General features: G+C 38.7%; 18 protein-coding genes and 1 long non-coding RNA gene across 27 annotated transcripts in view; 11 read left to right on the top strand and 8 right to left on the bottom strand.

Moving 5' to 3' along the window:
• Positions 1-2,795: 2,795 nt before the first annotated feature.
• On the top strand, positions 2,796-6,383 carry LOC131983780 (tyrosinase-like). Its single transcript, XM_059348596.1, has 7 exons — positions 2,796-3,640; positions 3,716-3,926; positions 4,069-4,210; positions 4,817-5,037; positions 5,136-5,246; positions 5,363-5,412; positions 5,488-6,383. The coding sequence occupies exons 1-7, from the start codon at positions 2,870-2,872 to the stop codon at positions 5,683-5,685; spliced, it is 1,704 nt and encodes a 567-aa protein (XP_059204579.1). The 5' UTR covers positions 2,796-2,869; the 3' UTR covers positions 5,686-6,383.
• On the bottom strand, positions 6,135-9,278 carry txnl4b (thioredoxin-like 4B). 3 transcript variants are annotated; one of them, XM_059348646.1, is made up of 4 exons: positions 8,989-9,278; positions 8,723-8,807; positions 7,711-7,862; positions 6,135-6,985 (listed from the first exon to the last, which is right to left on the bottom strand). In XM_059348646.1, exons 3-4 carry the CDS (start codon positions 7,830-7,832, stop codon positions 6,820-6,822), a joined length of 288 nt encoding a protein of 95 aa, XP_059204629.1. In that variant the 5' UTR covers positions 7,833-7,862; positions 8,723-8,807; positions 8,989-9,278; the 3' UTR covers positions 6,135-6,819. The 3 variants fall into 3 exon arrangements, with proteins under 3 accessions (XP_059204629.1, XP_059204623.1, XP_059204616.1); XM_059348640.1 differs by lacking the exon at positions 8,989-9,278 and having other exon boundaries at positions 8,723-8,857; XM_059348633.1 differs by lacking the exons at positions 8,723-8,807; positions 8,989-9,278 and adding an exon at positions 7,944-8,227.
• trmt10c (tRNA methyltransferase 10C, mitochondrial RNase P subunit) lies at positions 8,371-10,214 on the top strand. Its single transcript, XM_059348607.1, has one exon. The coding sequence runs from the start codon at positions 8,589-8,591 to the stop codon at positions 10,020-10,022; it is 1,434 nt and encodes a 477-aa protein (XP_059204590.1). The 5' UTR covers positions 8,371-8,588; the 3' UTR covers positions 10,023-10,214.
• A 965-nt stretch (positions 10,215-11,179) lies between these two features.
• Positions 11,180-15,422, bottom strand: blzf1 (basic leucine zipper nuclear factor 1). 2 transcript variants are annotated; one of them, XM_059348615.1, is made up of 7 exons: positions 15,299-15,422; positions 14,898-14,985; positions 13,729-14,186; positions 13,284-13,483; positions 12,918-13,046; positions 11,859-12,093; positions 11,180-11,764 (listed from the first exon to the last, which is right to left on the bottom strand). In XM_059348615.1, exons 2-7 carry the CDS (start codon positions 14,914-14,916, stop codon positions 11,579-11,581), a joined length of 1,227 nt encoding a protein of 408 aa, XP_059204598.1. In that variant the 5' UTR covers positions 14,917-14,985; positions 15,299-15,422; the 3' UTR covers positions 11,180-11,578. The 2 variants fall into 2 exon arrangements, with proteins under 2 accessions (XP_059204598.1, XP_059204605.1); XM_059348622.1 differs by lacking the exon at positions 15,299-15,422 and adding an exon at positions 15,184-15,223.
• Positions 14,937-31,279, top strand: ercc5 (excision repair cross-complementation group 5). Its single transcript, XM_059348587.1, has 20 exons — positions 14,937-15,075; positions 15,972-16,092; positions 16,854-17,029; positions 17,734-17,849; positions 18,045-18,146; positions 18,391-18,451; positions 18,832-18,975; positions 19,910-20,120; positions 20,946-21,881; positions 21,968-22,245; positions 22,968-23,087; positions 24,023-24,236; positions 24,853-24,997; positions 25,591-25,793; positions 26,364-26,446; positions 27,528-27,669; positions 30,160-30,317; positions 30,418-30,535; positions 30,652-30,749; positions 30,953-31,279. The coding sequence occupies exons 2-20, from the start codon at positions 16,005-16,007 to the stop codon at positions 31,277-31,279; spliced, it is 3,720 nt and encodes a 1,239-aa protein (XP_059204570.1). The 5' UTR covers positions 14,937-15,075; positions 15,972-16,004.
• Positions 31,280-37,458: 6,179 nt separating this feature from the next.
• Positions 37,459-42,986, top strand: LOC131988218 (uncharacterized). The gene is made up of 7 exons (XM_059353302.1): positions 37,459-37,638; positions 37,725-37,870; positions 38,464-38,581; positions 38,901-39,617; positions 40,407-40,564; positions 40,659-40,776; positions 41,647-42,986. The coding sequence occupies exons 1-7, from the start codon at positions 37,548-37,550 to the stop codon at positions 42,030-42,032; spliced, it is 1,734 nt and encodes a 577-aa protein (XP_059209285.1). The 5' UTR covers positions 37,459-37,547; the 3' UTR covers positions 42,033-42,986.
• Positions 42,987-43,121: 135 nt separating this feature from the next.
• tpp2 (tripeptidyl peptidase 2) lies at positions 43,122-62,013 on the bottom strand. 2 transcript variants are annotated; one of them, XM_059346142.1, is made up of 29 exons: positions 61,673-62,013; positions 59,713-59,841; positions 59,406-59,501; positions 59,099-59,203; positions 58,844-58,968; positions 58,565-58,728; positions 58,253-58,407; positions 58,085-58,161; positions 57,876-58,003; positions 57,163-57,411; positions 56,956-57,071; positions 56,656-56,827; positions 56,385-56,542; positions 56,220-56,296; positions 56,024-56,130; positions 55,133-55,287; positions 54,843-54,959; positions 54,641-54,741; positions 54,451-54,547; positions 54,206-54,343; positions 53,010-53,254; positions 52,671-52,749; positions 50,769-50,807; positions 50,155-50,306; positions 49,964-50,060; positions 49,694-49,824; positions 48,481-48,733; positions 48,233-48,352; positions 43,122-47,506 (listed from the first exon to the last, which is right to left on the bottom strand). In XM_059346142.1, exons 1-29 carry the CDS (start codon positions 61,835-61,837, stop codon positions 47,417-47,419), a joined length of 3,837 nt encoding a protein of 1,278 aa, XP_059202125.1. In that variant the 5' UTR covers positions 61,838-62,013; the 3' UTR covers positions 43,122-47,416. The 2 variants fall into 2 exon arrangements, with proteins under 2 accessions (XP_059202125.1, XP_059202133.1); XM_059346150.1 differs by lacking the exon at positions 50,769-50,807.
• A 7,511-nt stretch (positions 62,014-69,524) lies between these two features.
• On the top strand, positions 69,525-118,705 carry rasa3 (RAS p21 protein activator 3). Its single transcript, XM_059346163.1, has 24 exons — positions 69,525-69,900; positions 84,148-84,265; positions 87,344-87,447; positions 90,100-90,194; positions 95,288-95,364; positions 103,857-103,937; positions 104,053-104,125; positions 106,245-106,318; positions 106,418-106,522; positions 107,989-108,145; positions 108,237-108,385; positions 109,128-109,242; positions 109,738-109,812; positions 109,903-110,026; positions 111,263-111,369; positions 111,760-111,837; positions 111,964-112,041; positions 112,306-112,379; positions 115,993-116,104; positions 116,476-116,553; positions 116,669-116,877; positions 116,968-117,071; positions 117,987-118,170; positions 118,552-118,705. The coding sequence occupies exons 1-24, from the start codon at positions 69,846-69,848 to the stop codon at positions 118,625-118,627; spliced, it is 2,502 nt and encodes an 833-aa protein (XP_059202146.1). The 5' UTR covers positions 69,525-69,845; the 3' UTR covers positions 118,628-118,705.
• Positions 118,706-125,565: 6,860 nt separating this feature from the next.
• On the top strand, positions 125,566-138,440 carry pros1 (protein S). Its single transcript, XM_059357212.1, has 14 exons — positions 125,566-125,764; positions 126,392-126,549; positions 127,237-127,261; positions 127,344-127,424; positions 127,511-127,633; positions 128,321-128,446; positions 131,359-131,487; positions 131,588-131,828; positions 132,560-132,746; positions 133,330-133,494; positions 133,661-133,829; positions 134,501-134,637; positions 135,377-135,605; positions 137,772-138,440. The coding sequence occupies exons 1-14, from the start codon at positions 125,686-125,688 to the stop codon at positions 137,957-137,959; spliced, it is 2,037 nt and encodes a 678-aa protein (XP_059213195.1). The 5' UTR covers positions 125,566-125,685; the 3' UTR covers positions 137,960-138,440.
• A 3,276-nt stretch (positions 138,441-141,716) lies between these two features.
• On the top strand, positions 141,717-157,275 carry gas6 (growth arrest-specific 6). The gene is made up of 15 exons (XM_059355649.1): positions 141,717-142,196; positions 142,445-142,605; positions 144,903-144,927; positions 145,031-145,093; positions 147,660-147,782; positions 148,826-148,945; positions 149,739-149,861; positions 150,824-150,945; positions 151,143-151,261; positions 152,427-152,616; positions 152,707-152,871; positions 152,965-153,133; positions 153,362-153,501; positions 153,585-153,786; positions 155,319-157,275. The coding sequence occupies exons 1-15, from the start codon at positions 142,121-142,123 to the stop codon at positions 155,468-155,470; spliced, it is 1,950 nt and encodes a 649-aa protein (XP_059211632.1). The 5' UTR covers positions 141,717-142,120; the 3' UTR covers positions 155,471-157,275.
• Positions 157,276-159,913: 2,638 nt separating this feature from the next.
• Positions 159,914-182,338, bottom strand: LOC131992731 (transmembrane protein 255B). Its single transcript, XM_059358407.1, has 9 exons — positions 182,151-182,338; positions 180,365-180,507; positions 180,195-180,257; positions 166,085-166,174; positions 164,834-164,914; positions 163,793-163,878; positions 162,286-162,445; positions 161,483-161,629; positions 159,914-160,141 (listed from the first exon to the last, which is right to left on the bottom strand). Exons 1-9 carry the CDS (start codon positions 182,203-182,205, stop codon positions 159,914-159,916), a joined length of 1,053 nt encoding a protein of 350 aa, XP_059214390.1. The 5' UTR covers positions 182,206-182,338.
• Positions 182,339-184,047: 1,709 nt separating this feature from the next.
• grk1a (G protein-coupled receptor kinase 1 a) lies at positions 184,048-192,130 on the bottom strand. The gene is made up of 7 exons (XM_059345613.1): positions 191,429-192,130; positions 189,801-189,928; positions 189,542-189,699; positions 188,138-188,221; positions 187,072-187,196; positions 185,843-186,044; positions 184,048-184,579 (listed from the first exon to the last, which is right to left on the bottom strand). Exons 1-7 carry the CDS (start codon positions 192,128-192,130, stop codon positions 184,287-184,289), a joined length of 1,692 nt encoding a protein of 563 aa, XP_059201596.1. The 3' UTR covers positions 184,048-184,286.
• A 744-nt stretch (positions 192,131-192,874) lies between these two features.
• LOC131981360 (uncharacterized) lies at positions 192,875-200,399 on the bottom strand. Its single transcript, XR_009395304.1, has 3 exons — positions 200,086-200,399; positions 194,213-194,272; positions 192,875-194,097 (listed from the first exon to the last, which is right to left on the bottom strand). It is a non-coding gene; the product is annotated as an uncharacterized LOC131981360 (long non-coding RNA).
• Positions 194,144-200,235, top strand: LOC131981355 (potassium-transporting ATPase subunit beta-like). Its single transcript, XM_059345626.1, has 7 exons — positions 194,144-194,454; positions 197,135-197,263; positions 197,345-197,458; positions 197,540-197,745; positions 198,368-198,430; positions 199,582-199,674; positions 200,077-200,235. Exons 1-7 carry the CDS (start codon positions 194,343-194,345, stop codon positions 200,233-200,235), a joined length of 876 nt encoding a protein of 291 aa, XP_059201609.1. The 5' UTR covers positions 194,144-194,342.
• A 3,552-nt stretch (positions 200,400-203,951) lies between the features above and the next one.
• tmco3 (transmembrane and coiled-coil domains 3) lies at positions 203,952-216,280 on the bottom strand. Of its 2 annotated transcripts, XM_059350872.1 has the most exons (14): positions 216,177-216,280; positions 212,757-213,070; positions 211,835-212,002; positions 211,035-211,214; positions 210,235-210,435; positions 210,010-210,138; positions 209,804-209,896; positions 208,837-209,023; positions 208,155-208,272; positions 207,868-208,063; positions 207,579-207,729; positions 207,400-207,479; positions 206,363-206,512; positions 203,952-205,356 (listed from the first exon to the last, which is right to left on the bottom strand). In XM_059350872.1, the coding sequence occupies exons 2-14, from the start codon at positions 213,012-213,014 to the stop codon at positions 205,243-205,245; spliced, it is 2,025 nt and encodes a 674-aa protein (XP_059206855.1). In that variant the 5' UTR covers positions 213,015-213,070; positions 216,177-216,280; the 3' UTR covers positions 203,952-205,242. The 2 variants fall into 2 exon arrangements, with proteins under 2 accessions (XP_059206855.1, XP_059206856.1); XM_059350873.1 differs by lacking the exon at positions 216,177-216,280 and having other exon boundaries at positions 212,757-213,164.
• A 64-nt stretch (positions 216,281-216,344) lies between these two features.
• Positions 216,345-225,213, top strand: dcun1d2b (DCN1, defective in cullin neddylation 1, domain containing 2b). Of its 4 annotated transcripts, none has more exons than XM_059350876.1 (7): positions 216,345-216,449; positions 219,007-219,223; positions 219,312-219,480; positions 221,127-221,257; positions 221,366-221,448; positions 221,726-221,822; positions 222,916-225,213. In XM_059350876.1, exons 2-7 carry the CDS (start codon positions 219,049-219,051, stop codon positions 222,990-222,992), a joined length of 732 nt encoding a protein of 243 aa, XP_059206859.1. In that variant the 5' UTR covers positions 216,345-216,449; positions 219,007-219,048; the 3' UTR covers positions 222,993-225,213. The 4 variants fall into 4 exon arrangements, with proteins under 4 accessions (XP_059206859.1, XP_059206858.1, XP_059206861.1 ...); XM_059350875.1 differs by lacking the exon at positions 216,345-216,449 and adding an exon at positions 217,265-217,288; XM_059350878.1 differs by lacking the exon at positions 216,345-216,449 and adding an exon at positions 217,449-217,469.
• Positions 225,214-228,442: 3,229 nt separating this feature from the next.
• On the top strand, positions 228,443-233,099 carry adprhl1 (ADP-ribosylhydrolase like 1). The gene is made up of 7 exons (XM_059350874.1): positions 228,443-228,656; positions 229,805-229,969; positions 230,548-230,673; positions 230,827-230,967; positions 231,975-232,102; positions 232,715-232,847; positions 232,930-233,099. The coding sequence occupies exons 1-7, from the start codon at positions 228,443-228,445 to the stop codon at positions 233,097-233,099; spliced, it is 1,077 nt and encodes a 358-aa protein (XP_059206857.1).
• Positions 233,100-240,169: 7,070 nt separating this feature from the next.
• grtp1a (growth hormone regulated TBC protein 1a) lies at positions 240,170-254,487 on the top strand. Its single transcript, XM_059352120.1, has 8 exons — positions 240,170-240,866; positions 247,080-247,231; positions 247,324-247,482; positions 250,758-250,882; positions 251,725-251,821; positions 252,109-252,281; positions 253,223-253,408; positions 253,549-254,487. The coding sequence occupies exons 1-8, from the start codon at positions 240,796-240,798 to the stop codon at positions 253,639-253,641; spliced, it is 1,056 nt and encodes a 351-aa protein (XP_059208103.1). The 5' UTR covers positions 240,170-240,795; the 3' UTR covers positions 253,642-254,487.
• A 563-nt stretch (positions 254,488-255,050) lies between these two features.
• lamp1a (lysosomal associated membrane protein 1a) overlaps positions 255,051-256,464 on the bottom strand; it is a 10,114-nt gene continuing 8,700 nt past the window's right edge. The window contains exon 9 of the mRNA XM_059352107.1: positions 255,051-256,135. Coding sequence (XP_059208090.1) covers positions 255,996-256,135 — 140 coding nt within the window. The 3' untranslated portion in view covers positions 255,051-255,995. The remainder of the gene's footprint in view (positions 256,136-256,464) is intronic.

The raw sequence follows: 256,464 nt of genomic DNA, 5'->3' as shown, positions 1-256,464 counted from the left end.
AACCCTCTGGAGTCCACAAAAGCGCAGGAGCATGACTTCTTTATGAAGTAGAAATGAAGCAGCATGGAGCCCTGCTGTCAGCTTCCCTCTAAAGTTCTGGCTTTCTAGAAGTTTCCATGTCCAGTTTGGTGCGTTAACTCTTTTTCAGTAAAGGTAAAAATCACCCCGACCAAGTGTAAAATGAGATTTTTTGTGTTTTTTTGTTATTTTTTGTGTTTTTCGTGAGTTTTTTAAATATTTTTTTTGTTTGTTTTTGTGTGTTTTTTATGTGTGTTTTGTGTGTGTTCTTTTGTGTTTCAAAATGTTGATCCAGTAAGTCAAAATGACAAAATAATAATCAGGTGAAGTTGTGCTGAAAAAAGATGATACCAGCATGGCATGGTAATCATTATTTAAGTTGCATATACATGCAGAATGAAAAAGAGTCAAAAACCAACAAAATAGACCCAAACTCCAAAGGGTTAAGAGCTGATATCTAGGCCATTTTCCATGTTTTTCTTGATAATGATTTGGGTTATTATCAAGAAAACCATGGAAAATGGCCTAGATATCAGCTCTTAAATTAAACTCTTATGAACTATTTTTGTTTCATCATTGTAGTTGTACAAACAAATGTACCTTTAGTTGTATCAGGCATTAAATTTAACAAGAAATTGAAGAAAACAATGGTCTCATATTTTTCTCCATGACTGTATAAAATGTTCAGTGGTGGAAGAAGTATTCACATCCCTTACTGAACTTAAAGTGTTGGAGCTATTTATTTCTTGCTAGTATTTAGTTCTCTATTTAGTTTATTAATAATAAAGAGTATTGTTTGATTATTCTAAATGCTTGTTTATTTTGTTAATATTTTGTTTTGCTAGTTATTTGTTTAGTTTCATCATCATTATTGTATATTATATAGTTTAGCAAATTTTATTTACATAGTATTTTTGTTTTTTATGGAAATTGGGTTGACACTGTGGGCACCTGATGTTTTATAGGTAGGTGGGTGGGCAGAGGGCCGGCATGCCCCTTGGTGAGCCTATAGTTTTTTACCACAGCAAAGAGAGGCAGCAGGAGCCATGTTCCTTTGTTCTCTTTGTTTGCTTGCTCGAATTGGATTAAATAAATCTTTATAACTCACAACTATGCATGGACTACATAGCTTCTTTGCCTGCGTACACCACATGTTCATGGTGCATCAGTGGCCTTTTGATTAGGGTTTGATTTAATGGTATTTTGGTTATTTTTCAGAGAAAGTTGCCATTACATAAAGTTCTTCACTACAAGTAAAAGTCCTGGATTCAGCGATCGGACAAATAGGTACAAGAACAAATTCCTGCTCGCTTCAACAAAATTGGACAATAAGTCACATCTTCAGATCTGTTTAAAACTGCTTCTCATTATGGACAGTGCAAAACTGTAAAAGTTTGCACTGATTTTCTATTATCCTTATTATATAGTCTACACAATATTATTATAAATACCTATAACTTTTTTCTTATTTGTTGTATTTTATAATCTATTTAAGTTTATATGTTAATTCCATTTATCTATTTGTTATATTCCTGTGCCTTATGCTGCTGTTAAATCAAAATCCCCCTTCGTGGATTAATAAAGTATGTCTCTGTTTCAAAATCTTACTTAAGTTAAAGTGTATTAGCCTCAAATATCCTTCAAGTATCAAAAAAACTCGTTATGCAGACTGGCCCCACTCAGATTGTTTTATATATTCAAAATATATTATTGGATTATTATTTCAGATGCATTTATGGAAGCTGCATTTTACTTTTGTCAAGGTAGAGGTAATCGTGATTACTTAATATACTGTCATGTGTTTTAATTTTTATGAAAATGCGTCATCATATATTTCTCATGTTAAATCTTGTCCTTGTAAAGGGTTCAGGTTTGTTAATTGGAAGCCCAAGAGTAAACACAACCAGAGAAAAAAGTCTGGTCTCAAAGGAGGCCTTTTATTTAGGTCACATGTCAAATTAAGCAGATCTGTTCTCAGACTAACATCATTCTCATGAGCCCAGATTTCTGTCGTAATTTCATCTTCTCGGGTCAGGCCTGCCACGTATAGATTGGTTTTACATGCAACTGAGTTCTATTGGCCAGTTACCAATAACACGGACAGGCCAACAGCTGTCTATGCCTCGTTCGATGTTTCTTATGTTACTAACTAAAGTACAATACGTAATTGTACCTATTTACTTCTAACCAATGAAGATGTCCATTATACTTCAACTCAATTATTGAAAAAAAATACCAAAGAAAATCAGTGGTTATTAACAGATTTAAAGCTGAGGACATGTCCTGGCTTGCATGAGGCTCTCTTTGTATATGTTGTTTAATTTTGTGTGGGAAAATAAAATTCACTTTGCAAAAAAAAAACAAATGCATGAAAATAAAGGACATCAGAAACAATGAAGGACAACACGTTAATGGTCAAGCTCAATACGTAACTCGATCAATTCATTTCATAACAGGGTACAACTTCCAAAGTGTTTTTTTTCTCATCCTTTCACACACACGCACACACACACACACACACACACACACACACACACACAGAACACTTTGAAGTCCTTTGTTGACACAGGTGATTCCACAAGTGAACCATTAATACTGAAACCGTGGTAGGAGTGTGATGTAACTCATTGGCTGGTCCAGTGATGTACATAAGTCTTGTGTAAGAGATGGAGCAGTGCACGGTTATCTGGAGACTTCAAAGAAAAGGCTACCACTTGTTCAAATATTGCAGCATCACAGTCAGCATTTAAGAGCCTTTAAAAGGAAGTTGCCAGTGACAAGCTGATGAGTTTGCTGTGTCCTCCTGGTGTCTTATGGGGATTTAAGTGGTGCAGACTCCATCTCCTCCAACATGCTGCTGTGGCTGCACTGGTTTTGGCTGCTCCTTTTGCTGGTACTCAGACGAGTGGAGGCTCAGTTTCCACGTCCCTGCACAACGCCAGAGTCCCTGCAGGCCCGAACCTGTTGCCCCCTTTGGAATGGCTCTCCTTGTGGGTTTAGCTCAGGGAGAGGAGTCTGTGCGCCACATCCTGCAAGAGACCTCCCAAAACCAGTGGACTACAGGGTGAGCTGGCCTCAAGCCTTCTATGATTCAGTGTGTACATGCTGGGGAAATTATGATGGATTTGACTGTGGTCAGTGCCTCCCGGGCTGGAGGGGACCCCAATGTCTGCAGCGGCACCATGTGGAGAGGAAGGAGATAACAGATCTGACTGATTCTGAGAGGGAGACCTTCCTCTCAAGCCTGCACCAGGCGAAACAAACCCCAAGCAGCCAGTATATGATCCTAACAAGCAATGACACAACAGTGAATGGGCACTTCAAATTTCACAATGCCAGTGTCTATGATCTGTATGTATGGATGCATTACTACTCAGCTAAGAGCTACGCTGGTTCTGAAAATAATTCTGCACACCGGGGCCCTGCCTTTATCTTCTGGCACAGAGTGTTTCTACTTTTTATTGAGAGAGAGATCAGGGATCTCACTGGGAACCAAGATTTTTACATCCCATATTGGGACTGGACCAGAACCAACCACTGTAACATCTGCACCAACCAGTACTTCGGAGGAGTTGGCCAAGATGGTCGTATAGACACTGCTTCCCTGTTCTCTAAGTGGAAGGTGAGATTTCATTATCATTCTTTGTCATGCTTTCTCTTCTTTTTACATATCTCCTCCTCTTTCTTTTCTCTCCAGACCATATGTCCGTTTCAGGAAAGTCTTGGTATAATCTGCATCCACTCTAATGCATCCGGTCCTGCACATCTGATCCGCAACCCTGGAAAGGATCCGATGTTCAAAACACTGCCAACTGCTGAGGATGTTGAAGAAACAATGGCAACACCACTTTTTGACACCCCTCCATTTGATACAACATCTAGGAAAAGCTTCAGAAACAAGCTAGAAGGTAGATTAAATACATACCTGACTTATACTTTAAATCTCTGCCACCAGAATTTCAGCTGTCTGTAATTTGCACAAAAATTCTAAAATGTAAAGAAACGAAAGAGCAAGATGTAAAACAAGTGAAAATTCCTTTGTTCTCCCAGGTTTTGAGATTCCAGACGATTCCAGACACCTGAATGCTTCTATGCACAACCTGGTCCACAGATACCTCAATGGCACCATGTCTCTGGTGCCCACTGCAGCTAATGATCCCATATTCATGCTACATCACAGCTTCATTGACAAGTAGGTCATGTCATTTCAATACTTGATCAAATTCTCATGAAAGGAAAGTTTCATAACTTTTAAAGTCTATTTGAAAACAGTTCTGGCATGCCCCGATGCACACTGAAAGGGTTACTGGCTGCTGAAATTGTTTCTCTGGTCCATACTCACCGCAACAAGGATTTTTAATAAGTAGTAGTTCACTAAAAGTGATTGGGGACAAAATCCTTGCTCAGTGTAGAAGTGCATTATGAAGTTCAGCTCAGGATTAAAAAACTGTTTTATTTCCAAGTAAGTTTCCACACACATGGGATTTGTCTTGTAATTGTGCATGTATGATAATAAAATGCAAAAGTCAAGGGGGAAAAATTACAATGGAAAATACTTATTGTAAATATGCAAAGTATCTGTTTTAAGGGGGGATAGCTCTACAGTTTTGTGCAGGAAGAAATCTCTTCAAAGCATGGAAAGGATGATTGCAAGACCAAAAACTTTTAATGTTTGTTTTGAAACTAATTTGAAGAATATGTGAACCTAATCTCTAATAGTTAAAAACAAAATACAATTTTAGGGGACAAGGATGCATTTCTTTTAAACTATTCTCTGTGCTGTGTAAATGGGTCTCAGGCTTCTCGAGAGGTGGTTGCAGGATCACAGAAATGCGAGCTACCCTGACAGTGACCAGGTCCATCCAGCCCAGAGAGCGCAGGCCTACATGGCCCCCTTCTTCCCTCTTCGCACCAACAACTACTACTGGGGCAGAGAAACACAGAGCCTGGGCTACAGCTACAGGGAACACAGCCTCCATCGCTCCGGAGCGGTGAACAGCAAAGCAAGACAGGCTGCAGGTAGAGATGACTGTCAAACCAAAGTAAGAGGAATTGATAACTCATTCCTGTATGTAGCATGATGGCGCTGAACATGAAAATATCTCCCTCATTATTAGGGTTTCTAGAGGAATCTGCATCCAGTGGTGTCCAGTGGCAGTGGCCTGTTCTGGGTGTATTCAGTGTTGTTTTTCTCTGTTTTAGTATTGGAGCTGTTATTAAATGCAAAGGTGAGAATTGTTATTAAATACATGTTAATATATTTGAAGCAATTTAAGAAATATTGCGATGTCCTTATCCATAAAAGAGAGGTTTATGTTAGTCTAATCACATTATCTCTATTCAGACAAAATTCAGAAAACAGAAGACACTGAGACAGAGGAGAAACAGACAGAGGTAATATTATACTGGTAGATTATAATACACAGAGTTGGAGACTAAACTATTAACTCCCTGTGTCTCTGAATGCAGTTTGATTACAGATCCAACTCGCTGTATGCAGTCTGGATTAAAGAGAAGAACGAGAACATCGACAAATCAGAAGCTGATGTTGCTCATTGTGGGACTCATTCACAAGAGGCAGCACACAGGCCTCCATCAGAGGGGAGAAGATACAGCGTGGAGTCAACTGTAAATGTGGATATAAACCTTGAGAAAGCAAAGAGATGAAGAATGAATGGGCTTGATGTTATATAATCTGGGGCTGCAACATGGATTTATGAATTTCTTTTTCTTTAGTTTTTTGTTAATTATTCAGAAATTACACTCAGTTGCCAGTTTAGTGGGTACATGTAGCTAAAACGGGTGCAAAATCAAACAGTTGTGTAAAAAAGTCATTATTTTCTGTTCAGAAGTGTTATACCAAAAAACATGTCTATTCTTATCTATATCTGTATTTTAATACTTAATGAAACATACAAGTGTGGCATGCTTGTTAAAAAACACAGCACTTACTTGTGTATTGCTAATACCTATTATATTTGTAGTTTACACTGCTGTTTACTATTTATTGTTATGCTATCCACTTTGCTGCTGTAATTCTTGAATTTTTCCCATTGTGGGACTAATAAAGGAAATCTAAATCTTAATAAACAAAAGCTCGAGGAACACGGGGGGAATGAGTGTTGCAAGATAAAATATAAAAATTTATTATAAAAACAGAGCATGTACTTTTTCCATGGGAAACATTGATGACACTGCATTTTCACAAGAAATAAAACAAATGAGAATAAAGTTGCACAACCTCATATATCAGAACACACAATTTCTCTATCAAACATGAGACATAGCAAATGTGAGAAAGGCTGAAAAAAAAGAGATGGAAATCATATCAATTTCGACAGCCGATATCTCCAACACTCTGCAACTCATACCAAAACAATCTACAATGATAAATAGCTCTACAGGTAAGAGGAAAAACATGTATTTTTCGTCATTGTAACCAAAAATGGCTGTCCAAATTCACTGTCCAATAGTGCCTTCACATTAGTATAATGGTGTGAAAGCATTCACCGAAATGTGTTCTGCTTACTAAACTGTGACCCACACATACAAACATTGCTCTGTATTCTTAATAGAGGTAAAATACTCCATAGTGAACCTTTACACATAGCAAGAGGACAAAGACTAAAGATACATTTCCTTCATCACTTGCCTTCTATGTGAAAATGAGCTTTAATATCAAAACTTCTTCAGATGATTCTTTGAAAATCAAAGCCCTTTTTTGTCAGTTAATCAGCCAGACGTGGTTGATGCCACCCAGCAAGAAATCATTAGGATCATGAGGGCACACAGGAATTGAATTTAAATTCCATGGTAGAGGAGATCAAATTTGGGAATATTTTGAGGATCTATTGGACTCTGGACAATCATCTTCCCACGCATGGCTCCTCTGTATATGACCTCAATCAGATCCTTGAAATCTTGTTTGGTCTTGAAGCTGCCGACAAACTTGGTGTGATCAGGGGAGCTGAGAGAGAAAAAGTGAAAAAAAAATCAATTTAATGAGGTCAATCTGTATGTTGTTCTTATAGTGTGAACTATCTGTGATAACTAGTAAAAATGCAAAAGCCAGATACTCAAATGTCAATTTTTGCTGCTTCTCTTAAACTACATAACTTTGAGGCACAGAAAGTGAGGCTGTGGGCTCTAAGGAAATGGGATGTCCAGTTTACACCACAACAACATTTCATAGGCAACATAAATAATCTTGCTGTAACAATAACTTGTTATAACTTGTTTCATTGATTAGTCCAATAGCAGAAAGTAAGTAGTTTTGTATGCAAGAATGACTAACAAAGGTTTCAGCTTATCTAAAGCTACTTAAATTAAGCATTTGTTGCTTTATTGGACTTTTGGATGGGCAACACTTGTATTTGAAGATGTGCATGGGCTCTTTTTATTTTTGTTGTTGTTGTATTGACTGTTCTGAGTTTTTTACAGACCAAACAATGACTAGTATAAAAAAAAAACAATCATTATATTAAATTATGTAGCAAAATGACTTATTTCATGTCATTCCTTTAACTATATAGTGCCTTTCATGCAAAAAGGATAAACACAGTGCTAAGCAATACAACAAAAATACAACACCAAGTAAAAGTACAATACAAGAAAATTAAGAACATAGGATAAGATGGACGGACGGACAGACAGACAGATAGATATACGTCGGTTTAACCCTCGTTCACTCACCCATAGTCCACTTTCATGTGCTGTCCGTTGAAGAAGAAAACAGTGGAGGGGATGTAACTGATGTCAAAGTATCTTGTGTAGATGGGAGCTTTATCCACATCAACGATGTAGATGGACGCCATGTTACTCAGGTCATGGGCGGTTTTTGACAGCTAGAAAGGGCAGAAACGAGACATTAACAAAATTACAAATAGTAGCGACATTAACATTTGCGCTGCCGCCAGTCTGCTTACAATCTCATCAAGCTGGAGACAAACCGAGTCTTCGTCTCTCCCAAACCTCAAAACTACGACTTTTTCTGCCACGCCCTTGATAACTTCATCTATGTCTTTTTTGCAAGTCAATTTAGGCAAAAACAAACTCATTTTTTAGGCTAAAAAAGGTAGCTTCCCTTGTTGTGCTAACAGGAGGAAATTACGTCATCGTTGCTGTACGACAGCGAAAGAAATCCGCTGGGAAACTACATGAAACGTTAACCGGTGATACAGAAAAATGATTATTTTAATTTACACCGACACCATAAAATGATATATATTTAAAATGTATTTGGTTCAAACATTTTGTTTTGACCAGCAAGATAAAAATTTTAGACCGGAAAGTTTAGAAATGCCTTGAATTTCACTACGACACTTTATAGTGTGACACCGTTTGAACAACGTGACCTTCTACAATATTTGACAAGCAGTCTACAGACATAACGTGGGGAATATTTAAGACACACGATGCGGATATTACATTTTCATGACGGCGGAAAACGGAGATAGTTGCGTTAAAAAGAAATTTTGTTCCGTTTATATTCTTAAAGGCATCGTGACGGGGTCTGTCTTCTCTCGTTTTAGTACTTTTGACACAGCTGCAGTTTGATATATTTTATCGCGATGTTACGGCTCTTCACTAGCCAGCGGTTTTATGAACTCTGGAAATGCAATTATTTTGTGTCATCCTGTGTTGCCAAGAGGCAAATCACAAGTTTTCTCGCCGTTAGCAGCGCTGGACATCACCGACTACTCACCCCTGCTCGCCACTTCAATACCGGGGTCCCGGTGTGGAAAGATGCCTTCCAGCCAACAAGGGATAACCCCGAGGAAAAACTAGATCTAGACAAATGGAAATCTGTAATTAAAGCCCAAGCGGCAACAGAAGAGAGAGTCTGTGATGAAGAGGAGGCAAGCGATGATGATGAAGACCAGGAACCAGGTGATGAATTAAACCACAGTTCTCCACTGGAGGCAACTCGATTTATGGTTACAATGATGCGGCATGCTGGTCGGTTTGTACCTCAAGAAATTACAGATGAACAGCTTCAGGAGTTGTCAGCGCTCCCCACCAAGGCTTCAAAGAAGAAGTTCCTGAAGTTCCTGGCTATTAAGGAGAACCTCAAAACGAAACGTAAGGAGAAGCAGCAGAAGAAGGCGGAAGACAAGAACGCCTGGTTGGAGAAGAAAAAAGCTGCTGGAGATGAGGGCAAAGCCAGAATGTTCAAAAACAGAATGTTCCTCCAGTTCTGGTCTCGCAGCCTGGACAAAGTCCTAGCCTGGAGGAGTGCTCAGGCCATGATTTTCGGTCAGCCGCTGGTGTTTGACATGAGTTATGAGTCCATCATGCGCAGGAGGGAAATGGAGAACGCAGTGGAGCAGATGATGGAGACGGAAGCGTGGAATCGGCGGGCTACTGAGCCCTTCCACCTCCACTACTGCAACCTGCAGGCAGACGGGGCCTACTACAATGAGTTTCTCAAACGATACGATGCAGAGACCTGGGACCGCTTGTTAATCACCAGCACTGACAAACGGCATGTGGATGTGTTCCCCCACGAGCAGCTTGTATACCTCACCGCCGACTCCCCCAATGTACTCCACGAATTTGACCACTCCAAGGTCTACATCATTGGAGCTCTCGTGGACAGGTCGATCCAGAGAGGCGCGTCGATGGCTAATGCCAAGCGTCTGAATCTGGCCACAGCCCGTTTACCCCTGGATCGGTATCTCCAGTGGGAGCTGGGAGGAAAAAATCTGACTCTGGACCAGATGATCCGCATCATGCTCACAATCAAGGAGACAGGGAAGTGGGAGGAGGCGTTTAAGTTTGTGCCTACGAGGAAGGTTGGTGGCTTCCACCACGAAAGGACTCCGAAAGAGGGTACCAGGGGAGTTGCAAATCATTGGCTGAGACAGTACGGGGACAGGCCATTTAGAGAAAGAGACAGAAATAATGAGTGGACATTTAAAAATGAAAGTCTTTACAGGCCCCAAAAAGAGTCTGAGTTCAGTGGTAGAGACAGGAAAACTGGACTGTACACTGACAGAGAATAAAAACCAGCTGCAACCAAAGTACAAACATCATTTAAGAACATTGTGAAGGGGAGAAAAGGTGCAGGCAAAGGCAAGATGTGGGAAGATGATGTATAGTAAATTGGGATGATAAGGATATGTCTGTTTACAAGTACTGTCTAAGGAAATGTCAAAAAACGGAAGTGGTGAATAAACTTATATGTAGTCACAGGTGCTAACTGACTGCTTTTTGAGTTCCAATGCACAGCTATGGACAAGACATTAAGAAGTAGAAACAACTTTGGTCTTTATTTTGGTCTGGCATGGAAAACATGTATAAATATTATGGTGTGCTTTCACTGTAAATTATACATTATCATAAATGCAAACTTTTCCATGCAGATGTAAAACTAAAATTCGATACAGCTTGGTTTTAGAAAATTGCACTATATTACTCATTTCATAGTAGTGTATTCTGAGGTGACAAAAACAGTCAATCTTTTTAAAATAATGAAAAAAAAATCACCCAAAGCGAATAAGACACGATTCAATGAAAACAAGTCGAATAGAATATTTAAAATGTGAATGGACAACTTTTAGAGAAAAAAAAGTCAAGCTCTTTGCAAATAACTGGATGTGTTGAAACCCTGATTCCAAAAAAGTCTATACTAAATAAAAACAATGCATCAAATACAGAGGGTATATTTACAAAAAACAAAATTTGATCCGTGTGAACATTAAATAATTGTCTTTGTACAGTTTTCTATTGAATATATGTCCAAAAGGATTAGCAAACCTTGCATTCTGTCCCAACCTTTTCTGGAATCAGGGTTGTACAATAAGTATTAAAGTACCATCAAACAACTGCCCAAATATGTAATTGATGCCTATGCAGCATATATTATACTAAATGTTTTTTACTATGATAGTACCATCAAACCAAGAGATTGGGGAGATCCCAAGCAGTAAATGAGTCATCATAGCTTCTTTGTTAATCAGTTAATTTGCTGGAGTTTCCACAACAGGCTGCCCTGTCAAGCCTCAGGCCTGTGTGCACATTGACCTATAAGATTCTGATAATACTTAAATTGCACTAGCCTAAAGTTCAAGTTTGAATAAGCAAACACCCTTATAGTCTGTTCACCATGTAACACTGACTCATCTTGACCACACATCCCAGCAATAAATAGGACTTTCGATAGTTTTAACCAGGCTTTTATGGCTCTGAAATGCATTATCTTTTCACACTTTCACATGACGTGATCTCTGAATAAACATTTCAATTTTCTTATTTCACTTTTTTCAAGTTAAAGAGAGCACAAAATAAACAGCAGGCTGATAAAATTGTAAAAAAATAAACTAAAATTGTGGAAATCCAACAATCAAAACTGCAATGCACTGAAATGAGCAGCAAAAAACCATACTGATGCAGAATACGTCTGCTGGAGCAGCTAACCTTTAGTGTTGACTGAAGAAGTCACTCAACACAGAGCAGCAATATCCTCCAGAGCAAAACTCCTGCTCAGGTTCCAGTCTTTTGAAATAAAATTTAATGCTGCATTGGTGCCAGATGTGGACTTTTTGCCGCTCTTTGACCTTCACAGCACCAGGATGTCTCCAGTGCAGCGCTCACAGCAGTTAAAAGTAATGTTCTCATAGCGGGTATATGGGTGAAACCTGCCGATGCTCTTCTTATTGCTGAGAAAGTTTGCAGGGGTGGAGTCACTGAGCGGAGGGTCTGGCTTGTTTTCTGAACAGGAAATTGGATCTAAAATCTTCAGAACCTAAGATAAAAAAACAGACAAAACACTTGAGAAACTGAGTTGATGACAAATGTTAGAAAACGGTTAGATTTGAAGAAGGATATGGAGTTCGTACCTTTTCAGCCATCTTCTCAGCTGGAGTGCTGCACAGCTGTTCAGCCGTTGAACTGCTGCTCTTCACCACACTGCTGCTACTGATGCTGGTGGTGTTTCCCAGCAGGTGTGAGTTGATGGCATCTGCTAGCTTGTAGTTGGCTACGGCTAGCTCTCCTGTGCTGAGGGGCTGTGCACTGGGGTAATACGTCTGCTGTCGTCCCCACTGCAGAGACACCAAGAGCTGCTCCAGAGATCTGATGACAGAAAAGGAAGCAACATCAGCACACAGACTCATCATCTATGCAAACAAAATATTTCAGAAGTACACAAACTCTTTGAGGGCCTTTATCTGTACCCGATTAGCAACTAACAACCACAGTATCAGTGGCTCGGCTGTAAACCTTGAACCTTGTGTGTTAAAGATTGTAAGATTGTGAATGTACTAAAGCGCGTCTATTGTTGTGCAGTGGGGTAAAGTCTCCCAGCAGGATACTCATTGCTGAACAGATTTGTTAACAGTACCGTCAAAAAGAAGCCTATACTTATTTACTATAAATGTCAATTTCTTAACATACAGATCTCTAAGTGAACTATAATGTGTTAAAGTGCAAAATAAATGGCCCTAGTTCCCTTCATTTATAATATTAAATGCAACTTTTGCCATTTTTCAAATAACCTTTTTTTAATTCAGTAAAATGAAATCACTAAATGTGACAAATGCTTCAAGGTGAAAGTATATTTTACCAGCAGTAGAATTATAAGCTGATGAAATAGATCATTACTGAAAGCCTAAATGTACCAAGTTCAAGCGATAAGTGCAAATAGTAGTAGTGTTTCATTCCACGTGAACATTAAAGTGTTCCAACAATGAAGCTATTCCAGTATCAGTCTACGCTGGCTTTAATAGATGGTGATATGGTTCTATATACAGCCAGTAGAGATATATATTATATGTATTTTATGCACATTTCAAATGCCTTTTTAATGCATCTCACATTAGACACCCAGAGGGTTTCTAAGTTATGATATTATAATAAACAATTAAGTCAATTTGGTAATTATGGATTTACAGTATTACCTGTGAGTGAGCACCATGTCTCTTGAGAACTCTTCTCTCTCCAACAGCAGGTCCTGAATTGCTCCTTGTGCCTCTCTGGTCTGTCTCTGCAGAGCAGCTCTGGCATTCGTCAGCTCCTCTGCCATCACTCTGAAGAGACAACATTGATTTAAGTGTTTATTCAGCATTATAAACATTAAAGATGTCATCTCTTGTTGATCGCTGTTGACGAATAATCTTTTAAAATGTTATTTCTCCTCCTGAAATGTCCTTGACAGATGCTTGCAGTTCAAGAGCAGAACAGTTGGTATAAAAAAATCCCACCCAATTTCCTTTTAACATCCAACCATTTCTATTTGTCACTCAATTATTTTGTCCATTTCATACCTGCTGGCAAGGAACTTGCTCCTCCAAACGTCACACTGGATACTCATTCGCTCCAGCTGCTCTGCGGTGTGTGCCAGACACCTGCCTAGAGCCTCGTTCTCTAGAATCAGCTGGTTCTTCTCCCGCGACATACGCTCAAAGTGGTACTGAAGGTCATCCCCCACCGAGGCCACCAGCAGTTTCTTTAGCTCACGGTTCACCTGGCACACGGAATAAAATAAAGTTACTACATTATTTTACAGCTGAAGGTTTCCATGAGGAAATAAACTTTTTTTCTTTATAAAAACAATCAATCAGTCAGACAATACAGAAATAAAATTGTTTTATTTTGAAGTCCACCCAATTAGAAAATAAGGACTATGATTACATTGTATTAACCATTTGGACTTATCCAAACCTGACTGTCCAAAGCCTTGTACATCATCAGCATCACATGGGGCCTTACCTCTGTCTGCACACGGAGCTGATTAGAAAGGCCTTCCTTGTCCTGCAGTAGCCTGCGTTCAGAGTTCTGCAGCTTCTCCATCTGTACTCTCCAGTCCTCTACCAGAGGCACTGAGGGAGAGACCTCTTCAACCTGTTGCCCAGCCTCTCCTTTGCCCTCAGTAGGTCCTACGCGGGTGCACCGGCTAATAGCAGAACGGGGGACAACGATCCTCACCGCCTCCACCTCTGTGCAGGCCTCTCTACTCACCTTGCCCAGGTGGAGCACCCCACGAGGCTGGGGGACTGCAGGAGGTGCAGGATGGGTAGATTTGGGGCTACGTTTTGGGCTTGCCACCTTCAGGAGGGGGACTGCAGGCAGGTCTGGTGTCAGTGTATCTGTGATTACCTCCAGGATGGCAGGCGGTTTATCAGTTTCCATGCCATCGCCAGCGCCTCGGATAGGCACGCCAGCAGCACCTGGAGATAAGAAATAAAGCAAAGTTTACTCTTTTAGCTTAAAAGTGTCCTGAGTGATCCAATTACAAGCAGATCAATCTATATGCAGATATAAATATTAAGTACATTGTTGTTTTGCACAACAACATTTTGGTGCATACTATAATGCGTCTGTTGTACAAAGTACTAAAATCAGCAACCTCATAGCCTATTTTACCCTCTCTTTGATCAGATAGCTGCTGTTTTAACTCAAAATTTCTCAGGGTTACACCATCTTATCCAGGCAATATCTTGTACAGCTGTTCGTGTTTAGGCAAGATTAAATTAGGGAGAAATGTGGCTATTTATGTTAAATGATAGATAAAAGCTTTATTGAGAATGATTATATTCCTTTTAGTAAGGAGTGGACAAGATTGTCGTTTTGTACTTTCACAGAAACTCGAGTGCGGAGTATAACAACATTAGAAACAACTGGCCATACTGTATTACTTTTCTGTGTTCAATGTGTTACTTTGCAGTTGTAATGAAACAAAATCTGTATTGATCTTAAAAACGCCAACTGTGCAAGCTGGATGAGAAAAATCAGTTTCCTGAGAATCAACCTTGATTTAAATCAAATCTTTTGTAACGTTAATATGGCTGCTAGACAACAGACACAATCATAACAAAGGTGGCCTTAAAGAAATGTAAACAGACTGTTTAAATACAAGAGATTCATACAACAATACATACCTCTCACAACAGCAGTCATGGTGGAGGTGGTGTTAGTTGAGAAGGAAGTCTGTAACGTAGTTCGAGTGAAACCAAGTGACTCGTCGTCCTGTGACAATTAAGAATGGAGAAAGAACTTTGTTGTTAACATCCGTAGCATTTTTTCAGAAGGGAACATCAAGAGCGCCGGTGGTTAAAGGTCAGGGTTAACAGCTGAGCGGCTGATAACGTTACTGGATAACGGCAGCTAACTTGCTAACTGTTAGCCGTTGACGGAAAAGAGCCGTTAATGGGAAGTTTAACCCACCCAAGTTAAAGCAGCGTTACCGCTATCAAGACAGCTGCTTGCTCGAGCGAAAGACACTACCCAGTAGCCACACCTGACATCAGATTTTGAGATTAAGACAATGTGGATAACATACCGGATAACAATGGGTCCAATCTTCTCGCTTAATTCTCTGTAAGCAGCAGCCGCAAGCTGTTTATTTTGTCACCGGACACAGTTGGCCTCTCGGTGGAGAGGGAGTATTTTTGCCCTGAGGAAAATTTCTCAGGCAACACTTCCTGCCAAGAAACACCTCCTCTTCTGCAAACTAAGCCATACATAAACGGCTCTACGGCACTGTGGACATATCAATAACTTAGAGTCGTTATTCTAACGTTAGCCCTGTTAAAATCTGTGACATTGATATTTTGTCGAAACAGCAGCCCTAGACAAGAAAGCCTGACACGCTAAATCCAGGAAAAAATACCCATCACCATAAACGGCCCGTTCCTTCCCTTCCACACGAATCTGATTCCCGATCAGTTACTATGTTGTCCTAAATAAAATCTATATCACAAAAACGAACGGTAAAGCTGATTGGAGATCAGCTACCGGTGGTGGTGTAACAGCTGAAAACGACCCGACGTGAACAACGCGGAACCTTCATGCGTAGTAATTTTTTTCTATACGGACAAATAATACTGTTACAACAAACGTTGAAAAAGCCGCTATTATAGTGCAGTGTCTTCTTTTTGCACTTGAGTGATTTCGGAGTTGATACGAGAAAATGCCCAGATTGGTCACCGTTTTTTAGTTTTTGATATTCACAGTATTTCGGGTGAGTTTTTGGACTACAGATCATCATGGGAGTGCACGGACTGTGGAGGCTGCTGGAGAGTACAGGGAAACCCATCAACCCTGAGACCCTGGAGGGGAAGATCCTGGCTGTTGGTATCCTGACTTAGCTGTGGTCCAAACATCAATAATCGCCTAAGTCATTTTTTGTCAAAACTTTTTTTTTTTTTTTTTTGCCTAAATCACCTCCTCGTGACGCTGGCCACCTATGGTAAAATCACCTACATCCTGAGTTGATCAGATCATGTGATTTTACCCCTTTAAGATAATGGCCTATGTCAAGTGTGTGACTTAAACGGATTAATTATGCCTAAGTCAAAATAAACTGTGACTTAGGCAATTTTTTGAACATGCCTTTGTGACTTAAGCAAGATATGGTAACACTTTATTTTGAAGGTGTCTACATAAGAGTGACATGAGCGTGTCATAAACATGACACTTTGAAGTAACATGAATGCTCATTATATGCTCTTATGTAGACACCTTCAAAATAAAGTGTTACCATATCTTGCTTAAGTCACACGTTCAAATTGCCCAAGTCATTTATTTATCTTAAGTTACATAATTTACACACAGTGTTATAACTATGTCAGTAGCCATCCTTTGTTACATCCCTTTTGAGTGAAATGATCAATAAATGTCATATGTTACACTTTTGGTGAAGTTTTCTGTGTTTCCTGCAAAACTTGAAAAAATGACTTAGGCGATTATTTTAACAGGGTAACAATATGTATGTCTGTCTGTCATTGCTTGAGCAGGGTGCCAGCAACTTTCCTACATCTCTCTCCCAGATGTATTGATTTAACTTTCTGTCTTCTGTTGAACCATGACATTAACTTTAACCAGACCCCCTCCAGACATCAGTATATGGCTGAACCAGGCCGTGAAGGGGGTGAGGGACCGCGATGGCAACAGTGTCCAAAACGCCCACCTCCTCACTCTCTTCAACCGCATCTGTAAGCTGCTTTTCTTCCGCATCAAGCCGGTGTTTGTCTTTGATGGAGACGCACCACTGCTGAAGAAGCAGACTCTGGTACGTTCAGTGTTTCCTGGAGAAGCACAGAAGCAATCTCTGTAAATTATTTTAGATATTTCTTTCAAATGGCTGTGATTCCCACATATTCTGCCATTTAAATGTCTCAAAGTCTTTTTTATTATTAAGCAGTTCTAGGTGGTATATACCATGATAAACAGTGATCCAAACAAATAATCCCACCATAAATACACCAGACCAATCATCCACTACCTGTATTGTTTATTTTTGCTCTTTTTCTTTAACTTGTTGCTCAGTTTATTCTTGGTTTAACTGTTTGTCTTTTTTTCTGTTTAAGTAACTTTTAGAACACTGTTGCCCACTTACTTGGACAAAAAGGCAGATTCTAATATAAATACTGTGAAAGTGTAACATAGAAAGCATCAAATTGATTCAAACATCCTGAGCTGTGAATGTGTGCACTCTATAAGGTTATGATGTTGTAATATATAAGTAGAAAAGTGCAGCTAAAGTTCTTACAATCATTCCCCTGCGGCAATGATGGTGCAGTTGGTGGTTTGAGATGATTCCAGAGGGTGAATACAGGTATATTCAGCCAGTATGAGAAAAATCATGTGTTTTGGGAACTTTAAAGCATGTAATTCATGTAATATGTTCTGCTATAAACCCATAATACAGGTACAAACCTGAAAATTAGTAAAATATGTCCCCTGTTACATAGCTTTTGCTGTGCATTCCTGCAGGCTCTGAGGAGGCAGAGGAAAGAGGAGTTGAGCCGCGAGTCCAAACAGACCAATGAGAAACTCCTCAAGACATTCCTAAAGAGACAAGCTATCAAAGCTGCACTTGGAGAACACAGGTAAGGGACAAGAGCGAAGAAAAGGCATAAAATTTCTCCTCTGTCTATCCCTCTCAATAACCTACTGTATAAATATATTATTTCTGTGAAAAACTACAAAATGAACTGCCGATTCTGTTGGTAGACTCATTGTAATCCCAATGTTTTTTTTGTTGTTTTTTTTACTAAATGTACCTCTTTTTTTCCCTTTCACAGTAAAGAACCTCTCCCCAGCCTCTCCACTGTGAGGAGAGATGAGGTGGATGACATGTATGTTCTTCCAGCCCTGCCAGCTGCAGAGGAGAAGGAGAATAGCAGGTCAGAGTCCTGTGAAAGGTCACTATTTACTAGTTAAAGTGAATTAAGTGGCAAGTTATACAGTCATAAAATCTACAGTCCACTCCAGAGCTGAACTGTTTTTACAAATGGATGTCAAAGAGGCAGCAAAGCTTCTAATCTTCACGTGTGTTAGATTAGAGAATCAGGTTAAAGCCCTTGTATTGTTTTATACAGTTATTTCACATATAGTACTGTTACATTTTAATGTGTATTGTTCTTGTAGTTCAGAGGAGGAAGAGGAGGACAAAGAGTCAGAGGAGACGGAGGACAGTTACATGTATCAGGTAAAGTTATTAAATGCACAAGAGCACTGAATTGTATTGCAACACCACAAAATAATATAACTTCAAATACTTGTTTTTGAACAAACATTGATGGTATTTTGGTTTTAATAATATTTTAATTTAGCTTGGTTGTTTTTGGATCCTGAATTGTCCTGGCTGTGTCACAGTAAAGTGTTTTTGTTGAGTGAATTTAACATTGAAGGCCTCCGTTTGCTGTTTAAATATCTGACTTGAAGTTTTATAAGACTATGTGACCGTATCTTCTATTTAGATGTATTTAAAAATAATCTCATTATTACTACCAGTATCCTTCCATGGTAGTTGACTATATCACCATTGTCTGATAATTAACATTTATCTGATTGCTCACTGTGTCTCAGGGAGAACTGTATGAAGACCCCAACTCAGTGGACATCAACTCAGAGGAGTTTGCCAGCCTTCCTCCTGAAATGAAACATGAGATACTCAAAGACATGAAAGAGTTCTCCAAAAGACGCCGGACCATGTACCAGAAACCCCCAGAGGTACTGTTCACTGTCATTAACACACACACACACACACACACACACACACACACACACACACACTCTCTCCCATGTCTTGCTCTTTAACACTGACTGTTATCTTTTTTTAAACTTTAATTTTTATTTGAGTTTTTTCCATTTAAATACAATAATACACAAAAAAACAACACATCCATTAGCAGCTTATAGGTCCTTCCATTCAGTCACAATGCAACAATTCTGTCCTGTTCAGTTATCATTACTCCTTTCCTTTCCTTTCCTTTCCTTTCCTTTCCTTTCCTTTCCCTTCCCTTCCTTTCCTTCCTTTCACCTTTTCCTCCCGCATTCTCAAGATATGTGTGAACCTCTCCATCTCCACAACACTCAGCCACTGTTCTCTAGTAGGGGATCTACCTTATACCAGGCCCTTGTAATTGCCGTCCTGCTAGCCACCAATAATACTTTGACCAGGTATTTATCTCCTCCTTGTACCTCCTCTTGTGGAATGTTCCGCAGATATAAAACCAAACAAGTCTCTGGTATCTCATATCCCAGTATCTCCCTCAGCACACTCCAGCCTCCCTCCCAATATCCCTCCATGTTTTGACATTTCCAAAACACATGTGTATGGTCTGCCTCCGCTTGACCACACAACCTCCAACATGATTTCTGATCTGCTGTGTATCTCCCCTTAATCTTTGCTGTTATGAAAAACCTTATAATGTTCTTCCACCCAATTACTCGCCATACCCTAGAGCCAGTGGCTGAGTGTTGAGCCTTGCACACATTATACCAGTCATTTTCTGTTATTTTTATTCCAAGCTCTTGTTCCCATTTCCCTTTAATATAGACAGTTGAATTACCCCCACTGGCACCTAGAGCTTGGTATAGAGACTGAGATTACTCTACATTTTCTCCCCTCATAAACACTGACTGTTCTTTACTTTCTCTTTAGGCTTCAGGAGACTTTTCCCAGTACCAGCTGGCCGGCCTGCTGCAGAGGAACAAGCTGAACCAGCGTCTGGAGGGAGTGGAGAAAGAAATGAGCCAGCGAAGCGCCGGTAGCGCTCCCGAGCTGTACCAACAGGACGGAGACCAGCAGAGTCACAGCGTAGAGTCACGACGGCTGGTTTCAGAAGACAATTCCCACTATATTCTTATTAAAGGTGAGGGAAGCCCTGCTGGTGTCTTAACTCAGGTCCAATCCCAATGTCCACACTGACACACCCACAGACCTTTAGACATGTATCTGGTAGATCTGCAAGGGCTGACAGTCAAAGTTAATATAAACAGCTGGTGAAATAAACAGTGTCAATATAAATTGCTGTAGATTTCGATGTGATGAATTTTTGGCTTAGGTAGTTTGAAAGTGATTTAGAAGTGCTTGAATTTTACTCTTTAAAAAAGTCTACAAACCCTGGTTTAAAACAGTGAAAATAAAGGTTGCAGGTTTGGTAAAAGAGGCATTATCATTTAAATACAAATATAAAAATGCAAACTTGTCTTTGTTTACATACAGTGGCGAGAAAAAGTATGTGAACCCTTTGAAATTATTGAACACATCCATGGGGTTCAAATTCATAATGCTGGTGGAATAAGTGCACCCTTAGGCTAATGACTCCATCAAAAGCTAATTGGAGTAAGGAGTTAGAAAACCTGGAGTCAAATCAATGAAACAAAATTTTAGTGAGATGTAGAGCTTCTTTGAACTATAAAAACGTTCAAACTTTTTGAGTTTGCTATTCACAAGGAGCAGCTACTGATGTGCACCATGTCTCAAAAAAGAGGCATGGTTTTTCCACCAGCACTATGAATGTTTAATGGATGTGTTCAATAAAGAAATGAAATATTGAAATGTTTATGTGGTATTAGACTAAGTACATTGCATAGATGCATAGATGCAGACAAGTTAATGCAGAAAACTAGGTATTCAAAGGGTTGACTTTTTCTTGCCACTGTATTTATAAAACCACTCTGCTTTTTCTACACAGGCTCCAAAAAGAATGAAGCTGCCCCCGAGAAACAACCTGCAGTGGCTCCCTGGGCTGGGAGCTCCCTGACAGGGCACCAAAGACGAGCAGCAGACAGACCAGAGCCCCTGTGGCGTCCTGCTGGCGAGGAAGAGGCAGTCGTGCGGGGTCCTTACTTTAAAGACTCCAAACCTTCTGTCACGAAAACATCTCGGGAAGAAACCTCACCGCCCTCGCCTCGTACACTCAAGGCGATCCAGGCTGCGATGAACGACAGCTCGGACGAGGAGAAGGTGGAGCAGGATAAGAAGGATGGTAGTGTGTCTCCACGTACTCTGCTGGCAATCCAACAGGCTCTAGCTGAGGAGGACAACAGTGCTGCTGAACACAGGACCCTGATCAGCAGCTCATCCACCAAACTGCAGGAGAATATTCATCATCCTGTGCCACAAGTGGTCATCAGCAGCTCAGAGGAGGAGACAGAACCTGCTGATGAAAAATCAGACTTCAAGGAGAACCCATCAGGCCAACATGTGAAAGATGCTCTGTTTGTTAGCAGCTCTGAAGATGAGATGGAGGACTGGATCGGTCAGAGGAATAAAGCACTTCATTCTGCATCGCTGCAGCACGAGAAAGAGATGAATTCAGAAGAGCAGACAAAGAAAAGACAGCTGACAGAGGACATAAGGACGGGGAGCAGAGGACAGACTGAGAAACAAGAAGAGCTGCAGGGAAGAGGATCAGAGCTCAGATTGATGACAAGCCCACAGGGTGCTGCTACCGCCAATCAAAACACATCATCCATCAATCTCTCTGCTCAGCTACATGGAAAACCTGCCAGCGCTGAGACTGAAACTCATCCTGGGCTGTTAAAGAGTAATAATGTAATTGAGGCTCTGGAGAAGAAGAACAGAGATGATGTGAAGGCAAAGGGCAGCGAGGAGAGCGAGTCAGAAGGTGCAGTAATAGTCGGGTTGAGATTACATTAATTTAGCTTAAAAGGAGCAGATGTTAACAAAAGTGCCTTTTTCGTGTGTTTCCAGAGAGCTTCATCGAGGTGTCAGACACCGAATTTAAAGAGGAGGATGCAGATGATTCACCTGTAATGATCGGAGAGAAACAATCTCCAGATAAGGTTCATACAGAGGAGACCAAACAGGAAGAAAAACCAGAGGAAGGATTAACAGAGGCTCCAGCTGCTGCTTTGGAATCAGAAGAAGAAGACAAAGAGAGACAGACTGAAGAGGAGGAGTTAAAGGAGCGAACAGAGACAGAAAACAGCTCAACTCCAGCGATCAATGAATGGGAAGATATTAATGTGGTGAGCATTCCTGTCAGTGTTGTTCAAACATGCAATATTTTGACTTTAATGCTAATAATATTGTGAAGAATACAGAACTTAACATTAGGATATAAAACAGAAAAATAAACCTCAACTTTACAAGCTAGATGATTAGTCAGTGTTGTCAGTTAATTTGAATTTATGGTTTAAGACAATGTGTAAAAATCAAAATAGATTTTCACATTCATTTCGGTGATTCTACTACAGAACCTCCTCATCATTTCTGAGCTACTGTAGTTTTATTTATTTTAACAAAAGTGAAGCTAGGCGAGAGTTAGGTTTTCACTTTATTAATCCCAATTGAAATTTTTTCTGTTTGTTTAATTTTTATATATATATATTTTTGTTAAAATAAAAACAAAACATATTTGAAGAATTACTTTGAAATTTTTATTAGATTTTTTGTTTTTATTTAGAATTGTATTGATTATTATAATTTATTTTATTTTTTTAAAGAAAAAAATCAATTTAAATCGTAATTTTGGGTGTGGTGAGAAAGTATTTAGATTTTTATTTCTAGGCCCAATCACCCAGCCTTACAATCACTCAACACTGCATTGGGTTGCAGCATGGCAGAGCAGGCATGTTGTTTTTGTATGACATTTAAATCCATCAGCTGTGCTTTAGGATGAGCTGTATAGAAGTTTAATGTGTATGAGACTATGCTGATGCAGCAGCTGTATGTGTGTGTTGTGCTGCAGGATGAGCTGGAGGCCCTGGAGAGCTCTCTGCAGGTGGAGCAGAGCAACCTGAGGGAGCTGAAGCAGCAGCAGGAGAGGATGGCCAACACCGTCACAGGACAGATGCACCTGGAGAGCCAGGTGAGGCAGAGACATTCAAACCACACAGTCACTCCTTTTCTTAATTGACATTTGAGCTGCTCTCAGAGAATTCTGACTGTAAGAATAGAATAAAAATATAAATACACATGCATGAGATGTGACGACCGAGAGAAGGCGTATGGGCGACGGGGGATACATTTCTTCATCTCTGCCAAACATTCCCAGAGACATACAGTCAGTATTACTTCACAGTCTTTGCTTTAGGTTCATGTGTTAACGTGTAAAATATATCCGTCAACTCACTAATAGTTTTATATTACACAGGCTGTCAGTATTTTCTCCTTCATAAAATCAGCACGTAATGTTAAACCTCCAAAGTGCCCGATCTTTATTAATCCTCTTGGCTGTTTTTGATAATGCTGCAAAGGGTAAAGTCTTTCTCAGATGACTATGAAACATGCACTTAATACAGGTGCATCTCAATAAATTAGAATATCATAGAAAAGTTTATTTATATCAGCAATTCAATTAAAAAAGTGGAAACAACACATTATACACATCCATTACACACAGAATGAAACATTTCATGGCTTAATTTATTTAATTTCTTCTAATTATAATCATTAAGGCTTATATTTAATGAAGGCCTAAACTTCAGTGTCTCAAAAAATTTGAATATTACAAAAGACCCATTTTAAAAAGTAGGTTTAAAATGGAAATATTGGCCTCTGGAAAGTATGTCCATCTATATGACTCAATACTTGGTTGGGGCTATTTGACTTGAACTACTGGAAATGGATTTTTCCATGATTCCATCATAGTCTAATGTATTGAGATGCACCTGTATAAATGTGTAATTAAGAGACCACAGTGGAAATATTGTCAGTTTTATCAATAAATCAGTATTACCCTGATGTGTGCAGCTCAGGGCACAAACCATCACCTTGAAAGACTGTTTTCCTGTCTGATGCCAGGAGCTGCTGCGGCTGTTTGGCGTGCCGTTCGTGGTGGCGCCGACGGAGGCCGAGGCTCAGTGTGCGGCACTCGACCGTGCCGAACAAACACACGGGACCATCACAGACGACTCGGACGTGTGGCTGTTCGGAGGGAGACACGTCTACAAGAACTTCTTCAGCCAGAACAAATATGTTGAACACTACCAGTACAGCGACCTGCAGAACCAACTGGGTCAGTGCCGCCCGTCCCCTGTTATAAAGTATTTATATATATATTTAATAATTAATTTCCTTGGTCTGGTTTTTATTTTGATGGTTATGTTGAACAAAGACTTTTTCTTGTTGATTCAAGATGCAAAATACATTCAGAAAATGTTATTTTTATATATATTCTTGGACAAAATTCTTCATGTTATATAAAGTTTCAACATATGTTTACACTCTTAAATATTTCACCGTAGCCTAGATATTTCTTAGTTCTCATTTTTATGGACAAACCAGCCAACTTTCTGTTATATCAGGTAACACCTCAATATCCTGTTTGTCTGTGGTTTGTTCTATTTCTCCTTCAAACATCTTATTTATTCAGTGTCACTCTCATTCCTATGGAAGTGTATCTGCAGATGGTGTTATTTTGCTGTTTTGTGGCCTGCTGAAATGGTGAGAAAGGTGTTGAAATTGTGCTAGGATAACACATTGCCACACTAATCCGATGAGTTTATATTGCACATATCAGAGACAGGTGTTGGTGCTGTGAAGGGCTGTCAGTAAACTCACCAGAGAGGGACACACGGTTTTACTTTTCTCTCTCCCTCTTTTTTTCTTTGCTCAACCTCTGTGTGTCTCAGGTCTGGACAGGACTAAACTGATTAACCTGGCTTACCTGCTGGGAAGTGACTACACAGAGGGCGTGCCGGGAGTTGGATATGTGACAGGCATGGAGATACTGAATGAGTTCCAAGGGCCAGGCTTGGAGCCTCTTTTACACTTTAGGTTTGTGTCTGTTTCAGGGTTCGAAATAATTGGTCCAGGAATCTGGCTAAAAAATAATTATGAGTGTATCATAATCCCAGTAGGGAGTAATGCTATTCAAGTCAGAAGAGGCTGTATACAGTATGTGTCACAATACCATTCAGAATTAAGTATTTTAGTTCAGCAGAGATTTCCTGACAACGAAAAATTCTTTGTCTGGTACTGATCCTCACAAAAATAAATCTAAAATAATATTTAATGAGAATAAAAAAGTGATGCAAAAATGATTATTCCCTCCAATATTGTGAATCATATCGCAATATCAGTCAAAATACAATTTCAATTAGATTGCTTTTTTATATTTTGTTCAGCCCTAGTCAAGGATATATAAAGGTTATTGGATTTTCAAAATAAAATGATAATTAATAAATATCCCTGATTATATATTTTTATATCTCGAGTCTGCAATCACTATCAGAAATGCATGTGGTGTATTTTTTCAGACTATGTTTTCATCTAGCAGCTTGCAACATTTTTTTCTCATATATAACATGACAATAACCTTTTTTTATTGTTATTTTGTTGATTTCCCTGGTTTTTAATCTTTCCTGTAGTGAGTGGTGGTCTCAGGCTCAGGAGAAAAAGCGTCTAACGGCTGATCCTCGGGACACGAAGGTTAAGAAGAAATTGAGGGATCTGAAACTGCATCCTGGCTTCCCAAACCCTGCGGTGGCTCAGGCTTACCTGCAGCCTGCCGTGGACCAATCAGACAGCTTCTTCAGCTGGGGACGCCCACAACTCGACATGATCAAAGAATATCCTTTATTTTCTCTTTGTGCGTGTTTGTAAATGGACTGCATTTATATAGTGCTTTTCTAGTGTCAGCAACCACTGAAAACATGCACTGGTGGGATCATGATCATCTGGAGTTCACACACACACACACACCAATGGGGACAAGCAATTTGGGGTTCAATATCTTGCAAAAGGAGACTTAAAAATGATTAGACCACCATTGTTTTCTTCAATTTCTTGTTAATTTTAATGCCTGGTACAACTAAAGGTACATTTGTTTGGACAAATATAATGATAACAACAAAAATAGCTCATAAAAGTTTAATTTAAGAGCTGATATCTAGACATTTTATATTGTTTTCTTAATAATGATTTTGGTTATTATCAAAAATAAACATGGAAAATGGCTAGATATCAGCTCTTTTGAGGTATTTTTGTTGTTATCATTTTATTTGTCCTATTAAATGTACCTTTAGTCTTACCAGGCATTAAAATGAACAAGAAATTGAAGAAAAAATGGTCTAATAACTTTTTCCATGACTGTATGTGCGTATACATGGATGTATTAAGTTTCTTTAACTAGTCTCTACATTCTGTCTGAGTCGTTTTGGCTGGAACAGTAGGAGGACGGAGGAGACTCTCCAGCCTGTGATCAAGCAGCTCAACACCCAGCAGGTACGTAAGAAGTCACAGTTGCACGCTAAATTGCATCCCGTCCTCTTGTTCTTAGTTGTTCTTTCTTGACTTTCTTGATTTTTTGTAACAGATTCTGCCTAGACTTGGTCCAAATTAGTCTAAGATGCAAAAGTTAGAGCTTTATCGGGTTCTCCAAGGAATCAACACAAACAGCTCTTGAGCCAGTCGCAGGAAAGACTCATTCAAGATATTACATTTTCCTGCTTTTACACAATTCTAGCTTATGTTGAAATCTACTAATCAGGAATTGTAGGGACTTTCCACATTACTTTGCCAACAGTAGGTCTGAAACATTCCAAGGTACATTTTTTAAAAACAGTATAGTCATAAATGCTTACCGAGGCCACAATTCAATTTCATGTGTACAGCACAAGGCCCAGGCAAATTATAATATAAGTGATACATATTAAAAAGTATTAATGCTTAAAGATAACGGATACATAATCAAGATTTTACACCACGCTGTCTCCAGTTTGATTGTGTACATTTGAAAAAACTCAGTAATGGAAGAAATAAAACCATTTACACCATGGGTCTCAAAGTCGCGGCCAATTGCGGCCCTCGTGACGATATTTTGTGGCCGCCACCTTGATATGAAAGTTTAATGTGAGTTTTATATGAATGGCACTTGAGGCGTGTGGAAGGTCCCTTTAATTACTTTTTTGGTAATTTTGTGTCTTTTTTTAAATAATTTTGTGTCTTTTTTGGTAATTCTGTGTCCTTTTTTAAATAATTTTGTGTCTTTTTTGGTAATTCTGTGTCCTTTTTTTGATAATTTTGTGTCTTTTTAAATAATTTTGTGTCTTTTTTTAAATAATTGTATGTCTTTTTTGTAATTCTGTGTATTTTGGTCATTTTGTGTCTGTTTTTAAGTAATTTAGTGTTTTTTCAGTCATTTTGTGTCTTTTTTGGTCATTTTGTGTTTTTTTTGCTCATTTTGTGTCTTTTTTTTAGTCATTTTGTGTCTTTTTTTAAGTCATTTTGATACTGCCTCCAGCGGCCCCCAGGTAATTTGAGTTTGAGACCCCTGATTTACACTCTCGCTGTCTCACTGGTTTAGACTCAGCTGCGGATCGACTCCTTCTTCCGCATGGAGCAACAAGAAAAACAGGCGATCCGCAGCCAGCGACTCCGCAGAGCCGTCACCTGCATGAAGAGAAAGGAGAGAGCAGAAGGAGAAGAGGAGGAAGAGGACGATGAGGAAGAAATGCAGTCCCCGTCCAAATCTAAGAAAGGGAAGGAAGCAAGCAAGAGTCCAAAGAAAGCAGGAGGGGAGAGAGAAGAGGGGAGGTCTGTGTCAGGAGGAGGGTTTCTGGGGTCGCAGGTGATTGATGAACCTCCTCTTGCATCTGTGAAGGAGGTGAGCAGCAACAGCAGCAGCAGCAGGAGACAGGAGCCTCTCCCAGTAAAGGCCGTCCCTCAGGCTGATAAGACTCTGCCCCAGAGGGCCAAGAGGAGCAGCAACAGCAGCTCTGATGACGACAGTGATGGAGGCCGTGACGTGGCTTTGGTTACAGCTCGATCCGTGTTCGAAGGCAGCCGACGAGGCCGCGGAGCGAAAAGCACAAGAGGGAGAGGAAGCACAAGAGGAAAGGGAAGAGGGAAGAAGTAACGAAGGGGGAAAAAAGGAACTTCAAACACAACATTCACTTAAATTGTCCAAGCTATTGTGTGAAACAAACTCCTAAATAATATCTGTGATATTATTTTTGATATTTATAAGGCAAATGTGTAAATGGATCAAGAAAAGGGATGAATTGAGTTTTTTCTCTATCATGGAATATGCATTTTGTAAACCACTGACATGACTGGGAATCTTTTTTGTATATCTGTGAGAGGAATGAGAATATTTTCCATTAAATCTTTGAATTACACGATTTTGAAGTTGATGTATTTCCCCAGATTGGCTCAGGCTTCTGTCACTTCAGTCATTTGTCTTACGGATGTGTTAACTATGAGACTGAGACAGGTGCAAGTCTTCAGCGTCACTCATCTCTTAGATTTCTTTCAGGCAGTATTTCAGTCGCCTGCTGCTTCTGCATGCACTCCCCCTCCTCCTCCCCTTTTCCTCAAACACACAGAAACATTTAGGCTTTTGCACATGTGAGAAGAAATTATAGTGTCTGATGTTTCTATCAATTCTAATAAGTTCTGTCTCAACCTATTAGTTAAATTGGGTGTTTTCTGGGTTTATTTAAAACATTACTCCCCTTCATTACTCAGCTCCACTTCAGCAGTCAGACAGCTGTTGCTGTCCGTCAGTCATACTGCATGGAGAGGAGTTCAAGCGTGCCCAGAGAGAGCTGGAAATGTGGGGTGGAGTTGAAGTGGTGGGACAAGAAACACTGAATTTGTGTGTAACTTAAAACTACACAAGGTGACCGCTATCAGATTGCTACAGATCTGAATCCAGATTGAGGACTTTATAACCAAAGGGACCACAAACAAAGAGCAGCAGTAGACCTTCTGTTTTGGGCGTTCTTGCCCTCCTGCTTGGACTCCTTCAAACATGGAGACTCAACAGTCCGAAGTCATGAAGAAGGACTCCGAGACCAAAAATGAAGGTGAGAATTTGGAGTAATGCACAATAAAAAAAAACTAAAGATTTTTCTTTCTAATTTCCATGGCAGTAATATGTGCTTGCAGTACGACACAGTTTTTTAAAGCTGTTTTTTGGAACAAGGTCACAATTTTTCAGCAACAATCTTTTGAAACCTTCTTATATGTCTAAAACATTTCAGAGGTAGAATGCATGCATCGTTAAATTTAAATGCAATAAACCAGCTGAGTGTCACTCTCGTGTCAACTTGTAAAACATGACTCTGTTCAAATGTTTATTTCACTGCCAACAGCTGCATCTCTTATATTCATATAAGATATCTCTGATATTTAAACACACATAAAAGAAATAAATTGAGCTGCATTGTTACCCTGTGGGCTCTCCTGACCTTTTCTCCAAACCGGTGTGACATAACTGAAGTCCTGCATCAGATGCTCTGAGTGACACATAGCTGGGGTCAGTGGAGTGACGTTACAAATAAATACGGCAGGATCAGAGGAGCATTATGAGCCTAAATATGATTCATTTATAGAGCAGAGTATCAGATGTTACCTGTAATGTGATATCAAAGAAAAACAACATGATTGCTCATCTGCTTGATTTACAGCTGGATTATGTCAGTTCCACTTTTAGGTAATGGGCAGAAACATCTACTAATCCTAGTAGTAGCCTTGCAGTGTTATTAAGTTATTGTTTATAGGTGTTAATCCTGACATTCTTTTAGCTGGTGTTGTTTTCCACTTGTGAGTATTTGAGCGATTTGCCAGGTGTTTTTATGTCTGAGGCCGCTTTTGTCACTGTGATAGCATCACAACCGTGCAACACGTAGTGACAAAACTTCAAGGATGGGTTTGGTCTGAGCAGTAGTGCCAAAAATAGGAGGGAAGGCGCCATTTGATACCCACACAAGAATACTGTTTATTCTAATGACCTTTTTCAAAGCCAAAGTTTTGACTTTGGAGCAGGTGCCACATTGATTACAGCTCCATTACATATAAGTGTCGCGGTGAATCCAGCCAGTGAGCCAATGTTGAGAAAAAGATTGATTTGTGTGTGTTTTTCTTCTCTCACTGTACAGAATCACACTTAACCTCGATAAAAACATGATATTTTTTTACTTATTTTTTTACCTATATCTCCGTGGATGCAGAGCTCGCCAAAGCCATCATGTCCCGGTGTGTCCACCCCTCTGTGATGGGCCCTGAGCCCTGGGAGGGATATATGTTTTCTGATCTGGAGATCCGTATCAAAGAGTCCACAGACCTCTACGGAGCTGTGCTCTGGCCCTCGGTACGTCCAAGCTTATATATTATTTTAATATTTAGTTTCAGCACTGTTCTCTTTATTTTGTGCCCTGCCAGCGAGGTGTAAACTTGTGTCCCCCCAACAGGCGATGGTGCTGTGTCATTTCTTAGAGACCAACCGAGACAAACACAACCTGCTGGACAAAAATGTGATTGAAATTGGTGCTGGAACTGGGCTCGTCTCCATCGTGGCCAGCCTGTTGGGTAAGAGACCAAAACACCGTCATGAGTCTTTTTAAGTTAATCTTTGAAATGTTTGCCTCTCTGTTGCTTTTTGCATGTAATTCCCTTTAACACTCAGCTGCACCGTCTCTCTCCAGGTGCCAAGGTGACGTCCACTGACCTGCCGGATGTGTTGGGAAACCTTGAGTACAACGTTATGCGCAACACCAAGGGCCGGTGCAAATACATCCCTCTGGTAGGTTTTTATATTCATATTTCATACAGTTTTTGCAACTTTTAAAACTAGTTGCAAGGCATCAGCTTTTGGTTGCAAAAACTTAAAACATGGTTGCAAATTTTGAGTAATTATGATACTATGCACTCAGCTTCAGAACTACTTTATTATTGAGGTTACTCCTGGTTTAATACGATATATATCAACTCAAAATCATCTCTTAGGTCACAGAGCTCTTTTGGGGTCCCGAGGTGGGGCAGCGTTTCCCGAGTGCCACACACTGTTTTGACTACATCCTGGCAGCTGATGTTGTCTACGCCCATCCTTACCTGGAAGAGCTGATGGACACCTTTGACCACTTGTGCCAGGAAAACACGCAGATCCTGTGGACCATGCGCTTTCGTCTGGACCCAGAGAACAGCTTTGTTGACCGCTTTCAGCAGCGTTTCCACGTGGAGGAGCTGTACGACCTCCCCAGTCTGAGTATCAAACTGTACCGAGCCTGGAGGAAGGACAAGAGGACTAAAGACCAGGGAGAGGCTGCTGCCTGAACTGTTTACACAAAATGTACAGTGTGTGTGTGTGTGTGTGTGTGTGTGTGTGTGTGTGTGTGTGTGTGTGTGTGTGTGTGTGTGTGTGTGTTTGTGTGCGTGTGCATACAGAACCAGATAAATGTGTAAATTGTAATGCTGAATGGGAATGTTTTATTTATCCTGTGATTTCAAGTGTTTTCATAAACCTCATCTACAAATGCCCAAAGGTCTCTTCTACATCAATACTTTCCATGTTTTTACACACTTTATTATTCTATTTTACAGTATCTATTGATTTATTTATTTGCTAGAAACTTTTAAATATAACGCAATACTATGTAACAACACAACAACCTCAACAATAACCATTAAATTCAATCTGACAAAGTGTCAACAAAAGCTGAACAGTCTTATTTATTGCTGATCGGATGAAACTTTTTTGGTCCCGATAGTCAAGAACCACGTCTGCAGGATATCATTCACGTTTTCATTTTTTTTAGAGCTGGTTTTCATCTGTCAGCAGCACGCTCTCACACTTCAGGTCTTGGCTGACGATGTTGTTTTGGTCCACTCGGCTCACAGCACTGACAGTGTGGGCTCTGGATATTTCCAGTGGAGTTTTGATGACCCTGTTGCTATGTGACTTCACAGGGAGAATATGACCATGTTTTATCAGACCTAGAAGTGCCAGGTTCAACAAGAACTGGAGAATTATATATTAGTATATTATACTATAGTATATAGTATTAGTATATATTAGTATGTCAGTAACTATTGAATGGATTGCCTATAATGTTAGAAAAGCCACTGATTATTCTTTTAAGATGAATCCACTGGAGAACATGAATGACTAAAGCCACGTTTCCATTAGGGTAAAGAGTGGCTGCTGGGAAAGCTTCAGGCCACGCCCTCTCAAATGGCCGCTCACTTGGCGTGTCTCCATTACAAAAAAAGGCCTCAGAGGGATTTAGGAATCGTTTCGAGCTACAGATTTAACACAGGAGACAAGGTGTGCCAAACGTAAACAGTAAGGAAGCAGACGCCGAGATGGAAGGGGCAGAGCTTGTTTCTTGTCGCTGTGTTCATGCAGATGGCGGCGATTATTATGGACAAATTGTTGTTGTGACTACTCACTACTTCGCCGGCTTTTAAAAATGTTGTGTGTTGTTGTGGCGTCTCGTTCTACGTCACATCCCTCTTAGCGGTCTATCCAATCAGCAACCAGGCTTTTTTCAGAGGAGAAAAATGGCCCTGCTCTTCGATAGGGCCAAAAAACGGCCAATCAAACAGCCGCTCGAGTGGCTCACATTCAAATTAGGTGCATTTCGGCGAAGGAGACCCACCTCATTCCGAGTATTCGACTACAATGCCTTAAGACAGGGATTCCCAAACGGGGGGCCGGAGACCCCTAGGGGGGCGCCAAAGATCCACGTTTGGGTCGTGAAGCCCTCTTGATTTTAAGGGGTGTAATAAATCTAATATGTTAAATATAGATGAGTCAGCAATAAAGTCATTAGTGCGACAAAAACAACCAAATAAGGGCTACATTAAACGTTTATTCATTTATTTAAATAAAAAATCACTATAGAAAAGTTTAAAAATATAGACTATATCGCGAGAATAAGGGCGTGTGTAACATCCCTCCAGCAGTATACACAGAGGTAACCTCACCTAGCAACAGAAACACAGAGCTAATGGAAAAATGGTGAAGCGTCAGGGAGACGAGAATGCTGAATATCTCAAAAAGAGAAAGAGAGGGTACCATGAAAGTTACATTGAATTCGGCTTCATAGAAGCAATGGACAAAATTAGAGCCAAATGCATCTTTTGCAGTGAGAAACTGGCAAATGAAAATTTTAAATCCTGCAAGCTGAAGCGGCACCAGACAACTAAACATCCAGAAACGGTGCTAAACCCCAAAAATGTTTCCTCAGAAAAAGGCTGAGATACTATGTGGACCGGTAACAAATTTAAGACTGTACCACTGTCTGATAACACAGTGGGGGGGGGGTCGCCAAAATTTACAATAGTAAAAATGTACTTTGTATTCCTCTACATTTAGCTGACAGCTTTAGTTACTTTTCAGATTTAAAATGAAAAACATGATACATTTAAAATGATTACCCATTCTTATACATTAAACCACTTAAAAGTTTTTTTACTTTTTTTTTACTATTTACTTTTTTTACATTTTTTTTTTCTTTATTTTATTTTATTTCTTTCTTTATTATTTTTTGTTTGTTTTTAAATTCATTTTTTATTTTATTTTTATTTTTATGTTTATTTTTTTTTATTGTTATTTTTATTTTTATTTTTATTTTTATTTTTATTTTTATTTTTTCTGCGTTTCTGCGCATGCGCGGCCTTTCCGGCTTCTGCGCATGCGCAGCTCCACTGTGCTTCTGCGCATGCGCGGCCTTGCTGCGTTTCTGCGCATGCGCGGCTTTTCCAGATTCTGTTCCTGTGGCCAAACACACATCCATCACACGGGCAAAAAGACAAGAAATGCCAGTGTTGGAGGATTTGGAATCATGAATTAGATATCAAGTTTAATAGGTCACATTCATAACAGCTGACTTTAACTTACTATTTCCAAGATAATTAAATGAACTGGTGAGATTCCAAAACATGCAAAGTTTGTGTGCGACTCGTCTTACTGAAGCAGCGCATGCTGCCGAATATGGATGTGATCTTGATTTAACCTCTTTAAAGTTTTTTGGTAGTGAAATTTTATCCGACAAAGTCTAATGGAGTGAAAAAATAATTTTTCAAAAAAAATTATTGCATTTGCTTAGTTTCTGCGCATGCGCGGCTTTTCCCGCTTCTGCGCATGCGTGGCCCTTTCCGCTTCTGCGCACGCGCAGTTTCCTGCGCATGCGCATTGTCCAGAAAGGTGCAGAAGCGAAAAAGACCGCGCATGCGCAGAAGCGGGAAAGGCCGCGCATGCGCAGAAAAGCAGAAAAAAAAATTAAAATAAAAAATACTGTATGAGGATTAAAGGGATAGTTTGTGCATTATTATACAAAACTTGGTACAATTATTGTCAATGCCCTCCTGAGGATAACCCTTTAAGATTTTATTGATCGGCCCCTAGGTGGCACTGTGGTGACAGTCTAATTTCATATTTGGTACCGTGGCCACACTATAACACTTAAAGCAATGAAATTCATAGGGGTGGTATAGACTGGCCCCTGTAACGCACACACTCCGACGGCAGCATGCCCCGACACACGTGTACTGTGAGGGCCCGTTCAGTACTGCTTGTTTCTTTTTTTTTCATTCAGACTTTTTTGCTCCACAGGTGATATTTTTGATGAACGTTCAGAGAAATTTTACTCAAATCTGCAACACCCCTCAACTGAGAAACTTCCAGCTCTTTGTGTTGCTGTCTGGCTGCAACTTTACTGTTTTGATTCACTTTCACAGCTCTCATAGAATTATTTTCAGCTAAAAGCTCTAAAAGAACCCATATAGACACCACCTGCTCAGCACCAAATGGCAGACTGACACAGTTAATAACTAGCTGGCGAACCTAGTTGATCATTCAGCAGCCGGATACGTCCCTCAGGAGTCAGAGAAAGAAACAGAGCATAAAACTGGACTTACACTCAAACATGACTCCTGTCGTTTCATAACTCCTGAATGTGTCAAAAAGCATTTATTTGCTAAAAAAGCTTTCCATATAAACTAAAATACTATATAAGTGTTATTTGCAGACTCTTATTTTGATTCGCTCTGTATGATGTGACATGCAGGGTCCTCCCTCTTCATCGTATAAAGGCAGACAGTACAGCAGGAAATCAATCATAATCAAGCTCATATCTGTATGAACATAACCACATTGCACATTTAAAATGTGTGTGCAAACATCTACCATGTGCACTAAGCAAATGCAATAATTTTTTTTGCAAAATTATTTTTTCACTCCATTAGACTTTGTCGGATAAAATTTCACCACCAAAAAACTTTAAAGAGGTTAAATCAAGATCACATCCATATTCGGCAGCATGCGCTGCTTCAGTAAGATGAGTCACACACAAACTTTGCATGTTTTGGAATCTCACCAGTTCACTTAATTATCTTGGAAATAGTAAGTTAAAGTCAGCTGTTATGAATGTGACCTATTAAACTTGATATCTAATTCATGATTCCAAATCCTCCAACACTGGCATTTCTTGTCTTTTTGCCCGTGTGATAGATGTGTGTTTGGCCACAGGAACAGAAGCTGGATTAAATAGGAACAGGAGAGGCTATCTAAGCTGGTGGCAGTGAAGCACCATGTATCATTGTCAAGACAAACAAACACTCAACAGCTGAAGAGCATCTGCAGATTTAAAGAGGTATCAGTTAACTTTATCACTCTGTCGGCGGTCTCTTGATAACAAACTGACAGACAGAGCTGAGATTCTGCCTGTCATCAAGCTTAAAAACTTTTATCCTTCATCCGAATGAGGCTGCTTCGCATCAACAACAGAGCTGAGCCATGACCTAGTCACCGCGCACTTCCTTTTAATCATCCTCATGTGGGAGGAATTCAAGATTTTGGGATGTGAGTGGATTTAGTTTTACGATATCTGAAACTTGGAGGTGGAACTTCATGGCCAAAGGCTGTTAAAATATAACCATGGGAGGTCTAATTGAGGTTTGCATTACAGGAGGGGCTTTTCTTTTCTTGGTGTTGCCATCGTTGCATGCCAGCCTGATCGTGTTACATCCCAAGTCTGGCAAAGCAATTGAGGTCATTGCAAGAAAAACCAGCATGGACACCTTCCACATTTTATGTGTAATCTTTGCATCGTTTTATGTTTACTATAAGAGCTAAGTGTTGCAGAAGAAGTGACAACAACTTAGCAGCAATTAAAATGAATTAAAAGGCTTAATGTCTTGGTGACAACACTCACATTCAAGGGCTTTCTGCCAAGATGCTCCTACTACGTGACTATTTGCAGACTACCAGCTTGAACTGATGCATTTCCACTGTAACAGGAAATATCTGTCCAAACCAGCTGGAAATCAATCAGTAGATAAATACAGGAGCCAGTTTTTTAATTCCTCCATATTATAGCCATTCGAATGATATCCAATATAAGGTTACAGACCAAGGAGGCTTCCAGAGAGCATTTCTGTTGGTGTCATAACATACCTGTGATTTTCTCACCCCGTTTGGCTCCCTTGCGTCTCATCTTTGTTGTGTTTGTGCAAGTACATGTGTGTGTGTATCTACGTGCGCTCTGATCTCGTATCTTGCTTGTGTTCATTTCTCGTGGGCAAGGCTCTAAAAATATCCTCATGCCCTTGTGATGATGATGGGTGTAACCAACAGGATGCTGAGTCTCTATAACCTCAAAGTCAGAGGTCTCCAGATGCAGTCAGATCCTTCACTGGGAAACAAAGCAGCAGCAGGTAGGTCAAAGGTCACAGGTTTTCAATATATTTGCAAAAGCTATGTGGGAGGTACTTGCAGAGCTGAGTTTTTAAAACGAGAATTATATGTACTTTATTTGTAATGTGTTTTGAAAAGTGTCTCCCATGTAATCTGACTGAAATTATTTTATTTAAAAGTGAGTTTTACATGTTTATTGTGTTCTGATTTTAGTCACACTAGTGAACTTGTTTTACCTATGTGGCTGCCTGAACTGTAGCTGCAGCTTGAGTTAAAATAAAAATAATTACTGTATAAATATACAGCAAAATTATGGACAGAAAGGCTGAAATCACACTAGAGAAATACAATCCTGATTTGTCTTAAACACAATTTAAACAGAATGCAATAATTGCAAATCCTTCATGATATTTATACAATCTAAAACTGTGCAAAGACACTATATTTCATGTTCAAACTGATACATTATCTTTTTTTTGTAAATATATAATATATTCTGAATTTGATCTGTCTTATTTACTTTCTACACAGCTTCGAAACTGTTTTTGAATTGGGGTTGTAAGGAAGCAAAATACCAAAATATATAACAGAAAATTTCATATTTAATCTGGTAATCCCCTATTCTGTTGTAACTATAGTAGAAAAACGTGGCAGTGATAAATTAGCTTAAATAAAGTTTAATAAGCTATTAAATAATAAGTTAAAGCAACTATAAAAAAAAACTTTAATTTTGCATTGAATTTAGCGCCCCTGTGGACAAAAGTGGTGGTGTTTCATGACCTTAAGATCCTAAACTGGCGTGCATTTGTTTTGTAAGTGAGTGAAAGAAACGGAAATTCTCAAAACTCAAATGCATGTATCTGGAATCTATTTGTCCAAGGCTGACAGCATACAGGATTTTAAATGGATACTTCGTCGACATGCATTGTGGAGGGAAACAATTGTATGAGAAGCAGAGATGATGGGGATGAAAAGGAGAAAGAGGAGGAGAAAGGTAAGACGAACCATGCAATAAAGAGCAGGATGTAAAATGCTTCACACTGAGCAGAGATCTGACCATCTGACTTTTGTATCATTCAGATGAGTCAGTTGTTCAGGAGCAGCAGAGACCAGCCTGGGCTCCGTGTTTCTTCTCCAGACAAGACAAAGAAGTGTATTATTACGTTGGGCAGGAGATCGTCATTAGAGGGGCTCTTGACTCCTACGGAGGCATGATATGGCCGGCGGTTAGTAGCTCAATTTTTGTTTTTTAATTATCCAAAAGTGTCAGAAACTAAAAAATCCAAACAAACATTGTTTATATTCCATTAATAACTCCATAACTAACGATTTCAATCAATATTTAGTGCAATGGTGTTCTTTCCCTCTCACAGATCATGGTTCAATGAGGATAATTCACTCTTTTTTTTATTTAAAAAAAAAAGCAAAGACCTACATATAATATACAATAGAATATATACAAAATTTTTTTAACATTTTAACATTTTTTTCTTTTTATGAAAATATACTTGTAACAATTTCTTTTTAGATTTTTAAACTTTGAAATGGGTCAATTTGACCCGCAGCATAACAGGAGGGTTAAGACTGGCACCAGGACAACTCTGTTTTTTAAAGGATGTTGATTGATGCCATCACGTCAGAGCTTTAGCGTTGGTTGAGATTCAGATTCAAATGTTATTCAAACAGCCCAAACATCTCATCTGCTTAAACCCTCAAGTGATTTCCAAGAGCCCTGACCAAGAACTAATCCAGGAAAAACACTAACACACACACACACACACACCTACCTGTAACTCAAAATGATCATGATTTCCTTCAGGCGCTGACTCTCTGCCACTACCTGGAGACTCATCGAGAAGAGTTGAATCTCATGGACAAAGCGGTTCTGGAGATCGGTGCAGGAACTGGCCTCACATCTGTTGTAGCCACGCTCCTCGGTAAGGAGTTCAACTTTATTTACCATTTGCACAGACACAGAGTACAGGTCAGTCAAAAAACTAGAAACAACATGATGGTTTGGGGAGTGATGAGCAGGTAAAAAGAGGAACAGGCACAGAGGTCAAAATATCAAGGGATGAATGGATAAATAAAATAGAGATGGAGAATCTGTACAACAGATGAAGGAACTATAAGTCAGCAGGTTTATAAGAGAATGTATCAGTATGTTAGTAGGTTGGTATATGTGCAATGTGTATGTGTATTTTCAATCATTCTCCAGCCTGAAACAGAGAAGACATCAACATTTTCTGTCTTCAGGTGCGTGGGTGACCTCCACAGACCTCCCAGAGATCGTGGACAACCTGAGATGTAACCTGAACAGGAACACTAGGGGGCGCTGCAGGTACACACCTCAAGTGGCAGCTCTGTCTTGGGGCTACGACCTGGAGAGCACCTACCCTACGTCCGTCTACAGGTACGACTACGTGCTGGCAACTGATGTGGTCTACCATCACGACTTCCTGGCCGAGCTCCTGGTCACCATGAAGCATTTCTGCAGACCGGGAACGACTTTGATCTGGGCCAACAAGGTGAGATTTGAGACGGATCTGAACTTCACTGAGAACTTCAAAAAGGCTTTTCAGACAACTCTGCTGTTCGAAGACGGAGAGATGAAGATCTTCATGGCAACGTGTAGAGAGGAAGAACTAGCAGTCCAAGATCTGCTGAAAGAGGAGGAGATGGAGGAGGAGATGCAGGAGGAGGAGGAGGAGAGGTGCTCCACAAAGCTTGTGGTGGAAAAGCAAAATGGCGTTGAGCATCACAGTGTTAATACAGAAAAAGGTAAAGAAAAAGAAAACAATGCACCAGAAGAACCTAATGTGTCAGAGCCTGAGAGAGGAGGAGATGAGAAGGAGGAAAAAAACAAGTCTGGCGGAGAGGATGAGACAGAGGAGACAACAGTCCACCAATATAAAGAGGAAGAGAAGGATAAACCAGATTGTAGCACCACAGCCAGGGAGGAAGATGTGACAGGTGAGTTGTCTTCACTATCTGTCAAAATGCACATTTGTAGCAACATGAGTGTCAAAATTCTTAGCAGGGCTTAAGCACTTTTCAAGCATTTTCGAGGGGCATTTGCAAGCTTTTCCAGCCCCTTACAACTGTGGTAAATTACATATATATGTACAGTTTTACAGTATACTGATTGATTTACTTCTTCATCATATTCAATTAGATGTAACTGCTATAAACAACCAAAATTATTTTTTCTATAAGCTTTCTACAGAAAGGTGACAAACAAATAAAATACACAAAAATAATTAGTGTGTTTTAAGATGTCTCACTTGTTTTTAAGCAGACTTGGCATCTAATGTAACCTTAATATCAAGCAAAATTTAAAATCCAAGCACTTTTCATATTAACTTACTCACAGGCTTAAGTGAAAAAACAGCTTTGGGACTTTAATACATCTGGCAAGATTAGTAGCAATAACATCTGAGACGAGAGATGTGAGACGCATGAGGTAAAACCAAAATGTGGTGAGGCCAAAACTATGACCAACTGTCTCGTCAGTGAACCCGGTTGGCTGATGTGCACCGGTGTAGAGTGTCTGAACTTACAAGGAAAAGCAGCAGGGACAAAATTATATGATGTGTGTCTTTTTATTGCATCATATCGAGCTGCTGGCTCCTCAGCTTTGGCTTGTGTTTGACGTTTATGTTGCAGCAATGTGTCTCCACAGTGTATTTACTATTTTTTGCCTTTTGATTCTGACTGGAAACTGACTTTTGTTAAAGGTTATGATCCATCTTCTCTTCACAGGACAGGCGTCCATCCAAACAGCAGAGCAGCAGGACAGCACACCTCGCTGGGTTTCAAAGCTCTGCAACCGCTTAGATAGAGATGTCTACCATTACGTAGGGCAGGACATCGTCATTCGGGAGTCCATGGACTCCTATGGAGCGGTGATGTGGCCTGCAGTGAGTACCCCCGATAACCTGAAATAAAGACAGCGTTACAGGTTTCAACTGTTTCCCAAGAAGCACAAGAGATCTGTATGTGTTTGTCCTGCAGGCGTTGGCTCTGTGCTCCTTCCTGGACAACAACAGGCAGCAGGTCAACCTGCAGGGAAAGGAGGTGCTGGAGCTGGGAGCAGGAACTGGACTGGTGACCATTGTGGCCAGTCTGCTGGGTGAGCAGTCTCCAATTGGATTCAACATGTACAAGAGCACAAACACAGAAATAACAATCAGTTCAATTTGGAAAAAGTTTGGAAAAATCCCCATAACGTAAGACAAATTTTGACACAAAACATAAAGCACATAACTGGGACTTTTACTACATGTACCACTCTGCTTTACAGCTGTTAACTAAATAAAATGTCATTGTCTTAGATTGTTACAAATTTAGCACAAGGACGAACATACGTCCACATATGACATTTTAATCTTAGGATTAGTTCACTTTAGTCGTCCAACAGCAAAATGTGCATCACTAAAAATCTATATCAAACTACAAACAGTGATTGAATTAAAAATACTCTTTTAGAGTACTTTAAGCCACTATTTTTGCATGTAATTATGTATGAAGACCACACCATTTATCCAGTACATATAAGTTGATGCAATGTTAACCTGGAAATAGAAAAATGAATTAGAGTGATGTGTGGTCTTGTTACAGTTTTCGCTTAATGGTGATAAATGTAAAATATCAACCAATTAAGCTGGCAAACATGTAGATTGCTTAATAAATGTTTTCTATCATAGTAATATTTTAGTTTCTCAATATTATATCCCTCTTGTGTGGTTTTGCATTTGAAAGCTGGGACTTGTCTCTCTTTTGTTAGTGTATTCAGAAATTCAGGATTTCATAATTGGTGACCAAAAACATCTTGTGACAATTAAACCTGATTTGTTTCTTGAGTTGCTGGTCAGTTGCCTATTTAGGATGTTTTGGAAGATTAAAGCAGCTCCTTAATAAAGATCATCCTAGCATAACGCCATTGTCCCTTTGCTGTTATCGCAGCAGTTTTATGACAGATGTGCTGTTTCTGCGTCCTCAGGAGCTTCAGTAACAGCTACAGATTTACCTGAGGTGTTGGATAACCTCCAGTCCAATGTGGATAGGAACACCAGGGGGCGTTGCAGACACACACCCAAGGTGGAGGCTCTTTCTTGGGGCTACAACCTGGAGCGCACCCACCCCGCATGCCTCCACAGGTACGACTACGTGATGGCGGCTGATGTGGTCTACCATCACGACTTCCTGGCCGAGCTCCTGGTCACCATGAAGCATTTCTGCAAACGAGGAACGACTTTGATCTGGGCCAACAAGGTGAGGTTTGAGACGGATCTGACTTTCACTGAGAACTTTAAAAAGGCTTTTCACACAAGTCTGCTGTTTGAAGACGGAGAGATGAAGATCTTCACGGCAACATTCAGACAGTGAGAGACAGAAAAGATAAGAATGGATAACTCAGTTTTGATTTATTTTTTTACCATATTTTGTTGTGTTTTTTCCCAATATAATACAGCACAGTGTATAATTAAAGCAACTATAGGAACTTTTAGTTTTGTGTTGATTTTGGCACCCCTGTGGACAAAAGCACTAGTATTTCCATGAGCACCACCACCTTGTGTTGTAAAGATTGTTGCATTTATTTCGAGAATGACTGTAAGTAACAACGAAATTCATTCTTTTAAAACAGCTGTTTGTAGAATGCATAGCAATGAGGGATGTAATTATCAATATCAGGAACATTTTTTTTCACTCGCCAACCTAAATTTATATATACATGTAAAACTGTGTCTCTCAATGTCAATGTATTTCATAAATAAAACAGCCATATTACATAGGAGGAAGAGGGCCAATTCTGGATCTTTTTAAAATCCTGGTACCATATTTACTACCTTATGAAGCCTGAAAAAGTCAAACCTTTGCTACATCAGTTTGCAACATTGTTAATTTAAATAGAATAATTTATGTCTCAGTGTGCAGGTTAAATAATTAGTTTATTAATTGACTGAAGGGACATTTTTCAGTGATTTTTATGAACAAAGTTTCATGGTTCCAGCTTCTAAAATGTGCAGATTTAATGCTTTAATCTCATAATAACCTAAATATCTTTAGGTTTTGGACTGCTATAGGTCAATAAAGTGATTTGAATGCTTCGTGTTGGGCTGTGGGACATTTTTATAATTGATCTGCATGTCTAGAACATAATCTGTAGATTAATTGATAAAGGAAATTGTTGTTGCAGCCCATTCTCCGTGTTTTGCATCAGTTATTAAATGTCCTGTTTTTGCTGGGATGTGAATTGTATTTTTTATTCATATTGTTTAAAATTGATAAACCCTTTTATCTGTTAGATATTTCTTGTACTTGTCATTTCTGGACAAACATTTGCAGTTATTCAAACAAGAAGGCAATGAAAATAGTATAACTGCTCACTTAAAAACACAACAAAAAGACATTGCTGAAAATCTAATTTCCTCCATGTTGCTGTACGTACAAGTGATGACCAGAGCACACTTTAGATTCTTCCAAATCATTTTTATTCAGTGTGGTTTTCCTTGTTTGTGACTTGATTCCATGTGACCACAAAACAGTGTGACAGTGGCTCGGGTCTTTCCCACGTCATCGAGGAAGAATGGGTATAAAATAATACTAAGAGCATACAACCTTATCTCATAACATTCTGTAAAATATTGGCATTTACTAGATTTATGACTACAAATATAAACACTCAACATCCAGAAGAAGTCTTTCCTGACACCAGCAGAGTGAGAGCAACAGATATAGAGAAGTCTGTTCGGTGCCAGAAATGGACGGTTCAGTCCTGTGGTGAAAGTTAAGGCCATTTTCGGAGAGACTGTTATTGGCAACGCGTACTCTAGACAGCTGAGCCCTGAACGCAACATCTGCCTGAACCGACCTCCAAACACAGGAAAGAGGACAGATAAAAAGAACGAAGAAGCGGGAGAAAACAGATGAGGCAAAAAAAGTAAAGACACAAATTCTGTCAAACACACAACTGACTCCAGTGAAACCCTGCGCACTTGGAGAGGCCCGTGCTGAGGCTGCTGCATGCAAGTCGCAGCTAAAAACAGAAACACAAGGTGTCCTTACGCCTGGGTTAACATGAGTCGAGACCACTGATTTGATGTGCATGTAAAGTTAGCAGTCATCCCAGAAAAGATTGTCTACTCCCACGAGGACGAAAGGCCTCGGTTTGAAAGCAGCTGTTTTTACATTCTTAAGTACCTTCCACTTGTGAGGACTTAAAATATAATTAGAGTTGTAATATGTTAAAGACCAGTGGTTTCTCAGAATGGGGGGTTTGAGGGTAAATCCATTTCTTTCTATTCAATATTTTTTTGTTATTATTATCAGCCTTCTTTAGGACCAGTGTGCAGGGTTTAGTGGCCTGTAGCAGTGAGGTTGCATATTGCAACCAATTCAAAAAACTTGGCTAACCCCTCCCTTTCTAAGCTTGTAGGAGAACCTATGGTAGCTTTCAGGTAATGTAAAAACAATAAAAGGCCCCGTCTAGAGACAGTGTTTGGTTTGTCTGTTCTAAGCTACTGTAGAAACATGGCGGTGAAACACAGTGGCTGAAAAATGAAGCAAACACTGAAGGGCCGGAAACTTCAGTTCTTTAAGTGGCCACTTGAGGCTGGCTCCAAAAGTGAGCCAATGCCCATAAAGGCCCATGTTAAAATGCCCAACTTTATAGCAGAAATAAACATGTTTAAAATGTTCATGACAACTTTAATTAGGCCTTAAATTACGCATAACTAAGGGCGTGGCCACTTTGAGCAACACAGGTACCTCTTAGCCCATTTTTGGATAAGCCAGAAGTCAGGAGGAGTCAGGCTCTGCCAGGTTCAGAAACCTTCGGGTTTCACCCACATGTCATGCAGTCTATGGGCAAAACATGGTGGACTCCATGGGAGAGGACCCGCTCCGTATGTAGATATAAAGGGCTCGTTCTAAGCTAACAAAAGCTTATACACTCATGAAAACATAATTATGAATATTCCAGTAAATCCTACACACTGCTCCTTCAAAACAACTTAACACAGGACAACCATTCTTTGGTTAAACTGATAAAACTACAGACTGACAGGAAATCACGTTCTTTGTTATACAGATCTACAAGTGAAAAAGATTGGGAACCACAAGTATAAAAGTGAATATGTAGTTTGTACCTCTCTTGCAGTGGCTCTGTGAAAACAAACAGCTGTGTCTCCTCATTTGTGACATGATTCAGGTGAAATATTTTAAAGGACCATACCAGTGTTTTTGCAAGTTTTACAAACAAAATGCATGCATTTTGCACTACACTGCAAAATGCCGTTCTGGACGATCAATGTTTTCCACTATTTTCCATATACAATGCAAACAAATGTTCAGCTCTTTAAAGTTTAAAGGGGAGCTAATAAGTTAAAGAAAAACATTTTTTAAAAAGCTGTATGAATGCTTTTGTGGCTTCAGAAGGAGCTGCACACTCTAACAAATTGTCTTGTCAGTTCAGACAGAAGTTTGCAAATTTGAAAAAGTAAAAAGATCACAAGATATCTCTAGTTCTGCTGCATCAGTTTGATGTGTTGACTGATGTTTGAACTGTCCATCATGAAACTGACAGTGTTATAGGAGTGATATGCTAAAATTGGTGGAGAACTCTTTCAAGTTGTATAATTCAAAGTGAGCATCAAGCAAGCAGCGACGATGTAACTTTAATTAAAGAAACAGTTTTGAATCTGAAGTATGCTTGTATGGCATTTAAGACTAAATAAGGACCAATCAAAGTTGACGTTTGGAAAATCGTTATCATTCATTAAGAGTTTAACATTTAAAATTCAGCCTAATCAGGACTCAGTGGGTGTGCTTTCAAACAACTCCAAAACTGTCAATATTGCTTAATACTGATTGGTGCTTCAAAATATGCTTGTACCAAGAAATCCATCATGTGGAAAAATGAAAATTGCTTGATTAATGTAGAACCCCATCACTCATAATGAAAAGATGATTGAGAAATTTGGTTTAAAGGGCCTTTAATGCAGACTGGGTGTTCACTATGGAGCTTTCAAAAATTATTATACTTAAAAAATTAATAATTTAAGAAAAATCTAAAATTAGATATGTAAAATGGTTGACTGTGACCTTCAGTGTATGCCATTTGTAATAGATAAAACCTGGAAAATCTCTGGCATGGTCCTCTAAAGTAAATAAGGTATTTGAAGAAAACAAACCAAAACAAATGCATGCTTAACCCCCTCTAGTTGTCTATCATTTCAGTTCTGTCGGGAGAAAATGTTCATGTACACAAAATATGCTCACAAGTAACACGTAAAGTCATTCACAAACACACACTCATGAAAATAACAAACAGTGGATTATCCTCAGAATCTTGTTTGGGATTAAAAACCTTTGAAATTGAAACAAACTAAAATCTGCTTCCAAATAAAACAATTGTTTTTCCTTACATCCTAGAAGACATGCATATATGCAAAATACATCAATTAGAATAATATTTGTATTATATACCTATTGCATCTTAATATTTTTTATGTTATGTGTGTATGTACATTATTTTATGACACTGTGTACAAATGCAGCATTTTGAATGCTGCAGAGAAAACGACTTAATACTGTGTAGAACATTTTACAATGAAAATCTGAACATCCTGCCGCTGCCCACAACTGCATCTGTTTTGTTTGTGAGGTCTGTTAAGATGGTCGTCGTATGTGCTGCTCAGGTAACTGCGGTGTGAAGTGGGGGACCAACACCTCTGGAGGTAAACAGAAGCCGAGATTCAAAGCGTGTTTGTGGCTTCCTGTTACCAGACAAGACACTGACGGCCTGCATACAGTGCACGGACACGTCACACTGCAGATAAGAGCTTTGAAAGCACATACGACGCCAAAGGCTGACGGCTGAAATGACTGCAAGCAGCTGAATGTTGACTGACGCTACTAATTCTGCAGCCCCTCGCTGTTTTTCATCCCATCAGAAAAAAAAGGTAAGGTACATGTAGAAAGGCACCTCAGTACTGTTTTGTGTTCTGTGTGCACGAGTCAGAGCCTTAAAAAGACAGACAAATGTTAACTTTATCAACCCCGGCCTGGCTGGAACAATCAAAGAAACAAAGACAAAAAGATATCAAGTTCTGTCTCCCTTTAAATTCAGGGATCAGGCAGGTTCTGTGTGCCCTCGTGTGTCCAAACATCGTGCAGCAGCAAGTCCTTCTGTCTTCTCAGTGAAGCTTTTCTGCTGTTGATTTTTTTTTTCTTTTTGTTTTTGGAGTGAGTAAATGGGGTCACAGTTTGTTTTTCTTTTAAAGACTTGGGATGCGTCCCTGGAGTCCACACTGGCCCTTTTACACTATTTACATGATAGGATGAGGTTTCTAATGTGATATGGAGTCCGGACAGCTGAGGAGGAGCAGGGATGCAGATGACACCAAAATAAAGGACAACGCCCGACTAAGAAAGCACTGAGCTCCAGTATTAACAAGCCTTGGCAAAAGATTGGAGCATTTTTTTAAAAACGTAACTGAATTATTTGTTGTTTTTCTTTTGGTGTTGTTCAAAATGTGCCACACGGTCTGCAGAGAGATTGACAGACAGGACGAACATGATCCCTTCTGGCCTGTCGAGGGCCTCAAACCATCCACGCTCGTCGTTATCCTTCATTTTGGTGTCCACCTACATCTAAATTTGAAATCCCAGATGCATAGACCATGTGACCCTGAGGGACATGATATCAAAGTTACCATGTAATGGACCATGTATGGCCATGCAGCTCATGCATGCATGTGCGTCTGTGCCTAGAACGGTGTGTATTCTGCGGGGTACATGACAGGGAGCCAGTTCTCACTGAAGGTGGCGCAGTGTGTCCATCGGAGGTGTCGCATGAGCTGGAAAACAAAAAAAAAACAAAACAGAGTCACCTCGACCTCCCAGCCCACGTCATGGAGTTTCTCCCAAATAACAATTTAAAAACCTTTAATTAAATTCATGCGGCCTTCCTGCAGATCTACTCCAAATACTTCTTTAATAAATTAAAGTTTGTTCCTCAGAAGTAAATGTAATAATTAGTGATTAGTAATTCATTTTTTTCTATGTGTATTCAGAGCCTTACCATTTACTTATTTTTTACTGGACTGTGTTGAAATTTCTACTTAACGTCTAAGAAACCTTAAGGATAATTAGCAAAATGTATTCATGTAAATGGTTTATTGCTGAATGCTTCACAGTAATGGAATTATTAAAATATTTTAACCCTAATGAAGAATCTATCATTTTCAAAAATAAATATCACCATTAGTTTTCACTTCTTGCAAGCTCATTTTGATTCTGGGTACAATATAATTATAATCACATTTAGATATAATTTGGTTCTGTGTAAAAAAAACTGTGTGCCATTTATCTTAGGAGATTTAAAACTTGCTTTTTAAAATATTTTGACTGTCTGCTTTCCCCGAGAAGAAACTTTTTTCATGGGAAAGTGTTAATAATCATAGCAGATATATATACAAATGCAGCTAAAAAAGGTGCTACATTACCATGACATGAATTGTCAAGGTGAGTTGGTATGAAAATATGCTACTCTATTATTTGGCCAAACGTAGCTGCTCTCATACCTGGATGCAGTTCTTCATGTTGTCTTTGCTGGGCTTCTCCTCCAACATCTTTGAGGCATATTTTAAGGCCCGGCCGTACATCTTGTTCACAAGAGCATGTTTGTATGAAAACATCAACACCTGAAGAAGACAAACAATATATACCAGCTTAACATATATTGCATTTATGCAAAAGGGCTAGCTTTATGGTGAAATACAGCACGTGCATCTAAAGTAGGAAGACTGAGAGATGGACACATTTTGCTCACCTTGGAGTCAGTAAGTTCCGCCCACTTCTGCACCTCCCAAAACGTGTCAGTCAGCTCTTTAATCACGCAGTGCACGGTGTCGTCAGAACTGCTGGCCACCTGCTCCTCAACCTCCTCTTCTGCTGCTGCTTGTCCCGTGGAGACAGCGGCGGCGCCGTCCTGCGGCGCAGGGGGCAGCAGGAGCTGGTCAGCAAGAGCACAGCCCTTTCTGCACAGAGCGTCGAGCAGAGACGACTTCTGCTTGTCCATGTCACTGAAACACAGACGTTAAAGACGGAATTTAGGCCTCACGGTCAACAAGTATGGTTATTATTATGGTTATTTTTGTTGGGATGATCTACAAAGGTTTTAGTGGAGGTGAGATGTGACAGGGCTTGTGGGGGTCACCACCTCAGATGAATAAATTCCAGGGGATAAGACATGTTTTCTCCCTAATTCTACATGATGGTGCTTTTCCCAAAGCCTAACTGCAGTAACTATGCAAAGGGTAAAACTGAGAAAAACTGCTTTAAAGTGTTTTCATGTTTTTAACTGGCCAGCCAAATGAGTTATAGGTAGGTAAGTGATGAAAATGACACTTATTTCTACATATATTGATGATGTTATTCATGCTAAAAAATCTGGACGATTTATTTGACCTTTGACCCAAAAATTGTAGTTACTACACTCTGGTTTTGCTGTAAAAGGTTCTAATAGTAATGCACAAACAGAGTGCAGTAACTACAGTGTTGTCTTCTTTCAGCTTTTATATTTTGTTTTCAGTGAATAAACATTTTCAAATTGATTTTGTTAAAAGTGTATTTTACTTTTAAAAGTGTTCAACCACTCTTTTTCAAAGATGTGTGTTTTAGACTTGATATCATTAAGTAATGTTATATTTAGGTCTTAATATTATTTTATCTCTATTCAACACAATGAAGAAATTCAAGGCTGCAAAGTGAAGTTACTGCGGTCTGCTTTGGTTTTGAGATGGATTTTGTAATTACTGCAATTTTTATATAATTTCTCTGAAATAAAGCAAAATTGAAGTCTAAAGCTTTGTCACAAGATAAAACAGACATCAAGGAGTTCATTTTTAGTTATAACTCAATTTCAACCAAAAAATGTAATTTAATTACTGCAGTTAGGCTTTGTAGGGCAGCATAGAGATGCAGAAAGTGCTCTCAAGCGGCTTGGGGTTCAAAGGGTTAATACTGTTGCATGTGGTACATACGTCTTGATAGAGGCAGCATCAGGCCGAGGGTCTGTTTTCATGGTGAGGTAAACAGCCAAAGCAGTCTGGTCGATGTGGGAGATGACGATGTCGGCTGCAGACACCACCTCCTTCAGACGTTTTGAACGCTCCTGAACAGAAACAGGAGAGGAAATGACTGTGAGCAGAGATTGCTGCATAGTTTAGACTCCTGGTTAAGTGCTCCTGGGTTAAAGTCCCTTCAGAACTTCTTCCATTTTCTTCTTTTCTGCTGCTGGCGTTTACCGTTACCTTTTCAGAGTCCAGCTGGTGCATTCTTTGCACATGTAGTGGGAGGTAATCTTGGTAGCTGTCCCTCAGTTCATCATAGATGGAGCTGGAGTCCAACCTGAAGAGAAAACATGACAGATGGTTACGTGAGAAGGAAAAGAATAAGGAAAAGAAAGCAACGTGATGCAGAGAAAACAGAAGATTGTGCATACTTTGTCATCCACTGAATCTTTAAGTCTCTCATAGCTTCTGCGAACTCCTCCTTCACGTCTTTCTCTTTGTCTCCATCCTTGTCCTTCTCCTTCCCTCCGTTCTTTGATTTGTTGGGAGCAGGGATTAAGTGGTAGATGACTGGAACGATATCCTGTGTGGACACACACAAAAAACAGTTCAGTCGACAAAATAATAACCGACACATTCAATAAAATCCATAACCTCTTTTACTACTCTGAATCAGCATCCAAAATTCTCACCCTCCACCTGCCTCTAAACTGCTTCATGGTGTCTTTTATCTTAAAAATCAGTTTTTAAAAAATGCTTTTAAATATCCAATTATTCAAACTTTAAAAAGTGCATTATCTATTGATGATGATATTTATAAATATTTTTTTATTTTTTACTGACCACCAGAAAACTTAGTGAATATCAATTTAAATACCTATTGTGGCTAACCTGTTGCATATTTCATTACAGCAAAGATGACATGCTTTGACATAATCAAAGAAGATATAAGAAATCCTCATCTTAAGGTAAGGAATAAGCCATTTCCTGATGGTAGGAGAGCAGTGGACGCTCTGTTGTACAGTGTTTCTAACTCATCCAGTACCTTTTTAAACTTTCCTTGTCGTTTTGCAGAGGCCTGCCCCTGGTGGTCAGAATAACACACAGTAAGGAAGAGAACACACAGACACACCAAAAAGGATTCTCTCTTTCTTCACGTTTGTTTTAAATCTTTCATCCTCACTCAGAGAGTCTAATCCACGCTTAAATAAATGATACAGTGGTAAACAGTGATGTAATCTTTGCTGCTGACAAGCTTGTGCTCACATCTAACAAATTGGATCAACTTGTTTTTCCTACATATGCTCTGCCACAAGACTTATTAACTCAGAGCTGAGAGCTAAAACACATGATGTGGGTTCACATTGAATCATTGAGTCTCTTTCAAGCACAAGAATTTTACTATCTTCAAGTCAAACGACAAACAGATCTTCAGCAATGCATTGTGAAGCAATATGGAAAAACATTGGAAACATAATTCATTTGGAAATGAGTGCTGGAGTTTGACAGGAAGATCTTTGCAATGGAGCCTCTGAATTCAGCCAAAGACACATGAAAGCTGTTAGAACAAAAGTATCCAGACATGTGTGCAATGAAACAACCCTTTGGTGGTTTAAAGGGGAGTACCTGCAGTCCACAGAGATGGTGAGAACAAGCACCAGAAACAAAACATTTGCCATGGTTTCATTTTTTCTTATTAAATTTATCGAAATATTTACCAAAAATCAATTTTTCTGTACCAGACAGTGGTACAACATACTAGCCGTACTAACTCAACATTAAGCAAAATACTTTTATGGACCAATTAATTAACCATCTAGTTTATGTAGCACAAACCATCTAAATCTAGTCCGAATAGAAAGTTTCTCTGATCAGATCGTTTCTGAAATAGATTTTTTTTTTTTTTTATTAAAGGGTTGCCCCTTTGATTTTTTTTTAACGCTCCTGTTATGTTGCAGGTCAAACTGACCCATTTCAAAGTTTAAAAAAATAATAATAATAATAGTTGGAATTAGGATTTTTTCATATTAAAAAAAAATGTAAAAATGTAAATTAGAATTTAAAAAAAATCATTGACATGTAAAACCATTTTATTTTATATGTAGGCCTTTCCAACCTACATTAAAGAAAAGTTTTAACATGCATTTTTATGAAAAACACGTGAATTATCCTCAGTGAACCATGATCGGTGAGAGGGAAAGAACACCACTGCACTAAATATTGATTGAAATGGTTAGTAATAAAGTTATTAATGAAATATAAACAATGTTTATTGGGATTTTTTTAGTTTTTAACACCTTTGCATAATTAAACATGCCCAAATTGACCCATGAACATTCTTGCTCTTCCTTAGAAACAAACATAATAGGAGTGCTAAGAAATGTTCTTATAAAACTGCATATGTTTAGACTTTTAAGGTTTCAGAGCTTCAGTTTCTTTGTGTTGTGTTGATGAAGCTGTTCATATTTCATATAAAGTAAGGTCTGAACGCAGAGACCCATCAAATTGTATTTCTGGACAAACAGCAGAAGCATGGACAAAGGCAAATGAGAAAAAAAACAAAGACATGTCAAGCATTAAACAAAAGGACAGGAATCAGTTCAAGAATTAGCAGACCAGACTCAGATCAGGTCTGAAGGTGATGACAGATAAACTGTACAGAAGAAAAAGCAACAAGCACTTCACCCCTGATCCTCAGGACAACTTACAGGACAAATATATAATTTGTGAATTTCAGATATTTTTATCATCGAAAGGTCAAACTTAAAGGATTGGCAAACTCATAAACAGATATTTTCTGCAGTGTAGTTTGTGTGTTCATAGAAAAGTGTAGTGAAATTAGACGAGGAGACTGAAAACTATCATGATTTGGATCCTGAGGAGCAGGACTGACTACTGCTCTAGATCATAGAAGGCAGCAACATAATAAATAAAAACAACTACTCACTGCTTTCTTGCCATACTCGCTCTTGGGGACAACCAGAGAGCCGGAGAGATAACATCCTGGATTCGTCCCCTTTGGGATCCTGAAAAAAAGAAATAAAGGTAGAAACAAAAAAGGAAAAAAAAAACCGAACGGAGAGAATGAAAACTGAAACATTAAACTGAATGTGATGGCTATAATATAAGGAATCCTGAGATATTTATTCATGCAAGTCTTTTTCTAAACAAACATGCACTTATCAGGTTCAGCTGATTCTTAAGGAAGTTAAGCTTTTGTGTTTTGTGCTCGCAAGTTCCAAGATTATACAACATGTATGAAAAGTGTCTCGCCAAATGGACTCACTTGTCGTCTGGCAGGGCCGTGACGTAGAAGGGATGAGTGGCACCCGGGCACAAGGTGGCAGAGTTTGCCTTCTTCTTGGCCATGAGGGCAGCGCGGTGAGACTCGTAGACATCCAGTGTGAGCGTGGTGGACAGACGGTGAGAAACCACAAACGGTAGGTCCTTAAGGCGCTCCAGCTCGCTGGACTGCTCGTGGCGGACCTGCAGACGCACAGTGTAGTCCCCCTTTTCCAGCTTCAGAGAATACTGGAGGAGTAGAACAGAGAGGGATCCGTTAGCTCAAGGTGTGCACACCAGTAACGCATCCTTCTTATTTACAATTGTAGCTTCTGTCAAGAGTGAGAACTGAGTTTGGTAAGAAAGCTTTTAGTTACGCTGCCCCTTTATCATGGAATAATTTGCAACAGGACTTAAAACTGTCTTTTAAAGGACGAAGAAATCGCTTCCCTTGGTCAGTGTGACTGCTCCATATAAGTTGGCTACTGAGGCTCACTCAGTGTTGTTGTGATGGCTGTATTTGTATTTAATTGTTTGTAATAACTGCGTTTAATGTTATAACTTGTCTCTTTTTTATGCTGCTTTCTTGGCCAGGTCTCTCTTGAAAAAGAGATTTTTTTAATCTCAATGAGGCTTTGACCGGGTTAAATAAAGGAAATATATATTCTGAAAAATCTAGGAGTAAAGCTCTTCTCTGCTTTACATTGTAATCAGACCGAATTTAAGTAGTTAAATCCATCTAATCTATGTTCTCTTTTAAGCCACCGACTCCTTAAAAACCCCCCACCAATTTTACTTTGCAAACCTTTTAAAAACACCAAAGTTAAACAATAACACATGGAACAGATCTAGGCAGCAGTAGACTAGCCGCTCCTATGTTCTGTTAAGTAAAATTACTGTCCGATGGCTATGAAGAGAGCATAGAGAACCACTTCGGTTCCCTGTTGGAAAGACCTGTCGGACAGCAAGGCAAGGCAGTGAAAATATTCTAAAATGTATCGTACAGTTCAATTTATATAGATTTTTTTTAGCTGGAGAAAATTAATTTGGTCAGTAGTACATTATGTAACTTCCATGTTTGTACTCCTGCCTGCTTCTCCGAACTAGGGGTGTACCGACTGTCGGTAATGCACTGATAAATACCTCAAACAACCCCACTTTAAAAAATCCCAACTATCCCTTTAATGTTACTTAGCGTACCTGGTGTGGATAGGCGTCCCCGGAGCCCAGTAGCCTCTTGTTCTGGTCAAACAGCATCCAGAGCTGACTGTCAAACTCAGACTCATAGAGCAGCTCACACAGCATGGGACAGCTGGGCGTCACCTCTCCACTCTTAGGCTGAAAACAGAGCAAACCAGGATTATACATACATAGAAAAACAAAAAAACAAACAACGAAAAACAGCATTTCTTTCTAAAAGAAAGTACGAATGGTCTTGGCGTTACCTGATGAAAGCTGTAGGTGAGGACAATCTCATAGAGTTGTCTGTTGTTAGGTAGAACGTCCCTCAATCCCAGGGCTTTTATCTTTGAATTTAAGGGTCTAGTGCAACAACAAGGATGAAACAATGAACTGCACTGACAGGGACCATTGAAATCTACATGTGAGAGTGTGTTTGTGTGTGTGTGCAGTCACCTGAGAGGCTGAACCCAAGACTTGAGGGTGATAGTGGGGGACACCTCCTCGTACCTCAGAGGCGACGACACATCGAAACCCGTTACTCCCTCTGAGGCATGCTGGGTAGAGACAAATGAGAGTTTCAAACGGAGAAGTGATACTGTCTGGATTGGAGCTCACTTGTCGGTGTTGCTCATCTGTGAATCCGTTCTCTACTCACTATGTGCAGGGGTGAAGGGGAAGTGTTGAGTCCGTGGAACGAGATGGTGTAGTCCACTGTGACGTCACCCAGGCTCGCCCACCAGCGTGCAATGCAAAACTCTACTATCCTTCCTGACTGGAGAGGAGACAAGAAACATGCAGAAATGAGTCAACTGTTACGTCATTTTTATATATATGCACGAAAGGAATTGACCTCCATTCTAGGAATTTGTGATTTTTTTCTAACGGTCTCTGGAATATATATACAGAATTACAAATAAACATATATTAACAATGTAATGTACTTACCAGCACGGGGAAAGCCTCAGTTAGTGAGCCTCTTTCCAAAAGTGAGGAGAACTTGTAGAACTCATTAGCTCTGTACGCTCTCTGTTTGACTAGGTGAACCGCATGAAGAACAAACTTTGATGAGACGTCTCCCGAATGAGAGGTCAGCGTGATCTCTGCAGGAGAGAGATGGGAACAGATAGGTGAGAAACATCAGAACAAGGACAAAATGTAGATGATGACAAGAAGAGGAAAAGCTTAAAAAGCCACATTTACATTAAGGATTTTAATTATGCACATCTGCTTCTCCAAACTACCTATAAAATACCTCATACAACCCTCTTTTGAAAACAGGAACTATCCCTTTAAGTATTTTCAAGTTACATCTCTTACTACTGACTTGCAAAAATGTTTTTTAATGCTGATAGATTTTAATGTTTTCCCCCCATTTTATATTTTGTTTTTTGTCAATGAAAAATCAATTCGACAGCAACACTGATTTACCAAGACAGGAGGACTGTGGAAGAAACAACTTACACTGACATTTTAAATATTTTAAATTTAGGAAATACTGTTTCCAGTTGCAAAAATGGTCCTGAACATTCTGACTATTGTGATCCACATGATAACTGAGGGCAAACTTAAATCTAAAACAATATACTTTATTAAGGCTGAATGTTAGAACAAAAAAAATGTAAGGCACGTCCTCAAGCATATGCTGTACAAAATGTATCATATCTTTACTTGTTGAATTTTGAATTTATTTTATTTGATAGGGACAATGCAGTTAGCATAGATACAGGACATGCATCTGATGTGCTGCATACAGAGATATAGCTTCAGCTAATTTTCAACTCCCGTCCCTAGTTGGCTGTCCCTAGTTGAACTAAAACAGAACAAAACAAAACTGACCTGCCCACGAGGCTCCCTGAGGAACAGTGATGAAGTGGCGTCTGATCTGGCCTGGTCTGAAGTGGACGTCTGTGAAACACAGCTCCTGATTACGACTATCTGTCACTCTGTAGGATAAAAGAGAGAGAGAGCTGTCAGAGACAAACAGACAGACCTTTTGCTAGCAAAATAAACTCCAATAGGATGAAGAACTTACTTGGCGGGGATAATAACTGTGATTGGGACTCTGAATAAGGGGCCAGAGCTTGGTGCTGACGTATCATACCCACACACCTAAAAAACAAAAAAGACCAGATGATTAATATAAACAGACTCAGAAACAAAGTCTATAATTTTGTCCTACTCTTTTACTCGTCCCTACCTCTGTGTAGTGCACTCCCTCTCGCAGTCCCATAGGGTCGATGCGGACATTCACATGACGACACTGGTTCATCAGCTCTAGATGGGACGGGCACTGGACCCACGGAGCGGCACATGTGAGAGCCAAGTGAAGCTGCAAAGAGATTCGCTCAGAGTTTCCTGTGGTGGACGTTAGGAGAAGACAGATGGTGTAAAAAATGATAACACTTAATAAAAATGCCGTAAGTGTTTGTGAATTTGTAAATGATCGTGATACGAAGGATGAACTATACCCGTGTTCTCCGGGAAGATGGGTTCAATTCCTACTCCGTGATCTGAGGGTGCGAGAACGTGTGCTGGGTCCCTGAGGTAGATGCCTCTCTGTGATCCCACACTTACTGAGAAGCCTAGCTGACTTGTGGGTAAAGAGGCATGTTGAATGAGGTAGTCTAATGCCTTGTCCACCTGAGAGGAAGAGAGGGAGTAGATTACTGGGTGGCACACAGGAAAGTGTAAAGACATAGCAAGACATTTACTAGAAAAATAGAGAAAGAGAGGAAATGTATCCCCTATAGCAGCTGTAGTCAAGTTACCTGGATTATTCCGTGGCCCTGTGCAAAAACCTCGATGTCATCAACCTTCAGAGCTGTGTGCTCCAGCGCTCTCCTCACAGCAGGAACAGAGGGACGGACGCCACTCTGCTTCAGTCCTTTATTAAACAAAAACCACACGTTAGCATCAGTTTTGCATCCAAACAGACTTCTAGAGCGTCGAAAATCAGTCCATGAGCCGGGACGCACCTGAGAGGATTAGGGCGATGCCACCACAGGCATTAGGGGATGACATGGATGTGCCGTTCATCAGCTGGGTACCGCGAAGAGTCCAGTTGGGTACAGATGCGATGGCCCCGCCAGGCGCGCTGATGCTGACACCCAGGGCCCCGTCTGTACTGGGGCCCCTGGACGACCAGGTGTACTGATTGGGAGGCAGCTTCTCCCTCAGGGAATACTCTGCCACCATCATGTCTGGGGTCACATATGCTCCAACTCCTTTGGGGAAAAGAGAGCAGAATTAAGGCAACATGTACATGAAATTCACACATATATGCCGTTTATAGCTACATAATGCTTTAATATATTTGACATTTATACATTTTTCCATAAGTTTAACATCGCAATGGCTGCCCAAGATTCAGGAAGCTGATTTGCTTCCATCTTTCCTGCTTTACCTGTCATCTATTCTGACAAATCAATACTGTAAAACCATCTGAACGCATACAGGTAGTCATTAAATATGAATTAACAGGCTACACTGCACTTGTAGTCTATTAATAACGCAGTGTGATCATGGCTACATGAATCTGTATACTAGAAAATGTTGGTGTTTTAACAGTATGTACATACTGAATTTATTTGTTGCTTTGGTGTTTTCACACTTCAGGTAAGTCTGAAGCAATAGACTTGAATGATAAGCGGGTGAAGATTTAATAAAAATCCTCATCTTTGTAAAGTACCTATGACACTGCTGGTGGTTCCCCCCGGGCAGCCGACTGTGGAGAGGCACGGCCCGTTGTTTCCTGCACTTGAAACAAATATAACATTGTGCTTCTGCACAGCCTCTGTGATCACCTCACAAATCCTCCTGAAAGACAAAGTGAGATAAATCAGTGACAGTGCAACTGAAAACAAACCCATACAAATCACACCCTGTTGAAACACTTACCCTGTATTGGGCCAGTGGGTGGCTTCCCCATAGCTGTAGTTAACGAGGTCACACTTGTAGTTGATGACTTCAATCATCTGTGTGAGACAAGAGAGAGAGAAAAAATGAAGGAGTGGGAAAAAAAAAAGGTAGGCGAATTGCTAAGCTATATTTGTCTGTGCAATGTACCGCGCGGATGAGTCCTGTGCCTGTTTCCATGGTGCTGAGGCGGGTGTCTCCAATCTTCAGAGCGAGGATTTGGGCACCAGGGGCTACACCATTGCGTTCAGGTTCCTCTGGGAAGTACCCTGCTGCGATACTTGCCACGTGTGTCCCATGAGCCCCTTAAAAAGCACACAAGCAAGTTAGACTGGAGAATACACTGCTGACTTCGACACTTTATACAGCCACAACTACTTAACATCTGTTTGTATTAACTGACTGAATTATACGAAGGCTTCCTTTTAGAGGAGATGGATTATGTGATTTGGGATACCTCACCTCCACTGGTGACGATGCAGAGTGTGTTTCCTTCATCATAAATATTCACAGAGTAGTTCAGCATCTCCGCGTTTCCTAATGTGGCATACTCTTGGGACTCTCTGTAGGAGCTCAGCACAGTGCACTGGGACAGCTCTCCATTCTCTAAAGTGTCGACTACAGCCCTAAAGAGAACAAACAGTAACAAATGTAAAGGGTAAATATATTATTGGGAGACAGAATTAGGTAGTGAAGAGGCGGAAAGTCACTAATGAAATGGAAACAGCTAGAATGGCTTGCCTCCATGTGACGCCGTCGTGCCAAAGCACACAGTCATATACAGGACCAGGATCGCTGTACTTCTTTTCTAGTGATGCCAGCAGTTCTGACTGACTCTGCAGCTCTTCTTTCTGCAACTTCTCCATCTGGAGAGAGAGTGGAAGCAGGGGAAGGATACACATGCGAGTGAAATTAGCTTAGACAAGCCACATTTCTGTGACTAACAACTGCAGAATAATGACGAGTTCATAAAGAGCTCAAGTTTGCAGGTCTGACCTGTGAGGGTGTTGGGTGAGAAAGGTCAAACTCTTCTGTCCTGCGAGAGACTTCAGCTAGTGCTGCTCGGTGTGGTGGGTCCCACATCTTCTCCTTTCGCTCTTTCTAGTAGACCATAACAAAAAAGTATCTTCAAAATTTTATCTAAAGGAGTCTAACAACATGCATTGTTGCTTTACTTCTCTGGAATGATCCCATATAAAGTAATAACACTGCCATAAAGAGGAGTCATCTCTGCACACCCACAGTGTTGCAAAAATAAAACCCCTGACAGGCCCAGTACAGTAATAATGTCCGGTCTTCCTACCTGTATTCTTTCTTTGAGAGCCTTAGGGAAGAACTCATAGCCATTTTTAACTCCAATGCGATACTTCCCTGATGGGTTGACCCATGCAGGAGGAATCTGGAAGACATAAAAAGACAGGATGTGAGTCAAATGAATAGAAATCCATGAAGTGTATGTCCAATGATCTAGTCAAGTATATTTAGATTTTTAAAAATGGGTCATACAGAATTGATGAAAAAGTATTTCAGATGTAGGACAAAACCTGTTATGGAGTATTTCCTATGTGACAGCTCATCTATTATTTTCTTAATTAGACTTGTCTACTGACCTTAAGTGTTCTACCAGAAAGGCCAGTGATTGTCCCATCTTTAGGTTCTGCCACTGTGGTCATATTCACGTCACCGCTGCCTGTCGTGTCGATGATGTCGACAATCTTTGGCTTCCCCTCAGTTGTGACCTAAGGAAGTGGCAAAGAAGAAAGAAATTAGTAATTAATAAGGAAATTCAGACTGAAAGGATTGCATTGTACATAGTCAGTAATCGAGTTGCAGCAATAAGCCAACTAGTTAATCAGTTGACTGACAGAAAATAACCACCAAATATTTTGAGAATCAATTAATCTCTTTCTGTTTTCAGTCGTCAAATATGAAGATTTCCTGCTTTTCTCTGTCCTGCTTGGTACTGATACACTTAACAATCTGACTTTGAAAAACTTTCCAAATTTTCTGACATTTTGCAGACTGGTAGATTACTCGATAATGGAAAGCTGCAGACCTAACTAGTCAATATGTTATCCTAATAGGGAGGACTGCTGAAATGTATTTATTTATTTATTTTTATTTATTATTTATATTTGTTGACACACTTAAGAGGTCGGATTCAGATTCTGCCCTTTTCACCATGAGTGAAGTAAGCTGTCATGTGGTTGCAAATGAATGGTTGATCTTAATTTAGTGTAATGATGTGCCATCTCGTAGTTACACAGACACAACTGTAAAGAAATAGACAGGATCTTATAGTCACACTGTTAAAATAATCGCCTAAGTCATTTTCTGTCAAAATTGGGGTTTTTTGCCTAAATCATCTCCTCATGACGCCGGCCACCTATGGTAAAATCGCCTACATCCTCAGTTGATCAGATCATGTGATTTTACCCCTTTAAGATAATGGCCTATGTCAAGTGTGTGACTTAAGTTGATTTATTATGCTTGAGTCAAAATAAAATGTAACTTAGGCAATTTTTTGAACATGCCTTTGTGACTTAAGCAAGATATGGTAACACTTTATTTTGAAGGTGTCTACATAAGAGTGACATAAGCATGTCATAACATGACATGGGATGTGTCATGAACATTAATGACACTTTGAAGTAACATTAATGCTCATGATACTTGTCATGTCATGTTTCTGACAGGCTTGTGTGACTCTTATGTAGACACCTTCAAAATAAAGTGTTACCATATCTTGCTTAAGTCACAAAGGCATGTTCAAAAAATTGCCTAAGTCATTTATTTCTCTTAAGTTACATAATTTACACACAGTGTTATTACTATGCCAATAGCCATCCTTTATTACATCCTTTTTGAGTGAAATGATCAATAAATGTCATACGTTACACTTTTGGTGAAGTTTTTTGTGTTTCCCAAAAAACTTGGAAAAAATTAGTTAGGCGATTATTTTAACAGGGTGACGAAATGAATGGTTGATCTTAATTTAGTGTAATGATATGTAGTTACACAGACACAACTGTAAGGAAATAGACAGGATCTTATGAAAATACTTAATACTGTGTAGGTCCAGTGTAGCTAGCTAACTCGGCTAGTTAGATCCTAGTGTGACTTGGCATTAAACATGTAGTTACTGTTTCCTAACCGACAACTAACCTATCAAATGATATTTTTGCTACAACTAATCTGGTCGCAACAGCCAAACCGTATTCAACCAACTGACAGGACAAACTGTTCCCAATGAGGAGATTGAAAGAAAACTGATGCGGACAGCTGTTAGCTGCCAGGCTAACATGCTAACTATGACAACTAGCGGTTAGTTAGTTAGTTGTCATAGTTGTCAGTTACTGTAGCAACGACAGCAGCAGCAGGGTGAAACACGCGCTATCAATTTATGTCGTTGACGTGGAAGCTTTGAAGTTATTTGTCATGGTTGTTGTGTGTGTCTATCGTGCCGTTATGTGACTGTGTGCTAATCACTGTGAATGAGTCGGGCCTTTAGCTTTGCTAGCTCACACCAGCTAGCTTGTGGCTAACGTGAGGCAGCCGGTTCAGGTTTACCTGCATGCCGGGGGCCCCGGGGTCCACGCCGGTGTCGAGGATAGCGATGAGCACTCCTCGGCCATCGTACTCGGGGAACCTGGTGAGATAAGACGCGGCACCGGTTTCTTTTTTGGGGAGCAGCCCGTGGAAGGGGAACGGTTCTTCGGTAGAGTGGGCAGCCATGATCCAAAGAGCGACAATGAAAACAAAGCAGCGAAATGGGGAAGAGAGCGACACGGTGAGGGAGACGGGGAGGAGAGCTGTTTAAAGGGGCAGAGCCAGACTCAGCTCTCTGGAGCCTTAACCAACAGGCCTGTTCCACAGGAGTCTTGGGCTATTTTGTCAGTTTTTGAATACTTTTCATTCTGCCACTTAAAAAGTCTTTACTGTGCTAGTATCACTATTTTCAGCACCTCACCTATTTGATCTGATGAATATTTTTCACGTTGACTTACTGGATCAACATTTTGAACCCAGGATACAGAAAGAAAAAAACCCAAAGCATAACACTGGAGTTTAAAAATGTTTTTCTTTAAACTTAGAAAACATAATCATGCTCAGTAAGAATTTTAAATGTTGCAGTCTTGGGCTATTTTGTCAGTTTTTGAATACTTTTCATTCTGCCACTTAAAAAGTCTTTACTGTGCTAGTGCATGTTTGTATGACTATTTTCAGCACCTCACCTATTTGATCTGATTTTTTTTTTTTTTCACGTTGACTTACTGGGTCAACATTTTGAACCCAGGATACAGAAAAAAAAAACCAAAACATAAAACTGGAGTTTAAAAAAAATAATATATTTTTTAACTTACAAAACATAATCATGCTCAGTAAGAATTTTACATGTTGCAGATGTGACTATAAAATGAGGATCTAGTTCTATATTTCATACTACATATATTTGACCTTATCATCTGCTTTACTTGGCCTATCATCATCAAACAAAAACTGGCAGACTTTGAAGACAGAACTTTAGAGGGAACTCGATGTCAGGGCTTGAAGTTTCTTCGTTATTATGCCATGACATAATGAAGAAGTAATGTGTCAGTGCCTTTGTGGACTCCAAAGGGTTAAAATGTTTGGACAACCCTTATATTATCACATTATTTAGCCAATCATGCCTGTATATTATCTAACAGTAAAACTGAACTCTGAGTTTTGCAGGTGACAGTGTCCAAGAGGGCCCCAAATTCACCATGAGTCAGTTTGATCAAATTCAATTCCTTATTAAACTTTTGCTAGGTGCCACTATTTTATTTGCTCTAGGATAATAAGTTATTAGTGCATTACAATTTGCATGCTGTTTTATCAGAATGATCACATGCACTTTCTGCTCTCTTTGAATTTACAGAACAAAAAATAACCAGCAGATTGGAGAATTATCTTTAAATTTAGTTAGCAGTGTTTGAACTCAGGAAATCAACTTTCATATCTACTTACGTCTAGAAGACAACATTTGCTTGTTTCACATTCTTGAAAATGCACATGCAAATCCCTGCACACATTACACCCATTACATGCACACACTGACTGATTAGAAGTCCTCTATAGTCCTAATATACACAAATAGCAGCTAATTGACATTTCTCTCACTTTACTGTTTGCTTCAGCTAGAATTACACAAATAGCATTTTTTTGGTTTGTTGACATTTCTTTATTTTATTTTATTTTTAATTTACTAAATAGTATCCTCATTTGCAGTGGTGTTGAGATGTAAAATAATGTTGTAAACCTGATGAGATGTGAACCTTTATTCTCAGCATAGCTCCACCTAGTCTCAATGTGAGCAGTTAGAATTCTACAAATCAGCTTTTTATAAGATCACACACATTAAAATTTCAGGACATTGTATATTCAAAAACATTAGAAATTATGTTTCGAGTGGTAAACATGTCAATTCCTGTTTGTATTAAAAAAATGTTTAAATTAAGGCAGGGGGGTTATAAGTTAAGGGGGTTGCTAATGTTTGAAATTCACAAAGTCCAAACTAATCTCAAGAACAGATGTGTGTCAGTTTTGGGTGTAAAATTATGGAATGGACTAAATGATGAAATAAAGATGTGTAATTCTATGTTAGTTTTCAAGAAGACTTTAAAGTCTAAAATTATCAAGGGTTACAATGAAATTTGATTGCATTTGATTTTTCAGTTTAAGGTATCATGTGTTTTGTAACAATGTGAATTATTCAGTTAATGTAATGTATATAATGTATACATGTAGATGGTACAGGAGAGGCAAAAATAAGCCTTGGGGCTTCAGCCTATTCCTTTTTCGGTTGCTGTCTGATGGATTATTTTGTAAAAACATGATTTTATTTTGTTTTCTTTGTTTTTTTGTAACCGAAATAAAGCATTCATTCATTCAGAATCGGCTAGAATAATGTGCTTTAGACCAAACTAATAGTCAGGTTTTAGATAGACATCTAAATGTATCTGTTACAAAAGCTTTCCATTTCTTTTCACACTTCTAATATATAACTGCTGGCTTCTCAAATGTGTGCTCAATACCTCAACTGTATTTCTTTAAATGTTATTCATGTCATGTTTTTGCACTTTTTTTCCTTTTTTTAGCCAGTGCCACTTTCTTACTTGCATGAGTACAGTCTAAGGGTAAAATAACAACAGCCTACACCCTCTATATCTTGTAGTTAGGTGCATTTGTCTAGTAAGTGCACACTAGGTGGTGGTATTATACTGATAGTTGTTCAACAGTAGCACTGCTCTCTACTCTCTCTTTGCTTTGAATGGTAATGGTAAGGTTGGTGGTGATGCTGTGAAAATTCAAAAGAAATGGATTTAGTAACATATGCAGGGAAATCAAAATGGACACTGATGTGTAAAGGTTTTTTCTTCATTGAAACATTTGTCCTTTGACAATGTAGCTTCTTGTGCCAATCGCAATGCACTTTATAGTTACACTGTACCTCAAATATGATACTGCTTAGTAAAATCTTGTTGTTTGTTTTTCACACATTTTTGTGGTTTGATGGATTACATTTCATCCTCCATTAAATGGGGCATTTCTTAATCTCCTCAGCTCATAAACCCCTCCAAACTATCTGGATAGTAAAGCGAGCATAAACATAAACACGGATGTTTTCTTAGTCTCACAAAGGTTTACATTTTTGAGATACAGATTTATTGCCTAATTGGGAATGTGTCGCTTGCTTGGAGCTTAATCTGGTGGCCTTAAGCAATTTCTAGTTCACCTGTATCTCTTTGCAGCTCTGCTTAACAGTGCACTTGTAAACTTCTCCATGTTCACATCATACTTTCTATTATTATCTACACAACAGATCACTTCTGTCTGCAGATTTGAACTGAATCTTACATGAAACAAACTGTCATATTTTCTCTAATTTAAATCAGATACTGTGGTAGATGAACACAAGGTTGTGTTTGGCTAAATGTTTGGGTTTCTGGTTTAACTGAGAGGTTCGGAGAAAGGACTATCTGCATATCTGCATGTGTTGCTCATTAGTTTTCTGTAACCCTACTACTAGCCTCCAGCATAATTTCTGCTTTTTGTTTGTTTATTTCCTACAGATGCAGTGTTGAGAATGGAGGAGGGTGGAAATTCAAAAATAACACATCTGATCAACATGGAGGTTCTGCTTATGTGAGAGGGATATATTAAAGATAAAGTTCCATTCATGTTGTTTCCACTTAACAAATCAAATGCATTCTTTCAGATTTGATTCATGTTATTCATAGAGATTTTATTTGTTTTTTTCCCATAATACCAGGATTAACTTTCCACATGTCAATCGCCATCTGCTCAACTCAGTACACTCTGTCTGTTTCACATATACTGTATTCATACACGTATGTACCCTTCATATTACGGTGTGTGCTTGTATAACAAAAAAATATAACCAGCCACAACAGGGAGGGTTAGCTGTAAGTGTGCAGTTATTTTAAGAGTGCCAACGCCCTCAAACGCTGCTCTGGTGGCTGGCTTTTGCATAATAAAACAACAGTGAGCATCCTTTCACTAATCTGCTTATAGTCAGCATCTGCCTTCTCTTCCTCTTTCTGTCAATGGCTCTGCATTGTCACGCATAAACATACAAACAAACACACTTGCACACTTTGATGCCACGCTTACACTTGATATTCTTGTTCACATTATTTCCTCCAGATAGGTTAGACCTCCAAACTATGAGGGGCTTTTTCAGTTTCTCTGTCTTATACTAATAACACTCTCACACACTTACAGTTACACACACACAGGCTTGTGGTTCACCACAGGGCGTAGCCACGTTAGCTAAACTGAAATAAATGCACGTCATAAATGCCTTTAAAGCATTATTTCCTTGTGTGATGCCGTGCACACAGCTACAAACGCTCTATTCTACTTGTCCCACTGGTGCTTGCAGATATGAAACTGCTTTGGTTGGTATGGCATGATAGTGACACCCATTGACGCTTGCATTGAAGGCTTATATTATAGTGATCTGACTGGTGTTACATCTGTGCATGGAGGAGAGTTCTCAGGTTACCTGCTGGGTTTAATCGACTTTAAATGATGCTAGAGCCCAAATAGTTCTCCCTTCTTGTCACTATGGCACAAACATGCAGCTGACAGGATGTGGCCAACATAAAGGGCCTATATTATTGCTGTTTTCCCCTCTGTTAAGTTTTTTTCCAACATTAACTTTTTCATGAGATTATTTATACAACATGGGTAACACCATGGTTATTATCTATGGTGGTAGCCAGAGGGTGATAGTCAAAGGCACACAAGCTGCGCTGATAACTGCGTCACATATGTACGTGTGCATGGACACAATGTGCACATTCAGTCAGTGATGGAAAAAGTACTCAGATACTTTCCTCAAGCAACAGTCACATAAAGTAAGTCACATAAGTATAATGCATGCATTAAAAATGTATTTATTCAGCATATAAGCACCAAAATATGTTTAAAATACCAAAAGCAAAAGTGCTATTGGATTATACTGTAAGATAGTAAAGACAGGGCTAATTTGAACTACTTTACACACTGTTTTCGCAGTGCAGGAATTCCTTCTTTTGGCTTATTTCCAGACGACGCAGGTCAACAAAGCTGTTGGGACTTTTTGGCTTTATTCTCCAGTATAAAACATTTGTTAGCAAAGTAATCAAATGCAATTAGTTACCTCACTTTAAAGAAGTATTCAATATATTTACATTTATTAAAATGTTAACAGGGTAACTTGTCATCTGTAACCTGTTACATTTCAAAAGTAATGTTCCCACTGTTTCCCCCATATCTGAATATGCAACGTCACTACAAACTGAAGCTGTACTGAAGTAGAAGTGACATGAAATAAAAATGTACTTGAGTAAATATACTCAAATTCTTTCCTGTGCGACATTCATTTAACTATTTGTGCATGGTAGGGTTGTTTCTGCATGGAGACGGCCTTTCTCTCAATGAGGAATGTCTAACAGGCCAACTGTGGCGTTGAGACGTATAGCCTAATTAGATTTAGAGCTGTTCTAAAGGAGTCACAGGTAATCCCAACTCTTTAGTTTACAGCAGAAGCACTGCAGCTAACGGTCGTTCCTGGTGGAGAGACTGTCCGCCTGCTCTCTTAGTCCCACTTCTCTGCTGGGTTGGGCTCAGCCAGCTGGGTTTGTAGAGCGATCCAGACCAGAGTCAGGCTATTTTGAGGGATGTGGTCATCTTGGTGATCTCAGAGGCGTGGCCCAATAGGCTCAAGTGTGGGCTGATGATGACCCGATGTCTTTCACCTGAATGGATCTTAAATCCTGTCCAGACATCCCTCCCACTGAGCAGGCCCACACCTTGTCCATTCTTCCATCTGTTAAATTTGGCTCAAGATCAGCATCAACAGGAAAACACAGACAAATTAATTCTTTCCAGTTTACTGCTGTCTTTTTTGTGACTGCTTTTAAGAATATTTCACTTCGATCTGTATCACTACCTTGTTTCCATCGGCTCATTTTGTCTGATGTATTTTGTTTGGTAAGAGTTTGGTGGGCATTGAGATAAATGTAATGCCATTTTAATGATCTGTTATCTGTAACAACTAAACCTGAGGATACTTGATATTGATACTTGCTTTTTAAATCATACTGTTTGGCGGTGCGCAGACTGTATAGTAGTTGAATTTGAGCGAGTATAATCCTTGGTCGTTTACAGCCTGTAAAGCTCAGATCACAGGAACAGCAAAGGATCATTTGCTCCACATAAATACTAGTTTAAAGCTGTTTTGTTGCTTTTTGCATCTGCAGTTTATTTGATGTAAGAAACAATCTGGGGAGATCCAGTAGAGTCAGGCTCAATGCTTCTGTATATGGGGCCCATAAAGGGGGAGTAAGACTGGATAGCCACAGAAGATGCATTGCCAATTCTCAGAGAAGAAAAAGTACATATAAAATGCTGATGAATACAAGTGTGGGGACCCAGCTCTGCCATCAGCTACAATTATATATTTTTTAATCATTCAACATTATGAGCTTCTTGTCAATTCAGAGTCTAGCCATGCTCATTACGTATGGGTATGAAGGGTGATTAATGCCAAAGGGAAATGGGAAGAGAAGAAACAACACTAGTGCTGCTATTTTCTAAGGGGATCTGGTTGATTTGGTCAGATATTTCAACAAGACAACAAAGAGGCATTTCATCTACTTCTTTAGGATAGATGTCAGGCTAAAGAGTCATGTCATCATGTTTATGTATTCGCTCTCTGCAAGAATAATAACAACAATGGCATAATTTCTCTACAGATGTTCCTCCTGGCTTTGTAAGCCTACACTGGCATCCAAACACGACATGTACAACACATTTGTGCTGCTCCTCTTGATTGATATGAATGGCGATTATGTTTCTATTGACACTGACTGTAAGATGTTGATGTTAGCCTTTGTTGGAAGCTAATGCTAGACCATTATCTCCAGCCTACGAAAGCTAGCCCGTATTGATCACATCGAAGTAAAGCAAATCAAATACCACAATTGATACATGTTTTAGTTGGTCTTGTTTGTCATGATAATCTCACGAGACCAGCAAAGAGTTGGTGCCACTCTGGAACCAGTTTTCCTGGCCAAGAGCCGATTATTTGGCTGTTGAAAGGTGAGAAACTGGTTTGAAATTGGGGCCAAACCTTCCCTCGAACTGCCTTGGTCAAAAAGGATTCATTCTGACCTGAACACTTTTAAAAAATTAGCCATAATGGCTTTTCACTATGTGATGCCTGGAAGTGCTGACTGTCATTACACCAAAAATGTAAGGACACTTGGTTGTAATGGATGAAAATATGTTGTAAGACAGGACTAAAACTTCAGAGGGATGTGACCAAGCACAGATCTTAAGCCTGTAATTCATCTCAGGCATTTCTAATGACAGTTGCAGTGGTAGAGGAAGTTCTCAGAGCTTTTACTTACTTAAATACCGAAGATTAGCTTGTGAGATAATCTTTTCGCTATGCAGAAATGCCCTCTCTTGGCATATTTCGCGTGGCGGAAAATCCATAAGGACAAAATTGAGTGCAAACCATCTTTGATCAGGTCATTCTTTTTTTGATTAAAAAAACCTTTGAAGAAGTAATTAAAAGTGTTACATCACTCATTACATTATAACAGGGTGACTAACAATCTGTAAGCAATTACATTTCAAAAAGTAACCTTTCAAAGAATGCATGTAGCGGATTAGAAGTAAAGTATCATAAAATAGAAAAGTACAGCGAAAATACAACTGCTTTATAATGTGTTTTGTTAGTTAGTTTCCACCATGACAATGTGTGTGCATATAATATAAAAAATGTATTTCTGCTATATATCTAAATTATGCTTAACTTATTGATAAATTGTCACATTATTTTCTTATTATTATAGCAGTGAGAGAGTGGGCGGGACGACAATTTCCTCAATGACACTACTTCCTCTCCTGCATCTGTTAGTGGCACGGACCACCCTCCATACACACCGTGTGGGCGGTGTTGTGTGGAGCCACACCCCCACTGGCGCTGCTGCTGCTGCTGCTGCGGGACTGAGGCTGAGTCTGCCCGCTTGTTCTCAACCAGCCAGCAGAAGCAGTGATCGGGACCGGAGTATGATCGCTGTCCGGAGAGCATAGATGTGCAAAACCCCTGGATTATCCGTGCGCTGGAGAGGCCAGAACCGACCGCCGTGGAGGACTGTTTTTATCTAGTCGTCAAAAGGGAAAGAGCCACGGGGAAAGCATGGCGGTAGAAGAGGAAGGTCTCCGGGTTTTCCAGAGCGTTAAAATAAAAATAGGTAAGAAGAAAAATCCCTACCCCCAGTCTGAGCGCCTCAATGGATGGCTCCACATTAACGGGCCAAGCAGGCAGTGAGGGCTGGAGACTGGAGGGGGGACAGATCTGTCTTGTTCCTGCTGTTATTGTAATTCAAATCACACGCTTTTCTCTCTGTGCTCAAAAACGCATATTGTTAAAAATGTGAAAAAAAAAAATGTGAAAAAAAAATTAAAAAGGGGCGACAAAAAAAAAAATCGAGAGATTCAAAGCCTTGTGGGAATTTGGCAGCTGGAGTCTGGAGCAGAATCCAGATCATGTGTGTCTGAGGTTCACATATGGAGACTTGAACTGCTTAGTGATATTTAGCAGACTGTGCGACATAAAGGCTCCACAGCTTCACATATCCAGATGCTTTTTCTGGACATTTCAGATCAAATAAACCTTTATTACACCTTAGCAGCAGCCACCCATTCATGTTATTACAACCCCCCCTTCTCTCTTTGTGGCCTCCCCCCAGCTCCAAACAGCTTTATGCTTAACTGTCTAGCTATTGATTGTTGGATTTCTATTTTTAGATATCTAGCTGGTCTCCAGTGAGTACCCCTGGTTTGTAGGAGGCATGTGGTGCATGCATATCTTGTGAATGGAGCCATGAGGAGGCTGTGTACAGTTTGCAATGGAGGATTAGTGTAGAGGACAGTGCTTTTAACTACATGTATTTCATCGATTAGAATTGATAATAATAATATGAGAATACTATGGATAGGGAAAAAAAACAGTAACATTGAAACAGGAGTTTCCCAGAAGCTTACTTATTTATGTACACTCTTGACTTGTACATTTTTTAAGTTAGTGTTGCAACATTTTTTCATTATAGATACATCTGAACTCTATTTTCTTTAGTCGGTTTGTTTGGTGTTTATTTGTTTGTCCAACAAACAGTTAAAAGCCAAATAATTTGATTTTTAATTGCATATTTTTGTATTTGAAAAGCTTCTTTTTTGCCAATTTTGCTATGAAAAGTATTTAAATGATACATTTATAATCAAAATCATTTTCAGTCAGTCCACTGTTGGCACAATTGTTTCAGCTGTACTTAAGTTAATGTTACAGTGTTTATTTTGTTAGGGAAAGAAGCCTAAAATGCTGCAGTCGGATCTGTTTGATGACATGTTCATAAGCCTCTCTAATATCAAGACATTCAATGCAAACAATCATTTCCTCTGCCTGCTCTAAACTGTTATCTCTGGTCAACATGGGATGTCTGCTGTAGTTTTCACCGACATCTGGCAGGCCGCTCGTCCTGGCTCTGCTGTCCAGTTTGTTTTGACTCCAAACATGCGCCAGGAGGGATGAGCAGAGAAAAAAAATGACAACAAACACACACACACACACACACAAGCTGTGTGATGATGCCAGCCAGCATCAGAAAAAAACACTCTGGTGGCCTTTTTTTTTGTTGATTGAAGCTGACGTATAAAGTTAGGCTGTGTTTTTAAGCCCCTTGCCTGCTGTTAAAATTGGCTGGAAACAGCTGGAGGGTGAACCACCCTGACTGGAGTTTATCAAATAATCCAGCGACAGTGAGACGATATGCTCAGACCTGCAGCTTCAGGGAGAGTTGTAATGTTAAATCACAAAGGCCTTGTTAGATTGCTGCACTTTCTGAATGAATGTTCAGTCAGCCAGCAGTGTTGGGTTCCTGTGAATGAAAACTGAATGAGTGTAGGACCTCTCACTGTAACAAAGGTCTTTCCGAGACACAAGCCTGCTTACTAATCACGCCAGCAAAGAACAGTGGCGGAGGAAGCATTCAGATCCTTGATATAAGTAACAGTAGCAATAACACACTGAAAGGTATTCTGCTACAAGTAAGGGTCCAGTCGTGAAAATGTTACTAAAGAAGAATTATTACCAAAATTTCCAAAGTATCAAAACTCCAAGTACCCAGTCCCCTGTGAGTTTTTATACTATATATTACTGAATTATTATGGCTGCACAATATGAGGCAAATACATGATTGCTTAGTTTAATATTACAATAACAGACAGAAGTGTAGAGGAAGTATATGTCCAACATCAAACTAATGGCTAACCATCAAAATAAACCCAAAATGCACCAAAAAAGGTAACATTTTATAGTGCAGTTTTATACTAATTATGGAAAAAAATTTGATCAGTCTTTCACAACGTGTTTAATGCACAAGTTGACATTGTGATAATTATAAAAAAAGATATAGTGTGCAGCCCTATAATGCATTAATGTGTAAGTAGCATTTTCGTGTTGTAGTTGAGGAAAATTCATTTTAAAACTTTTTTGAATGACCATGAAACATGCTATATTGTGATATATATTGTTAACTATTATTGAAATCATGTATATAGTGATAGAAGATTTTGGCCATATCTGCCAGCCCTAGTTGGTCAGACAAAGCAAGACATTGGAAGACTCATGACTCAGAAAACATGGGGTATTTTATTGACGAAAAGATTAACTGAGAAAATAATGAGCAGATTAATCATGAAAACAATTATTAGGTGCAATTGTTAAATACAATTGACTTTGTTACATGCCTTTACTGGGAAAATGACACATTTGTTTCGGAGAAAAATGGTTTACAAAATTTATAAATGTGTCATGACTTGGTATTTATAGTTTACTGGTGAAGAACATCTACGTTGCCGTCACTTCCAAGCCTGGACTCCTAAATTTTCTCAGTTCCTCTTCCTGTAATGTCGTACAATGACGAGAGCAGCGTTCCACTGTTTACCTAGCAGCAGTCATACTCGCTGTCAGTCTGATCCCCACAGCACTCTGCTCCCAGTAATGTCTATGCAACCCTTGCATCACATTGTTTTCATCAAAGTCTTGTCCTTTGGCATGTAACTGGGGCTGGCTGATGACTCAGAGCTGAATATCTGCCACATGTCTGCAGAAGAGAGAAGGACAGAAACAGAGAGAGGGCTTTTTATCGTTATACTCCAGCAGGTGATGACTCTTCTCAGTTTCCTGGAGGAACACGCGAGTTTCGGAAACCGAACGGGGCTACTGGATCTGAGTCTGTTCTGTCTGGCGAGCACAGGAAACAGGAAACTACCCCCAATTCACTTCCTGATTAGCTGGAATAGACTACAAAAGAATTGTGTTTTTTCCTGCATGGCAACAAGCTAATGCAAGGCAGATGTAGTGGGACGCAGAGCGAGGGACAGAGGTGGTGTCTCACATACAGGAGCAGGCTGTGCCTCATCTGTCAGCGGCCGTGTCTCAGTCAGCGCTCAGAGAGACAGCGGCACAGCTGGAGTCAGGACTTTGCACTAATTAACAACAACATATGTGCCTTCGACGTCTCTGTCGCTGCGAGAAACATAGTTCGACAAAGTTGATTCAGAACCCTAAAAAACACATCAGATCATATATTGGTTTGTTTAAATGTGTAAGAAATAAATTACAACAACAAAACTATTTTTAGCTACTTAAAAAAAAAAACACTATCAGTTTAAGTTTCCTTGTTACTTTGTTTTCACCACACCTTGCTATCAGCCAGCCCTTTCCAACAGGGAAGTGATGCTGTTATGCTCTCTTTAAGTCACCAGACTCTATTGACAAAAACACTAATTTTATCTCACCAAAAATAGGGGCTGCTGGTCTACTGCTGCTTCGATCATTTAGTTTGTTTGTGTTACTGTGTGACTGTTAATCTGAACAAACCTTTAAAAAAACAAAGTAACACAACACCAACAAACTATATGATAAAGGCAGCTATAGAGCAGCCATTCCTGTGTTCTGCAATGTAGATTTACTGTTTGTTTGTTTGTTTTTTCACTTTATTTTTTCAAGTTTTCACATACATACCATACATTGAACTCAAAAGTAGGTGACTAAAATGGCATTACAAAAGATACACCCGTTGCCAATAGTAGTATGCAAAACAAACATTAAAAATAATAACAACAGTAAAAGAAAGAACAAGAACAGGGGGGTACGAGTAGATTAATACAGGCTATGATAGTGTTGTTGCTACAATCATTAGATTTACTGTTTTTGTCAATGAAGTCTGGTGGCTTTGAAGAGTGTATAGATATGTTTCCTGACAGAGGGGGCTATCTAAACCGGTGAAAATATTCTAAATATAGTTAACACAAAAATATGTTTAGTTACTGACTCCATGCACAAGTCTGTGTCAGTATTCCTGCCAGCTTTCTACTCTGTTGATACATTGACTGTGAATAAGTACCTCATACAACCACCACTTTAAAACATCCAAACTATCTCTTTAATGAATTAGATTTATGCTGTGCATTTAAAACCTGCTGTTCAATCCCAGGTTATAGATTTAAATCCTTCCAGGGTTCATTGTGTGCCTTGTAGCAGGTGAGGTGGCAGGGGATATAAGTTATTGGATTGGCCTGAGAGTAGATCTCCACTGTACATGGCATCAGTTCTCCTTTTAAGCTACTCAACCTGCACTGCTGAGGCTTTATAGCGTTGCCTCAGTGGCGTGTCGTAACAGTACAAGTGTCATTTCTGATGTATATAATGTGACCACAGTGGAAGAAACACTGGATTACATATTGTGTAGAGGAGGTAAAGTGTTGGAGGTCGGGGCAACAGGAGTGGGTGGCTGATTTCAGGCAGCTCAGTCTGGATGTCTCAGGCTGGGTGAGCCTGGGAGGGAAACATTTGCAGTGACAGAGGCCCCCCACCCTCCCACCCCTCCTTCCCTTGACAGCTGGCCAACAGAGGTTCCCAAACTTCCTCCTGTCCAGACTGAATAGGAGACATGGAGTGACGGGGAGAAGGAGGGAGGGGAGGCGTGTTTTGTGTGTGGAGGACTCTTAATTATTTATTTATTAAGTAGAATTACAAGCATCGTTTGAGGAGATGATTGCATTAAGAGAAGTAACTTACATGCTAGGGGTGTGCCATATCGTATCGTTCACGATAATTTTGGTATTTATTATTTTTATGGTTAAAGAAATGCATATCATGATATTGGCAACGTTCCTACTTCTTGATGTAGTGGTTAAAGTTGTTTTAATCACAAAAAGCTACTTACTCCCTCTCGCTAAACACATGCAGCTTTCAAAATAAAAGCACAGTGTGTTAAGAGAATCCACCACATAATTTACAAGAAGACTGTCAAAATAAGATGCCTTAAATAAAACATACAAGAACCTTTATTCTCCTTTACAAAATTTCATTAAAATATGCCCCCGGAACCCCTAAATGGTTATTTTTATTATTTGCTCATACTCAAGAGTCGAGAGTAAATTTTTAAATTTGCACTTCAAACTACATGTTAGATTTTTTTTTATTTATACAGACTAAAAAATATATATATTTTCTATATCTTTTTAAGTATTTCCTAATATCGTCAAGTATATCGTTATCGCAAAAATAGCCTGCAATATCTTGATAATCTTTTAGGGCCATATCGCCCACCCCTATTACATGCCACCCCTAATGTGTACATACAGGGGTTTATGTATGTATAAGTTCTCCATTTTGTCCTAGAAGGCTGCTTCTCTGGGAAGTCGTTTGCTGTAAACATGTGTGTTGACTGTTTAGACGCAGGCCGTGTTTCGGTCCAGGCAGCTTTAGGCTGGTGGAATAATCCGGGCTGGGTACAGCAGCGCTCCCTGCACTGGTTAACGTGCCCTCCACAAGAACACAGTACCAGGAATAGTGGGGAAGTAACGCCATAGGCCCAGCATGCGGGGTCAGCAGGGGTAAATAAAGCACCCAGAGTGGCGCTCCTTCAGGATGTCCTTCACATGCCCCGTGGGTGAAGTCGACTCGATTCCCTCCCTGGAGTGACCTCTACCTGCTGACAATGACATGAGTATGAAAACATTCATGTCGATCCAAGAGAGAAGTGTCAGCCAGAAGCAGCAGGTTAACATACGTTGTGAAAAAGTGAAATTGCTTCAACAGAAAGTGGTTAAAAAAAAAATGTCAGAAGAAAATGTCTCCACAGACGCTGATTAAATCAGGTTTTGCAACAGTGTTACTCTCCTCTGGCAACACCAGCAATGTCAGCTTGCTACACACAGGGACTTACACCCAACCTTCTCTGGTTTTCCTGTGCTTGCAAAAGATATCATATCTTCTCACCTCTGTGAATGTAAAGCTTGTTTTTGAGTGAGAGTGTGGGAGCGTTGCCCTCATTTGACTCATTTGATGTTTAATGTCAGTTTTATATGTTAGTTTGTTTTAGAAATGAATAATATTTTGATGCAAACTGACAAGGAAGCTGGAGGGAGTTTTGAGGTTAAACTGACCAGGACGTTACAGGCTCTATGTAGCTGTGAAACCAGCTCCTTTAGGTCTAACTGACACAACACAGATTACACTCACATCCTGCAGAAACATACCAGATTTCTGACCCTGAGCTGTTTTTCCACACAGCGTAACTTCACTGCTTGTGTGCATGTTTGTGTATTTTTGTTTTACTCAAGTTTTCCATTGAGACTAACAAATCCGTTTGAACATTAGCTCCAGGACGCAGTAGATGGAGAGCGGGTTTGATCAGTAACTGAACGCTGGTTTATCACAGAGACCGTGGTGTGCAGCACAGCTAGACTTTAACTGTAAACTCCCTTTAAACTACGTTTTTTCCCCCCAAACACTGTTTCTCCTCGTGCTGCTCAACGACTTCAGCACAGCTGGAGGACAATTTGCGGCAGGCAGCGTTGCATGTAAAAGTGTGGGTTAGTACAGTCAGCAGTAGGCACGTTTGCTGCTGTGACCAGCTTATAAACCAAAGCAGCTGTTAAATACGAGCAATAAGTATTGACAATGACTCCTAAGTTGCTGACTCACCAGTGTTACAAATATATTTAATGCCCACAAGATTTATTTATATCCAGAAAACATTATTATAAATTGAAGTCAAGCTCATAAACCATTTAAAGACACTTATATGTTGGATTAATTTAGAGGAAATGTTTCTAAATGCTGCATACATTATTAATGGTGTGGTAGCCATAAAACCTATAGTGTCTTCCATTTGTTGCTCAGTATCAGAGACATACATGTAGCTTCAATTAAGTATAAAACAAGCAGCCTGAGTGTATATTGTGAGTCATGTGATATATGTCATGTTGTCAAAGAGGGTGGGATGTTTTTTATCTGACCTTTAAGCTACTTATAGTGATACAAACTCCACCCGAACTCTGTCTTTTGTAGCAAACATTCACACCAGTAGACTGTAGAAAGTTACTTATTATCAGCATAAGAGCAGGGAAAAAAAGCATCTTTAAGCTGCTTTTAGCAAAACTGTGATTGCCAGGAACATATTTGGACGTCAGAGTGGTGGATCATGCTGCATTGGTGGTTTGGGAAATGTGTCGATTTAAGGGTGAAAACTGCGTTTTTAGAGGTTAACAGGTTTAGATTAGTCGGTTTCAAGATGAGCAACAGTGGGTTCAAAGTGGTGAATGTGGCTGTGGCCTGCTGGTGATGGTGATGGTGTCTTATTTTCATTTCTGTGGTATTGTGTTTACGGAGTTTTGGCTTCTTGACTGGTCACACATTTGCTCTCATTTGCATATCTTCATTTTATAGTAATATAAGTATAAAAATATATAGTAATCATATTTTTAGGTTTTTTTTGGCTATTTGGCTGAGATATAACCTGCAGTTTTGATCATGGCCACTACACCAAAATCACCTCACAGCCCAGCACTGTGTTTAGCTTTAAAAACCGAGACAGTGGAGGCTTAACAAAGACGCTATCAAGTTGCATCTTGGGAAGTGTAGGATTCAGGGTTATGGCATTGGGTCCAACATAGGGACTAAAAGTCAGGATGTCTCGTTTGTTAAATCATTTTTTTTGGATTTGTTTATCTCAAGTGCATCGGAAGAAACTATGAAACTAAATCACATTGTTTGTTATCTGTATATCTTGACATTACAACTAAGAATGAAACTAAATGCAAGCTGCAGCCCTAGTTTCAACGATAAAAGAATCTTTTGCTGTGGGATCAAAACCACTGCGGTAAATATACACAGAGGAGGCGTCTGACTGTGTGTGTGTGATGTTTTTATGTTTAGTCATTTTCAGAAAGACACTGATGACTTACAGTTTTGTTTCGGTTCTTGTTTTGAGTCGCTATTTAGGACCATCAAAGGAACTGAGTATTAACTGTGGGATAATAAATTGTCTTCTTACAAGTTTCAGTCCTTCTTTCCATTCTCACGGTCTCTCTCTCCCTTCCTCTCTCTCTCTCGAACACACACACACACACACACACACACACACTCAGGGGTAACTGGGTTGTTCACTGCTTTTAAACTACATCTTGGATCCAGTTGAAATTCCTTTCTCCTCATCTCATTTCCTGTTGTAGCTTTCTCCAAAGCTAAGCGCTCTCCAGTTTTCTATCTGACTGACTTCTCTCTCTCTCTCTCTCTCTCTTTCTCTCTCTCTCTCTCTCTCTCTGCAGTCTTCCTCCTCTCTCACCCTTGATTGAGTACACTGCTTGTATTTTCTCAGTAACAACCCCCCCTTCCTTTCCTTAAAGCCTGTGTTTCCCAGGCCTGCCAGTCGAGCACACAGCCACTGAAAGCATTCACGCCTGTGTATCCTCGAATGTGTTCATGTCAGAGAAGATTAGAATAACGAGTGGAGCGGTGGGGTCTGTGACTGTACACACGAGCGTGGCCGACTCAAACCAGTCAACAGAGGAGGAAGAGGAACAAAGCTACACATTCCGGGCGTCCATTATGTTTCTTAAATCACTTGTACTTCCTCATTTCTTCCGTCTTCGCCTCCTTTTCTTCACTTTCCTCTGCAGGAACGAGTCAAGGAGTCGACCTTTTTTGATGTGTCGATGCGCTCCCTTTCACACTCGCCCTCTTTGGGGTGTTCTTGTCATCATTATTTCTCTGCAGCTCCGCTCAACTCCCCCATGTTTTGCGTGCACACCACCACGGCACTCACACACGCACGTGCCAAGATTATGTCTTTGCACTGTGTTTTTTGCTCAGATACTAGGGCAAAATATTCTCCAAGGGCAGCTGCAGTGATGCTTGATGAAAAGAGAAAGCCGCTATTGTTGCTGTTGTTGTTGTTGTTTTTTAATTTTCTGCTTATTTTTGAATCTTGAGGAGGGAAAACGCACACCCTCTGGAGAAAGTAAACGAGAGATGAAAAAAAGGGGAAGAAACCAGAAATAGAGGAAAGTGAAATCAGGTTAGAGCTAATTTTGTAAAGGAAAACGAAAGTGACAATGCAAACAAGCCACACATAGATGTAAGGCAATAAAAGGGGGGTTAAGGCAAAAAAGGAAAGAGAGAACATGGCAACACGTGGACCAGGATGAAAAGAAAGTCACAGAGAAATACTAAGACAGAGGATTAAACACTGTTTCATAATAGAGTCTTTAATCTAACGCGTTGAACGGCAGGTTACTGTAGAGGCTTATCCTGTCTCTTGTAACAGACTCGCTCTCCATCAGACATAAACACACACATATGCAAAACTTGTTAACGGTGCGCTCACCCACGCTGCTGTGGTGAACATCCCTCTAACAGACAGACTGCTGCTTATCAACTCATCTAGAAAGACAACTGTCCAGCGCTTCCTTCTCCCCAAAACAGGAAGCAGCAAGATGTCACTCCGTATCTGTAACTGTGATAACGACTGGGCCCATGCTGCCTACTGTCTGCTTCGTGCTCCTTGTGGTCGGTGCAGACGGCATGCACGCGGTCCCTGCGATCATTTAAACTAATCGCGGTCAGAGCAGTACCAAGAAAGGACCTCTGAGCAGTTTTGCTCTATTGTAGATTAGTTTGAATCAGTGTATATGCACTTGCAGGTCCTGCAGCTAGCCAATCATTGTGTGACACCATTCACATTCTTTTCATGATTAATATTGTATTTGAGTTTTCAATAACCATTTTACACACACACACACACACACACACAAACAGTATCAACCTGAGTATAGCAGCGTATAAAGAAAATTTACATAAATGAGCAAAAAGAAAAATACTTCAATATATTTGCATGTTAGGTTGTATGAATACCAAAATAACAATCATTAAAGTAAAAGACAGAAACAACAACAAAAACAAAACAAAACAATTCATGCTAATTTAGAATGAAAAAGTGCCAAATGAGTGTGTAGCTAGTCACAGCACATGGAGGAAGAGTACACAAAGTAAGCCACATATATATACACCACACCTATGACACTTGAATCAAGTCCCCTCCATTTAGGCATGAAAGCGCCCCTGCTTCTGATAATAATGCTCCACCCTATTTACCAGCCTAATATTAATAATAACTTAACAGGCAATAGACATATATAAACATACATACAACAAACTTCGGATGGAGAAGCCTAAAAAGATACTTTTTCCAATGCAGTCAGTTTCCCCAGTTGGATGTACCACAGAGATGGTACTGGTGCAGTGGGGGCTCTCCAATTCATTGCAGCCAGTTTTCGTCCAAGCATAAGTGCCCCATTCGCTTTCTTAAAAAATCCTGGAGGTGCACGGTTTGACGCTCCTACCCTCTGTGCACAGTTTCCCGGCTTGGAATTCTGCAATATTGCTGTTTGCGCCACAATATCACATTATCAGTCATAGTCTCTGCATTCAGTAGAAGGACTGGTCCAGCATGTGCTTCTCATTAGGCACAATTCAAACCTAAAACAATGGAAAACAATGTGGAAAATGTGACAAAAACATGACATTTCTGTTTGTTTCTTATATTCATTTGAGAATATTTACATGAGTCACTGTTTATGAATTGTTTCAAATGTATCTTTGGTGCTCTAGTTTCTTTGTTGATAATATCGCCTCGGTTGACCTGTAATTCTCAGAAGTTGCAATTGAATCCACCCACACAGAGAACTTGCATTAATAAACATCAAATTAAAGAAGACAGAACACCAAAGGCAGCTTCATGTTCTCTATGATTGATTACTTATCTCAAGCATGTCTCTGCAAGTTGATTTTCATGCTTTATTGCCAGGAGAAAATGCAGTCATTAAACTAAGCTGGTTTGGAGAAATGTCGGCAGTAAAATCTCTTTTTGGAGTTTAAAAAATGAGCTAAAACATGCTAAACCAACCTAACTGTCCTTCGACTCTGTATGTGATGTACAGAGTTGCCTTAAAATATCAAAACTTTATGAATCATGTGGTTTCTGCTCTCCAGTAGCGGTAGGTTTTGGCACAGAGATTTGTTTTTACACCGTGAATTGAGTCATTAAACACACACACTCACAAAGAGCTGAGAAAGCTGTGGTAATCCCATGATGTTTTGGTTACTAGGATGACTTGGATGGTGCAATCCAGTCAAGGGACCTCGCAGGTCATGAATGAGAGCGGGAGGAAAACAGAAATCGGAGGGAAATCGGGAGCAGGAGAGGTGAATGAGGAGGATTACAGGAGGGAGATAAAAACAAATGTGGTAGAATAAACAAGAGAGCGAGTCAGAGGAGATGTAATAACAGTGGGAAGTAAAGGGATAAAGACAGAGATAAGAGAGACTTACGTCATCGCTCTGCTCTCACACATAAACACAGACAGAGTCACATTCTGTAACAACAAATCGAAGCAGTGGAGCGCGTGTCCTGTTTTACAGCTCAGGTGTCTTTTCAGTTTGTGAATGAATGTTGTTATTGTGAATTGTTGTGTAATGAGACACTTACTGTGTGAATAAGCCTCCAGAGAGAGCAGTCATATAACTGTTGTGTTTGAAACCCCACAGAGAGACACTTAATCACCTCTGTTTGTCTCAGCGTGGTTTTATATTTATCCTCTGTGCCGAATAATGGACCAAAGGTGGAGATGTAAACCACATAGGATCTTTTTTATAACTGGCCATTTGTCACTATTGAAATGATGCATTTTACAAAGACTATGTAGCAACTAGGCATGGAAATAATTAATCGATGATCGATTAATGGTCATTAAGAATTTGTTTGATTATGTGGAATTTTTAATCAATCTGTGTATTTTTTTATTTTGATTTTATCCATGACTGAGTATCAGTATCACTGAACTGAAACACGGCCGAGGGTTCAGTTCTGCGGCCGTACGTCAATACGTACGTCACGTGGGTGAATGCAGTACCCAAGTTTATTGTGACAAAGTAACATGGCACCCTGTCAAAAAATGCGGCTCATTTTTTTCCGATTTTGGACCACAGTGGACCTCTCAGGCCCAGGGGAATAAGCTGCATCAGACTTTGGCTCCAAAGTTGGTTTCAACAACAACCTTTCATGGTATTTGTTGATGATTAAACAAAAATAGAAAATCACCAGATGTATCCTTTAAATAGTGACATTTCAGTGCAGGACTACTAAATAGATTGCTCTCATAGCTGCAGAACAGGCCTACCAGTGTGTAAATAAATCACAGGTTTTATCCAAACAGTGTAATTGCATGTTAGTGAGTGCTTCATGACTAATGTGATTATTCACCTCCTTTTTTCCCTTCCTCCTCCTCCTCCTCCTTTTTATTGTTGCAAAACACCAGCTCTTCCTTCTCGAGTATTAAACTGGTTCTGTGATAAGATTTGTCGTCAAGTTCAGTTGTTGTGAAATCCAGTCAGAGCTGGAAGGATGCAGCATTTTCTATTCATAGAAATTATTTAAGTTGACAGAAAAACTATTTGTTTTTCTATTTATAGGACTTTTCAAATTGAGTCTGATGCATTCATGTGCAGAGATACTGGTAGAAAGAATGGCTTTCATATTCTGAAGGTATCTGTTTCGCTGTTTTACAGCCGGTTATCTCGAGTCAAATGTCAACTTTCTCCCCTTCCCCCCTCCAGGGCTGCAGTGTGTACAGTCACATTGTGTGTTCTGCCTTAACATAGCTCAAGATTTCTACTGCATAGTGTATTCAAACTGATTCCCAGTGCAGCATCAGACATCAAGACTGTAGAAGTGAGGATTGGCCATTTATAAAAAAAAAGTTTAGTGAAGGAGAAAGAAAAATGCTACACGAGTCGTAGATTTTTACAGCATTTCTTGCTGTGTCTCAACAAAGTACTTTTAAGATGATAACACTGCCTGATATTTTTTTTCTGCTGTTTTTATTATATATATTTTCCTTATTTTTGTACTTAGAAAACACTGGACACGGCCTCTCAAAATTCTTGAAAAGGGAGAATTACATGAATGCATTACTTGATTTTACAGTGACAAGCCACGAAGGTTTTAACTGCTGTTGTAGCTGATCAATTTTTTAAACAATTTTTAAAATTATTTCTTTTGAAGTCATTTATGCAGACACACAAACACATACAGTAAGTGAGATACAGAGAGACAAGTTATCAGAGCGCACAAAGAGGACGGGAATATAAAATGCATGGCTGTCCAGATTATACAGTGATTTAATAATAATGAAAATAGCATTAATGATGATAGCAGTTCATTCAAAAGGGAGTGAGAGGGGGAAATGGTCTTTTCTTGTTAGAGAAAATCGCTTTGCAGACAGCAGATCAGTCACTGTGAGTAACTTTTAAGGCCAGAAATAACTGTGCGACCATTGCTGTAGCTCAGCCAGTCGACTGAACGGCAGCATCAGATTCTCATGCTGATAATGGAGCATTATTGGAGCAAACAATGACAATGTTGCACTAACACACGTGTAACTATAGACCACAGAGTCCTGTGGGTCCTCAGGGTAAAGAGAAACAGAAGGAGGAACAGAGTGCTGACAAACATGGATCCATGGCTTAATAAAGGAGAATTTATTGCTCCTGAGGGACTGGAGAACTACCTTTGTGGTTTGTGTGTGTGTGTGTTTTTGTATGTATGTGTGTGTGTGTGTGTGTGTGTGTGTGTCTCTCTCTCTCGCTGGGTGGTTGGACCACATTCTTGTGAAAAGGGAGTGCTATCTGTCACACATGTTTGATGAACAGATTGGCTTCAGCAGGATTCAGGAAATGTCCCACGCAGATTCTTTCATTCACAGATCTGACAACACACACACACACACACACACACACACACACACTTACTGCGTCTGTTTTCTCAGTGCATGGCGTAATATTTGTGTGTCGGTGTAAAAGTCATTACCTTGGCAGAGTTAAGCTTGTTATATGTGCTGTCAGATTATTTAAAGCTAAAACAGGTGTGAACTTACATAATGCTATTTCTTTCTAAACGTTGCGTGCTTACAGTGTTCCTAAATAAGTAATCACTTTCAGCCGTGTGCCTGAATAAACACATTGTTATTGCTTACAGCAGCATTTCTAAATAATAACTGCTCACTCCCTCTTCTCCCTTTTCTTTGTGCAGGAGAAGCAAAAAACATCCCTCCGTACCCGGGGCCAAACAGGATGAGGGACTGCTACTGCACTGTAAACCTGGACCAAGAAGAAGTCTTCAGGACCAAGATCATCGAGAAGTCACTTTGGTACGGTGCCTCTCCACCCTCTGTCCGTGTAAACAGAAAGGTGCAATCATGAAAGTGAAATTATCATCACTTTCTCACTTGCTAAAACTTAAAGCTGGGGTAGGCTGTTTTCTGGGGAAAGAATAGAAAAGAACAATTTGCTTTCAGTTGCTTTGTGATGTAGAAAGTTGTTGCCAATGCTTAAATAGTAACCTTTTCTGCAGGATTATCTGCTATTGAATCAGTGTTTACATGAGAAATGTGCTGCAGCTTAAGAAATGCCAATTCAGAAACAGATATGACAATCAAAACAAAAGAAATACAGCAACAGAAACTTGCTGCACATGAAAAATGCACTGCAGAAAGCCATAACAAATGCATTGACAGCAAATGGTGCAAAGTCACAAACAAACAAACAAACCTCCAAAACAAATGCAACAGAAAAATATGATCAGCTCATGAATGACTTGTTTGCTTCACTAAATTCTGGCTCTGAGGGTCTCTGATATGCTGCTGTGTTAGCTCGGTGTATGAAAGCCTGTTGTGTTGCAGTGTTTTTCTGTTGCATTTGTTTTCAGGTTTTGTGTGTTTTTGACTTTGCATCTTTTCTGTATTCGCAGCATGTTGCTGTTAATGTGTTTGTTTTGGCTTTCTGCAGTGAATTTTTTCATTTGTAGCACATTTCTGTTGTATGTATTGGATTTTTAAAATTTGTTTTTGAATTTGTATCATTGCTAAGCTGAAGATTCTTCTAATGTAAATCTATTGAGCCGTTTTCGCACGTTTGCCCATGTCACCGTACTTTCATCACCTGACAGAATGTGTAGAACAGCCGGTGAGAACAACAACCTCTCTGAGATAGTTTTCTGTCTCTCATCATGGGCCAGAATTTATAAAGCCTAAAAAAGAGAGCCAAGAGGAGGTGCAGAAGTCTAGTTTCACTCAGAATTACAATAGGCTTAAAGGTTGTTAAGCCTAAGACGATATAAAAACATAAAACCATTTTTATACTGCTTTTACAGTTGTGATGATGTTACAGTTCACCACTATTTTGTTGAATGAAATGATGCTATTGAACTTCAATGGTATTTAAAGGTGAAACATTTTTCCTCACTAGCTTGGTCTCTCTCATATAAATATTTTGTTTATATATATAAATGTCTTACATTACAGAGCAACTTTTTATCAATGTGTGTTATTACAAACTCTGGAAGTGGAAATATCTCATATGTTATCAGGCCAAACATGGGAGAAAATGTTGAGTGTGTCAACATTTAAGACTCAGCCAAAACATAAAGAATTTTTTCATGCAGATGCTTTGCAGATACTACATATTGTATGACAGTTTTACTTAAAGATCAGGGCTGAATAGATTAGGATTCCCTTCCACTTTGATTACACAACCCAGAGCTTCCACATTTTTCCTCAGAACAAGTGAGATCCTTCCTGCATACAGGGATGACAAAATCGAATAAAATGTATCCAAGGATCTCGTATTCTTCGGTTTGTTTATAAATGCAGTCATGCCTCTGCCTGCCTGTCCATCCTGTGTGTCTTCATGTCCGCTGAGTAACAGAAGAAGTCAGTAATTGTAAGCAGCGGCCCTGAGGTCTCCGCTCACGAGATTCTCATTGCCATAATTTATCTACGGTCGTCGTTAACGCAAGGCGGACAGTGGCAGTTGATGTACCTTCCTTGCAGCTACAAACAGGCCTATTGTTGTAGGCAAACAAGCTGTAGAGTCCACATGACTCATGGCAAGATGTACATGCATGTGATCTTTATTTCATGTTTGCCCGAGGCACAAAATCAATCATCATTGGGAAAGAAGGATGAAAGAATGTAGTCTGTGATGATTCCTTGAAGGTTTAAAGGGGAATTTCGGTATTTTTCAAACCGGCCCCTACGTTTCTATGTTTTGGTGGGTCAATGACTAATAGGGATAGGAAATTGTATTTAATTGTTAATTTTCTAGTAGTTAAAGAAAGAATGCTGTAGCCAAAAGGCAAAAACAAGGGGGTGCTATGTAATCACACGGGGCAACTTTGCACCAGTACTTTGACCACTAAAGGTGCCTGTTTTTGACACTGACCAGCTCAGATTGTTATTATAAGTGTGTGACAACATCATGAAAAATGGAGAAGTTGTTGTTGTCCTGCCATGCTTTTGTGTGCACTGATGACAAGACAGTCATGGAAAAAAATATAAGACAGCCCTTGTTTTCTTCAATTTACTGTGCATTTTAATGCCTGGTACAACTAAGGGTACATTTGTTTGGACAAATACAATGATAACAACAAAAATAGCTCACAAACGTTTAATTTAAGAGCTATTTTTGTTGTTATCATTATATGTGTCCAAACAAATGTACCCTTAGTTGTACCAGGCACTAAATGAACAAGAAATTTAAGACAAAGGGTGTTCTAAAAAGTTTTTCCATGACTGTACATTCAACACAGTTACTTAAGCTAATAAAGTTAGCCTTCTTCCGCCCTATCAGCAGCAGGTCTCTCTACTCTTGAAACAGATTTTTTTTCTTCTTCTCCTTGGCCGATGGTTTGCAAGGCTCAGTATATGGACTGGAGTGTTTGCATCTATTTGTAGCACAATTAGCAACAACTTCACACTGTCCATATCCAGCCATGGTATTCTATGAAAGCTTCACACATTAAAATCTGGAAATGCACACACAAATCATTGTTTTTACGCATACATAGGCATACATAGGCATACATTTTTTTGACATTTATCTTCAATTCTACAAGGAGTTATGTTACCTGACTCAATTCTCTCTTTTTTCCTTACGACATGCCTTCTTCTCATCTTTTGACAGCTAAATATGTAAAACTACATTTGTGTTTGTGGTTAAAAAATGCATTTATGCTTTATTTAAATCTTGAGGAATCATTGAGGGCAGGCCAGTATTTTCAATGATGTCGAGAGTACAGAAAAAAAAATGCGAGGAAAGAACAAACAACAACCAACAGAACACCATTGAAAACACCATTAAAACCAGCCACATTCAAAAGTAATTGGTAATCCTAGTTTTAAATCAGACCCTCTAATCACAGTTTGCCTCGTGTCTCCTCTCACCTCCAGTCCGTTCTACGGGGAGGACTTCTACTGCGAGATCCCACGCAGCTTCAGACATCTCTCCTTCTACATCTTCGACAGGGACGTCTTCAGGAGGGACTCCAGTATCGGTGAGTGAACGGCTGCTCCATCCGTTATAAACCCCCTAATACCCCTCATTCAGCTCGGAAAATGAATGGAGACTTTCTTGATTGTTTGGAAGGAGAAACAAGCCTCATGTTACAGACTTTACTGGGATTTTACAGCAGCTAAAGCAACATGTCAGGTGGGGAAAGAGATGACTGGTTGCTCTGTATACTCAATTTTCATACTGCATACTCAGATGCTCTTTAAAAACGAGAATAAAGCAGGATAAACAGGAAAGTGCACACTACAAATAATTACAACAAGGAAGAAAATACATCATATGATTCATTGAGAAGCTTAAAAATGCTTGAAAATCATTTGACTTTACTTTGGAAACGGTGCAGGAGCTTTTCCTCAGCAACTAAACGAAGGTGTCCGCTAATAACACTGTTAAATATTAATGTGTGATGTGATTAAACATTAATGCCTATATAACATTTAGTATAAATATTTTATATCTTAAAATATTTAACGGTTAAATATTTAAATGAGCTGTGGTCACAGGTGTGCTTTTCCAAACACAGGTTACAGATTATATCACTCAACGAATCAAACCTGAGGATCAGAACAAACATTGGCATTATTTCACACACGATTTAAAATCAATCGGTGAGTTTTTCCAAGCGAGATACAGATTTTGTCACCTTCAGTCAGAGTCAGACAACCTTCAGACAACTCTGTTTCCAGAGTTTGAGGGAAGCTAAGATAACTGTAGCGTCCGATTAAACACAGAGATATGAGATTGATATCGATCAATGATTGTCTTTCACAAACTGCCGACTTATTATTTTAAGGCAAGGCAAGGCAAGACAAGTTTATTTGTTTAGCACCTTTCAACAACAGGGTAATTCAAAGTGCTCTACACAAATCATTAAAAGCTTTAGAAAGTGACATACAGGTGCATCTCAATAATAGAATATCATGGAAAAGTCCATTTCCAGTAGCCCATATAGAGTGCATATAGATAGACATACTTTTCAGAGGCAAACATTTCCATATAAAACATACTCTTAAAAATTGTTAAAATGTTATCATATTATATGATGATAATCATTATAATTAGAAGAAATTAAATAAATTAAGAAATTAAATGTTTCATTATGTGTGTAATGGATCTATATAATGTGTTATTTCCACTTTTTGAATTGAATTACTGACATAAATAAACTTTTCTATGATATTCTAATTTATTGAGATGCACCTGTATATAAAAGTACATTCAAACATATATATTTTTTTATAATTGATCAAATATTTAAAAGAATATCAAATATAAAAGGAATAGAAGTTACAGTGCAGTATTACTGAAAGGCAGTGGCAAACAGGAAAGTCTTCAGTCCTGATTTAAAAGGGTTGAGAGTTGCAGCAGACCTGCAGTTTTCTGGGAGTTGTTCCAGATATGTGGAGCATAAAAACTGAACACTGCCTCTCCATGTTTATTTCTGACTATGCAAACACAAAGCAGACCAGTCCGAGATGATCTGAGAGTTCCGGATGGTTCATAAAGGGGATGGGCGAAATCTGCCAACTCGATTATCTATAACGTTAACGATCAATTAATTGAATAATCGCTGCATGCATACATGGGCAAAATAAAAGATATATATACAGAACTATGCAACAGCCTGTTTTGATAACGGACGCTTTTATTTTGAAAGGACGAAAAGAGACTTGATCCTCTCAATCGTAAAACTAACCCAGCTGAGATTAAACTGTAAAGAAAACGTCAAGGAGTTCAATGTTTTATGTTTGAGGTTAGTTTCCACAGTAATCTTGCATATTTAAGTATGTTTTGTGTTTGAATTAGTTTTGGATAAAATTAAACCTAGTAATTCATGCTAGCAAGGTTTGATACAGTAAGCTAGTTTTGCTCCAATTAATACTCTTGTATTTCTGTGTGTTTTATAATCGTTATTCCAACTTTCAGTTTGCAAACTATAGAACTTAATTCTCAGCTCATTGGCTTATTCATGTAGGGCCACAAAACTGAGATAAAATAGAAATAAAAAAGATACACAGATCAATTAAAAATTCCACTTGATCGACCAAATTCTTAACGACCATTAATCAATCATCGATTAATTGATTATAAGTAGAAAGTCAGAAAAGTATTTAGGCTCTAAACCATTCAGTGCTTTGTAGACCAACAATAGAATTTTGAAATCAATTCTTTGACAGACAGGAAGCCACCCTTCCAATAAAAAGGCGTGTGTCTGTTTGTGTGAGGGCGGATGTTTTTAACACAGGGTGTGTCAGTGTTGGGTTTGTATCAGTGCGAGTGTGACCACCGACCACAAACTGAAAAAACCTTTCTCAGGATGTGATTTGTATCATCAACAGCTATTGTCTCCGTGTGTGCATGACAGTTCTTGGGTGTTGTTAACAGTAAAGTAACGTGTTAGTTTCAGATAAGAAACGACAGGGTCATTTCCAGGCCACTGTCAGTTCACCAGGTGCTTAAAAAAAAGGGATGTGTTGGCCTGTGGATTGACAGCGTTTGAGCAGGTGTGTGTGGGTGTTTGTCGGAGCTCGCATCTGAACATGTAGGTCTCTTTTTTTTTTCTTTCTTTGTCTCTCTTGGAAAGTGAGTTATGTTCTGAGCTCATTTGTCTTTGTGTGTTAATGTGTGTGTGCAGGCAAGGTTGCGGTGAAGAAAGAGGACCTGCAGAAATATCACGGCAAAGACACCTGGTTCCAGCTGCAGCCTGTCAGCGCTGACTCAGAAGTGCAGGTCAGTACAGAGAGAAAACACAGTGTCACACACACACACTTTAAAAAAACAACAAAGCACTCTCTTCATCTTCTCTTCTTGTTCTCTCATAGAGCTCCCCATTTTGTTTCACAGCTTCTCCTCAAAAACCACATGGGCTGGGTTCCTTTTGTTATGACTAGTCTTCTTGACTTATTTCTTGATCTTTGAAGCTTTTTGAACAACTAAAGACTGCCATTAAGTCTCAATAGTTTCCCCAGTGGCAGAGTGAGTAATGCCTGTATTTGAGACAGGTTCATATTGAAGACAGGTGGGTTTTTTGTCCTTGTTAATGCAAACTCAAAACTTCCACAACACTAATTCCATCAGTAGAACAACATAGTCAGTGCTGCACTTTACCTTCTACCTGCATGAATTAACTCTTCAACACAAACACTTCATCCAGACTTTTCACATTCCTGTTGCAGCCTTTCCCTTCTTAGGGAGGCTATTAATGTAAAAAACAACAACCAAAACATCAGGAAGTATTGGGTTTTGTTGTTTGTAGTTTAATTGGTGTTTGATAACATCAATCACGATATAGAAAAGAAGAACAGCTGGATTTAATGAATGCGTTATTCCCCTTTAAAAAGAGAAATACAATAAACATAAGGCACATTTCCATTACGTACTTTTCCCTCTAGTGAGCTATGGGTGTGGCTTGGGAAAGACGATCCGCCCAACCTCACTGGTTAGCGCTACTAACTCGTTAGCCACTAACAAGTTGACGCTGATTGGATACGGAGAGGCGGCGACGTGTCGCATGCGTGATTCATTTGCAGACTGGACGCTGAGGGGTTAACAGCTCCTGCTTTGACTGCAGCTGGGAGAGACTGCTGCAGGAGGACTGAGCCGCTTGTTAGTGCTTTGGGACGGCACCTGCTACTCGTATAGAAGAGTAGGAACGAGCCTCCAAAAGTCTCCAATAACACCAGAAAAGTCGCAAGATTTGCTGCTAGTCGCTTTTTAAAAAAAGAGTCGCTAGAGGGGTCTGAATAGTTGCTAAATATAGCGACAAAGTTGGCAACTTTGCTTGCCGCGTTGGTCTGTTGTCACATTCAAACTCCTTTGATTAGCGGCTAGAGAAGTACCTAAGTAACTAGTGGGCGTAGCCATTTAGGTCAGCCACTTTCCAAAAAGTACTCCGTGGAAACACGTCTATATTAAATGTAAAGGAAATGTGCATTAAACTGAATTTACCATCTGAGGTGTTGTAGCTTCCTTCAAGTATTGCCACCTGCCACTGTCTTTTATTATTATTATTTCAGTTACCCACCTTTATTTAAACAACAGCTGTTATATGAGAATTTGCTGTATGAAACTAAAGTTACATTCAGATACTTAAATTACATGCATACAATCACCTGATCCTTTTTCTCATAAAGGAAAAGTTGGAAGCCATAAGCAATAAAAACACACCCTTGCTCATTTCAATACACCCATGGGTTGTACTGATACAACCTTACCTGTTGTGGTATGAGTGTTAGCTAATGTTAGCAAATACTTGATAGATTTTGTTTAGTAGATAGCAATGTCACTGAGCTTGTTTGCTTACTTAATGACCTTGCTGCTACATTTTAGCATGTGTCACCTGTTCCCATGCTAGGTGCTGTTATGCAAAAATTACATAAACATGCTTGGACTAACATACATCCAAGTTTGGCTTCTTTTATTAAAAAGATTTTGTAGAAAAAACATGTTTGTGTTTGTAAAATGGTTTCAAAGGAACATCAGAAGCCTCAGACACTTCCCCTGCATGCGGTTTATGCTCATTGTTGTGTGATATTGTGTCTGCATGTGAATGTTTGAAGCAGGGCAGAACCCAAACAAACACAGCGTGTGTGCACCTGAAACATCTGAGCCCGCAGGGTCAAAGTCACCTGGCTCTCCGTGTGTACCTCCGTTCTCCTCCGTCACAGCTCAGTTTGGGATCAGCTGGTGAAAGAGTCAACGCACAGCTTTTATCACAATCACTCTATTTCTCCGAAATGAATGAATGACACTTGGCTGTGATAGAAAAGTAAAGTATGTGTTTGGGTCGTGGTTTAGATTTGCTGTTGTGGATAATAACAGGATATCACTGAATGTTATGGGAATATGTTCATGGCAGATCAAAGCAAATAATGAAAATTGTTTTGGAGAATATTGAAATACACATCCGATCATTGAGCCAAACATTCGGAACAACTCAAATGCTGGAGTGTGTTGATCACTGGGCAAAACAGACATGTTTCCAGTCTGCTGCTGTGTGTCACAGTGCAACAAGTGAAGTGGAGGGAAGTCTGCACAATTCATGCAACCGTTTAAACGTGAATTTGGTCTCTTTTTTTTTTTTTGATTGACAGCTGTTTTATTGGCCATGCATTTAGCACCTCTCACTTGGCTTCATGCAGCAACGTTCTCATTAATTGCTCCCATATTTTTTCATGTCAACTCCAGATGCGCTTAGCATACTTAACCGCCCAAATCGGCTCTTAGGCAGGTGTGCTGAATGGTGCTTCTCACTTGATCATAATTGTTTGTTAGCATAGGTAATGCTCCCTGTAAACACCATATGAGGGCAGGTGTTGTGCCGTGTGCAAACACGATGCAGAATTGGAGAGATGCCACCAAAACAAAGGCTGCAAGAAGAAGAACTGCAGCAGTTGTGAAATTGATGTAAATAACATGAAAACAATGTGGTTTTCCAGTGTTACAGCTGAAACATTTCACAATCTAAGAATAAAAATAATCCAAAATAGATTAACTAAATTTCATTAAATGATATTCATGTGTTGTTTTTATGTTCTTCAAATTTACAAATTAGGTTTTCTTATGTTGGACAATTCAATTTGTGGACAGTGGAAACAAGATTTTATTTTTTCATTGATCTTATTTTGGTAAGAGTGCTCTCAACCACTTGCACACATTTTTCTTACCAAAGGGGAGAACAAAAATAAGAAAAAAGTAGTGAATAGTAGTATAAAATTGTCGATAAATAACAAAAATAAGAAGAAATTTGCTTGTATATCGCTTGCTGCGTGAGGTCCAGCGAGTATTCTCTGCAAGTTGTAAAGATGCTAAAATTTTAATGCAGTTTTTTGCACATACATAAATAGTTGATTTAAGTTTGGGTAAATGCACTGACGACAGAGAAAAGTAGTTTTATTTTTGTTAAATTTTTGCTGCCGTTTACTCATCTGTGACTCCTGAAATCCAGTTTGAAGCTGATGCATTTTTCCTCAATTGTCCTCCATGCTCATTTAACACATGTGCAACATTTTCTACTATTCAGTATTCAGCAGTCTCAGTCACCCACACGCATGGCTACACACACGCATGCACACACACACCCAGCACATAGTACTACTCACACACACACACACACACACATACACACACACACAGTCAGAGACACAGTGAACAGTAACATCTGCAGACAGATGGGTGTGTGTCGCCCTGGAGCAGCGATCTGAAACAGAGACACATTCATCGGAGGAGCCGGGGAGAGGAAGGATGTGTGAGAGAATGAGAGAAAAGAGAGAAAGCGAGGGAGATGGATCAAATGAAGTAGGAAGATAGAGTGTCTCTCTTCTCTTTTCAATAGAGGACACATTGTTTGGCCTGTGTGCACATGTGTAAGTGCGTGTGTTTGTTCCCTCTGCTTGAATCGGCCAGAAAGAGCAACGCCTGTGAGTTTGCATACTGATGCTGTTAATTAATGGAGCTTTTCTAGACAGCTGCACCACTACACTGTCATTATGTCATTAATCCAATCACTTCAGAGGGAAAATAACTTCGGCATGATGTGATTCAGCCTCGCAGCTATTTACATACAGCGTCTCTGTTGGTGGATGAGTGCCACTTTTTGTGTATTTTTCGTTTTGTACGGGGATTTATCAAAGAATAACTATTGTTTATGAGTGTATTTTTGGATCATACGTACCATCTAAGTATAAGGTTTTAGCTGAAAGATTTTTTCAGCCATTTCCAGCCTTATACAATAAAGACACTATACCGGTTTTAACAGACAACATTACATCACCCCTATTTTAGCTTCTTTGCACTGGCTCCCTGTTCGTTTTAGGATTGGTTTTTAGATTTTACTGATTTTTTTGAAGCTTTTAGGTCTGGCTCCTAGCTATTGGACAGAATTACTTAATCCATACAAGCCAACCTCCTTAGATCTTGGGTGGCGCCCTTCTGACCGTTCCAAAGTCAAAACTAAAAAACAAAGGTGACCGGGCTTTCTCCACCAGAGCGCCCCGACTTTGGAACGGGCTGCCCGAGGAGATAAGGCGCGCAGTCAGTAACTTCTTTTAAATCACTTTTTGAAACCCACTTTTATAGATTTGCTTTTTAGGAAATGATGTCTATCTAAACACTCCTTTTTACTTCTTCACTTTTTACTTTATTACTCCTTTTACCTTCTATTTCTGTGTATCTGAGAATGTCTTGTGATTGTTCCTGCTCTGTGTCTTATTGGGTTTTTTTTAATGTAAGAATTGTTTTAGCCTTATGGCATCATTCTCCTTGTGATTAACTGCTCTCTGTCAAAGCACTTTGTAAACTGCTGTTTTTAAAAGGTGCTATGTAAATAAAGTTGTTATTATTATTATTATTATTACAGTAAGATGTGTAATTCAGGATTTTAATTTTTGGCATTACTGAGAAAGTTCACACACTGGAAATTAGATCTAAGAGTGAAGCAGCTGGACTCCACACTAAATCTCCAGTAATATGTTTTCAGATAACTTGAAGGATTACATATTTCTATGAGTTGAGAGACCCCTGGTTGAACTCAATGAATCATTCATTGTGAGAGATGGATTGTCTCTAAACCAGCATAAAAACTGACGTTTTTTAGATTGGATTAAGTCGCATGTCAGCAGAGATTTGTCTCACATCACGGTCCAACTCTACTTCACATAAACACACAAACAAATTGATGAATGCATGGTTTTCAGTGCACAGTGACGGTCCTACTTGTCACTGGACACCTGGCCGTGTGGGCGACTCGGGGACGCTGTAGTGCTCGTAAGCACTCATTTGGATTCCGAGGTGTGTGCATTAAAAGTGTCTATTTGTGTTTGCAGGGAAAAGTGCACCTGGAGCTGCGTCTGAGTGAAGTCATCACAGACAGCGGAGTCATCAACCATAAACTAGCCACACGGTGAGACTGCACATACAGACACACACACACACACACACTCACACTGAATGTCCTTATTCATGCATAACAATACTACGTGTTATTTGACCTGAGTGGTTTAATCAAGCAAAAATAGCATGTAAAGAGAAGAAAATCACTTACGAATTCCCTGTCCACATCCTCTCATCATAAAGATTGAAACTCATTTTTGTAAACAAAGATTCCACAGCTTTATGTGAGTGTTATTTTCAACTTATGTCTTTTAATTTTAGTCACAAGGCCTTAGAGACTGCATTGCCCAAACTGAAATATCTCTAAAACTATTGTACATTTTATAAATTACATATACATACCTACATTAATGCCAAATGCACCTTTCTCTACATTCCCCATCAGCAGCACTGGTTAAGTTTTGCATATTGTCGACTGATCATCAAGTCTTTTACCTTTTTTGATATTGTTTTGCTCATTGGTCCCCCGAATATGTTCAAATTTAAAGAGTGCAACTGTGTTTGTGGCTCTTCTGTGTGGATTTTGCATGTTCTCCCCGTGTCAGCATGGGTTCTCTTCAGGTTCTCCAGCTTCCTCCCACAGTCCAAAGACATGCAGCTTAGGTTAAACTGGTGACCCTAAATTGCCCGTAGGAGTGAATGAGAGCGTGAATGGTTGTCTGTCTCTATGTGTCAGCCCTATGATAGTCTGGTGATCTATCCAGGGTGAACCCCGCCTCTCACCCAATGTCAGCTGGGATCGGAGGGATCCAGTTCCCTGTGACCCGAGTTCTGATAAGCGGTTAAGGATAATGAATTAATTAATGAACTTAGTCTACAATGGGGATTTATTCATGCACACTAAGCAGACTGATTGAAAGGGCATGAGTTATTTTAAATGTTTTATTAACAGTATTATTAAAAGGCTCAAAGTTAGACCAGAATATCCTATGTGATGATTGATTGTTAGAAATCCGTAAATTCTATGTAAAATCAGACATTTAGCATTTTTCAGTGACACTACCACAGGGCCACATATAGGACCGTGCACTTATCCAGATATGATGAAACTGCAATTTTAAATATGTTTACAGTGCAGTAACTTCACATATTTCATGCTCAAATGCATGTATAACAGTATAAATAGGAATACAAAAGGTTTGAAGCAAATAAAAAATAACCACCGACTGTGATTTCTTTTTTTTTTCTTCAGTGCAAGAACAGCAGACCAACATTAACTGCAAGAAGTAATTTTGTGCATTTTTACTCTGCACTTTTAAGATTTCATGCTCAAATGCATGTAGTTGTACTGAGGGCCACTTCAAGTCAGGGTGCGGGCCGTATGCGGCCCCTGGGCCTCCATTAGCCCATCCCTGACCTAAATGGAATCATCCTTTGTCCCATGAGCATGTTTACCGCCACTGTGACGACTGTTTGACTGTGAGATTGGCAGTCAAATCAGGCTTCTTCGATCATATATTCAAAATAGTCTGCAATTCAGGGTCACCCCTCCTAATTAGCTGATGTTAAAAAATAAACACGCTAAAGTAAGGTGGTGAACATGCCAAGCTTTTACCTGTGTAACACTGACATGTTAACATCCTGACATTTACATTCATGTCAGGATGCTTCAGATTTAAATCAGCCTGACACTGTCTGTGTCTGTTTTCAGATGCATGTGTTGTGTTTCCACCTGTTTTTGATATATCGTGTTGCTTTAAATTCCCTATATAATGAACACTTAGTAGTTTACTCAGTAGTGAGCAGTAACTTCAGATTTGTGGTGTAAAACTGTGTTTCTTGCATTGTGGGAAGTAGTTTTCATGCCATGTACACCACTTTTTTTAGTTCCATTGTGCAGATTTTGGAGGTTTTCTGAGGTGCTTGGCTTGTTGCCCAGCAACAGCTTTTGACAGGCTGTGAGATGGTTTGAGTTTAGAGCTTTCTGTTCAGAATAAATCTGTTTTTTATTGTGAATCGATACATCGTGGATTCCGTGAACTCATAAATCTGCCCTCACTACATTGTATCAGTGTGTGTGCAAAATGTGATTGACTACATGTGGTGTGTGAACTTCAGTGTTTGCAGAGGATCAATGATATGATTATGGTCTGGATGGATTATTCTGCGTGTGTGTGTGTTAGTGTGTGTGTGTGCTTGTTTGCTCTCCAGCTCCTCTTCTGTAACATGCAGCAGTAAAGTCCGGTGATGAGCCAGCGTGGCTCTGTTCCCAGAGCACATTGTGGGTAAGGAGCTTAGAGCAGGAGGTCATCTAGTCAGATTTCTCTAGAAAGACACGTGTACGAGAGAGAGAGCTGTGCCCATTCAGCTCTACAGATCACACTGACCAATTGAAGGAAATCTTCAGTCAGGGTCAGGAAATGTTACTTATCATTCACACATTTCATTGTAGGTCAGCGCAGTGTTGATGAATTACATGAATTGCAACAGCAACAAAAAAGAGATAAGAAAAAAGAAAAAAAAGAAAAAATGTATCAACTATGCTACTACTATGCTACTTCATACTGATACATGACATTTTGGAGGGAATTATTATTTTTCTTTTTTACATTTATCTATAGGTTATATTTACTATAGTGACCTCCCAAAAGAAAACAAAAAACCATGTAGTTATTGATAGAAGATGAGGTGCATTCTTAAACCACCCAACAGTATCTAATGGTAAAATCAGCACTTCTCCCCAACAGTAAATTACTACTTACACATTTATGTATCAGTTATAATAACAACATAATGTAATGTATGTAAATGTGACTCTCACGTGTACTTTTGATACCTTAAAATATTTTTTTCTACCAATACTATACTATACTCGTTGTTATATTTTGGCACCTACAAATTTTATTCCACTTTTTTTCCAACTTGTAGTGGTCAGACATAACCGACACTGACTCAGGTGACATCACTTATGGCAACTTATCAGAATTCTCGCAGCTTCCACTGAAGTCTGAAAACTCCCCAAATCCCGTAAACAGACTTTGATATTCCCTTGAAGTAATAGTTTCAATGGAAGTCTTTTAACTTTGGGATTGAGTATTTTTACAGTTACAGTTGCTTAGAGTCACTTCTACTCAGTTAAAATATCTGAATTGGGGTTGCGGCGGTTTACCAGTGTCACAGGATACCGTGGGATGAAAACTGACAGTCGTGGGTGTAGCGGCTTGGTACTCTCCCTCTTGTGTTGTGTAATTTTATGACGAGACGAAAACGACCATCTCAATTGGCATCCAGCCGTTTATTCTGGCACAGGAATCAATTGTACAGTCAGTCAGTTTTGCTCTCTCATACACACATACACATCTGGAAAATATAAAATGAAAAGACAGTGCAGGTTAGCCAACTTGTAGCACTAGTCATTTTGTAAACAAAAATAAAAGAAAAACACCGTCAACTTTCTACGAAAAAGGACGGGCTCAACCGTAAGGGAGCTATATGTTCAAACAAACACAACTTAAACCACCCATCTGCAGTGAAATGAAAGTAATTAATATAAAAAATGACGGAGCTAACTTCAGTCTTTTTAGTTCTCCACAATGAGAGTCGAACCCACAGACTGACCAAGAAATTATTCAGTCAAACTGAACTGAACTGATATCAAACATGTATGGACGACAACAATTGCAGCATTTTATCAAACTTTCAAAAACTTTGGCTCTGAGTAGCTTCGATACGGCTGTGTCTGTTAAATATAACGTTGCTACGGAGTCACATACCTGGTTCCAGTGTCTTTAGCATGTAGCTAGTCCCTTTTGTAACTTTGCAGCGTTATTTCGACAACTTCCTGACGCAGACTGTGCCTATACTGCCCTACAAAGCCTAACTGCAGTAACTACGCAAAGGGTAAAGCTGAGAAAAATTGCTTTAAAGTTTTTTAATGTTTCTTAAATGGCTAGCCAAATGAGTTACAGGTAGGTAAGTGATTTGACACTTATTTGTACATGTATTGATGATGTAATATTGACTTTCTGCAGTTAGGTTTTGTAGGGCAGTTTAGGTTCCTTGGATCTTCTAGTTTCATATGTTACCAGTATCTCCAGTAGCCTGGGTATACCCAGACTGCCTTGCGCGCTCGAATTTAATTTCGAACTGCGGCGGAGTCTGGAAACTAGAGCCGTTTCTTAGCCCTGTTTTAGGGATCCAATCACAGAGCGGGGAGGGACGGCAAGACGATGACGCGTACTACTCGGCACTTGGAAGCTTGTAGTTTTCCGGATCCAACATGTCTGCAGCAGACGCGAAACTCTCTTTAGCTGTAGATGGTGTTTTAAATAGTTTAGAGCGAAAGTTGAAAGGCGAAAGGTCTCTCGGCGGCTCCGCTGAGATCACCGGCGTTATGGTAGCGGGGCTATTAGCGTCGCTAGCGGCTATTAGCTAATAACCCCGCGGACAGCGGAGCCGCCGAGAGGCCCGCAGCAGCTTGATTATTGCCCATAAAATCAGTGGATGTGTGTGGCTGAATGACACGAGGGGGAATAAAGCGTGAAAATAAATAATCTTGCAGAAAGCAAGAACTGGAGGAGCAAAGCAGCAAGCAACACTCTCTCACAGACACACACACAACAAACATCCATTTCTGTTGCTCTACTACGTCATCTGGTATAACTGATCTGATTGGCTAAGAGCTACCTACAGACGCTTTTGATAGACATTCTAAGCGTCCAATAAACGGCTCTGGAGGATCGTAAACCACGCCTCCTCTACGGAAAAATACATTGCTCGTTGCAAGACTAGCCCTCATTTGAGAATAGTCTGGTGTTAGCCAGGCTATATCTCCAGTATATTCCTACAAGTTTAGTAGGTTGGGTAATACCATAAAAGGCATCTGAGGACAGGAAGCCTCATGTAACGCATTGTTCACTTTTGGAAGATACTCCAGTCCCTGTTCTGATTTAATTTAATATTTCACTTTGTTGTAGCAGCGCGCGGGTCAGTGACACAGACTCATAATCACATCCGCTTATTTGTGTGTGGTTTTGGCGCTATGATGTAATTAATTTCCCTGTTATTTGAGTCAAATTGTTTTGACAGTTAACGTGGGCGCAGAGAAAGAAGCACATTAACCTAATGTGAGTAATGTCGACTAAAACAAATAAGTCTGCTTCACCACCACTGTCTGGCATGTCAGAGCTCACAGTGGTGATGACAGAGAGAGAGAGAGAGAGAGAGAGGGCTGGATAGTAGGCCAAGCAGGGGTTATATAAACAAGCTTATTGGACAGGAAGCGCTCTGGCATTAGTGACGCTTAACCCAGCCCTCTCCTTATTCCTTATTAGGAACCTGTGTTTGTGTGTGTGTTTGTGTGTGTCGGCAGGGTGGTGCAAGCTGTTGCATGTGTCAGTCAGTTCAGCTGTGGCCAGCACAGCGATTTGCTGTGTAACTCATCATGCATTGTGGGTTGTGGTGCATCACTGTGACTCACAGGAAGTGATTCGTCCCGCTGGGTGTCCTGTCCTGTTTGGGTGCTAATCCCCTTACAGCATGATGTCATCGGACACAGGAATAGATAGATAGATAGATAGATAGATAGATAGATAGATAGATAGATAGATAGATAGATAGATAGATAGATAGATAGATAGACACACAGCCATATATAAAAAAAAATCTATTAAAACATTATATACAGTAAAACATTATATACAGTAAAACCTACACTTTTATTTCCTTTTAATTTCTAAATTAACCGATCAAGCAATTTCACAAAAACTCAATGAAATCTATAAAAAAGTTATTTAAGTTGTGTTTCAGGATGTCAAACAGTAACCGTACACGTTACTTTTTGCACTGAAAATTATTTGGTTCTTACCAAGATAAAAAAAATGTATATTTATATAGATAGATTAGTTAGATAATGTATCTTCTTTTAAGAATTAATTTCTTTGTGTTCAACATGCTTATTTCTAGATTTAACAATCTTAATTCGAGAAATCTGTTAAGTGAAATTATCTGTCCATGCAGCAAGATAATTTCCCTCAGATTTAGTGTTTTTATCTTGTTTTTAGACACCCCTTTTTTGCAGTGTAGTTTATTAAATGTAGTTCACAGAAGAGTTGTTAAAGTTAATTCAGGTTTTTGTGTGTGTGTGTGTGTGTGTCTAGGCCATATCTCGCTGACCGTTAGTCAGACTGACCTAAGATTTCATATGTGGCTTGCGTATGGCACGAAGGTGTGGATCCTCTATTTTGAAGATTTTTGAATTCATTTTTCCAAATATCATTATTTACGTAGGACGTGTTGCGGCATTGCACTGTTTCTGATCGGACGCCTTTTAGGGGAGCTCCGCCCCATTGTGTGATAGACCTACACCTGGTCAGTAAAACACTCTCTGGATTTCCACATCTGACTCATCTCATCTCTACACTGTAAAAAGAAAATCTGTTTAATTTACTGTAAAATACCGGCAGCTGTGGTTGCCAGAACCATAAAAAATACAGTGAATGGGTTTTTCTACCGTAAATTTAGATGTAAATATCAGCAAAAACTGTAATTTAGACTGAAAAGTCCCTTTATTTTTTAGGTTAATTGTGTCCATGCGACAATATGGTATTTCTCCTTTAATTTGACATGAAACCAGTGTTTTCTACAGTTTAACATTTTTGTCCTATTCCTTGATTTATGGTAATTATAAGCATCTACTGCGGTGATATTCAATTTTTAATTTTACGCCCTATTTCTGGTGCAATTTGACAGCATTTTACTGCAATTTCTACAAAAAAAATTTTCAGTTTTAAAGTGCGCTACAGGGTTCAATTTTCCAATAATATTCAAATAGTTTCCAGCGAATATCAATGTTCAATGTGTATGTGCTGGATGGTGTGCGTACCTTGTGAAAAGTAAGTGTTTTAAGGAGTTGCAGATGTTGTAGTGTGGCATGTACTGCACTAGTAAATCTAAACATGCATGAATGTATGTGGTGTGATTTGGAAAAAGGACGTTCCTTTTTTCTTCCCTTGGTGATCACATCTGAGGATTAAATCCAACCCGAGCTTTGTTTCCGATCTCCTTTGTTCTCAGTCTGATCTTTCTGTCAGAAATCTGAAGAAATGTTCTGTTCTGCTTTTTATTTTAGTTTTCTCTGGCCTCTCTCTGTCTTTGTGCTGTTTGTAGCTGCTGGATCACACAGGATTTAAAATTGGCACAACCCTTCGCCAACAGCTCAAATGGAATTACTTCCCTCCATCTCTTTTCATCTGTCCCTCTCTCTGTTTCTGCCCTCCTTACATACATACAGACACACCTCACACTGACACCAGGGACCTTTTTCATGCTGAGAAAACTCACAGAGAGCTCTCCACTTGGCCCAAAATCTACTAGCGAGGACTCCCAGCGTAGGAGTGAGCTGCAGTATGAATGGAGCAGATGTTTCATGTCTGTGGAAAGGAGGCGGATGAGTGGACTGCTTGATCTGATGCTCTCTTTAGATGTAGTTTTTATTCAATTAAAAAAACTCCCTTTTAGGCACTGAAACACTTATTTTAAGTGAACGCTCCTGTTGATAACTCAAGTCAAAAATACTTTATGCCTTTACTAAATATCCACAGATGAATTGTTTGTGAACTTACTTGCAGCTGGTAAAGCTATAAATAGACCTTGTTCAGGCAGACATTTTGACGTGTCATAGAAGAAAAGCAGATGTGTAATTAATAGCATTAACCATGGCTGCATACCATTTAGATGTGCAAGTTTCAGGGCCTTACCCTACCAAAACTTTTCTTTAACAAGAGTTGAACTAGCTCCTCTTAACTAAGCATGGTATTGGGATGGTAGTTTAAATCCACCTTATTATGATATACTGTCATGGAAAAATTATTAGACCACCTTTGTTTTCTTCAATTTCTTGTTCATTTTAATGCCTGGTACAGCTAAAGGTACATTTGTTTGGACAAATATAATGATAACAACAAAAATTGCTCATAAGAGTTTAATTTAAGAGCTGATATCTAGACATTTTCTAGACTTTTTCTTGATAATAACCAAAATTATTATCAAGGAAACCATAGAAAATGGCTAGAAATCAGCTCTTAAATTATATTACATATCAGATATATATCTATATTTATTCAACAGAAAGTATAATGACAGTACATATAAGACATTACATGGTAGAGATGTATATAATGATAAAACATTTGTTTATACTTATGTTCCTTTCATAATCCTATTAACAATAGACCAATAAATACATTGTATATGTAAATAAGTATACACACAAAAATAAACAAAAATAAATAAATAAATAGGATAATAATTGTAATAAGAGAAGAAAAAGAAGAATAAAACAGGGGAATAATAATATTTTTTTATTTAATTCAGTTGTTTCATATTCAACTTTTCATACGATAATTCCTGATGTTTTGGCAATAAGGTGAGGCAGTCAGAGCAGACACTGGATGAGTCACACAGTGTTTATGGTGAATTTAAATGAACGTCACAGTGATGTGTATGAAGGCGCTGAAGGCTGTTGGAGGTGTGATTATTCACTCGTGCTTTGTGTTTCTACAGTGTGTTGGAGTGCCAAGGTCTTCCGATCGTCAACGGCCAATGTGATCCGTACGCTGCTGTCTCCTTACTGGGACCATCAAGGTCAGAACCTTCACATGACTTGACGTGATTTCACCTGACAAACCCTCTTTTATCACATGTTGAACTTTGGATAAATGTGAGGTTTCATCTCCGTCTGCCTTTCTGCTTCTCTCAGGTCGGAAGCTAAGAAGACCAAAGTGAAGAGAAAAACCAACAATCCACAGTATGAAGAGGTTTTCTATTTTGAGGTGAATATTTCTTTTTTTGTCTGTGTGTGTATTTATTGTAATTGATTTCATAACAGAAAAATATATACAAATTAGAGATAGTTGGTGGAGTTTTTGACATGAGACAAACAAAACATGGGTATAAAATAAATGGCACAGCAACAGAATAGCACTAATTCAGTTTTTAGACATTAAATCAAGAAAAGGTTGCCAGATTTAAAAAAAGATATCCTCTTTAGCAGATATAATGTACCTGATTTTCTCCAAGTGTAATACATTTCCCAGCTCTCTCAACCACATTTCAAATGTAGGAGCCCTTTAAAAAATTAGCTTTCTGGCTAATAATGTTGAAAGGGAGATAGCTTCATAACTACTTTTCACACTATCTGGATTAGGTGAATATTTCTGCGTGTAATTTGTTCAACAGTAACTTGTTTGTCATTGTCGATATGGGATAATTGAGTTTGATACGAATACTGAGTTTCGAGAAGGAAAATTCACTCATTAATATCGGAATAAAAAATAGACTTTTTCTATCTTTATTGCGCACCAATATGTCTAAACAAAGGTAGTCAGAAGGCTGCTTTTTTAAACCAATTACTTTAACAAAAATATTTAAAATGATTATACATCATATAAATCAATACTAGAAATGAAAACAGACAAAATAAAGAAAAAATAAACAATATAAAATGTAAAATTAATGTTTAGTATCAATTCATTGCTGTCTAATGAATACGGAATAAATAGAAATAAAGTAAATATCTGACATAATTTCTAAAAAAACAGCCATGCATTGTTTTCTACACTATGTGTTCTGTAAGAAAGGTTTTCCTATTGGAAAATATATAACCCATGGGCTGATATATAGGTCGGGCTCTTACCATAACTACTGTAATTTTTGATAATCGTGCAATAAAAGTTAAGAAAAAGTAGCAAAAGCAACCTAAAACACATACATGTTTGCAGTATTCATTTTTTCTGAAGGTCTCCTTTAAAAGTAGTCAGTGTCACGCACGTTTTAATATTCATGAGTTTATATTTATAGATATTTTTCAGGCAGACACAAACTCCCTTTCAGACTGCCCCCGTTAACCCTCGCTCACCAGCTTTGACATTTTTGTGTCGCTCCTCCCTCTGGCCTCCCCGCTGCAGCACTAGAAGACAGCAGGACAAGAGTATGATTGATTCGGACAAACCACCAAACAATCTGCTCCATTGATTTCTATCCGACAAGACCGTCTCATTTATTCCAGACCACCACATGAACAGGACTCATACGCTGTGGTGCTTTTCTGCCTGCAGCCCCCCTCTGAGGCCCACGTCCACGCACAAACACAGGCCATCTATCATGTTTCTGTCATGTGGTCGTCCTTTTTTTTCATTGTTTCAAACTTGATGTTCTCATCGTTTCAAACTTACATGGACCCTGCAGCCACATTCTGATCTCTGATAGCTCCCATTGGGACTCAAATCTGTCAGATAGTGAGCTTAGAGCTTGAATTGGGTCATTCCAGCCTGATTAAAAACTGGGCTATTCATGTCAACAAATAGCTGCAATGAAAGTAAATAAAGTTTTTCAAACTGCATAAGGGCATTGCATGAACCTTGTGATGTCTCATTAAGGGATGCATCTTAAATTTTATTATGATTGATTAATCGGATGATTTTTTTTCCTAGTTGATTTTTACAAAGTTGGAAAATAGTGTCATGGGTGTTATACTTGCATTTTTTTTATTCTGCAACAGTAAGAAAAAATGGCATCATATATAGAGTTGAAACAATGACACTAAGTTGTGGAATAGAATTTTTTTTTTCTGCATGTCTGCATGTGTTTTCTGCACTTTTTCACTCAATCCATCGAAATGCAAAAAAATAAAAATAATATCTCAAAATAAAATAATTTGTAAGGTCGCTTTCCTTTTTCAATGCCAAATTGAATCTATAATGTCAAAACTTTCCTGTCGCTGTTATTGGTATTGTGCTGATTAATCAACTAACTGTCTGAGCTGCAGTCTCAGTATTCTGTTTCAGCTTCCACCAGCCTGTTTTTCGGGATGTAAATGATCTTGTAACTAAACCAGGAAGAAATATTGCCTTCTACATGGTTTGTGCTAAATTTCTCCGTGTCCACTTCCAGGTGACACGGCCGTTAAGCTACACAAAGCGGCAGTTTGACGTTGAAGAGGAGGACGTGGACAAGCTGGCACTGAGGTGAGCTGGCAGCTGTCTTAACAGGCTTTGAGGAGAGTGTGTCACTATCAGTGCTAAAGCTTCTCCCTCGTCTGAACTGTCCCCTGTGTTTGTGTTCAGGGTGGATCTGTGGAACGCCAGCAACCTGAAGTTCGGGGACGAGTTCCTGGGAGGTGTTCGAGTTCCTCTGCGGGTGTTGGGTCAGGCTGGTGTCCATGACGCATGGTGAGAGGAACATCACTCACTCTGCCAATCACAATCACTCCCTCTGCTTTATGTTTTTTTCCACTGAACGAGTGCTGCATGTGCCCAGCTGGGGCTGGGTGCGTTTGATTTCATCATCATGGTCCATTGACATTCTGAGCATGTGTTGCCACAGCAACAGCAGCAACACTGACAACAGACCTTCTTTAAACTTTGGGTAGATTTCACTGAGCATGAATCCTCTTTTCCAGCATTACTGACCCAACAGAGCCTGTTTTTGTATTCTGTTTATTTTGGAAAACTTCACAGAGGAATACTGCTTTGGAAAGCTGAACAATGAGAGTAAGAATTGGGCAATCAGTGCAGTACAATTCACAGTGGAATAATCAACCCCTTACATTCAATGAGAACATATTCAGTTACACAATTTTCTAGATTTTATATGTGGCAGTTCCGCCTCTTTTGTTCTCCACATGGACTCGTTACCTGCAGTCAGCCATAGCCAGCGCGGATATGATCTGTCAATATTACTCAGACTACAAACGGAAACCTGTGGCCTGCAGGTCCTGCATGCATGTGCACAGACAGACAGACAGACAGACAGAGTACTTTTAGAATCCCTGAGGGAAAATCGTGTTGTCTTAGCAGCAGGTGACTGAGAAAGTTAAAAACTACAATATTACAAAGTAAGAAACAAAAAGTAACACAAGACGGGATATGTACAGGGGGCTAATTCATGGTGAAAGTCAAACTGGGCAACAAAGTGACATAAGTACAAAAAGTATTTTTGCATATGTGCAAGATTGTATGTGCAAGATATTCAGTCTGGTTCTATTGCTACATGTTTGGCATGTGCTGAGGTGTTAAAAAGTCTGATTGCACGTATCTTATTTTAAAATAAAACATCAATGAAGCACAGAGGAAAATTAGCATTCACTTGGAGTCATGCTGGTGGCCACCCAAGGAATCCAAATTCCAATATTCACTCTCGTTTTTCCTCGGTTTTGGTCTGCACCAACTACTGAGGGAAATATCTGGCAGAAGAGAAAGAGAAAAGTTTCAATCTCCTGAAACAAACTTGCAAGGTCTAGCACCAAAACGTAGCCAATGAATGTATTTTGCAAATAAGACAGTGTACCAGAGTTTGTTTTTGCAACTTTTGATTTGGTAGTTCCACTCCCATGAAATAGATGTGCAAAGTATTCTGCTGAAAGTGAGAATGAACCAAAACAATAAGCTGAAAGATGCTAAAACAAAAAAAAAGTATTCTAAAAAAAAGTATTCTACTGAAAGCGAGAATGAACCAAAACAATAAGCTAAAAGATTCTAAAACGCCTCGTAAAGCTGAGGGAAACTGCAAAATTATGTGATATTACATCCAGGAACACCTTCCACATCACATTAGTTTTCATCTGTTAATCTCAAAATATTGATTAATGCAGTGTTATTTCACTTCTGTTTCATCCTGGTCGTTTTTTCTTCTCCAGGTACTTTCTTCAGCCGAGGGAGAACGGAGGGAAGTCTGTGAAGGTAGAAGAGCTCGGCTCTCTGCGTCTGAACATCGTTTACACAGAGGACCACGTCTTCCCCTCCGAACACTACACTCCCCTCAGAGAGCTGCTGCTGCACTCTGCTAACGTAGAGGTACGTGAACATGAACTCACACATGTTGTTTACTGCTTTACACTTCACTGTTTGAACACCTCAGGTTTACCGCTCGCCCCTCTCTGTCCAGCCCGTGTCGTCGTCCACAGCTCACACTCTGGGGGAAGTGTGTCGAGAGAAACAAGAAGCCGCCATTCCCCTCGTGCGTCTGTTTCTCCACTACGGCAAGATTGTGCCTTTTATCAGCTCCATTGCTCACGCCGAAGTCAACCGCACACAGTGAGTGTACCATTGCAGCTCAACAACTAAATAATACTTGTCACAATTCAGTTAATAAAGTATAAAGAGGCCTTACATGTTGTAGAACTTACCACTTTTTGCTGTGTTGTCTTTCTTAGCCTTAATATGAGTATATTTCTTTATTATAAGCCAGCTAAGTGTTGTATTTCTGGCGTTTGTAATGAATGAATGTCACCACTAAATCGGGTGTGACATATAATTATTCTTGAATCATTTTAATTAAGTCAACTGTAGAAATTAGGTCATCATCTTGTTTATGAAACCAGCTTAGCATTTTTTCTTGACTGTGACAATATAGGCAGCCACAGCAATGTAATTTATTGTGGATATTAAATAAGCCTCAAAAATCATGTTATTTATTAAACCGCAGTGTAAAAAAAACACCCTGTTGCAGTGTTGCTTTTGTAAGGGAAAGGTGGAAGGAACTGAATCTCAAGTATTTTCTGGTGGATTTTACTTAAAAGTATTTATCTGAACTGAGGCTTTATGTATTTATTTGTCAATATAATTATTTATATATATATATATATTTCTATGAAGCCCCAGTAATAATTTATGGAATTGTTCTGCTTGTTGTTGGGGTTGCACGAGGGGAAAAGGGAGCACTGGAGAAGGATATAAAAAGTATTTGCATTGGATTGTTGCACCCTGATAGTTGTGCATACTGAAAAATAAAAATTGCCTTTAAAAATAAAAACCCACACTCTGTCTCTGTGCGTAGGGATCCTAACACCATTTTCCGAGGAAACTCGCTGACTTCCAAGTGCATTGATGAGACCATGAAGCTGGCAGGAATGCACTATCTGCAAGTCACGCTCAAACCCATTATAGATGAGGTACGGCACTGTCACACTTCCATGTTTGTTTGTTTGTTTGTTTACACTCATTTTAACCATCCTGTCATGTTTTTTTTAAATCTGCTTCTGCTTGGCTTAATAAGTGTAATCAACATATAAAATGAAAATGGTTAATTTCACATATCAGTGTCATGTAAAATCATTGTATTTTATATGTAGGTATTTCCAATATTAATTAATTAAAAAAAAGTTTTAACCTGCATTTTTTAATGGAAAACAAGTGAATTATGCTCATTGAACCATGATCTGTGATAAAGATCACCATTGTACTAAATATTGATTGAAATGGTTAGTAATTGAGTTAATGATGAAATAGAAACAATGTTTATTGGAATTTTTTGGTTTATGATACTTTTGGATAATTAAACATGTCAAATTGACCCACAGACATTATTGCTGTTCCTGAGAAATGAACATAACAGTTAATCATTGCTCTATCAGATATGAATTGAATACCTTTGTGAATATTGACAGATCTGCACAGAACACAAACCCTGTGAAATTGACCCAGTGAAGCTCAAAGAGTCGGAAAACCTGGACACAAACAGGGTGAGAACATCAAGTGTCCATGTGTGTTTGTGTGTTTGTGTGCTGTCAGCGTGCATTATCTGACACATCTGCACCACCTCTCCTCTTCAGGAAAACCTCCGTCAGTACGTGGACCGTATCTTCAACGTTATCACCACATCTGGCGTCCGCTGTCCCACCGTCATGTGTGATATCTTCTTCTCTCTGAGAGAGTCCGCTGCCACCCGTTTTCAAGGTAACCCACCTCCTGAATGACTCGCAGAGAGATGGAGGAAAGAAGGCGAGCTGCTGTTAGAGAACAGGAAACAGACAATAAAGAGCAGGATGTGCAAAATGTCCAAGGACACTTTCTTCTTTCTTGTGCTCTGCTATTTGTGTCAAACCTGAAAGCACTTAAGCCTCCCACACACTCATTATGGTTGTGTGGAGTATGTGCACCCACTGTCACATGCTGTGCTGCCTCCTGTTGGCCGTCACAGAGCACTGCAGTCGCAGGAGGAATAAACAGTGGTGGAAGAAGTATTCAGATCCCTTAGTTAAATAAAAGTACTAATACTGAAATTACTCCACTGCAAGTAGAAGTCCTGCATTTAAAACTTACTGAAGTAAAAGTACTAAAGTATCAGCATTAAAATTTACTTAAAGTATCAAAAGTAAAAGTACCCGTTATGCAGAATGGATCTCCTCATATTGTTTTATATATTCCAAATATTTTATTGGATTATTATTATTGATGCTTTTATGTAAGGAGTGTTTTAATTTTGTAAATATAGGACTAATTTTAACTACTTAATATACTGTTATGAGATTTAACTAGATACATGTCTAATCACTTTAAATGTATCATGTTTTTATGTTAAATCTCAACCTGAAAAGTAACTAAAGCTGTCAGCTAAATGTAGCGGAGTAAAAAGTGCAATATTTGCCTCAAAATGTAGTGGAGTAGAAGTATAAAGTTGTATTAAATGGAAATACTCTTGTAAAGTACAAGTACCTCAAAATTATACATAAGTACAGTACTTGAGTAAATGTACTTAGTTACATTCCACCACTGGGAATAAATATTGTTGTTGTTATCAGGGTTTGTATATGTCTTGACAGTTCTAAAAATGTTTTGTTTTCAATTTCAGAAATATGCTTTAATTTGAATATAGTGCCTAAAAAAATCCTGATTATCAACATAATCCGTTGTGTCAACGTACATTGATTGCTTTATGTTTTTGCTGGTATTCATATTAACTATTATGATGTGATGATAAACACTTCAGCAGTCTAAATATTTTTGCTTTAGGTACCATGGAGGTGCTTGAATTTTACTCGTAGTTAGTTATCAGTTGAAATTGAATTCATTTTCTGTATAATTCAGACAGCACATTGAATAAATCTTCCGGACCGACTGTATATGTGTTGTCTTGGATATAATGTAAGCAAGTATAACATGTGTGATAAATCCCTGTTGTCTGCTCTCTAGTTGACCAAGATGTCCGATACACGGCGGTGAGCAGTTTCATTTTTCTGCGTTTCTTCGCTCCCGCCATCCTCTCCCCCAACTTGTTCCATCTACGGCCGCACCATCCAGTGAGTCTGAATTTTAAACACCAAACCAACATGTATACATATGCACATAAGTGGTGCTGAAGATATTTAGCTAAAAATGTAAAAATCTTGAGTTCAAAGTTAATTGTAGAACTTGGAAACAGAATATTTCAATTATGTAACACAGTTTTCCTCAGCAGAGGTTGTTTTGTTAGAATCTTTTTTGTTATTTATTTCTCTCTCTATTATTTTTTTTCGTATGTTCAAATTTCCAAGCTGGCTTTTAGCATTCATTTTTGCCTTTCAAACAGTAAATTCTTGCTTGTATTACCCTGCCAGTTCAAGGTTTAGACTTTATTTCATATTACTGCTTTCATGATGTGTTTAAGAGTGATATCTGACCTCAAGATTGTTTATTTTTTGTCTCGCTAGGATCCCGCCACCTCTCGAACCCTCACCCTCATCTCCAAGACGATCCAGACCCTGGGAAGTCTCGCCAAGTCCAAATCTGTGAGTGTATTCGTCTGTTTTCATTCCTGTAACTAAACTAGACATTAATTGCATATCAGTGACAAAAGTTAAGTTCACCCTTTGCTAATCTTCCTCTGTGTCCCTCTACTTTTATTCCTTTTCAAGGCCAATTTCAAAGAGTCTTACATGGCTGCGTTTTACGACTACTTCAATGAGCAGAAATATGCAGACGCTGTGAAGAATGTGAGTGTTTCCTCGTTACACGCAATAAATCCCTGCCAGTTTGCAGACACGCAATCAAATATTCTCTTTGTCTCGTGTGTCAGATGACGATAAACTCACATGAATAAAACAGTGGAGACGTTTGAAAAGAACTGAATGAAAATGTGGAGTGGATAGAAGGATGTCAAAGCCTGATTTTCATGGTTGGATTTCGCATGAGGGGGAAGAAAAGTTACAGCCACAATAATTATGTTGATATATGACATATTTAACTTCTCTCCACAGTTCCTGGACCTGATCTCCACCTCTGGGAAATGGGATCAGAAGAGTATCGAAACACCAATCATGCTCAAAGAGGGGTAAGGAGCCAACTTATTGTTAAACAGATACAGATACACCTAATAAATAAAAAGTCTATAAACTTTTTCAACAGCACTGCTAAGAAGTCCTACACATGTTTAGAGAATTTATGGAACTGTCATTTGTAGAACTTGTCTTACATACTGTGGCTGTTACCGTAACGTCTGTCATCTTTTCACTGCTAATTCAGCAGCTTGAATGTTTGTCTTCTTCTTGCTTTATTAAGGTTTTCCTGGCACTTGTTTCTAGCTTTAGACAGCTGAGTTGACAATTGAGGCTTAACTGTCCACACATACTTTGACATTTTGGGAAATATTTGCATTCTGCTTTCAATCCATTCTTAATCCCCCCAAGTCTTCATTTTTAACGCACAGATTACCTCTTAAGTGTCATTTATAGATGTGCAAGGCTGCCTGAGGAATTGATGTAACATAGTATAAAATGAGTGAGAGGTCAGGGTGGATGCTCGAACAAACATGGAAGTTTTACCCCGGAAGTCCTGTGAAAATGTCTCAATTGTACTGTTTTTTAACTCCAAACTAGGGATGGGAATAATTAATCAATGAACGATTATTTGTTAAGAATTTGTGGAACGTGGAATTTTTTAATCGATCTGTGTATTGTTTAATTTTAATTTTATCTCTGACTGCATATCAGTACCGTACATCAATAAACCAATGAGCTGAGAATTAAGCTGGATAAAGCTCCAGTTTGCAAACTGAAAGCATCAATAACAATTATAAAACTCACAGAAATACAGGAGTATTAATTTGGGCAAAACTAGCTTACTGTATCAAACCTGGCTAGCATGAATACTGAGTTTAATTTGATCCAAAAACTTTTTTAAACACAAAACACATTTAAATATGCAAGATTACTGTGAAAACCAGCCTCATGCCTCTTCGGGGGCTAAAACATAAAACATTGAACTCCTTGACATTATCTTTACAGTTTAATCTCACTTGAGTTAGTTTTATGATCGACAGGATCAAGTCTCTTTTGGTCCTTTCAAAATAAAAGCGACCGTTATCAAAACAGGCTTTTGCATAGTATTGTATATATTTGTTTATTTTGCACATGTATGCATGCAGCAATTAATGGATTAATTGATTGTTAACACTATAGATAATTGAGTTGGCAGCGTTTTTCCAAACGCACATCCCTACTCCAAACCACAATGTTTTCCTAACCTTAACCAAGTAGATTTTTTATGAATTTACAACAATAATCACGTGTCCAGTATGTGACGAGCTGGGAGTGCTTTTATCACACAGAAGATATCATTCTTCTTATCGAATTCTTTACTAGAAAGCGAAAAAAACAGTATTTCCCAAATAGTCAAACTGTTCCTTTAAGTTATCACTGAAGTGGAGCTGGATTTTTCCACTTTTCCACACTTGAGCCCTCATGGTGTGTCTCAATAAGATACACCCGACACTGGACAACACATGGGCTGTTGTTTTGATGATATTTCTAACGAGGCTGTAAAGGCGAGGAGAGTCTCCAGTTTAACGTAGCTGTGCCAGCGTCTCGCTCATCTACATCCCCACCCTCTTTTTGTCTCTGCTACCGGGCGTAGGAGTGTAAAACTCACTATAAAGAGGATTGATGGGAAGGGGTCAAAAGGCACGAAGGGCAGGTAAGAGCTTCGCTATATGAAGGCTTTGCCCTTGTGACCCCCTGTGTTTGCACTGTAAACCCCCTCCGCCCCCGAAACCAAGCCGGCCGTTTTCTCTCCCACCAACATCATGCGCTACTGTAGATGCTGCTGCACTTTACTTTATATCTGACCTCGAATCGCACTGTGTGATGAATATTAGCCTCTCTGCATTGAAATGGCAGTAGACTGGTGCACACAGTGACTGTGCCGGTATAAAGTAAAGTGTTAACCTTGATGCCTTTAAGCCCTCACTAGTGCTGATCTAGATCCTCGCCGTGCCAGACATGCTTGGTGTGACAGTGACAGCAGGGGTTGGTTACTGTACAAACATTTCTGGGATCTCATATCTGCCCGCATCCTGCCCCTTTATACCCCCTCTGTCCACACTGTGACCATATCACTACCACGTCACGGCAGACGTGGAACCAGCACGTTCTTGGCTCACTAGTGAGAGAAAGAGTTCAAGTCTTCCTGCGGGAGAGTCGTAACTTTGTTGTTTATAACCCTGACGCTTCATATTTCATGTATGCTACGGCCCTCAAGCGCTAAAACATAAACATCCTGGTGTTTACTCTCCCTGAAAGGACCATACCGGTGGTTTTGCATGTTTTAGCTCATTAACAACAAAAAGTGGGTATATCTCACATTACTGTCACACATTTTCCAAAATGTAACATCATTTATTTGGATTGATTTCAAGTTACAGGCTGGTTCAAGTTATTTTAATACAGTGTGATAATTAACTTCCTTGAGATAGGTAATCCAACATGTATTTATTGATTTAATGCTTAATCAGTTGCGAGCTGAGAAGCACGGCATTCTTGAGCTTTTAAACGTGGTCGTATAAAATCAAACCAAGAATTTTAAAAGCAAGCAAATATGAACGTTTCTGTTAGAATTTCAATGTGAATTTCTTGCCGTTTAACGATTATTTTTCATCATTGAACAATCTTCTGATTATTATTATTATTATTATTATTATTAATCAAAAAATATTTTGATCCATAAAATGCTAAAAAATAGTGACACTTTGAATGCGATGTCTTTCAAATTATTATACAACCAGCCGTCTTTACAATTTTTTTTTTAAATTTAAAATTAGTATACAAGGTCAAGGGATTCATACAGACATGTGAAGGAACATAATACACCTGATAAAATAAATTAAAAAGAAAGCAAATGAAATAGAAGAAATAAAGAAAAATACAAATAAACAATAAATAGAAATAAATTCAAAAATAATAAAAAAAATACTGTAAGTGTTATTGTTACAGAATCGTTGCCAATAATCTTATTAATCAAATTATTTCAAATCAGCTTGTTTCAGCTTTAATTTAAAAAAGTGAAGCCCATCCTTCAACACACCGACAAGAAGCCCTCTGTCTGACTGCATATCACCATATGACGTTAAAATATACAGAAACCTTAATGTAAACGTGATATGATTTATTCAGTGTGATGGATTAGCTGTCTCAAGTTTCCTGTCTGCTGAAACAGAGGGGAGACCCGAGGCTATTTGGAAGGAAATCAGTCTAAAATTCTGTCAAAAAGTCATGAGTGATTTGTAGGTAATGGGGTAAAACATGCAAAAACACGGGTACCTTTGATCTGCTGACCCATCTCCTTTATGACTCATAGACTGTTAAATCTATGAGAGCTGTACTGAAGTGTTGTACATGTACAGCACCGATTAAAACAAGTAACTGCAAGCATGTAAATGGAATGATAAATGTAGATGAATGACTGCACAGGATTCCTTTAAACCAGAATGAAATCGTGGTTACCAATGCTTTTATGCAAAGTCATGAACTTAAACTCTTAAACTCTTTCCCATTTAGCACTGTAGATATATATAAGGGATGCATTCTGCCAGAGAAATAAAAAATATGGTGATATGAGCTATTCTGTCAAGGTTTTCAGTGGTTGATTTCTCTCACTCTATTTGTCTTCAGATTTATGATAAAGAGGGCACAGGGGAGAAACCGGTTTGGAATGAAGAACTTCAAGAAGAGATGGTTTCGCCTCACCAATCACGAGTTTACCTACCACAAAACGAAAGGTGAGGTCAGAGGTCTCCCAGGATCTCCTTACAGTTGCATTGTTTCCTCGTCTGTTTATGTCGTTGTGTGTGCTTGTGCAAGAATCAGCAGGAGGAAAGGGAATCTGCTGAACGCACATTTAGCCTGAACAAAATGTGCGTTCAACACATGTGTTGGAGATTAAGTTACTGAGCAGGCAAAACATTTGTGCTGCATGCAAACGTGCTCAGGCCAAAATATATTTTTAAAAAGCTGTTTCTGAATCCCACACTACATCAAGTATTCTCAAAATTAGTCTGTAGACTCAAAAAGACTTTAATTATTTAGTTTTATTGCGCTGTTGATAGACTCTGCTGTTGTCTGACTCTTGTGTGTTTCCATTTTTGTCCAGGTGAGGGCGCTCTGTGCAGCATTCCCATAGAGAACATTCTGGCTGTAGAGAGGCTTGAAGAGGAGTCTTTCAAGATGAAAAATGTAAGGACCCCACACAGCTGTGAAATCTCTGGAGTTTTGAGCATTTGGCCCGATTCACTCCTATAAAAGTTTAGATTCTTCCCTCACTTGTTCTTCTTCTTCCTCCCTCCTCCAGATGTTCCAGGTCATTCAGCCGGAGCGGGCGCTCTACATCCAGGCCAACAACTGCGTGGAGGCGCGTGATTGGATCGACATCCTGACCAAAGTCAGCCAGTGCAACCGCAAACGCCTAAGCACCTACCATCCTTCAGCCTACCTCAACGGCCACTGGCTCTGCTGCAAGCTCTCGGCGGACACGGCCTCCGGGTGCACCCCCTGCACCGGGTATGTCAAGTTGCCAAAAAATGTGATCTGGAATCAGGTTCCTTCCCTTTGTTTCCACTCTCTCATCCTCCTGTGTGCATCTGTTTTCAGCGGCCTCCCGGCAAACATCCAGCTGGACGTAGACGGCGACAGAGAGACCGAGAGGATTTATTCCCTGTTCAGCACATACATGAGCAAACTGATCAAGATGCAAGGTTAGACGCTGACTAGAGTGTTTTTAAAGTCCCTTTCCACTCAAAAATGTGTTTTTCTTAGGATTATGTCCCCTAACACAGGAGTTCCCAAACTTATCCTCTGGCTTCATAGCTTGACTCAGCCCCCTGTTGCAAATTTGATTAAAATGACATGTACATTATAATGGCAAATATTTAAAAAAATCAAACATACAGCTTTTTAATATATTTTCCCTATTTTTTTTATGAATAATTCATTTTATTAATAATTAATAATTCCTTGTCATTTCTGTTACTGTTTCTTGATATTTAACAGTAATATTAACAGTAAACATATTATTTTAGAATTTTTCTCTTTTGTTAGGCCCATTTATTCTTTATATTCAATGTCTTCTGTTATAAAATACATATTTAGAGACATATATTGAATAACAGTGCCTTAACATGTCTCATCTTTATTATACTGACTTTAATCTGTACAGAGTTTGTCAGTAGAAAGGTGTTTTCACATTCCTCTGCTGAAGGGGGAGATGTCAGTGCACTTTACTATTATTCAAACGTATTGCTGGTAAGCTAGATAAGGTATATGACTAATTGAAAGCCATTTTTTATCAAGCCGTTATTTACCAGTCAACCTAGAATTAGTGGTGATGATGGGAGGGCTAGAAGCCAGATGAGGGAGAAAGAGTAGATGTGCCTCCAGCCCCTTTTCAAAGTTTCTTTTTCACTTTTTATGTGGGAAAACCGTGTTAAACAAAATAGTAACCATAGTATATAACCACACATTTTACATACTTTACATACTTTAAAATGTGTCTAGAGAGGGACTTAAAGTGTTTTTAAGCATGCATGTGTATGCTTGCATAATTTCCAGGTTAATTTTCACATTGTCCTGTGTTCTTCTGTGTCTCACTCTACTGTCTGTCCACCCTGCAGAGGCCTGTGGCAGTAAGTCTGTGTACGACGGGCCCGAACAGGAGGAGTACTCCAGCTTTGTCATCGATGACCCCCAGGAGACCTACAAAACCCTGAAACTAATTGTTTCAGCCGTGCAAACCTTGGAGCAGCAGCACACCAAGTACAAGCGTGACAAGTTCAAGAAGACAAAGATAGGCAGCCAGTATGTGATTCTGTTTTGTATTTATACCTGTAGCTCAGGTCGTGTGTGTTGTTAATGTATATAAAATGCAATCCAGGCTGAGAACTGGTTGGAGAAAGGTTAAGAGTAAAATTGTGTTCAGTACAGAGCAACTTCCCCTGTGGCCCAGCAGGTGGTGCAGTCGTACAGTCCACATTTGGCTGTAAAAATCAATATGTACAAAGTATGAAATGGAGCTCTTTTTAACATTTCAAACAACATATTGTGGTGTCATAATTTTGGCCTCCAGCTCTGCTCAGCACCTGGTCATCTTAAAGGGAAAAATTGTGACTTATGATTTATTTTTAGCCTCTGTAATGTCCCGCCAAAAAATAAACACGTTCTTTCTCTTTGTTTCCTCAGGGAGCATCCGATTGGAGACAAGAGTTTTCAGTGCTACATCCGCCAGCAGTCTGAGAGCTCCACCTACTCCATCTAGCCCCGTGTACTGTCTCTATGATGCCCAGAACCAGCATATTTTCTTAACTGCAAAAAAAAAAGCCATCTTAACAATGCTTCATGTCTAGCATTCAGTTTTAAATCTCTATTTTTCCTTAAAAAAAGGTTTATAAAAAAGTCATTCAGGTGAGATGATTTTTACTTATTTCCAATACAGCGTATCCATGCTTCACTTTTTTATGAAGACTTTTCTGGAAGCAAGAGATGCTGTTTTGGAAACAAGCGTCACCTGGAGTGGCTTATTTGTTCAGCTTTAAGGGGAAAAAAGAGTTTTAAGAGTCAATACCAGACTGAACGAGCTGTGAAGATGGACTTTTTTGTGCAGTGACTCAAGATGCATCGCTCCAAATTTGGAGAACAGACCTCAGATCAGCATGAGAGATAGAGGAACAGTTGTGGAGGAAAGGAGGGATACGAATGAAGAGATAATCATACCATTCATCTATTTGGGTCTCCTGTGATGAGAGAACAAAGAAACGTTTTCACTGGACAGTTTTGACAGTGACCAACACGCACTTTAATCGCCTCCAAATCTATGGATGAACAAGCCTCGCAGCACACTTTCAAAAAGCTTATTTTATCTGTTTGATTTGTATTTGGTTATTTTAATGGTTGACATGTTGAAATGTTCCGTTGTATTTCACTCCAGAAGGAAGGAAGGACTGTAATTTTTCCCCTCTTTGGGTGGTGTTGTCCCCCTTTTTTATTTCTATTTTTTTTGTTTTATTTTGTCCCCAACCTCCTCAGGAAGGCTGTGAAGGTCGAGGGCACACAAGAAGGGATTGTCGGGACCAAGCACAGCCGAAAGCAGCTTGACGTTAGCTATCAATTTCATCCCTCATTTTTAATCCTCATCATCAACGTGTTAACAGATGTTTCGGCTCAAGTTTTCATTTGAAGCCTTGTTCTGTTGTGGTTGGATATCATGCTCCTGTGTAACCAGTACCCGGGTTAAAGGAATAGCTTTGTGACACAGAGTCCAACAAACCCACAGATGCCTTTTTAAAAAAATATTTATTGGTGTCAAGTTGCAGCTTCTCTTTTAAGTAAGACAAAATACACTGAATGACCAACTTCAGAACCATTTTCTGTTGATATCAGGGCCAGATTATTCCATGATGTGTGTGCTGTTGACTCCCACAATCTGTGAATTGTGAAATTGTGCATAAGCACAAATATCTTCAGTAAACGCATTGTGTCACCACAACATAAACTGAAATAATAATGTTCTTAGAATATATGCTTTATTAGGTACACCTGTTCAATTTGTTGAAATTCAGCTGTCAGAAAGAAAGCAAAGAAAGAAAGAAAGAAAGAAAGAAAGAAAGAAAAGGGATGCATTATTATTATTATTATTATTATTATTAATATTATTATTATTATTATTATTATTATTATTAATTAACTGTGTTGTTATTATTTTTAGACATGCATTAATGGAGAGATGTCCCAGTGAGGTGGCTGTCTAAAAATGTGAGACCAATATTCACTCTCTTTGTAACTCGGTTTTGTTGTCCACATATCCTGCTGACAAACAAACAAACAAACAAACAAACAAACAATCTCCTTGCAGACTTTTTGGTTGTATTGGATCGTATTAGACAGAACAGGTGTACATAATAAAATAACAATAGAGTTTGTGCAATATGTTTTGTGCATAAAGGATGAATCAATACACTTTGTTATTAACTAAATTACAGTTTTTGGACTACTAGGTGGTTTTGCCCATTGGGTGAGATGCACAGTTGCAGGTTCATATGAATATTTTCAGAGGAAAACTGTGTATTTTGCTGCTTTTAAGAGGTGCTGATATTTGTTCCTGACATCAAGTAACAATTTCGGCATATGTTTGTTTCACTCTGTGTAAGTAGACAAAGTCAAACTATTCCTTCAACTATGACAAAGCAGAGTTCACACAGCTCATTGACAAGGACGGTTTTTAGCTTCACTTCTTAATAACTGATATACTAACATTTTAACCAGTCTTGTCTCAAGTTATGATTGTGAAATGGATAGTGTGTTACTGGTTGTTGCCCTGTTGGCTGCCTAATAATTTTCTGTTTTGTGAGTTAGCTCTGTCTTACTTCGGAAAGCTGCGCCCTGTTAGTTTAAAACCTATTTATATGCATTCCTCTGAGAAACTGCCTGCTGTGAATCTTACCAGTCAGCACCTGAGAGTCTGTTGAAGGTACAGGATTTATTGTTGTTAACCAGTTGTGTTGTGTTGTTCCACGCTTCCCACTCTCATTGGCGTCAATATTCATCAGCACTCACTCTCGCCAAAAAAAAAACATGCATGTGAAGTATAGTTGTAGTCACAGCGACGGTAGCCTCCACAGTCACGTCTGTGCGACCAGGTGACTACAAACCATGATAAAAATTTTGTATTTTCCAAAACGAAGTACCTGGTTATGTAGCCTCATGGGTGCTCCCGTGATCACAGGATTCCAAACAGTGCCAGTCATCACTTTTATAAAATTCTCTTTTTGAAAAACAAACAAAAAAATCATTGTTTAGATATGTTTTTTTTTTATAAATATATATATATCTCAAAACTATACTGTTTTAAAAACAGACGAGCAATTATTCCGATGACATCTTTTTTCTTTGTCGAATGTGTTGATCTATGAACTGTAAGGAAGGTTCTCAACAGTTTGACTCTGTTTTCTATCTTTGTCTTGTCATACAGAAATCTCGCTGTGTATCTGAATCGAGTGACTGAGGTGTGTGTATGTGTGTGTGTGTGTGTGTGTGTGTGTGAGTTTAGTGCGTACGTGCGTGTTTGTGAGTGTGCATTTGTCAGTATGTGCATGAGTGACTGACATGACGGGTTGTATTGCCAATTGGATTACCCCAGTGTTACAGGTCAGGAAAGGCAGAGCCCAACTTGTTAAAAAAAGAGAAAATCACTGCCTGTAATCAAACTAAAGACTGTAGGAGTGTGAGAACACTGTTACTGTACTCTGGCCTGATCTGGTGTATCTCCTCTTTCCTCTTGTAAAGAACCACTGTTCCATTTCAAGGAACCTTTGCCAATATATACTCCACTCATTTTATGTATGTAACTCAGTAATAACATTGATGGAAGGAGCAGCATTGCTGTAACCTCTGAACTTTAGTGAGTGTTTGTTTCCACCAGTTACTAACTCTCCTCAGGTTTATGAAACTCAGCACTGCGTGTGGTTTTTTGTTGCCGAGAACGAGGAGACTCAGACATGTGATGTCTAAACCACCAAACAGCTGTGTCTCTCATCCCTAACTTGGTAATCTTATTTATTATCACTTTAAGCAAAACCTTCCCAGAAACATCAGCTGAGTTGGTGCCAGTTACAGTAACGGCAACTCCTCCATCCCCAAAGCCCACAAAGGAATGACTTATGCAATAATGGTGTTTCAGCATGCAATAATGATAACAACCCCACAATAAGACCATTGAATTATAACAAATGATCAACGCACATCTGCTGACCTTTTGCAGTAAAATTCCTCCTCAGATAAACACATACTATAAAGGGAGAACAGTGTATTTTGTACAAATATTTTAAAAGTATTAAAATAAGCCTGTTATATGTGTACATAAACAGTTGAATGAATGGTGAAAATGTGATGTGTTTTTTTCCCCTGAATAACTAAATGAAACCAATATTAATGCAAATTTGGTGTCAGTGTCATTTTTTTAAACAGCGTCTCTAAATTATACTGTGCAGACTCACATCAAGAGCTTCATTTTTGTTTGAACTAGTAAAGACATTTTGGTAAAATAAGATTTCGATGTTTGTGTGTTTAGCTGTGGTGCAGATACATTTATGATGTCTTTATGTGTCCATTGTTTCATTATTTCACACCTCCTTTAACAGCATACATTTTGAACTGACAACAGGAAACAGCACAGGTGTAATCAATAACATAAATTCATATCCTGGTTCGGATTATAAGGACAGACGGAACAAGGCTTTTATTATTTTTATTACTTCCACTGATGCATTTCCTTCCAGGAAAAGTTCAGCATCTATAATGGATTTCAGACAAATGCTTTCTAAATGATGTCAAGTTATTTCCCAGTGGTCCACTGGCTTTTTAATTTACTATCATGTACAGTGAATCATCACATCCCCTCCTCCCCTCCCCCCACAGCTTTAAATGCATGTCAAGTTTAATGAAAATTACCACAAACTGTTTGCAAATGTCATCTAAATGCATTCAGTCATTGGCCTAGTTGGTCTTGCACTTACTGCATTTTATGCCTATGCGGGTCTGCGTGAATGGTGAAGATAAAAAGACCCCGAGTCCAAGTCTTTCAATGGAACAACATCCATGAAGAAATGTTGATGAGTTTGTACCATAGTGCATCCATTTTTGAATATTATTAGCAGACTATGTAACATGGCAGATGAGAATTACCAAACCATAACATAAAGCCATTTTTTGTCCCCAACCGATATTGCAGAATAATGTGATTCACTGTACATGACGGTAGTGTTGAACCCTCTGAGAATCAACATGTAGTCTGGACATCTTATTGTGGAAATATACTGTTTGGTTGCATTGTTCTAAAAAAAGAAAAAAACCCACACCAATGGGATTCTTCTGCAGCTAAGCAATTGTTTGCTAACAGATTTGCTGTAACAATAAGGCTGACAGGACTTATCCCTTCAGCTGGGGCTTAAATAAAAGTACTTTATATATGGCTGTGTAGATTACCTTTAATAATACACTTTCAGTTATTAGTTTAATCATATCTTGTATTTGTTTAAATTCTCTGTGTAAAAAAACTAGCTAGTAAAGATATGAAATACATGTAGTGGACTAAAACATACCCTGCATTATTTTCCTCTAATTTGTAGTGAAGTTTAAGTATAAAGTAGCATCAAATAGAAATACAAAAGTAGAAGCACCTCAAAACTGTAGTACGTAGTACCTGGGTAAATGTCAGCCTACCTAGTTACTTCCACCACTGCTAGTAACTTCAAAGCTTTCTTGTTCATTTTAATGCCTGGTACAACTAAAGGAACATTTGTTTGGACAAATATAATGATAACAACAAAAAATAGCTCATAAGAGTTTAATTTAAGAACAAGCCTGTAGCTTGTCTTGTAACATCACTTTTCCTGTCCCCTTTACTTGCGTTGTAAGTTTATAGATACTACCACACATCTAAACTCATAGACCTGGGATGGGCAACTGGAGGCCCGGGGGCCGCATATGGCCCGCTTCTTCACTTGAAGTGGCCCTCAGTACAACTACATGCATTTGAGCATGAAATCTTAAAAGTGCTGTGTATAAATGCACAAAATTACTTCTTGCAATTAATGTTGTTCTGCTGTTCTTGCACTGAAAAAAAAAGAAAGAAATCACAGTTTTGAGCATGACATATGTTAAGTTACTGCACTGTAAAATTGCAGTTTCATCATATCTAGTTAAGGGCACAGTCCTATATCGTCACACTGTTAAAATAATTGCCTAAGTCATTTTTTGTCAAAATTGGGTTTTTTTTGCCAAAATCATCTCCTCATGACGCTGGCCACCTATGGTAAAATCGCCTACATCCTCAGTTGATCAGATCATGTGATTTTACCCCTTTAAGATAATGGCCTATGTCAAGTGTGTGACTTAAGCGGATTTATTATGCCTAAGTCAAAAATAAAATGTGACTTAGGCAATTTTTTGAACATGCCTTTGTGACTTAAGCAAGATATGGTTACACTTTTTTTTGATGGTGTCTGAAGAGTGACATGAGCGTGTCATAAACATGACATGGGATGTGTCATGAACATTAATGACACTTTGAAGTAACATTAATGCTCATGATACTTGTCATGTCATGTTTCTGACAGGCTTGTGTGACTCTTATGTAGACACCTTCAAAATAAAGTGTAACCATATCTTGCTTAAGTCACAAAGACGTTCAAAAAATTGCCTAAGTCATTTATTTCTCTTAAGTTACATAATTTACACACAGTGTTATTACTATGCCAATAGCGATCCTTTGTTACATCCTTTTTGAGTGAAATGATCAATAAATGTCATATGTTACACTTTTGGTGAAGTTTTTTGTGTTTCCTGCAAAACTTGAAAAAAATGAGTTCGGCAATTATTTTAACAGGGTGACGATATGTGGCCCTGTGGTAGTGTCGATGAAAAACTGTGGGCCCCTCCAGCAGTGGCGGTTCTAGACCAATTTTTACTGTGGGGGCCAAGGAGGGGCCAGTGTTTAATCAGAGGGGCATATTTAAAAACTGCAAAGATGATATTTAAGCATTCAAAACCTTTATTTTACCTTATTTAAAAATTTCATTTAAGTATATTTGGAAGATATAAATACATTGATTGAAACAATGAGACTTACCAAAAAGAACAGTTATTTTTGTGCGACAATGATATTTCTCATCTTTGTGCACAATTACTTTTTTTTTGTAATATACACAAGCTTTTACAGCTTTTATTTACACAATGTACACATTTTGGGTTCCTTTTGTGTACAATGCGATATTGTTTGAAGAAAAAATAGGTAAGAATTGTTCCGTCATTCAGCGTTTTAAATTGATCATTTCGTTGTTTCAAATATTTTTATTGTGAAGCAGACAGTATATCAAAAATACATCCATCTCTGGTTTGTCCAATGCTTCATAATTAAATTGATCATTTCATTATTAATTTGACACAGGGGCCACAGCAGGGGCCAAGGGCTTCTTCACAGGGGCAGTGGCCCCTGTAGGCCCCTGTGTAGAACCGCCAAGTTGCCCATCCCTGTCATAGACTAAGCACAAGTTGCTCAACACGGACTCCCATTTTCTGCCACTCCAAGCAGAAACATGCATGTAAGTAAACAATGAGTGTGTGTGTGGTGAGTGTGCAGCAGCGCTCCCTAGCTGCCTCAGCCCTCTCATAGCCCTCTCTGCATCTGCTCTCCTGGCAGCCTCCTCCACTGCTCCCCCCTCTCTCTACGAAAACACTTTCGGGAAGAATAAAGTTTTTCCTGTGCTCAGCCAGTCTTTACTCAGAGCCAAACCGTGGCCTAGCAGGAAGAACGGCTCGACTATGTGGAGAAAGAAACGGGCACTTGGGGAATCCTTGGCTTGTCTCGTATTTCTCGTGACGCTCGTCGATGCTTATCGATGTAAGTATGCAAGTGTTTTTTGCGGTTTGCATTTAGTAAACCGCAAAAACGTAGTAAAGTAATTCACGGGACAGCCTGTTACAGTGTATTTAGTGTCAGTGCCTCAGATTAAAAGCAGCTTTCAGCCTAGATGTTGGGAACGGTTACAGGATTTTTTTTTTAAATAACTTTTTAGCAAACAGGCAAAAAAAGAAATTGTGAGGGGTGATGACTCCTTTCTACACTGTGAAACAATGCTTTGAGAACATGAGCTGCTTGTTATAACAACTAGAGGTCATTTCTGGGAAATAACGGTTTCGCAATGACCTTTTTTTTTTCAAGCCAGTTCACAGAAGAGTAATTAGGTTGTCCACTTTGTCCATGCAGGCACCAGCCACATCAGCCATCTGTCATGAGGACTTGAATTCCTGCTCGGATCAGTCATGTGTTATTGTAATGTAGCTGCATATGCCTGGTTGTATTAATCACACATGTGAGAGTATCACTGCAAAGTAACCTGCACAGTAAATAGGTTTGTTCAGTTCTGATTGATGTGATAGCAAACATGCAAACACTGACAATGAAAAAGATAGCTTGACTCTATACATTTAAATGTTTCTTTTTTTTATGTGTCTATGTATTTCACAGTCCTGAGCCAGAGCACAGCCACCCAGTTCCTGAGCAGGCACAGGAGAGCCAACTCTCTGTTTGAGGAGAGCAAGAAGGGCAACCTGGAGAGGGAGTGCATCGAGGAGCTGTGCAACAAGGAGGAGGCCAGGGAGATCTTTGAGAACCAGCCAGAGACGGTAAGAGAAGAGCAGCAACCCCTGATTTTACTGGTCAGCTGAAAGAAAAAGAAGTGACTATTATGAAATGTATGAAGCCGTGAACTTTAAAGAAAATGCAAGCAATAGATCAGACGAGAGCTTATTTTTCATTATTGATTAGTTTGCTTATTATAACATGTCAGAAGATAGCAAAAACAGTTTTAAAACGCAAATATATCCAATTTATTATCATAGAGACTGAAGAAAAATATATTTTTTTGAAGAAAATCCCACCATTATCCTTTAAATATATATTTTTTCAATGAAAAAAGGAATAATGATTCAGAAATGATCATCCACTCCAGTATCATGAATCATTTTGCAATTGCAATTGCAAATCAAAACAATTAATGAATAAATAATTTAAAAAATAATCACAATTTGTTACTTTTTCCAAACCGTGCATCCATACAACATATCAATATTGAATCATTTCCTTTCCACTGACTTTTAGATTTACTGAGTTCATTTTTTAGCATTAGACCAGAGGGTATAACTTTGAAACATGCAACGCTGATTTAAGTTATATTATAGAAGTTTCTGTTTCGAACAGAACATGTGTTCACATCTGCTTGTAATCTCATACTTCTTTCTATCTTTTTTTCCTTATTGTCAAATGTGAATTTAAATCTTCCAGCCAATCACTTTTCTGTTGTGTTTTTTTAGGAATACTTCTACCCCAGATATGTTGGTAAGTTTGCAGAATTCATTGTGTTGAATCTTATGAAATCAGTTTTATTTTCTGTTCTGATGAAAAAAACTTTTTGCTTTAGGGTGTCTGGGTTCTCACCGTGTCGGCATCAACAATCCAAACTCGGATGCCATCCCGTCAGACCTGCGTACCTGTGTGACAGGTGAGGGGAAATTTAAAGCTTATATCCTCACCTGTGGAATGATTTTGTCAAGGCTTTCATTAACATCCTATGTGTGTGCCCAAAAGAGATCAGTAACCAGTGCACACCGCCTCCATGCTACAAGGAGGGTTCAAAGCGATGTGTGGACGGACAGGCCTCCTTCACCTGTGAGTGTAAACCCGGCTGGAAGGGGCTGCGCTGTGAGGACGGTGAGTTCTGATGCATCCTCTATCAAAGTCTTCTACTTAACCCTCTATGGTACGCATTATGATGCCAGTTAGGAAAAAAAAATGATTTTTTTTTTTGTCTTAAAATAGACTAAATAAACATAGTCTGAAGACATTTTATTTTATTTTTTGGGAAGTTTTTAGTTTTTTTTTTCAATTTGAACATTATTTATTTAATAGACATGTGTAAAATATTCAGTAGCTTCAACGGGGTACAATACAAAACATTTTAAATTTAAAAACATCATAAAAGGAACTTTTTCAAACCGGTTTCTTGTCTGGAGTAGCAATATATTTTTTCCAGATGGAAAAGGGCCAGAAAATGACGTTTTGATTTTTTTGTGGCGCTAAATGGCAAAGCTTTTTCCTTTGGAAAAGCCTGCAAAATAGGGTTTCAATATGGCCTCCTGGAGGTCATGTGGCAAATTAAAGCATTGCTATTGGTTCCCTATACTCTTCCCTCTTTTTTTTCAAGTATTGCATCACTCAAAAACATGCATTGTAGAAATTTAACAAGCCAAAAATGGGTATGTTGCCTGAGGGCAACACCGTACTATAGAGGGTTAAAATCCGACTTGGAATTGAACCTACAACTGATGAATTTAACCGTTTGAAATGATTAAACTGACAACTAATGCATGATGTTCTGTGAATTTGTTGACCGAGCAGACATCGATGAGTGTTCAGATCCTGAGTTTCCAGCAGGATGTAACCAAAAATGCTACAACTTACCCGGTAGCTTTTACTGCATGTGTGAAGAAGGCTACATCATCCATGACAAAATCAACTGTGAGGGTAAGACTCCAATTTATTTCAGTTTATGAATTATTTAAAGTTAAAGTTAATTGCGATTACACCAAAGAACAGATGGATACAGTTTTATGTTCTTTGTGTGTGCATGTGTATAATTTGCTCATACGTCACACACTGTATATGAAGACATCCAGCTCTTTTACTGTCCCTATGGAAGAGGGACATATAGAGCTCCGGAGCAGCTGAGCAAACACACGTTTCTACAGGGTGCATTATTCCTTTTGATAACTTCCTTTTTATTTATTCATGTGGATGGCGGAACCCTATGTACTTCATAACAAAAACTCTGTTGTCCAGCTGTTGTCCTGAGGGCCTGAACCATTTGTTTTTTCTAAAGCTGACCTGAGGTGACCTCTTATGTAACAGAATGTGAAAAGCTTTTGACAGCTGAAAAAAATGGTCGACCCTTTTATTGTAAACAGACCACCACTCTCACATCTCTGAGCTGTAAGAACTTGCTTACAGTTTATAGATACTTGTTCTCTCATTTTCACATGTTTCTATCTGTCCTTTTTTCGTGTGGGCAGTTCACTGTGTTTATCTTTGAGTGTGTTAAGGCTTGTTGAGTACAAAGTCTTCACAAACACGGGCTGAGTCAGTTTGGTATATTTGCTTTGTCCTCTTTTTTTGATAGCTGTAGAGATTTAAAAAGCCATAGAGATGGTTTTGCGCATAGCCCATCAATACATATCCCCATAGACAGATTTGGAAAAAGATACAGCCCTCCTCCAGCAGCTCTGCCCTCTCTGCCATAAGCCCCTCCCACCAGACGAGCAAGGGCATATGAACACGTTTCATACAGTAACCTGGACCAATACTAGGGCTGGGCGATATGGAGCAAAAGTCATATCCGGATTAGGGTTGTCACGATACAAAAATGTTCAACTCGATACCGATACTCAAATATTTGATACTCAATACCATTTTCGATACCACCAGGATAAAAACGAAGACCGCAAAATTTAACAGAAATATTTTTATTAACAAGAAAAATGCAACATGTAAAAATTAACAGAACCACAGGTTAAATATTTATAATAAAAAACAGTTGTGCAAAAAGAAACTGCAACTATGATAACAAGCTTCAGATACTCGATACCTTTGAAAATGAGTATTGTATCCGGATACAACGTTTTAGTATCGATACTTTTTTGAGAATCGATACTTTTGACAACCCTAGTCCTGATATATTTAGGCTGAATATCGATATACGATATATATCCCGATATTTTCATTACAAAGTGAGAGCAAATGTCAGTCAAAGTCAAAGCCAAGTATGACATATATGTCACAAGTAGTTTATTTAAGTGAACATAAATACTGTATAACAAGAGGAGTACCTTTTTAAAAAAAATCAAGGCTCCATAAAGTGCACATTTAAATAAAAAATATCTTAAATAAAAATAGCCTATGAAATAAAATAGGCCAATCTTTTTCTGAAATAAATATATTTATATGAGAAAAAATAACGAACATTACAAAATAACTAAATATGACAAACCCTAGTAAGGGCAGCATTTATATATAAAGAAATAAATAAAATTTGAACTATATCGATATATGCAATATGGTATAATTCGATATCACATTTAAAAATATATTGATATATTTTTTATATCGCCCAGCCCTAATGAGTACTAGCCATTCATTTCAACCATCCAGATTGTGATTGTGTTATAGATGTCGTTATATTAGGAGCAATCTTGTGAGAATTACTGTCCTGTTTTCTTTGCAAAGTTGAGGCCTGTAAAGCCTTTTGAGATTAAACACAAACTTGAATTAATTGCAGCCTTGAGCCTTTGGTTGCGATTAGCAGAAGCTTTAACTATTAGCAATATTTTCTCTCCATTTGTGAAAAACTTTGTCAATATTGAAATGTTTTATTGTGTTTTTCTTGTCAGATAATCTTTTAAACTTTTTTTTAATAAGAAAACTGCTTTACAGTTTAAGCAGTTGTTGCCAATGCTGGAATAGAAACTTTTTTAGCAAGACTTAATGCCATTAAATCAGACTTCCACTATCTAAAGGGACATGCAATTTATTTTACAGCAACATGTCTTGAACTCACCAACAAGGAAGAGTTTTCAAAACAGTCTCTGGCTGCACTGCATTGTGGCACAATGATCGTTTAACATTCACAAGGAAAAATAGTAGAGCTGACAGATATTATAGGTAGATATTGGCCTATCAAAGGCATATTGGTATCGGTGTACATGCTGTCCAATAGGTCCCGTTATTAAAACTTTTTTTTACACAATATAGAATGCAGAAAATGTTGCTTGACATGTTTTAGATATTTATATAATTCTTATTTATTCTTTAATTTCTCAGTTATAATTTATAGATTTTGCTGACAGTGTCATGCATTGTTTGTATAATGTATAACAATGTTAGATATTATTAAAGTCTAATGTTTGAGAAAGTAGCCCTCTGGGTACCTTTGCAGATATATATCCTTTATTAAACCAGGTAAACGTCTCATTGAGATTAAAAAAATCTCTTTTCCAAGAGAGACCTGGCCTAGAAAGCAGCATAAAAAGAGACAAATTACAACATTTAAACACAGTTATATTAAACAATTAAATACAAGTAGATACAATTCACATAAAAATTATCTAAAAAATGTACTATATAGGCCAGCATATAGGCATAGCATCAGTCTCAAAACTCCCATATCGGTCGGGCTCCAGAAAATATTGTTTCTAAAAGCTTGAAAAGTGAAAGTATAAGAGATGTAGTTATCTTTATTTATTGTATTAAAATTACACTCAAATTCAGCCCTAAAGTTTATTTGTAATTGTATTTTTTATTCTTGACTCAGACATCTAATTTAACAAATTCTCACAATGTTCACCACCATGTTCCCATTTAACTCTTTCTTTACTGTTTTCTAGATATTAATGAATGCCTGCTGTACCCCAGAATCTGTCAAGAGCCAGCTAAATGTGTCAACACACCGGGCATGTATGAGTGCAAGTGTCCCCTGGGTTTCAAATATAACTTTACTTCCAAGACCTGCAATGGTGAGACTTCGCAGTATAATAAACCATTTTTTTGTATGAACATTATCCCTCTAATAGTGCACATTTTGAAGCTCACTGCCTGTAAATGTTTTGCTTCCAGATATAGACGAGTGTGAGTTGGATGTGTGTGACGGGACTTGTATGAACACGGTGGGCAGCTATGTGTGCCACTGTGATGGTCGCCAGGGTCTTCGCTTGGCCGAGGATCAGCGCTTCTGTGAAAGTATTCCTGTTTGTGTTGACCTGTACGACCACAGACACCCTGAGATGCTTTACCTGGGGGAGCAGTTTGCAGGCCTTCCTGTCATCTATCTGCGCTTCCGTCTGCCGGAGAACACAAAGTGAGGGTCTACCACAAACACACACACACATATAAATGTAGTCTACTTACTTTCTTCATTCTGGAGACAGTGCTTTTTGTAGCTTTCAAGATGGAGTAGATGAGTTTTAATCCTTTGAACACCTTGATACAGCTTAAAGAAACACTTCTCCCCCAAAATGATAATTTATTCCACCCATTGAGTTTGTGAAGAAAACTTTTTTTCCCCTCAAATGCATCCACAGTGAACATTAGATCCCAAATTAGAGGAAAATATTTATTAGTAAGTAAATGGGGGCAGAGGTAAAGAGGTAATGTGTTTTTTGTAGCTTTAAAGATGGAGTAGATGAGTATCAATTGTCTTAAAAGTCAAGAGGTTCAATCAGCAGAGAAATGCACGCTGCCTGTATTCAGAAACTGTATATAGGCTTTTAAATGAGCCATCAGGACTTCTATAAGGCTTTGATGTCACAACTATACTATATATAGATAAAAATACAAGTACATTCAGACAGACATTAGAAAATGTGTTGCTTTTTTACATCAAAGCATCTAAACATGCACTAGTTAAAACAACCTAATATGTCCCCTTTAAAACTACAATACTGAAATGAATGGAATCTGTAAATGCCACGAAAAGTGATTTGTTTAAAATGTTAGTACAAACAATGCAACTACAGCAGACTTCATTCATAATTACAGTTAGATTATTGTGTAAAGTCATTTGTCTGTCTTTCTGTTTCTGGCTTTCAGGTTTGCAGCAGAGTTCGACTTCCGTACATTTGACCCAGAGGGGGTTGTGCTGTACGCAGAGTCCTCTCAGGACTCGTGGTTCATGTTGGGGCTAAGAGGAGGTCGCATTGAAGTCCAGTTCAAAAACCAGCACACATTCAAGGTCACCAGTGGAGGAAAATCCATCAATGATGGACAATGGCATGTGGTAAGAAAGAGCTATAGTCCAGTAAATTACAGAATGTATGGTTAACAAAGCTGTAGTGCTAATCGATAAAGTGGATTGATGGAAAGTGGGTTGTGTTGTGTGTAACTGTGCGTTCAGTAAAACAGGGTTCGTACGGGTGCTTGAAATCCTTGAAAATGCTTGAATTTATTTAAATGTTGTATTTTCAAGGTTTAAAAAGTGCTTGGATTTTGGATAAAGTGCTTGTAAATGCATGAAATTCTTACTGTATTTCTCTTGCAATCTGACTATATCCATCTATAGACTATAGATAATCACATGTTCAATGTGAAAAATAATGAGTAGCCTATCTGAAATGAAGACCGTTCCTCCTAAAAGTGTAACACCATCACTGTTGGTATGGTTCAGTGAAATCTCCCCCTTTTAGTATGTAAGTACTCATCTAAAACATGCAATTTACAACAGGTGTAAGATACTGGAAAAGCTTGAAAATTTACCTTGAAAGTTCTTGAAAAACGCTTGAATTTGACCACTGCTAAAGTGTACGAACCCTGGTAAAAGCACAATGAGAAAGAGTTGTGATGATGCAGTATGTGACTTGCAGATCTCTGTGGATGAACTGGAGAGCAGCATCAGTGTGAAGATCAGCAAGGAAGCTGTGATGAGCATCAACAGCCCTGACAGTCTCTTTACTTCAGTTAATGGCAAACTGGAGACCAAAGTGTACATCGCTGGGCTGCCCAACCGCACCGACAACGTCATCAAACCTGTAAGCAGGCTGAAATAACATGAAACACATGGATTTTTTCTAATTGTGACCACATCTTATCTCAAAATCGCCTTAATAACATAGTAACAGGAATATATCAGGATTTGCATTGGACCAGCTCCAAGCCAGTGCTGTACTCAGTGTGTGTATCCATCGATACATTTAGATCAACCCTCGACTGGACGGCTGCATCCGGGGCTGGAACCTGATGAATCAGGGAGCATCTGGCGTAAAAGAGGTCATCCAGGAGAAGAAGAGTAAACATTGCTTTGTGTATGTGGAACGAGGGTCTTTCTTCCCTGGTGGAGGACTGGCACGCTTCAACATTGACTACAGTGAGTAAGTTATACTTTATTAACCCCTATGGGAAAGTTTGGCTTCTGCATTCGTTCCATCCTTAATGTTTTGTTGGAGTAATGAGTAGTATTTTTATTTTTTTTAAATAAACTTTGTTCAAACTTCAATTGAATTCAAGGCAGCATAAAATTTCACACAGAAAGTCCCAGTTGGTAGTTTTCAAACACAGACATATTTTATGTTATACTATACTATATGTAATATAGTATAATATATACAATATGAGCATTCTGGGAATCATTGGTAGAGCATGTACCACTCAGGCTGAGTCTTTGTTGCAGCGGACCCGGGTTCGAATCCGGCCCAAGGTCCATTTGTTGCATGTCTTCCTCTCTGTTGTTATCTAATAAAGCATGAAAATGCCCAAAAAAGAATCTTTAATAAAAAGAAAAGAATATATGATATAATATGTAGAAGCACATATTGAGAGTATATATAAATAGTATATGGTAGGTTTTACTGTGGCTGTTAAACCTGTATATTGTTCATATCATGACAAAACCTGCCAGGGATTTGGGAACAATGACTTCTTAAAAGACCTTGTGATTTTTAACATTCAAAAGATATTTGCATGAGTGAATAAACCAAGAAGATCCTTCAATTCAAGTGAAAACTTTGAAATGACCAATGTTCTTAAATGTCCAACTAGGTGATTCTGGGAGCTGGAATGTGGATTTAAAGATGAACATACGTCCGTCCAGCAGCACAGGCGTCCTCTTTGCTCTTGTCCAAAACAACACAGTCCCTCTGTCGGTGGCTGTGGTCACACAGGGAGAAGAAGATGCTGTGAGTTCATTCACACTTTTGATTGCAATAAGCATGTGTATCTCTGCATGTCTTAACACAGTGGTTCCCAAAGTTTTTCTACTGGCCCCCCTTTTCTAAGCAAGAATGGTCTTTTCATATTTTTTCATCCTTGTTTTTTATATTTGTAATATTTCGAGTAGAGTTGTGGTCTGATTTAGCTTTTATCACACTGTTAAAAAATGTTTGTAGAAATAACAGTAAAACTCTGTCAAATACATCAGAAATAGGGCGTAAAATTAAAAATTGTACATCACCGTAATAGACACTTTTAATTACCGTAAATCAAAGAATAGCACAAAACTTTTACTTTTTTCTGTCATAAACTGGAAGAAACACACAGTTTTGCTGTAAAAATATAACATTTTCATGCTAAATTTATGGAGAAATACCATGATGTATGAATGAATGACACAATTACCCTAAAAATAACAGGATTATCCAGTCTAAATTACAGTTTTTGCTGATATTTACATTTAAATTTAGAATAGAAAATCCACTCACTGTCATTTTTATGGTGAAGTTCTGGCAACCACAGCTGCCCGTATTTTACTGTAAATTAAACAGAGTATTTTTTACAGTGCAGCATTGGAGAACAATTAAATTATTTCAATTTAGCCTTGCCACGCCCCCCCTTTTGTAAGTTTGGGAACCACTGTCTTAACACATATATGAGGAAAGACGGAAGAATTAAACAATGTTTTTGACCTTCCTGCTCCAGAACCTGCAGGTGTTCTTGGATGGCGTCTCCGTTGCAACGCTGGACTCACTGATGTTGTGTTATCCTGACCGGCTGACCGTGCAGCTGAATGTGACTCCTTCTGAAATCCAAATCTCAGCCAACGCCTCCACTGTTACCTTCATCAAGTCTGACTCTCTGCAGGATGCACTGAAGCGCCTCAACAGCACCATGCAGGACCCCGTCAGTACATATGTTGGTGGGATACCAGGTACGATTAAGTAGTGAGCAAAAGTATACCGATCTGGTTAAATAAAGGTTAAATAAAAAATAAAAAAATACTACTGTTATTTTTAGGGCCGGGACTTTAACGCGTTAATTAAGATTAATTAATTACACGCGTTAAAAGACGTACTTATTATTGCACCGCGGAACATTTCTCACGGGATGAGTTTCAGGCGGACCGATTATACTGGAGCACCAACTAGCGTTCATGAGTTTAGACAACAACAAACCACAGTGAACATGAAGGAAGAAGCTGATGAGACGCTTTGGTTGGCCCTGTGGATGACGGGACATTTTGTTACAAAAAAACAACGGATGGAAGAGTCTATAAGAGCATGGTTGTGTTGCTATGCAACAAGGAATTCGTATATCACCGCAGCACATCGAGTCTCAAGTCTCACCTCAGCGCAAAACATATAGCAGCTAGCGTGGCCGTTAGCCCGACTTGCTATTGCTACACTTAATGGCAAAAATTGCACTGGTCTGTTGGACTTGAACAAAAATAAACAATATTTTTTGTTGCTTAAGCTTATGTATTCAGTCATTATTCAATGTTATACTAAAAATCCATGTGAAAAAAATTACTTCTCACTGTTCTCAGGTCAAATATTTATATGCGATTAATTTCGATTAATTATATACAAAGCCTCTAATTAATCAGATTAATTTTTTTAATCGAGTCCCGGCCCGAGTTATATTAGCTATACTATATGGTCATTATTAAAGGGTCAATGTGGCTTCCCAGCCATAATCATTTCAATATGTCCCATCTATTTATAATAAAGCTTTCTCAGGGATTTCTTTAAGCCGTAAAATAAGTTCAAAGCAAAACTAAATGGAATATCCTCTCGAATGCGCTGAAACAGCATAAATGTTGGCAACTCTCGCTAGCAGCTCTTCGAGGCTGTACTTAGACATAGTGGTGCTTTGAGCTAAATGCTAATGTCAGCATGCTTTCATACTCACAGTAATGATGCTTACATACTGACATTTAACAGATGTAATGTTGTACCATTGTCACTTCTTAGTTTAGGGTGTTGAGATTGAAACGGCAAACACTGAAGTATAAAGATGTACAACTATAATGTTTATCTGTCTGAATTGAATTACTGCCGATATAGTGGGATTGTGATGTTCATGGCTGACTATCACCAGCTGATCTACCGAGCTTCCTGAGACAGCAGTGCCCTGTCAAAATTAGTGCTCTACATGAGTAGGTACAAAGTGTGTACAAACATTTTGGACAATTTACATTTTTGACCAGATGATGGCGCTAGATTAAAAGTTAAGTCATCTGAGGGGAAGGGAAGGTCTGTACCAAATTTCATGGCAGTGGTTGTGGAGATCTTTCCCTTAAAACTAAATGTCAGTCTAATGGTGGAGCTAGAGGAAAGCAGGAGGATTACCAGAATCATTAGGAGACACTTTCTGGGAACCATGAATGTCGGCACAAAATTTCATGGCAACACTTCCAACAGTTATTGAGATATTTCATTCTGGTCCAAAGTGGTGGAACGACCTACAGACTGATATTTTAATCCCTGGAGCCATGGCGAATTATGTTGTCATAGGTTAACTTTTCTCCCTCTGAAAAACGTTTTCTTCAGATTTAAAGTTAAATGTATGACTAAATAAATGAATTTAGCAAAGTTAGAAGTTATACCTCATCTTCATCCTGTGACGCTGCACATTTCAACTAAAACTAAACAACATTAATATAATTCTTGCCTCTTTTTTTCCTGTGAATGTATTATAACTAGGGTTGTCATGATACTAAAATTCTCAACTTGATACCGATACTCGATACCATTTTCACAAGGATAAAAACAAAGACCCCCAAATTTAACAGAAATATTTTTATAACAAGAAAAATGCAACATGTAAAAAATTAACAGAACCACAGGTTAAATATTTATAATAAAAAACAGTTGTGCAAAAAGAAACTGCAACTATGATAACAAGCTTCAGATACTCGATACTTTTGAAAATGAGTATTGTATCCGGATACAACGTTTTAGTATCGATACTTTTTTGAGTATCGATACTTTTGACAACCCTAGTTATAACATTAGTCGTAAAACGGGCTAAATTTGTCACTATTGATCGTTTTTGACACTCACAATGACCCACTGTCCCATTCTGTCTCATTTAGATGATGTCCCTTTACCTGCCACCCCTATCACGGCCTTTTACCACGGCTGCATGGACATCACTATCAGCGGGCAGCAGCTGGACTTCGACGAGGCTCTCAGCAAACACAACAGTATTAAGTCCCATTCGTGTCCTCCTGTGTCTGCCCCTGAGAGTCACCGTGAAGCACACCACCCGCACAGAAAGTGACCTTAATTAACATCACATTAAAAAGCCCTCAGTCCCACAGTGACCACTTTTTGGGACATTTTGGAAAGAGAGATATAGACAAGGATAGGAGACATTAGGGAGGGAGGGAGGGGACGAGAGAGAAGAGGAGACAGAGGTAGACAGATATAGTCATTTTTGTCGACTTTCTCTGATGGGTTCATTTTAATCTTTGTCTTGTGCTTTTTATCCATACAGTATTATTTTCTTCCTGTCCAGGGAGTTTTTTTTTTCAATTTTTTTTTTTAGTGAGGCAAAACGAAAGCTGGCTTGCCATTGAGCAAGTTAGAAGCTGGATGGCTGGATGACGTAGTTGTAGCAGTTTGTTGCAATTAATTAAATGCTTTCCAAAAAAACGTTCGAAAAGAGCTGAGCTCTGTAGCACGCATACCATGTGTTGAGCAAGAGATGGTTATGTTTGTGTAGAAGAATAAACAAATGGTCACTGTTGACCAGGCTTTGAGACCACCTGCATCTTCTTCCCTGTTGCTGGATCCTGGTATTTTGTCTAAATTCTCTTCACTTTTGGCAACAACGTCTGGAGACAACTAGAAATTGAGTTTGTGGCTGAGCCTGCAGGCTTTCCATCCAATTCTGTTTCATTTTCTTGTTTAAATCATCTTCCCTTATTAGAACTCTGCCTTCATAAGTAGGGATGCACCAATATGACTTTTTCAGTCCTGATATTAATAACAATAGCTGGGTATCGGTCAGCACCATCAGATATAATTTAATTAATAAGCTGTATGACTCACTGTGTGGAAGTGACTGGGATCATTATATTATGTGTTACATCAGGATTCACTTAAACATTTCTTTACTAACTTTGTAAAACAAGAAGTTACTTAGATATGAGTTTACTGAATTATTATTTATTAAAATACAAAATTGTTCACCAGCAACTTTTTTAAAACGATCTTTAGAATTACCAGAAAATACTGTTTTTAAATGCAGCAAAAAAAATTGGTCAAAACATAACACAGTAATTCCATTTCCAGTATGTAATGTATATAGTATATGAGCACAGAATTAATTAAATAGATGGTCCCCATTGTCACTGATACCCAATCCAGCTTTTTGAGTCATTATGAGTATCGGTGCATCCCTGTTCCTGAGGTGTTGCATTGGTTTATCACTATTTAGGAACACAATTTATGATTTTAATCTTCACAGAGCCCACCATGGTTGTCACCAGATGTTTACACCTCTCATTATGGCCAGTTTCCTAAGCCTCATCTTCAGGGTTCTCTGTGTTCAGAATTTACCTTGTATATAAAACAAGCCATCTTTAATATATAACTTAAATGTAGTTGTTCAGTGTTGTGTTTGTTTTACGTTGGTTTTAATAAAATTGATCGAAGCAACCTAATAGTATTGAATTTCAACCTTGCATTTGTCTGTCCTCTGATATCACAGTCAGTGTGTGTGTCTTTCATAAATCCTTGGTGACACAACAAACTCATGTTGCACTTATTTACAAAACACTGTTTTGACCCTGGTGTGTTTTGTTTACCATGAAGAGATTAGTATTTTAATTCTGCAGGGATGAATAGAAACCTGGCACTGCCTCGTCTTGCTCCATACTGCTGCCTTTTTTCTATTAAACTAGCCGGGCAAAATCTTATTTTCATTCAGATTTAAAATATACACACATAATATATTGGTTAAACTTTATACTGTCAGTGAGTCAGTCAAGGATAAGACTTGAGGGTCCATTTTTAAAAAGAATTCAAAATTGCCTGTAAAATTTTTTTTTTCACACTGCATGATAAAACAGAATAATTCAACACTGTCACATTGCAGTCTAATGGCTTAGGCAAGATACAGAGGAAATGAAACTGATGAATAAGATAACTTGGAAAAAAGTTATGGTACTAAAATAAACTGACTTGGAAGTGTGTGTTTGAGCTGTGTCATAACTGCTCTGATAGCAGTATTAATGTGAAATGGAAAGAGCTTTCAGGTCCTTTACAAAGTACTTATTTACCACAAGTTATCTGAAAAGTAACTAATAGAATTAGTAGTGATGACTTGTATAATTCTAGTGGAGTACAGGTACAGTGTTTGTTTCTAAAAAGTAGTGTAGTCGAAGCATAAAGTAGTATAAGTCACCTTTGCTTGGAACTGGGACTTGGCAATATTGTTATTTTATCAATATAGACTATAGCTATTGTCCTAGATTTTGGATTTTGTAAAATTCTGTTTTGTCTTTTCCTGGTTTTAATTTGCTCTTTTACCTGTTATTTTATTTGCCTTTACTTATTTAGTCATTTTATCCACATTACTGATTAAATTTATTAAAAATAATAAATGTAGTCAATAGTCAACACTGCAACATCGTTGCAATATGGATATCAAGGTATTTGGTTAAAAAGAAGAAGAAATAAATCGGTGTTGTTTTTCCTATCCACCCAAAGATGCACTTATTTCATCCATAGATCAGCATTGGACTAATATTATAAGCTAAGTGTTTGATCTCAATTTAAACCTGATTTCTATTAGGTTTGAATTTAAATTTTGTTTCATATTTATTCTCAATATTATCTACTCAAGATATTCCTTGTTGTCGGACTTCCGGTTCATTTTGTAAAAAATAAAATATTTAATGAAATATTAAGATTAGGTGGTAAAAATAAAACATCAAGTATGGTTTACATTTTGTACTACCTTGTCATTTTGCAAGTGACTTCAAAATAAGACAAAAAAGTAATATATAGCCTATGTATCGGTGATATACCGTGATATTGGTTTATTGTCACACTGTTAAAATAATCGCCTAAGTCATTTTTGTCAAAATTGGTTTTTTTTGCCTAAATCATCTCCTCATGACGCCGGCCACCTATGGTAAAATCTCCTACATCCTCAGTTGATCAGATCATGTGATTTTACCCCTTTAAGATAATGGCCTATGTCAAGTGTGTGACTTAAGCAGATTTATTAAGCCTAAGTCAAAATAAAATGTGACTTAGGCAATTTTTTGAACATGCCTTTGTGACTTTAGCAAGATATGGTAACACTTTATTTTGAAGGTGTATACATAAGAGTGACATGAGCGTGTCATAAACATGACATGAGATGTGTCATGAACATTAATGACACTTTGAAGTAACATTAATGCTCATGATACTTGTCACATCATGTTTCTGACAGGCTTGTGTGACTCTTATGTAGACACCTTCAAAATAAAGTGTTACCATATCTTGCTTAAGTTACAAAGGCATGTTCAAAAAAATGCCCAAGTCATTTATTTCTCTTAAGTTACATAATTTACTCACAGTGTTATTACTATGCCAATAGCCATCCTTTGTTAGATCCTTTTTGAGTGAAATGATCAATAAATGTCATATGTTACACTTTTGGTGAAGTGCAAAACTTGAAAAAATGAGTTAGGCGATTATTTTAACAGGGTGACGATATGTATCGGCGATATACCGTGATATTGGCTTATGTTCATATAACTCAGTTCTTCTGGTATATTTACGCTGTAGCAACCCTTTGCTTTAGTAAAACCTCTGAATACTCTCTCCACCACTAGAAAACAATTTGAGGATCAAGTTGCATAGCCGTGAGCTTTAATTCTTGTATTTTATTACATATATTTTTTTTTAACTTATGGGCACACACACTCACACACACACACACACACACACACACATAGTGAGCTGGAGGAGGGGAGGGAGGGATGCATCGTTACAAACTCCTGCCTGCACTTTCCAGAGCTACTCCCCCTCCTGAAGCAGAGCCGTGCTGTCTTTCTCCGCAGAGTGGAGACTCGGTCCGGCCAGAGAAGGCTCAACACAAGAGAGGACTGGAGGGTCAAAAATCTAAATAAAAGTACACACCGCAATGGGGGAAGAGCTGAACCGCAGAGAGAAGAGGACGGTCGCTTGATTTGCCCCCGTGTTTCTGAACGCTATGCGGGAGAAACAGACGACAGTTTAGGTCGCAACGGTCCGCGGCAGTGATTCCACATCAGAAACGTTAACGAGCAACGGTCGGAAGTACCTGAATACCTGCAGTGTGTTTCGCACCAACGTTAGCCTCGGCTCGGTGACATTGAGAGGCAGAGAGTGGGGTTAGAGAGTCTACAAGACGGGACAGGAGAAAGTTTCTCAGGCTTGGCGCAGACACAGCGGTTAAACAATGCGGCTGACCCCGACAAAGTCCCTTTCATCGGCAGCGCTGCTGATCCTGCTGGTTGTCCGCTGGTCCGACAGCAGTAAGTAAACAGTGACATGCTAGGTGGCTAGCTAGCTCGCTAAGTCCCCTTTGACATGTGTGTTGTTGCTGCTGATGAGATGTTATTAACGTCATTAACGAGGCTTTAGATGTTTCGCAACATTTCCGAAATGTTTTTCTTTTTTTTTGGAGCCTGAGTAATCCTTAAATCCAAAGTTATGTGACCTTCTCTTTTTCTTGTAGGTTAATTAATGTATTTTTGGGGGGTGTCCTTTTTTTGTCTGTTAGTTTCCTTGTCTCCCCAAGAGGCGAACCAGTTTCTGAGCAGACACAGGAGAGCAAATCAAGTTTTCGAGGAGACGAAGCAAGGACACTTGGAGAGGGAGTGTGTGGAGGAAAAGTGCAGCAAAGAGGAGGCCAGAGAAGTGTTTGAAAACGACCCTGAGACGGTGAGTGTATTATGCACTATGGCACCACTAAAGTTGTGGTTTCAGTCCAATGTTGCATGCAGCAACCAGAACACAACCACAACACCACACCTTCTTCTTCTTCTGCTGCTGCTGCAGTGCTAGAAAGTCAGAGGACTTTGTTCAGTAGTCAAAACACTGAAATGGCCTTTGTTTACATCATGTTCATATTGACTGTAAATTGATGACTGTAATGCAACAGTAGACTAATGATTCATTGTCTAGGGCTCTGGTGTTCATGCTCCAATAAGTCCAGCATGCTGATAGCTGTCAGTGCACATAATACTCCCATGTCAAAGACTTGGCATGTTTTTGTCTTCTTTTTGTTTGCTTCTGTGACAGACGTTGAGTCAGCGTGACTAAGCTCTAGTTTATGAAATACAGATTAATTGACAACAACCCTGTGCTACCATTCATGCTTGTATGCACTCATAAACACACAGTCACTTGTGTGTCGTATTGTTTAGCTTTAACATATTGAATTTGCTATAAAAAACTGCCTTATCTACGAGAGAGCTGCTCAAGACAGAAATTTTGGAAACTCCATCTCTGTTCTTACCATGTGTATCGCTGTATGTCTAGACATGCTTATTCCTTAATATTCTTACATGTGCATGTGAGTGTTGCAAACTAACTCCTCTGATTCTGATTGGTCTCTTTGGGAGCTGATTAGCTGTTTTCTGTTGAGCATGGGATAAGAAATGTGTTTTATTCAACACAGTAATGCACATTGCCTCACTAATCTGTATACCACCCAACCACCCTCTTTTCTATTCGATGTTTACCAACAAACAAACTCCATCACATTGTGTGTATTAAGGAATATTAACTGCAGATTAGGTTCCATTCTGCATTCATGAATGCACAGATTGGCCTTTCCATTCATGTGGATACGTAAGCCTATTTAAAAAAGGACTATATGTGCTGAGTATGCCAATGGAGATATAAATGACGAAACTTGTCAGAAAACGTGGAACTTTGGATGTTGGACTTTAAGTCTGTGGTGTGTTGCACATGGGACAGTAAGCTAATGTATAGTGTGGGCCATTAACAGTGCAAACTCAAACCCCTTTCAAATGTCAGCTGTCAAGAAATAAAAGCAATAATTATATTCTGACATTAAATGATATAGTTTTTTTGTCACTTTGACTTGTAAGTGAGGGATGCAGATGAATGAACTGTGTGTTTCTTAGCGATGCGATGGCGGTGCAGTGCTCTTTACCGATCGATCTTTATCCTGAAGTTTTATCGTAGTGAATCGAGAGGGAGTGAATGAGGCAATCGATGACTCAGAGATTACTAAGATTAGCCAAGTGGACAGACATGGAAGCTGAGAGAGGGAGGATTAAAGTGAGCCGGTTTCAGAGCCAAAGGTGAAGTCAGGTGACCTCCCCTCAGCTAGAGAATAGCTCTTGCGTGACTGTAGTTTGTACCACAAAGCTGCAGTCTCATTCATAGCTGCATTATTCATTCTGAAAGAGCCCATCTCTGACTCTGCATTTTCTCATTCTGCTGCAGCTCTCTGGCTCTGCAGCGAGAGGGTGTTCCTGGATACTCATGATTATCTTAGGAGACACACAAGTTTTTGGTCTCTTACTTGTTAGGCAAAAAATGGTCAAGTTTAGTAATAGCCCAAACTATTTCTGGGACCACCCTACATCTTAACCACATGTGACTGACAGATCATTTATTGCTGATAATCAGGATTTTTATCAGGCTTTAGATTGTCTTATATGTTCGTAGCTTTAGCTGGCTTTTGTCTGATAACAGAGTCTTATGACAGTCACCTGTTACCTCAGCCTGCTGCACCTCGCTCCTGCTGCTGCAGCAGCAGCTACCTAAAGTCTTTACATTGGTGGATCATCCCCAAGTTGTGACCTACATGTGGAGGAGTACTGCAGCCAGGAGGCGGGAGGGATGCTACTACTATCAGGAATGCAGAGAATTCTCAGGAAGCCTTTGGCAAAGGGCCGCACCCATTAGAGAGAGCACACACACACAGATTACAGAGTAATCCAATTGTAATCTCTCTCCAGACATTAAACACAGACATATATGTCAAAACTAATGATTGTTTATGAGTCCATATTCACTCCTATGGGTATGAGCACAGGGATCAGCCATGGCATGAAACCAAGTCCTTGATTATGTCAAGTATTAACAGAACCCCGCTACTTATCATAAGCATTTATTTAGATGATCTTGTTCTGTTTGGATCTTTGTTTATACGCCTACGTAACTTTATCCCTCTCTCTTTCCACCTCTTCTCTATGATTTAGGACTACTTCTATCCCAAGTATTTAGGTAAGTTATCACTCTGACAAAAACTCTACATCTCTACTCCTAACAGCCAGCTTGACTGATTATATGTTTGTAACCTGGTGTTGTAATTTTTGCTTCTGTCTAGCCTGTATGGAGAAGTTTGGAGATGCCGAAAAGAAGAAACAGGATCTGATTACATGTGTTCACAGTAAGTTTTATGCCCTCATATCTGTCTACCGACTTAATTTTAGAGAGTGTGGACAGATTGATAGACATCTTTTCCTTTCTGTGTCTCTTTGTCACTGTATAAGTATTATTACATCCAGAAAGAGGCAGCTAGTTGTAGTGTGGGGTTGGGCTGCACTGCAGTAGTGCTGCTCTGCATCACCTCAGGCACACACTCTCTCTCAGCAGAAAAGGAAAAGAGGCAAGGATGATAAAAAGATGATGAATTTCTTTGGCAACCCCAGGTCAGTTTTTGCAGCGTGACACACCTGACTCTGACCCTGATCCTGTGACTTTGAAGTAGCTTCAATGTGCTTTTTGTGCACGAGCCCAGGTATCTGTGAGTAACATTGCAGCACTATGCTACAGTGATGCTGCAGATTGGAGAATGAATGACACACCCCTTCAGTCGTCACATACTCACTCACTCACTCTCTTTGGTGACTGCACCAGCGTCTTCGTGAGCTTGCTCAGTGCAGGCAGGAGAAGTGACGTGTTTAAAAAAAAAAAAAAAAAGGTCTGACGTGGGTAGAGCGAAGGATTTCTGCTGCATCAGGATACAAGAGACCAACCCGGCTTTACTGCTATTGGCTGAGGATCCTCGGGGGGGGGTTTCCATGACTCAGCTGCAGCATCATGACACGCAAGCTCACCATCTATCTCTCTCTCTCAACACTTCTCTCTCTATCTCTCTCTATCGCTGCAAATCTCTGCCCATCTGTCTACTGCCTCAGTGCAGAGACTAGTGGTGGGTGGTACGCCAGCATCAAAGCAGATCATGACATTCCACTAATTCCATTTAAGGAATATTTCAGACATGGCATCTCATGGGAAGTTATTGAGCTAGACTGCATTTTCCTGCACACAGTCTGCATTTTTCCGCACAAGTTATAATGATTCCATTAAAAACACATCTTCCTATTCTTTAGCTTATACTGTAAGTGACACGAATTGTTGCTGCTTTATTTACCGTTGAGGGCTTATCCAAGTTATTGTGGTAATCCACAGTGTGTGCTTTATTCAATAAAATTAAATTTGGACATGCTGTTAAGGGACCTCTAAAGAAAATGAAAGAGGCTCCTGTGTTTCCCCCTGCCTGCTCTTAGACCCTAACATATTGCTGACCGGGAGCTTTGGGTAATTTGGAAAGAAGCATGTACTGATAGGGGTGTGCCATATCGTATTGTTCACGATTATACTAATATATTTTTTTTATGAGTAAGAAAAATGCATATCATGATATTGGCAACATTCCTACTTCTTGACGTAATGGCATAAGGGTTTCCCATTAAGCTTCAAGCTTTAATTAAGAAGTTAAATTAGATGACTTTTTATGAATTTTTGATACAGATTATTAGATAAAATAAATAAATATACTGCAAAAATCAATCATTTACAGACATCAATGTACATCTACAGGCATTCATTTGACTGGTTCTCATTGATGATATCTTTAGTGTAATTATTACTGTTATACAATAAAACAGCTATTTTGTCACTATTTAAACCTGCTGTGCAGATCTTTTGAGTCCTGTTAATTCATATGTGTTAAAGTCCTGGTAATTCAGCTTAAATGCACTTAAGTGATTAATTACATTTTGCAGGATCTTGATGAAGTGATGAAAAGCTTTGATCCTCGCTTTGCTGGAAACTCATTTGTTGTGTTCTATGCTGGTTTCTTAAATTATTCTCACAATCGATGGTCCACATCTTGTAAGTCTTGTAAGTAAATCCACTGGCAGTCAGAATCTGTCTCTAAACCTTCTCACAGCAGGAGCATGTAATTGATACTGATCGGTTTTTGGCAGTATGTGCGTCACAACTGTAGTTTAGATGTATTGTTTTGTTGAGTCTCCTGTCAGTGTGCATTTACTGAAGCTCTGAAAGATTATGTGTGAATAATTATGTGTGTAATTAATTGATATAAACTTCAATCAATTAAATCTCTGGGTGTCTCCATTAATTAAATGAAGGTTTTTATATGTGCAGTATTGTGCATAATTTATTGAAAAAAAACTGTGTCTTTAGTGTTTCATGCATGAGCTTATCTCTCTCCTGTTTCCCGTATTTTTCTCCAAACACGTCCTGTTTTCTCTCTGAACTCCAGCTAACATGCCCAGACTTGTTGAGCAGTCAGACTCCACTGCTAGGAAAAGGAAACTGCTTGGGGAGTGAAAAAATTTTCACATGTGCTCACTTTCACAAGCTTGAAGTGAAAGAGGGAGCACTAGTGAAAGTATTTAATATTAAAAAGAAAGGACAAACAAAAACAGAACGGTTGAATTTCCCTTTGATATTTGTGAGTTAGAGGACTTGTACGCTGGGAAGGACAGAATTAGAGCATCTCTGGCAGGAGGGCTTAGCCAGCATTAGGCTATTTATACTGAACCCCTGATATGCAGAACATGAGAGATGCCCTTCCTCTGTCTGGTATCAATATACAGTTACCATCACTGTATGCATCCGGTTTGCACAGACTCAATTTTAAAGCAATAATAACACTACCTTCCTCTCTGTCTGTCTGTGTTTGTTTTTTCTCTCACTTGAAGATATTCCAAACCAGTGCTCTCCTTCTCCCTGTAATGCCGGAGGTACAGTGCGCTGCGAGGACAAAAAGGGCGACTTCCTCTGTCACTGTTTCACAGGCTGGGCAGGAGCCAGATGTGAGAAAGGTACTGTCATCGCTATAGAAAGTGAGAGAGGATATAAAGTTGGACACTGTGTGCTAGAGCTCGGCAGAGAGTTTTTGCACTGTCACTCTGCATCTCATCCAGCATGTCTGATAAATGTCATAAACTCTGTGACCTCGCTTCAGACAGCCAACTCCTTTCCCGTACCCTGACGGAAAGATCTGGCTTCCCATCACTATTTGTCATGTAATTGTTAAGTTTTGTTATTGTTTCTCATCATGTTGATGTGAACGCTTCTTTTATTTCTTCATTTTGACCTTGCACAACTCAACTAGTGTTTCTGTTTCACTTCTATGTTAAAATTGCAACTGTTGTTGTTGACGTAGTTCTTTAGTATCCAACTGCTGTTGCTGCTGTTAATAATGATGTGTCAGGTCAATATGAACTGCATGTACGGGAAACCCACAACAGGAATCTATTTATCTCATTAGGTCAAAGCTGGTTACTGTGTATAGATAATAGGGGAGGCTTCCATTGAAAGTGAGAGCAAGGATTTCATTTTCATAAGGGAAATGTAACAAATATAAAGTATATAAGGAAGAACTGGAAAACAAACATAATACATTCACACACACTGTGTTGGAGAGGGAAACATGTTGATTTATGGCACAGCCACCATTCCACACATTTCCACTGTGACTCATCCTGCCACCTTACTGCGAAAGGAAACCAAAACAGATTCAGTTTGACTCGGTCCGAGCCTTTTCCACTTGACGACCGCACTCCTTCTAAACACTCTGCAACACTCAGCCACAATGACATAGTGTGTCAGTTATTTGTGAGCCGTTTAACAAAGTACAAATTCATAGGACCTTTAAGTGAGTTTTCAAACTGCATCAAACTTCACGATGTGAACCCAGAATTTCAGCATTAAACCTTTAAAATCATCAAATTACCTCTCAATACAACGTGATCTTCAACGACTATGGGAAAAATTAACACAAGCCAAGCAGCTTATGCTCTTCATAGCCCATGATCATGTTTTTCCTGCGTTCATGTTGACCGTACCGCCTTCCTATTTGCAGATGTCGACGAGTGCAGCAAGAGAAACGGAGGGTGTGACCATGAGTGCAACAACACTATGGGCAGTTACCGCTGCTCCTGTCACCAGGGCTACATGTTGGTAGGACGCCACATGTGTGACGGTAAGCACATCATCTAACAGCTGGAATCGTGTCAATACTTTAGCTGCAGACGCTCAGTCTACATTGAACAATTTCAAACAAAACGGATATTATTTCTGCAGTTGTATATATATTTTTTTATTAAATGTCAAGGGTTTTGGATGTGTGGGTTTTTGTGAGAGAGAGCTCTAAACTAATCCGATGGCAGTGTTGTATTGTCTTGTGACATAATTATCATTATAAGTCCATAATTTTTAAGTTAATATTTAATATTATATATTTAATGAGTAAGTAATATTCATTTCAGTGTAAATGTGATGGGGTGTCAGGGAGTGCTGGAGCAAGCAAATACTGTTTGTATTGTAGAAACGCCAAGATGACAAAACAATTCTAGCGACTTAATTTTAAAGCTGCTTTTGGGGAAATGTAATCTTAAGGTCATTTAGATTAAGGTGTTTGGAGATACTATGTGGAATTTTCAGCCGCTCATGAAAACTGACCTTTAAGTTACGTCACAATCTGTTCACACATTGGCAATACAAAGTGATTAATGCGTGTAAATTGCTTCACACAATACCATTTGACCAGCATTTATTAGTATCTGTCTTGAGGCAGATTTTAATTTCCCTTTCCTCAAACTAATCCAGTTTAGGTGTCTGGAGTCTTTTCCTGACCCATTTTACTTCTGACACTAATGAGCAAAGGTACAAATAACCTCCTCAGATCGTGTCCTTCCAGCTGAGGAGTTGGCTCTCAGTCTTCTTGGTTCTGTTGACTTTGGCCATTGCAGCTGATCATGTTTCTTTTCTTTCAGATGTGGATGAGTGTGAGGATCCAGGTGTGTGTGGAACAGCCCGGTGTGAGAACAATGAGGGCAGCTACGATTGCTTGTGCGATGTCGGCTACGTGTACGACAATGAATCCAAGAGCTGTGTTGGTAAGTGTGTATATATGCACACAGACACACACAGAAACATGCAATTTCATGAGAACTGACTGAGGAGCAGCTTCAGCCTCAGCGGGACTTGATGCAGCTGTGTTGTGGGGTCAGGAAAGGAATGCAAAGACATTTGGAGAAATTCTGTATAAGTAGGTAACAGGTCACCGTCTCCGTGTTGTTAGAAGAGGTTAATTTCAGAAGGAAAATACACAAACTGACCCTGTGATTCACCTTTTCTTGGTACATGCTGTTTCCTCCAGAGTGTCTTTGATTTCAAATGCGTTGAGGACGAAAGTAGTTATTAAAGTATCAAAGTATATAAGTAATGCTATAGTGCAGTAGTGTCATTTTAAACACACCAAATAATGCCTTAAACATGCAATGATTGGAAAACAGCAGCGGCATCAATACGCTTTAAATAGGCTTGAATAAGTAGTAATTAATAGTCTTTATTAAACAAGTTTAAATCTCTTTAAATGTCCTGGTATTTTATGAGATAACATAATAAGATAGATAACCACAACAGCAGGTCTGTCGTTAAAAGAATTGTATAAGAATTCACACACTCAAAGCAAACTCATTAATCACTTGTCTTCGCTGCAGTGGAAACCAGACTTTTCATAACCTCAGTGTCCCTCCTCTGAGAATTAACGTTTATTATAGCCAACCTTCTCATGGCCATGTAAGGTTGTATATGGAGCGAGGAGATACCACCCAGTTAACGTCAAAGACCACTTGACTCAAGTGTTGTTTACATTCCCTGATATGTTGACAGGAAAGACATCTGATACTTTAGTTAAAGCTTGATGGATTTTTTTTTTAGATCCTTGAAAGTTTTGACTTCCTCTACAAATCGGACTATGATTATGTCTATGCTTCTTTGTAACCCTTTATACTTCACTCATGACTTTCATCTCTGCTTCTCTTTTACTTCTTAAACTTGCTCCGTCGCTCGACAGATGTGGATGAGTGTGAGGCAGGTGTGTGTGCCGAGGAGTGCCTGAACACTCCAGGGAGTTTCCGTTGCTTCTGTGATGGTCGTCAGGGCATGAAGCTGGGCCAGGACCTCAGGAGCTGTAAGGTGAAATACATAAACTGTGGCAAATACTAAAGCACATTTAACAACAAAGATGAAAGCTGAACTATGAAATTGCAGAACTATAATTTACAGTCTTGGATCTGTTAAACCATTTTACATCAGTCAGGTCTTAAAAACATAAACGGTTCTTATGAAGTAGCAGCATGTGTCATTACTTTTATGTTTTTATGTTTTCACAGCCTATAACTCCCTGTATGTCGCCGTCTCTGAAGAGGAACTCTCGCTCCTTGTACTTGGGCCGTATGTTCAGTGGCGTACCAGTGGTGAGGCTCCGCTTCCGCCGGAGGATTCAAACTGGGTGAGAAAATTGTTATGTTTTTGAATCCTAACAGCTGTCTCCTAACAAAAACATCACACCTTTTTTACATTTATACCCCAGTTACCCTGAGTTTAAATGATCAAATGGAGCTGAAAAGTCAGCCTGCTGGTTGGTTCTAGTAACAATGTTTTAGGGCTATTTTACACTACAGCTTTATGGTTCGGTTAAATCAAAGTCTGGTTTATTTTCCCCCTTTGTGTTATTAATTCGAGCAGGTGTGAACACAGTAATTGCACTCAAGTGCAGACCAAAACAACTGCACTGAGACTCTTTGAGGAGGTGGTGTTGGTCCGGTTCCAAACAAACTCTGGAACGGTTCATTTGCGGTGGGAACATGATCTGACCTCAATCCGATCCAATCAGCAGCTGTACTTAGCAAGTCTGAGATAAATGGCTCGTGTAGCCAGGTGTGCACTGCATTCTGGGATGCAGCAGAGCCCAAAAACTGCAGAAGCTAACAGGAGAAGTGCACAGCCATGCCTTTTTCCTGTATTTACTTTATTGCTCTTGCTCCAGACACATTTGACCAATAAGTGGACTGAACATTCTCACGTGGTTTCTAGTGATGCATTTGGGTTCAGCTGGATTTTCACTGTGTGGAAGAAATTCAAACAGTATCCAAGCTCATCGGCTGATTTGGACCAGGGCAAACAAACTGTAGGTGTGAAAACGACCCCATTTTTTACTTGTAGATGAGAAGACTTAAATAAACTGTAAACAAAGTGTCTCAGTGCTGCTCGAAGGAATTGTATCTAATTCAAAACATGTCACCGAACATTCTGCAGGCCTATCGATCTGTGCTTTACTCAAATGGCTTGTGAAATTCATGATCATATTTGTTTTTAATGGGCATGTTTGTCTTAATCAGTGGGCTTGATGGTCCCTTGGTTTGATGTCTAAAATGGAAAACTTATTTTTTTTACCATACATAGTGCCTCTGTTCAGTTGTATCAGCTTTTTTTTTTTTTTAAGAAAGAGTCTAATATTAGCTGGGAAAATAGAATCTACTAAGTTTGAGTGCCAAGTGGATAGCAGATAACATTATTTTGTTCACCCAGAGGAATTGTTTTTCTTCCTTTCCCTTTCGTTCCTCTCTCCTTATTTCATATTTATAATACCACTGTCACCGCTCCCCATCTCCCAGCTTTTCTGCAGAGTTTGACTTCCGCACCTACGACCCTGAGGGGGTGATCTTCTTTGCCGGAGGTCACTTAAACAGCTCCTGGATTGTGCTTGCAATGCATCATGGGAGGCTGGAGCTGCAGCTGAAGTACGGCACAGTCAGCAGGGTCACCAGCAGCGGACCCATGGTCAATGACGGCCAGTGGAGAAAGGTTGGAGAACAGTTGTTGTGAACAGAAAACACTTTATACATTAGTTTCATTAAATGATGGAAATCTTAAAACGTCTTGCTTTCTTCTCAGATCTCGGTGGAGGAGCAGGGGCGGAGCCTAGTGATTAAGATCGACAGGGAGGCCGTCATGAAGATCGCAGTAAACGGTGATCTGTTCACGCTAAAGAAGGGCATGCACGAGCTCAACCTCACCGTAGGGGGAGTCCCTTTCAGAGAGGACGGCCTCGTCAATCAGGTGTTTATTTGTATGTGATTGGGTATTTTCTTGAACGTGTACCAGAGAGAGATATCCTTTAAATATTTTTAAACTGGTCTGTTTATTACGTAGGTGAACCCACGCCTGGACGGCTGTATGAGGGACTGGAGGTGGTTGACGGGAGAAGATACGTCAATACAAGAAACCATCCGCTCCAATGACAACATGCAGTGTTTCAGCACCGAGGATCCTGGAGCGTACTACCCCGGCGCAGGCTTCGCTCTCTTCAACATCAGCTATGGTGCAGTGTGTGCATGTGTGGGAGTGTTATGTTTAGCGTGGCTGTGGGTTGCATATCTGGGCCTAATGGCTTCTACTTAAAGTACTTAGTAAATGTTTAATTTGTTTGGCTGAATGTTAATTTGCTCCCGTCATCGCCTACTCTTAAATCAACAGTTTGTCTCATATTTGTTTACCGATTAAAGTTCATGACCTGTTGTTCTCTCTCTTGCTGTTTTTGTCACTTCAGAATCACAGAACCTAAGCGTGCAGCTGACCCTGCGTCCTACTTCTGCAATCGGAGTGTTGTTTGCACTTGTTTACCAGGACAGAGTCCCTCTCTCCATCTCTCTGGCCGACTATCATCCCGGCACTGATGAATGGAGAGATGTGAGTTCTTTAAAGCTCAACTTGTGCCTGTAAATTTTTTATTATGTGTTTGATCTCAAAACTGACCTTTAGTGTGCCTTCAGTTTGTTTTGGTATCTGTAGGTGATGTCATCATTGCCAGCTCTCCTGCCCCCCTGTGTGACGGTGAGAGTCATGTAATCCAGGTGACGATCTCAGGCAACCAGACCGTGCTGCTGGTCGACGGCCAGCCTGGACGCAGTGAAGACAGCGACATTCCTACTGACATCCTGTCACAGTCCACCACCTTTATAGGAGGCATCCCTGGTGAGAACACACACATTTACTGACACATTTAGCAGGATGTTATCCATGTAGAATGTAGGGTTTTATTTGCACAGTTTGCAGGAAGTGTTAATAGAGATGTTAAGTATTCACAGTATTAAAACGCTAGAAAATAATAAAGGTTTCATAAGTGGCACATTGAAAAATAGACATGACAGTTTGTGAGAAACCTGTTGTTTAATAAGCAGACATACACACATTATTGTTGACCATTCAAAATATTTGGTCTAGAACATGTGCCGAGCAATATTGCCAACTCTTATCCAATGAAAGTAGCTAGCACTAAAAGTTGCCAGATTATGTCATATGTTCATTTGCATATTTCTGATGTCTCTGTGCATCATTTACATAAAGTTTAGTGAATATATTGGCTGCTTGTGCACAGTGCCTAGTGCAAGAGGATGTAAGAGACCCCATGTTTGGCAGCTGTTGCATGGGAATGAATTGGAAAATAATATATTTCTTGCTTTTTCCTCGATGGTCTGCTGAGAGCACTAAATTAGTCTTTTACTGCTTTTTAGAATTAAAGTCACCATGGGAGTCTGAAAAGTAGCTAGAGAGAAAATTGGCAACACTGGTGCAAAGACAAATCAAGTATTTTGGACGTGTATTTTTAACCACACAAGCCTTCTTACATCCACATTCTTGAGCTGATCAATTGAGTAATCTAAAGATTAGGTTTTTCTCTCTAAACACTCTCAGCTACAGATTCCTCTGTTATTGTACTGTCGTGAAAACAGCCAACACATGTCAACAGTTAATTATAGTTGACAAAGATGATGACAAGAAGTAATTCCTGAAAACATTTATGAAGGATTTACTTTGTGTACTGTATATATAGCAGATGAAAATCCTTAATGTTGGTTAGAAAGAAAGAAAAGATTAGGACAGCAGTCCAATTTGACTTTGCTCATTTCGGGCAAGTCACCTTTCTTCAGGGAGTATTCTGGCAATTTCACAACCAATATACACAGGTGGAGGTAATTAAGAGTGACCGCAGTCGTACAACAAACAGATCCCAACAGGGGGAGCCGGTAATGATGCCAGGGAGAGGTCGTGACTGGGACAGCAGCCGTCTCCAACAGGAGGCATATTACATGCACTTCTCTGATTTCCTCATTCTCAATGGAATTTAGTTGTTATCTTGTTTTTCTTGTTTTAGTGCTCTCTTTTAGACTCTGTCTGGAAAGGTTCCAGCTCCCCCTGCTGGGATGTAGTCGTTGTGCTGGTGGCGCTGGTTTATAATTAACTTCACCTGTGTATATGACTGTTGACAGCAAAACCACAATAATAATCCATCGCTGTCACTTCTGCAGAGACTAGCAGCTGAGTAAATAATTCACGATCCAACATTCCCCAAACTGAAGAGAAAAGATAATAAGGACTTTGCTCTTGATGAGATTCGTCACGTATACTTGTTAACAGCTCTTGGTTATTGTTAGTCTGACTGATTTGTTTGGGCTCCCACACAGTTGTTTTCTGCTGAATCACATGTTGTCCTTTTCTTCCCTCAGATGTTCCTCTGCCGTCCACGCTGGTGTCGGCGCCCTACAGCGGCTGTATGGAGGTCAGTGTTAATGGACAGCCTTTGGACTTGGACCAGGCCATCCACAAACACAACGACATCCGCTCACACTCCTGCCCCCTGCTGGACTTCCACCAGTGACCAGCGCAACTGATCCATAAGTAGTTTATTGAGGCAATGGGGATTATTTCCAATATATTTATATATATATATTATATAATATATTTTTAGATTGGAATGTAAAACAAAAAATAAAAAAGCTGGACCAGGTGTCGTGGTTCAGCTTGAGCCTTAGCCCAGGATCCCCCTGTCCTTTTACTGTGATGACACTGCTGCCTAGAGGCATTTGTGGGGATTTTCACAGTATTCTCAGTATAATGACTCTGTAAGGCAGTTAGTCAACCAATGAGCAATGTCCCCTGTACTAGGCAGAAGATAATGGGAATAAATGCTGCACAACATTGCCTCAAAAACTGCCCATGTATCACAGCCTTGTAAGCCCACAAGAACACACAGGGCCTTATGTAGATCAGTGTCCAGTGGCTGGTCTCGGGTCAGCCTACGACGCCTGGCACCCTGAGCTTAAATGCAGATCTGACCGGAACTTTGTAGGCAGAGTGACTATTTGCTGCGGTCACGTTGCTTACATCCAGTCCACGTAAAGGCCCACGCTCACAAAGCTTGAAATAATCGAGTGCTCATGTAGAATCTGATGAAATGAAAAAAAACGGGGACCAGATAAATCGTCCTTCATCAGCTACCCTACTCAGAGAAAATGTGTGAATAGGTGCTCAGATCCTCATGAGTGTTTGGTGCGTAATGACTTTAGGGGTTGATTGGGGACTAAATCAGTCTTATTAGCTCCCGACAAGCTGAATCCCCTCCGTCACCACAGCAGGGGTGGCGTGGAATTATTAGGCACAACTTTGTGTTCTGTAGAAAACCTTGCACATGGTTGCAGGTAGCAATGGACTGCGTGCGTGTGTGTTTGAAGCCATTTATTCTTGATTTCCTCTCGACTAAAGCAGCACTCCATGTCTGCCTGCAACCTTAAAAATCAACCATGTGCCTACAAAGATCAACCAATCCAAACTTCACAACAGTTTCCCTCCAAACAGATGAATCATTTCACAAAGGTGCAGTACTGTAACACACAACCAGAGCTAATGCTTCTCTTAATGAAATGTACTCATTGCAGTTAACACACTATGCATTTCCACCTGTGCATTTTGGAGCTCTTTTACAGAGCAGACTGACACCCTGATTCTCAATAATCTTCAATCACTAACTTCGTCACAAAGGCCCCTTCTTTCCCTCAGAATCACCCACTCACATTTAATACCTGCCAAATACTGATCTGAGGAGGATAGTTTAGTCTCAGAAGCACAGGGAGACGGGAAGGGGCCCTCTCCATAAAGGAGAGCGCGAGCACTGCATCTACGCACCACAAAAGCTACTGAGAGTAAAAAGAGTGCGCTGTAATATACTGAATATGTAAATAATGTGACTGTACAATGCTTTATAGAAGACAGAAAAAACACTACCTTATGCTCACTGAGGATTTCTGCACATTTAAGTTGATCCAAAGTCAAACAGTAATCCGAGTCTCTCAACTTTATCTGCTTCCTAAAAAAACATTTGAGCAACAAATACACAATTATTTTCTTTAAATGGGAATTGGGAGACTGCGAGAGCAATAGCCAGGGATCAAAGTATCTCAGATCTTTAAGAACTCTGATTTTTAATTTGATTTTATAGGTGCTGAGCAAATCAAAACACAATAGAAACAAAGAATGTCAGGAGCATTGTGACTGAGAATGCCAAAAGGGCTCCAGTGTTATTTTACTTCCCTCTGTAATGTATCATTTTCTAGTTTTCTGATGAATGAATGCCAGAATATAGAGCTTGACGAGTTATTGTTTTTTTTTTTATTATTATTATTATTATGTGTTGTATATTGAACTTGTCTTTAGTTTTCATTTTTCACTTAAACTGCCAGTATGTGTACAATGCTGAGAGAAGTCTGCCTTTTGAGTTTTAACTTCCCTCAACAGTGAAAATCCTATTTAAAAATAAAAAATAAAAGCAGTTGTATGAACATCATAGAGTAAAATTGTATTTTCAAAAAAAACCTGTATGCTGTGTGATTACTTTAAGATAAACTCTTCATTTCCTGCTTTATGTGTGGCACGTTGTTGAAGTTTTACCTAATGTACTGGCTCGTTTCAAGACAATTTTCAACATTTTTCAGGTTTCATGTTGTGGCTTAAATGTAATGAAGCAAATTGAAAATCATATTTTATATAAAGCAAACTGATGTAAGTTTTACTACAGTGGCTTGTGTGGCCACAAGTGGCAGTTAGGTGGTAAAGGTAAATGCTAGTGAAAAAGTAAAGAAGACAGTAGCCAACATTCACTGCAGGTCATAACAGAATAAGTCAGGCTGTAGCAGTAAAGTCTGAGTGTACTGAGTTGAGCAAAATAAATCTATTTCTTAGGATTTCAACTTTTATTTGTAAGAGGAAGGATTGTGTGAATTACATATATAAGCTCAATTTAAGGGGAAACAATACAGTGAAAACACCTGGTACTGGCAGTAAAATTAGTAATGGTGATACTTTGAAATGCAACATTTCACAGGAAAAGTTAAATTGTTTGAGGAAAACACTTATTCGCTTTTTTTGCAGAGAGACTAAAGAGTGATAATGCTCACGTCTGTACTGGAAACACGGCAGAAATTACTAACCTGGGTCTGTCTGTAAAATAGGCCTGTACGATTTGGAATTACAATTTTTTTGACAAATGCAATTGCAATGATTCTTTATATTGGTAGGAATGCATAATTTTTTGCATTGTTTGCACCGAAATTCAGAATGGTATTTAAGAGATCTTTTGTGTCTCCATTAATTTGGATATTGCACTCGTTCGTATTGCGATTTCGATACACAATTGTGCAAACCTGCAGTAAAACAGCAAATTGTAGTTTTTCATGTTGGTTCATGTACAAATTAAATAACTAAGATAGAACTAGTCAGCTTTAGATGTGCCAGAAGGTGCATTTTGTTACCTTTAAACAGAGCCAGGGTAGTTGTTTCCCCATTTTCAGTCTTCATGATAAACTAAGCTAACCAGAATCTGGCGGTAGCTTCATATTTTCTGTACAGACAGTCAATCTTGTCATTTAAAGGAGCAGTGTGAAGGCTTTAGTGGCATCTAGCTGTGAGGCTGCAGATTGCAACCAGCTGAATTTCTCTGTTCACTGGTTACTTTCCAAACGTGTGCAGAACAATGGTGGCTATCTTTGGAGCCAGTGTTTAATTTGGAAACATGGATGTGCAATAAATTATGAACATTATATTCCATTTATGTCAAAAGATTCCTCTTAAACCTACAAACTGCTCCTTTAACTCTTGGCAAGTAAGCAAATAAGCACATTTCCAAAAACTTCAAACTCTTCCTTTTAGATATGGGGTTTTGATGAAGCCCTTACTCCACATGTATTTGTATGCATCAGTGGATATATGCATTTGTTAAAGGTGCATCTTTAATACACAATGTATAGCAGCTACACAACCCCATCCCACAGCAGTTAACATGCATCATCAATAATATATACAGCATATTGACTTTAAAGTGCAACATTAAACGATTCACACTGACAAAATAAAACAACAGCAACAACAGCGCCATTTACTCTCCAGTTCACATTTCAAGAAAGCCCTTTTAATTGCTCATACAGCAGTTAAGTATAGTGAGACAATACACAGGAAGACCTGTAATCCAATATACACAGAACACAGCTATCAGATCACAGCCGAGTGTACGACTATATACTCATTCACATAACACAATGTGTAAGCATCTGAAGGCCAGCTTTAGGCTGAAAGAAAAGGTTTGACATTTTAGGAAATACACTTATTTGCTTTCTTGCTGAGAGTGAGATTTTTGTACAGATTAAAGAAACATTTTTTATTAGCCAACAGCTCAAGCTTCATATGGTATCAATCTCCACATCTAACTCTCTGCAAGGAAGTGGCTGAACAATCAATTTACCGAAATTGCACTTTGGAATAGTGTTATATCCAATTTGCAGAATGCGTAATTTTTGTTAAAGGCAATAAATGTGACAAAATATCATTCTGAAGTAAGTATTGTGGTGCTACAGACGTGTCTCGGCCTACAAACTGTATTCTGCACACTTTCTTTGGTACAAATCCTCGCAAAAAATCATCACACCATGATGATTATAATATAATTATGCAAAAATGGTAATTCGCTCCTGTAACAGAAATCGTATTACAATTGCAAGATCAGTCAAAATAATCATAATTTGGTATTTCAGCCCTAATAAGCATATTTCCCAAACACTTTCCTTTATTGAATACACATGAAATAACTTCATCCGGTCTATATAATCACACTAATTAGCTATAAATCTGTGTCTCTCCTCAGTGCAACCACGTGAAAGGTAGCATTTCTATCGAGTAGTCGTGAACCCCACTTTTTCAAGGTTACCTATGAAATGTCTTGTGCTACAATCAGGTTGTTTTTCCTCCAACGTGCCTCAGATGTTTGTTTCAGGGCTCAGCAGGCGTACGGTGGCGGTTTCTCGTAGGCCGATCCGTAGAGGCTGGGAGCGTTGGGTGTCAGCACGTAGCCCCCTGGTTCCTGGTTGGCTCCCTGAGGCGGTGGCTGGTTGGGAGCCTGAGAGGGCTGCTGGCTCTGGTTCTCCTCAGACAGGAATGAGTTGGGAGCTGGACCTCCTTCAGGGAGCATCTGGGGAGCAGCAGATGGCTGATAGCTGCCGTTATGCTGCTGGAGAGGTGAAGAGACAGGGAGTGGTAGGTTGCAACGGTATGTGGAGAGGAAGCCAAAGATGCCTAAATTCATTGCTGACATATTTATGTGAGGTGTGGTTTTTATTGTCTTTGTGTAGTTTGGTTCTCAGCCACAGAAATAGCAGCAAAGGATTAGCTATAATCATTGAATCTGTGTGACAAATATTAGATACAAGTGAGTTAAAGAGTCTGTTGCATGTTTCCAGGGAATGTCGCCACAGACAGTCTCATTCTCACAGTCTCACAGTCATGGAAAAAAATATTAGACCACCCTTGTTTTCTTCAATTTCTTGTTCATTAATGCCTGGTACAACTAAAGGTTCATTTGTTTGGACAATTATATGATAACAACAAAAATAGCTCATAAGAGTTTAATTTACGAGCTGATATCTAGCCATTTTCCATGGGTTTTCTTTATAATGATTTTGGTTATGGAGCTATTTTTGTTGTTATCATTACGTTGTCCAAACAAATGTACCTTTAGTTGTACCAGGCATTAAAATGAACAAGAAATTGAAGAAAACAATGGTCTAATATTTTTTTTCCATGACTGTATACATCATTATAGATTTCTATTACATTTATTTCAATGCAATTCTGATTTTAACTTTTAGTGTGCTAATATTTACTAAATCGCACTAAACTTTGATCATAGTTTTAGACAAATAAAAAAATGCTGACCTGATGAAATCAATAACAATTCATCCTGATGGGGGTTTGAATGTTTGAACCAATTTTAATGACAATCCTTCTAAAAGTTGTTGAAATATTTCACCGTAAAAGCCACACATGTTCTAAAAAAGGTCAGAAGATCAACAGCATCAGTAGTATTCATCCTCTGGGCAACATTAACATCTGCACCAAATTTAATAGTCGTCCATCAAGATATAATATGACGATATGTCAGGATATTTGAGTGGTGGACTGGCCGACAGATGTTTTGCAGGTATCCATTTCAGCGGTGCAGATTAATAACCTTTTATTTCTTGCTTTGATGTTAGAGTGAAACAGCTTTGATTTATCCAGAGCTGCCCATCTGGTTGTCAAACTAAAACACTGGAATGGAAGATTGATCTTTTTCGCAGCAGATATTTTGACTTGTCATAGTAGGAAAAGCACAAATAACATTAACAATGGATCAGTTATGTTTAAGCATCCCAATAAACTATGACAGTGAGCCAGCATGCTGCAGGACTTAGAAACTAAAGCAGTAAATTTGAATTTAGTCCTTGTTAATCCTCACACCTGTGCTTTTACTGCAAGGCTGTTGTTGCCTGTTAATGTTTCTTTTGTGTGTGTTGGTCTGGGCCTCTACCTGCATTGGTATTGGATAGTTGGGGTAGGCAGGCAGACTCTGTCCTGACGGGTAGAAGCCAGCGTAGGTGAGCATGTGCTGGGTCGGGTTGTACAGCATGTGGGGCGGCGGAGCGGGGCTGGGAGCCAGTGGGGGTGTCGGCTTTTGCTGCAGGAGACAGTAAAAAAAAAAATGCTTCCGATGAAGTGGAAAATTCATCAAACGTGAGTGAGCAGTTCCACATGAAACACACACACTTCATTATATGAGAGGTAATGAAGTACGATAGCTGCCTAATGTACTGTAGGAACAGTAACCGTAATATTGGGACCATTAAGATGAATAAAATGAGATCAGAGAATTTCATGTCTTTGAAACAGATTAACAGACTCATGCTAAAGAAACGAGTTTTCGGTACTTTCATGTGTTGGCAGTACATTTTTGAAAATGTATTGAGTGATGCAGCGGAACAAAAAGATATCTGCACACACATCAATCAATGTTATGTTTCAGACAAAGCTTTGGGAGAGCTAGAAATAAAGGTTTTATACCAAATAAAAAGAAAGATTCCAGCGCAGTATTCAGTTGATGCATCATTTTTGACAGTTCAAGCTTTGATAATTCAGAAACCATGTCGATCACATTCACACTTCTGCTTTCAATGACGGATTTGACCTTTTATGGCTTTGAAACAAACTTTAGTGAGAGATATTGCTGACTTCAACACATAGATGTTAGGGGTTGTAGCCTGCAGACAATAAAGAAACAGCTAATTTCAAGTCATGAATATGATAAAAATACTTTTTTGGGGGACTCCTGCTCACCATGTCCTTGTACGCTCCGAGGATGGCGGCGGTGGTGATCCCCAGGAACAAGCCGATCACGTTGAGCACCACTGAGGCCCACAGCAGACGGTGCAGGTGGATCACGTCCCAGCAGCTGCTGACCCCGGTGAACCCGTAGTACTTAGTGTGGTACTCTTGGCTGCAGGAGGAGGAGGAGGAGGACAGCAGGAGTCAGGACAGATTGTGAGGTTACGAGGACTTGGGCCCAGAAGATCTCTTGCTTAGAATTTTAAATATTATGGTCATAAATCACAAAACGTCTACTTCTTCTGTGCAGACTTCTCATGCCAGTTAAATTACTGATGACTATTAGATTTAAGTGTATCAGTCAGCATGTCAGTTAGCCCGGTAAGAGTGCAGATCTTAATTACATTTACCTCTTAAATAGGACTGCAGTTAACTAATATTTTCATTATTGATTATCTGGTTATTTGCTCCATTAATTGTTTGGTCTAATGAAAAATAAAAAGCAGAATGCATCACACTGAGAATTCAGAGTGTACAGTTTATGTACAGAAGCAAAGGTTTGTCAGTTTGAACATAAATTTTGTACAGTTTTTAATTGAATATATGTCAAATATTATCTGTTTTATTTATGTTTAAGACAACATCCCAACTTCCCAATTAAAATCAGGGTTGTAAACAATGTCCATCAGTCAGACACGTGTCTTCCAGAAACTAGAGTCCAGCTAACTTTTTTAAACAGTAGCTTTGCAGAAAGTTTTCTGAACATTTGTTAATAAATAGAAAAAGTCGGTGAGTTATCAAGTGCTCGAATATACGGGGCGAAGGAAGAGACAATAGAGATGTGGCAGTCACTCTCAGTGAACCTAAAAAATCTTGTGGCTTGAACTTTGTCAAGGGCGGATAGCATGGATCCAGGGGGTTATCTTTTTCAATTGTTTTTTTCTTGTTTTTTTCTTTTCTCTTCCCTTATGTCATTTTCCCCTCTCTTTCTTCTCTCTCTTGTTTACATTTTGTTTGGTATCTTCTGTAATACATATTTGTTATTCAACGTATAGTGTGGAAGTGACTCTGACAGATTCTGCTGCCTTAAATGTAATTGAATACTTATTGTTCAATAAAAGGAAAAAGTTTATATATATATTGAAATGTGGTTTTCTAAATGCAAATCAAATTTTTAAACGTTAAAAAAGGATAAACTAATATTTTTCACAGGTGAGCTAGCATGGCTAGTGAATAATAGTCAATTACAGTGGAAAAGCAATAGTTAAACTTAAAAAAATAGAAAATAATTCCAATCCTATTTTTGTTTCTAATTTCAATAGTTAACACAAAAAGGAAATGTTGTTGTTGCTACTGAAGTGTTGTTAAACTAATTTAATCACATCTTGTTCACTTCACTTCCCTAACACTGCAAATTGAAATGAGTGGGTGAAAACATGCACTCACGCACGCGCGCTCACACACACACACACACACACCCAAACATAACCACATGCCAACAGCTGGCGGCGTGTCTCACCTGTCACAGTTGTACAGGTAGCAGCAGTAGCAGGTGTTGCTCCTCAGTTTCAGCTTGCACGTTTTGTCAAACGAACGGCACGAAACCTGCAGCATCAGAGGTTTAATGACTGAAAGAGGCTCTTTCAGCTTATAAACATTTGTAATAAAAGTTTTAATAACCTCATGTAAACAGCCAGATAACTACAGTTTAGACAAATAAATATGTGAGGAAACTGTACATATACATCTAAATATAATTTCCAAGAACTTAGATTTCTTATTATTTAATGCAAAGTGGAAGAGATGCATTTGTTTCTACTGCAGTAACATCATTTGACCACTAGATGACACTACACACTTTGTGACCTTTTCAGTTAAGCACCAAAAGGCTGCAAGAACACACAATGTAAAGCTAAAAATATAAAGTAATGATTTAGTATAATGTGTAATATGAATAAGAAATAGAGACAAATATATTTGTACGTGCTATAGATTATGTCAAATGTATTTCAAGCATCATGCAGGAAGGTGAATGAAAAGCCCTCATTAGCCTTCCTCACATGAGGAATCTACACTCTAAAAATAAAAACGCTTATCTACTCAATTAATGTGGTGAAACATTTTTACACTCAAACATATTGAGTAACTTTGACTGCTATGAAATTTTGTAAAATAAACCTCATGAATTGAGTAAGTACAAGTAAAACCTTTAAGCAAATCTAAATAATGATGTTAAGCACCTTGGCACAAAAATATTGAGTAGATATGCTTAAATATGCAATAGGAAACCTAGGTCAAAACCACATAAAATATTGAGTACATATAATTAAAATGCTAGGTTGATCCAACTAAATATGAGTGTATTATTTAACAAAGCAAATGTGTTAAATGTACTCAATATTACCTGTATTCATTATATATATATATATATATATATATGTATATATCTTTATTCACCCTTCTCAAAATTCTTATTTATCTGTTTTAATGACTTGAGCTGTTTGTACAGTACAGAATATGGTGTTTAATATATCAAATGTATATACAGGATATAAATCACCTCAGTGTAGTAGCTGTCGTAGGCGTAGCCCGCCCCACTGCTGTAAAAGTCACACATGTCCTCAAGCAAGGGCCTCGTGTCCTGTGTGTAGCAACGATAAGGAAGAGGGACAACTTGTTTAATTAAATATTTTTGTTAAATAAATGAGGCATAATTATATGGAAACAAACAAACTAATATGGGATGTGTAAATTAATAGATTTATTGCACACTACAACTGTTATCTAAATGTTTTTCTGTCCTTTTATAAAGTGAATCTGTGTGATTTTAAAGGTTTAAATTAAGCCTTTTTTGCCTGAACCCTGTTCTTTGTTATTCTGTCAGTCCTCCTGTTTCTGTGTTACTGCAGCAGTGAAGGTTTACTTTACGTTTTAGTGAAGTGTCTGCTCAAAACCGTCCACTGCACCGGACCACAAGCCCTCCATTAAACCTCACTGGGCTTTACAATAACGTGACCGGTAATAAAATCATTTTTTCATTGTTCAAAGCTTAAAGGTGCAATAAATATGACTTTTACTGTCCTGTGAGCACAAAATAAATATATCTGCAGAGGGTTTGATAGCACTGTTGATCAATATCAGCGACTCTGTGCCAGCTTTTTAAACTCTCTCTGGTCCATACTCATTAAGATACTCATTAAAATTCATTAGGCTGATGTGACAAACTGAGGTGTTCGTGTCCACGTATCCAAACACGGAGAACAAGATATCCAGCGAGGATATGACCACCACACCAGGGTGTTGAGTATACATCGCTTAGGGATTTAATGAGTTAAGGTGAAGCATAAAGCTGAATATGGGAGATTCTAGAAGATTTAAAGTGTTTGTTTCACAGGTGTCACCATAGGTTCTTATGGGTTAAGTGCAGCACCTGAGTGCATTTACTTACTGATTAATATAAAAAGGAAAATATGTATAAGGCAGTATCCAATGCAGATAGTGAAGATGTGACTTAGAGAAACTTTTGGAAACCTTCAGTCAGCTCTGTAATGTTTGTGCAGCAGCTCTCTGCAGGTCGAGCCCTGAGGTTAGTTGGTCTGTCGACCTGTCAGCTTGTTGTCACGGTTACCGACATTTCTGCCTGATTGCATCTGCAAAGTTCCTGATCTTACTACTGCGTTTCGGTTTCTTTTGATCTCAGCATGTGTGATTGAATCTGGTGTTGTGATTTTTTTTCAGACCCAAAAAAGATAAACTATTTTGTTTGTATGTTTTTTTTCAGAGCAGGTGTGTGAGCACGGCTGATACTGACGATGAACTTTGAGGCGATGATCCCGTCCACGATGGCACAGAAGAAAGAGGCGACGACCCCCAAACTGATGAATATGATCGATGCCACGAGCTTCAAGAGAAGAAGAGGGTTAAAAGTCAAGAGAGATTATACTGGAACAAAGATTAAAAGTACCATAAAGTAAGTACGTTGCAATTATTACTATTTGGATTGAAAACACACTTCTGACAAATTCCTAAAAACATTTTTTAATTAATCACTGAGTAAATACACAGAGGTGTAAAATAAAAAATCAGGAAATAAATCTACAAATAAAATGGGAATCTGGGGCCGGATTCACAAAGCATTCTTAAGAAAAAAATGCTTCTCAAGTGCCACTTTTTTCTTAACTTTTCTCTTAAGACAATATTTAAGAAGATTTGGTATTCATGAAGAAATTCTTATCTTTTCTTAACTTTCTTCTTAAGTTTTTTTCCTAAAATAGAACTTGAGAACAAATGAGATTCTTGAAAACAAAGTTCTTAGATTTCTTCTCGTATTTCTTTACAATTTTTAGAGAAGCCCTCCGCAGTCTTATAACAGCTGCAGTGAAAAGATAAGTCTTGATTTGTATTTACTTGAACAATTTTTTTATGAAATGTATTTGTTTTCTTTAATATTTAGTTTAGTCCCAGACTAATTTGTTAACAAATGTATTATTTTGGCAGTTGAAATAAAATTGAAATGTCCTTTCTGTTGGTGTGACATGTAGGACTATTCCTACATTACACTACAATGTACTCCTCGTAAATCACGGAGGCAGCTGTTGTATTTGATACTACTTAATAATCACTATGAACATATTATTTAAGTAAGCCAAGTTACTGAAAGCTGATAATGTCTTAATTAGACAATATAGGCTCCCTAGGCCCACAATTGTTTTTGTGGTGAGTGATCTTAAGTTAAAAATCTAAGAACTTCCTAAGACATACGACAATTCCTAAGAAAAAATGGTTTATAGCATTTAAGAACATTCTTAGGAACATCTTATTTTGTTTCTTCAAAATTTTCACTTTTGTGAATCTGGCTCCTGATGTGGAAATCTTGAAATCGCAGCAAACCAATCTATTTATATAAAAAAAAACATAATAAATGTATGACCAGAATAATCCACTGTTTTATCAAGCAACAATAACAATTAAAGTTAATGAGTTTATAGAGGATACTAAAAATCATAATATAATTTTCCTGAGTATTTAATAGTTTTTGTTTTCATTTATTGATTAGTTTTCCTGAAAAAGGCAAAGTCTAGATGTTATCATAAGCTTAACACACACACACTTGTGTATGTAAGCTTTCTGTGTGTCCTGATTGGTCGTCTGCAGCGTCCGCGCTGCAGGACGATAAAGGAAATGTACGGCTTCTTGCCCTGCCAACACAGAGGTGCTTTGTGGGTAATTTATGAGCACGGAGGCGATGGGCAGGACAGAGGGACGGCCTTTTGTACCAGCAAGGTCAATCTAATTCTCCCAGTCTGACACACACACACACACACACACACACACACGTTGTTGCTTGTCTCACACATTCACAGTTCTATAAATTCAGCCCAGCTCAAATCTCACACTTTCTCCATGTAACTTTTACTGTAAGACAATCTACTTCTCTGATATCACACACACACACGCACACACACACACACACACACACACACACACACACACACACACATTCTTGTACTTCTATGTTTGTGAGGGCCCTCATTGGAATACATTTCCTAACCTATAATAGTTTGGGATTTTTCATTAGTTTTAGTTTTAATTTTCATTGTGAATTTTTGTTTTCAAATTCAGTTAGTTTTTATTAGTTTTTCAAGTGAGTTTGCTAGTTTTATTTTTTTAAACGCTTTAGTTTTAGTTTAGTTTTTATTCGTTTTGTTGTTTTGTAATGGGGTATTTGTTGCGTGGGAGATTAAAAGAGGTCACAGTAAATGTTGCCTTTATTTCCTTTGCCTTATCCATCTTCATTATGTAAAAAAGTTGACAAAGACAAAAATGAAGGACATTTTCACTATAATTTTAGTTAGTTTTGTAACCACACAATGCAGTTCATGTAACCTTTAACCCTTAAAACAAAGTCTGAAATCTCAAAAAAGCCTTAAAAGACGTGAGAACCAGCCGAAAGGTCCTCACTTTGCAAAAATGCCCTCACTCTGTTGGTTAAAAACGTGTTCTGGTCCTCACTATGTAGGAAGTACAAGAACACACACACACACACACACACACACACGCACACACCCAGCTGGTTGATCACAGATGTCTGATCATGAACTTTATCACTGAGCATCGTTTACTGTCTGTTGAATCGTTCCTGCAGGATCAAACCTTCTGCACTGAAGCAGCAGATTAAACACACTTTGTTTCTATCAATCTGAAATGATAGCTGAGGTACAAACGTTTGTCCCGAAATAATTAAGCAAACAAAGTAAAATGATCCTGGATTGACATGAAGTGACTCATTTGATTCTTGGGAGATTTTTTTTTTCCTTTTCTTGATTTCTAATGCCATTTAAGATCTGCAGCATTCAGAAGATCTTTTCTCGTCAGATTACTTTAATCATTTAACAAATGATGATCTTGAAGATGCACATGTGATCATTTGTAAGACAGAGAACAGATGCTTTAATCAAACAGGTCACACATTCTCCAACTTTGCTTTTGTTCCTTTTTGTTTATTTTTAATTGGCAATTGTTTGTTAAAATACTTTCTTTCCTGTTCTTGCATTTTTCATCCTTTTTTTCCAAATAAAACTAGTTTTTAAAAAAATGAATCAAATGTTTGGAGTCAACAGGACATTCTGACATGTCACACTAATAAAATCAGAGGTGTGAATAATAAAGTTAATGGTGGCGTATTTAGTACCATCTGGGCTTTGTCTACTATGAATTCGGGCAGAGAAAGGATTTTTACTTTCATATTAAGAAATCAATGTAAAAAATAAGTATTTTCTTTTTAAATAAGTATTAATTTACTGCTGGATGACTGATTTGTTAAAGGCCCTGCACACCTGCTCAGGTGTTTTCACTCATTCTGGCTGATTAGACCTCTGCTCAGGTTGAAGTTTGGTGGAGCAGTGCTGGAAAGTTATCAGTTAACGTGTAGGCTGCACAAGAATTTGTCTTTTTTGTTCAATATCATGCTGCACATGTCTAAAACATAAACTGGTGTATTTGAAAAATCAGTTTTATTCAGTGTAATTTTAAGATAACCCCGTAGCAGAGTCTTATACAGGAACTGTCTAATATCTGTACATGTGAGAATAACACAAGACGTGGTGAAACAGATATTAAAACAAGTGAATTTTAAGATGAATTTCCTTGAACAAAGTGAAATGAGAGCCGGGCTGAGAAAAGACGCTTGTTTCTGGATGGCTTTTATCTGCCCCTGGCCCAGACTCTCCACTTCATTAGCGGTTTAAATGACTCTGCTTTTATGGGCTGCAAGTGGGAGATGAGGCCGGCAGCAGAGACAATAGAGCCTGACAACTGCATTACTTCACATTACCTTAGCGCCAGCTGCCAGCACATAAAACACCTTGACACACACTCTGTCGCACAAACCCCCCGAATCTCCCCCCGAATCTCCCCTGATACAACTGAAGCAGAGAGAAAAATCAAACACTGTAAAAGATTAAAGATACAGACACACTGTAGATGGTTTTCTGCTCTCAGGAGTCAGGAAATATGGGAAACACTGCAGTGGAGGAAAGTAACGAAGTACTACTGCTTCTACTAGACTACCTTTATGTGACAGCTTAGTTACTTTTTAAATTTTACATCTTACAAATATATCAAGACATAAGATAAGATATAAGAGATAAGATACGATTTTATTTTTCCTGCAGTGGGGAAATTTAGTTGTCACAACAGCTCAAAATACAAACACATATGAAAAACAGAATAAAGAATGTAAACAAGAAGACATACATTCTATACACATTATATACATACATTTCTGCTATTTGACATTTATTATTAATATATTATTATTATTATTATTATTATTTTGGTTTGGTTTGGTTTATTTTGTTTTGTTTTGTTTTGTTTTGTTTTGTTTTTGTTTGTTTTCCTGAAAGTACTTTGCATTTTACAGATATTGCACATTGGAGAACATTTTTAGAATGTGAAATAGGTTAAATAGGTTGTTGCATGTAGTAGTATGAACATCAATGAATAAATAAATATATTTAAATATATGCAGAGATATACACAGTATAGTATTAGTGGTATGACATATATAACTAGAAAATTTCCTCTGGGGAAATTCTGAAAGGGCCACGGGGGCTACTGCCGGTGTGTGTACACTATGATGAGATTCTCAGAGATTTCAAACTATGCCCTTTAACCTCAAAATATGTGTGTGTGTGTGTGTGTGTGTAGCGAAAATCGCATAAAGTTACCTGTGTGTGTGTATGTGTGTGTAATTAAAATCACATAAAGTTACCTGTGTGTGTGTGTGTGTGTGTGTGTGTGTGTGTGTGTGTGCGCGCGTGCGTGCGTCCGTGCGTGCGTCCGTCCGTCCGTGTGTGTTTGAAGCATGTGTATGCATGTGTGAGGAGTGTGCGTGCTTACGCGAATGTGTGTGTGTGTGTGTGTGTATCTGTAACTGTAATCACATCAAAGATCAAAGGCAATCAGATCAAAGCAATCAACAGAATTAACTGGCACCTGTTCCGGCTTAGTGACAGCAGAGGTGGACAGACTGAAATTTCTGGCCTCGAACAGAAAGCTTTTTTGGCAAAACCATAATACCTATCATTGATCCGACTTCACTTTGAGCGTCCCGAGTTCTTCCTGAACGTCTACATATGTTTGGTTTTTTTTCAGAAAAATGAAAAAATAGCTTTGATAGAGCAATCTAAAAAAACTGTTCCATCTCCCTTCTTCAGAAATCTCCCTGCGTTTTTAATATGGGAGCCAATGAGGCTGTTGATGCGTGTTGGTGGATCATCTGTGCGTCGTACACCCAAACTATAACTCTGACAGCTTTACCAGAGGATTGTGAGTGAGAAGACAAATTTTCCTACGTTTCTATGTATAAATTATTTCTGTAGAGTGGAATTTGCGGCCTGGAGCACAGTTTTCCAATTTATTTTTTGATAGTTTTTTCTCTCCCTCTACACTCTGGCGATGATGTCACACACTGTGACACGAACATTCCGTGCAATACACACCCATTATAATCTCAGAATTTCTCCAAAAATGATCATTGTCATTGAACAGGGATTGATAAAAAACTATATGACCTATCGAAACGTGGATTAATACACCGATACACAAGACTTGTGTCTACTGTTTAAAGTTTAAATGGAGTTTCTAGGTGAAATTATGCCGGAGAAGTAGACGTTTAAAAATCTCCAATTATTGTTCTTTTTCGCTCATTTTTTTGACTTACGTCGTGAAAAATTTGTTTTCTGTAGAGAAAAGTAATAGCACACCGATCCCGATCAAACCGCACGTTTTGATATATAATTTGTCCTGCAACTCTTCAAGTTGTAGGACTAGTAGCGGGACGAAATTGCGTCCGGAAGAGGAAGAAGAAAAAATCCACAGTATAAGAGTAGTGCTCGGGGCTTTGCCCCGAGGCCCTAATATTATAGAAAAAAATACAGAAAGCCTAATATAGGCCTAATGTGGTCAAAATAAAATAAAACACACCACCAGCTACGGCAGCAAAATGCTAAGTTGTGATACTTTAAGTACATTTGGCTCATGTGCTTTTATACTGTTACATCAGTATGATTTTGAGACTTTTACTTGTAATGAAGAATTTTTTACAAGGAATTTCTCTGGATCTTTTGGCAGCCCCTGTGGGCAGAAGCAGTAGTGTTTCCATTCATAAAGATCCGCTGCCAGATCCTCTCTTTTGATGCATTTCACTTTAAAATGGTTTAAATAGTTCCTACATCCCTTTACCCACGGGTGATCTGTTCCTCTAATACTCAAATTGGAAATGCTTTAAATTGAATGAGGGTGTCTGTAAACATGCAAAATAAAGTGCATATATATAATAACAAATATATAAGCGAGTAATTTATGTTTAAAAGTCCTCTGTACCACATGTGCTCTTATCCACCATCTGACAAAAAAAGCACAAAAAATATAACTGATATACTGATTCAGAGCACAATATAATAACAATATGATACAATGAGATGACCAATTACTTTGTTAGTCTTTAAAAGTGTGAGTTAGTATTTTATTTGATTCTCAGGGTTTGGGATCTAGATTATGGCCATTATTGCACCTGGGTCCAATAGGAAAGGAATGTTTAACCAGCTGCTTGTAGCCGTTTTAAAAAATGGCTGCCACGGCAACCAGGGTCTCAATTTCTGATGGCCCAATATCCATTTTTGTTCCCAATATTATCATCAACACATCTGCCAAATTTGGTGCTTTTATCACAAAATGAACAATGTTATGATTGGAGTCTGGAGTCTGAGGTGAAGGACTTTCTGGTGAACCTCCATGCTGTTATATGTTTTGTCTGACAAAAAAAAAAAAAAAAAAATTTAATCTTGACAAGTCCTACATTCTCAAACTTTGCTTTTAGAAAATGTGAACTTTCTGACAGTCCTTGAACAGATCATAGATTACAAAAGTTTCCTTAAGAAAAAGTAACAAATAAGAAAGCTTAAAATTGTGATAATTCTGTTGAAATCACTTTATTCTACATGTCATTTAAAACGTCCCCAAAAATAAACCATTTGAAATAACTAGATCCTATTAAAAACATTACATTCTACCTTCTCTGGATGTTAATAGTTAAATTGTATGTTTTTGTTTTTTGTTTACATATTCATATTATTAAAAGGGAATGGGGAATGAACATTTGGAACAAGAAGCTATTGATACAGAACCCTTGGCTCTGTACAATTTTGATACTAACAACTGTAAATCAATTTGTACTTGTCAATTGTTGTGAAATTTCCTAATAAAAAGATAATTATAAAAAATAAAATAAAAAATATTACATGTTGCACTTCTAGGCACAACTGGGAAGCCATGAATAATTCTGCTGAGTCAAATGATCATGTGACAAATATGAAATATTCACTGAAAATCAGAACTGTAGGCTGTTTACACAGAGCAGAGGGGAGAGGACAAGAGGTTAGTAGAGGTTGTAAAAATGCAAATAGTGCAATATGTATAGCATGTGGAGACCCACATTTTTCACTGCATTTTTTTCTTTTTTGTGATTTAAATCTAAACAATGAGCTAAGACTTATTATAAAGCTCGGTAAAGTTGAGAAGAGCTTCAGATTCAGGAGTACACTTATAAAAATCTTGATTATAGCTGCTTTAAGTGTTAAGAAACAGAGGTAAATACCAAGAAAAGGCAGAAGAGACACCCGATTAAAGTTTTAGAGAAAAAGATACATCAGTGACGAGTAGATAAAGACACACAGAGGTATTTTATAGCTTCAGTAAAGATAACTATCAGGTTATGTAACTAAAGTCACTGACCGCTGCAGCGTCTGTGTCCTGCTCAGTGGACCAGCGGCCAATCACGACCGCAGCTGGACACACTGGTAATAAGAAACTTGTTGGGTAAAATACGGCCCTTTAAAGGTTCACCGTTCTGCTCTCTGCAAGGTGACCAAGAGGACGTCAGTGTGTGAGATACAGGCGGTAACTACAGAACAAAGAACATGAGCTACATGAAGCATTTAGTCATAAAGAAGTCTTACAGCGCAGTGGAGCCTGGTTTAGGAGCAGCAGGGTGAGTGCAGATAGGACGGGAGTTTACAGACAGAATTTCATGCTCCGTGATCCTTTTAAACATTTTGGTGAAGACAAAATGAAACCTGCCCATAAACGAGTCATTAAGAGTTTAAAAAGCTTTATCTAAGAAATGTCAGTGGAGCACAAATGTGTGTTTTACCTGAAAACGCCTCATATTCATAAAAAAAAAAAAAAAAACTGCTTTAGTCTCAGTTGTGATAGCAGCACAGTCTCCAATAACAGGACCAACTTCAGATATAAAGAAGACAGTGTTTCACACTGATCATGTGACTCTCACTGATTCTATGCCTCTATAGCTGTAGATTTTTGTTTAGAAAAAAACAATTATTATCATGTTAGAGCTGATTATACCGTTGAAGGCTTATGATTTTAATGTTCTCACTGGTTCTGGTTCTCCCATTTTTCCCCATAAAAACATTCACATATTTCTTTTGTTTATGCCACATTTTTTCACAAACAAACCCTATATCCTGATAAAAACACTGACCCAAATCAAAACAATGTAATAGACAAAAACGTCTATTGTATATATACTTAAATATTGTTTTTATCGCAATGTTGAAAAACTAGCAGCTCAACTACATTGCAAAAATATTTACATCATTTGGACGTGTTTGTTTGAAGTTGGAGCGAACCATAGAGGTGTTCTTTTGCTAACATAAAGTATACAAGTTTTTTTCCTTGCAGTCATTTTATCAAGACTATTTATTTATTGAATTACCAGAAAACATGCTGTATTATGATTTACACTGTTATGGAGATATAAAATGACCTGTATCGGGATAAAATATTGTGCCTGTATCTATAGTTTACCCTGTATAAAACGAATTAATTAGTCAATAAAGTGATTTGTAATCACTTCAAACATGACAACAAATAGACACAACATATAATAAAGTCAACATAAATGTCTCTAATCAGTGTTCTAGATGATCTACTTGTACATGTGTAAGGCTTTTGCATGTGTTATATTTATGAACTGTTTTTAATCATATTTTATGTTATATTTAATGTTTTTTTTGTTTTATTATCATCATATTTTCATCTTATAGGCCTTCATCTTCACTTTCTGTTCATCTTTCTAATTTATCATCAGTCTTATTATCTTAGCCTTATTGTCCGTCACTTGTGAAGCACTTTGAACTGTATAAAAGGTGCTAAACAAACACATTTCAACAGATAGAAGGGGTTTTAAAATTGTGGAAATAGGAATAGAAACATCTCTGTTTGGCAGCAGTGTTAAAACTTGTCAATTCTCTGACTGTTTACAGTTCAAACAACATCAAACCCACCATCTGCTGCTTCATGCGGTCAGAGCAGCAAAAGGCCTGTGAGATCCAGGAAGTAAGAGAAGAGCTCTCAGGTGTCCGCGGCATTGTCGGCCTGGTTAGTTGTTCTTTAATGAGCGAGCTCGCTCTGCCAGCCGGCTCTCGTGTTACAGCGCTGAGCCCCGGACACAGGACGGGAAGAAGACACCTGTGTGAGAGGAGCATCGTGCCACATGTGCCTCATAAGAGACACCGTAGACCGGCGCTAGTGTGGCAGCGATCTCACCATTAAAGTTTAAAGCACAGACCTGGGAGCGATGCCGGAGAGGCAGACAGATAGTAAATGTCTTTCGCTCTCACATTTACAGCCACACACACACACACACACACACAAGAGGAGTGTGTGCAAGAAGTGACAGCCTACAGAATCTATTCTTAATCTTTATCTATCATGCTTTTATCATGAGCACAAACACTGTCTCCACATGTGTGAAGTATCTGTGCAGACCGGATTAGAAACGGTAGTGTAAGGTAAGACAATGACACCCTGGGCGCCACATGAAAAATTTACAACACACACTGATATACCACAGTCATGGTGACAGGCTTACACCTCTATCACGCCAAGTCATTGTTTCTATGTGCCATAATAAGACCGTATTGTGCCTCTAAATGTCTTTCAAAGAAGCTGTTCAGGGGCAGAACATTTTATCTAACCACCAGGAGGAACACCTAAATAGCACTAAAAGTTCTGAGCTAAGTTTGCTCTTAAAACCTGCTTACCAAGCAACTTTTACTAAGGATGACCCCGTCGCTATGTTTCATGAGTCGGTGGTTGGCTGGTTTGGGTCTCTGTCAGTGAATTCATGATAGAAATGTAGCATGTTGCAATTTCCAAATAGAGATTAGATAAAATAAATAAAACGAAGGCTAAGTGTCACTGATTTAACATTAAACAAATCAAATCAAAACATCTAAATTACTTTATTTATCCCTGAGGGGAATTGAGTTAGTCTGGTAGAATCTCTGTTAGAATGAGACAGCCTGATGGCTGTAGGAGAGAAGGATCTTTTGTATCTCTCCGTCCTGCAACGGAGAGAGAGGGGCCGTCCACTGCTGTTTTTTTGGTCCATAAAGGTTTTGTGTAGCGGATGATTCAGGTATTTCAGGATGGCCTTGAACATGTTGACAGTGCATCTCTCCACCACCTCCTCCAGTGTGTCCAACCTGGCTCCAACCACAGAGCCAGCTCTTTAGACCAGTCTGTCCAACCGCCTTGCATCTCTGTGTCTGATGCTGCCTCCCCAGCAGACTGCAGCATAAAACAACACACTACCACCACAGACTGATAAAACATCTGCAGCATCTTACTACAGATGTAAAGAGATCTGAGCTTCCTTAAGAAAAAGAGGCGGCTCTGCCCCTTTTTGTAGAGAGCGTCAGTGTTTAGGGACCAGTCCAACTTATTATCGAGGTAGACACCTAGATACTTAGAACTTGGTACCACCTCCATGTCCACCCCACAGGTATTCACTAGTCTTTGAGGTGTTCAGTAGGAAATAGTCTACAAAGAGTAACATCAGCAACTGACTAGTCAAGTATATGTGCAGATAATTGTCAGCCTTGTTAACAATTAGAGGGTGTCCATATAGGATGCCTTGTAATCATCAGACTACAATAACCATGGCTGATAGTGACAGGGGCAAATTAACAATAATAACATCTACACTGTAAAAAATATTTGTAGAAATTACAGTGAAACACTGTCAAATTGCATCAGAAATAGGGGGTAAACTTACAAATTGAATAGACACTTTAAATTACCGTAGATCAAGGAATAGTACAATACTTTTAAACTGTAAAAACAAACTGTTTTTTTCATTTAAAGTTAAAGGAGAAATTTCATAATGTCACAAGGACACAATTACCCTAAAAATAGAGTGACTACTCTGCTGATATTACGTTTAAATTTACAGTAGAAAACTCACTCACTGTATTTTTTTTGTGAAGTTCTGGCTGCCGGTATTTTACTGTAAATTAAACAGATTTTTACTTTACAGTGTTCTTTTTGCCCAACTTGTGCATGAAAGGAAGGACATTATTAAAGGAGATTTGTGATGTTATTTGGTTGTTTTTGTTGGTCGGTGAAGTGACAGCATCCTTGACTAGCCCTAGGATGATCATAATAACCGGTCATGCCGTTGTGATCAAATCACAACTTATTCATGATGTCACAACGTAAAAATGAAGGAACATCGAGCTCTGCTGTCAACTTCTCTCTAAAGCTTGAAACTCCATGTCAGTCTTTGTTTGATGATGGTCGGCCAAGTAAGAGTGGAGATAAGGTGAAATGCAAAATTGTGTTTTAAAGGTTTTGTGTGTGTGTTTTGGGTTCAAAATGTAGGTCCAGAATTTCAAAGTAAAACAATAATTTGCAAGTAATTATATAGTTTAAGTTGTGATGAAAAAAGAATGATACTAACACTAAGTTGTTTATACAGGCAGGAAAATACTCAAGATATGGACAAAATAGCCCAGGACTCCTAAGAGTTAAGGCTACAGCTTTTTAAAAGCTTGGTATCATTTAAAGGGTTTCAAAATGTTGACGCATCTACAAGGTAGATCACTAGCAGCAACCATTTCAGGATTGTTTGTGATTTTTAACACTGAAACATGTTGTGAAATACTCTCAAGATTCCCTAAATTTAGGACTGATGGGCCCATTTTTTACTCCTCAATAAGCAAGTTAGGAGCCAATTTTAGGTAATGTATAGTAAATGATGAATGCTAATGGAGATTGTTGAGTCTTTATTGTGAAATGTCAAATTAAATGTTACTCCAGAGGTATAAATGAGACGTGAATCATCACGAAACTTCTTTGATACTTTTCTCTCATCAATTTGGATATTACAGCTTTTTTTTTGCACAATTGAGTTAATAATTAGGACAAAATGAGAGGTGAAAAACTAGGACTGGTAATCTGCTAAGGTTTCTGTGTCACTGGTGTCCTCTTCAGTCCTTCAGTTAGCCTCATGCCTGGTTTCATGTCCTGTGAATGTGATACTGACTGTGTCACTTAAACAACACAGGAACAGTTTCAGCTTCTGGTTGCCGCTTGACTGTTGCCACAAATGACGACGATTGGAGGTCAGTTAGATTTCATTCCTCTTTTACTCTGTGTTTGTTATTTCTTTACTTTGTTCACCATAAATGGAGAATTTTTAAAGAGTTAATCATCTTTTCAGCTCTTCCTCTATCTGTAAGAGTCTGTACTCTTTTGATGATATTATACCTGTGTCCCTCTCTGAAATAAAGCAGCCCTGTCAGCAGCTGACCAATACTAATTCAATTCCCCCTCTTGTCATAGAAATACAGAGCCAATCACATTCATTCCCCCCCGACCACAAATCCAGTCACATACTCTGACCCGGGCACAAGGACCAAGAACACATTACGGCCGCCATCGAGTAATCCGATTTGCTTCTTGCTCATAATAGAGCAATTTCCCGTAAAGCAGTTTAGTGAATTTGCAAAGTCTGTAACATAATCCTCTCATTTATGGTGTATATATGTCCTGTCTTCCAGGAACAATGCCTCATTTTTAGAAGATGAATATTATGAAGCCGACAGAAGTCACCTTGTGAAAACAGAAGGCTGCACACAACTTGAGCTGCCATCGTAAAAAAGCAAGCAAACAAAAAAAAGGGACAACAATCACGTTGAATGCATTTCCCAACTCATTAAACACCAGGAAAATCACTTTTTGGCCACTTGGGTGCAGCAGAACAAGCTGTTAAAAGGGCAATGTGTCATTTCTGACCATGTGATCCAAACATTAGGGGTATTTCACCTTGGACAGGAATTACATGATTTACTAATGCAGCAATGACACTTTTACACACACAATGAACCTGCAATGTTCTCAAAACAAAAGTTGTAAGTTACAGCAGGTTAGTGCAAGGCTACCCAAATCTGGATCCCACCTCTAAAACTCACTCGTTTCGTTATTTTAGTTTTTAGGTGTAAAGCTGCTGCTAACAGTTGAACAGCGAACGGTGCAGCTGCGACTACTTCTTCGTCCTCTGTCAGGACAGACTGGATGCTGCAGAGACTCACTATCGCCTCTGGAGGCACAAATGGTATTACAAGACACAACGGGCCGGGGCTAGCTGATTAGCGAGCTAATTTCAGTACATACTGTATCTGCAACACAATATACAGATGTCTTTGACATAACTTTAGAACTGTGAAATGGATGCATATCATCATGTGAACCTCATTATCCCGAGATTGACACTTGTGTTTTCTTTTAAAGATCACCAAAGGTACAGCGTTTATCATAGAAAGAAACTGTGAGTCTGTAAGAGGTGGACTGGCTGCTGGCTGGAGTTTAAGGTATAAGGTTTTCTTGCAAACCTGCATGCCATAAAATGTTTTGTTGGATTTTATCTGGACAGGCAACCCACCGGTGGGATTGAAATGTGTGTTTTCTTGGAAAGATCGCCCAAAATACACTTTTTATCATATAGAGAAATAGGCATTATCATCATTATCATTATCAATTTGAACTTTCCAACAGTGCTTGAACAAATCATAGGTTACGAAAGTTTCTGTTAGAAAAAGTAAACTAAACAAAGCTTAAAAGTGTGATATTTCGGTCAAAATCACTTTATTCTACTTTGCCAAACATTGACAAAAATAAACAGTTTGGAATAATTACATCCTGTATTAAAAAAACCCTCTTCAGTGCAACTAGGAACATGATTGATTCTGCTGACACGAACTGCCACGTGACAAATATTCACCAAAATTCAGACAGAACAGCAGGCTGTTTACACAGAGCCGAGAGGACAGGACAGGACAGGACAGGAAAGGTTGTAACAATGTAAATAATTTACTGTTTAACATGTGGAATGCCAATTTCTTTTCCCAATATTCGTGACAATTTGAGCTGTTTCTTCTCCAAGACATGATTGTGCCATTTCAACAGAGGTGCAAGACTTGAAGTGACACACAAGGCCACAGTGAGTGAAACGTAAAAAGAGAAACATAATGTCAGAGTCAGAGGAACAGACTTACCATGGGTTTGCGGTTCTCCAGCAGGTGGATGCCAACAATACCCAGAACAGCTCCAAAACTCAGCTGAAGGTACAAAAGGACAAAAGTGGGAGATATGATTTAAAAAGACAAGACAAGACTTTCTCAGCGTCAAGACAAAGAAATGCAAGAATTGTGAAGGTGTCACTCACGGTGATCCCGGAGTAATATCCAGCAACAGGCACGTTGTCGGTGCGAGTGGCAGAGATCAGACCCACAGCCAGCACCACCAGACTCAGACCCAGCAGGCACACCGTCATCCACAGAGCCGTTTTCCTCCGCTGCTGATAGTTAACTGACGATGGATGACAAGATTTAAATTATGTCCTGAATCCTCTGTATTATACGACTTTCTCAACTTAATTCTTAGCATAACATCCTATTCATTTATTTATTTATTTTTAACAATCTGTTTATTGGATTTTACATTTTAATAAAACAAACAAACAACACTGTTCCATACACCAGTAATTGCATGTAAATACAACATACTACAGAACAGATACCAACACCGCCACCCCCCTCCCACAGGCACCTAGCCCCAAGAAAATGGCACATATAGTTGAGAAGTCAAAATAAACAAACAAGAGAAAAACAAAAAAGATGGGTTGATAAAGGCAGAGAGAAAAAAAGATAAATAAATAAACTAGTAAATAAACAGATAATAGATAAAATGATAAAAATAAATAACAATAATAAAATTAAGTAACTGAATGAACAAATAAATAGATAAATAAGATCAATAAAAAAGAACAAATACCTAACTTGGCAAATAATAATATATGCATATATATATTTAATAAAAAATAATTCAATTCGTAGTAAAAAAAAAACATATAGATAACAATAAATAGGTAAATAAAATTAAAGGGAAAACAACCAACCAACCAACCAACCAAAAAACAAACAAACAAACAAACAAAATAACATTCAAACTGATAACCCCCCTTTTTTATAGTTACAGATAATTTACTCATAGCTGGCTGTGGTGGCGCTGTTTTACATACTATTTGTAGTTTGATTTACTGTTTAATAAGGAATAATATTTTATATGTTCATCAAAGGTTATGTCATCAATGTCTTGCAGGATTTTTCTTTTCACAGCCATAGTTTTTGTTTTGGAGCACTGATCAATAAGGTTTTCTAGTGTGCAAGAACTGTATAATAATAAAGAAAAAAATGTAAATCCTAATCAGCAAAGTAACCAGTGGTGGAAGTAGAACTCACTTAAATACCATGGTCTAAAATGCTCCATTAAAAGTAAAAGTCCTGAAGTACATATGTTTTTATCAGAAAAATATACTTATATGTATGTAATATATTATTATGTTTGTATCATTAACACATACATGTAAGATCATTTTAATGTTGCAGTTCATCAATGTGGAGCTAATATTAGACACATCGTATACTACTAGATAGATTAGCAGTATAGTACTGCATCATATCACGTTTTAATTTAAAAAAGTAGTAAGTACAAGTATGTCAAAATTGTACCTCAGTACAGCACTTTAATATGAAAAGTATAATATTTATAAGACAGTAGTATACAGTTGAAATACTCAGTACAAGTAGTCTACCTCATGCATATGTTTAATTTCTTGAGTGAATGTACTTTACACCAAAGAGCTTTAATATTTCTCACAAAGTTTATCATCCAAATAAATTAAATTAGCCTTGTGTAACTGCTTTGGATACTTTTTTCTTCACAAATAGCCTATACAGACATAAGAAAGTATTCAGTGAATACTTAAGTAAATGGCGGACTTTATAATAATTTACTTATTGAAAAGAAATTGATAATAATTATTGATGCATTGGATCGAAGTAGGCTACAATTGAAAATAAATCAACAATAATGTGTTATTGATGTCAAAGATGCAGCTTCATGCAGACTCATGTCAGAAGATCTCCGGATGAAACTTAACATAAATGTACCTGCTGGGTCCAGTATTTCTGCCGTTGCTGTCTGCTGAATTTCAGGCTGCTGCATTTTCACTCAGTCCGGATGAATTAGCTTTAAAACTGGATTTTAAAAAAGGAGATGGAGCAGCTGAAGCGACGCTTTTTTTTTTCGTTTTTGTTTTTTTGGTCCTTGTTGGTTTAAGTCCTCATCCTGCACAGGAACAAGCTGCGGGTATGCTGTTCTTTCTTATTATAATTTAAACATTTTTATGATAAATAGGAGTACGATTTGATGTAAACTGAACCAGCTGACTGACCGCGGACGATTACAACTTTAGTTGAAGCCTGAAAGAGAGAGAGAGAGAGAGAGAGAGAGAGAGCGAGAGAGAGAAAGAGAGAGAGAGAGAGAGAGAGAGAGACCAATCAGCTACCAGTATTCACCTCCGTGATCAATAATTAAATTACCTATCTTATATAAGTTTTATTCAGCTTTAATACAGGATGCATGTTGGAAATACTCGTATGATGTGGGTAACTCATTACTATATAATAAAAAGATAAGAAAAATTAGTTTTTGGTGTGTTTTTACCATAGACTGTATAAAATAGGGTGCAACATGCTGTGTAATTTTACTGATCATATTAAAAAAAATTTCGTCCAACAACAACAAAAAACAAGTGGCAACCTATTGGCATTTTAACATGAGGGTCAATCAGATGGCAACCTCCGGGTCTGAGCATTATACCGAAAATTCCAGCAGGGGGCGCTGAAGAAGGTTTGCAAAAGCATTTGGGTCCATTCATTTAAATACAAAATGAGAAAACTTCTCACTTGATTTATTACCTCAGAATTTTTTTTTAGGACAACACTATGGTCTCAATCGCTAGTAAAAAATCTTCTTCAAGATAATTTGATATTAAAAGTTCAAATAATGGCCCCATTTAGAAGAAAATAGAAGATAAAGAATCGTATGATTTGGGGCGTGGCTACCTTTGATTGACAGGTCACTGACAAGGAGAGCCGTCATCAGGAGAGAAGCAGAACAATGCGTATCCACGGCAACATGTCAATAACGTTACATAGATATAAAAAAGGTTTAGATGTTTACCGGTTTGGTCTCATAACTTTGACCCTTTCACTGTATTTTCACTTAATGACAGTTTATTTGAACGTTTTGTTCAGTAAAAATGTCTTGTTCAGTGTTTGGTTGGACTAACAGACACTGCATGGAGTCGCTGTTCTTTTTTCTTAGGTAAATAACATACATTTTGTTTTTTGCTAGCCAAAACTAACATCCCAGTTAATGCTAAAGTTAATGCTAACATGAATTAGCAGCGGCTTCTCTCAGTCAGGTTGAGGTGTAGAGAGGCTGTCAGATCCCTCTCGCGCCTCCACAATCCAAATATGGTCTGCTCCCCGTATCGGAAACAAGATGGCGACGCAAGATGGCCGCTGAACTCGATGCTTCCAACCATAGACATATATACTGAAATAAAGTTACAATGTGGAAGCAATATGCAGAGGTGGGACTATATTTTATAACCTGCAGAGATCAGCATTGTTCCTTTCTCAGACCAGGAAAGTATTATTATTATGTATGAACTGTCCACTCAAAACAGTCTTTTGGGAAGACTTAGATTTTACTTGCCCAGATGTGTGTATACTGCCACCTACCAAAAGATTATTTTAATATGTTATGAATTATTTAATTTCAGCTGTCTGTATGGCTGTCACACACAAAACATGCTGATTTTAATGTGAAAATATTTATTTAAATTCAATAAAACATCTCTGCAACAATGGGCACAAGCTTATTTACACTTCTGAAGCTGCAAAACAATTATAACACATTGGAGAAGCAAAAAGTGGAAACACAGTGCGAAAAATGTGCGAAATGCTGATTTTTTAACCTGCAGTTCATTCACACACACACACACACACACACACACACACACAGTAATTGATCATTCATTCCTCTTCCTCAAACAAATCGAACAATGTTACAGACAATGAGGTAATACGTTAAAAGTGTGCAGCAATAAAGAAAAAACTTGTCAGTCCACATAGATAAAAAGGACTAAAAGTAAAAAAATAAATTAACATAAAGTGCAGGTAATACTGTCAGCATTTCATATAAAATCATCCTTCTGCAGCTGAATATTTTGCTTCTCACGACAGCGTGCAGGTGGAGGACTTGGGCGGCTGCTCCAGGATGGATTCACGCCGCAGGTCATTGGGCAAACCACCATCGGCTCCCCAAACTGTGAGCTCGCCGTAGATCCCCATCTCGATCATCTCCTCCTGCCAGGGGATGGAGATGCTCCCCGAGGCGAACTCATTAAAAAAACAATTGTCCTTTTCTTCGAGCTGCATGCCTTTAACTGTGGAGAAGGCACCGACAGCATCGATGTTCTTGGCGTAAACTGTCTTTGAGTCCGGCAAGAAAGGCGGAGTGAGGATCCCTGAGGAGACACAAGTTGTTTTAAAATTTATTTTTTTTAAAGTGTCACTGGAGGATCCTCCAGACACCCAGAGGGAGGTCTGGGCTAGCCCCCAAACATCCTCAAATCCTAGAAACGCCCCTGCATATAACTCACCTGTAGGGGGCTGCTGCAATTGGCAGAGCATGGCTTATAGATATGTATATCTATATAATCTTATACTGTCCATATTTTTATAGAAACTGTTTTGGATGCACATGTTGCATAAAGGGGAGAATCTTGCACCAACTTCTTCAAGATTAAATAATACATTTTGAAAACCAAGCCATAAGTGGATAGTGAAAATTAAGTATATACAGTCATGGAAAAAAATATTAGACCATTGTTTTCTTCAATTTCTAATACCTGGCATAACTAAAGGTATTTGGTTTGTTTGGATAAAATATAAAGATAACAACAAAAATAGCTCATACAGGTTTAATTTATGAGCTGATATCTAGACATTTTCCATGGTTTTCTTGATAATAACCAAAATCATTATCAAGATGGGTGGTCTAATAATTTTTTCCATGACTGAAAATACACACACACACACACACACACACACACACACACACACTGCCTGGCCACTTTATTAGGTACACCAGCACAATGATGTTATACAATCTAATCCAGCCATTAATTCTACTTTTACAAAGATGATAGTTTTTAAGGTTTTGTTGACTGTCAGAAAAGTAATAATTTTACTGTATGTTTATTATTGAGGTCACAGTGGGTGGTGGTGTACTGGAGTCCATTATTGACAGGTGTTTCTTATATTGTGGCACTCCCTTGTATCTAAATTTGTTGGCCAGAATAATAAAAACATCTCTTAATATAATACAGTCCAGTCCAGTCCACTACTGGAAATAACAACCTTCTTAATGAAAAAATGAACAACTCTTTGACAGTGCCAAACAAAAGTGAACATTATTATTATTATTGTAAATGCAGAATCTATGGAAGGAGATGTGCTATTGGATCACATTAGAAGACACAAGTAGACCTAATGAAGAAGAAAGTCGGTGTGTATACATTTGTTATTTAGAATATGAAATATTGGATTGATTACACAGACGCTCTCTACAAAAAGGGGCAGAACTGCCTCTTTTTCTTAAGGAAGCTCAAATCTCTTGACATCTGTAGTAAGATGCTGCAGATGTTTTCTCAGTCTGTGGTGGTAGTGTATTGTTTTATGCTTGATTTGATTTGATTTGATTTGATTTGATTTTATTGAGAACAGACCTGCGTTGAGTTTCCTCCAGTTGATCTCACTGAAGAAGGCGTGCGCCCTGATCTCGTCACATGATCCGTTCTTGAAGCCGAGCCTCTTGTCGACCTCTTTGACCAGCAGACCCTCACAGATGGACCGAGCGTTCTCACTGAACTTCTCTGGATACATCACTGTCTCGGTCAGGATCCGCTTCTTCACCACCTTATTCTCCACCTGCCAACAGCACAGAGAGCATGAGAGATTTACGTTTAAAACATCCAGTGTTAATGTCTTAAAGTCTGTGAATGGACCCGAGATTTAAGCTTTAAAAACAATAATCCTGTAGCACTTTTACTTTTTATACTGTGAGTACATTTAACTGATAAACAGTCAAATCTGGAACATAGTATTTTTTACACAGTGGTATGGTATATGGGTATGTAAAACATATGAATACTTGTCCACTGGCAGTGGTGGAATGTAACTAAGTTAATTTACTCAAGTACTGTACTTAAGTATAATTTTGAGTAGAGTATTTCCATTTTAAGTAACTTTATACTTCTACTCCACTACATTTTGAGGCAAATATTGTACTTTTTACTCCACTACATTTAGCTGACAGCTTTAGTTACTTTTCCGGTTGAGATTTAACATAAAAACACATGATAAATTTAAAGTAATTAGACATTTCTTTAATTAGATCTCATAACAGTATATTAAGTAGTTAAAATTAGTCCTATCTTTACAAAACTAAAACACGTCTTTGATAAATGAATTAATACAAATAATCTAATAATATATTAGAGTACATGAAACAATTTGAGTGGTGCCATTCTGCATAACGAGTACTTTTACTTTTGATAATTTAAGTACATTTTTTTGCTGATACTTAGGTAAGTTTTATATGCAGGACTTTTACTTGTAGTGGAGTAATTTCACAGTGTGGTATTAGTACTTTTACTTAAGTAAGGGATCTGAATACTTCCACCACCGTCCACTTGTTACTGTAATTGAGGGTTTCATTTATTTCAGAGCAGTATCAGCATTAGGCCACAAGTGGGCAAAGTTGAGTCATCAAGTCTTAATAAACTTACTGTATTTTCACACAGTTTAGTATAAATGGATTTTAACATCACAAGAAGAAATATATAAGAGCTGATTACACTGAGTAAAGAGGGACAGAGCCAAAAGAGCAAATAAAAACATTTTTAAAGCATTTAATACAAGTGGATTAAGAACAGGACATACACAGTATATTTACCTTCTCTCCTCGGGTCCTGAAGGGCCCCCTTGCAGCCATGAACTCAAAGAGAGTGACCCCCAGAGTGAAATAATCTACAGAGTAATCGTACTCTTCTCCTTTCAGCAGCTCAGGAGCCATAAACCCTGCAGGTCAGAGAGAAAAGGTCGTTGTGGCACTTTGTCTCATTCTTTAACTTTAACTGTATCACTTTCTGGACTCAACCAACAGTATTTGCAATGCGAATGTTGAGCGATTTCCTTCCTTTTAAAATGTTTAATTGCGAATTTGAAATAAAATGACATGTTCAATGCACGGTCAAAAAACTGTAGCTTCCATCAATATCTGAATCCAAACTGACCGGTTACATTCAAACCACAGCTAAAACTACACACAATAACATTTAAAAAAGAAGCAAAGAAGCGTTTTATCATTTATACATTACTAAATTATGCATTTCAGACCATTTTAAACCTTATGAATTGTAATGAAATTATCATTGGCAGTTTTTAATCTTTTTTTAAACTAAATTATTATCATTTATCGATTTTATTGGCTCTTACAGAGGTCACAGAACTGCTAAAAAACTGCTAAAAATTTTTAAAAAAATATGTTTTTTTTTTTTTTTTAAGAATCCTGTATTTCTTAAAACTAAAATCCTGAGATCAGAGAGTCAAGTGTTCAGGTTTCATGAGAAATTTTAAGGAACATGAAAATATATCAATCAAGCAGCACTGAGCCCATACATTAACAGATAGATGGCAAATAGAAGAAACAAGTTGAAATATGAATAAGTCAAACGTGGATAAGATAAGTAATCTCTGAAGAAAACAACAATGTGGTGTCTCTTTACAAAATAGGAAATAATAACTACCAGATAGAGCATATTTATGAAAATATACTGTATTTATATTCTCTATTCATGCTGATTTATGCATGGATTTATATATATTATTTTATTTATGTTTTTAAGATAACGCTGGTTGGAGCTGTACATTAAAGGTAAATGTCACATATGAGAACACAGATCAAGAGGAATAAACAGCTAGATTATAGTCAGTTTAGTGGGTTTTTAGTTGGACTGTACCTGGAGTCCCGGCGTAACCCTTGATTTTCGACTGATTGTCAGCGAGCTCCACAGCCAGGCCAAGGTCAGAGATACGGACGTTACCTGTGAGAACAAACAAGCAGCTGCTGGGTAAAGTCAAGAGCCGGGCACGTCACAGATACGAATGTTGACCTGCGGCACTACGTCTCTGAGACGTTAACCTGCAGTGGCACGATAACTGAAAGATGTCCTTGTGTTAGACTCTTTAGGTGTGATGTGTGTGAGTGGTTCAGTTTGTTTATAGAGCGTGTGTGTGTGTGTGTGTGTGTGTGTGTGTTTTGACCTCAGGAGGGCAAGAATGAGATGTATTGTTAAAGTCAAGGTGAGCTTTAATTTTATTACAGTAAAAGCACAAACCACTGTATCTGTTGTAGTCTTTATAAGTGGCTAGAGGTTTAAATGTCATTGTTATAAAGGAGTCATTTTGGGAATGTGCCCAAAGGATGCTACTCTCAGGTCTGTACAAGATATATGAGGCTGGAGCCAAGAGACGGTTAGCTGAGCGTAAGTTAGCATCAAGACAGTTACCTTGGTTGTGTTTAAAAAACTCCAGTTAGTCACCCAGAACAACGACAACTTCTCATTTTTACACTTGGATTTTTGTACAGATGAAAAAAAAAGAGATATAACATATAAAACTGTGAGTTTTTGAGGTGGAGGTGGGCAGATTTCGCCACCTTTGAACCACGGACTGTATAAAAAACACCGGGATGACTCCCATTGATTTGTGGACTACAGTTTTGAAATTTTGCCATCTTGACCGTCACCATCTTGGTTTTATGGTTGCCAGAAGTGACCATATTTTGACAAAAAAAATTGAACTGACTGAGAAGCTAAATTAAATTAAGATTAAGAATCCATGCTGTAATGTCTATTTAACTCTAGATGGGATAATAACTTTCAATATGAGCGTCATGCTGTTTTGAAGAAGACTTGAAACTAGCGATTGAGACCATAAACCCTTAAGGAAAATGTTTGCTGAGGTAAATAGATCAAGTATGAAGTGTCCATTTTCTCATTGACTTTCATACAATTGGATATCTTTTTGCAACCAGTAGAGTCGCCCCCTGCTGGTTGTTAAAAAGAATGCACATACTAGTCTTTAGGCTAACGTTAAGATTAGCTCACAATCATTTTGCTCCAAATTTATATTTAAGAGAAAGACATGAGAGTAGTATGAATCTTCTTGTCTAACTCTCAGGCAGAAAGATAACAAGCAAATATCAAACTGTTTCTAGTGGTCCAAAAACTCAGACAGTAAACCATGATTCACTGTTGAACCAGTATGGCGTCTTGAATGTATAAAACATCTTTCAGATTAAATGACTTCAGGCTACATTTAAGAACACAAGAGACTTCATCTTTAGATTTTGAGTGTCTGACCTTGATTATCCAGCAGCACATTCTCTGGTTTGAGGTCTCTGTAGATGATCCTCTTCTGGTGGAGGTGCTCCAGGCCCTGGATGATCTGAGCAGCGTAGTAGCAGGCCCGAGGCTCATTAAACCCCGGGTTGTTCTCATCCACGTTATACATGTGATACCTAATGGCACAACGGAAGGATTATGGAGAAACTTCAGGTATCACTGTGAATTGCTGATTGCTGATTGTGGTCAGTGTCAGTGAGAGTGAATGAGATTTAACCTCAGATCTCCTCCGTTCATGATGGTCATGACCAGACACAGCTCTGTTTTGGACTGGAAGGCGTACGCCAACGAGACGATGAACCTGCTGTGAACTCGAGCCAGAATCTTCTTCTCCACCATCGCCCCCTACAGGACAGGAAGGGACGGCTGATATGAGAACATATTTACCATGTGTACAGCACTCTAATTCTATACAATAAACATACAAATATGTATTTTTTTAGGAGTATAGTTATCTATTTATTGCTGAAGCAGCAATTCTGTCAATTTCCTGCAAATATGTTTTCTTTATTTTATATTATTGGGAGGTGAAAAGATCACGTATTGCCCCTTTAATACTTATTTTTTAGATGCAGATTTGGAAAATAACAACATTTCCAGGCCTCAAATGAGTCACAAAAATGCTTACCATAAGTATTTTTTCTAATCCTCAAAATGACAATAAAAAAAAAAATTGGAATTTCAAAACTGCTATTATTTCACACACGGTTATGTATATTATTAACACTTCATTTAAACTTGTAAGGAGGTTTCCCTCTATTACAGAGAACAGCACTCTACTTTAGACTGTTATAGTCTTTATTGGACACAGTAGCTATCATTTATCTGTAGTCATGAGTTTGCTGCACTGTAAGCCTTTTGCTTATGCATTAACAGTGTGGAATTAATGTCTGCCCTGTCTGGCAGTGAGAGTAATTAAGCAAATATTAACGATTTGTGCTTATAATGCATGCCTGCAGGAGCTCTCTCATCAAGTCTGTCTAGTGCAGGAAAGTCACCACAAACACCAAACACTGCAAGTCTACTATACTGCGAAATATAGAGCTTTCCCTGGCGGTGATATCCTTAATTGGCATTGTGTGAAATTATTCGGTAATGGCTTGAATGTAACGGACATGTCCTGTTCTCCAGCTTTAAAAAAGGTGTCATATACCTGTACATTTCTCGGTCTTGAAGAGCTTGAGAGTTAGCTGCACAACAACACTGCAACATCCATTCAAGGAGTTAATTTTCCAAAATACATAGTTGCATTTGAATGCAGCATTTCAGAGCACCTTTGAGTTAAGTTTAATCATGATGATGCACAAGAAAAATAGTTTGTTTTCCCCATATAAATAATGCTACGTGGCGCTAACCATTACTTTGACCCAATTGTATTGATATTGATCAATCTGGAGTAGCATTTCAGCTTCCAAATACAGTAAAAAGTTATATTTTGTATACGTTTGTTGTATCTGTGGTTGCATCTTTAACTTGTGAAAACAGGGTCATTATAGCATCATCATTTTTTGAGCTGAAGTTTAAGTCATCTTCCAGTTTCTGTTTTGGGGTTTAAGCATAAGATTAGAGAATCCACTGGAGAGCTGCTCCATTTATAAACATGGCAGGACTGGCAATCTATAAGGAGATCAAAATGCTCTAATGCTGAGGGCTCTAATCATATAAGCCAAAGGTGCCTAGCGTGCAAGGCTCCATCTAGTTACTGACCGTTGTTTAGTGAAGAGGGATTACACAGATACTGTAAATAGCAAGACCACGACTCACGTTTGTAGATTTCAGTATCAGTAATAGCTTTGTGCAGCTCAAGCAACAGAACTTTGACTCCTTAATGACTTGTCCTCTTACCTCATTGCCTTTTCTCTTCTTCAGCCTCTTCTTGTTGAGTTTTTTGCAGGCGTACAGTTTCCCCGTGGCCTTCATTTGACACGCAGACACTTCCCCAAAACCCCCTTTTCCCAAAACACGAAAATCCAAAAACCAGTCCTCTGCAATGGGCTGCATCTCCAACCACTTCCACTGCAGGAACCTTTTCAGATACATGCTTTCCAGAAAGAAAGTGTAGGGGACTTCCTTGAGGAAGTCCTTCACGTTGTCCATGATCTCACTGAAAAGATCATCCCCGGCCTCTTGGTGTTTCTCTTTGACCTTTGTGATGCCGTTTTCTGGCAGGAAAGGGCAGAAATACTTGGCGTCAGGCTCCATGTACCGGGACATGATCTTGCTGGCTTTTTTGACTCGCTCTTCATCCTCAGCCATGTTGTATTCCTCGATATCCTTCCACAGGCGGCAGGGGCCTTTATATTCCTTGTTGGAGTCCAGGAACTCCTGGAAGAGACGTTTGCCGATGGGCTGCTCCACACAGACGGTATGGAAGCCCAAATCTAAAGTCTCCCGCAGTCCTTCACACACTGTGATGTGAGGCAACTTCAGGAGAGAGTGGTACTTCTTGTCTCGGTTGGATGTAGGGTCGGTGGTGCCATCACAGCTCCCGCGGGCTGAGATGTAGGCAGAGTTGGCCACCACTGTCGTCAGGCCACCAATATCCATGATGACCCGGTCAGAAAGTGGCGGAGGGACAGAGAAAGGAGTGAGATGGACAAACAACCAGTAGAAAAGGTGCAGAAGTTGGAAGCAAACCTCTGGAGGTGCAGAGAGAAGAAGTCGTGCAGATGATATGTGACTATTTTCCAAATAATAATGAGATGAGATGTGGATTTCCTCTTCAGAAGCAGAGAATATGTTAAATCTGACCGTCTGCTCGCTGCAGACAGCCACAGAGAGCTCAGAGTTTCTTCCACACACATGCAGACACACATGAGGATCTACCTGACTCATCACCTTTCCCCCAAAGGGATTTGTCCACTACACTGTAATGCTTTATCCTGTGCTACTAACCCAACTGCACGCTGTAGACAAGAGGAAGAGAAGGGAACAGATAGTGAAAACAAAGACCGAGGATACATGATGGAAAGGAAATGAAAAAAGCGAGAGGAGGAGGGATGAATGTGGCATGCATGTAGTGGGCTGGTAGAAGGAATGCAGTGAGACTCAGGGAGAGAAAAAGAGAGAGAGAGAGAGAGAAAGAGAGAGAGAGAGAGAGAGGATAGTGAAGTGAAAACAGAAGTTAACATCATGCTTTTGCAGATTGCTGATTTTGTACTCTTTTAATCAAATTTGGCCAATGTTATCTCTCTCTATTACCCTTTACCACAAGGAAACACTAATTTTGTCTCAAAACCTAACAATTATCTTTAAAATATGAGGTATCCATAGTTTTTAGCCAATATCTGCAAAAAACTTAAGATATTCCATTTAAAGAATTACTCTTTTTTTCTGGAATCCTGTGTCAATTTTAGCATTTATCATGAGATCGTGATAGGACAGGAAAAAAAGTCAATCGGAGCAGAAAGAATGGAAATAATAGTTACAATAAATCCGTTTTTAAATATAGAGAAATATAGACTCCAGCCCTCCAGATGTGTTAGAAACAGGGATCTTGCAGCTGCCCCTTATTAGAAAAAAAATGATAGGGACCCTGGATGTGTTATTTAGTATTTTGTATGTCATAATACATAGTATATTTTCTTTCCAAGGTCTTTTTATTAATTGTTATTCAGGAATAAAACAGTTAACTGTACAAAGACAAAAGAAACAACACACACTCTTGTCACAACCCATCCAACTATCCAGCAAAAAAAACAAAACAAAACAAAACAAAACAAAACAGACAAACAGCTAAATCAGAAGAAAATGTTAAATCATGGACAAATAAACTTTAAATTATAGTTATAGTACATGTCGTAGTAAATTACAAGACAAAGAAATTATCTTTACATTGAAAGAAAATCAAAATCCAGTGAATTGAGGGGGGAAAAAAGCAAACAAAAAACAGTAATAACAATAAAAATAAATATAGAAATAACTGAAATTTAAAAAATGCACAGATTAATTATTAGGATAGAGGAATGAGATGCATAAATAACAATTGTGGAAAAGAAAATACAAAAACAAAAAGCTACTCTGAGATGACTGTATAGTGGGATTTTCAAAAATTGTTAAGAATGGTTGCCACACTTGTAAAATTAACTCTCCGTTCCCTGGACAGTATATCTAATTTTCTCTAGATTCATACAGGACATAATATCTCTAATCCAGTGTGAGGGAGGGACAGAGTCGTCCATTTGTGTAAAATAGCTCGTTCGGCAGGCAGAGAAAATCATTTTTGACACTTAACGTTGATCTAAACTTACTTTCCTTCCTTATTACTTCAGTTAAATGTTCCAACCCAAACTGGCTCTTTGTCAAGTACAGAATCAAACGGATGAGCGCTTTAGTTTATGTTTCGATGTGTGAAATTTAAATCTGCAGTGCTTCACCTTGTCTGTTGTCATTATAAACGAAGCCCGCCTGGCTGTTCAAGGTGATCCTCACGTTTCTCCGAGGAGTGAAGGACGTCAAGTTCACCTGTTTCTACGTTGGCCCGCCTCAGCCTCCGTATGCACCTTATCTCGGCCCTATAAATGGTGAATGAGAGATAACACATACATCACACTCTGGAGTGACGTCTAGGGAGTGAGTTTTACTGTAAAAGAGAATGAGACAGGAGACGGATAAGACATTAGTACAAACCTGAGAGTGCCTCAAAATCTGTGGGGAGGGACAGGAAGGAGAGAGGAGAAACACATATATCTGTGAGTGAGGGAGAGAAGAAGAGAAGTAAAAGGTCTGCTGTGGATCCTGCTCAGCTCAGACCTTCATCATGGCCGCCCTGAAGGAGAAGAGGACCTGTGGGCAGCGATGTGAAGACTTTGGCCGTTTTGTCTGGAACTCAGATGAAGGGAAGTTAATGGGGAGAACGCCAGAGAAATGGGGTAATTATAACTTCAGTGACTTCTCCTGTGAATTATACATTACATAACCTTGAAAATATACAGTGGGGTGTCTGAAGCACAGTACAAGGACTTTATATTAAATATGAGACTGTGGAGGAAATATCCTAGATGATTGAGAAATACCTACTTTTCTATATTATTAACACAATGTCAGTGTCTACTTAAATAAAATAAATTGAAGTTCTTTATTGTCATAAACACAGAAATTACACTTAATTACAGCAGTCATTGGTGCTGAAATTCTTCTATTCTTCTATCTAATTGTATACAATAAACATACAAATATGGGGTTTTTTTTTAGGAGTATAGTTATCTATTTATTGCTGAAACAGCAATTCTGTCAATATCCTGCAAATATGTTTTCTTTATTTTATATTATTGGAAGGGTGAAAAGATCATGTATTGCCCCTTTAAAACTTGTTTTTTCAATGCAGATTTGGAAAATAAGAAAATTTCCGGGCCTCAAATGAGTCACAAAAATGCTTACCATAAGTATTTTTTCTAATCCTCACCATGACAGTAAAATAAAAAAAATTGGAATTTCAAAACTGCTCTTATTTCACACATGTTATGTATATTATTAACACTTCATTTAAACTTGTAAGGCATTGAGGTTTCCCACATTTACAGTGATGACGAGTACATTTACAAACAGTACAAAAATACGAAATTAAAATACAGACAACAGACAAGATGAATAAATAAGTAAAAATGCTATTAAAATGACCTAAGCTAAAAACAGTTGCAGGAAAGTTTGAAATTAAGCTATGAAATTGACAAAATGTTATGGGCTTATTTATCCTCAGTGCTAGTTGAAGATCATCCTAGGTCGCGGGGGCTTTTAAACAAAAGGCTGCATGGGGAACTATGAGTAAACCAATTATTTGATTGTGTTAAATAGTGTCCATAATTCCAATCAGGTAGTCTTGTTAGGTCGGGAAGTTAACCCTCCTGTTATGTTTGTTTCTCAGGAACAGCAATGTTCGTAGGTCAATTTGACCCGGGACATGTTTAATTATCCAAAAGTGTAAGAAACTAAAAAATCCCAATAAACATAACAATTTCAATGAATATTTAGTGCAATGGTGTTCTTTACCTCTCACAGATCAGGGTCCAATGAGGATAATTCACTTGTTTTTCATTTTTTTTAAAAGTATGTTAAAATTTTTTGTGTACATTGGAAAGAACCACATAGAGAATACAATTTACATGACATTGATTTTTTTTTTTTGATTTTTTTTTTTACATTTTGAAATTCTTTTTTTTTAATGAAGAAAATACTTTTAACTATTTTTTTTTTTAGATATTTAAACTTTGAAATAGGTCAATTTGATCTGCAACATAACAGGAGGGTTAAAATGCAGGAATAAAATGCAATATGAAATTAGATTATAATAAAACTGTATTAAAGTGTGTTTGGGAACCTTCTGACACGTCACATTCAAGGACCCAGCAGGACATAGTTTGGGACACGATCAAGGTTAATTTCTGATATAGCACTGAGATCATGACTAATATGACGCTTTATATTAAGGACCAATGAGAACCACAGTCTGTATGTTCCTGTGTACCGTTCTCTGTGACATTTTCTGTCCTTTAATATCTCAGTTTGTTTGCAGCATGTGAGCAAAGACAGATAAGCCTGCAGTTGTGATAAGTTTCTTTTTTTTTAAGTCGTTCCCCTCTCTGTTTGATCTTACAATCAGATTAAATTGTAGTTCATATCGACAGAGGACACCTTGAACTCAGTGAATATGGACATACACCTCTGTGACCGCACTCAAAAACCCTCCGCTGTGTCTCATTAAGCAAATATAAAAATCTGAAAAATCTGTGTACTGAACAATCAAGAAACATTCAATATTTCACTCTTGCAGACAACTTGCAGAAAATTAACAATATTAAAACATCAGAGGGACAAAGAGAGAGGAGGGATGCCACCATGACTATTTACTGTGTTAATAAAACAAAAACTCTCCGTTAAAGTGGAGGAGTATCGATGGAAATTGGGACACAACTACTCTTACATATCAAGCTATTAATGGCGTTTCCAGCAAAAAATAGCTGTAAATTATGATATAAATGTAAATATTTAGTACACTTTGTTTCACAGGCAATGCTGCATGTGCTTTAGCCCTTTGAGGTTATTTTTATAATGCAAAGTTCATTAGAAATCAAATTTTTTATTATTATTATTATTATTGATAATACTACTACTACTACTACTATTACTACTACTAATAATAATACATTTGATTTCTAATGCACTTAACATTATAAAAATGATTATAAAAATGATCTCAAAGGACTAAATAATAATAATAATAATAATATTAATAATAATAATGCTGTTAACATTTATTTTTTATATATATTTATGTATTCTCTGCATCATTGTTATATTTGTATTTCACATGTATAGTCTAGATGCAAATTTTTTGCATTTTTTGTATTTAATTTATTTTAAAAAACTTTGCTTGTGTTTCTATCATTACCGTTTACATTTTATTAAAATTCTACCTTTTTCTCAAAATGTTTTGTAAATTTTATTTATTTTTTGTCATGTCATTTGTGATTGAAATATATGCATAATGTTTTGTCTGACGTGAAACATTAAACATTTTTGCGATTAATGTTTTTTTAACTCTCCCCTTCCCAGTGTACATCAGTCTGTATTATGTGGCCTTCTACGTGGTGATGACGGCCCTCTTTTCTCTGGCCATCTGGACCCTCATGTACACCTTGGATCCGTACGCCCCGGACTACCAAGACCGGTTAAAATCGCCGGGTAACATAAAAACATGAAAGCAACAATAAGACAATGAAGCTTTGAATTAAACCTCAGTTAACCAGGTTTCTGTTTGTTCAGGGGTAATGGTGTGGCCGGACACTTATGGGGAGGAAATTGTGGAAATCAACTACAACACATCAGACAAATGCAGCTGGATGAAGATGACCAGGATCCTGAATAAATTCCTGACGCGTCAGTATTTATTCCCTCCATCATGTTGGAAGGTTGATATTTAAAGGCATCTAAATCTTTCTTTGTGTCTCTCTCGTTCAGCCTACAATGACACCAAGCAGCTTGAATGTAACAACTACAACTGTACGAAGGGAAAGTACTTCATCCAGAACAGCTTCACGGCCCCGAACAAGACCAAGTGGGCCTGCCCCTTCCTGCAAAGCATGCTGGGACCCTGTTCAGGATTTGAGGACCCAACCTTTGGCTACAACTGCAGCATGCCGTGTGTCATCATCAAGATGAACAGGGTACGCCAAATTCATAAAATGTATTAAAATTATAATTTTATTTATTATTATTATTATTATTATTATTATTATTATTATTATTATTGCTATTGGTAGTAGTAGTAGTAGTAATACATTTATTTTTTTAGATTATTGTTATTATTGTTATATTATCAAATGTTCTGTTGGGGTTTTTTTTGCCTTTCATTCATCTTTTAGTCTCGCTTTTATCTTTTTAATATATATAATATAAATAATACACTAATAATTTCTAATATAAATAAAACTCATGTATTATTATATGATGATTGCTATTTAATTTATATATATATATAATTTATTAATATATATATATTTTATATTTTTTGTTTTGTTTTGTTTTTTATATATCATTTAAAAATATATATTTCTTTTCTTTTCTTTTTTTTTAGATTTACACTGTTTTTTTAATATTGAAATATATTGTATCGTGTGCACTGGTCTTTAACTGTTTCATTGTTTTTGGTCTTTTTTTAACGATTTTTCTAATTTTGTCTTACTATCAACTTGTCAGTCATCTATAAAGTACTTAATACTTTGTATGAAAGCTGCTATACAAATAAGCTTTATTTGACTAATTGATTAATAAATATTGTTTCTGCAGATCATCAGCTTCCTGCCAACTAATAGCTCTAAGATTCCCTTATATGTCAACTGCACTGTGCTGGTGAGTAACAACTGTTTATATTGACTTTAACAGCAGATATTAGAACCACTAGAAGAAGGATAGTGATACTGGGACAGCAAAAAGATAAAGAGACGAATTGACCATAGATCAAAAATAACTAAATAAAAATCTAAAAGAGACAGTGATTTGTGATTTTGGGCTATGTAAATAAAATGACTTGACTTGACAGGCAAACAAAGCTTAACCCTCTGGGGTCTATGATGCTGTCCTGATCAAATCACGTGACGTTTAACAAAAAAACTAGCTCACATGGAGCGCTGCTATCAACTTCACTCCACTTGACTTGAAACTTTCTTCCAATTTTTGTTTGACATTCCGCCGTCATGTAAAACCAAAGATATGGTAGTTTTAATTTGATGGTACAGAAATATTTGAGCGTTGGTGTAGCTCTCTGTGTAATTTCGCACATAGTTTGTTTTGAAGAGTTGCAGCTAACAAGGAAAAAAAGTCTATAAATATACATGTTTTTATGGGACTTTTTGTCTACACTTTTATTATATTTAATTTTTACCTTTTATATGTTCATATTTGTATCCTATGTTTACATTTTCAAGTTCCAAAACAGTTCATTGTGCATATTTGTGTTTTTTATTGTAATAAATAGTATAATTTTTCAACTCGGTTTTCATGATTTTTGGGCTTAATATGTTGATAAAGTAGGTTAAAGTGAGAAAATAATTGTCAGATCATATAGGTGAAGAAAAATAGATACCCCAGAGGGTTAACATAGATCGTTCATTAACAGATGTAATGAAAAATCCAAATAAAATTTCTTGTGCTGCAAATTAAACAATTTTACACTTCTATAAAGTTTGGGGGCTTCGAGAGAGACAAATTAAAAATCATAGTCAATGCATCAGAGGCAGAGACAGGCTACATTTCCCATAATCCAACTCTTCTTGCCTGGTAAACACTCGCATCTTTCAAACTCAACAACCCCACTTTGAAACACAGACTTTCTGTAATATTAGTCGTCTCTGCATCACTGAGGGTTATTTTCTCTGACTTGACAAAGCTCCTCCAGGGTCACATGAGACATTATACAACGGTTTCCTCGGGAGTTTCACTTGTAATGACCCATTAAACATGATTACATTTTTTCTCTCATGTGTGTGTGTGTGTGTATTTAGGATGGAGAAGAAAATGTGGCCAAAATCGAGTATTTTCCTGACAATGGAAATATCGATCTCTCTTACTTCCCTTACTACGGAAAACAGGCCCAGGTGAGAGCAAATAAACAACGGTTTACGTTGTTCAAAAATGTGCTTTGTAAAAGTAATGTTCCCACACTCACTGTGTGTCATGTGGTTTGTGGCAATATGAATAAAAGTACATTTCTAACTGTTTGTAAAAAGGCCCCTGTGTTATAAAACACGTGGTGCATATCCCCAAATAAACTTCACAGTTTATCATGTTGCAAAGATTTTGTGTCACCACAGAATTTCAAATCAATAAAGAAAATATTTGTAGATTTTGAACCAGTCTTTATGCTAAAATAAGCTTGAGGTGTCAATCTTTACACCTAACTCGCAGCAACAAAGTGAATAAACAAATTATAGAAAAATAGAAATAAAAAGTAAAAAGTCGATCTCACATCAGTAACCAGAGATTCTCGTTTTCTTCAGCCTACTTACGTGAACCCGCTGGTGGCCGTGCGTTTCAGCCTGGTCAAAAAGAGGGCGGCCAAGATCCAGTGCAGAGTGGTCTCCACAAAGATCAGCTACCAAAACTTCCACGACCCCTACGAGGGAAAAGTCGACTTCTGCATCAAAGCAGTGAAATGAGAAGCAGAGGAGAAGATACTCATGTAACAGCTAACCTGTCAGTCACAGATAGAGCAGGTGTCCACAGATCAACAGTGACTGTTATTTAACATTAAAACAAATTGTGTTCAGCAGTACAGGCCCACGTGTAAATGTCTGAGCGGTGCTTTTATATCATCACGATTTGTCATGCTTTGATGAGTGATTCATGAGTCTCTTTGTCAACCGATTTTTAGATTTTACCATGGCATTAATTAATGAAATATTTAAAATCAATGTATTCTCATGTAACCTGATGCTAATTTAAACTTACCATCTTACTCACCATCTTTCTGCATGTGTCCTCCTCTCCCCTCTTCATACTCCAGAGGAAAAAACACAAACGACCGACCATGTTGATAAATGTAGCTAATGCATCCTAAAAACATCTTTCTAAATAAAAACATATTCCAAGTTTTGTCTGTCTTTTTTTAATTTATTTTTTTCAATTTATTTATTTTTTGTATTACTTTTTTCCTGCGTTTCTGCGCATGCGCGGCCCGCTGTGCTTCTGCGCATGCGCAGTTTTTCGCTTCTGCGCATGCGCGGCTGTTTTCGCTTCTGCGCATGTGTGATTTTCTGTGCATGCGCATTGTCCAGAAAGGCCGCGCATGCGCAGTACCGCTAAAAACTGCGCACGCGCAGAAGCGGAAAAAAGACCGCGCACGCGCAGAAGCGAAAACGGCCGCGCATGCGCAGAAACGCAGAAAATAATAATGAAAATTAAAATAAATAAATAAATTAAAATTAAAATAAAAAAAATTAATAAATTTAAAAAATTAAAAATTAAAAATTAAAAACAAACAAACAAAAAAATTAAATAAAGAAAAAAATAAATGTAAAAAAAAAAGGAAGAAAAAAAGTAAAGAAGTAAAAAAGACAGTGGTGGAAGAAGTGTTCAGATCCTTTACTTCAGTAAAAGTACTAATACCACACTGTGAAATGACTCCACTCCTCTCATTTTAACTACCTAATTAACTTTTAAGTGGTTTAATTTATAAAAAATGGGTAATCATTTTAAATGTATCATGTTTTTCATTTTAAATCTAACTAAAGCTGTCAGCTAAATGTAGAGGAATAAAAAATACAATATTTGTCTCAAAATGTAGTGGAGTAGAAGTATAAAGTTACATAAAATGTACATAAAAGTACCTCAAAATTTTACTTTAAGTCCAGTACTTGAGTAAATGTACATAGTTACTTTCCACCATTGCTACCTGCCTCTTCTAACTTATACATATTAGTTAAGAGTCCTCCTTCAGAAACTGTATGAGGATTAAAGGGATAGTTTGTGCATTATTATACAAAACTTGGTACAATTATTGTCAATGCTCTCCTGAGGATAACCCTTTAAGGTTTTATTGATCGGCCCCTACTGTGGTGGCAGTCTAATTTCATATTTGATACCGTGGCCACACTATAACACTTAAGGCAATGAAATTCATAGGGGTGGTATAGACTGGCCCCTGTAACGCACACACCCCGCATGCCCTGACACGCGTGAAATGCGAGGGCCCATTCAGTACTGCTTGTTATTTTTATAGTGGTGGAAGATGTTTTCAGATCCTTTTTTTTTTCAGTAAAAGTAGATATGTTAAAAATAAGTATGATCAGTCTGACAGAAATTTGTATCAAAAGTTACGTATTGTGCAAGTAAATGTTCCCAGTCATTGTTTCACTACTACATCTGATGTTTAAGGATAAATATTACTGTTGCATTCATGCATATGTTGTATTTTACTGCTGTAGATGTTTAAGGTTGTGCCTATTCTAACTCCTTTATATTCTGTTGAATAGTAGCAATGCATCATATTCTGTAAGATCATCATTACTTTGAAACACTGAAATCTAAAAAGTGAACTTTTTGTAATGAAAAATCTGTAACGTTTTACATTTTGTATTCAGGGAAACTCCAAAAATGTAATTTTGCACTTCCATTCCAGTTTAGGGTTCAGAGAGACAAATTAAAAATCATAGTCAATGCATCAGAGGCAGAGACAGGCTGGATTTCAGTCCCTACATTTCCCATAATGCAACTCTTCTTGTCTGATAAACACTCATATCTTCAAACTCAACAACCCCACTTTGTAACACAGACTTTCTGTTTTATTTGCATTCTCTGCGCCACTGAGGGTTATTTTCACTGACTTGATAAAGCTCCTCCAGCGTCACATGAGACATTATACAACGGTTTCCTCAGGCTGAGTTTCACTTGTGATGACCCATTAAATATGATGAAATTTTGTTATGATGAACACAGAGTGCAGTAGCAGAATTTTCTCAACAAATAAAGGAACATTTCATCCCATTTATCACAAATGTGGGTTTCACTGGATAGGAAGTGGTTGGAAAAAATCCTAAAAGTAATTAAAAACTGAAAATAAGATGCATAAAAAACCTCATAGTGGTAGTAAAGTACAGTACTATATATAAATATACCGAGTGACATTCCTCCACTGATTGGTTATAGCTTTCCCAAAAAACAGTATACCGCCAAAAAAATCAATTCACAAACAGTCTGTATAGTATTTGTAAGTCGTTAAGTCTGCAGTACTGCCGCTAATAGGATGATGATGATGAGGTTTGTAACAAAATCTGCTGACAGCAGAATGTGTGGGTTATCAGCTTACACAGTGCAGACACACTGCAGCGATATTAAAAAGGACACATTATTAATATTGAGTCATTAAATTAATCTTTGTTTTCCTGCACTTTCTTTTAATGTCCCACATGGTGGTGCAATTTTATCTAAAATGCTGAAATATATATTATGAAAACCAGAATAAAACCAGACGTTGGGCTAAGTTGCCTTAGTTTCCTCTGATAGATGTTAATAAAATGTAAATACTGAATAGTTCAGTGTCCTTAGCTTAAAATAAGCTCTCCCCACCCTTTACCTTAATCTCTGGGGTCTTTACTTTAACTTTACTGCAACCAACATCAAATATATCTTTGTTAAATTATAAAGATCAAAACAAAATGATGATGAATGGTATGCTTTTGAACATTATATATATATGTTCGCCTCCCGCCTGCGGCTCTTCTGAGTGGAGTTTGCATATTCTCCATTGTCAGCTGCATGACACTATCGAAAATGAAGGTTTACACACCTATTAGTAGGAATACATCTTTTTCCAGATGGAAAAGGGCCATGAAATTACATTTTGAGAGCTTTTTTGTGGCGCAAAATGGCAAAGCTGTTTCCTTTGGAGAAGTCTGCAAAATAGGGTTTCAATATGGCCTCCTGGAGATCATGTGATAAATTAAAGCATTGCTATTGGTTCCCTATACTCTTCACTCTTTTTTAAAGTATTGCATCACTCAAAAAGATGCATTGTAGAAATTTTACAGGCCAAAAATGAGTTTGTTGCCTGAGCGCAACACCGTACCATAGAGGGTTAAAGTGCTTTACAAAATGAATAGCCGACTTCTGGAGTCAAGTTGTAACTTCTAACAACTTCCTACTGCTTTAAGGACATTCCTGATAACCAAAATTTCTGTAAACCAAATTGTGATGCATCAATTACAATATTATTTTCAACACCCCTAATAAATAGATACTTTTCAAAAAAAGAGTGGCCCTTGGATGCTACCTAGAGGAACCCCACAACTTACAGTTCTAGCTTATTAAAATGTATTTCCATGTTCCAAAGAGAAAGTCCTAAGAATAAATACTAAGATCAAGTAACTACTTCTTTGTCATCTTATTTTTAATAAATAAATGGATGAATTCAACAATGTGAAAATATATGAACATTTTCATGAAAACAGCATTTCATCGGCATCAGCCACCAACACGAGCCTGTAAACTGGACAGTGAAGAAAAAAACATACCCCCTCTGTGTTGACACACTGCAAGAAAATGTTAAACATAAAACAGAATATAACATGTATGCACCCCATACATATATACACGCACACATTGCACAGTATGAAATGTAAGACGTTTACAGCAGGAGATGCCACAAAGGAGCTCGCTTTCAGTGCAGAGCAATGTTCAGGAGGCACATAAGTTTGACATTCAATGGTAACTAGTGCAGGGTTTTTTCTTTAAATGTAACATCAGTAAATTCTGATGAGCTTTTTTTTCTTCTTGTGAGCTGCTATCTAATATTTCATTATCTCCATTTCTTACTTTTCACTATTGTGTGTTACACCAAAGTTTACATACATTTGAAGAAAATGCAGAGCCCAAAAATTAAGGAATAAAAGACGGTAATAGTCTTTTAAAAAGGAGTTATTGTAGTTTTAGGAGGGTCTTCACAGCTAAATTCACAGTAGTACAATGAGCACACAATCAGCTTTAATACAATTACCATCTATTAAAAACAGCAGATGGAAAGGTTTGCACTTCAGTAAGGAATTCAATCTGTTATTTGAAACAACATAAAAGTCAGTAACAGTCACATGAGACGGTCAATTGTAAGAAAAAAAAATCGAGGAATAATAAATTATACAAAATGTTTTCCCTTTAAACGAAAACTAACATTTTACTCACACATAAAAGAAGAGACAACATGTGAAATTAACATATTTCAACCTTCAGATTTGGTCCTTTATACAAGGAATAAGAAAAAACTTGGGGTCGAAAAGTGCAGAAAAAACTGACGATGATTGGATAAAGAGGAAGACTTTCACTCATACAGAGAGTGGAAAGGGAAAGTTTGATTTTTCTTCATAATGCAGGAGAATTAAAGAGTGCATTAAAGGACGTCAAGTACTTGTGCTTTTCCGCTGAACAGTCAAGCAGGTGTGCTTCCTATCAATGATTCTTTAAAGTCCCAGATCATGTCGTGCCTTAATGAAGAGTGTGAGGCCAGGTTTTATGTTCTTGACGTGGAGAAACAGCTGACTGTTAAATCAAGAGGAAGTGGAAGATTTGGTCCAACCTTTTCAGAATAAGACTTAACTCCTCGTGCTTCTCACTGTCAGCTTAGCTTTGTAGTATGAGTAACACAGGAACCCTTTGGCCCTGGAGGTGGGCTTGGGTCATGTGATTGTTTTGCGTTCGGCCCGGGGAACCCATTTGTGTGTGGTGACTTTCCACAGCAGCGGCGCCAGCAGCAGACTGAGGGTGGTGACGCTGAGGACCAGCAGGTACACCTGAACACAGTGAGAGATGTAAGAAAATGGGGATTAAAGGGGTATGCATAACTTTACAGCAGTTGAAGGTAGTATTACAATTATATTACTACAAGTGATGTATGTTTTGATCATGTTAGGTTTGTTTGATTAGAAGTTCCTAATCTTGGGGCGTCCCAGTGGCTCACACTGGTAGAGCGCTTACCACATGGCCGTGTGCTTGCTGCAGCGGACCCGGGTTCGAATCTGGCCTGAGGTCCCTTTGCTGCATGTCTTCCCCTCTGTCTCCCCCTTTCTATCTGTCTCTATCAAATAAAGCAGTAAAAATGCCAAAAAAAATAATCTTTAAAAAAAAAAAGAAGTCCCTAATCTCGCGACTGTATGCGTGAAGTGGGTGGGGTTTGTTAGACGTGTAGTTAATCCTTTGATTTTTTCAGTTTGTTAAACCTCTGAAGTCCAGGAGATTTTCGTTCAAATTTGTCAACTTCCTATGCATTCATTTCTGTCTCTGTTGCATGACTCCTTTTTCTCGACACAAACTTGACTATCAGTCTGATTTTTCATTTTATTTTAATTAACAAAGTATAAAGCTGCCAGGAACCGAAAATACAAACAAAAGACACAGGTGTCGATGGAAATGTACCATTTTTTTAACCATTAATACACACAAAAACAGCAGAAAAAATAATAAATAATAAAACTACAAAACGAAAATTCACAATTTAAAAATGGTCTAGAAATATAAATGGCACATTGTGAAAGCTCCTATGATGCACTTTCAACTGGCTTTCTCAGCTTGTCTACATATCATTTTTTTTTATTATATTTCAGGTTTACAACCTAACTAGGGGTCTAATAGTTTTCTCTCCATTGAGCTAACCACTGATAAAGAGTGTTGGTAGGCTGGTGTGTGAATGTTTGTTGTGCATATTTATGCAATAAACATAAAAGGAAAAAGAGAGACCCGTGTTGATATACACCTTTTCTGTCTGAAGAGTAAAATATGATTATATGTTCAGACACTGACCTCTCTGGAGATGATGCCGGCCCGACGTGCACGGCTGCCCAGGACGAAGGAAAATTCGCTGACCTGAGCAAGACCAGCTGAGACGATCCACCGTATGTGACGAGAACTTGGAGGCAGGATGGCGGAGAGCACCAGTACAGCCATCACGAACTGGGAGGAAAAAATGAGGAGAGGAGGGACTGTGAGTTAGAGCTGTACATCTTCACTGGTCTCACGATTCGATTTGATTCCCCGATGCATCACAATGCATTACATCCTCTTACTTTTTCATCAATAAATACTACTGGTCTGATAAACGTGGGTTCACTTTTTATAATTTAAAGTGCTTCACAAAATGTACAGCCGACTTTTGGATTCAAGTTGTAACTTCTAACAACTTCCTACTGCTGTAAGGACATTCCTGATCCTGAATGTGGAAAACATCACAAACATAACTTGAGTCTGAACAGACAGCTGACAGCAGATGTACTTAGGATATCAATACTAAAAGGGCATCAAACTGTAGTAAGAAACATTAATGATAAAAAAAGAAGTTTGTATACTAGTGCAGTGTATTCCTCATTATAACTGAATGTTAACATAAAATATCTAAACATCAAATTTAATTGTAAACCAAAATAAATAGTATAGGCCTAGCCTAAAGAAATATTTACTTGATCTTAGTATTTATTCTTATTACTTTCTCTTTGGAACATGGAAATCATTTTGTATAAGCTAGTTGTGGGATTCCTCTAGGTAGCATCCAAGGGCCACTCTTTTTTGAAAATAATATATATATATTAGGGGTGTTGAAAATAATTGTGTAATCCTTGCATCGCAATACAGTTGTGGATGATTTTGCATCGATGCAGTGACAGTCCATAATCGATAATCAGACAGATAATGTTACGCACATTATCTGTCTGATTTTCAACTGTCACTGCATCGATGAAGAATCATCCACATCTGGATTGGGATGCATCAAAAACACAATTGTTTTCCTCACCCCTACTGTGACTATAGTAGAAGAAGAGCAAAAAGAGAGAAAAGTGCCGTACCTTCATAATGACGAGTGTGAGCGTGAGCACCAGCAGAATGGTGAGTTCATACAGCACGAAGGTCGGGAACACATGGAGACCTGCAGCACACATGGAGATTCAGTACTGGTACAAAAGTGAAACATGATTAAACAACAAACAAACTGGGATCTGTCTTAATTTGACGTGTTGGATCTGACCGATAGAGGCAAAGAAGATGATGGCGAGGAAATCTCTGATCGGCTCGATGCATCCCATGACCTCTGTGGTCACTATGTGACCCTGTGTGGACAGCAGCGCTCCAGCCAGGAAACAACCCAACTCCATAGAAACATCCAAAAACTCTGTCACCTGCAGTATCAATCAACACAAACAGTTTCTTCAAATGAGGTCAAATAATACCGTACAGGAAGAGAAATATCAGGAGAAAAACAAAACGACAGGGTAGCTTTTCTTCTGAGAATAACTGATTAAAAGCAAAGTGCATACCGTCAGCATGAAAAAGACAAAGGCTGCCATCCCCAGCACCAGGATCTCCTTGTTGCCTTTGCTCTCAGCATGCAGTTTCTTGTAATAAGGGCCAATCAGGAATGATTTGAGTAACAAACACAGCAGCAGCACAGCAGCCAGAGAGACCAGGACCTGGGCCAGGAGGCCAAGCACACGGAGACTTCCAAACAGGAAGCTGTGTTTCAAAAAGGGAATAAAATAAGCTGTGTGTGTGTTTTTGGTTGAGGAGAGGACAAACGCAAAACAAACATAAAGGGCTGACTGACCTGTCCAAGTCTCCGCTCTGTGCCTGGATCAGAGTAGGCATGACGGCGATAAAGAGGCCGAGCTGAACATCTTGCATCACTAACATCCCGAGGAGAACGCTGCTGTAGTCCAGATCACCTGTCACACACACCCACACCATCAAGAACAACTCTAAATACTGTACTAATGTCGACTGTACTGTTAATTCCTGTACTGAGACTAAATTCAGTTTCACCGTGCTTTAGATGAGAGCTCTTCTTTAAATCTTTCTGTTTTAGACCCATGGGATAATCACAGATGCTTACCGAACTAGAAATAGATGTAAAGTAACAAGATATTCAAGAGCTCTTTGCCAGATATAAGCCTCATTGTATTGGATATCAACAATGTTTTTGTCACTGAGTGACTTTTTGTAGAGGCATGTAGAGTAATACAGGAAAAGGAAAGGATTAAATACATTAAATTAGAAGGATAAGCTGTTCACATTATGGTACAAGTATGATATAAAAATACAAAAAGAAGCTGTGCACAATTTAAATTAAAATCTTGATGGAAATGTCATCAAGTCTGAATACAAGTAAAATATCAAGGCTCTTTCCTCAATTTTTAGATCTGCTGTATAACTGCATGGTGAATGCATGCTGCTGTATTACTTCTTGTGCTCATCTATGTTTATTTATGTGCACAGACATTCCTTCATACCTTCTTTGTCCCCTCTGCTCCCCCCCGCCAGGAAGCGGGACACGAGTGGCGTGCTGGACAGAGAAAGACAGGTGGAGATGAAGACTGTCTGAGTGGGTCGAATCCGCAGGACTTGTCCCCACAACAAACCAGCTCCCACCATCAGCAGACTGAGGTAACACGAGCCCTGGACTGATGTCTTCCATACCTACACACCACACACACACGGACACAAACAACACGCACACACAGTGAGTACTATACTGTATATCAGCCTAGTATATAAAAGTAAGTAATTAACTAAAATAAACTATATTTTAAGCCATTCAAAAATTTAACTGAAGAAAATGAGTGGAGTAAAAAAATACAAATGATTTTATAAAAGGTTCTTTTTTCAGGTAACATTAACTCAGAACAATACAGATATTAAATAGTTACAAAAAAACAAAAGTTTCCCAGTTTGAGCATTAGATTACACTCTGTTCTTTTCAACCCTAAAACTAAGCCCTTCTTTGTTATTTGTTAACATTTTTTCAGCATTAGTCTGGTAACATCAATGTATACCTAAAGATAAACTGAGGAAAATGGTTCGATTCAATGAAAGTAAAGTCTAAAAAAAAGATGTAGTAAACATATCCAAAAATCCAAAGAATTCATACTGGTTTTTAAGAAAGCCATTTTGAACAGAAAACCTACCTATAAAAGTGTATGTGTTTGTGTGTGTGTGTGTGTGTGTGTCTGTCTAGGGCATATCTCGCTGACCGTTAGTCAGACTGACCTAAGATTTTGTATGTGGCTTGCGTGAGATTGTGTGATAGGCCTACACCTGGTCAGTAACACAATTCACTCTGGATTTCCACGCCTGACTCATCTCATCTGTAAGTCTAATTAGCCTACCTATCTTTCTGAGTTTTAAAGTGCGCTATAAGGGTCGAAAGTTGACGTTATTATACATTTTTCATCCGAAATTGAAATCCCTCTTGCTTACCTTTCGGAGTCGCTCAGGTGAGAACTCCAATCCCACCAGAAAGAGGGTGAAGAACACACCCAACTCCCCCAGAGTCTCCACCTGGACCATAGACTGAAGACAGACATTCACATGAAAAACCAGAACAGACTAGATTCGTTTTTTATAAACACACACACACACACACACACACACACACACACACACACACGCACACACGCACACACCTTGATGCTGTTGAGGCCAGAGGGACCTAACAGGACCCCACAGATGATGTATCCAAACATGGGAGGAAGTCCGACCAGACTGCAAATCCAACCACAAGGCAGCGACAGCATCACCACTGACACCAAATCCTGCACATACATGTTGCAAAAAACATGTCAGGAAAATGTTTTAATGCTTCAAATATTACAAACTGCATTGGTCGTGAACGGGAGGAATAAACTGACCTTGATGAAGTGATGGTCTGCTCTTGGCATGGTGGAGTCTCGTGGTTTGGTCAGGACATACTGGTTGTTCTGGGAGTCGATGAGCATGCTCAGCCCCAGGTCATCCTCCACTTCCTTCTGCTTGGACTTGTTCTTCCTCTTCCCTCCGTTCTCCTCGTCATCCTCCACTCTCAACACGGCCTCAACATTTACTCCTTTCATCTACACACAAACATTGAGTGTGAAAGGAGGCGTTCAGTCTTCAAGTGTCTTAACCCTTTATCAGGCAAAGAACCATATTTGGTAACTTGAGTCTTGAGACATCTATAACAGGTCTCCTCGCTCTCCATGGGGTCATTGAACCACATGGGTTTCTACATCACAGAAAGTGACACTGTGGCATCTGACTAATCAGTAAATCACACACAAGCTTTCCTTTATAGTCATTGTATTAAAAAAGTATGCAACTAAATTTACGTGTGCTTCTCATATATAAGGTGCTTTAAAAAAAGACATTCAGACATTACGCATATGTAATAAGTAGTCTAAAATGATAATAAATAGTTTAAAGGTAAAAGATGAAAGATGATGAAAAGTGGTGATGGATGCAAATGATGTGTTATTGTCTATTGTAGGGAAAGAGACTATAATAAATATAATAATAATAATCACTCAATTGACCTCGATTTACAATATAATGCAAAAAGTCTTGTAATATCCTCCAATAACACTTCAGGGTTGACATTTTTAATTTCCAGGAGTGCCCTATAAAGGGTTAAACATATCAAGTGACGTAAAGTCTGTCAATGTTGTTTTCTGACCTGTTTGTTGTTGTCAAAGGCGTGCTCTTCGATTTCCTCTTCCAGCCGGTCTGCTGCCTTCCTGACGTCCTCCAGGATCTCATCCAGCATGGACAGAGTCTTATTCTGGGCTAAAGCGCTCTTAAGAGCTTCCTGCTGGTGCTTCTCAGCAGCCACCAGCTCCACGTACTCCTGCTCCTCCTGAGAGGCGACAGGTGTGTATTAGCAAGAAGCTCTACAGACATGTTAACAGAAAAACACTAAATACACTCAGAGGATATAAAGCATACAATTATACATGATATCACTCTGCCTTTAAAATTGGGGTGGAATGTGAGTGCCTGTCTTTTTTTGACAGTTTTAATACAGTTTGCTCCAAAATCCTTTATATGGAAAACGAATTGTTGCAGAATTATACCACAATAAGCTCTAAAACTGACACAATTATCCAATTATTTGATTAACTTAAATTAGTTATTACTGAAAAAATAACAACAATTGCTGGCCCCTAAAATATAAAGATTTGCATTGCCTGCGGAATTTATGTTTTAAATTTAATACCTCTGAGTTGGCTGTTTCTCCAATGAAACAAAACAATTTTGAAGAAGTCACTATTTTTCATTTTACAGGCTAAACATAAAAATTATGGTTTACTAATACAAAATATCCCGATTTACAAAATCAAAACCCCCCCGAAAATAATGATTAATTTTCACGTTGTGGCAAATGAACAACATCAAGGTTGTTAATACAAAATTGAAATAGAACATGAAAACAATTGAAGATGTATTACTCTTTGTAACAGAAACACCAGTGCCCACCTTTATGGCAGCCTCCCTGAGGGCCTCCAGCCTCTGTCTGCTGCTCTCCTTCATGTTGACCACGTCCCTGTAGTCTCCCTGCAGCACCCTCTGCAGGCCGTGCACCGCCTGGAACACCAGGTGCTCGCTCTCATTCAGCTCCTTCTGGATGACCTCCAGAGTATGAACCTGAATGCAGACGAGGAAACACCAATCAGTCATTAAACTGAAATATCTGACATCCTTTTTTTTACTGAAGCACTTTTGCACAATTTGAAACACCAGACACGAGCAAGTTACGTGTCTTCAGTGACTGGACATGAGACAAATACAAATAGAGGTTAAAACAAGGTTAAAATGAGAATAATGGTGATTACTGCAAGGAAAGTATCTACTTCACTTGATTTGGCTTGAAAAGCTTCTCATGATGTAACAAGAAGCCACTGAACCTGCCAAGTGTCGGGCCATTATCTAACCCACAGCTGAAACACTTAGTTGTTTTATCAACTGATTGATTTCTGTTTTGTGTTATCGCAAAATAAATATCTTCTGGTTTTTAAGACATCAAATTAGTAGCTTTGGGTATTTGTAAAGGGCATTTTGAACTATTTTCTGACACTTTTTAAATGGTGAGAATAACGAATTGATCTAAAAGAACAACTGACTGATTGTTGCATTATGACAATAAATGTCATGTGCAGCTCCAGTTTAACCAGGGCATCTCCTCTGTAATCTTGAGACCTGAACTGAAAGAATGAAACATGAACAGGTATTACTGATGAGCTATTGTGTCAACACAGAGATGGACAAAGACACCACCCTGATAAGACCTTTTGTCTCACACACTATGTACTTTACAGGTTATAAAAACACAAAGCTGAACAGCAGTTGCTAATCACCAGCTGGTCTTTGCTCCATCTGGTATTTACTCTCAGTCTGGTACCTGAAACAGCCTCTCTGGTTCTGATAGGGCCCGGTCTCGTCTAACAGCGTCAGCAGCGGCAGCCAGCTTCCTGACGACCACATTCTTCTGACGCAGGAGACCCACCAGCCGCTTGCAGTTGCTGGTCACCCAGCTGTGGCCGTGCGTGGCCCCTTTGCCTCGATAAAGCTTGATGGCGTGCTGGGCCACCTGGTCCTTCTGCAGCACGGCAAGTGCGCCCGCCGTGCCAAGGCACAGCAGCCAACATACAACCTGCATCCAAACCTCTACTTCTGTCTTCACCCGAGTGTGAAGATCAATGAAGAGAAAAGGATCTGGGAAGGGAAAAAGAAAAGGCTTCTTTGTTACATATGCATGGACTCAAAGGGTGTACTGGAGAGATCAGGAAAGTTTAAAAGATCAACAGATCCAATGAAAAGTGCTATCAGTGTATAGTTTATTTCTTTGTGCCATAGACCTCCATTGTTGTACAAAAACTAAGAGCACATCAGTGACACAGTCTGTTGCACTCGGTCAATTTATACACCATATTAATGCTCACTTTCTCAACAGATCTGCAGCTGAAAATAGTCCCCAACAAATACACTATTTGCTCCTGTTGATCTGTTGATGTACATGTCTTCAAATCCTCGTAGCGTTCTGTCTTTCAGACGCTGTAGCAAGCTCAATTTTAAGGCATTTGACAATAAGGGTGTTTCTCAGTAGTTTCTATAACAGAAGTGTTTGCAATACAACAACTGAAAGTTTGATTCTTACAGAAAATTCTAAAATAAATAAAAGTTTTTAATACTAAATTACATCATGGATTTTTCTTTGGTGTTCCTCAAAGTTGTGGTGTCATACATAATGTGACATAGTATTGTGGAGGGATTATTTTCATTTAATGTTTCAAATGGTCAAAATTTAGCACCAAATATGCTAAACAAATTTGATCAACCAAAAAATAGCATCATCAACTTATGAGACATATTTAAGGCATGGGAATTGCCTTCATAAACTTCAACCATAATGTTCTATGTCCTTATACACTCTTTAAATAGGCGACTAACCAAAACACAATGATTATTATCAGTGGTTCTGTAGCCTAAATTCAATAAAACTGCAGCCTTTTTTTACAACCACAAACCGTACTTGTATGTAAAGTGACATGTTAAGGGCCGTCCTGGTGGCAAATAAATTGTGCATTATTTTTAGAATGCCCCATGAACCGCAATATGGGTGGTTTTGACCAAAAGCTCATTTGGGTTGTTTCACCATGTGAAGTGTCAGCTGCAGTCAGATGCACTGCTGGGATTTGAACTCAGGATTTCCTGTTCACAAGGCAGGTGCTTTAACCAGCTAAGCCAGAGCACCTCGATTCAACTCTTATTGTGCCTAAAGCTAACCAACCTGCAACTGCTTGACAACATTCACCACATGTTTAAAATAGCAATTATTAAATTTAAGTATGAGGAAATGATGACCTCCTGCTACCAGTAGGCACTCATTTTGGCAACACTGCTGTGAGTCATAATGCATTAATAGCGTATAGTTGTCACAAAATTTCAAGGCACACCTGGACTTGCCATCGCTCACCATTTGGGAATCACTGACCTACAGTTCTACCATCTTTGGCCTCCTCAGTGCTTTTGTGTACTTCTTACTAGTGTCATCTCAAGTTTAATCATTTTATTGCAGCTGAACAGTTTAAACAACAGCTGTGCATACTCACCTGTGGTCTGTCCTACTGGCTGCTTTTAGGAGCTAATAGTACCTTGTCACTCTGTGTTAAGTGCACTTGACTAGACTGAGCACGTCACATGTATAAATTCCAGCAGTTCTTGCTATTCTGCCTCCACGCACTGTGATCTCATTACATGTGAAGTCTAAGAACTGAGCCAATATGAGAAACAGCTTTCCCCTGCACGGCATGCCCCCTCATAACCTTACATCATGTGCTTGCTTTACACATTAATGAGTCAATGCATTCAGCTCACACCCAAAATGGGCCGCACCTTTGTCAAGTGGAGTGATGTTTACTTTCCAAACTCCTCCTCTATCCTTTTTCCCTCAACTGGACTGCAGCCACACTGCTACTGCTGCTAGATACCAGTAGCACAATTCACAAACTGTTAAGTGGATTCTTCTATATCAGGGTGTCATATTTTGATAAACTTAGCTGGTTTGTCTGTAAAAACTTAGTACAATATTTCTCTCTGGAATGGGGCAGGGCAATATAATTATATATTTCGTCAAAACAACCAAAACATGTCAATCTTATATATAGTTTTCATTGAGTGGTTGCAACTTTTGCATACTTATTTTAACCCAAACCACAATCTTTTCCTAAACCTAACCAAGTAGTTATTTTCCCTAAGCCTGACCAATAAGTTTTATAGCCTAAACCTAACCAAACTGTGACTGTTTTGTGTGGTGTGTGCTGTAGTACTTCTTTTTAAATTAATAGAAATGATGCTATACCATAATAGGGCTATATACTGTTATCGTGATATGACCTATCACGGGAGAAGATTTTGGCCACATCGCCCTACCCTACTCTTAAATGTAGTGGAGTAGATGTATCAAATTACATGAAAAATCACAATTCAGGTAAGATACATGTAACTCAAAACCAACTTTTAAGTCATGTCTACTTTACACCACTCATCTGCACTGAAGTTTTGACAGGTTGTCTTTTATAGTGAGCAGAAACCTGGAGGTTAATCTAAACTGATGGATGCATGAACATATTTGAAACTATATGCATACAAACAGCTGAATACCACCATCATCATCAACACTTTATTTTGAAGGTGTCTACATAAGAGTCACACAAGCCTGTCATGACAAGTATCATAAACATTAATGTTACTTCAAAGTGTCATTAATGTACATGACACATCCCATGTCATGTTTATGACATGCTCATGTCACTCTTATGGAGACACCTTCAAAATAAAGTGTTACCATATCTTGTTTAAGTCACAAAGGCATGTTCAAAAATTGCCTAAGTCACATTTTATTCTGATTTAGGCATAACAAACCATCTTAAGTCACACACTTGACATAGGCCATTATCTTAAAGGGGTAAAATCACATGATCTGATCGATGTATATAGTCTATGGGATGTTGGCGATTTTACCATAGGTGGCCGACGTCATGAGATGATTTAGGCAAAAAAAAAAAAAAATTTGACAAAAAAGATTTAGCCGATTATTTTAACAGTGTGACGATTTAAATGTCAAAGAAACTACACTGAGAATCAAAAAACTCCTGGCAGCTAAAGAGGAACATCATACAAAGCTCCCCAGGCATGACTGATGTGTCAGGAAACACTATGGGGCGGTGAAATTATGAATCAGTTCAACGTCCCAAACCCAGATTACGCAATTAGTTTTAAATGGAAGCAGATAAATAAAGTAAAAAAGGGCTGCAACTACCTGCGAAGTATGTGCAGTGTCCTGGCTCCCAACTCCACTCCTCCACGACTGAAGGAGAAGCTGAAGAAGAAGGGAACAATCATGCTGTTGTACCGCACCACCACCACCACAGGCACCGCCGACACCCCTCCTCCCGCTGCCACATAGCTGATCCAGCGTCGGTGCAGGCGTTCACCGGCTCACTTTGCGACCAACTTCATGTTTACTTCGACCCCCAACCCTCGGTAACATTATTCCTGCTAGCACCGGGTATGATAGCTTCACTTCGTCCAGGTAGGTGCGACTGCCGCTGGTGACATTCCGGTTTTTAATGTGTGTAAAGTTAAACCTGATTTCTAATCCGGATCTGTAAGTAAAGCTAAGTTAGCCCACAAATTCCCTGAGAGCTGTCAGACCAGCTCCAGCCAGCTGAGTCAGTCCACACACACCCATGACACCAACAGTTAAAGCTCTGTTAATATCGGTAACTTTTTTTAAAATATATTTTTTTTTTATAAAAACAGCTAATCGAGAGGTGTCATTATAGCGTCTACATAATCGGAGGATAAAACTGAACAACTGCTACATTGTTTTTCTACAATATAATCACATCGATTTAACTTTGATCCATTTTAAGATTACTTCCGAAACATCTCGATATGGCTTGATTATGGGAGTTGTAGTTTTTTTTTCAGATGTTATGTTTTTGCAAGTAAACTACAAATTGGTTTGACGTGTCTTCACAGTAAGACAATTTCTTTTAAAAACACAACAACTAAGTGGGAATTGAGTTCAAAGTCGAGTTTCGTCGACTGTCTTGCACCAAACGTTTGTTTTTAATGAGGAGGTAACTGACACTTTTCTTCATTTATGTGACTGTTTCCCCCTTAAAATGTTTTTAGTAGAAGCACTTTGAGAACAAAAAAACATTTCGCCGAAACAGTTGTCTGTTAATGCAGAAAAGTAGGCTAAAGGTGTTGAAAACCTTCAAAACACAGGGCCTGTGGGATTTGTAGCGCCACAAAACTACATTTCCCATGAAGCCATTCGAACTACAGTAGCGCAGTTCTTTCGCGCATGCGCACAAGGGGTAATTGGATATCAAGTGGGCCAAAACAGCGTGTGATAAAATGGTAGGTAAGATTAAAAATGAGAAACCGGGGCAATTCGTTAGCTCCGTTAAACAAGTCCCAAACCCGGTAACGGCTGTCATTGCCGTTAAGGGGACACACCGGTACGGGGGGGTCGGGGTGTCCTCAGCAAAGTGTCGCATTGCCAGGGTGATGTGTGTCGGGAATATGAGGGAAATGGAAGGTCAGTTGTTGGTATTTTGAGATCGGACACCCGCACTTGCCGCCGCACGTACCTTTCCCTTTTTGGTAAGTCGCCTGTGGTGCTGCTGCCCCGGGTCAGAAAGGAGAGAGCCCGCACGATCAGACCCGGTCACCAAACACTGGCCTGTCACGGTGAATTTGCTGTTTGATGATCGGGTGGGTCAGGTCTGCAGCTCTACAAAGACGTGCAATCCTCCCGATGACCGTCTAGATTAAATGCACATAAGGAGGTATTTATTTGTAAACTGGTGGCGCATTTGGAAGTGACAGTGTTTTCTTTCCCCCCTCAGGCACTTATAGGCTACTTATCTATAGGATGTTGCACGCATAGTGTGAGTCTTACTTTTATAAATGACCAGATCTTATAGTCATGGTGCGTGTTGTTTAAGTAAAATCCAAACCCAACCGTGTTTGTATACAGATCAAGTTTACAGCAATCCCACTCTTATCACTCTTATTCAGATGTTCAGAAAGTTTAGGCTGTGTGTTGTTGTGTTAATGTTGATCTGCAGCCTCAACTCCACATGCATGTCTTCTGCACCCCGCTTACCCCAGGGACGGATTACCATCTGTCCCAGGGATATAGACCCGTCCAGACCCTCAGGGTTGTGGGTGTAGCATTGTGCTGCACACTATGGAAAAAATATATAAAATTGTGATTATTTTGACTGATATTGCAATTGCCATATGATTCACAATATTGGAGGGAATTATCTCATTGTCATTGTGTGTGATTTTTTTCTTCAAGATCCTTTACCATAGGAAGAGTTTTTCTAAAGTCTGTAGAACATCATTTATAGGCTGAGACAACTTTCATCAGCACAATATTTAATTCAGAATGGTATTTTGACACATATTTTGTCTTGAAGAAATATTGCTTCTTCTGTGTTTCCAAATCATGTGTAGTTTTTGCTAAAAAGTTTGATTAATTTAGCAGCCTGACAATAATTTCATAATTTGTTTGGTAATATGCACTGCTAGAACAGAGTGAAAACTGAAAAGAAGAGGGCTTCTGCAGAAACACTGTTAAAATCTAGCAAACTTCCCACTAAAGCAAACTGGTGTAAGATAATCATGGAGTGTTTGACTAATTATGTTCCCCCTCTTCAGTTCCTTGCTTATAACATTGTAGATACAATACCCCATTGCCATCTGAGCTTTTATTATTATAGCTTTGCTTTTATTTTTGGTTAAAATAAGAGCCAAGTCACTATTGTTAATGCTGATTATGTATAGACCAGTATTATTCTGAGCTTTGTGTAATTTTTGTGATGTGTTTCCAAAAAAAGAACAAAACTCAATTAACACACTTGAGAAATAAGTTTAATATTTGACTTGATATTGTGCTTACATGATTCATATTCTTAACAAATTTATACAGGTAGTATTCTGATACCAGGTGTTTTTGGGGGGGGTAAAATGGATTGGGGTAATTTGCATGTATGTAAGGGGGCTGATGAAGCCGTAACAGGTTCCTCCAGCCCTGCATTTACATTCTGTGCCTGCTTGTTTTACAGCACAAGTTGAAGTCATCCCAGAAGGACAAGGTTCGGCAGTTCATGTCCTTCACACAGGCCGGGGAGAGGACAGCCGTGTACTGCCTGACACAGAATGACTGGAAACTAGAAGTCGCCACAGACAACTACTTCCAGAATCCAGACCTCTACTACAAAGAATCCATGAAAACCTCAGTGGACCGCAAGAAGCTGGAGCAGCTCTACAACAGATACAAAGGCAAGTGTTTCAAAACTTCTTTTGATATCAGCACTTGTCTGTTACACATTGCCACTGCTTTACTCACTCTTCTCGGCGGTGTTTGCAGACCCCCAGGATGAGAACAAGATAGGCATTGACGGGATCCAGCAGTTCTGCGATGACCTGACGCTGGACCCGGCTAGCATGAGCATACTTGTAGTGGCATGGAAGTTCAGAGCGGCCACGCAGTGCGAGTTCAGCAGGAAAGAGTTCCTGGATGGCATGGCTGAGCTCGGGTGAGCCACACTGATACTGAAATCTACAATTTTTTGAAGCCACTGCATTCTTGGCACATCATAATAATAATAGATTTGATTTTTATAGTGCTTTTAAAAGGTACTCAAAGTCACTTAACATAACAAATTTGAGACACACAAACACAAAATGCAGAAAAAAAACAAAACACAGATGAGAAATTATGAGTTCAGGTTTATCGGCGGGAGTCAGGTCTTGTAAGTTATCTTGAAAAGGTTTTGAGTTGATTTTTGAAAGCGTGGAGTGAGTCTGAATTGCCGATGTGTGTAGGGAGGGATTTCCAGAGAGTTGATGAGGTGGTGGAAAAAGCTCTGTCGTCAACAAGTTTGGATTTTTTTGAAGTAGGGCTGTATGAGGTACTTGTGCATAGTCAGTGTATCACCCATATTAGAGTTTGAAGAAGCAGGCAGGAGAACTGACACAGAAGCTCAGCAATGTACTGCTGTGGGAGGGGGCACCTAAAAAAATCAATATCCTTTTAAGTTTATGCTTTATTTAGAAAAGATGGTTCTTTCTGAGAGGGAACTGAAATTACAGGTACATCTTAAAATATTAGAATATCATGAAAAAGTTTCAGAAATCATTAAGAAAGTTAAACTCATACAATATATAGGTTCATTACGCATAGAGTGAAATATTTCAAGCCTGTTTTTCTTGTAATTTTGATGATTCTGGCTTAGAGATAATGAAAACCCAAAAGTCAGTGTCTCAGAAAATTAGAATATTGTGAAAAAGCTCCATGTTGGAGTTTTCTGAAGTCCACAGTCAACATAGCAGCCATGTAGCAGGACATTTTAGAGCTCTTCATGCTTCCACAAGCTCTTTGGAGATGCTTATTTCATTTTCCAGCAGGACTTGGCACCTGCCCACACTGGCAAAGGTACCAAAAGCTGCTTCAGTGACCATGGTGCTACTGGGCTGGACTGGCCAGCTAAAGAAATGCAGGCCTGAAATATTTCACTCCATGTGTAATGAATCTATATAATATACAAGTTTCACTTTCTGAAATAATTGACAAAAATACTGAACTTTTTCACAATATTCTAATTTTTTTAGATGTATGTTCTCTTCAAAGTGACCAGACTCCATTGACAAAAACAGTCACTTTACCTCGCAGATTACTGGAGTTGGTGGTTTACTGCTGCCTCGATAAGTTAGTCTGTTTGTGTTATTGTGTGACTTTGGTGTATCTGAGCGAAGCCTAAACACAATAACACAAACTAACTAACCTATCGAGGCAGCAGACAACCAGTAACTCCAGCGCTCTGCGAGGTAAAATTACTGTTTTTGTCAAAGGAGTCTGGGTTTTTGAAGAGAGCATAGATTACATTTTTAGTTCCTCCTGTATAAAGTTAAACAGGCTGTCCGGCAAGGTAAACAATGAATATATTCTAAATAAAGTGTGTAGCTCATATAACTCCACTCCAACTATCCCTTTTGAGGTGATATTTCTAAGTAGAAATAAGTTATAAAAGTTTTTTTGTAAGATGTAGGTGTTTTGTATGAGCACAAGTATTAAATGTGAGTTTAACAACAATTTACATGGTCAGTAACTTTAGACTACACAGTGTACCAGTATATTAATAATAACAGGATTGTGTTTGTTTTTTATTAATGTATCCTGTAGCTGTGACAGTCCTGAGAAACTCAAGGCGATCCTCCCCAGACTCGAGCAGGACCTGAAAGACACGGGGAAGTTCAAAGACTTTTACCAGTTTACCTTCAATTTTGCCAAGAACCCCGGTCAGAAAGGTTTAGGTAAGCGTAAGAACAAAACATGTGAGAACATTTCTAAAAAAGTAAAACTTGTCCCTTTTAGTTGTTTTTTTGTAATTCTTAAAAGATCCTACTTTCTTTGTGTCCTAGACCTCGAGATGGCTGTTGCTTACTGGAATCTAGTTCTCACAGGTCGCTTCAAGTTTTTGGATCTCTGGAACTGTTTTCTGCTGGTGAGAGGAAATCTGTGTTGTTCTTTCACCTTATGATTTATTTTTTTACTATATGTTTCCTTATATATAGATTTCCCAAAATTGTGCTTCTTTTTTCTTTTTCTTTTGCATTTTCTGTCTCATTTACAAACTGCATATGAAGAAGCAAAAGTATCAGGAACACTTCGGTCAAATACACCAAACAGCAGCCTCAAATTAACCACAGAGTACATTCAACAAGTCTTTCTAATATTGTAATAATGTTTAACTTCTGCTCCTCTTTCTGTGCTGCATTCAGGAGCATCACAAGCGCTCAATTCCCAAGGACACGTGGAACCTCCTCCTGGACTTCGGCAATATGATCGCAGACGACATGTCAAACTACGATGAGGAAGGTGAGGTGGTTAAAGCAGGATAAAGTAATGTGTTACTTCTACAATGAAAGATGAACATTCGCTGGTCACATGCAGTTGTTTATCTGATAATTCAGTCAGTGACCCTGATTAACTCAGACTACAAACGTCATCTCATGACTATTTTGACTTACAATTTGCACAAAAATGATCTGTATGTATGTTAATGCCATGTGATACAATTAGTCAAGATTCAGAGTATTTTCATACACAGAAGAAACAAAATACTGTTTCTCCCCAGCTCCAGTCAGTGCATTAAAAGACAGTAACACATATTTAAAATTGACCATCCCTAAAATTAAATAAAAACTTTAAAACATTCCAGACACACAGTTAAGTAGCAGAGCTGGCCACTAAGTCATTGTAATAGATTTCATAGCTTCAGCTTTAGTGCACATGTACAGTACATGGGTATTTTTTGGGGAAATCCTGTCCACGCAAGCACTGTTTTTAAAAAAAAGTCTCCATCCAAATGAAAATGCAAAAACACTACTGAAGCACTGTTAAATGAATGTCAAACCAACATGTGGTGTTATAACCTTAAAGCCAAATTGGCCAATCACACATAGAAGAAGATTCTGGCACATCAGAAGCCTGAATAAACACTATTACCACAAGGCTACCTGACTGCAATGGTGCATTGATCGCTCCATATCACATCCTGATGCCTCTGTTCCTCAGTGTAGCGGAAGAATAATTGTAAAGATGTAGAAAGTCCTGTTAGCAAGGTTAAAACCAGCACTATGTTAGCCATGTCAACAACCATTGCACCTAAAGGCACCTTATTTGTGAATGGAGATGGTGGTGCACACTCAGATGGTAAAAGAAAAAACTCTGCTTCTGCATGTCAACATATTTGTTTTGTTTTATTGCTTGTGTCTCTTTTTAATTCCCTGTTTTGTCTAGTTTAAACTATTGTTCAGTGTCCTTGAGTATTAGAAAGGCGCTTACAAATACAATGTATTATTATTATTTGAAGTTTCTGAAAGTCCTCACCTTGGAAGCAGTTTTAAAGAAAGCCCTCTTCATGTCGTGTGGACTCGGCCTAATGTTCAGTGTTTTTCTCTCTCTTTAGGGGCGTGGCCTGTCCTCATAGATGACTTTGTGGAGTTTGCTCGGCCGATTGTGACGAGTAAGCGCAGCATGACATAGTGTTTGTCCCGGCTTCATGCAGCGAATGGAGTTTGTAGTTCTCCCAATTTTCTTCTTTTTTTTTGAATGAGGATTTTTATACAAATGAGCCAAAAAGAGAGAACTTCTCAATAAGCCTGTCTGCAGCTTGTCGTTAAAGATTGTTCTTCCAACTGCATCAGATGCCTTGACTGACTGTGGAGCGACCTGGAACACCAGCTCAGAGAGGAAAGCAGGAGGGGAATCAACAGGAGAGAGATTATGTTGGTTTTTTTCAGTTTTTTTTGTTTTTTGTTTTGGCAAGGACAGACTTTGTAATTGCAATATGGAAATCATGGGTGCCCTAAAACTCGTCACTCATGGGCAAATCACCAATGGGTGTGGCTTCAAGCCGCTGCGGACTCGGCTCACTAATCTGCACCCTCGGCGCAGCGAGGACGGACGGCAGCGGTGAACTTTCAGCACACGCAGAGGATTAAGTTATAGATGCAGTAGGACGTGGCCTCTTACATTATCAATTGTGAATGGAACAGTATGTTAAAATCTGCATGTATTCGTCAGCTAGCGTGAAGCAGTGCCATGGACGTGGAGGAGGGGTGTAAAGTACTAGTAGATTATTTTCACTGAGAATGTGTCGCTCTCTAACAATCACACTGAGAGCGGAGAGAAAGTGTGCTTGCTCTTCGTATGTTTGTAAGTGTGTGTGTGTGTGTGTGTGTGTGTGTTTGGGGGGGGTTAAACATATTGCCTCTTTTACAATGCTAAATGTTTTCATTTGGTTTTTTTATCATTAGAAGTTAAGAAATATGATTCACCTTAATGTAGGGCTGGGTATTGATACTCAATACCTTAAAGGTAGAGCTCGACCGAGGTGGGATATTTGTGTTCAATACTGATTTTAAAAGGTAAAAATTCACAGATTACCAATATGGCCGCCAATATATTTCTTTCTTTTTTCTTTTTCTTTTTTTTAAGCTAAAATAAAAATCGACCTTTTTATGTGGATTTTGCACCAAAGTTAACACAAAGGTATGCAAAAGGATAATTTCTTAAACAAATACATTTATAAAAAAATTCAACATTATTATACATTATGCATACAATGTATTATGTTACAAATACAAATTCTAGAAAATAAAGAATAAATTAAAAATTAAATATGTAGCTATATGACACCATTTCTAAATCATCCCAAGCATCTGCATTATCTTTTCTGTAATAACAGTTTCACACCATTGGACAACATATACTGATAGATAATAATAATAATACATTGTATTTATAGAGCGCTTTACATGGTACTCAAAGACGCTTTACAGTTAAAACACAGTGAAAAAGGCATTTATAATTAAAAACAAACAATCGAAATCAACATACCTATACATATAGATACCTATATATGTCTGTAACAGGCCATTAATTAGTGTATAATATTTACCATCTGTAGTATTGGTCGGGCTCTACTTCAAGGTGTCGACTGAAATAACCCAGTACTATGAAGCTTCTCTAGTCCAACGACACCTGCAATTGATCCTTTTTGTACCAAAAACTTGAAAAAAATAACTATTTGTATGGTTTTGCTCACAGCAAATTACTGCGAGCGTTCTTCAGTTGAATGTGATGTGTGATTGGCCCACTACCGCAACAACCCGTACAGTCTGTGGTGTGGTCTGAGTGTGCTGAGTTGCTAGCTCAGTGTGTAATGTATCTGTGTAAAAATCAAAATGAGCACTCACTTTAAGGGTACTGGTATAGTTTTGTTTTTTTAAACCATACCCAGCCCTACTTTAACCGAACGACAGTGAAAAAGTTAAGATCCACATTTTGAGAATTGGAAAGAGCGGCATGCTTTTTTAAGCTCAGCACCAGCAGAATCACTGTTATTATGGTTGTTAAACCCATAGGAATAAGAATAGATTTAACTTTAGAGGAACAAAAATGTATATCTGAGAACACAGGTCATGACATTTATAATCACAACAACAATTTAGGATCCTCATTTTGAAAATGCTATTGCATTACATACTTAGTTGACTTTAGTTTTGCAGTGTGTGAACTGCTGTACACGAAGAGAAACTGACTGGCACATTGACTGTTTTTTATTATCCAGGTGATTTGCCAACTCTGCAAACTGCACTGATTTACACTTTTTCTGTTGTCGTAGGTTTTTCTTTATCAGGCTGCACTGTATAAGGATAAAGAGCTACTCAGTTTACTTGACAGTAGGTTCACTTACACACTAGACTTTTTGAAAAATGAACATCTACATCCCAGCTAGGAGTATTTTAACTGTTTCTTTACACTGTTTGAGGTTTTAGTCTGTTGCTTTTCATGGATTATTAGCGACTGTAGTGCAATGGAGGCATGTTTAAGTATCATAGAACTAACAGAGAAAAACACTTTGAGAACAATGCTTGTGCTGCCATCTAGGGGTGCAGTGCTTTTTCTCCTTACAAGATTTAGTGTTGCTCTTAAAAACACTAAATGCATCCCCCCTCCTTTCTTGACTATGAGATAGACAGAAGGTAGAGCTCAGGTACCAGTCGTTCTCTCCCAGAAACATCAGTATTCGCCATTTATGCTGTCTTGTTCTGCCACATAATAAAACCTTTGTCATGTGTTGAAATAAGGATAGATTATTTCCCCCACATTGAATTTTTCTTCAGGGGAAATAATCACCTTTTGTATTCCTCAAGGTGACAAACTTGAGCTTAAGTTCTCATATTTATGTAAACAAAGGACAGTCATGAACTGTGTTGGTGTGCATGAAGTAGACTATAAGAGGCTGAGGCGGATCAGGATGGATTTTATTATAATTAATGCGGATGAGTGGCAAAGAAAACCAGCTTCATCGTGACTGTAAAACAGTCACTGTAGCAGCTGGTAAACGTGTCATATTGTTTTTCTTTGTAACTAGGCAAGTTAAATACAGTAAGTGTTGGTGGAATGAAATATCCCATATAACTTCCTGACTGTCAAAGTTGTGCACAAACATATCACAGTCAAGACGGCACGGTGGTGTGAAAGCTTTTCCCAGTTGATTGTTGTTGACTTTATTATCCGACATCACATCGTCTGTGGTTCGTCTTTCGTTATTCTGTTTGCTAATATGGTACATTTGGTACGTTTTTTTTTGTCAAATGTGTGGTCAACACCTTTTTCAAGTCATTCTTTTTCAACACAGTATTATTTTTGCCGGCAAGGACACAGGTATTTACAGAAAATTATGTTTTGTCACAGAAGCATACCGTACATTGTTTTCTTTAAGAAAATTGTCAATAAAGCATGTTGTTTTTAACAGCCTCGTAAAAGATGTTTTCTGTCTAAAAGTACAACAGTTTATGTTGTCATATAATAAGATTTTTATTGCAGGTCAGAAGGATTGTGTTGTGCTGAAATCAGTATCCTTTTTATAAAATCAGTACATCAAATGCCACAAATATAATATGAATTTAATACAACCTGACCTCTAATGTGACGACCTGTGTTGTTTATTTCCTCAACAAAACTCTTAACTTGTGTTAAACAAGAACGTCACCTACTAATTTTGTTACAGCTTAAAAACAAGCCCTAACCCTAGCATTAATAATATTAATCAGACAAAATTTATAAACATTAAAGGCCCTCCTTTGAAATTCTGTATTTTTATAACTTACTAACTAAATTAAGTTGACTGTTATAGATAAATCATACATACTGAATTTATAGCTGCAACTGCATTCCTGCTGGGAACCAACCAACACAAACTGGTGTGTATGTGTGTGTTAATTTGTTTGTGTGTGTGTGTGTGTGTGCGTGTGCCTGTGTATGTGTTGGAAACTGTATGTAAAATGTCAGCTTGCTAACAGTTGTCCCTTATCAGGTTGCATTCCTGCTCCATATCATCATCATCATTGGCTCCTCTGGTAAAGCTTTGTCTGCTGTGAGTCACCAACAAATACATTAAAGGTGACCTATTATGTTTTTCTTAATTTTCTGTCACATATAATTTTCTTTTTACTCATCTCTGTCATTCATCTGACAGAGATGAATGAGAATGAATCTCATTCTTGTCACTCTCATCAACTGACAGCAGTTTGTGCTGGATTTCTATATGTGGTCATCTTCTCAAGCGAAACCTTGTGTCAATTTTGGTAATTTATCCCCAATTATAGATCACAGTCCAGCTGGAATACGATTTTTGTGTAGTTTTTGGTTTAAAACCTTTTATTGTTTATTTTTAACCATAAAAAGAGCCACTTGTCTTGGTTATACTAATTCCTCTGGCCACCCTGGCTGCAGTGACTGACAGTAAATGCTATTATGAATCCCACTGCATTTCTTGGCAAGACCTGCCCCATGTAGTGGTCCCGGAGACTTGATTTGTTCACGTCCTATCCTCTGACCAATCGGCTGTTCTGACCTTCACCTCTCAAGGTCAATACCTAATTGTGCCACGCCAAGAAAAGCAGTAGATTCGTGATAATGCCGCAGAGATGGAGAGAGTGAGAAAGACCCAGAAACTCAGTCCTATCAGAGCAGACTCAGCTTTTTTTGGAAGAATCTTAAAGAGACAGGTGCTAAAACGGACCGTTTCAGAAAGGGTGAATAGAGGTTCAGCAGCAGAAGTGCAGAAATAAAGTGTTTTTGAACTCAAAAGCATGTTAAAGTATGAATCTGAAAAGGAGCATATTACTTCCCCTTTAAAAATGAAAGTTTGGAAATAACAGATTGTCTCAAAGGGATAAAATCGAGTCATGAGGTGAAGATGAAGATTAAAGAAACTTGAGACGGAGGGGAACTCTTGTATGCAGTGCACATAAGTGGAGAGATTAGCTGATGACAGGGCAGGAGGTGATTAATAAAGACGGTCTAAAATAGTGAAGTAAAGATCAGAGGAGTTGAGAAGGAGGCAGGCTCATGGAGTGGGGATGATGCTCCATTCCTACCCTCCTCCCACGGGACGGCCAGGATGTCAACAAGGTCCAGCACCAGCTGCCAAGCTTGCACTTCAGCCCAGCAGCACATTAGCATCTCTTCCAGTGCGTCCAGCCCCTCCATTACCCCTCCACACCCAGCCATCCAGCTTTTAGGCTTTGGGGCCATGGGGATTGCCTTTTTAGGAGACACCTGATCACAGCTGAACGCCCCGCCGCCCGACACAAAGGAACTGTGGCTGATAACGTGATGCTTTCCTACGTGTGTGCGTGTTTGTGTGTGAGACAACTGATGAGAAACTAGACGAGGTGGTGGACACAGAGCTCTGTGGTAGGCAGAGACTGTGAGAGCTGGTGAGGCTGTTTGGTGTCTTCAGGATGTTCTGTTTCCATTGTTCTGTGACCGTGAGTCTGTCGAGGGGCTGAAGACGACCGAAAACTGAAAGGAGTTCATATTTTGGCATTTGTTTGTGCCAGGAGCTGTCTAAATCCCCAGAGAGGTTTGACTGCTTCATTCAAAAGAAGTTTTTTTTAAAGTGAGCGGAGCCCAGTATCATGGAGAAATTCAAGGCAGCCATGGTTCTGGGTGCTGTTGGTGATGCCTTAGGCTACAGGAAGGGCCAATGGGAAAGCTGTACCTCAGGCAAGAAGATCCAAGAGGAACTGGCCTCTCTGGGTGGACTGGGGGCCCTTAAACTGGATCCTGATAACTGGCCCCTGAGTGATGCAACACTGATGCACATCACCACAGCAGAAGCACTTGTAACAGGTATGTTTAAGACTGTGATTTATGGTTGATTAGAGAGTGGAAATCAGATCAAAGTGAAACTTATTTGCTTTTTCTACTATTTTGAAATCCTAAATAACAAATCCAACAACTGTCCTTCTTTATCCGTCCAATAGACACATCCTAATATGTCCATAAAATGTAAACTCAACATGAGTCTTCATTTAGAAGGACCAGAATAACTTATTTTACACAGTCAATGGCAGCTGCTAATCACTAACTGGCAGAACATCTCTGAAACCTGCTGACATACCATAATCCATCCTTGCAACCCGTCATCAAAGACAAAACCTCAATGGAAGCCAAACAACAAATCACTCCAATGTCATCTCAAGCCCCTGCAGGGTGGCCAGGAGTTGCCAGGACAGAAAAGTCCAAAATAGACTACTTTGGAAAAGCTGATCCTCAGCTCTCCTTCGCTGAACAATAGCAGGTCAGACTCCTGCGTAATCTACCGGTATCATGTTTGGCTGCAGATGTGGTTCAAAGCCAATGACAGTGGCCCTGTGAAATGGTGATGACATCCATTGAGATTAGGAAGCCCTATTTAGCCACAATCCAGCATGCCTGAACACAAACACACACCAGCCGAACAAAAACGAGTGTTAACGTGAGTGTTTGTCTTGTCAGTCTTCTCACCAGCATACAGAAATACAGTGTGGACAAGCAAATAGTACAGCAGAAAGATCAATGTTGTTATATATTCTTATGTAAAGCAGAGAATAAAGATAAGAATTAATATTTGATCAAGTCCCTTTTCACACACAACTTCAACCCGTCTTCCTCTGTGTAACAGAATTTAAACCACAGAAGGTGAAAGTCCCCGTCTTTCTTCAAAATCCTCAGTCAATAAATTAGCGGTAATGCTTCTTTGTCAACATAGGCTCTCTGTCTCACACACACATAAACAAATTCTAGCAGGATGGCTGTGGGCTCTGCTCGTGGATCCCAGTTGACCTCATGGTGTGTGGAAGTGACTCCACTCGATCCGATGGCATGCTGGTCCTAATCTGTGGCGTGGCAGGCTGAGGCTAAACTTAGCCCGCCGCAGCACCACTCATCTCGCCTTGCATGCCAATCATGAATGACTCTCTGTCACTGTGTGTGTGTTTGTGTGTGTGCGTGTCCAGATTACTGGTGTCTGGAGGATCTGTACCGGGAGCTGGTGCGTCTCTATGTTGAAGCCATGGTGTCTCTTCAGGGCAGAGCCCCTGATCCGGCCACAGTGGAGGGCTGCGTGCACCTCAAACCTCACAACTTCCTGCTCGCCTGGCATACTCCCTTCAATGAGAAAGGTCATTAAAGAATTTACAGTAATGGAAAAAATTATTAGACCACACTGCAAAAAAGGCGTGTCTAAAAACAAGATAAAAACACTAAGTCTGAGGGAAATTATCTTGCTGCATGGACAGATAATTTCACTTGACAAGATTTCTTGAATTAAGATTTTTGAATCTAGAAATAAGCATGTTGAACACTTAAAAAAAGAAATTTACTCTTTAAAAAAAGATACATTATCTAACACTTCTAAATCTAAGTTGTTTTTTTTATCTTGGTAAGAATAATTTGCAGTGCACCCAGTTTCTTGTTCATTTTAATGCCTGGTACAACTAAAGTTACATTTGTTTGGACAAATATAATGATAACAACAAAAATAGCTCATAAGAGTTTGATTTAAGAGCTGATATCTAGACATTTTCCATGGTTTTCTTGATAATGATTTTGGTTATTATCAAGAAAACCATGGAAAATGGCTAGAAATTGAAGAAACACTGGTCTAATATTTTTTTTCCATGACTGTATATAGTTTTTTTTTGTTTTATTTCCAACATAACTACAGTATGTAAATGTGTCTGGATGTGTCTATGTCCAGGGTCTGGGTTCGGGGCAGCTGCCAAGGCCATGTGTGTGGGGATGAGGTACTGGCAACCTGAGAGAATAGACAACCTGGTGGAGGTCAGCATTGAGATTGGCAGAATGACCCATAACCACCCCACAGGTGACAATTTCTAATCCATCCAAACAAATCTCATCGATCTGTGCTCATTTATTATATTCTACCTGCAGGAACATTGATTTGCTTAATTGCTGAGTTTGAGATGTCACTAGACATAAGTGCTGTTGTGACTCATGCTGTCACTCTTGGCTTCAGGCTTCCTCGGCGCAATGACAACGGCACTGTTTGCATCCTATGCGATCCAGGGGAAACCTCTTGTGACTTGGGGCCGCGAGCTCATGAAGGTCATCCCTCAGGCTGAGGAGTACTGCAGGAAGACCATACGACACATGGCAGGTCAGACTAGTGAGGGGAGCATCATTTTATAGCAACCTAAAAAAAAACGACAACAAAAACTGTGTTTTTCCAGTATACACTTCTGTTCAAAAGTTTGGAATAAGCTGTTATATTGATGTTTTTCTTCTTTGCTTCAATAATAGCCATTTTAAAAGAGATTAAATCAGTTTAATTCAGACACCAAATTTATTATTTACATTTTTTAAAGTTTTGGCAGTTTTAGTAAATGACTAACACATTTTAGTCAATGTCCCCACAGGGAGAATACTGTTATTTCATTGTTTTCCCTAAAATATTTTTTATAAATTTTGAATTGTTTTTCATGTCAGGTGTCAAGTGTCAGTGACATCAATCATTATCTTCCCACAACTGTGTAATTGGGCTGTAAATAATTTGTGAATCACTATTTTGGCCCTCTGCAGACTGAATAGGTTGAAACTTTGATTTGTCAGCTCATATTGTACCTCAAATATCCTTCTACTTCTACTGTGAAGTTGGAAAAATAGCTTTTCTAAAGCAACATGCCTTTTAATTCCAGGTCATTATAGACATTATTGTGCACTTGATACTGAAACAGGAGCCTGATCCTGTTTAATCTGCACACATTTGTTACTGAGTTTCCTCTTTCTTTTACCAATCACTGCTAATTTATTTTATTCTTATTGAACTGTTGCTCAGAGATGTCTGTGTCTCTCTTTGACCTTTCAATTGTCAGTCTGATTGAATCATTATACAGCGTTTTGTTCTCCATGTACACCACCTCATACATAATAACATTTATCTGTTAAGAGGACTTTCTACAACTTAAAAGCATGAATGAAAATGTAAAAATAGTATTTTCAGCCATCTGACTGTACTGAATCATGCTTTTGTGGCAGGCCATTCAACACTTTTGAACAACAGTATATGTGGTAATTTTCTAAATTTGGTATGTATGAAAATGTGTCTGAGACAGCATGACTATCATATGATTCTAGTAATATGTGTGATTGTTCAATCCTACGCAGAATATCAAGAAAACTGGTTTTACTTTGAAGCCAAGTGGCAATTTTATCTGGAAGAAAGAGAGTTAGAGAAGGACGGACAGAACAAACCTTTGTTCCCTGATCGCTATGATGCTGAGGAGACAGACAAGGTAAGTCCTGTCCCTTTCACACACAAAAATTCAGGTTTTTACCTCAACAGAACTCTTAACCCTTTATCAGGCGAAGAACTATATTTGGTAATTTCAGTGGATATCCAAAATGAGGTCCCCATGTCTCTGTGAGGTTGTGGAACCACATGGATTTCTTCCAGCTAATCAGCAAAGATCAGACTATGTCACAGACGGTGACACCATGACATCTGACCAATCAGTATGATAATAATATAATATTAACTTTATTGACCTTGATCTCCAATGTTAAAAATTAAATATTTAGAAAAAAAATCTGCAAGAAACAGTCATACAAACAGAGTTATTCTTCAGTGACTTGTACGAGGAGAACGAGGGGGGAAGTTGCAAATTTACTAGATTAAGTGGCAAATCTATAAGAAAAAACAGATTCACCACTTTAAATCTCAGAAATCTGCACATTTTTCTCTCGTAGATTCGCCACTTTAATCTTGTAAACTTTTTTCTCAAAATATTACCCCCCTCCCGTATTCTCTAGGGTTGAAATTTGGAATTTGCAAGTATTTCAATGAGTGCCCTATTAAAGGTTAACAGGAACAATGTGTTGTTGTCCCTCTCTCCTCATCCAAACAGACATATAAGCGCTGGAGCTCAGAGGGCCGTGCGGGCCGCAGAGGTCACGACTCCCCCATGATAGCCTACGATGCCCTCCTGGGAGCAGGAAGTGACTGGGCTGAGCTGTGTAAACGAGCCATGTTTCATGGAGGTGAGGACCTGCGAGACAATTTAGCAGATAAAACACACAGCCTGCACACCGTAACATCTGTGCAAATTGTTTGTTTTTTCAGGTGAGAGTGAAGCCACAGGCCTGATCGCAGGTTGTCTCTTCGGCCTCATGCATGGCCTGAACCAGGTTCCCTCAGGCCTGTACCAGGATTTGGACAAAAGGGAGCGTCTGGAGGAGCTGGGGGAAAAGCTTTACAAAGCAGCATCTGCAGAGAAGTGCATAGACAAGTAATCCTGCTCTTCACTGGCCTGAACCCTACTGGCTATCAGAGGAACTGCACATGACTGTCAAACTGCTCTCCTCTGTCCCACACTACCCTCTAGTCCTCCTTTCTTTGTAGTTTTAAGTGGCATCCTATCCTCTGCTTGCCTCTCTTGGTCTCCTCTCCTTGGTTTCACTATACAGAAATTGTCTGTAAGTGTGAGACAGAGTGACATCAAAAGGGAGACCGTTTAGAGTATTGAGCTTCAGCCTTTGTCTGTCATGAATGCTTTCCTGCGAGATCATCTCTCTGAAGCTACAATCAGTCTGCATTAATTTAATGTGTTTAATATTATGTCTGCATCTAATATTAAATGACAGAGCTGCAGGGAAAAGAACACTCTTCTGCTTTTATAATGTTTATTTTAACTGGGAATAGTTAATTTCTCACATGAGCAAACAAAAGATAATTTCCTTCTCTGACATTTTCCTCTTCTAAAGCTAACCTGTATTAACATGAAGCACATGCTTACTGTATGTTGTGTCGTGAAATATCTAATTTCTCAAAAAAGTGTAAACTTGCTAAAGCCAAACTGATTTTAAGATATTTAAGTTGAGTTGTAGAATAGTAATTATTTTATCTTCAACTGTGATCAACTATGATTTGCACTGTCTTATTGAGTATTAGTGTTTTTTTGTGACGGCACCATTAAATGGTGAATATTAATATGATATGAACATTAAAATTGACTCATATATACAGTACATCATGCATGAAGTGCCTGTTTCTCTTTAGCTTAACTACAAAATGTATTATTGACAAGCAGCTTGTCTTCTATCTTTTTCTTCTTTCTTGCTACACAACCCTTATCTGATATCGCCTGCACTAATCGCCTGTAACAAGTTCACACCGCTGGAGCACTTCACTTCAAGTCTGAACATTTTATAACTATGTCTGGTATATCTAGTTTAAGTAGAATACTTTATTTACTCAAATATTACTCAGGTAAAAGAAAATATAAATCCAACCAGTGGTGGTGAGTATTTACAAAAGTACTGTACTTAAGTGATTTAATTTGATGCTACTTTATAGTTACAGTGCACTACATTATGGTATATTGTACTGTATTTTTTACCTCGCTGCAATAACTTTAAAGCTTTTGTTACTTTGCAGATTAATAATAGAAAATAAAAATCCACTAATAAATCATGTCAGCTACCCAGCAGTGCAGCAAGTTAATAAAATAAGCTCCACCTTTACCAGCTGCACATTGAAGTGATGAACAACACATTAATGCATCAATAATGATAAACCAATAATATATTATTCTGAAAAGGTCAGTTCTGCATAATAAGCACTTTTAATATCCGTACCCTATGTGTTTTTTAATGCTCATACTTAAATGAAATTTTGGTATCACTACTTGTCCTTGAGTAAAACATCTGAATTATTCTTCATCAACTGATACAAATGTTTTCTTATAGTGACATATTTAGAGACTCTTAAAGTAGCATGGTTCTATTATTCCATTCCTAATTGTAAACTGTGTCAAGGCTAGTCTTACTCAAAGTAGCGCAAGGACATGAAAAAGCTTCAACTCTTAAAAAATAATATTTAAAGCCATCCATTTTATTTTATTCAGTCCGGTTAAGGTCTCAATGGGAATGTAGTTTAAAGTCTGGAAAACACTATACTTTGGTACAATAATGCTAATCTCTACAAACAGATATTTGCATATGAATACACTTTGACATATAATTACACATCTCCTCAGTAATGCACTATTATTACAACAATTATGCATCCAGCACTGCCACTATTTTCATGAAATAGTAAAATAGCAATTTTCCAATCATCCTTCAGCTCTTTTTAATTGCAGATGGCTACAGGGATTAAGTTCTGCATTTCCTCTATTCTCCATAGACCAGATTCTGGGAAAACCAGTATCAGCCCTGATGCCAGTATGTTGAGGAAGTTGGTTAGAGACCGCAACTGCCGCCCCGTGCTCCGAGGGATTCTGGAGACTCTCCTGCATTACCTAACACACAATCTGCCCAAGTGGACCACCAGAAACAGAAACTTGGAGAAGCCGGGGTTGGATGTTGTAGTTGAAAGAAACACAGGTCTGCCTGATAAGAGAGATGAAGCTTCTAGGAAGCAGACAAGCTGCACTATTGTTCAGCATCCTGAAGCACATAAAATATCCCAGGGAAAGATGACTGAGACCACTGTCAAGATCCCTAAAAAATGCTGGTCAGATCCACAAAAAGACAGACCACCAAGCAGGTACGGAGGAGATCAAAAAGCAGAAGGTTTAATACAACGACGTCTTACTACATTCCAGCTCCTGCAATCTAAATTCACACGGTCCACACCCAAACCTCCCATCACCCACCAAAGGGAGGTAGGAACTCTGCCCTCCAGCAGAGGAGTGGTGGATAAAGTGAACCACTGCCAAGACAGCGAGCATGACGTTCACAAGAAGGAGCGCACTAGAAGAGAACAAAGAGTGAAGGCAGGGGGCTGTGTGAGAGATATTGTAGCCAAATTTGCCACAGCTGAGCAAAAAGAAAAGGGAGAGAACATGCTGAAGAACGAGCCAATCAAACCAAGACTCATCGGAAGAGGAATTCTCTTAACGTCCTTGATGGAGAGATTTGAGACTATGGCCACTGTGTGTAAGGGACAGGACTTGAAATGTCCAAATAAAAAGCCTTCTGGAGGAATCAAGCTGACAAGTAACATAAAGCAGAGAGTAGCTTGTCACGAGAGACGACACCAACAGACGATGGATCAAATTGTGCACAAACAAAACCAACAAAGGCAAATGAAGAGTAAATCTGTTGGACTGCAGTTGGAAGGAAAACAAACTAAAAAAGGGCAGAAACAAAGAGCAGTGCAGGCAGGAGATGTTTCGAAAAATGTAAACCTGGAAGAACTGAGTCATCTGAAAGCAGAGCAGATGAGGGCCGAGCATTCAGATATTAAATCTGAAGATCACTGCTCATTAAACCATATACAAGATCAAACTCATGAAAACGATGTTAAGGGCTGGATGTCAGAGGAATATGGAGAAATTCAGACTAAAGTAGAAAAGACTAGTCTTACCAACAAGTTGAAATATGGACATCTAGAGCTGCTCTGTTTGACATCTGTCACAGAGAGTTCGCTCCCAGAGCCTTACGTGCTTTTTCCACAGTTAGAAGCCCAAGAGAAGTGGCATGTGGCGACCATCATGACCTGCCCTCCTGTGTGGTCCACATGTGTAGATTCCTCTCCTAAACTATATTCTGTGAAGCCCTCAGAGAGCTCACACTTGGAAAAGACACCTAACTCGAAGACAGAAGTTCCTCAATTCACGAGCACAAGTGAACCTCTCACTGCAGCTACTATAGCGAGATGCCCTTTGAAGCCCAGAACTGAGGGACTTTCTACATCTACAGACCACAACCCTGTGGAGAATGGGACAGTGGAAGAGCCACCCAAAGCTGTGTCCTTTCAAAGAAGTCTGCCCAAGTACGTCATCCCATGTGTTTGTAGATTTGAACAAGATGTTGATGATGAGTCACATTCCTCCCTTCAGTCAGCACCGCACCCGGAAAGTATCTCTCCTTCAGTTGCAATGCCAACACAATACTCTGATACTTCTGTGGCTGCTTTTGACACTGAATCGGCTACAATAGGAATAACTCTATGTCCTTCTAATAATATGAAGGCACAAACTCTTCATTTGATAACAAAAAAGACACAAACAGAGGGTAAACCACATGAAAAAGACAATAAGGTTGATGAGGGAAGAGAAGAAGTAAAAGAAATGGACATAAAAGATACCAGTGTGCAGCAAAGTTTTAGACTCTCTGAAGACACGATGGTCAATAGGGCCGAATCTGACGACAGCCAGACGTCTGCTGTTACATCACCAAAGATTCAACCTGAGGGAGACAATCCAAAACAGAAACCAAAGTACACAACAATCAACTATGGGGATCCGTCAGTCAAACAAACATATAAACCCAAAATCATACGATTTACTGACACCTTTACTTTCTAGGTTGGTGTTATTGAGCCGACAGTGGTGCACAATCTCAGAACTGTTTCTTTCATGGATACTGTTCATGGACTTTAAACCAAGGTTGCGGTCGGATAGTCCCGTTTGCTAAAAAAGGTTTCTAATGAAGTAAAAGGACCAGGACATATTTAAGTGGCAGACATAATGAAGAGCTATTCAAATTAGTTTAAACCGTTCATTCCTACGCAGACTTTCTCGCTCTTTATGCTTTATCACCTCACTTCCAGAGCACCTGTTCTAAGTGTCTGATATTGCAGTGGCAGGAAATGACACACGGAAAGCACTAATTTGGAGTGATTACCCACAAAATGCTTTAAGACAGTGGTGTGTAATAAATACTCAATTTGGTGTCTGCTTTCATCCACAACTTTAGTACATGCTAGACAAAAGATTAGGCCACAATTGCTCAGACAAAACCCATTGCCATTGTGTGTGTCTATCACAACGTTGTTGATTCAAAGATTATGTTTTCATTTTAATAGGCTTGTACTAAAAGCCATTCAGTATATTTGCAATGGGATTAATAAAAGTGCTCTACAGTATGAGGATAAGAAACTGATATTAGCACTGATAACCTCCAAATGACTTCCAGCAGTAAAACTGGCTGGCCAAGGCCTTGCAAATAATATTGCCAACTTCATGAATGTTTCTTGTTTTTTTTTTCCCTGTACAAAAATCATCATCATTTCTATTTGCAGCACTGTGAACTAACTGCATAAAGTGGAGCATAAACCAGTAGAGCACACTGCATAATACGATATTTAGACTAGGTATTAGAAGACTAGTTTGACTGTAAACAGCTTTAGATTTTGAAGGTGTATTATAATTTAATTCTATATAAATCCATGGTAATCCATCCATCCATTTCCTGCCACTTATCCGGGGCCGGGCAGGGTCCAGACTCTTTCTTGCCACAGCTGTGTTTTCCATCTCCTCCTGGGGAGGGGAGGCGTTCCCAGGCCAGATGATTTCATTGTCAGGTGCACGCTGCTCAAGTTTAAATGTATGCTGTGCAATTATGTTATAGTTGAATGAATGTTGCTTGTTTATTTTATTTTTAAATAAACTTCTCAAAACTATAATAGCATGCATTGATACAGACTATTTATTTTTGCCACAGTGGAATATGATCATTTTAGTACATTTGCACACCATGGATTGAGCTCAAATTTTTAATATAATGTAGCCTTTACAGATTACTTTGTAGCAAACTGATGAATGAAGATGCACAGTGGGAGGATTAATTGGAGACATTAGACAAAGATGACAATGTCTGTCATTAGAAAAGCAAATAGTTCACACTTGCAGAACATTTAAGGACACAGTGATGTTTGCCCAGAACTCATGAATGGTTGTACACCGCAGTGCCAAACATGTCAGTGGCTGGAAGCACATCCTGTACACACACAGATCCAACCCCGCCCACCAGCAGGATTACACCACTGCTGAAACATGAGTCTGCATTTAGACTTACTCTGGTAATTTTACAAGAGGATAAGAGATGGAGGCCTACATGGCCCATCATCTGTCCATCCCAAGGCTTATCCTGATAGGCAGCAGTGGTGGTGAGGAGGAGTATGGTGTTGTTATTCGAATGTCTATGTAGGGCAGAAACGCTTAAATCAAATTCAAAGTAATTTGATTTGAATCAAATTCAAAGTAATTTCATTTGGGGGGAGTCAAACATTCTGTTTACAGTGGTTAAAACAACATGCAGTCACACACACACACACACACACACACACACACACACTGATTATTATGTGATTTTCCTTGCTCTAAATAAGAAACTGCTACAGGAAGGTGTTAAAAGACAGCCACCAAAAGGCCACCAGAACAACCTTAAAGTCATTTTGTTACAGTCCTGCCTGGAAGTGGATGACAGAGCCGGGGACACAATGTCTGAGACTCTGCTCCAGATTCTCTCATTAGCACATAATCAAATTGAAATCTGGTGACTTCATGTGTAAATTAAATTTAGATAATTTTGATAATCACCACCTTTCAGGGAGAGCATGGTTTTCCATTCAAGGTGTTTTGGCTATTCCAATATAGCCTATGTAATTTGCTGTACTGATGATAGGACTGAAAGAGATACGTCAGAGTGCCAAAGCATTATGATTATTATTTCTATTATTATTTAATCTCTTTAATATCTTCAATTTACAGATGTCCAAGGTAAGTGAGAGCTTTGAATCGCCAGTGCAGCTGGTGTGTTTGAGTCCTGTGTATTTCACTGGGGCACCGTTGCCCAGCAGAGGTTCAGATAGCTGTATTTACCTGTGCTACGTGGCTGAGCAGGAGAGGGCGCGGCTACTTTGCATGTTTGCTGCCTTTACGTGTTGTCGGACATACGAGCACAAATTAGTGCAGACACATCCACGGGGGACCCCTAGGAAGCTTTAATCAGTGAGTTGCGCGCCGATATGACAAAAATGTTCTAGGCTGTATCAGCAGTTGATACTAACGTGATATACGTGTATTACAGAACGTAATAAGCAATTATGTGAGGGTTTTAGTTAAAGTTATACCATCTTATTAAAAAAAGGGTGTTTACTTGTAAAAGTGGTTACATGTCATTTAGCTGACGCTTTTGTCCAAAGCAACTTACAATAAGTGCATTCAACCTGAGGGTACTAGACTTAGACCACATGAATCAAGTAAGTACATAACTTTAAGAACCATCTGTAATCGCTACAGGAGTGCTATACGTTAAAGAAGAAAAGAAGAATAAAATAAAAATACAGCAATACCAGAGCAAGCAGAAAAGCAAAATTAAAGCATAAACTTTACCAGAAACCAAAAGCCAAGTAGCTCCTCAAAAATTAAAAATGCACTCCTTGGTTACAAGTACTATTACGTGTTGAATAAGATATAACAGCAAAAGCATTATGAGCAAAGCGAAGGCTGCATTACCTAAACTTGAATCTGATGCAGACTTACTAGCTCTGCTTTATGTTCTAACCAAAGCGCAGTGAATGCGCCTTAGAAGTCTCAATTCGCCATTCCCGAAGTGGGATATTCCCGGAATCCCTCGAAAGCAGCATTAGGTCTGATTGACGTGCTGTGTCCTGGGGCAGACGTCACGAGTCCGAAATCTTCCACGGAGCAGTTCATTTTATCCAAACAAGAAGAGTGGGAATACGTGTTTATGGATTACTTTTGATTGCATTCATGTAGTCGTGACGTCTGGATGTTGTTACTGGATCAAAAGGCCGGTTAGCTGCAGCCCGAGGAGCAAGCAGCAGGTGCATGTGGATGGTGATAAAAACTCAAGGCAAACTCCGCTCTCTCTCCACACGGCGTTAACACCGACGGGTCGATTAAAAACTTTTGGAAAACCGGACTACATCGAGTTCTTGCGTTGGGGAGAAGCGTAAGAATGCTTTTCGCGGCTTTCCCTTTTCGAGAATAGTATGTTAAGCCCAAGATAAAGCAGCAGCGTCTTGTCCCGTCTGTCCTCACGCAAACATGGAGAAAAGTTAAAAGTGAACGTCGGCGCTAACTTACCTCAGCCCTGCTGACTCCCACATTCATGTTTGTTGTTGACTTTTGTGTTGTTGTTGTTTTGGACTTTTTTGGAGAAAAACGACACGGTGGATACATGGTGAGACTCTAGCACAGATTTTCAGGATATCACTGGAGCAGACGAGGCTATGGAGAGCAAGACCAAGGCGGCCGGTCGGACCTTCTCCCCGGACGGTCGCGCCGAGGACCGAGTGGGCAGGTAACGTTAACCGTTTACCGTTTAACGGTGATCTCAAGCTGCTGACATGTTTAAAACTTTATCTGATCGATTTTAAGACGTCGATAACTTGTATATTAGATACAGATTAAACAAAGTGTTCGTCAATTTTGTGAATATTGGACGCAATAACTAGCAAACTAACATTAACCCTATAAAGCCAAGTGTATCATATTTGATACACAAGTTTTTGAGACCTCTACATCATCAGTGTGATATTATTTTCCTGAAAAACCTGATGTATACATGTGTTGAAGAAAAAAAAACTGAGCAACAAATTGCACAAAAATACAAGATATATAACAAAATTTATATGCAGGTTCCACTGGTGGATCAGTCATTGCTGCGTGAAAACTTCATATCAGCAGATGTATGATGTTGTGTTATATGGAAAAAAATATTTTTCATGTTTGAGGAAAATGTTAAAAGAAAGTAAAGCCTTAAAAGGTTAAAAATGTTGGGTTTTATATGTTTTTGTTAGTTCAAGAAAAACAAACTGTGAGCAACAAATTGCACAAAAAGAACTGATGTATCAAATATGATACAAATTAGAATCATATATCCCTATTGTTTTTGGATTTTTTTTAAATGATCTGTCAGCAGGTTCAATAAACACTCCAGTTTAAAAAAAAGAAGAATTTTCTGGCAATTATTTAATGGTTCAGGTTTTATAGGGTTAACTGACGTACTTCAAACCGTTAACATTACTCCGATTAACCGTTAACCCTCTGGAGTCTCCAAAAGCTCCAAAAGCTCCAAAGCATTCAGACTTCTTCATCACATCCAGACTAGAAAACAAAGCAGCGTGGAGCCCTACTGTAAATTTACCTCTAAAGTTCTGGCTGTAAACTCCATGACATGATATTTTGTATAAAATTATAGAACTGGGTGTTATATTTGCAACCTTTGTTCACATTTGCAACATTTACAATTCTTTATTGAGCTTTATTGAGATAGTGTTTTGAAAGTTAAAAAAATATTCAAAATCACATTTTATGTTGAACTAAAGGACTAAAAAAGACACAAAATGATGATAAAAAGACACAAAATGACTAAAAAAGACGCAAAATGACAAAAAAAAAGAAACAAAATGACTAAAAAAAGACACAAAAGACACAAAATGACTAATAAAAGACACAAAATGACCAAAAAAGACACACAAAGACTTACAAAGACACAAAAAGACAAAAAATGACCAAAATTGGTACGCTAAACACACAAGACACAAATAATATAGAATCACACTAGAATAAAAACCAGAGTTGGATGACAGGATCACACACAATCAAAAGATCTCATTTATGTTGGTGTTTCTTTGGTTCAGAATGTTGATCCAGTAAGTCAGAATAAAAAATCAATTACTATTAGGTCATATAGGTGAGGTTGTGCTGAAAAAAATATACCAACATGGCATTTAAACATTTTTTAAGTGGTGTATACAGGCAGGATGAAAAGGATTCAAAAATGGATAAATTAGCCCCAGACTCCATAGAGTTAAAACTAACGGCTAAGATTACCAGTTAACTAATGGTTGCGTTCGTACAAAGCTCTCATTACACATTGTTATATTTTAACAAATCCCCATAACTCCTCTTATTTTTTTCTTCTATAGAATTTAATATGCAATGCAATGTGAAATTTGTAAGGATAATGCCAAATTCTTGTACTTAATAACGTACTTCAGACATACGGTAACTGCATTTCCTAGATCTTACTATCAATTCGATTTACAGAGTATTATACTTTCTGTAGGAGTTGTACAGTGGTCACCAAATGTTTATAATTTTGTTTTGCTCAATAGAAACTGGTAATTTTGTGTCATTGCTCATGATGGTTCAAATTAAATAAATATGGATGACTGCTGTACATTAGGAAAATAATCTACACTACTACACAGTTGCCTGGCTAAATAAATACAACAGCCTCATTATAAACCCCTGCCTTCAAGGAGATTATAATGTTCACTTGTTGTTGAGACTTAAAATATGTGTTTCTTCAACTTCATGGTCATGGTTTGCAGTTTGTGGCTTTATTGAATTTTAGAGGTGTTGACTTAATATTATGAACCACAGCCTCGAAAATGGCCAAAAAGTTGATTCAACTCTTTTTTAAAACTGAAAGTTTATGAAGTACAAACTAACAAGTTCATGAAGGCTTTATTGCAGTTTGTTTGACTACCTCAGTTTTATCATGGTGTCCCTAATAAACTGGCAACTACTGACTGTGTAGTGTAATGTAAATAATGTAGCTTACCCACATGCAAACATAGGCTGAAGCATTTTGCCTTTTTTGTTGCCGTTTGAAATCAACAGTGCTAATGGGAGCTGTTGCACAGGTCAAACAAACTGAGATAACAGAAACCAACACCTGAAATCAGATGCCACATTCACAACCTCCACATTGATGCATCTAATGTGTGACCTTGCTTTTGTTTTGACAACAGAGTCATTCTCAGACAGGGAGCATAACGTTTGCATAATGATACCTTTATTTTCCCCTAGGATTTGCATTGCCACAGTAGTTAGAGCCTGGGTAGTGTGTAGTATATATACAGTAGTAAAGTCATTAAGTCTGTTGTGCTTAAATGTGTTCAAAACAAATGTAGTAGCCTACCACATTGCTTTTCTTCTACAGGAATGACTTTGCTCTTGTGAAAGGGTTAATCTGTAGGATTATCCTGTTACCTAAGGCATTAGACTGAGCCACCTACACCCACCACATCTTTGAAAATCTGGAGCCAGATGTAGATGTAGGTAGTGCAGAGACATGCTATATGAAAGATTACATTAATAAATAATAATAATAATAATAATAAATCATTTTATTTATAAGTGCCTTTCTGAACACCCAAGGTCACTTTACAACAAAACATAAAATAATTTAAAAACAGTTGCAACAAAATAAAACATCAAACAGTATTGACATGGTCAGTGAGTGACTAGGTGGTGTATGCTTGTCTGAACAGATGGGTTTTGAGTCTGGATTTGAAAAGTGGCAAGGAGTCAATGGTGCAGAGGTCAGGAGGGAGAGTGTTCCAGAGCTGGGGAGCAAAGCGGCTGAAGGCTCTACTGCCCATGGTGACGAGGCGGGCAGGAGGGACAGAGAGCTGGAGGGTGGAGGAGGAGCGGAGTGAGCGGGCAGGAGCGGAGACGTGGAGGAGGTCCGAGATGTACGGTGGAGCCAGGTTGTGAAGCGCTTTGAAAGTGATGAGGAGTATTTTGAAGTTGATCCGGTGTTTTATTGGAAGCCAGTGGAGTTCTTGCAGGATGGGGTTGATGTGGTGAGCGGTGGGAGTCTGGGTTATGATGCGTGCCGCAGAGTTCTGGAGGAGCTGCAGTTTCTGGAGGGATTTGTTGGGGACACCAAAGAGCAGGGAGTTGCAGTAGTCAATCCGGGAGGTCACGAGACTGTGGACGAGGATGGCAGTGGTGTGTGGAGTGAGAGAGGGACGGAGCCGAGAGATGTTGCGTAGGTGGAAGTATGCAGACCCGGTTAAGTTATTGATGTGTGAGTGAAAAGAGAGAGTACTGTCGAGGATGACACCAAGACTCTTTACCTGAGGGGAGGGAGGGACAATGGAGTTGTTGATGGAGATGGAGAAACTGTCAGATTTGGAGAGAGTGGAAGAGGTGCCTACCAGGAGGACTTCAGTTTTAGAGCTATTACATTGGAGGAAGTTGGAGGAGAACCAAGAATGAATTTCTTGCAGACAGAGGGTAAGGGAGGTAGGTGGGAGTGATGAGGAGGGTTTGGTAGAGAGGTAGTGCTGGGTGTCATCCGCGTAGCAGTGGAAAATGTATGTTATGTTTGTGGAAGATCTGACCGAAAAGGAGTAAGTAGATAATGAAGAGGAGGGGCCCCAGGACAGATCCCTGGGGCACACCGCCTGGAACAGGGAAAGTGTGGGACTTGTGGGATTTCAGTTGGATGAATTGTGTGCGACAGGAAAGGTAAGAAGTGAACCAGGCAAGGGGTGTGTGTGTAATGCCTATGGATGAAAGTCTGTCCAGGAGGGTGTTGTGTGAGATCGAGAAGGATGAGTATGGAGGGTAAACCAGAATCAGAGGCTATGAGAAGGTCATTTGCGATTTTGAGGAGTGCTGTTTCGGTGCTGTGGAGGGGACGGAAACCGGATTGAAACTGCTCGCAGATATTGTGGGTGGTGAGGTGGTTGTGTAGTTGAGAGGCAACAGATATTTCGGGGTTTTTTGAGATGAATGGTAGATTGGAAATGGGACGCAGATTATTAAAATTTGTGGGATCCAGGCCAGGTTTTTTCAGAATGGGTGTGACAGTAGCTGTTTTTAGTGAGAGGGGGACAGTTCCAGAAGTATATGAGGAATGGATGATGTTAGTGATGAGGGGAGCAAGGGAAGGAAGGCAAGTTCTGACTAGAGTAGTGGGAAGTGGATCGAGCGGACAGGTGGAGGGTTTAGATTTTAGAATAAGTTGAGAAATGGCTTGGACAGAGGGGAGAATGAAACTAGAAAATGTGCTGTGTAGGGATGAGACTGCAGCTGAGGTCAGGTCAGGTCAGAAGAGAGTCGGGTGGTTTTGTAATATTTGTGAGGAGAGAGAAGAGAGTTTTGGAGCTATGTTGATTAGAATGAATTAAACCGGAGTAATATGCAGATTTGGCTGAAGAGAGACTGTCCTTGTAGTGCAATACATAGTTATTGTACATGTCTTTGTGAATGGTGAGTCCGGTTTTACTGTAGATGCGTTCCAGTTGTCGTCCTTGGGATTTCAGATGGTGGAGGGCGGGGGTGAACCAGGGTGCAGAGCGAGAGAAGGAGACAGGTCTGGTTTTAAATGGAGCATGTGAGTGGTTATGGAGATTTGTGTTGTAGTGTGAAACCAGATCTTTAGGTGAGCTGTTGGGATCAGAGTTGGGAAAATTGTGAATGTCAGATGTAAATGTGTCAGTGTTGATGTCCTTGATTTTGCGGAATGAGATGGTGCAGGGGAGGATGATTTTGGACAGAGAGAGGTTGATGTTGAAAGTGATGAGCACGTGGTCAGAGTAGGGGAGTGTGTGTGGCTTGCAATCAGTGGGTTTGACACCTGAGCAGCAGACAGTGTCCTGTATATGTCCTTTACTGTGTGTTGGGAAGTTGATGTATTGTTGCAAACCAAAACAATCTAAGCAGGATGAGAGGTCTTTTGAGAGAGAGAGTTTGTATTATTGTCCACATGAATATTAAAGTCCCCGAGGATAATGGTGCTATGGGAGAGAGAAGACAGATGTGTGAGGACGAGAGAAGTCATTTATAAAGTCCTTGTTGTATTTTTGTGGGCGGTAGATGGTGGCAATAATTGTGGGAGAGGGTCCAGGCAGAAGTGAGGCAGAGTACTCGAAGGAGGAGAACACAGGAGCAGCAGGTACAGGAACGACTTTCCAACTCTTGGTGTAGCATCGCGAGACCTCAGCCCCGGCCACATGTACGGGGCTGCGAGATGTAAACAAACCCCGGTGGAGCGGACTCGTTCAGAGAGGAACAGCGAGGAACACAGGAACAGCTGTCGGTCAATAAGGACATCACGGACCAAATGCCCCTTGCTGAGAGAGCGAATGTTAAGGAAACCGAAGCTGACGGTGGAGGTGGTGCTGCTGCTCTTAGCCACGGAGTTAGCCGACCTAGCAAGGCTGGACAGGACAGAGTGGTTGACATCTCGAGCAGTGTTGCGGGAGCGGCAGGGATTTGTGGAAAAGATCGTCTTCATTGGGGTGAGAGTCGTTGTATTGAAACTTGCGACGAGATCCACAATGAGTGTATCTCCGACGAGGCTGGAAAGCGATGTCCGGGGGGATGTTGAGCCCAGGTACTGGTCGTGAGGAGGAGATGAGATAGCGATGTTTAAGGAGTTCAGCAGAATACTGGAGGAGTGCGTTTGTTTGCAAGTGGCCGAGGGACAGGAAGAGCCAGATGACTGGTATATGGTAAATCCACATCGTTTTCCAGGAGGGGAATACGAGCCAGGAAGGGGGTCCCAGGTAAGAATACGTCCAAAAATCAGCCACAAATGCGACTTCAGTCTGGACTCAAATACGATAATATGATAGTACACAAGTTAATTCACATAAACAATGTTGACCGTGATATGGTGTGAATGTTTGGTAATTGTTGGTAACAGTTTTTCATCCTTTTTTTCATATAAGTTGAAAATCTTTTCTATCCCTGTTTTTTGACTCAGTGTGGATCCGTATGGCTTTGAGCGCTCAAAAGACTTTGATTATGAGTCGTATGAGGAGCTCATGTCTGAGTATCTTGTTGTGCTCACCCGACGAACTATCAAGTGGTCCAAATTTCTGAAGGGCAAAGGCAAGGTGCAGAAGAATGTAAAACGTGAGTGTGAAAACTAAACACGCCAGCATCCTCACAGAGTGAGTACACGCAATAAAACTGAACTAAACTGAAATGTTCCCCCTTTCCTTCAGTAAAGCGTTATGTCCGTAAGGGGATTCCCAATGAGCACCGGACTCTTATCTGGATGGCAGCCAGCGGGGCTCAAGATCAGCTAGACAAGCACCCAGGATACTACCAGTCCCTGCTCGGAGCCCAGCATGACCCCAAACTTGTGGAGACCATCTGTACAGGTAGGGCTGTAAACAGTTTCACCCATATGTAGGGCTGCACAAGTATGCCCAAAATGATAATCACGATTATTTTGATCAATATTGTAATCACGATTATTCATCATCTTAGGGAAAACATCTGTATTTTTATTGCACAACTTTTAAACAAACAATAGGAGCAGTTTTTAGTATGTGCACAGAGTGTCTGGTGCTTGTTGTAAACAAACAGAGATTGCTAAGTGAACACCTCCTGTAGCAGCAGCACATACACACTGTACTGCTACAGAGCTAATTGTTAGCCTATTAGCAATTTGCAGACTGGACGCTAAGGGGTTAACATCCCCTCTGGCTCTGCAGCTGGGAGAGACTGCTGCAGGAGGACTGGGCTCGTTAAGAAGAGTAAGAAGGAGCCTCCAAAAGTCTCCAATAACAGCAGAAAAAGTCGCTGGATTTGTTGCCAGTCGCTTTTTTTGAAAATTTGTCGCTAAGGCCGTCTGAAAAGTCGCTAAATATAGCAAGAAAGTTGCTAAGTTGGCAACACTGCTTCGCCGGCTTTTATAAATGGCGTGTGTTGTTGTGGCGTTAAATACTACGTCACATCCTGCTTAGCGCCCGCTTGTTATTTATTTTTCATATATTCATATATCAGTAGAGTATCATTTTAAAATGGAAATATCGCAGACGATCAGGTTAACTTAATCGTGGCGGCCAAAATCGTCATCATGATTAAAATTTGATTAATTGTGCAGCCCTACCCATATGCTCACTCAGACCTCTCTAAAAGTCAAGCCAGAGCAAATATGAATTATCCCCATGTCTTCTGTTAGAAGTTGCTGATCAGTGGAATAACTGAGTCATCATGACCATACAAAACAAGTTAACCAAATATTTTTACAACAATGTGAATTTGATTAAAAGTTGCTGACATTGTGTCCTTTGTGATGGTCTAAATGAACAAAATAACAGATTTCATTTTAACATCCAGTCAGATAATTCTTTCTCTCTGACTACCTCTGAAGCTGATTCAGTCAGTGTGCTGATTCGGCTGAACGGCTGCTGATTGTTGCTGACTATAGCCCACAGAGCCAGACACTCTGCAAAAGCCACAGCCAACAGTCAGCCACACAAGGCACAATAATGCCTGCCAATTTAGTGTTTCAGAGCTTTAAAACTTCAGCATGACATTTGCCAACTTTGTAAGGGAGTTCTTCAAGCAGATCAGCTATTTTGTTAATGTTTCCCTGATCGAGATATTGAGTGTGCGTTCAGATAGAAAAGTTAAAGTCCTGATTTACAGAAAAACATGTGACTGCACATGATGACCTGTGTGAGGTCTGCTTTGTGTGTGAATACGATTTTAAGATTTTGGGGTTTAGTGTTTAACATTCAGAGTAAAGCTGTTTCACTTGTTTAACCCTTGTACCTTTGTGTGAGGCTATTCATTTAGAAGCCATTGTGGATTGTCCTCACTTTTGCTTGTGAGTTTTTGTCCATTGTGTGGTACCTTAAAGGCGTATTTGTACCAAGGGTACTTCATTTGGGTGACAGTTTCTTGTTTGTTTTGGTTCATTAACTGTAATTGGCTTGTGGTTTATAGTCACTATTCATACAGCTTTAATAACCCCTTTGAAAGCTTGAAGCTGAAGAGACAATTTTTGTGATTTAGTGACACAAGACACTACCTAGATTATCAGGCTAGTGTGTGTATCACGGTTATAATAGTTTGGGATTTTTCATTAGTTTTAGTTTTAATTTCGTTGTGAATTTATGTTTCGAAATTCAGTTAGTTTTAGTTAGTTTTTCTAATGAGTTTGCTAATTTTAGTTTAGTTTTTATTTTTTGAAAATGCTTAGTTTTAGTTGAGTTTTTATTAGTTTTAGTGTTAGTTTTAGTTGTTTTGTAATGCGCTATGTGTTGTGTGCAAGATTCAAAAAGATCATAATACATTTTGCCTTTATTTCCTTTGGTTTATCCATCTCAGGTCCAAAAAGGTTATTAACTCTTACAGTTCCAGGTGTTTTTAGTGGTGTAGACATCCCAGTCTCAGTAAACATATTTACCATGTGTTCCTGCATGTTCGCTAACAGAATCCTCTTTCTAATAGAAACATTGGATTATGTATGAAAAAAGTTGGCAAAGACGAAAACGAAAGACATTTTCACTATAATTTTAGTTAGTTTTGTAACCACACAATACAATTTCAGTTAGTTATTTTTTTTTTTTAAAGATCTTGTTTTTATTTTTATTTCAGTTAACGAAAATGTTTTTTCAATTCTAGTTTTCGTTATTTCGTTAGTTTTCGTTACCTATAATAACCTTGGTGTGTATGCCATTATTTTGTTGCCTATACTGTAGAGTGGTACTCATTTTTGTGTTGCCATCATGGCATTAGATTTGGACATGTCCCTTACAGACGCTGACACTCAGCAAATCTAGTGTGTTTTACAGCCGTTAAGCCAAAGAACAAAGTGTTTTCTGTCTCTGTTGTGTTTGTGGCAGGTGATGTGCTCATGCGTAGGTGGACTGCTTCTTCTGACTGGAGTAGCACTTAACATGTTGTTGTTCCCTCTGCGTACAGCTCTCAGATACTGAACTTAGCTCATGGTTATGCTATGTCTGGTCATTTAAGGGGTTACAAAGACCTACAATCAAATAGTAAAACACTTCTTTTGGCCTGACTCAAAGGCTGCTGTGGCTGCTTCAGACCCTAATTTTTGGAGATGGCGCCACATCTTTGTTTTACTTGTCTAAGCTGTTATTCTCTGCCTCCATCGTTTCATTCATCTCCTTCAGAGCAGTGTTTTCACGGTAATTAATTATTTCCCCAGCAACTCTAGAATAGGCTGTTCTATTAATGAAAGTACCACCACACATTCAGTGGCCCGTTGAAACTGCTGTGGGAACAGTTAATGGCAGATTCCTCACCTAATGGCAGTGTATTTAAGTTCCTTCCGAGAGCATTTCCATCATGCCTGCAAAGTAGCTAAACAGGGCATGGCAAACTCTGGTTAAAAAAACCCAGGAATTTGATTTGGATATATTGTGTAGCAAGCTCTCTTTCCAACCTGGAGACTCAGTACCCAACCAGGGTCAGTGTTTTTCTCTTGGTTTTGTTGTGTTCGGTCTTTGACCAGCTGTAACAATATAAAGGGCGGATTCAAGTTTGCATTTCAACAAAATAATAAATAGCCGCCCCTTTATGCTTCTTCTTTGAAACAAACTTGCTCTCATGCACCCATAAACACACAAACACAACAGCCTTGAACACCAGTTTCTTTGTGGTATTTTTCTTTCAGACTTGAACAGAACATTCCCAGACAACGTCCAGTTCCGCAAGACATCCGACCCATGTCTGCAGAAAGTTCTGTACAATGTGCTGCTGGCTTATGGACACCACAACCCAGCTGTGAGCTACTGTCAGGTAACGTTACTGCCTGGATCCAGCTTAACCCATTGAAGCCTGGAAAGCGGATACGTCGTTTTGTAGTATTTGTATAAGCTCTCAAATACTTTTTGAATTTCATTTCTATCTGCTACAGAGGCTGAAAAATCTATTATTTAGTAGAAGCGTTGACACTTCTGTTGAATTTCCAGAAAAACTTCAGGTTTTAGGGTGTTATTTTAAAATCGCCCAGAGGTTTTACAGGCAGTTTTAGGCGTCAATGGGTTAATATGATTTATATCTTGCATAATACTATTCTAACACTTTCTTACTCATATGACAATGATGTCAAATAATATTCCATATTACTTTTTATTATTGTTTATAGTGTTGTATTACAAAAATTTGCAGTGAAGGATAAGGTCCACTATCATTGTGGATTATGAGACAAGAACATGCAAAACTGACTTGAATATGCACTTTAAAATTGAATAGACAAAAAAACTGTAAGTAATATGTAAATGTGAGTGCATGGAATCAACATGTAGAGTGTTTCATATTTGTCACTGTTCAGTTAATGAATGCTTATGTGTCCAAAGAGAGGTTGTTTTGTGTCAGTGTAGCCTACGTTAATCATTAGCATATGAGAGGAGAATTTCCTTCAACACAACATGTGCAGTCTGGTTTGCAATTCAAATTGTAATCCTACTCAGGCAACCTGTTTCAGTTTGAATGTTTTCTTTTTCTCTCCTTGTTTCATGTTCAGTTTACACTTAATGCTCTGTCCCCTGGATGCTTTATTAAAGAGCTCTCCAGTCTCTAATAAAAGCTTGTCAGACAGGATGGCAAGATCCATGTGAGAATCTCTCTTTTGTCTTCAGGGGATGAACTTCATTGCGGGGTATCTACTTATTATCACAAAGGATGAAGAGAAGTCCTTCTGGCTCATGGATGCCCTAATCGGTAGAATTTTACCAGGTGTGTGTGTTTGCCTTGATTCTGATCTTGTGTGTGTGCACTGTGTGTGTAGGTGTTGTGGTTGTCCCTTTATCCTGAGCTAAGAATAATCCTGCCGGATGTCACATGGTCTTTATCATGATCAAGGCTTAAGACTTGTAGTACGTTTCAATTTATACCTTGCCCTTCAATATAAATAAAACTGTCTCCATTTATTCTGTTTTTTTGTATAAAAGAGTGATATATATATATATAATCAGTTAAGAGTGATGTCTAATCCACCTTGTGTGTGTTGTGTGTGGGTACAGACTACTACAGTCTAGGCATGCTGGGGCTGAAGATGGACCAGGAGGTGTTAGGAGAATTGGTGAAAGTTAAAATCCCAGGAGTCTGGAAGACCATGATGGATCATAATGTCATGTGGACTCTTGTGGTCTCCCGATGGTTCATCTGTCTCTACATAGATGTCTTGCCAGTAGAGGTGAGAATATCTGTGTGTTTGGGTTAAATTTCCACTGCAACTTGTGTAATACCTTGTTTCCTGAGTCACAAAAGCTTTATTCAAAAGGTTAGGCAAACTAGATAACAGCGTGGCGAGTCAAGAGACATTAGCATACATGACGTTATACCATTCCTGTATACAGTATATGAGATGGGAAACTTCCTTACCTTCAATGTTTTGTTGTCAAAATGTGCTTGTTATTTCCCAAACAACAAAAGCTCTGTCAAAAACACTCTTCATTTAATCCATGTGCTTTATACCAGCACTGCTTTTAGTGGATTCAGAATTTTAAAAAATAAGCTTTTTATTTCTCCTCTTCCTCCAATGTGGAACAGCCAACCTACCATGTAAACAGTCCATGTTCTTTCCATCTCCTTCCACCGGCCTTAGGATGGGTGTGGACTGTTGTTTGTTCTCAAAATACACATGGAGTGTAAGACTTCCACAGACACTCGGGCCAGCCAGTAGCAGTTAATACTGCAGCAACAAGGAAATGATTCCTCACTAATGTCCCATTAAAGAATAATTCTGAGATGGTGCTGCAGTGTCCAACTTTTTTTTTTCTCGACTCAGACATTTTTTCTTCATGCTTTTCTCTTTTTAATGCAAAAAAGCATTGCTTTTCGGATGCACTAGAAATACAGCAAGTAATTTAGATGAAACAAACCCTAATGACATATTAACTCTGACAAAGCTTGTATAGTATACTTCAAACAACACACTTAAAACTTGTCTGTAATGTTCTGAAGACTGAATCTGCATTTCTAATGTTGTCCAACACTGTTATATTAATCTTTCTGCATTACAACTGTGTTGCATTTGCCTCCAGTTTTGTTCAAACTGCAGGTTAAATTTGATGTTGTGTGTCACTGCATGAGTTCTTTGGTTGGATTTACTTCTCTGTTGCTGTTTCTCTGCAGACAGTGCTGCGGATTTGGGATTGCCTGTTCTACGAGGGCTCTAAAATCCTGTTCCGTGTAGCTCTGACGTTGATCCACCATAACCAGGATCTGATTCAACAGGCCCAGTCACTGCCAGACGTCTGCCAAAACTTCAAGCAGATCACACAGGGACCATTTGTCGAAGAATGCCACTCTTTCATGCAGGTAAAAGAAAAGGGAGGTTTCCCATTACTGCTAGTTACGAAGAGTGTCATTCACTGGAGCGGCTGGTCAGTATAAAACAGATGTCCCTTGTTATTAACGGTCTTTAATCCCATAATCCTGGTGTTTCTTTCCGTTCCTAGAAAATCTTCACTGAACCAGGAAGTCTCTCCATGGCAACCTTGACTAAACTACGGGAGAAATGTCGATCTCGCATCATCGCAGAAGAATCCTGAACCAAAGGCGACTACCTGTTGCTCCACCTCAATACACATTCTACTGGGATGAGTCCAGACAGCTCGGTTGCACGTTATTTTTTTACTGACTTAATGTCACAGTGACTACTACATACTGCTGCGTTTTTGTCTTAAACATTTTCACAATCATACAGCCCAAGTGTAAATATATAGTGAAATGAGAATATTCTTAGCAATGTGCTGTATGAGCTGATTCAATTTGTAGTTTCTTCTTCTTCTTTTGATAAATTATGCACTTTACTCCAGAAAGTCAGGGACATTGGTGAAGAAGCTTGGCAGCAAACAGTCGGGTGAATAATGTGTTGTACACTGTGAGCACAGCAAAGAGGCCTACTGTATTTCACACTGAACGGTAAAAGAAGACCGACAGCACTCCATGCTGGCACTACCTGCTGTGGTAATTAAATATGAATCATAATGATTTCAAACATTTCAAATCTGATTAATGAACTTGTACTGTATCGGTTGTGTTGAGGTTTTGAGAAAGTGTCATAGTTCCTGAACTCAACTACTGATTGAGGTGCACTATAATGAACTGATCCAAGTATGTAAAGGTGTGTCCAGTTTGTTGTATGTTTGGATATGTGTGGCCCTTGAAACTTTCATAGTAATGATATGAGATTTTGTTGCACTGGTCCAAAAATAACCATGGCGTTGATCCCGACTGAGTATCCTGTATAGTGCTGCGTTCCAAGTCGCATACTGTTTCTTTTTACTGTTCGCACGTACCACAGTTGACCTTACAAATATGTACTGTTGCATGCCAAATGCATACAACTGGGATATACTGCTTTGTCATTAAAACAGGGTTCCAAAAACTTTAAATATCAATTCAAGAAGTTTCCAGATCTAATTCCAGTTGTGATTGTGAAAGAATCATGCAACTGCAGGATTACACATGCAGACTGGAATGTAGCCTATATTCTGAACTTCTGTGATGTAAAAATAGAGAGAGAACAGAAAAGAACTTCCATTTATATTCTTGAGCAAAATCTATAAATTTAGACATTTCTATTTGTATATTTTCGACAACTTAAGGCCTTTTGCCCCCACTCCACCCCCCTTTAAACTTTCATGGTCCCATGATCATGAAACATTGCATTTTGAACCTCTTGCTCATTTATGCTGTAGAAGATTGTGGGTCAGAATAGTAAGAAAAGCATGCTGATGCATTCTGCAAAATGCGACCACTTGCTGTAGGATATCCTGGTATCTTTGGCACACTGGATTTGACATACTATGTATTGGAACCTGCTAAATATATTTCTGGAATACCTACTACTATTTTAATGTGTCTCGGAACACAGACTTAACAGTCATGTTTATTTCACACAAAAGCTCAATCATAAAGGAACTGCTGCATTAAATACTCAATAAAAAGTCAGTGCTGGATTTTAAGATTTTTATTAACTTTCAGTACGATGCATAATAGAAAACGAGATCAAACCATTTTCTATAAAAATAAAAGATCAAATCACTACAATTCATATGAACATTCTTAAAGGAGAGTTGGGGAAAGCAAGAATGAAAAATGAATCCATGCACCTGTTTAGCTGTAATGTTATATACATTTTAATAATGCAGAGTCACACTCCAATACACACTGTTTACACAAAGCAGCTCTTCACCTTTTATTATCATAATTACCAGACTGTTTAATTAGCTGAATTAAACCGCACCTCAGTGCACTGTTGGGACAGTCTGCAGTGTGGAGCAATATGAGAAAGAGAAACATGGAGAACTTTCCCTTTTATAGAGACACTGGGATTATTTTATGCGTATATTGAGCATGTTTATGTGTAAGAATAAAACTCCACCTAACTTGAAATGTTTTTACTTGTACATAAGCCATTGGAACTTTTAAAAAATATATCTTTCTCCTAGATTTGACTCTCTCTCGGCCTCTTGGGATATTAATTGATTTTTGCAATATATATAAATAATTACAAACAAAAGCAGTTCAAGCAAATTCAACCAATTCCTAGAACTCAATGGGACAAGAGGGAACAGCTGACGGTGAACTTGAACATCAAATTCAAACTGCCTCCACCCTAAATTGTGTGAAGACTCGGTTCTCTCGGGCTTCATCAAGACGCACACCATCTAAAGCTCGCAGGCCTTTGGCTTCTCATCATGTCACAGAGGAAGTGAAAGTAAAATAAAAATATCCAGGGGTCACATTGGATATGCAAAAGCATGCACTCGCCACAGAGTAACAACTGCTTCCATTCACTCATGCTCGTGTCCACGGTTTTATTACTTGCTCGCTCACACACTTTGGTTCATCTCTCCACCGCTCAGTCTGTCAGGTTTAAGGGAAATGAAGGGTTCTTTCAGATTGTCTGGTATCCAGCGTGGCTCCTCTTTCGGCCTATTAGGTATGCAATGAGGACGATCAGCACCAGGCCGGCCAGAGCTGCTCCGACAATGATGGGGATGAGCATCTGGTCCTGGTCCATCTGACACTCCTCCGCTGGAGAACCAAACAAAAGATGACAAGTTCAAATTATATTTGAGAATTTTGGATTTAGATAGACACATGGCAATTAAGTGTAGTAGCTTTCTTTCTATTCTTACAGTAAACAAGGTTAAATGCCCTATTAAAATGGAGCTTGATGGAGGGAGGGAACTTTTTCCCCTTTTCTTTTAACATTTATTTAAACCGATTCCTTAACAAAAGGTCTTACAACATTACATACACAGACAGAGCTGGGCAGTATGGTCAATATCTTATATCCTGATGTAGATCTTTTCCAGTGGTGGAAGAAGTATTCAGATCCCTTACTTTATTAAAAGTACTAA

Source organism: Centropristis striata, chromosome 2 (assembly GCF_030273125.1).
Source record: "Centropristis striata isolate RG_2023a ecotype Rhode Island chromosome 2, C.striata_1.0, whole genome shotgun sequence".
NCBI classification, from domain to species: Eukaryota; Metazoa; Chordata; class Actinopteri; order Perciformes; family Serranidae; genus Centropristis; species Centropristis striata.
The sequence above is the reverse complement of the archived record's forward strand: the minus strand, read 5'-3'. Positions and strand labels throughout refer to the sequence as shown.

Coding starts and splice junctions, on each gene's coding strand:
- LOC131983780 (XM_059348596.1), top strand. CDS start 2,870: ATGCTGCTGTGGCTGCACTGGTTTTGGCTGCTCCTTTTGCTGGTACTC. Junction 5,247..5,362: donor AGCTGTTATTAAATGCAAAG/GTGAGAATTGTT, acceptor ATCTCTATTCAG/ACAAAATTCAGAAAACAGAA. Junction 5,413..5,487: donor CAGAGGAGAAACAGACAGAG/GTAATATTATAC, acceptor CTCTGAATGCAG/TTTGATTACAGATCCAACTC.
- txnl4b (XM_059348633.1), bottom strand. CDS start 8,075: ATGAGTTTGTTTTTGCCTAAATTGACTTGCAAAAAAGACATAGATGAA. Junction 7,863..7,943: donor GTCTCCAGCTTGATGAGATT/GTAAGCAGACTG, acceptor TGCCCTTTCTAG/CTGTCAAAAACCGCCCATGA. Junction 6,986..7,710: donor CACATGAAAGTGGACTATGG/GTGAGTGAACGA, acceptor TTTCTCTCTCAG/CTCCCCTGATCACACCAAGT.
- trmt10c (XM_059348607.1), top strand. CDS start 8,589: ATGTTACGGCTCTTCACTAGCCAGCGGTTTTATGAACTCTGGAAATGC.
- blzf1 (XM_059348615.1), bottom strand. Junction 13,484..13,728: donor AGCTCCGTGTGCAGACAGAG/GTAAGGCCCCAT, acceptor TCCGTGTGCCAG/GTGAACCGTGAGCTAAAGAA. Junction 11,765..11,858: donor CTGAGAAGATGGCTGAAAAG/GTACGAACTCCA, acceptor TTTTTATCTTAG/GTTCTGAAGATTTTAGATCC.
- ercc5 (XM_059348587.1), top strand. CDS start 16,005: ATGGGAGTGCACGGACTGTGGAGGCTGCTGGAGAGTACAGGGAAACCC. Junction 16,093..16,853: donor GGGGAAGATCCTGGCTGTTG/GTATCCTGACTT, acceptor GACCCCCTCCAG/ACATCAGTATATGGCTGAAC. Junction 20,121..20,945: donor CCACTATATTCTTATTAAAG/GTGAGGGAAGCC, acceptor TTTTCTACACAG/GCTCCAAAAAGAATGAAGCT.
- LOC131988218 (XM_059353302.1), top strand. CDS start 37,548: ATGGATACTTCGTCGACATGCATTGTGGAGGGAAACAATTGTATGAGA. Junction 38,582..38,900: donor TGTTGTAGCCACGCTCCTCG/GTAAGGAGTTCA, acceptor TTCTGTCTTCAG/GTGCGTGGGTGACCTCCACA. Junction 39,618..40,406: donor CAGGGAGGAAGATGTGACAG/GTGAGTTGTCTT, acceptor TTCTCTTCACAG/GACAGGCGTCCATCCAAACA.
- tpp2 (XM_059346142.1), bottom strand. CDS start 61,837: ATGGCTGCCCACTCTACCGAAGAACCGTTCCCCTTCCACGGGCTGCTC. Junction 54,344..54,450: donor TCACCTACAGCTTTCATCAG/GTAACGCCAAGA, acceptor CTCTGTTTTCAG/CCTAAGAGTGGAGAGGTGAC. Junction 47,507..48,232: donor ACATGAAGAACTGCATCCAG/GTATGAGAGCAG, acceptor TTTGTTTTCCAG/CTCATGCGACACCTCCGATG.
- rasa3 (XM_059346163.1), top strand. CDS start 69,846: ATGGCGGTAGAAGAGGAAGGTCTCCGGGTTTTCCAGAGCGTTAAAATA. Junction 69,901..84,147: donor GAGCGTTAAAATAAAAATAG/GTAAGAAGAAAA, acceptor TTCTTTGTGCAG/GAGAAGCAAAAAACATCCCT. Junction 109,243..109,737: donor TCAAACCCATTATAGATGAG/GTACGGCACTGT, acceptor GAATATTGACAG/ATCTGCACAGAACACAAACC.
- pros1 (XM_059357212.1), top strand. CDS start 125,686: ATGTGGAGAAAGAAACGGGCACTTGGGGAATCCTTGGCTTGTCTCGTA. Junction 127,262..127,343: donor CTTCTACCCCAGATATGTTG/GTAAGTTTGCAG, acceptor TTTTTGCTTTAG/GGTGTCTGGGTTCTCACCGT. Junction 134,638..135,376: donor CACAGGGAGAAGAAGATGCT/GTGAGTTCATTC, acceptor TTCCTGCTCCAG/AACCTGCAGGTGTTCTTGGA.
- gas6 (XM_059355649.1), top strand. CDS start 142,121: ATGCGGCTGACCCCGACAAAGTCCCTTTCATCGGCAGCGCTGCTGATC. Junction 142,197..142,444: donor TGTCCGCTGGTCCGACAGCA/GTAAGTAAACAG, acceptor TTTGTCTGTTAG/TTTCCTTGTCTCCCCAAGAG. Junction 152,872..152,964: donor AGGACGGCCTCGTCAATCAG/GTGTTTATTTGT, acceptor TTTATTACGTAG/GTGAACCCACGCCTGGACGG.
- LOC131992731 (XM_059358407.1), bottom strand. CDS start 182,205: ATGCAGCAGCCTGAAATTCAGCAGACAGCAACGGCAGAAATACTGGAC. Junction 166,175..180,194: donor TGGAGAACCGCAAACCCATG/GTAAGTCTGTTC, acceptor CTTCTCTTGAAG/CTCGTGGCATCGATCATATT. Junction 161,630..162,285: donor TCGGAGCGTACAAGGACATG/GTGAGCAGGAGT, acceptor TGTCTCCTGCAG/CAAAAGCCGACACCCCCACT.
- grk1a (XM_059345613.1), bottom strand. CDS start 192,130: ATGGATATTGGTGGCCTGACGACAGTGGTGGCCAACTCTGCCTACATC. Junction 187,197..188,137: donor GGGTTACGCCGGGACTCCAG/GTACAGTCCAAC, acceptor TCTGACCTGCAG/GGTTTATGGCTCCTGAGCTG. Junction 186,045..187,071: donor TCAGGACCCGAGGAGAGAAG/GTAAATATACTG, acceptor TGCTGTTGGCAG/GTGGAGAATAAGGTGGTGAA.
- LOC131981355 (XM_059345626.1), top strand. CDS start 194,343: ATGGCCGCCCTGAAGGAGAAGAGGACCTGTGGGCAGCGATGTGAAGAC. Junction 197,459..197,539: donor CCTGAATAAATTCCTGACGC/GTCAGTATTTAT, acceptor TCTCTCGTTCAG/CCTACAATGACACCAAGCAG. Junction 199,675..200,076: donor ACTACGGAAAACAGGCCCAG/GTGAGAGCAAAT, acceptor CGTTTTCTTCAG/CCTACTTACGTGAACCCGCT.
- tmco3 (XM_059350872.1), bottom strand. CDS start 213,014: ATGCAGGTTGTATGTTGGCTGCTGTGCCTTGGCACGGCGGGCGCACTT. Junction 212,003..212,756: donor AACCAGAGAGGCTGTTTCAG/GTACCAGACTGA, acceptor GTCTGCATTCAG/GTTCATACTCTGGAGGTCAT. Junction 209,897..210,009: donor CTGGCCTCAACAGCATCAAG/GTGTGTGCGTGT, acceptor GTCTGTCTTCAG/TCTATGGTCCAGGTGGAGAC.
- dcun1d2b (XM_059350875.1), top strand. Junction 219,224..219,311: donor GCTCTACAACAGATACAAAG/GCAAGTGTTTCA, acceptor CGGTGTTTGCAG/ACCCCCAGGATGAGAACAAG. Junction 221,258..221,365: donor CCCCGGTCAGAAAGGTTTAG/GTAAGCGTAAGA, acceptor TTTGTGTCCTAG/ACCTCGAGATGGCTGTTGCT.
- adprhl1 (XM_059350874.1), top strand. CDS start 228,443: ATGGAGAAATTCAAGGCAGCCATGGTTCTGGGTGCTGTTGGTGATGCC. Junction 230,674..230,826: donor GACCCATAACCACCCCACAG/GTGACAATTTCT, acceptor TCTTGGCTTCAG/GCTTCCTCGGCGCAATGACA. Junction 230,968..231,974: donor GACCATACGACACATGGCAG/GTCAGACTAGTG, acceptor AATCCTACGCAG/AATATCAAGAAAACTGGTTT.
- grtp1a (XM_059352120.1), top strand. CDS start 240,796: ATGGAGAGCAAGACCAAGGCGGCCGGTCGGACCTTCTCCCCGGACGGT. Junction 240,867..247,079: donor GCCGAGGACCGAGTGGGCAG/GTAACGTTAACC, acceptor TTTTTGACTCAG/TGTGGATCCGTATGGCTTTG. Junction 247,483..250,757: donor TGTGGAGACCATCTGTACAG/GTAGGGCTGTAA, acceptor TTTTTCTTTCAG/ACTTGAACAGAACATTCCCA.